This window comes from Pipistrellus kuhlii, unplaced genomic scaffold, assembly GCF_014108245.1.
Source record: "Pipistrellus kuhlii isolate mPipKuh1 unplaced genomic scaffold, mPipKuh1.p scaffold_m20_p_3, whole genome shotgun sequence".
NCBI lineage: Eukaryota > Metazoa > Chordata > Mammalia > Chiroptera > Vespertilionidae > Pipistrellus > Pipistrellus kuhlii.
In genome coordinates, this window is record NW_023425529.1 from 180,617,313 (window position 1) to 180,883,284 (window position 265,972).

Consider the following 265,972-nt stretch of genomic DNA (forward strand, 5'->3'; position numbering starts at 1 on the left):
GAACTCAATTATTCTTCACAAGAAAGCCCAAGGGAGCCCAGCTGACGTGGATCAGTGCTTGAGCTTCGACCTATGAACCAGGAGGTCATGGTTCCATTCCTGGTCACAATGCATGCTCTGGTTGTGGGCTCAATCCATAGTAGGGGCATGCAGGAGGCATCCAATCAGTGATTCTCTCTCATCATTGATGATTCTGTCTCTCCCTCTCCCTTCAATAAAAATATATTTCTCTGAAATCAATAAAAATATCTGTATTTTAAAACTCTCCATGAGATGCTTGATTCATATTTTAGAGATGACAAACTGAGCCCCAAAAGATGCTAAATGACTTTCCCAGGCCCAATAGCTTCATAGGAGTTGGAGGCAAGAATAGGGCTTGGAGTTTCTGATGACAAAGTAGAATCCACACGCTTCAACTCTGGGAGTGTTGTGGATGCGGGGTGAGGAGACTCCAGCTCCAATGCTGAGGGTGACACCTAGACAACCTTATTCTCTGTTCGTTCAGTGTCTTTAGGCATCAGCCCCTCATTTCCTGTCCTCACCTCACCAGGACACTCCACATGCAAAATGGTAAGTTCTTCAGAGAAAACAAACAAACAAACAAACAGGTATTTGAAAAATAAAAAATACTATTATAACTCTTACTGGTCCATTTACCCTAATTAACACAAGTGACGGTTGTAATATGTCATCTCCTGGGCAGAAGTCTCTGAAGCACTTGTTTTAGGTCTTCACTTGAATTCTTGAGGAATTTTCTGAAATTTTAAAAAATATCTTTAGAAGTCTCTGATGTTGGTATGATTGTTATTTTCACACACTTGCAATTTCTTTACAGAAATTACTTTGAATTCCAGACAAAAGCTGGCCTATGTTACTCAGTTGTTTAGCAAAGTCATAGAGGAAGTGCTCTTGCTAAACAATTTTAAGAGTTTCTTCTGAATTTGAAAATGAACACAAAGCACAGAGCCAAGTGTATTGGCGGAACTGCGCAGGGCAAGAATCTGCCAGACCAGGAGCATAAAGGGCCTGGCATAGACATAGCAGCAAGGAGCAGATTGTTCCATCTCAGAGGGAAGGAGGGGGTGGATGTGTGAGTAGGTGATAAGAGATCAACCAAAGAACTTGTATGCATATGTGCATAACCCTTGGACACAGACAATAGGGTGGTGAAGGCTGGGGTGGGGGGCAGGAGCAGGCTCTGATGTCATTGGAGGAAAGTGGGGGACATGTGTAATACTTTGAACAATAAAGATTTTAAAAATAAGTAAAATGAAACATAAAAGTAAAAAAATAAAATAAAAGGCCTGGCAGCAACAGCCTGCATCCTCTTTGGAGGAGGTCACAATACTATAGTTGTACATGCTATGCCCACTGTTTCATGGGAAGAAGAGAAAAATGAGAATTCAAAGAATGTTAGAGCAGTAAGAAAGATTGTTAGTGTAGTTGTTCTTTTGGAAGTGAAAGGTTACAATTTATCTCTCAGTTTGTTTATATGGTGTATTATATTTATTGATTTGTGAAGATTGTACCATCAACTTACACCATACACAAAAATAAACTCAAAATGGATAAAGGATATAAACATAAAATGAGAAACCATCAAAATCTTAGAAGTCATAGGCAGCAAAATAGAAGACATTAGTTGTAGCAATATATTTTAACAATACAGCTCTTAGGGTAATGAAAACTAAGGAGAAATAAAATGAGACTACAACAAATTAAAAAGCTTCTGCACAGCAAAAGAAACTATCAACAGAACAATAAGAAAGCCCACTGCATGGGAGAACACAATTGACAGTGTTTTCTCCGATAAGGGTTTAATCTCCAACATTTTCAGGGAACTCATACAACTTAACAAAAGGAAGATAAACAACCCAATCAAAAAAAAAAAAAAAATGGGCAAATGACCTAAATAGAAACTTTTCAAAAAAGGACATTCAGAAAACCAAGAGACATATGAAAACATGCTCAAAGTCACTAATCATCTGAGTGATTAAAATCAAAACAACAATGAATTACCATCTCACACCTGTCAGAATGACTATCATCAACAAATCAATAAACAACAAGTGTTGGAGAGGATATGAAGAAAAAGGAACCCTCCTTCACTGCTGGTGGGAATTCAGACTGGTGCAGCCTCTGTGGAAGACAGTATGGCATTTCCTCAAAATATTAAAAATGGAACTGCCCCTTGACTCAGTAATCCCATTTCTAGGAATATATCTCAAGAAACTAGGAATACCAATCATAAAGGATATATGCACCCCTATGTTCAAAGCAGCACAATTCACCATAGCTAAGATTTGGAAACAGTCTAAATGCCCATCAGCAGATGAGTGGACTAGAAAACTATGGTACATCTATACAATGGAATACTACACTGCTGTAAAAAAGAAGGAATTTGTACCATTTGCAACAGCATGGTTGGAATTGGAGAGCATTATGCTAAGTGAAATAAGTCAGTCAGTGAAAGAAAAATACCACAAGAACTCACTCATTTATGGATAATAAAGAACATTATAAACTGATGAACAAAAATAGAGAAGCATCAAACAGACTGTCAAACTATAGTGGAAAAGCTAGAGAGAGTTTGGAGAAGGAAGGTAAGAGATCAACCGATGGACTTGTATGCATACATATAAGCATAACCAATGGATGCAAGACACTGTGAGGTGGGTGAGGGCATGTGCCGGTGGGGAGGGGAGGCTGGGAAGGTCAATGGGGAATAAAAAAGGAGACCCATGTACTACTATTTGTAATACTTTAAACAATAAAAAAAAATCCCTATAAATTGATTATTTCTTTAAGTTAAAAATAAATTGAGAACAGATCATCTCTTGTACCAAGGATCCCAACCTATTTTAAAAGTTGGCTACAAATAATACTTGCTATTTCGTGTTATTTCTAATTCTACTATTAAATGCTTACACATGCCTAAGTATTAGTACGAGCTCTTTCTTTATCCTTAGCATGTTTAACTCTCAAGATTAAAACAGAAACCTTATCTTGTTATGTAACAGGAACTGTAATTCATTTAATGAGGATACCTGAGACGAACATGACAACCCAAAATACCTCAAACATGAAGGTGTCCACTTCTTCTCGAATGGCCTCATGGCTTAGCTTGTTCCCTTCATCATCCACCACATTTAAGAGCAGGTCGAGAAAAGCCTTGCGTTTTCTCTTGGAGGGGGTCTTGCCCTTGTCATCATTTGTACGTTCTTCTTCTCTCTTTATTTCATTGGTCCGTTCATGGATGACCTGTATGATTTAAATGATCACATGCTTTTGTGTGGAATTTGATGTGGCCTAATGGTCCATTTTCCTGTGAAAACATACCAGCTTCTTTAACTGATTTTTTGCTAACCCTTTCCAATTCTGTCTCACTCAACAGGAACTTAGGTTTTTGTGAACATACAGTAAAGCTTTCTGTGAGTTTTTTTGGCCATAATATAATACATAATTTCCAAGGACTATTTTGCAGCCTTTCCAACATGGGAATAGAGCAGTAGTCTACTGAATAGGGCCCCAGCGAGTTGAAAGAGCCCATGAGAAAAAGCTGGGGTGGTGGAGAGAACACAATCATTATATGATAGACTAATTATAGATCACTCTACTTACGTGTTGTATTGGAGAAAATAATTACCCTGTATGCTTTCTGCTCTTCTGCCTGGAATGCTTTCCACTCCTTCTCTTGCCTCAGAGCCAGCATGACTAGCTTCCTCTTTAGTTTGAGATTTCCACTGCCCATAGTCACACTGTTAGGGTCACTGCTACCCAAGTCCATAGCACTCACTCTCTTCCTAAGCCTGCTTTACCTTTTTTTTGCATGTCACTTACTACCTGGCATTGTATTTGTTATTTAGTGACTTTATCCTCCAATTGCAATGTAGCAGCAAATTTGTCTTTATTCATTTATTTATTTCCAACCTTTAGAGCACTGCTTGGCATTTTAGAAATGTCCATCAGGTATGTGTTGAGTAAGTAAAAGAATGGAAGCCCCTGAGCTTAATTTGGTTACACATTTCAACTTTCTCCTTTCAGGCAATCATCCAAACCTGCTTCTGCTTTGAATGACCAGATCCCAAGTTCATAGAGCAAGCACCATGACCTCTCTTTGAATTTTGGTGGAACCACTGGTGCCTGGCACTCAGATTGGATATTATCCATCCAATCTGGAATTCATTCATTATTGATACTGATATTAATGCATGAAAATTGAAGACAAGTGTAATTATACCTATAAAATACAAACTGTTCATCTTTCACTTCCTGTCAGGCAATTATGCTATACTCCACTGAGGGCAGCTCACTCCAACATCTCATTCATCAAACATCTAGGGACTCTACCACTTAATCTGTTGGTAGAGGCAGAACCTCATTGTTAGGAAGCAATGCCATCATGTTTAAAACTGAAGTTTACAGCAAAGGGTAAATATAATTACTTTGGCACTTTTATTTGTACATATAACTTATAACGCATGTTTTCAATCAAAGTTTGTATTTTCATAAACATATGTATAACACAAAGACAGACTATATCCAGAACATTACTATTTTTTATCATTAAAATTAGATAGTAATATCTAGTTAATTTTTATCTTTTCTGGTTTAAGATACTGCCATAAGTGCCTTTTGTCTTTGAAAAAAATTGCTTAACCCAAACACTTTCCCGGAGATTCTTATACCACAGATCCCTGTGTCTTTATTCTTTTAGCATAGCAGCCAGTTAATAAACTACCATAGCTCATATCACATTTTGTAATTATTTGTTTATAGACAACCTCCCCAGTAGACTAACCTCCCCCATGAGGGAACATTAATGACTGGCTGTGTTAAGAAACATAGCAGTCATGCACTTATAAAATTTCTAGAAAGTGATAGTGGGAGGGGTTGCACAACATTGTTAATGCTCCCAATGCCACTGACTGGTACACTTAAAATGGCTACTATAATAAATTTTACGTTATATATGTTTGTTCACAATAAAAAAAAATGAGGACTTACATTGTTGGTAAAATTATGTAAGATCTTTAGGTTCCTTTTGTGGTCCCATGCTTCTTTAAACAAAAGGTACAAAACGTCATGCCAGAGCCAAAAGGTCCTAATTCTTCGATTTATCAAATCACTCATCCTATAAACAGGATGCAAATGTATTAGCTGATATATCAAAATGTGCATTGCTTGAGTACCTATTTGGTGCCTGGTCTCAATGAGGGTAACATGTGGCACCCATGATAATTCCTCTTAGCAGCTTCTAAGAGCTCCATGCTTTATGCTCAACAATGAAGGCATGGGTTATTACACATCCACGGAAGCTTAAGAATTAAATGGGTCCTTTAGAGGAAGGAAGAAGCCATTACAAAACGTCCTTACTAGATGGCCATCTGGTCTCTCCTTCTAGATAGATATTTCTCCAGAGGAGTTCTGGACCTCCCCGAGCTGCCTGTAGCTCTTATGCCACAGGGTGGAATGAGATCTGCCTGTTTGATGTCCACACATTTGCTTGATCACTCCTGTCCTCTTCTCTAGGAAAGTGCCCTCTGTCACATCCCTGTCCCAAGTCCCTCCCTCAACATTCCCTGTGATGGAACAGGAAGACTAGACATGATCCCCTCCTTTGAGAGCAGCTTCCAGGCCAAATCTGCAGAGTGGCCTTTCCTGGTCACTCAATCTGTGGGTCCTATTGCTGTTTTCTTTTTGAATATCAACTTTCATTTTTCTTTTTAAGCAATTATTATAGTTTATAAGTTCATACTTATTTGTTTTAAAGCTTGTCTCCCTGTTATTCTGTTCTGTAGACCACTATAAAACTAGTCAGTATCTTGTGTAATGAATGGCAGGTTATATATGCTAAAATGTGATAAAATGAAATGGGCAGTGGACTTAAAGACAGAATTTCTCAAATCAAACCCTGGCCCTGAATTTTAATAGTAGAATAATATCAGCAATTTTTCAAAGCAAATATGACTATTTCAATTAAAAAATAATACACATTCAGTGCAGAAAATATGAGAAGAGAGAATAACAACTCAAAAAACAAGAGAGAGGAGCACATAACACAAAACAATAATCATAGCTAACATTCTGGAATAATCTTTGTAAGTATTTTTAATGAATGATTTTTTACACCTAGTGATTATGATGCTAAAAATATTGTTTTTATCTTCATTTTATCACTAATTTCTCAATATATCATAATGTAATTTCTCAATATATCATTAAAAATCATGTAATTTCTCAATATATTATTAAAAATATTATGTAAAATTATACCATAGCCTGAGTGAGCCATAATTTATACAACAAATCACCTACTGTTAAAATACATGCTTCAATGATTAGGTTGATTTTTACTGCAATATTTCATTGTGAAACAATGAAAAAGATACAACACAGATGAAAAATTATTAGCAATATTTTTAAAACTTTGAATTAATAACCATTTAAAAAATAATTAGAAGGGCTTTGTTTACCTATAAACTGCAAGGACATACTCAGAATCAGCATTATTCTGAGCATCAATATTCTTGCCCATAGCTGTTTCTGCAAAATATGGGTGAGAAGCAACCATTCAATTCATGCACATGCCTTGTATTTAATTTCCAGTGGCAAACACTTAGAAAATAAGATAAATTCTTACAGGTTTTAGAATTGTTCCTTTCCCTTTCACTATTGCACATTTTTTTCTCCTACTCTTATTACTGTTCCTTCTTCCCTCTGACCTTCCTGGCAAGTTGGCTCTGCTCAAAGCCCTAGCAGTGGGCACTGCTTCTCAGGAGCCCAGTTTAGAGGAAGGACCACCCCAAAGAAGCCAATATACTGTCTAACCCCTCATTTGCCTTCCCAGTGAAGTGTTATTTCTATTTGGGCCATTTTCTGCTTACACCGTAGCTCTAGAAACAAATCAATGAGACTTACCACAGATGATATCTAAGGCACAAAGTGTGATGTAAAAAAAGCAGTTAAATTTTTCTCCGTCAACATGTTTTTCAAGCTTTTTAACCAATATGTTGGCTTGTTCATTCATGACATCTAAGAACTCTTCCAGAATGTTAAAATGGAAAGTGGGTGTTAACATTTTTCTCCTGGAGCGCCATTTGTTTCCAGTACTAGAAATGCAAGACATGGTTACAAAGAAGAGAAAAGCAACATCCAAAACAAATAAAGCATAATCAAGACAACAAATTCTCCTTAATCCACAGATTCCCAAATGTTTTGGTCAAAATGTTAAGGGGAGATTCATATACAGTTACAGAATGGGCACATTTTAGATGTCCTTTTATATTACTAATATTTAAAAGAACACTCATCAAAACTGAAAACTTTAAGAAGTTTTCTAGATTTCTAAGTCCTGAGTTTCCAAAACTTAGGAATTTCCCCCCTTTTTCCAACCTCAGCCTCTGAAGATCAAGGAGCTCCCTGAGTCTACTTTGATCCTAACATCTTCAAAGTCTCCAAAGTCCCCATGGAAGTCCTGCTTTCTCCTTCTCAGTTCATGGGGTCCTGTTCCTGGATGGCAGCACAAGACTGAGGTTACTGTGCTCCCCTTACTTCTCTGAGGATGACTGCCTTTTTCATTGAATTTTCAAGATTTCCCTGCTCAAAACTTCTCTGTGCTGCACTCCCTTTATACTTTGGAAATTTCTAACTCTCCTTGGAACAATGCTGGTCATCATTATTGAATGCCATGGCTAGAGATTACTCTACAGCCTGGGTTTCTGTCTCTCAAAGGCCCATTATCACCAGACCTTTTCAGCTTCTCCCTACTACCTGATGGCACATTCTTGCTATAGGAAAACCATCTCCTGTCAATGCCTGGCATAAGTTACACACAAGATAGCTTTACCAATTTATACTGACTTACCTTGTAAGAAGTCCTAGGCCAAGCCATGGTTGTAGAAAGGTGTACAGAAGAGACTTGTCAATTTGCTTTGAGCTAGTTAAAATTACCTTAAAAGAGAGAAAAGGAAAATGAGAGACAGAGATATGAAAGCCGCCTTAATTGTAAGAATACTGGGCTAGAATACAACTACTTTCTAAAGTAACATTTCATAACAATTACTTTGTTGTGGTCCGTTTTCATTATGATGACTCAAAAAAATTCAATTAGAGTTTGGAGCATACGACTGTCACTCACTCTTGGAGACTAGCTGGAGTTGCCTGAATGGAAAATGTCCAAGAGAATTCCCTGACTCCTGCCATGAATTAGGAGCCACGTGGAGTTGTTTATTGAGGGTAGGAGTGAGGGAAGAGAAGGTGGGTGAATCAAAGGATGACCACATTTAGGGAGATGAAAATCACAAGATCATGATCAGGCATGTTGATTTGGAGGCATTCAAGTTGTCATAGTCTGAAAGCAGGTATGCAGCTCAGGATTAAGGCTTATACTGGGTACACATTTGAGTGTCTCCAGGGCATAGGTGGCACTGGGGACCATGGGTATAGTTAGGTTGCCTGGAGCCAAAGTAAAGCAGAAGGGAAGAGCATATGCACAAAATGTTTCTCAGGCTTCTTGCTGCAGTTCCCTGCTTTGGACAGATCCCTATCCACATATACTAAGCCCACTCATATTGGGCCAGCAATGGCTGAATCCCCATGTGCCCCTCTCTCTGTCTCCTCTGGGCCAGTAGATTCTGCAGTGTGGTACCAGAGACACTAAGAGTTTTACCACAATGAATAAGAAAGATGTGTCCAACTCCAAAAATCCTAGGAAATTCTGCTGTTAATTTTTAAGGTCTATTTATCCTATTTTTATTTCCTGACACAAATCCTTTGTTATCAAACAATCAGATAATACCCCTAATGTCATGATAATAAAGAAAAAATGGTCAGCAATTTTTTAGGAGCTAGTTAAAATTACCTTAAAAGAGAGAAAAGGAAAATGAGAGACAAAGATATGAAAGCCACAACTCTACACCATTCAATAGCATGAATTAACAACATCTTCCCAATCAATATTAGATTAGTGTACTCTTTTTAAAAATTAATTAGAAATAATAAAAATATAATGGATACTCTGAGTACTGTAAGGGAAACACATATATTTTATTAGTTTCATATTATTTTAATCTTAAACAGTGCCTGGCAGATGATATGAGCTCAATTTATAGAATAATCTATTTATGGTTCTGTTCAACTGAAGACTTCCCAAAAAAGGAGGACAAATATATTATTTGATAACAAATGTGTATAGACATGAAGAAGCTGCTACTCTTCCCAGAACTCAGACTCTATCTGGAAAGGATTAAATGGCACCTTCACAGACTTAGATATGTAATATAATCCTCATTGCATTGAATTCCATTAAATATAAGGACATATATTTGCTGTGTATTCTGATGAGATTATCACACTATCAAATATACAGTAAAACATTGATCATAGTCACCATCGACTCACCTCTATAGTTTCGGCCTTATACATGGCTATTCCTGGTATTGGGCCAATCCAGATTTTGAGGAATGGCACATCTCTGTTTTCTTCAGTGTAATGAATCAGCTGCTGAAAAAACTCTAGGAGAAAATATTTAATTTTAAATAAGTTCCTTACTGTGTCTTTTTTTGTTTTTTTTACTCTTTTTACCTTGGGCATCTCACTCAATATCTCCCAGATCTTTCACATCTTGAGGCTAAACCACATAGGTGTCCTTACTAAATTATTAATGCATGAGTTGTGAGGCTAATTTAATTATGAGTGATATATGTGCAACAACCGGTTAACTGAGAAATGCCAAGCACTGTGAGTGTTTGTGGTGACCTTATTACATGCCTCCCAAGAGCGCTGAGGGTGTTCCGTTTCTCCCGACTTGCTTCAGGTTCCACTTCTATCGAAAGGGAAACCTGTCCCAACTCTCCAGCCCTGGCAGATAGATGCTTCCCTTTCACCCCCTCTAAAACAGTGTGGAAGCTCCTCAACTAGTTGAGATTAGAGCTACTATATGATCCAGCAATTCCTCTTCTGGGTATTTATCTGAAGAACATGGAAACACTAATTCAAAAAGATGTATGCACTGCAATGTTAATTGCAACATTACTTACAATAGCCAGCATATGGACGCAACCTTTGGTGTCCATCAATGGATGAGTGGATAAAGAAGATGTGATAATAATGGCCCAACTGGAATTGCTCGGTGATTGAGCATTGACCCAGTCAGGTCATATGCCACAGAGAAGCATGCAGAAGGCAACCAATTGATAACTCTCTCTTATCAACGATGTTTCTCTCTCTCTCCCCCTCTCTTCCACTCTGAAATCAATAAAGAATATATATAAAGATAAAATATAAGTATATATATAATATATATATAAAGATAAAGTATTGTCATTTGTGATAACATAAATGGATCTTAAGGGTATTATGCTAAGTGAAATAAGTAACAAACAAGGACAAAAACAGTCTGATTTAACTCATATGTAAAATATAAAACAAAAAAGTAACAAATGAACAAATATAACAAAATAAAAACAAATTCAAGGATGCAGACAATAGAATAGTGGTTACAGAGGAGGAGAGTGGAAAGAGGGCAAAGTAGGTAAGTGGGTTAAACAAATGGTAATAGATGGAAACTAGACTTTTGGTTGTGAGCTCCCAGAAGAATATACAGATATTAAATTACACTATTGCACACCTGAAATTTAGATAATGTTATTAACCAATGTTGTTATTAACCAATGTTACCTCAAGAAAAAAATAATTTTAAAAAATTCTTCCGTTTTATTAATCCTTCAACTTCACAAATGTCTCAGGGACTTTGCAGAACCTCTTCCCTTTGTAAGAAACTTATTCTTACCGCTTTTTTTTTTTTTGGTCTGAAAACACTTACTTATTCTTCAAGTGTCATTTTAAATGTGATTTTGCTGTGAAGTCTTCTCTGATATTTCAAATAAGATTTTTTTTTTATATAACTTCCCACATTGGTTCCCATTTCTAGCACAGGCACCAGATCTCAATATTTCTAAATACTGTCCTACAATTAAAAAAAGACAACAACAAACAATTCTCCTTGGAGAAGTCACTGATTTTAGGGCTGAGGCAGAGAAAAATATAAGAACAGTGGAATATATCCTGGTGCCAGAAAATAAGGAAGTGCTCAGAAAATGATGGGGCCATGTTGAAACATCAAGCAGCCAACCTGAAAAGTTCCTAATACTCCAAACCGGAACAATTTGTTCAACAGAATAAGTAATGACAGAAGTAGTCCATATCACTTCTCTAGTCAATATCTTATAGTTGTCAGTGTACAGAACTTTCACCTCCTTTGTTAATTTTTTTTATTTAATAAATCTTTTTCTTCTTTTTTTAACAATATATTTTATTGATTTTTTTTTTTTTTTTTTTACAGAGAGGAAGGGAGAGAGATAGAGAGTTAGAAACATTGATGAGAGAGAGTCATTCATCAGCTGCCTCTTGCACGCCCGTTACTGGTTGCCCACAACCAAGGTACATGCCCTTGACTGGAATCGAACCCGGGACCCTTGAGTCTGCAGGCTGATGCTCTATCCACTGAGCCAAATCTTTATTGTCCAGATTATTATAATTGTTTCTCATTTTATCTCCCCATTTTATCGCCCCTCCACCTGGTTCCCACTCCACCCTCTGCCCTTACCTTCCCCCCTCCCCACTGTCCTCATCCATGGGTTTATGATTTTGTCCAGTCTCTTCCTGTACCATCTACACCCATTTCCCCTTGAGAATTATCAATTCACTCCCATTCTATGCCCCTGATTCTATTATATTCACCAGTTTATTCTGTTCCTCAGAATTCTAATTCACTTGATTCTTAGATTCACTTGTTAATAGATATGTATTTGTTGTTCATAATTTTTATCTTTACTTTTTTCTTCTTCTTCCTCTTAAAGAATACCTTTCAACATTTTATATAATACTGGTTTTGTCATGATGAACTCCTTTAGCTTTTTCTTATCTATGAAGCTCTTTATCTGCCCTTCAATTCTGAATGATAACTTTGTTGAATACAGTAATCTTGGTTGTAGGTGCTTGCTATTCATCACTTTGAATATTTCTTGCCACTCCCATCTGGTCTGCATAGTTTCTGTTGAGAAGTCGGCTGATGATTGTGTATAGATGTTCCCTTGTAGATAATTAACTATTTTTCTCTTGCTGCTTTTAATATTCTTTCTCTTTTTCCCTTGGCATTTTAATTATGATGTGTCTTGGTGTGGTCCTCTTTGGATTCCTTTTGTTTGGGGTTCTGTGCACTTCCTGTACTTGTAAGTCTATTTCTTTTACCAGGTTGAGGGAGTTTTCAGTCATTATTTCTTCAAATAGGTTTTCAGTATCTTGCTCTCTCTCTTCTTTTGGTACCCCCATAATTCTGATGTTGGTATGCTTGAAGTTGTCCCAGAGGCTTCTTATACTATCTTCAACTTTTTGGATTCTTTTTTCTTTTTGCTTTTCCAGTTAATTGTTCTTTGCTTCTTTGTATTTCAAATCTTTGACTTGATTCTTGCATTCCGCTAATCTACTGTTGAGTCTCTGTATAATATTTTTTATTTCAGTCAGTGTATGTTTAATTTCTAGTTGGTCCTTTTTCATATCCTTGAGGGTCTCCTTAAATTTATCCATCTTTTCTAGGAAATTCTAGAAAATCTTATAACCATGGTTTTGAATTCTATATCCAGTTGTATGTTCTCCTCCATTTCTTTCATTTGTGATCTGTTTCTTTGTCTCCACATTTTGGCTGCCTCCCTGTGTTGGTAGGGTGGCTTTGTGTGCTAGGTGTCCTATATAGTTCAATGGGTCAGCCTCCCAGTTACCTGAGGTGGACACTTCTCGTGCACCCCTTTGTGTACTGTGTATACAGCCTTGTTGTATTGTAGTTAAGTCTTAATTGTTGTTGGTGTCACTGGGAGGAATTGACCTCCAGGCCAGTTGGCTGTGAGGACCCGCTGTGTCTATAATGGATGAATTGCTGTGCTGGAGAAATGCATAAGGCAGGACTTGTTCCAGTGGGGCTTTGCTGTTCACTGAGTCTCCCTCTTGAAATCTGGTGTCATCTCACACAGACCACTAGATACACTAGCTTCTGGATCTCCGATGGGGTGCAGGTCAGCTACTGTCTGAGGCCACCCAGCAGGAGCTACAGCAAGAACTACAGTTTTCCTCTTTGCTTGGGGTTTGGAGGTTTTTGGAGCTGACCTGAGCTGCAGTTTATTTAGTTAAACTGCAACAGCGTGGGCCATTTATATGCAAAAGCCACTGCATGTGGGTGGGTTTGTAGATTGTGCAGGGCATGGTCTCAGGGTGTAACTAGGCTATGGTGTGGCAAACAGCAATGGCTGCCAGTGAGCCTTCTCTGCCTTCCTATGTTTCCAAGTCCCTGCATCCTGTGCTCCAGTGCAGTAAACAATGATTGCTGAGCACACCTCTGCAAGAAAGTCACCCTCACTTTCCGACCCGATGGCCAACAGTCCAGCTTCTCCCCATAGGAGTTTGGGTCCCCCGAGTCTCCCCAGAAACTAGATTTCAGAGTAATTGGGAGCTTGTCTCCCTTCAGGTTGAAAAAAAGCAGCACCTCCAATCACCGGCCACCAGCCCAATTTGCGTGCCTCCGTACCTCAGCTTTTGAGTGCTTGTGCACGTCTCAATGCTCTTTCCTCTTTCCTTCTAGTTGTACAATTTCCAGTCATCCAGATTTCCCATGTTTCTGGGTAATAGAGATTTTGTCTTTTAGTTGGAGTTTTGAAATTGTTGTGTGAGTCAGCAGTTCGGTGGTTACCTATGCCACCATCTTGGTTTCTCCTCCTTGGTTAAATTTATTCATAGGTGTTTTACTCCTTTTGATGCAATTGTAAATTGGACTGTTTCCTTAATTTCTCTTCCTGATAGTCCATTGTTAGCATAAAGAAATCCAAGTGATTTTTGTATATTAATCTTATATCCTGCAACTTTACTAAATTTAGTTATTAATTCTAACTTCTTGAGGTAGGGTGGAGTATCTAGGGTTTCCTATATGAACAATCCTGTCATCTGCATTCTTTTTCTTGCCTAAATGTTCTGACTGGGACCTATAATATTATGTTGAATAAAATGGTGAGAGTGAACATCCTTGTCAACCTGATCTTAGAGGAAAAGCTTTCCACATGACATATGGTGTTCTAGCCAAGAAATGCATAACCTCAATGAAACTCTGAAAAAAACAAGAGACAAACCAAACTGAGAGTGATTCTACACAATATCTGTCTCAGAAAATGTGTCAAGGTCTTGATGTGTATGGAAATACTGATAAATGATCACAGATTAGAAATGATTAATACTGAAGAGCATAACACAAGGAAGCACAACTACTATATGCCTGGTGAGAATTTGAATTGAGTCATGGAACAGAAAAAGAACACAAAAAACGTTGTAAAATTCAAGAAAGGGCTGTAGTATTACTAAGTACATTGGACAAATAATAATTTTCTAGTTTTGATAATGATACTAATTGCGTAAAATAACACATCAGAGGAGGCTTGCTAAGTATATGACATATGCAAACCCGATATTATTTTTATAACTTTCCTTTAGTTATAATATTATTTGAATAAATACAAGTTTATAATGAAGGGGAGTTTTATTATTATGAAGCTGAATAATAAAAAGTAAGCTGGAGGAAGATTAAAAAATATTTTCTTAGTAGAAGAGAAACACATACACACAATGCAAAGTGTCCCCATGGAGTTCAACCAAGGAGTCCCATTGCTTGCTATGACATGTACTGACCACTAGTGGGCGGTGAAGAACAAAAGAAGGCCCTGGCTGGCAGTTGGCAGACACTAGAGACCCTACCCATGCAGGATGTTGTACACTGGGCATCTAGTATATAAATAATAGGTTATGTCTACATTTCCTTGGATATAGGAAAAAATTTGGTTTGAGAATGTGACAAAAATGTGAAAGAGATGTCATAGTGAACATAAAAAAGAATCATTAAAATAAAAAGAATTACTGACAAGCACTGAGGAAAATGTAGAAATTAGACAGGGAAGTTGGTAATCAATCAAAAACAGTTTCCTATGACATGTCTAGATGTAAGAATGAATATGGCACAAGTACGGTACCTTACTTCTTCTTTTAAACACAACATGCTCATGCATGCATTCCACAGGCAAGGAACATGTACCACCAAAGGACCAGATCCCTACTCTCAGGGAATTTATTATCATAGGAGATGGTCACTGTGGTACTAATCACAGTATCAGGTAAAATATAATGGGTGCTAAATTACAAGGTTAAGTCTGAGGAGTTATCTATTTGCATTGAAAGGACTAGAGAAATTCCAAGAAAGAGATGGCATTTGAGCACAAAGGAATGAGTTGGCTTTTCATAGGAAGAAAAAGGCAGTGAGGGTAAACCAAGCAGCAGAAATAGCAGAGCAGAGTCAGGGAGGTCTGAGAATTGCCTATAGGCTTAGCCAGAGCCCAGGATGGGGATGATAACATTGCTAGATGAGCCTGGAGTGTTGCAAGGCTAAAGAAGTAGGATTTTCCTTTATGGTCTCTAGGCAATATCTGACAGTTCCTGAGGAGTACTAGAACCACAGAGCTATATTTTAGGACGATAACACTGAGGTGTGTGGGATCTGTGGAGAACTTGGGATTCTAGTCCAAGGATGCAGGAAGCTTCTGGGGTGGAATTCCATGCAGCCAGTGTTAGGGGCCCTGGTCCTGGTTTATGGCTGGTCCTTGTATCTGGTGGGGGGAAATGGTGACCAGTAATCCCAACAAAACTGAAGTAGTGAGAAAGTCTGTATTGAAATCCTTGAGGCCCCATCTGGGGAATGCAGCCCGACATTCAGAAAGCTCAAACAATGACAAAACTCTGGGTCAGCTCAGGAAACACTGAATTGGTGAGTGCTACCTGGGAGTGGGGGTTGGGTGGGGTGGGGTGGGAGAACACAAGTGTAAAACGATTGGGGTACAGGGTCCAGCCCTCAGAGAAAAGACCTGGCAAAGGTTAGATAGAGCCCAAGTCAATCAACTGAGTTCACCAGAGGAAGGTTGGAAAATGAGGCACTGTCCTGAGATTGCTGGCAAAATCCAGGGAGGGAGGGATAAGGAGAGCACACTGTCTGGGAGGCACGTGGTACCCAGGCTTTCTTAGGCAAAGGGAATGCCCCCTGACAGCAGCAGGACTAATGCCCACAGCACTGTGAGGCTACTAATACAGATGGCACCTGAGGTTGTTTTAAATGGGAATTTGGGCCCCACAGACAGATTGACATGGAATAAAAAAACAACTATTAAACTTTCCAGCTCTTTTTTGTGCCAATATTTGTTCACATACTCATCTACCCCTGCTCCTTCTCCCATCCCTCAGCTCCCCCACCCCTGGGCTTCAGGGCAAGCTGCTCAAAGTGCAGCGGGAGAGAGGCTAAAGCACAGGGATGTGCATTGCACATGACACTGAAGAAACAGGAATACCGTAGTTGTTTATAGTGTTTGCACATGTGGGACCCTCAAAACCCAATAATGAATCTTCCAAGCTAGCTAACATTCATTTTGTCATATATATTTGCCTATCAGAGCAAAGCTAAGGGTTTCCGATGCCTATGTCTTTATGCCTCACCACAGTAAGATGAGAAACACTATTACAGAAGTCAGTGAATAGCTGAGGAAGTTGTGCTCAGCTGAGTCGTTGCACAATAGCACAGTGCTGGTAAATACAGGCCTGGCTCTGTACCCCAGGCACCCAGATACACACTGTGCCATCTTCCCCATTACATCACACCGATTCCAGGCAAACCATTGGCTAAACTGCAGTGAAAGGAGCTAGGTTCCATCAACAGTGTCAAAATGTATGTAGCATGCATGGCCATAACCACTGCCTTGGTCTGGTCTGGCAGAGGAGACAGGGAAATCGACACCCGTGGTTGGAAGGCCTCAGGTGGGCCCCATGGCAGGGAGCAGCTGGAGAAGACAGGTGCTCACAAAAGGATTGGAGAAGCAAAAGATGGAGTTCTGCAGCCTAGTTGGGAGTCAGTTGCAATTCTCCAGGTGAGTCTTCCTAGGCCAGAATGCGGAGGGTAGCCACACAATGAAAGGCACAGCCTCTTGTATAAGACACAAGGGTATTGAGGTTGGGGAATACACCTTTAAATGCTGTGCTTTTTCCCAATTTTGCTGAGCTCAATGCTGGGCACAAAGGAGGGCCTCAAATAGGTGCATGGTTGACAATGAAAAAATGAACTCAAACCAGGTTCCGGACAATGGTCTAGAAAATGCACGCATGAACTTAAATCCTCCAAGTGATTGCACTACAGTGACTTTTACAAGTAAAGGGTAACACATTCTAACTTAAAGAGTTTTAAACAACTTGAAAAGTCAACCAATTTGGCTAAAGCAGAAAGGAACCAAAGGTTGGTCATATGTCCAGATCCTGTAGTTTTTGATCCATTAAAAGGACCCTTGAGAAGGATACTGTGTTATCATTCTCTTCTCTCTGGAAGTAACGACAAGGAGAATTACTTTAAATAACCCAATAACCCACAGTTTGTTTTGAAATGGATCTTATTCACCAGAGATTTCAATTCTTAGAAAAATTCCCCAAAAGACTATGATGAGATTTCTTAAGTATATTGTTTCCTGTTGGGGAGGAGGGGTCTATATTTCTACACAGTTGTTTTTTAATATTATAAAGCCTTTGGGTAGGAGGGAAGATTAGCTCTGCCTTTAGCATTCACCATGATGATTTTACAAATGCTGTTTTCATATATTAAAATTTGCTTCATCAGTTGCAACATTAGTCGCATTAATGTTTGGTTGGTTAAAGGTTTACTTGGATTTCTTCGGCCAGAAACATTTTCTATATTTTGGCAACTCTCTCTCATGAGGCCTCATGTATTCCCTGTGAAGTTGAAATGACAGCATTATTTTTATTTGGAGAAAGGAAAGTGGAAAAGAAATAATCTTTTAAGCTTTGAAATTGATGTTCAGTCTATAAAACTTGTTCAATTAAGCTAAAGGCTGATTGGATTCTAGTTCTGTGTTCACTCAAAAATATGTCATTTGGGCCAACACTGGTTTGGCTCAGTGGATAGAGCGTCAGCCTGTGGACTGAAGGGTCCCAGGTTCGATTCCGGTCAAAGGCATGTACCTTGGTTGCGGGCATATCCCCAGTGGGGGGTGTGCAAGAGGCAGCTGATCTATGTTTCTAACTCTCTCTTCCTCTCTGTAAAAAATCAATAAAATATATATTTTTTAAAATATGTCATTTGGGGCAAATCTTTTCAGTTCTGGGTATCTCAACTTCTACAGCCACGAAGATGAAGTGCTAAGATCTAACTCACCCTCCCTCGTGGGGGATGCAAACATCAGGGACTTTTTAAGAGCTTTCTAACTTAAAGTGATCCCTCTACCCCTATCATAACATAAGGTAAAGCTATCTCTTCAAAAGATGATTTCAATAAAAAAAGGACTCACTCTTTAACAGATAAGATTTATGAAACTTGCTGTGTGACTTTGAGGGCAGGCCTTGAAGAATAACATCATAACTCATTGTAGTTATGTATCCTCCACAGAAGGGCCAAGGAGGAATGCAAGCTGTGGTCAAGTCTTGTGATTTTTGGAGGGAGAGGCTCTGTTCTCGAGTGCATTTCTCATACATTATTTTGGAAACAGAGAAATAGAGATAGACATAGAGATGGCGATATAAATAGAGATAGAGAGAGGAGGAGAGGGGAGAGAGAGAGAGAGAGAGAGAGAGAGAGAGAGAGAGAGAGAGAGAGAGAGAGAGAGAGAGACTAAGTTATAATCTGTGTCTGCTTTTAGGACTTTAACAGAAGAAAAACAGGTGCTTTTATTGTTGTTTTTCTTATTAAATATATTTTTATTGATTTCAGAGAGGCAGGGAGAGGGTTAGAAACATCAATAATGAGAGAGAATCATTGATCAGCTGCCTCCTGCATGTCAGCCCCTCACTGGGGATGGAGCCTGCAACCCAGGCATATGTCCTTGACAGGAATCAAACCCAGTGTCTGCAGGTCAAAGCTCTATCCACTGAGTCAAGCCTGCTAGGGCTACAGGCTGTGGTTTAAGACAGCAGCAGCCAGGAGTTGGGAAAAGGAGAAGAGAAAAGGCAGGACAGGCGTTTAGAAACTCTGCACGTATATGTAATGAAAACTGGAGAGAAGTGGGGAACCATTACCCAGGGGGTGATAGAGGCGCCCCTCACCCAGCAGCCTGAGTCTCCAGTCAGGGTGCTCCAGGTGGGGGTGCAGGGGGCGCTCCTGTGTCATCCCTGCAAGCCCCTTACCTTTCCCTCCTCTCTTCCAGAGCAGCGCGTGTCCCAAAATGGGGTAGGAGCGAGAAATGCTGCGGATGGGCCTCATTTGCAGCCAGTTACGCGCATACCTCGCCATCATCTGCAGGAAGCTCAGGATGAGGGTGGCACCCGCCAGGGTGAGGGCGCTGAGCGCGCCCCAGAGCAGCAGCTTCTGCCCGACGGGCACCAGCCAGACGGTCGTCATCGCGCCAGCGGTGGGCTCCGCGCGGGGACTGAGACCCAGAACCTTGGGGCCGGGAGCTTGGGGTCAGGGGGTGGTCCAGCCCCTGAAGTTCAAGTGCTGGGCCCTGGGAGGAGCCCCGCAATTCCCAGGGGCGGGCTTGGCGGACGGAATGGGCCCTCCTCCTGCAGCCACCAGCCCAGGCGCCCGGCAGCGGGACTTCCCGCGCAGGGACCGCCCTGCTCGCTGGGGACCGGGTTGGGCCTCTGAGGCTGGGAGGAGAGCGTCCCTGTTGTCATTGTGCAGACAGACGCCCGCAGAGCGCGCAGGGAAGACCCCTGCTGAGGGCAGAGGGCGCTGAGAAGAAAGGAAGGCACTTGGGTGGCGTGGGGAGGAGAACGGGGTGCAATTTAGGGCAACTTCAGGAGGGAGAGGCGCCCTGGGGCTGGGCTGGGTGATCTCCGTTGAGCAGTGAGCGGGCTGTGTTAGAATGGAAGGAAAGGGGCACCGGGTTTGCAGCTCGGTTTGGGGGTTAGTTTTTCCCTGGCTGGGCACCTAGCTCCTGATGCTTCCTTGCGCAACCAGGAGTGTCTTCTGCTCTCCTGGGACTGGCTGCACCCTGGCTGAGCTTCAGAGTCACCCAGGACAACATCCTAATTTGACCTGGGATCCAATCTGAAGGGGTAGGTGAAATTCGTCATCAGGTCACGGGAGAGCTGAATGTTCTTGTGATCCCAATGGTTTCCAAATTATCATCAGGACCAAGAGTCATGGGGTAGAGAGGACAAAGGGCAAGGTCTCTGGAGGAGGCAGAGATCAGAGATGCTGGCAGAGCGCGGGTTGGATAGAGGAACAATCATGATGAGGTAACTCTCAAACACTAGACTAATGTCTGGGAGGAAAAACACTGGTCAACCTTATGGGATGTCCACGGGGAAAAACTTGTATCCGTCATGTTATTCGCTTTGATATTATTTCATCTGTTTACGACAGCCTGAAGGGACCTTGACTCCCAGGCTGAGAAACTGTATCTTTATTTTGAAGGCAATTTGTGAGTGAGACAGAGGGCACCGAGGATGTTATGAATCAGGTTAGTGGGGCTCCCTCCTGAGAGGCTGGTCAGCTGTAAGAGCTCAGAACCCATCAGGTCATCAGCAGTTTAAACACTGAGAGCGCATATTGTAGAAATGATTCTACTTGCATTGAGAGCAACCTAATGTTTTGAGGATTTAATTACTCTGCGAATTAAAAGCAAGATCCTTATGAAAGAAACAAACCGTCTTGAGGACATGGCTTTGCAATCCTGAATGGGCGCTCTATGAAAACAGTCCATGTTCTGACCTCACACCCCTCTACGGCTACCTGGCTAGTTGCTGCAGAAGGGAGACAATGGACATATGAGAAACATGGATGTTCTGGCGTCCTTGCGTCCTGACAAAGTTAGCCCGGCTTCCCTGCTCTGACCCTGAGACTTCTGCCTCCATTTTCCCAGGCTGCTTTCAGATGTTTCCTCCGTTCTGACTCTTCGCTGTGTGCTGGCGTGCTGCACGCTGACATCTGTGTGCTCTTCCCCCTCCCAACATCCAAGGTCCTGATAGCCTGCTCAACCTGGCCTCTCACCTCTCTTAAGTACATTCTGCTCTTTCCCCTGGTTAGAGCTGACTGGGTGGCCGCTCTCTGCTGTGCTTTTGTCCTGGGTCCCTCACCGGACACCTAGTGTGCCAGGAAGCTGTTATACCTCCCGGGGGAAGAGGGCATCCCTTCTCTTACATCTCAGTGCTGAGCGCACCCTGGAAGGAGAACAGTGCCCAGGGCATGCTTGTTTGTGGGGTTGGGTTCAGAAAGGGGATCCTGACAGCATGGAGATATCACAGGGAGGAGATAGGTTCGGTGTCTACAAGGAAATACAAAAGGTGACATTACCAATGGAAATTAACTATGGCTCCGAATCCTGTTTGGTAACTAGCCACAAGACTAAAGTATATACTCACGAATGTCAGTGACTGTATTCATTTCCTTTCCCTGTCCCGAATCAGAAAATACATCTCCTGAACATTAATGGATAAACCCTGTTCAGTATCTTATTTTGTAATCTTGCTCAGAATGGACCCCACGCTTCTGTGGATCATCACACTCATACACTCTATCTTTCACATAGAATTCCTCAGATTTAGCAAAAAGGAAATGTATTCCCCTAAATAAGAAACTCTTACCTCTCATATCTGCCTTGGAGTTTGTATTGATTGATCTGATTATCATTCGAGTTCTTTTAATATATATATATATATATTTTATTGATTTATTACAGAGAGGAAGCGAGAGGGGTAGAGAGTTAGAAACATCAACGAGAATCATTAATCATCTGCCTCCTGCACACCCCCCACTGGGGATGAGCCCACAACCAAGGTACATGCCCTTGACTGGAATAGGACCTGGGACCCTTGAGTCCACAGGCCAATGCTCTATCCACTGAGCCAAACCGGTTTCGGCATCATTCAAGTTCTGAAACATTTTAGTTGTTAAATCTCTGGGTCCACTCGGACGGGTGTTAGCCACATACACTATATGTGGATGTTGCTAGTTCAGCTGTCAGGGCCCTTCTTATTTCCAAGTTCTTGGGTGAGGCACACGCGGTGTCATTTTTAGTGGCACACTTTGAACCTGGCCCTTAAGGGGGAGGAGTGGGCACTGCTCACTCAAGTCCCCTCACCTGAGAACAGGTGTGGGGTTTGTTTGTTTGTTTGTTTGTTTGTTTACCAGCCTTCCTGGCTGCCAGAGAGCTGGCCGCCCCTGCCCTGGCCCAGCTGGTCTTGTCAGACTAGAGAGGCTCCAGCTCCTTTGGAAGCAGGGCCATCTCCCTCTGTTCCAGCTCCTCGCCCTCAGCCCAGAGCCCAAAGGGCGCTGGGGAAATGGGACGGCGCTCCTTTAAGGCAGGTCTCCAGGAGGGAGCCTGGGTGCTTGCTGTGGACACAGCCCTGAGCTGCAGGAGCTGCAGTCCAGGCGCAGTGAGCGGGGAGAGGGCAGGGCTGATGTTTAGCTTAGCAACCGCCTGCGCGTCCTGCAGGCCCAGGGGCCCCACCCGCACCCTCAGCCGCCTCCTGGGCGCTGGGGCTCAGGGACAGGACAGAGAGGGGCAGAGGGGCCGCCGCCCCGCAGCCTCAGCCCGGGAGCATCTGGGCGTCGGAAAGGGGGTCCCAGGGCTTCGGGGCTGAGCGCCCAGAGACGCTCCTCTGCGTGGGGAGCGCACCAGCGGCCCCGGGGGGCCCCGGCCACCGGGAACCCCGGACCCCCGCCCGCCCGGGCCGCCTCCTCCGGACCCTCGCGAGCAGGGGCGGCTGGAGCCCCGCAGCCCGGCTCCCCGGGGTCCGGAGGCTCCGGCTGCAGCGCGGGCGGCGTTTCCACGTCTGCGCCATGAAGGGCGCCGTGGGGGACCTGGGCTCTCTCTTCTCCAGAATCTTCAAGACCCCGGCGGCGGCCTGCTCCCCGGGCGGGAGCTCCAGCGGATCGGGAGGCGCCGCGGGCGCGGGGTCCCCCTCCCCGCCCCTGCCCCCGGCACGGGCGCCCTCCGCGCCCCGGCCGCAGCTCCCGGTCTCCCGCCCCGGGGTCTCCCTGCCCAGTAGCCCCAGAGCGAGCCCAGTCCCGTCCCCGCGCCAGGACCTGCCCCCGGATCTGCCCCTGGATCTGCCCCAGCACCTGCCCCAGCACTTGCCTCCGGACCTGCCCCCGGACCTGCCCCAGGACCCGCCCCGAGAACTGCCCCCAAACCCGCCCCCGGCCCGGCCCCCGGCCCCATGGAGCGGGGGCTGCAGAGCGCAGAGCTCCCCGGAGCCCCTGGGGGCGGGAGCGCTGTGGACCCCGGTCCCAGGCGGGGTCTGGGCGGCGCTGCCCTCCATCCGGGGCGCAGCGGGCAGCAGCCGCTCAGCCTGGAGCCCACGGAAGCCCCGCCAGCTTGGCCCCCGGACCCTCCTCTTCACGCTGCCGGGCATCGGCGAGGAGGGGGCCTCGGACAGCGACTCGGAGGAGGCCGGACACGCGTGAGTGGCAGCCCGGTCCGGGCCGTGTCTCCCTGAGACCCTCCCCTCTTCTGCAGCAGCCACCCTGCTGGGCGAGCTCAGCCCACCCAGCTGTTTGCAAGGACTTCCACCAGCCCCCCGGGCAGCCTCCGTGCCCATTTCCCGGGTCCTCCTTTGTGCCTTTCCGATCTTCCTAAACCGCTAGTCAGGCTCCGCTCAGCTCTCTCCGGACAGCCCTCTGCTGGCCGCCAGAGGGCGGAGTGGAGGGAAGGGGCTTGGAGGGGAAGGGGCGGAGCTGGTGTCACTGGCTCAGCCTTGGCGGCTGAATGACAGCCTGGTTGTCTCCAGGACTGAGGGGAACTCAGGTCCCTCCTCTAATGCAGAGCCTGGCAGGCGTGCAGGGAGCTACCATGTGAAGAAATGATGCCCCCCTACTTTTCAAGGATCAGCCCCAATTCTTATCCCAAGTGGGATGGGTTTTCTCCAAGCAACATGCCGTTAACGTACCTATGTATGACGTCATCTGACACCAGGGCTCTTGCAATGCCCAGGACACCTGTGATGTCCACCTTAGAGCTCTGGGGCTTTGCAAAGTGCCCTCAGGTTCCCAGGAACGCTGGCAACCAGTTAGCTGGGAACTGGAGGACATCACACACACACACACACACACACACACACACAGGCGCACACACACACTCACACACTCTCACACACACACAGGCACACACACACAGAGGCACACACACTCACAGGCGCACACACACTCACACACTCTCACACACACACACAGAGGCACACACGTTCTTTCATCACTATGAGCAGGAATAAAAATACTCTTCTTATAATGTGTGCATTTTAGAACTCAGGTGAATTTTATTTTTTTTTAATGAAGTTAAGTGGGTGCAAAAGTATTCATCTCTCTGAATCCTGCAAGTGAAGAGTGAAATGGTTAAAGGCAGACCACCAGGGCCCATTCCTGAATGGATATTTTTGTCTTATGATCTGGGAAGGAAGAAGAGCCAGACCTACCAGCAAAGAACCCCCACCGTCCCTGACTCCTCCCACACACATCCACCCCCACCTCCACCAAAAATAAATTACCCGGAGAACTTTTGCATTAAGACTGATTCTAACCCATTCACAATTTAAATAATTACATTTTTACGAAAATGCATGACTTTCACCTCAGTTCTAAAATAAGCAGTTAAATAAGTTTTTTTTCTTTTTATTTAAAATATCGCAGTATGAAATGCATGAATCGACTGATTTTTTTTTTTTCTTAAGGATAATCAATTGTGTTGGGATAAGTGGCTAGGATACTTATTGGTGAGGAATTAACCTTTGTTATTGACTACTGGTCCCTAACATTTATGCAATTAAAGTTTTATGGGCAAACAGATCTTATGCCAGAGGCTAAGACCAACAAGTAGTTAAGTTAGCATATTAAAGCAATATTCAGCAGGGCTGAAAATCAGCATAATACCCCTGCTGGTGGCCAAATAGCTGAAGACAATTTCCTAACCTGATAATCCTTTTACTGTTTACCAAACTTTACTTTTGATGTGGCTGTTTGCATTTCTAAAGGGGAAATGTGTACTCGAGTGAATAAAAGCAAAGAGGACCTTGTAGTCAGGGCCACTCCTAGTAAAAGGTTTCTGCCTGCCCCCTGCCTCCTGCCTTCTAAATTCCTATTTCTTGTCTCGTGTATTCATTTGTGCGTGGCCCCTTCCTTCAGATCCTGAACTCTCGCTGCAAATGGATGCCCAGGGCATTCGCACCTGGTGCCCATATAGATATCTGTAGAAGAAGATTTGCCTGAGAGAAAAACAAAGAAAAAAGGAAATTCACTGAAAAGGTGGGGAAATTCACTACACACAAAGCCTGTACCAGCTTAGGAGTTTTGAACTGTAAGTGGATGAGGAATGTCTTTTGTTTTAGCCAGGCTATCATGGGGAAGAATTTTGAGTAAAAGGCAAAAACATCGTTGTAAATTTCTAGCTTGTATGCTCAAGAATAAAGGAATTATAATATCAAAAGATACTCTCTTAAATCAGGCTCAAGGAAAATGAGTGCCCATGTCATCTGTAGCTAAACTAGGTGGGCTCTTGGTTTGAACTGCATTGTGCCCAAATTGTAATAGCACACATACTTGTGCTGTGTAGGTATTTGTTTCACTTAATAGCCAAATCTCTCTGGATATTAATTTTTATTGGATTAGGGTGATTTGGATGCCTAGAGTTCCAAGCCCAGGCTGCTATAGAGCAAATTTAATCTCCCCTGAATGTAAGCAGTAAGCAACAACTTTATATTGGTTGTCAATAATACAATTAAAACGTAAGAATACAGAAAGGTTGAATATAAATGTATGTTTGAAGTGAGAATTCTACTGTGAAAGGAAGCTAGTGTAGCTTTTATAATATCAGACCTAGCAGACTTTAACCCATAGAATGAAAATGACACATTATACTGATCAAGCAGTATAATGATCAGTACAATGTGTCATTTGTTTTCTGCTCTACTAATTAAAAGAATAAATGAAATATTAAAAAAAACATGTTTTGGGAAAAAATTGACTATTTTTTATTTAATTACTGGATGCCTGGTGTACAAATCCATGCACCAGCAGGATCCCTTGGCCTGGTCTGCAGGATCGGGCCAAAACTGGCTCTCCACCATCTCCCTGAGGGTCCCGGATTGCTAGAGGGCACAGGCCAGGCCAAGGGAGCCCACTGGTGCATGATCAAGGCTGGGGAGGGATACAGGAGGTTGGCCAGCTGGGGAGGGACCACAGGAGGGCTCCAGGGACCACAGGGCTCCATCTTGCTCAGTTCCAATCTGCCAGACCCCAGCAACAAGCTAACCTACCAGAGCATCTGCCCCCTGGTGGTCACTACACATGATAGCAACTGGTGACTGATAGATTCTCTGCCCCCTGGTTGTCAGCGCATGTCATAGCGAGCAGTTGAGCAGCCTTAGCATATCATTAGCATACTATGCTTTGATTGATTAAATGGATGACCGACTCGACACTTAGCATATTAGGCTTTTATTATATAGGACTAGAGGCCTGGTGCACAAAATTCATACAGGGGTGGGGGTGTTCTTCAGGCTGGCCTGCACCCTCTAGCAATCCAGGACTTCTTGGGGGATGTCCCTGAAAGATCGGGCCTAAACTGACAGTCAGACATCCCTCTTGCAATCTGAGACTGCTGGCTCCTAGCAGCCCGCCTGCCTACTTGCCTGATTGTCCCTACCCACTGCCTGACTGCCTGATTGCCCTTAACCACTCACCTGCTTGCCTAATCACCCCTAACCACCTTTGTGTTGGCCCCTGCCACTGCAGCTTCATCTGAAATGATTTCCCAAAGGTAGTTCAGCTGTCTGGTCTAATTAGCATGTTATGTTTTTATTAATATAGATATATATTCTTTCTTTCACTTTCTACTGATAAATGTATCATAAAGTAGGTGCTTAAAGGTAAGAAAATGTGAAAAGCCATGGCCAGCAGGAAGAGCTGAGGCGCAAATTGACACACAGCACAAATATTAATTTTGAAATTATAGGGGGAAGCCAGGGAAAAGCTTAACTGTAGTAGTTAAGTTCCACTGAGTCTGTTCCCAGCTGCTTTTATTTACTAGAATAAACAATTGCCTTTTAGGAACTGAAACCCACATATCAATGGTAACATTTGGTAAACAGTAAGATTATCAGGTTGGGGGCAGTTTGCTTTAGGCCATTGAGTCAGCAGTAGGTAATAAAATACAAATTCACTCTGTGAATATCAAAGGAGTCCAAACTGTTGGTGGACTTCTCACATTTATATTAATTACTGTTGATCTTGGTTTCCAGCAAGAAAAAATATTGGCCGAAACCGCTTTGGCTCAATGGATAGAGCGTCGGCTTGGGGACTGAAGGGTCCCGGGTTCGATTCCGGTCAAGGGCATGTACCTTGGTTGCGGGCATATCCCCAGTAGAGGGTGTGCAAGAGGCAGCTGATCGATGACTCTCTCTCATCGATGTTTCTAACTCTCTATCTCTCTTCCTTCCTCTCTGTACAAAATCAATTATATATATATATATATATATATATATATATATATATATATATATATATATTTAAAAGAAAAAATATTGGATGTTAACGAATGTTATTGAACCCATTTATCCCAGATATAAGATTGTAGCATAAAGTTTCTGTTTTCTGTTTCAAAACAGTATACTACTGCCAACTTCCTATGATCTCACCTAATAATTATTGTCCTGGATATTTTTCAGCACTCATTTTGAAGTATTCATAATCCATATAGGTGTTTTGTTCTTAATAATATACTAATTCTTTATCCTACTACAATTTTACATAAACTGTAGACCTCATAGATTAGTTAGGACTCTAAGTATTTACTCTTTATATTAAAAATCTAATAATTTTTCCTTCTGCTATCTCTTTTTAGATACAGAATTCCTCTAAAGTTTAAAACTATTTTTTTATTCTTTGCTAAATATAGTGAGCTTTAGCTTCTCAGTGTTTTTGGCAGGGGCTTTGCAGGAATTGCCTTACATAGAAGTATGGTGTAAGGTCTGTCACCAACGGCCTAAGCTAGACTGTAGCTCTGTCAAACCATCAATTCTCTGTGCCTCAGTTTACAAATCTGCAGAATGGTACTAACAGTCTCTCCCCCTTCAAAGATCTGAGATGAATCTTAAAAAGGGCAAGCTTTTGAAGTCAGACTGGACAGATCTATATGAGTGTTTGCCCTTGGTAACTTAATATTGCTTTCCTGTACAAAAAAGTAGCCACCGTTCAGGCGGTGGTGAGTTGAGAAGTAAGGTGTGTAGTTCCGGGACCCTATATGCCTGCAGGACTGAGAGCATTCATCCGCGATGCGTGTCAGCATCTGGACGCTTTTGCTGGCCGTGCACACTAGATACTGCTCGCTGCAAAAGTGATTTCCTATCTAAACAGGATTCTACATCTGCACTGAAATGAATTTCGCTACATCCTACATTTTGCAAATAGCAACAAAAACACATTAAAATCCATCTGGCATGGCTTTCAGTGACAAAAGATGAGAAAGACAGACATCTAGTGGCGATTTGCAGTATCGCAGAAAATGTTAATCCAGTCCAATACAAGATGTCCCCAAAAATGTACACACACTTCAGCAGCTGGTTCTATTACATTTTGAAAATGAAATGTATTTTAACAAACATTGCTTTTATAATTATTCAAAGTGAGTGTGTACATTTTTGGGAATATCTTGTAGTTGTATGTTGCTTTACATAGGCTGTCCTAAAAAATTCATATAAAGCAATTTTATGTTATTATTATAAGATATAACTATTGACATTTCTTGTAATCATTTAAAATAATGTCCTTATAAATTATGCCACCTAGGTAATATTTTTAAATTACATATTAATTCTATATTTCTCTATAATATCACATAAGCTGTGAACTTTATAGCTTACTAGCACTTTCTAAGATTACTATATTATTCACATTAAAATGAATTGCTGGGACCGGTTTGGCTCAATGGATAGAGCGTCGGCTTGGGGACTGGGGGGACCCGGGTTTGATTCCGGTCAAGGGCATGTACCTTGGTTGCGGGCATGTCCCCAGTGGGGGGTGTGCAAGAGGCAACTGATCGATGACTCTCTCTCATCGATGTTTCTAACTCTCTATCTCTCTCCCTTCCTCTCTGTACAAAATCAATAAAATATATTTAAAAAAAATGAATAAACACAACATTGTTTTATTGATCTTTTTGTAAAGTAGTTACCCCTAAAATACACTTAAAGAAGAGTTCAATGCATTTTAAAATATAAGTTTTTAATTTTAGAACAGTTTTAAATGTACAGAGCAGTTGCTTCCTATTATCAACTTTTCTTATTATGGTACACTTGTCACAATTAATGAATCAAAAAGATGCCTTATTATTAACTGAACTCTACATTGCATCCCAGTGTCACCAGCGTACTAGTCAGGGTTCTGCAAAGAACGGGAACCAGTAAGCCGCCTCTGCCCCCAGGCCTGTAGCCCATCTCCATCCTCACTCACAGATGTGCAGAGAGAAAGAGAGAGAGAGAGGGAGGGAGGGAGGGAGGGAGAGAGAGAGAGAGAGAGAGAGAGAGAGAGAGAGAGAGAGAGAGAGACCGACCAAGGGGAGACGGCACCCCTGTCCGCACAGACCTTCCCGCAGACAGATAGAGAGAGAGAGAGAGACCAAGACCAAGACCATGGGGAGACAGCACCCCTGTCTGCACAGACCTCCCAGCACACAGATTGGAGAGAGAGAGAGAGAGAGAGAGAGAGAGAGAGAGAGAGAGAGAGAGAGAGAGAGAGAGAGACCAAGACCATGGGGAGACAGCACCCCTGTCCGCACAGACATCCCGGCACACAGATACACAGATTGGAGAGAGAGAGAGAGAGAGAGAGAGAGAGAGAGAGAGAGAGAGAGAGAGAGAGACAGACAGACACCAAGACCATGAGGAGACAGCACCCCTGTCCGCACAGATCTCCCCGCAGACAGTGGGGCAGAGGCGGCCCGGCTCCCCGGAGGTGGACCGGCCAGAGCTGCTGCCCCGAAGCCCAGAGCCCGGGACTGAGATCTGCCCTGGGCGGGAGGGACCGCGTGCTCCCGGAGGTCCGGGTCCGGGAAGGTGTGTGTGTGTGTGGGGGGGGGGGGGGGGGTAGGAGGAGCCAGGCCCGGAGGCGCGGGGGCAGGGACCCGGGGCCGAGAGCACAGGCCCGGGGCAGCCAGTGATCGGGTAAGTGCCCGGCCGGGGGGAGGGGGCTCTGCCTGGCCCTGTCTGTGCCCTGTGCGCGGCCCGTGCCCTGTGCGCGGCCCGTGCCCTGTGCGCGGCCCGTGCCCTGTGCGCGGCCCGTGCCCTGTGCGCGGTCTGTGCCTGTGCGCGGCCCGTGCCCTGTGCGCGGTGTTCCCTGCAAAGCTGGCCCCTCTCCTCTGCCCCCCGCACCCGCTCATGGGGTTCTCATGCTGGTGAAGGGCTCACTGGCTCTGAGACGCCTCCATGGCTCCTCATGTGACGTCTGAAGCCCCAGCCCAGGTCCCTTCAGCAGGTTCCTGGGTGAAGGCAGGACAGCTGAGTGTCTTACAGGAAGGGGCAGGCTCGCCAAGGCCAGTTCTTTCCAGAGAACCACCTGCATTGCAGCCCGTGCAGAACACAGGGCCCAAGTCAGACAGCCCCTTAGTCAGGAACACAGATGGAAGCTGCGATGGCTGTTGAATACTTGAATCTCTACAGGCCCTGGTGTGTGGGCTCAGGAGGCAGCTTTCTCAAAGTGAAGGCAGATGCTCCGGCCATTTCCTGGACAGCTGGAATGGAGTGGCTCATGGAGACTGGGACTCAGCCTTCACTCTGATACATCAGCTAATTAATACACTGCGGTTCCGTTGTTGCCCTTCCGTTCACACCCCAAAGTAGGTCTTGTCTGCCAACGAGCAGCCCTGAATGTGCCCACGGAGCTGAAGTTTTCATCTCATCTGTGAAATAGAAGGAACCAGGGTAGAACGTTACATGTCTGCGTGGTATGCAATAAAAGCTTGAATGTCCCACCACGTTCAGTGTGAAGGCATTTGTGGGACGCGCCCTGTGAGCTGTGCACCTTTTCCTAGACTGTAGGGCAGAGGTAGGAGTTGATAGTTTACAGGGAATTAAAGATGTGCTGTCTATTGCATGAAATAACAGTACAGAGAAACCAGGGACACAAAACAAGACAAAGAAAAGGAAAACAAAAGGTACATGTTGGCAGATTCTGTGCTTAGTTTACAATGTCAGTAACCGGTGGTTCCTGGAGAGACCAGCTCCACCCCTGTTGTCCTTGTGAGCTTGGGCAGTCAGTGAGGGGATGGGCTCAAGTTCCTCTTCAGAATTCTCCCGAATTCCGTGGTCAAATGGAGGAGCCATTACACTGAACTTGGAAGTTCCAGAAGTCCCACTGAAGTCCAGAGACTTTGAAGATGCAGGGAAGAGCAGGGGAAGAAAAGTCGGGGAAGGGGTCTGAAAGTCCTGTCAAGGCGTCCATTTTCTAGTAATCCCACCCCCACCCCCACCGCCATTCCTGGCCAGCACCCCTGTCCTGGAGACCCCGAGGTCTCACTGCACTTTGAACTGAGCAGGAGTGTAAAATGAGGAGAGAAACTGGTTCTCCCAGTTTGTAAATTATTTTCTTCTTAGTTTGAACTTCCTCCTTCCCACTCCTCCCACCCCACCCCATGACCTCAGGAAAAGAGTGGATATTCTGGGAGAAGAAATTATTTAGTTGGAAACAAAAACAAATGGGTATGCGTTTTCAAGATGCACAAAAGGAGAGGAGATGCTAAGTAGAAGCAAGAGAAGCTAAATGCGTGCAGGAGGGACTGGGTTCTGTTGGAATCTCCACTTTTTGGAGATATCAGCTGCTGTGAATGTTCTTTCTTTATAAAGGTTAAAATAGTTCCAGAAGTGTGTTTAATTTAGAGAATATTTTTGAGTCTGGTTACAGTGTAATCTTTTGATTTAAGCATGACCATTCAGAGTAATCCGAGAGCAAAACCATATTCTTTAGAGACACTGATTGAATCTCTGCCTTGTTGTGTTTTTTAAAGAAACAGGGCATCTTTTCCTGACAGGCATTGCTTTAGGTGCTATAGGTAAAGAAAGCTAATAAAGTGTCATAATAATAAAAAGCCAAATATTGAAAGAGAACTTAAGCAAAATAAGTGCCCACCCATAAAGAAGTGGATAAAGATGGTGTGGAATATACACTGAGTGGCCAGATTATTATGCTCTCTGAACGCATAACAATATGGCAACTCAGTGTATATCCTATATAATAAAAGGCTAATATGCAAATTGTCCCCTCAACCAGGAGTTCGACCAGCAGGCGGGCCTGCCAACCACCCATCCCCTACTTCTGGCCAGGCTGGCAGGACCTCCTCCATGCACGAATGCATGCACCGGGCCTCAAATATTATATGACCCAGTGCATGAATTCTGAGTGGCCAGATTACTATGTTTTCAGAGATCATAATAATCTGGTCACTCAGAGAGTGTGTGTGTGTGTGTATGTGTGTGTGTGTATATGTGGTGGGGGGTCCGTCCAGCCTTCCCCAATGGAGACCCATTGGGCTGGCAATGAGGAGGGCCATGGGTGGTTGGCCGGCGGGCCCTATCCCAATTGGGTTGCTTTATGCTGATTGGGGGCCAGGCCGGTGGGGGGGGGGGGGCAGGTGTCAATTGGGGCCCAGATCAGGCTGGTTGGAAGCTGCAGTGAGTGTCATAACCACCATTTGTTCCTGTCATTCTGCCATTCTGGTCACCGGGTTTATATATATATATATATATATATATATATATATATATATATATATAAATATATATATATATATATATATATAGATTACTTGGCTGTAAAAAAGAGAAATCTTATCATTTACAAAAACATAGATGGCTCTAGGGTATTATGCTAAGTGAAATAAGTCAGAAAGAAAAAGACAAATACCATATGATTTCACTTATATGTTTAATCTAAAGAGTAAAGTAAACAAATAAAAGAGAAACTAATTCACAGAGGCAGGGAACAAGGTGATGGTTGCCAGATGGGAGGTGGTTTGGAGGGGTGGGTGAGGAAGGTGAAGGGATTAAGAAGTAATTCATGGATGTTAGGTACAAATTCATGAGTATTAGGTACAGCACAGGGAGTATAGTCAATCATCCTATCTAATAAAAGAGTAATATGCAAATTGACCATATCTCTACTATACCCAGGAGCCAATCAGGAGCAAGTATGCAAATTAACCCAACCAAGATGGCTGCAGCTTCAGATAGAGCAAGAGGCTTGGGTTTCCCCAGCAATGGAGGAAGCCAAGCTTTCTGCTTGCCCTGGCCAGCCTAGGCCTCCGCTCATGGCTACAAAGTTTCAATTATAAGAAGATAAATAAATCCCAACAGAAATGGCTTCAGCCACAGAGTGAGCAGGAGGCTTGGCTCCATTTAAGGCTACAAAGATAAATATATCCCAAATACCAGGGCCTCCATTTGGGTCACTGGGGGGCGTGGCCGGCCTGCTAACCACCATAGGCCCCTTACCCAAGCTGCTCCCAGCCCCCACCCATGCACCAGGCCTCTATCCTATCTAATCCTATCTAATAAAAGAATAATATGCAAATTGACCATCACTCCGACATACAAGATAACTGCCCCTCATGTGGACACAAGATGGCCAGCAGGGGAGGGCAATTGGGAGGGACCAAGTCTGCAAGGGAGGGCAATGGTGGGCGATCAGACAAGCAGGGGAAGGCATTTAGGGGTGAACAGGCCAGCAGAGGAAGGAAGTTAGGGGCAACTGAGCCGCCAGGGAAGGGCAGTTGGGTGGGACCCTGGCCTGCAGGGGAGAGCAGTTAGGGGGGACCAGGCCTGCAGGGGAGGGCAGTTAGGGGCAAATGAGCTGGCAAGGAAGCAGTTAGGCATGAATCAGGCTGGCAGGATAATGGTTGGGGGTGATCAGGCTGGCAGGCAGAAGTGGTTAGGGGCAATGAGGAAGGCAGGGAAGAGAGCAGGCAGATATAATACTGGAACTAAACCCTTTGGTTAGAAAAATAATAATATTTAAATTATGATTATTACTCTATTGTACAAATTGATCACATAACACCGTCCACCCCTAACATTTCTATGGCTAGAGGCCTAGTGCATGAAATTCTTGCACAGGGTTGGCGGCGGGAGTGGGGGCAGTCTTTCAGCCTGGCCTGCATGCAGTCTCTCCCAATCTAGGATGCTCTGTACCTGTCCTTCAGTGAAATCTAAACTAGCTATGTGGTGGAGTTGAGGCTCAAAGCTCAGAAAGACATGAAAAAGTATAACTAAAATGCCATTGAAACTACCTTTTGGATCCTAACCAGATTGGCTCAGTGGATAGAGCGTCAGCCTGTAGACTCAAGTGACGTTAAATACCCTTTTTCTTTTTTTAAAATACCATCTGCGTGGACAGTACAAAACAACGCTTTTGAGTGCTGGAGTTCTTAACGTGTTAATGAGAATTACTTTTGGTTGGTGTTTTAGGTTCTCAGTATCCACCCAAGTCTTTTCAGAGGACAGCTCTGACTCTAAGAAAGAGATTCCAAGTGGTATCTTGATGTTGCTGCCCCAGAATTGTAGCCTTTCCTGGTCCAACCAGAGCCTCCGTGACCACTTGTCACTTGAAAAACAGAAGAACAGCCCTAACTGGTTTTGCTCAGTGGATAGAGCATTGGCTTGCAGACTGAAGGGTCCCAGGTTCGATTCCAGTCAAGGGCAGGTACCTTGGTTGCTGGCACATCCCCAGTAGGGGGTGTGCAGGAGGCAGCTGATCGATGTTTCTCATCCATGTTTCTAACTCTCTATCCTTCTCCCTTCTCTCTATAAAAAAATCAATAAATTATATTTTTTTAAAAAGAAAAGAAAAACAGAAGAACAAATATTATATTATGTGTCTCTTGTCCAGGCAGTCTGCGATATTGGACTGTCAGAGAGAAATGTGGACAGATAAACAACTTAATTGTGGGCAATTGCCTTGTAAACACAATACAAGTCAAGCTCACCAATATGGATCCTTTAGGCTTTGCTCAGAGGAACCTCTGTTTATAATCCTTCTTTTTATCAACTATAAACACACACAAAATTAGTATCCGAATTCATATTCTACTTAATATACACAGGAATATGCCATTTTGTAACTTGGTGTCTTGACATGTTTTTTGTGTCTCATTCCATGATTAATTCCATCCAAATCCTAATCACAAACAGATTTTATTTCCTTCTTGAGAAAATAGCAGAGGCATCGTGGGTCCCGTGAGCCAGTGTGAGACAGGGCTGTGCTGGTCAGTGTGCTGACTTCCTCAGACCCTGTGAAAAGGCAGCTTAGTCATGAGCTTCTTTGAGAAATGTCAGTAGTGACACCTTCCAAACCCATTTTGCTTTACTAGTTTTCATGTTCAAGTTCAGGTAATCTTTTCAGAAGTATCCCCAGTTTATTGATTTTTAAAATCAGGTGATTGATTTTACTTATGAATATAAACACAATTAAAATACATTGCGTATGGTGTCATCATTATTGCTCACAGCTGAAGTGTTCCTCCATTGGGCAGAAGGCTTCGCAGCAGCATCTTCCTCTTCACATCACCACCTGAGCTTCCTCAGGTGTCACCTCAGGGCGTGGAGCCTTCCCGATCCCTCTGTCTAAAGCAGCAGCTCCCTCTGCTCTCTGGCTCTCTTTATTTTCTTCTGTGTGGATCCCTATCTGACTTTGATGTGGAAAGGTGGAATAGAGAAAGTAAAGGAGGCTTAATCAGTTGGAGGCAAGGCTCTGAGGTCATTTCTCTTTTCCTCTCTGCCCCGTTGTTTTCCTTTTTCATGATTTAAATTTTTCAGACTCGTTTTGACCTCAGCTTGTGTAATTCTTCTTTTCTATCAGAATCATATTTTAATGATTTAATTTTTATTAATCCAAAATGAAGCTTCTATCTATCTATCTATAGCTGTAAATGTATAATGGGTTATTTTCAGACATATTTTTGGCTCTAAGAAGAGAGAGGATCGTTGCCCACTTATAAAGGTCTGGAAAGTAAGAAGAGTGTTGGCACTTGAATTAGTGTTATCCAGAGCCTTGCCTCCAATGTAAACATTCTCCTTTACATTCTCTACTTCAATTTCTATAGTCATGGAACATGTTATGGAGTCGACATGAGAATGATCGCTGTGTCTATGGCTCTTCTGATTGGCCACAGCTCCATAATTCTAGGTAATTGGCCACAGCTCCATAATTCTCAAGGCTCAGTAACCTACAGGAAGAATTTTCTATCTACCCCTAAATATTAGCTATAAAAAGTTTCAAGATAGAGTATCAGTCCTAATTCTGCAGTTATCAGACGTGAGGAATTTCTAGATGTGTAAGCGGTCTGGAGTTAGGTGCTTTCTGGTCTGTAATTACTGCTAACTGGGCCATTTCTACCTAGCTGGGCCATGCAGGCTATTTTACAATATATTGGTTTCCAAGAACCATCCAAGTCCTTCCCTAATCAGCCCAGACTTCTCAAAAGGATTGATTGCATCCTACACTAATATTAGAGTATACAAAAGGAATTATTTTTTCATAGAGAACCACTGAAAAGATTTAATGGTAGCATTATTTTATTTGGCTTTGAACCTGTGCAACAATTAAAAAATTCTATTACTTACATACATTGATAAAAGTACTTTAAAATATGGAGCCAAGTACAATGATCTTGATCCATATCTTCTAAATATTTTCAATTGGAAGATAAAGTACCATTTTAGACATAACAAGAAGACTTGGCTCTTGACTTTAAAATACCTGCTCTCTGCACATGTTTTCATATCTGTATATATGTATTAAAGATAATATTCTACTTACAGGTTAATTGAGATTTAGAAGCTAGTAAGTAATTCTTATACCAAGGAAGGTGCTTGAACTGGTTAGATAAAAGATAGAACAGTGTTTTCATAATAATCATTGATAAATGAATCATCATAAATTTTTTGTTAAATATTGAAAAAAGCAAACTGAATTACTCCTTAGGTCAATCTGTATGTATATATATATAAAAGCCCAGCAAAGGAATAGTGGAATGACTGGAACGACTAGTTGCAATGATGTGTACTGTGGTGGCCAACAGGCCTGATCTGGGCCCTGAACCGCTCTCCTCAATCTCCTGTGGCCCCTCCTCTCTGCCAGTTCTGCCCTTGATTGGTGTCCTTCACCTTAATCAGGGGTGGGGCCAGCTGCCATCGATCTGGTGGCTGGCCAGCCTACCTCTCTGGCCTCCCCTTTACTGGCCCTCCCATAGGCCTAGACCTCGGGCTAGGCCGAGGGACCTCACCCATGCACATTTTTGTTCACCAGGCCTCTAATTTTTAAATAAAGCTTAGAGACTACATAATAAAATGTCTGTTAATGTACCCAAAACCAAAGAAGGAATGAAGGAATTGAAAAATAATATAAAAACATGTAAAATACCATAAAAACCTGCTCAATTTTTTAAATATAACTTAAGAGGAAATATCCATATTGTTATTCTGAACTAGAATGTAATTGCTATTCCAATCAAGAGTACATTTTTATAATATCATAAATCATTTGGATACGATATTTTTATTGTCATTGTTTTCTTATGACCATAGATCATTGTCTAGGATTTTTAATTCTTTAATTTTTAATAAAATATAAAGTGTTGAAAGAGTTTTCAGAAATTTATTGCATTTATAAAAGCTTGTTAGGTTCCCAATTTTTATATAATTTGTGTGAAGACCTCTCTACTCTGCATATATACAGGTTATTCACTAATTTTTATGTCTAACCAGATAGCAAACATTCTTTTGTGAATTCAAAATATATATCCATCTATGTTTTTCAGGGTTTTACCTCTTTGATAAAAAGTCCAATTTAAAATTTGTTTAAGAAGTTAACATTTCTGTGTGGTCATCATCATGGATTTATTATTTCATCAAATGTTTATCAAGCACCTTCTTTTTATTAAGATTTTGTTCTAAGCATTGGACTGAACAAGATCAAGTCTTTGCCCTAACAGAACTTCGAGTCTAGTGGAGGAGGCAATCAGTTTTTTGATACAATAAATCATTTGGATACTGTTTTTGTTGTAATTGTTTTCAATAACCAAAGCAACAAAAATATAAGGTCAGATAGCAATACATGCTGTGAAGCAACCTAAAATAGGGCTTCAACTTTGGAAAGGAAAGGCTTTATTGTAGAGGTAATATTTGAGCAAAGAGGCAAAGAAGATGAGATAAGAAGCCATGTAGCTAGGAAAAGAGAATACTAGACATAGGAAAAAACACACACAGGCCTAAAATAGGAGCATACCCAGGGGTTTGAAGAACAGCAAAAAGGCCTTTGGGGCATAGAATGAAATAAGCCAGCGGGTGAAAACAGATGATGGGAGTGGAGTGATTAAGATCTTTTTTGGCCTGGGAAAGGGAAGATTATTTGAAATAGGAAGCAACTGGACAGTTTTTAGGACAGAGTAATGCAATATGACCCGAGATGATGTGTCAGTCATATGACAATGATGTAGCTCAAAGTCAGAGGACTTTGGATGTGTTTTGAAAGTTAAGTCAGTGGGATTTTCTGTGGAATTTGATGTGAAATGTGACTAAAGAATCAATATTGACTTCAAGTCTTTGGCTCGGACATGTTATGTTTGAGATGCCTATTGGATGCCCAAGTGGAGATGTTGAGGTATTTGGGTATCTACACCTGGGGTTTAGAGAAAAGGTATAGACTGGAAGTATAATTCAGCAGAGAGATGGTATTTAGGTACTAAAATGGATGAGGTAACCGAGAGAGTGAGTACAAAGACGTGAAGAAAGAGTTCTGGCCATCTTTAACATCTGGAGGTACAGGGTGTGAAATTAAAGCAACGAATCAGACAATAAAAATGACTGGTGAGGGAGAATAAAAATCAAGAGAATGTAGAATCCTTGAAGTCAAATGGAGGGAAAAGTTTTTCAAAGAATAAAAATGGGCATATCACTACCGATCTTACAGATGTTAGAATTTAACCAGTATACTATGACAAATTTGGTATGATAATTTAGATGAAATGTTCAAACTCCTTGAAGAATATTAGTTATCACCAGACAAAGAAGAAATAGTAAACATGGAAAGGTTTATATCCATTATAGACTTAAATCTATAATCAAAATCCTTCTCTCAAAGAGAATTCTAAGTCCTGATGACTTCCAGGGTTAATTCTTACAAATATTTAAGGAAAAAATAGCGTCAATACCTCTCATATAATTTTTTTTTCAAGATAATAGGAAGTTATTTTATAAGGTTAGCATAACCTTTATACAAAACTGAAAGGATATTATTTAAAAAAAAAAAAAAAAAAGGCCAATCTCATCTCTGAACACAGATGATACACTCTAAGTAAGATCAAATCAGGCAGGTATGAAATGGGTAATAAATGCCATACAAATTAGATCTATGTAAGACATTCAATTTTGGTCTACCATGTGATAAACAATCAATGAACAAATGATTTCAAAGAAAACAAATATATGATATTCTCAATAAACAGAGACAAAGTCTTTGAAAAAAAATCAAAATAAAATTTCCTAGTAATCTAGGAAGAGAAGGGAATGAGTATCATTTGCTTATGGATATTTAGTGAGATCAAAACAAAACAAAACAAAAACAAACAAACAAACAAACAAAAAAACCCTACAGCAAACTTCATACTTCAAGGCAAAATATTCAAATATTACCCACTGAGACCAGAAGCAATGTAAAAAGTTTCTGTTTTCCACCAAAGTTATTCATCACTATACAGGATGTCCTAGCCAGCTTGATAGGGCCAAATTAAAATATAGAGGGTCTTATAAATTGGGGGAAAAGAAAAAAAACCATCTTTGTGTAGGTAGAAAATCCAAAATAATCTACAAATAGACTTAAAAATAAGTATGTGATTTTAGCAAACTCATTGAATATAAGGTCAACATAAAATGCATTTGCATTTCTACATACTAACAATATTTAAATAATAAAGGGTAAAAGTTACTACTTTTGTAGCCTCAAAAACATCAAATAATAAAATCCATTTAATAAGATGATTATAGTAGTCAGGAATCTCCATAGAAACAGAATTAATCTATCTAATAAAAGAGTAATATATAAATTGACAATCATTCCAACACACAAGATGGCTGCCCCCATGTGGTCAAAGTTCCTGCCCCCATGTGGACACAAGATAGCCACCACAAAATGGCCAGCAGGGGAGGGCAGTTGGAAGGGACCAGGCCTGCAGGGGAGGGCAGTTGAAGGCAATCAGTCAAGCCTTCAGAGGAGGGCAGTTAGGGGTGACCAGGCCGGCAGAGGAGGGAAGTTGGGGGCAAACAGGCTGGCAGGGGAGTAGTTAGACATCAATCAGGCTGGCATGGGAGTGGTTAGGGGGTGCTCAGGAAGGCAGGCAGGTGAGCAGTTAGGGGCAAGCAGTCCTGGATTGTGAGAGGCATGTCTGACTGCCCATTTAGGCCAGATCTGGAATTGAGTCTAAATGGGAAGTCAGACATTCCTTAAGAGGTCCCAGATTGGAGAGGGTGTAGGCTGGGCTGAAGGACACCCACTCCTGTGCACGAATTTCATTCACTGGGCCTCTAGTAAGATATATATGTATATGTATGTATATATAGGGTGTCCCAAGAAATGCATACACACACTTTTAATAATTGTAAATGTAGAGTTTATTAAAATACATTTCATTTTCGAAATTGAGCTATCAGTTGTTAAAAATGTATATACATTATTTTGAAATTCCCTGTATATATGACATCTGAAACAACCATTGGTCACAAAATGGCTAATAAGTTGTAGAATAGTCAAACAATGGAATAATAGACAATTATGAAAAATACTACACACCACAATATAGAGTCACCTCACAGAAATAATGTTGAGTTTAAGAAGACAAATGCAGCTGAAACCAGTTTGGCTCAGTGGGTAGAGTGGCGGTCTGAGGACTGAAAGGTCCCAGGTTCGATTCCTGTCAAGGGCATGTGCCTTGGTTGCAGGCACATCCCCAGTAGGCAGCTGCTCGATGTTTCTAACTATCCCTCTCTCTTCCTCTCTGTAAAAAATCAATAAAATATATATATATTTTTTTTTAAAGAAGAAGACAGATGCACAAGAGTACATACAATATGATTTCATGTTCTATTGTATGACATGGGGGGTAGTCACATAGAACTGATTATACTTGTCCATAAAACTGTACTTTTTAAGTAAAGTGCACTTAATCTGGTCTTAGTGATTCAACAATTCATGACAGTGTCCTGTTATCCTGATAACTTGCTATGTATAAGCATGTGAATAATATAGTTTTATATTTAGCCAGCATTTATTTTTTTTAATCTAAATTAAACATATTTTCCATATCAGGAATCATTCCAAGTGACAGAAATTTTAAGGAAATCAAAGTGTTAACAGTTACAAAGCTTTGCTTTGGCTTATAACTTATTCTGGCCATGACTTTAACTTTCAAAGGCATGTATTATAGTTCAAGCAGGGGAGAGTAGCAAAGATCTTCCAAGTGGAAAGAAAGTTGTCCTTTAATATAGAAAGAAACTTCAAGAGACTAAGTTAGGAGTCAACTTCCTACTCAGCCAGATGAATGCCATGAAGCTGCCGTAGTGGTGATAAATGTAGGTAGATGGCCTTCACCTTGGCAATGCCATGCTCCCTACACACAGATTCATTATGTTTCAGGGTGAACATCCGAAGACGCAACACTGTGAACTTGGTTGCCAGGAGGAAGGGTGTCGCCTTGGGTTTCTCTCATGCCTGGCCATCTGACCAGTCTAGTCTGAAATTGTGGGCATTGGCTCCTGTCTGGTAACAAATAAGATGAGAATGATGACTCAGGGAACAAAGAGATAAGGCTTCTGTTTATTGTCCCTTTTCAAAAAATCCTTGGTGCTCTCTGTCTCACCCACAAATTGCCTTCAAAATAAAGATACAATTTCTCAGCCTGGGAGTCAAGGTCCATTCAAGCTGGCTCCGTGCTACTTGGGAACATGGTCTTGTCCTGGTCACCCTGAGCCACCTGTGCTCCAATCAGGGTCCCTGCACACTTGCTTGAACCCATCACGCCCTTCTCTGCTTTGGAGCACTTCCTTCTCATGTTGGCTGCTGCCTGAACACTCTGCCCTCCCCTTCTCCACTTCTTGAGGGGAGGGGTTACATATTCCTTGTTTTGTCCACAGAGATGAGCAGAGAGTCAGGTAGAAACAAACCCTGTAGTTTCATAGCTGTGGTAGACTTTTAGAGAGATGAGATCTACTTAAAGATATTAAAGAAACTATGTTGTAAAGTCTTAAACAGATGAAATAATACCAAAGTGAATAACATAAAGAATGTAAGTTCTTCTCTGCGGACATCCCGTAAGGCTGACCAGTGTTTTTCCTCCCAGACATTAGTCTGGCTGCAGAGAACTAAACTTTTTTCTCCCCAAAGATGGCATTACATTATGCACTCTGTTCTGCAACTTTAAGGTTCATCATTCACTTACTAGTTCCTGAACCTTTCCCCATGTCAGTGCAGAGAGGTGACTTAAAAAAAAAATCAGTTGGAGGAAAGCCTTCAGCATGCTTTTCTCTGCCCGAGGAGGCCCTGCCACCTGCCCAGGAGCTGCAAGTACCACGGAGGGGACTGAGCAAAGTGGGACCCAGGGCGTTTCTCAGCTTCTGTCCTCTCCCTGGGCGCCCCCTGTCACTGGGGACCTGCTCCTAGGAGAGGGCACGCCTGGCCCAGTGCCTTTGCAGGAGGGACCACCTGCAGGGAAGAGAGCCAGTCAGGAGTGGGGGCCCGTTACCTGCAGGAGGAAAATTCTGTCAGTGCACACAGCACCGGGCAAAATTGGGGCATTCTTCCTTCCTTCCTTCCTTCTTTCCTTCCTTCCTTCCTTCCTTCCTTCCTTCCTTCCTTCCTTCCTTCCTTCCTTCCTTCCTTCCTTCCTTCCTTCCTTCCTTCCTTCCTTCCTTCTTCTTTCCTTCCACAGTTCAGTGGTTTGTCTTTGAGAGTTAACTTCATCATGATTGTTCATCTATCCAGCCCCCACTCTGAAAGCATCTCTGATCTCTACCTCCTCCAGTGACCTTGCCCTTCGTCCTCTCCTACCCGCCCCATGTTCTCTTGGTCCCGAGGACAATTTGTAAACTATCGGGATCACAAGACCATCTTTCGGCTCTCCCGTGACCTGATGACGAATTTCACCTACTCCCTCAGGTTGGATCCCATGTCTGAACGACCTGGACACGCAGTCAGGATGCAACCACCTCCCGCGTGCAGCCAGTCCCAGGACACTCCTGGTTGCGCAAGGAAGCATCAGGAGGCTGGGCGCCCAGCCAGGGAAAAACTAACCCCCAAACCGAACTGCAAACCCGGTTCTTCCTTTCATTCTAACACAGCCCGTTCACTGCTTAAAGGAGATCACCCACCCGAGCCCCAGGCGCCTCTCCCTCCTGAAGTTGCCCTAAATTGCACCCCGTTCTCCTCCCCACGCCACCCAAGTGCCTTCCTTTCTTCTCAGCGCCCTCTGCCTGCAGCATGGGTCTTCCGGGCTTTCCTTTCTGCCTGAACCAAACACAGAGGCCCCAGCGCGTTACGTAGGCCTCTGTCTGCACGACAACAAGCCGGCGGGGCTTTCCTCCAGCCGGGCGGCCGCACCCAGTCCCCACGCCCCCGGGCAGGGCGGTCCCCCGAGCGGGAAGTCCCGCTGCTGGGCGCCTGGGCTTGTGGCTGCTGGAGGAGGGAGAGGCCATTGGGCCTGGCGCTACCCCTTCTCCCTCCCCCGCCCTCCCGGCCCGCCAAGCCCGCCCCCCGGGAATTGCGGGGCTCCTCCCAGGGCTGCTGGGGCTGGATCAGGCCCCGGCCCCAAGGTTCTGGGTCTCAGTCCGCGCGCGGAGCCCACCGCTGGCACGATGATGACCCTCTGGCTGGTGTACGTCGGGCAGAAGCTGCTGCTCTGGGGCGCGCTCAGCGCCTTCTCCCTGGCGGGCGCCACCTTCATCCTGAGCTTCCTGCAGATGGTGATGAGATATGCGCATAACTGGCTGGAAATGAGGCCCCTCCCCACCATTGCGGGCTCCTACCCGTTTGTGGGACACATGCTGATGCTGGAGCGAAGAGGGAAAGGTAAGGGACTGCGCACCTCATCCCTGCCACAGGGCTTCCTGGGCCCTTTGCAGGGAACCAAGGCGCGGGAGCACCTCCTGAGCAGCACCCGCACCCCATCTTGGAGCACCGGACTGGAAATGCAGGCTGCTGGGTGAGGGGCGCCTCTATCACCCCCTGGATAATGGGTCCCCACTTCTCTCCAGTTTTCATTACATATACGTAATGAAAGAGTTTCTAAACGCCTGTCCTTCTGCCTTTTCTCTTCTCATTTTCCCAAGTCCTGGCTGCTGCTGTCTTAAACCACCGCCTCTAGCCCTAGCCGGCTTGGCTCAGTGGATAGAGCTTTGGCTTGCAGACTGAAGGGTCTCGGGTTTGATTCTGGTCAAGAGCATATGCTTGAGTTGCAGGCTCCATCCTCAGTGAGGGACATCCAGGATGTAGCTAATCAATGATTTTCTCTCATCATTGATGTTTCTATCTCTTTCTCTCTCTCTCTCTCTCTCCCTCTCCCTGTCTCTCTGAAATCAGTACAAATATATTTAGTAAGAAAAACAAAAATAGCTACAAAAAACACCGCCTGTCCTAAAGGCAGACACAACTTACAACTTAGTCTCTCTCTCTCTCTCTCTCTCTCTCTCTCTCTCTCTCTCTCTCTCTCTCTCTGCAAATAAGGAACGAGAAATGCACTTGAGAACAGAGCCTCTGACTTCAGAAATCACAAGACTTGACCACAACTTTCATTCCTCCTTGGCCCTTCTGTGGAGGTTACATAACAACAATGAGTTATGATGCTTTTCATCAAGGCCTGCCCCAAAAGGCACATAGCAAGTTTAATGCTGTCATTTCAACTTCACAAGAATACTGAGGCCTCATGGGAGAGTGTTACCAAAATATAGAAAATGTTTCTGGCCGAAGACATCCAAGTAAACCTTTAACCAACCAAACAGCAATGTGACTAATGTTGCAAGTGATGCAGCACATTTTGATATATGGAAACCACATTTGTAAAATCATCACAGCGAACACTAAAGGCAGAGCTAATCTTCCCTCCTACCCAAAGGCTATAATATGAAAAAACAATGGTGTAGAAATATAGGCCCCTCCTGTATGTATGTATGTATGTATATGTATATATATATACATATACATACATATATATATATATATATACATACATACACACACACAATATACTTAAGAAATCTCATCATAGTCTTTAGGGAATTTTTCTAAGAATTGAAATTTCTGGTGAATAAGATCCATTTCAAAATAAACGGTGAGTTACTGGATTATTTAAAGTAATTCTCCTTATAGTTACTTCCAGAGAGAAGAGAATGATAACACAGTATCCTCCTCAAGGGTCTTTTTAATGCATCAACAACTACAGGATCTGGACATATGACCAACCTTTGATACCTTTCTGCTTGTAACCAAGTTGCTTGACTTTAGCAAGTTCCTTAAAACTCTTTAAGTTAGAGTGTGTTACCCTTTACTTGTAAAAGTCACTGTAGTACAGTCACTTGGAGGATTTAAGTTCATGCGTGCATTTTCTAGACCATTGTCCGGAACCTGGTTTGAGTCCATTTTTTCATTGTCAATCATGCCCTTATTTGAGGCCCTCCTTTGTGCACAGCATTGAGCTCAGCAAAATTGGGCAGAGCACAGCATTTAAAGGTGTATTCCCCAACCTCAATACCCTTGTGTCTTATACAAGCGGCTGTACCTTTCATTGTGTGGCTACCCTCCGCATTCTGGCCTAGGAAGTCTCACCTGGAGAATTGCAACTGACTCCCAACTAGGCTGCAGAACTCCATCTTTTGCTTCTCCAGTCCTTTTGTGAGCACCTGTCTTCTCCAGCTGCTCCCTGCCATGGGGCCCACCTGAGGCCTTCCAACCACGGGTGTCGATTTCCCTGTCTCCTCTGCCAGACCAGACCAAGGCAGTGGTTATGGCCATGCATGCTACATACATTTTGACACTGTTGATGGGACCTAGCTCCTTTCACTGCAGTTTAGCCAATGGTTTGACTGGAATTGGTGTGATGTAATGGGGAAGATGGCACAGTGTGTATCTGGGTGCCTGGGGTACAGAGCCAGGCCTGCATTTACCAGCGCTGTGCTATTGTGCAACGACTCAGCTGAGCACAACTTCCTCAGCTGTTCACTGACTTCTGTAATAGTGTTTCTCATCTGACTGTGGTGAGGCATAAAGACATAGGCATTGGAAACCCTTAGCTTTGCTCTGATAGGCAAATATATATGACAAAATGAATGTTAGCTAGCTTGGAAGATTCATTATTGGGTTTTGAGGGTCCCACATGTGCAAACACTATAAACAACTACGGTATTCCTGTTTCTTCAGTGTCACGTGCAATGCACATCCCTGTGCTTTAGCCTCTCTCCCGCTGCACTTTGAGCAGCTTGCCCTGAAGCCCAGGGGTGGGGGAGCTGAGGGATGGGAGAAGGAGCAGGGGTAGTTGAGTATGTGAACAAGTATTGGCACAAAAAAAGAGCTGGAAAGTTTAATAGTTGTTTTTTTATTCCATGTCAATCTGTCTGTGGGGCCCAAATTCCCATTTAAAACAACCTCAGGTGCCATCTGTATTAGTAGCCTCACAGTGCTGTGGGCATTAGTCCTTCTGCTGTCAGGGGGCATTCCCTTTGCCTAAGAAAGCCTGGGTACCACATGCCTCCCAGACAGTGTGCTCTCCTTATCCCTCCTTCCTTGGATTTTGCCAGCAATCTCAGGACAGTGCCTCATTTTCCAACCTTCCTCTGGTGAACTCAGTTGATTGACTTGGGCTCTGTCTAACCTTTGCCAGGTCTTTTCTCTGAGGGCTGGACCCTATACCCCAATCCTTTTGCACTTGTGATCCCCCACCCCACCCAACCCCCACTCCCAGGTAGCACTCACCAATTCAGTGTTTCCTGAGCTGACCCAGAGTTTTGTCATTGTTTGAGCTTTCTGAATGTCAGGCTGCATTCCCCAGATGGGGCCTCAGGGATTTCAATACAAACTTTCCCACTACTTCAGTGTTGTTGGGATTACTGGTCACCATTCCCCCCCCGCCCCCCTCCCACCGATACAAGGACCAGCCATAAACCAGGACCAGGGCCCCTAACACTGGCTGCATGGAATTCCACCCCAGAAGCTTCCTGCATCCTTGGACTAGAATCCCAAGTTCTCCACAGATCCCACACACCTCAGTGTTATCGTCCTAAAATATAGCTCTGTGGTTCTAGCACTCCTCAGGAACTGTCAGATATTGCCTAGAGACCATAAAGGAAAATCCAACTTCTTTAGCCTTGCAACACTCCAGGCTCATCTATCAATGTTATCATCCCCATCCTGGGCTCTGGCTAAGCCTATAGGCAATTCTCAGACCTCCCTGACTCTGCTCTGCTATTTCTGCTGCTTGGTTTACCCTCACTGCCTTTTTCTTCCTATAAAAAGCCAACTCATTCATTTGTGTTCAAAAGCCATCTCTTTCTTGGAATTTCTCTGGTCCTTTCAATGCAAATAGATAACTCCTCAGACTTAACCTTCTAATTTAGCCCCATTTTATTTGACCTGATACTGTGATTAGTACCACAGTGACCATTTCCTATGATTCTAAATTTCTTGAGAGTAGGGATCTCGTCTTTTGGTGGTACATGTTCCTTGCCTGTGGATGTGGCATGAAGTGTTTTCTAGAAAAAGTAAGGTACTTCTGTCATATTCATTCTTACATCTAGACATGTCATAGGAAACTGATTTGATTGATTACCAACTTTCCCTATCTAATCCCTACACTTTTCTCAGTCCTTCTCAGTAAATATTTTTAGCTTAAGAATTCTTTCTTCTATTCACTACTAGAGGCCCGGTGGATGAAATTCGTGCATGGAGGTGTGGGGGAGTAGTGAATCCTTGAATTTGTTTTTATTTGGTTATATTTGTTATTTTTTGTTTTATATTTTATATATGAGTTAAATCAGACTGTTTTTGTCCTTGTCTATCTGACATATTTCACTTAGCATAATACCCTTAAGGTTCATTCATCTTATCACAAATGACAATATTTTATCTTTAAAAAATATTGATTTTGGAGTGGAAAGGAGAGAGAAACATCAGTGATGAGAGAGAATCATTGATTGGCTGCCTTCTGCATGCCCCACACTGGGGCTCAAGCCTGCAACGCGGGTATATGTCCTGACTGGGTCAATGCTCAACCACTGAGCCATGCCAGCTGGGCCATTATTATCGCATCTTCTTTATCCATGCATCCTCTGATGGGCACCAAAGGTTGCTTCCATAACCTGCTTACTGTAAATAAAGCTGCAGTTAACATTGCTGTGCATATATTTTCTGAATTAGTGTTTTCATGTTCTTCAGATAAATACCCAGAAGAGGAATTGCTGGATCATATGGTAGCTCTAATCTCAATTTGTTGAGGAGCTTCCATACTCTTTTAGAGGGGGTGAAAGGGAAGCATCTATTTGCCAGGGCTGGAGAGCTGGGACAGGTTTCCCTTTTGATAGAAGCGGAGCCTGAAGCAGGTCAGGAGGAACTGAACACCCTCAGCGCTCTTGGGAGGCATGTCATAAGGTCACCACAAACCCCCACAGTGCTTGGCACTTCTCAGTTAACCAGGTTGTTGCACATATATCATTCATAATTAAATTAGCCTCATAATTCTGCATTCATAATTTAGTAAGGACACCTGTGTGGTTATATTAAATGAGTTGACCAAAATAAAAAAGAGTATCAAATGAGTTGACCAAAATAAAAAAGAGTATCAAATGAGTTGACCAAAATAAAAAGAGTAAAAAAACTAAAAAGACACAGTAAGGAACTTACTTAAAATTAAATATTTTCTCCTAGAGTTTTTCCAGCAGCTGATTCGTTACACTGGAGAAAACAGACACGTGCCAATGCTAAAACTCTGGCTTGGCACAGTACCAGTAATAGCCATGTATAAGGCCGAAACTATAGAGGTGAGTTTATGATGACTGTGATCAATGTTCCACTGTATATTTGATGGTGCGAGAATCTCATCAGAATAAACAGCAAATATATGTCCTTATATTTAATGGAATTCAAATCAATGAAGATTCCATTAAATATCTAAAGCTGTGAAGATGCCATTTAATGCTTTCCAGATACAGTCTGAGTTCTGGGAAGAGTAGCAGCTTCTACATGTCTATACACATTTGGTATCAAGTAATATATTTGTCCTCCTTTTTTGGGAAGTCTTCAGTTGAACAGAACCATAAATAGATTATTCTATAAATTGAGCTCATAACATCTGCCAAGCACTGTTTTAAGATTACAAAAATATAAGACTAATAAAATATAAGTGTTTCCCTTACAATGCTCAGAGTATCCTTTATACTTTTATTATTTCAAGTTAATTTTTAAAAAGAGAACACTAATCTGATATTGGTGGGGAAGATATTGTTAATTCACATTATTGAAATTATTCCTAAAACATGTTCACCTTTCTTTTACTTATCATGATATTGGGGGTGTGATCTTATGGTTTGATGACAAAGGATTTGAGACAGGAAGTAAAAATGGGATAAACAGACCACTCTTCTTTGGAGCAAAATTAACAGCAGAATTTCCTATGCTTGTTGGGCTTGGATACATCTTTCTTACTCATTGTGTAAAACTCTTAGTGTCTCTGGTACCACCCTGCAGAATCTACTGGCCCAGAGGAGACAGCGAGAGGGGCACATATGGGGTTTCAGTCATTGCTGGCCTAGTGTGAGTGGGCTTGGTATATATATTATAGATAGGGATCTGTCCAAAGCAGGCAACTGTAGCAAGAAGCCTGAGAAGCATTTTGTGCATATGCTCTTCCCTTCTGCTTTACTTTGGCTCCAGGCAACCTAACTATACCCATGGTCCCCAGTGCCACCTATGCCCTGGAGACACTCAAATGTGTACCCAGTATAAGCCTTAATCCTGAGCCGCATACCTGCTTTCAGACTATGGCAACTTGAATGCCTCCAAATCAACATACCTGATCATGAACTTGTGATTGTCATCTCCCTAAATGCGGTCATCCTTTGATTCACCCACCTTCTCTTCCCTCACTCCTACCCTCACTAAACAACTCCACGTGGCTCCTAATTTATGGCAGGAATCAGGGAATTCTCTTGGACATTTTCCATTCAGGCAACTCCAGCTGGTCTTCAAGAGCCAGTGACAGTTGTATGCTCCAAACTAATTGGATTTGAGTCATAGTAATGAATATGAACTACAACTAAGTAATTGTTATGAAATGCTAATTTAGAAAGTTATTTTGTTCTAGCCCAGTATTCTTATAATTAAGGTGGCTTTCAGATCTCTGTCTTTCATTTTCCTTTTCTCTCTTTCTAAGGTAATTTTAACTAGCTCAAAGCAAATTGACAAGTCTTATCTGTACACCTTCCTACGACCATGGCTTGGCCTAGGACTTCTTACGAGGTAAGTCAGTGTAAATCAGTAAAGCTGTCTTGTTCGTAACTTATGTCAGGCACTGACAGGAGGTGGTTTTCAAGAATGTGCCATCAGGTAGTAACGAGAAGCTGAAAAGCTTGTGTAATTATGGGCCTCTGAGAGACAGGAACCCAGGATGTAGAGTAATCTCCAGCTATGGCATTCAATAATGATAATCACCTGTGTTCGAAGGAGGGTAAGGAAGTGCCAATGTATAAAAGGAGTGCGACACCTGGGAGTTTTGAGCAGGGAAATCTTGAAAATTCAATGAAAAAGGCAGTCATCCTCAGAGAAGTAAGGGGAGCACAGTAACCTCAGTCCTTGTGCTGCCATCCAAGAACAGGACTCCATGAACTGAGAAGGAGAAAGCAGGACTTCGGCGGGGACTTTGGAGACTTTGAAGATGTTAGGATCAAAGTAGACTCAGGGAGCTCCTTGATCTTCAGAGGCTGAGGTTGGAAAAGAGGGGACATTTCTAATTTTTGGAAACTCAGAACTTAGAAATTTAGAAAACTTCTTAAAATATTCAATTTTGATGAGCACTCTTTTAAGTATTTGTAATATAGACAATATCTAAAATATGCCCATTCTGTAACTATCAATATATATCAATCTCTCCTTGTCATTCTGACCTAAACATTTGGGAATCTGTGGATTAAGGAGAATTCATTGTCTTGACTATGCTTTATTTGCTTTGGATGTTGCTTTTCTTTTCTTTGTAACCATGTGTTGCATTTCTAGTACTGGAAACAAATGGCGCTCCAGGAGAAAACTATTAACACCCACTTTCCATTTTACCATTCTGGAAGAGTTCTTAGATGTCATGAATGAACAAGCCAACATATTGGTTAAAAAGCTTGAAAAACATGTTGACGGAGAAAAATTTAACTGCTTTTTTTACATCACTCTTTGTGCCTTAGATATCATCTGTGGTAAGTCTCATTGATTAGTTTCTAGAGCTACGGTGTAAGCAGAAAATGGCCCAAATAGAAAATAACACTTCACTGGGAAGGCAAATGAGGGGTTAGATAGGATATTGGCTTCTTTGGGGTGGTCCTTCCGCTGAACTGGGCTCCTGAGAAGCAGAGCCAACATGTCAGGAAGGTCAGAGGGAAGAAGGAACAGGAATAGAAGTAGGAGAAAAAAATGTGCAATAGTGAAAGGGAAAGGAACAATTCTAAAACCTATAAGAATTTATCTTATTTTCCAAGTGTTTGCCGCTGGAAATTAAACTCAAGGCATGTGCATGAATTGAACGGTTGTTTCTCACCCATATTTTGCAGAAACAGCTATGGGCAAGAACATTGATGCTCAGACTAATGATGATTCTGAGTATGTCCGTGCAGTTTATAGGTAAACGGAGCCCTTCTAATTATTTTTATAATTGTTATTAATTCAAGTTTTATAAAATATCACTAATAATTTTTCATCTGTGTTGTATCTTTTTATTGTTTCACAATGAAATATTGCATTAAAAATCTGCCTAATCATTAAAGCATGTATTTTAACAGTAGAGGATTTATTGTATAAACTAAACCCATGGTGCATGAAATTCATGCACAGGATGGGGGTCCATTAGCTCAACCCGCATTTTTCTAATCTTAGATCCCTTCGGGGATGTCTGACTGCCGGTTTAGGCTCAATCTCACAGGAATCCCTGGCTCCAAACTGCTCACCTGCCTGCCTGCCTTATTTTCCCTAACCACACTAGGTGGCTGCCTTATATCCCCTAGCAGCCTGCCTGCATGCCTGATCACCCTAACCACCTCTGCCTGGCTGTCTCATGCCTCTAACTGCTCCCCTGCCAACCCAATCGCTCCTAACCCCTCTCCCCTGCTGGCCTGATTGCCCCTAACTGCCTCTGCGTGCTGGCCTGATTGCCCTTAACCCCTCTCTTTTGCCAGCCTGATCACCCCACCCACTCTCTTCTGCTGCCTGATTGCCCCTAACCCCTCTCCCTTGCTGGTCTGATTGCACTCAACCCCTCTCCCCTGCTGGCCTGATCACCCCTAACTACTCTGCCTGCCTGCCTGATGACCCCTAACTGCCTCTGCCTTGGCTGTACCACCTTGGCTTTGTCTGGAAAGACATCCAAAAGGACGTCCAGAAAGACGTATGGAAGATCTGGCCTATCTGGTCTAATTAGCATATTACCATTTTATTAGTATAGATTATGGCACACCCAGGGTATGTTAAAATTTTAAATTATTATTTTATAATAGATTGAGAAATTAAATTTTGATGCTTTGTGATAAAATAAAGATAAAAATATTTAAGCATGATAACCACTACGTATAAAAATTATTCATTAAAAAAACACTTTAGATATTATTCCAGAATGTTAGCTGTGATTATTGTTTTGTGTTGTCTGCTTCTCTTTTTTGTTTGTGTTGTTATTAATTCTCTCTTCCCATATTTTCTGCACTGAGTGTGTATTATTTTTTAATTGAAATAGTCGTATTTACCTTGAAAAGTTGCTGAGATTATTCATCTATTAAAAGGCAGGTTCAGGGTTTGATTTGAGGAATTCTATCTTTTAAGTCCACTGCTCATTTCATTTTAACACATATTAACATATATAATCTACCAGTCATTACCCAAGATACTGACTAGTTTTATAGTGGTCCAAAGAACAGAATAATAGGGAGACAAGCATCAAAACAAATATGTATAACTTATAAACTATAATAATTGCTTACAAAGAAAAAATAAAGTTGACATTCGAGAAGAAAACTGCAATAGGGTCCACAGATTGAGTGACCAGGAAAGGCCACTCTGCAGATTTCGCCTGGAAGCATCTCTCAAAGGAGGAGACCATGTCTAGGTCTTCCTATTCCATCACAGGGAATGTTGCGGGAGGGACTTGGGACAGGGATGTGACAGAAGGCACTTTCCTAGAGAAGAGGACAGGAGTGATCAAGCAAATGTGTGGACATTAAACAGTCAGATTTCATCCCACCCTGTGGTATAAGAGCTACAGGCAGCTTGGGGAGGTCCAGAACTCCTCTGGAGAAATAGAAGGGGAGATCAGATGGCCATCAAATGAGATGTTTTGTAATGGGTTCTTCATTCCTAAAGCAATGTTTCCCAAACTTTTGACATATGTGTACCCCTTCTATATATAATTTCGTAATGCTGAGTACCCCTCATACTTATGAGAACGTAGAATTAGGTGCAGCTAAGCATGGTGCAATGCATATCCCCACCAAACTCCGGTGCAACGCGTACCCCCACCAAACTCTTTCCGTAACCCTGGGGGTACGCGTACCACAGTTTGGGAAACACTGCTCTAGAGGACCCATTTAATTCTTAAGCTTCCTTGTACGTGTAATAACCGATGCCTTCATTGTTGAGCATGAAGCATAGAGCTCTTAGAATTGCTAAGAGGAATGATCATGGTTGCCAAATTCCCTCATTGAGACCAGGCACCAAATAGGTACTCAAGCAATGCACATTTTTGATATATCAGCTGATACATTTGCACTCTTCTTATAGGATGAGTGATTTGACACATCAAAGAATGAAGACGATTTGGTTCTGGCATGACATTTTATACCTTTTGTTTAAAGAAGGAAGGGACCATAAAAGGAACCTAAAGATCGTACATAATTTTACCACCAATGTAAGTCCTCATTTTTGTTGTTGTTTTGGTCATACATAATATAAAATCCTAATATATAAAAACCCTAGGTTGTAACAACCAGTAACAGGAGGCTGACCAACCAGAAGTCAGTTCTGGCACTCCCCTCAAGCAAGCAGTAGGGGTGATCAGGTAGGCAGCCCAGCAGTTAGGGGTGATCAGGTAGGCACAAGGCCCCTCGCCAGGCTGGCCCTGCCCCCAAGCAAGTGTTAGGGGCAATCAAGCAGGCAGGCAGAGTGGTTAGGGGTGATCAGTTAGGCAGATGGCCCCTTGTAGGGCTGGCCCCGCCCCCCAGCAGAGAAAGAGGGAGGTCCAGGCCAGCCAAGCCATTAAACCCTAGACTGTCACCTGCAGAGGGAGCCCACCGGTGGCAGGGGAGACAGGACAACACTGCATAGATGGCAAACAGTGGCAGTGGCAGGGGCGGGGCCAGCTGCCTGCAGCCTGCAGCCTGGGGAAGGAAAATCCTGATAAGCCCTGATCTCAGGCCAGGCCTAGTGACCCTACCGAAGGGGTCCTGGATTGTGAGAGGGTGCAGGCCAGGCTGAGGGACCCCCGAGGGCATGAATTTTCATGCACCAAGCTTCTAGTTTATCACACTAGCCATTTTAAGTGTACCAGTCAGTGGCATTAGGGGCATTAACAATGTTGTGCATCCCCTCCCACTATCACTTTCTAGAACTTTTATAAGTGATGACTCCTATGTTTGTTAACACACCCAGTCATTAATGCTCCCTCATGGGGGAGGTTAGTCTACTGGGGAGGTTGTCTGTAAATAAATAATTACAAAATGTAATTCAGCTATGATAGTTCATTAAGAAACTGGGCGCTATGCTAAGAGAATAAAAGACACGGGAATCTGTGTTATAAGAATCTTCTGGAAAATGTTTGGATTAAGCAATGGTTTTCAAAGACAAAGGACATTTATGGCAGTATCTTGAACTGGAAAAGATAAAAATTAACTAGATATTACTATTTAATTTTTAATGACAAAGAAATAGTAATGTTCTGGATATAGTCTGTCTTTGTGTTAAAAGAATGTTTATGGAAAGGCAAACTAATTGAAAACATGAATTATAAGTTAAATGTCCTGATAAAAGTGCCAACGTAATCATATTTACCCTTTGCTGTAAATTTTAGTTTTCAATATGATGGCATTGCTTCCTGACAATGAGGTTCTGCCTCCACCAACAGATCAAGTGGTAGAGTCCCTAGGTGTTTGATGAATGAGATGTTGGAGTGAGCTGCCCTCAGTGGAGTATAGCATAATTGCCTGGCAGGAGGTGAAAGGTGAACAGTTTGTATTTTATAGGTATAATTACACTTGTCTTCATATTTCGTTCATTAATATCAGTATCAATGATGAATGAATTCCAGATTGGATGGGTAATATCAAAAATTGCATACCGAGTGCCAGGCACTAGGGGTTCCATCAAAAAGCAAAGAGAGGTCATGGTGCTTGCCCTACGGATCTGTTCATTCAAAGCAGAAGCAAGTTTGGACAATTGCCTGAAAAGAGGAGAAAGTTGAAATGTGTAACCAAATTAAGCTCAGGGGCTTCCAACTTTTACTCATTCATCACATACCTGATGGACATTTCTAAAATGCCAAGCAGTGCTCTAAAGGTTGGAAATATATGAATGAATAAAGACAAATTTGCTGCTACACTGCAGTTGGAGGATAAAGTCACTAAATAACAATACAATGCCAGGTGGTAAGTGAAATGGAAAAAAAGGTAAAGCAGGCATAGGAAGAGAGTGAGTGCCAGGGATTAGGGTACAGTGACCCTGACAGTGTGACAATGGGCAACGGAAATCTCAAACTAAAGAGGAAGCTAGCCATGCTGGCTTCTGAGGCAAGAGCATTCCAGGCAGAAGGAGTGGAAAACATACAGGGTGATGCTTTTCACCAATACAACACATAATTAGAGTGATCTATATTTAGTCTGTTATACAATGATTGTGTTTACTCCACCACCCAGCTTTTTCTCATGGGCTCTTTCAACTCACTGGGGCCCTATTCAGGAGACTACTACTCTTTTCCCATGTTGGAAAGGCTGCAAAATAGTCCTTGGAAATGATGTGTTTGCCTGACATTAAATTTGTTTATAAAAATCTTATCAAATAATGCCCTAAAAATGTTCACAGAAAGCTGTACTATATTTTCACCAAAACCTAAGTTTCTGTTGACTGAGACAGAACAGCAAAGGCTTAGAAAAAAATCAGTTAAAGAAGTTGGTATGTCTTCACAGGAAAATGGACTCTTAGGCCATATCAAATTCCACACAAAAGCATATGATCATTTAAATCAAACAGGTCATCAATGAACGGGCCAATGAAATAAAGAGAGAAGAAGAACGTACAAGTGGTGACAAGGGCAAGACCCCCTCCAACAGAAAACGCAAGGCTTTTCTCGACCTGCTCTTAAATGTGGTGGATGATGAAGGGAACAAGCTAAGCCATGAGTCCATTCGAGAAGAAGTGGACACCTTCATGTTTGAGGTATTTTGCATTGTCATGTTTGTCTCAGGTATCCTCATTAAACAAATTACTGTTTCTATTACATAATAAGAAAATGGTTTGTTTTTTTAATCTTGGGAATTGCAAATGCTAAGGATGAAGAAATAGCACTAATACTTAGAGTTGGGTAAGTATTTAATAGTAGAAATAAAAATAGTAAGATATTTATAGCCACCTTTTAAAATATGTTGGGATCCTTGGTATAAGGGATGATCTGTTCTCAGTTTACTAAGATTTTTAACTTAAAAAATAATCAATTTATAGGAATTCTTTAAAGAATCTTTAGCATTTTTTAAAGGTCTGATCACATTTTGAAGTAGCTTGTTATAAAGGATGAAGAGTCATTATATTGTAGTTATCAGATCACCTTTCTTCTTCAGAAAGATCGGTAGCCTTGTGTGGCTTTTTCTTCCCAACATTAGGAAAGTTTTCTGTCATTGTTTCTTCAAACAGGTTTTCTATTCCTTGCTTCGCTTCCTCTCCTTTTGGAACCCCTATTATGAGGATGTTGTGTTTTGTTTTTGTTTTTTTAATATGTTTTATTGATTTTTTTATAGAGAGGAAGGGAGAGGGACAGAGAGTTACAAACATCGATGAGAGAGAATCATCGATCAGCTGCTGTAGGACTCTCTTTCACAGCCCGCTTGGAAAGAGTTCCAATTCAGGGTTCAGGTTCTGGAGAAGGCCCGCACACAAATTAAGAGACTTGAGACTTGAAGAAATTCAACTTGGCGATATGGGGGGCCAGGTGGTAGTCCAACTCTAGTAGGAGAACTCCTCCTGCTCTGGCCCTGCCATCCCTTTTATTAAGGTTTTGGGGAAAACATCTTAGGCAACATAAACAGAAATTTACATGTAGCTCTTAGGCAGGAAATAACAGAAACTTACATGGGACAAACAAGGTGGAGGCTGCTTCAGCTAACAATGTCTCAACTAAAGGGTGAGTGGTTAGAGCAATTAAGTTGTTGACCAGCCTTCCTGGCTTCTTGTCAACATCTCTTTTAGTGAAACTGATTTGTTTCCAGCAAGCTGCCTCTTGCATACCCCCTACTGGGGATGTGCCCACAACCAAGGTACATGCCCTTGACTGGAATCGAACTTGGGACCTTTCAGTCCACAGGCTGACACTCTATCCACTGAGCCAAAAAAACAGTTTCAGCAAGGATGTTGTTTTTTTCTTGATCTCCTAAAGCTCCTTTAGGCTTTCCTCCTGCTTTATAAGTTTTCTTTCCAGTTGCTGCTGCATGTGTGTGTTTTTTCCTAGCTTGTCTTCTAATTCACTGATGCGGTCCTCAGTTTCTTCTAGTCTGCTGTTGAAGCCTTCCATTATGTTCTTTATCGCAGGTTGGTCATTTTTCATTTCCTCTTGATTCCTTTTCATGTTGGTGACTTCTTATTCAACTTCTGATAATTCTCATTGAGTTATGTGTATTTGCCTTCCAAATGTTTTAACATCCTTATAACCATTACTCTGAATTTTTCCTCTGACAAGTTACTTGCCTCCATCTCATTTAATTCCCTTTCTAGTGATTTCTTTTTTCCTCTTCTGCGGTGATTGCTTTTATGTCTCCCCAGTTTTTGCTGTAATGTTATAATTGTTTCTATTTCTTAGATCCAACTGCTTTGCTACCTACTTAGGTTTTTTTGGGGGGTGGTGCTATGCAGTTAGTAATTTTTGGGACCCAGGGGTGCAGTCTCTCAGATCTTCCGGGCCTGGTGATCTAGTGGAGCCTCCTACTTGAGCTATTTGTGTTCTCTTGAAAGTTAGTTTCTTAATCTGTGAAATCTTGTCACAGATTGGCAATGTGACTTGCCCCAAGCTTAATTGTGCAAGCTGTTATGGTAATCCTTGTTCCAGCTCTTGTTGAAAAGGTTGCCTGAGGTCTCACTGATATATGCTCACTGTGAGTTCCCAGACTTCATGGGCTTGGCAGAAAAGGGTCTCAGGGCCTGAGGCTCAGGTACTATGACTTTGGCTGGTGTTGTGTGACTCTTGGTTGGGTAGTGTCACTCTTAAACTCATATGAGGGTCCCAGAACCCGTGTGGGGGGCAGGAGGGGGAGTAGCTGTCCCATAGTCTGCCTTTGAGGCAGTAGAACTCTGGCCAAGGTGATTTTCCTCTCTGAATCACAAGGAGGTTCAGGAACCAGTAGCTGGGGTCGTGGGAATCTCAGAGTATGTGGCTGAAACCATGTGTCCTTGTCTGGGAAGGCAGGTCCTCCATAACTCACCAAGGTATCCAGAGGTAGGCAGCTGTGAGAGGGATGTCATGGGTCCTGTTAACGGAGCTGGGCCCCATGGAGCTCACAGAAGGGCCCAGGAGCCATCTGCTGGGGCTGTGTGCTCATGGTGCCCACAAGCTGGAGCTGCACAAACATGGTCTGCCACTGACCAGGGAAGGGAGAAGTCCCAGTTTCTGCTTCGGGAGCTGTGTGCCCTTGGTTGGATACACACATCCAGAGGTGGCTTACAGAGGCACCCAGGAGCTATCTGCTGGGGCTGTGGAATCAAGGGTGTGTGTGCTGGAGCATCGCTACCATGTCTTGCTGTGGCTCAGAGAGGCACCCGGAAGTTGCCTGTTGGGGCAATGGCTCAGAGGGCCTGTGCACTGGATCCATGCCACTGAGGTGACCTGAGCTCAGCAGTCAAACAGGGGGAAGTCTGAGTTTCTGCAGCCGGAGTCTTCTGTCATTGGTTTGATACAAGTGTGCCCAGCGGCTGCTCACAGAGACACCTGGGAGACACCTGCTTGGGGGTGAACTCAGGATCTGTGTGCTGAAACCACGTGACCTCGGTGTCTGTGGGCAGGCAGCTGGGAATGGAGAAGTCTGAGGTTCTACTGCTGGGCTGTGTGCCCTTGTTTGGATACCTGTGCACCCAGCAGTGACTCAGAGGCACCAGAGAGCCCTCTGCCAGGGCCGTGGATCAAGGAGTCTGTGCACTGGATCAGTGTGACTGTGGTGTCTGGAGGTCCACAGCCAGGGAGGGGCAAGTCCACTTACTGCTGCGGGAGCCGTGCTTCCTTGGAGGCAGATGTCCTAGGGTCTGCAGGTCTGCGGGTGAGGCAGCAGACCTTTGGCTGGTGTGGCTGCAGGGTCACAGTGTCCGAGGCCAGTCTGGGTTGTGGTGCTGAGTTCCTAGGGGAGGCCGCTCTCTCTCTCTCAAGAAGGCGGGGGCTCCCTGCTCCATCCCCACAACCCGGGGAGTGCCCACAGCAGTGGTAGGAGCTCCCTGTCCAGGAGAGCCTGGTCTGCCAGCCTCTGGTTCTCCTGCCGGATTTGACTATCCCTCACTCATTCACACACATGCTACCCACGTCCACACACTCTCCTGTCACTTACTTACTCACTCACACCCTCTCCCACACCTCTGTCCTGCCAGCCACCATCATCCCAGCTCCTTGTAGTAGAGAAATTAACCAGTTCGTGATTCTAAAAAGATTTCTGGTTTTGATATTTAAAAAAAGACACATTTTAAAAATATATAGTTTTTTTGTGTGTTTTTTTTGTTTTTTGTTTTTTTTTTTTTGTTTGTTTTTTTGTTTTTTTTTAATGGAGAGAAAGGGATAGGGAGAGATAGAACATCAATGATCGGAGAGAATCACTGATTGGCTGCCTTCTGCATGTGCCCAGACCAGGAACTGAACCGTAACCTCCCGATTCATACGCCAACACTCAACCACTGAGCCACAACTGCTGGGCAAAAAGGCAATTTTTTGGCAAAAAATTTTTTTTAACTACATTAAATATTATAAAGAGAAAACCTCTTAACATGTGGCATACAAAATAAAGATTAAGAAAAGGTGTTAAGAGGCAGCATGCGGAATATCCTGGAGGTGGAGGAAAGGGAAGGCCTTCAGTTTTCGATGGCGGAGTGCATGCACTGTGCCTGCTCTGCCTGCAGCCGCCTGGGTGTGCGACTCTCCCCAGGAGGAAGGCTCTGCGGAGGAAGAAAGCGGTGTGAAGGGTCCACAGATCTGACTGCTCTCAGGTCTGTGCTGACCGGTCATAGAGGCAGGCCCAGTCATTGCAGACCTCTGCCTAGTCCCCTGTTTGGAAAGGGGAAAAATGGGTGGTTTCAAACTTCTATTCTAAGCAGATAACTTTATTGAGAAGGAACAGTATGCAGAAAATGGACATGTAATTCATTGAAAAGTGGGCTGTGAGGCCAAATCCCAGCTCTGACCTATACTAGAAGTGTGACCTCAGCACCTCCTCTCCCTTTCGGGGCCTCTGTGTCCTCGTTGTTATAGCACGGGCCACACAGAACAGCCCTGAGGACTAGGGTAGGGGTGTCGAACTCAATCAGAGAAGGGGCCAAAATCTAAAATCCAGCCTAAATCGCGGGCCGAATGGTTTACTGAACAGTCATAAACTGTCATTGTGATGGAAACGCAGCGGAGTGCAGTGATGACAGCGCGGTGCTGGCCACATTGCAAGGCCTGGCGGGACGGATTTGGCCCGCGGGCCTTGTGTTTGACACATGTGGACTAGGGGAATCCTTTTCACATTCTTGTGTAACAGATATTGGCTGGTATCTGGTGCTGAAGTGTTCCCTGCCCCCATACATGCATCCACACACTCACACCTGCACTTACACACACACTCACACCTGCACATACACACACACTCATACCTGCACATACACATCATCTCCCACCAGTACCTCTCACTTCCACAAGAACAACCAGACTAACAATCTCTTTCTTACAGCTCTAACATTCTTTGAATTCTAATTTTTTCCTTATTTCCACGAAATAGTGGGCGTGGCGTGTACAACTACAGTATTGTGACCTCCTCCAAAGATGACGCAGGCTGTTGCTGCCAGGTCTTTCCTTTTTTTTTTTTTTAATTTAATTTTATTTATTTTTAAAATCTTTATTGTTCAAAGTATTATATTTGTCCCCGCCCCCGCCACTGACCCCCTTATAGCCTGCCCCTGCCCCTCACTCCAGCCTTCACCCTCCTATTGTCTGTGTCCATAGGTTATGCATATGTACATATGAGTTCTTTGGTTGATCTCTTCCCACCCACTCACACATCCACCCCTTCCTTCCCTCTGAGATGGAACAATCCGTTCCTTGCTTCTATGTCTATGCCAGGCCCTTTATGCTCCTGGTCTGGCGGATTCTTGCCCTGCGCAGTTCCGCCAATGCACTTGTTGGCTCTGTGCTTTGTGTTTGCTGCCTTTGAGTCGCAGACAAAAATAAAAAGGAAGTTCATTTTCAAATTCAGGAGAAGTTATTAAAATTGTTTAGCAAGAGCACTTCCTCTATGATTTGTTAAGCAACTGAATGACATGGGCCAGCTTTTGTTTGGAGTTCAGACCCATTTCTGTAAAGAAATTGCAAGTGTGAGAAAATAACAATCCTATCAACATCAGAGACTTCTAAACATATTTTTTAAAATTTCAGAAAAGTCCTTAACAAATCAACTGAGGACCTAAAACAAGTGCTTCAAAAACTTCTGCCCAGGAAATGAAATATTACAATGGTCACTTGTGTTGCATAGGGTAAATGGACCAGTAAGAGTTACAATATTATTTTTTTATTTTTCAAATACATTTTTTTTTTTCTCTGAAGAACTTACCATTTTGCATGTGGAGTGTCCTGGTGAAATGAGGACAGGAAATGAGAGGCTGATGCCTAAAGACATTTAAGGGACAGAGAGTAAGGTCATCCAGTGTTGGTGTTGCGAGGGTTCAGGAAGCCCTAATTCAGGTGGCCATCGATGCCGGGGTTCTTGTCCCAGCATTACAAAGAGTTCAACAATCTGGAGAAAGGCTATGCATAGATCAAGCAGGAGTCCAAAGATGAAAGATAGTTTTGAAAGGCATTAGGGATCAGAGGAGCTTCAGCTAAGCACATGTGTCAAACACAAGGCCCGCGGGCCAAATCCGTCCCGCCAGGCCTTGCAATGTGGCCAGCACCGCGCTGTCATCACTGCACTCCGCTGCGTTTCCATCACAATGACAGTTTATGACTGTTCAGTAAACCATTCGGCCCGCGATTTAGGCTGGATTTTAGATTTTGGCCCCTTCCCTGATTGAGTTCGACACCCCTAAGCTAAAGGTACTAAAGACTCCGCTTGACTCAGGACTCATGCAGTTTATTAACACAATTTGTCCTAAGGCAAGGTGGAGATAATACACTTCAAAGGGTAGGGTACAAAAGCATTGTCAGATTGGGGAATAGCCTATAGCTGTTCAGTTCTTTGCTAAACAGGAGGCAATAACATGTAGATTAAGATGCCCCGAGCTGTCTGGCAACGGTGATCCTATGCAGGTTTTGGGAGATGCTTTATAGCTGTTCCAACATATGTGATTACATGTGACTCAACCCTTGTTGAGCCCCCAAGCTCATCAACCTTTTGATGAAACTCTCGTAATTATGACAGGCTGGAATTGGCTCCTGGCAGTCAAGGTGTCACCATCAGTATTGGAGCTGGAGTCTCCTCACCCCACATCCTTCACACTTCTCGAGGTGAAGAGTGTGGAGAGGGTTCTATTTTTGCCTCCACCTCTTATGAAGCAGTCTGGCCAGGGAAAGCCATTTAGCATTTTTTTTGAGGGATCTCAGTTTGTGATCTCTAAAATGGGAATAGCAGTATCATGTATCCCATTGAAATTTTTTAAAAATATATTTTATTGATTTTACACAGAGAGGAATTGAGAGGGACAGAGAGTTAGAAACGTCGATGAGAAAGAAACATTGACCAGCTGCCTCCAGCATACCCCCCACTGGGGATGTGCCCACAACCAAGGCACATGCCCGTGACCGGAATCGAACCCCCACTTCAGTCCGCAGGCCGACGCTCTATCCACTGAGCCAAACCTGTCCAGGCCCAATAGAAATTTTTTTTTTAAATAAGTATTTTTATTGATTTCAGGGAAATATACTTTTATTGAAGGGAGAAAAAGAGAAAGAATCATCAATTATATCTCAATTATAATCATTAATTGGCTGCCTCTTGCATGCCCCCTACTGGTCTTTAAGCCCACAACCCAAGCATGTTTCCTGACCAGGAATCGAACCATGACCTTTTGGTTCATTGGTGGATGCTTAAGCACTGAGCCACATCAGATGGGCTCCCATAGGTTTTTTTTGTGAAGAATAATTGAGTTTGTTTCTGCAAAATGTTTGGTATTTTGCCTCAAACTCAGCAAGGTTTAAGTGGGGCTACTTAACAACTTCTTGATGAGGAGACCAACTCAGAACCACCCATGTGTTCCCTGATAAAGCCGATTGTAAAAATGGAGGGAAGTGCAGAAATACAGATCTGGCCACTTGGCTCAGGAAAGTCACACTTTTCTTTCCGCAAAAACAGTCCGGCACACGGAGTTCCCTTGAAATGCCTTCTGTTAGCCCAGCCCATACTCTCACCAAGTATGTGACTCTGTCCTATTGAAATGTCCCTGTACCAGAGGCGTCTTCTTTGAAGGGATTGTTTCATTGGTTTGTTCCCCACTGAGGTAAAATACTGTAAGAAATTAACTTGTTCTGTCTGGGGTCATGTCACAGCTGTCAAATCCAGAGACAATTCAAAATAGAGCTAGCATCCCTAACCTTCCCAACAGAACTCTGCTTTCTAAGCTGTTTTTTCCCCCCTCTTACATTGTAGGGCCATGACACAACTGCAGCTGGAATAAACTGGGCCTTGTACCTATTGGGTTGCTATCCAGAAGTCCAGAAAAAAGTGGGCAATGAACTGGACGAAGTGTTTGGTATGTATGGCCCCTTCACTACTTACAAAGAAGGTCCCAAGTCACTGAAGAAAATGGCAATCTCACTCATTAAGAAAGTGCAGTCGGGCCTGATATAAAGACACTGTAATAAGCAGGAAGGCTGCCATGTGGGACCCCTTCCAGGCCTGATGTCCTTTCCAAGCCTTACCCATTTGTTTACGGGCGCTTGCTGATTGCTTGGCGTGTGACTGCACCAGGGTAGATACTGGGGCTACACAGACAAATGTCACTATTCTCAAGGACCTTGCTGCTTCATTGGAGAAATAGTCACTGTGTATAAAGTATTAAGTCATGGCTGTGTGCTTGGGTGATATGAGGAAGGGGCTAGTGGAGAGCAGAGCGGAGAGGTGAAGCTGGTTAGTGGGGTCCAGGAGAGCTGTTCCATATGGGATTGCTGTGGGTTAAGCTGATGGGACATTAATTGTTTTGCACAACCAGTAACTTGTAGGTAAGGAGTCCTAGGCTGATGCCACCAGGGATGTTGTGAGAATCCCGGGCTTGCTCTTTTCTCTCTGTCATTTTCATCATCATGGATGTTGTATTCTTGATCGTTGTTCTGGATCTCATGTTTGTCTTTAAGGCATGAAGACAGCGGAAGAGGGGGATGAAGGATAATAGTCTCCTTTGACTGCTGTCACAGATACTGCAAACTAGGTGGCTTAACACAATAGAAGTTTATTTTCTTACGGTTCTGGACACCTGAAGGCCCAGATCAGTATCTCTGAGTTAAATCAATGTGTTGGCAGGGCTGCACTTTTTGGAAGCCTGAGGGGAGAATGAATTTCTTTTGGTGACTGTCAACATACCTTAGCTTATGGCCACATCATTCAAATCTCTGTCTCCATCTTCACATGACCTTCTCTTCTGTGGGTATATGTCAAATCTCCCTCTGCTCTCTCTTATCATGACATTTGTGATGGCATTCATGGTCCACCTGGATAATCATGATCATTTTTCCATTTTAAGATCCTTCATAAAATATTCAATAGCACCTTCCCTCCCCCAAAAAAGTAACATTTAAAGGAAAAGGTTGGTTGGCCAACCAACACAGTGGTATCTGATGGGTTTTCCTAGTGCAAAGTGGGGAGGAATAATAAAGGAGAAGAGGAGGAGGTGGAAGGCATTCTGGGAAGAGAGGCTCCTGGTGCACAATGGCAGAGTGGAAAAGTTGGCAGATAATAGTAAGCATTAAAGGACAGGTGGAATTCAGAACATTTGTTAGAACCATTAAGAGGTGAAGTTGGAAAAGTAGTTTCATGTCCAGATGGTGTGAGGACTGGATTTTCATATCAAGAGGGAAGACTGTGTTTTGTAGAATGGAGATGATCTAAACTCCTGGGCTCTGTTTCTGTCATTTCATTTTTCCCGTTTCAAGTTAAATTTCTCTCAGATTGCCTCTGGTGGGTAAATTGGGTATTCTAGAGACCCGGATTCTTTTGTAATGTGTCTCCACATTTGTGATTTTTACAATTTCTAGCCCAATTCTGGTGTCACAAATGGTTTTGGATCTCACGAAATTGACACCATTTTTACTAGGATTTTTATTCTGCTGGTTCTCATGCTTTTTGCTAATTGTGCCTCACTTCTCTTCTATCCCCAGTATTAGTTTTAAAATTTCTTTGAGCAACTGATCTTTGGATATTGAGATGTAAGTATTCATTCCTCTTTTTTCTTTTTTTCACTGAGGTACGCTTCACATTTAGTTTCATTATAATAAAGCAACTGGTACACTTTTAATGTTTAATTGATCATTATCTTTTCTTTCCAGTAAAACAAACAAAATATTTTAAATAAACGGGAACAAGATTACAATAGTGAAAGACGGTTCCCAATAAGATTCTGTAGGTCTGCTCTTCTCTCATTGAGTGGCAGGGCCCAGGCCATCATTAGGAGATAATTTTATTTTAAAAGTATCATCTTAAACTGCATGGAAGTCCAGTAACATCACAACTAAACATACCAAAGGGCAAGCCTTGCTGTCAAAATACCCACTTAACCAACCCAAACATCTCATATCTTCCCTTTGACCTTCTTTAAACCCAAATTTATTTTTTAGTTTCAAAAAATGTTCCATACATGAGGAAGTAGACAGGTGTATGTTGGTAAATGCTAACTGTCCCCCTTCACACACAGAGACACAGTGTAATCTGTGTGCTCAATGTACAAAGAAAGGAGGGGGAAAGCTAGAATTCTGTGCACTGATGCGGGGGGCTGAGCCTCTAGCCTCCAGCGGAGCAATGTAAGCAGAAGGTTTTTCTTTCCCATGGAGCACAGGGGCATTGATTCCATAAAGTGTTTGTTGAGTCAGGAAGGGACAAAAGTGAATTTGGACTTGTATGCACGCATATACGCCTAATCAATGGAAACGGACACCAGGTGGGTGAGGGCGTGAAAGAAGGGATATGAATGCAATGGGGGAATAAGGACACATATGTAATACCTTAATCAATAAAGAAAAATAAATAAATAAAACTCAATGGAAAAAAATACTTTTAAAAGTTTAAAAAAAAAGTAAATTTGGAACAGACAGTGTTAGAGATTCTTTTCCCCTTCAGCTCAAGGTATTTCCCCCAAGTAAGTTGAGAACCAGGATGTAAGGGAGAGAAAAGACTTCAAGAGCACAATGACTGAGCCTATAAGTAAAACAAAACAAAACAAGAAAACCAGGTTGTAACTTGCTCCCTGTGATGGAGGAAACTTTTAAAAAGAAGGTTGGAGTCCATCAGTGTTCCTTAGTCATCTTCTCCTTCATCCTTATCAACTTCTTCATTGGTAGCTTTCAATCCTCTCTCTCTCCCCCTCCATCATCATCTTCTTCTCTTCTCCTTCCCCTTCTTCATCTTCATATCAGGAAGCAAGTAGTAATGAATTGGATTTTGGCAAACACCACCTTGGAAGATCTCTCCACCTTATCTGCACCTGCATCAGAGTGGCCATAAACCACATTTTTGGTTCTCAGCCTCTTCCTGCTGGCTTTATCCTGCTGTGGGTTTGAATATTTCATCAAATCCTTTCCAGATATTTCAGTGGACTTTGAAAATGCATCATGGCTTGCACTCAGATGAAATTCTTTGGGTGCACTTATTTTCCAAGGAAGGGTTTTCATCAAAATGAAAAGCTGTTCTGTGACCTGATTTATTACTTTTCAATTCTATCACTTCAACTCTGGTTAAATAACGCAGTGCCTTTTCATCCATCTCCCCAAACAATGCAGGCATAGAGATGGGTGCAAATGTTGTTACTTGAAAAATTGGGATTTGGACATAAATTCCTACCTCTTCTAACAAACAATGGTTGGCAGAATTTGTTATATGTTGATCTTCAGAATTTTCTCACTGGCTTTTTCACTACATTGTTCAATCTCATTTTTGTCTTTCTCAATATTTCCAGTTGCTTCCTGCTGTGTTTTTTCTCCCATTGGCAAGACCAAGAAGCCATTTGGATTTCTTCTTGAGGTGGAAATGGGGGGGCCAGGCTATGGGGAGAATCCAAGAATCTGACCCACGAGAAGATACACTTCTGGAGGAGGCTCTGAGAATTCAAAATTAAATGTTTTAAAGTTATAGTTTCATGGATTCACAATGTTATGCACCTGTCACCTCTATCTAATACTAACCCATTTCAGCAGCCAAAGGGAAACCCTGCATCATTAATCGGCCACTCCCCATGTTCTCTTCCTCCAGGCCCTGCAACACCTATTTATACTCTGTCTTTATGGATTTGTCTACTCTTGAGTACTTCCTCCAAATTTAATGATTTAACATGTGACCTTTTGTATCTTTTTTAAAAAACTTTATTTAGCATTATTTTCTCATTTTATTTTGATTATACTAGTAAGAATTTTACTTTAAGTGTTGGTATTTCGCATTCAGTGTATTAATGTTATAATATATTCTTTTTTGATGTCTTATTTGCAAAGCCCAAATTGTTCTTTCACTTATTTTATTTCATGTATTTACTTTGACCAGGGAATTCTGATCGCCCTGTTACCTTAGAAGACCTGAAGAAACTTAAATATCTGGAGTGCGTTATTAAGGAGACCCTTCGTGTTTTTCCTTCTGTGCCTATAATTGCCCGTGAACTTAATGAAGATTGTGATGTTGGTGAGAATTCTTCCATGAAAGTAGTGGGGAGGGTGGACTTTTCTGTGTGTGTGTCTCTGTTCTCATGACATATCAACTGCCTCATGACAGGGGGGTACATCCTCACGAAAGGCTCTCAACTACTCATCATTCCCTATGCACTGCATAGAGACCCAAGATACTTCCCAGACCCTGAGGAGTTCAAGCCAGAGCGGTTCTTTCCAGAGAATTCGACGGGACGCCATCCATATGCATATGTGCCCTTCTCTGCTGGACCCAGAAACTGTATAGGTTTGTATCCATCAGAATCGTTTGACCTTTAGGAAAGGGGTTTCTCACAATAATGTCTTTGAGATGTAGTGTCTCAGATCCAAGTCTGTTAAAATATTGGTTGTTTTATTTTTTTCTCCAGTTTACTATGACTGTCATAAAGTATATAAGTTTTCTAGGGCTGCTGTAACAAAGCACCACAGACTGGGTCGCTTAAATGACAGCATTTCATTTTCTCACAGTTCTGGAGGCCAGAAGTCCAAGATCAAGGTGTCTGCAGGGCTGGTTTCTTCTGAGGCCTCTCTCCTTGGCTTATAGATAGATGTCTTTTCCTTGTGTCTTCACATAGTTTATTCTTCTCTGTGTATGGGGGTGCGCAATGTTTCTAGTTAATTCCACTCAAGGATATGTTTTTATTGATTTTTAGAGAGAGAAGGAAACATTGATGTGAAAAAAATATTGATTGGTTGCCTCCCATACATGCCCCAACCAGGAATCTAACCCACAACCTAGGTGTATGCCTGATGGAATTGAACTTACAAGCTTATGGAGAATGCGATGACTTATCAACCAACTGAGCCACCCTGCCAGGGCTTGATCTCCTCTTTTTATAAAAACACCAGTCAGCTTGGATTAGGACCCATCTATAAGACCTCACTTTATTTTACTCACCTCTTTAAGGACCTTATCCCCAAATGCAGTCACATTCTGAGGTACTGAGGGTTATGAATTCATCCTATGAATTTTAGGGGAATAGCATTCAACCCACAACATAAAGCATAACCAGTTTCATGGTAGAGTTTTAAAATGTAGATTTTGGATTGAAGTGGAATTTACATTATATTATAGAAAGCGTATTTATAACAATTAGTTTGTTTACCTGCTTTTATTGCTTTTAAGAATTGCTTTTTTCAAAACCAAAAAAGAGAATGCTCACTATAGGACCAGCAGAAGTATGTAAACAAAATGATTGCACGCCTCCATGTATTAGAAACACTTTTATATCTCTGGCATTTTATTGTTTATGTAAATGCAGGCATTGGTGCAATGAGGCCTGGTAACTGTATAGTAAACTACATGAAAGGTCCGGGAGGAGAGCATTCTAGAGCAATGGTTCTCATGCTTCAGTGAGTCAGGATTCATCTGGGTGCTGCGTGGGCTAGATCCCTTGTCCCAGAGCTGTTCAGATGCCCTGGGTGGGAGCAGGGAAGGGCACTCAAGAATCTTTATTATTAGGAAGCATCCTGAGTGGTACTGGTTCGCCCAGGGCCTACTGTGAAAATCTAGCATCACTTGCTTCCTCTGATAGAACCTGTTCTTTCTCCCATTTGGGATAGATCTGTAATAAATTCATGTTATTTACATTGATTTGAAGGTCAGAGGTTTGCCATGATGGAAGAAAAGGTCATTCTTTCATGCATCCTGAGGCATTTTTGGGTCGAATCCACCCAGAAAAGAGAAGAACTTGGTCTGGCAGGAGAGCTGATTCTTCGTCCTACTACTGGCATCTGGATCAAGTTGAAGAGGAGAAACGCAGATGCATCCTAACTGTATTATTGGGCTGTTCCTTAGTCAGAATAAGGTCTTTCTTTAAGAGAAACTTTGCATTTACAATGTGTAGATTATGATTTTAATAATCTGAATCCTACACCTATTTTTTTTCTTATCCCCCCTTACTTTGGGGTCAAGTCTACCAAAGAGAGAGTTTTTATATTTTCATCACCACCATTTCCTTACCCTTGGTCTTGATCCCAAAAGGTGAGTTAACTGATGTCCATACCCAAATAAACATATACATTTCCCAACAGAGGGACCCATAGGCCAAGTCAATTTCAATCAACAGACCCAAAGGATATAAGTTAGTTGAGATTCTAGAACTTTTTAAGTTTTTCTTGTTGAACTCAAATATACTTACGTATATATACATTTTATTTGAAAAAGTAATTAAATACTCAGGCTTGAGTTTAGTAGGTTTTAAAAATTATATTAGGTTTTAATATTTATGATGATGATACTTTTCAGATTTTATCAAGGAGAGCAGATCATTTATAAGTTAACTCTTAGTTTCTGTTCCTATTTCCTTTTTAACCATGTTCTTATGGCCTTCATTTCATTTCATTCTACATAACCTCACAATTACCTTTTCACATCATGTATTATCAGGTAAGATTCCTCTTGGTGATCCCCAGTTCCTCATAATGGCTTTTGGAATTGGCAGCACCTTAGCCTTTTATCAGTTTATTCTACTTTTCATTCCAAGGGGATAAGTAAGTTTCTATCCAAAGTCATAACACTAGTGTGTGACAGGGCTGGGAGTCGATAGAAGTCTAAACTCTCAATCTCTACTACAATATTCTATTACTTTATGAAACTCAAGTCTATAATTGTATATATCATTAGAACACAGATCTTCTAGAATTCTCCTATCATTAAGGAGAAGAGAAGTCGCACATGTATAGTAATCCAGCACATAGTTTAGGGTTAAACTTCCGGGAAATTCAATCCTCCCGAACATACCTGTCAAGCTGATAATTGACAGAAATTCCTTGAATTTTAATTCCATTGACAATATCTCTAGTCCCTCACTCAGTGACTAAAAAAAATTATTTTGATAAATAATTTTAATGAGATGTTTCTGTTTCTAAATTGATTTTTGAGTAGGAGGAATGGGGAGAGAGAGAAACACATTGATATTGTGAGAGAGATACCTTGATCCATTGCTTCCCATTCACCTCCTGACTAGGAATTGAACTCACACCTAGGTATGTGCCCTGAATGGGAGTCAAACTTGTTATCTTCTAGTGCATGGGACAGAGATTATTTCTTCAGTTTTCTCAAGGCAATAGCAGATAGAAACAACAAACTAAGAGAATGGAATATATATTCTTTAATAATTATCAAAGGAAGAGTTGACCCAACCAAAGCCTTCAGGCAAGCATTATGGGCTTTGTCATTCAGGGCAGGGTCAACAGCTCTATGCACTTTACCATCCCAAAGACCCTCAGTGCAGACAAGTTGGTCCATATGTTGCTGGGGAAAAGTCAAGGAAGTAAATGATGCATTTGAAAATGATTTCCAAGATATTGCAAACTTTGTTATGTAGAAAATTTGTTTCCAGGTGATTTTGGATTATTGAAGTTTTAATCTTGGAAATTGGTATTATTTCTAAATTTCATGCTCTTACATTTTAAACCTTGCCTGAGCAAGTATGTCATGGTCTGCAGTATCAACATGAAGAAGCTGACTTTTTTTTTTTTTAATAAGATGATCAAATATCTGTTTGTGTCCTTATTACCTATCATGCTGTGCTTGAATGAGGTATCTTAAGAGTAATAAACTACATTTTAGATATGGGTGCTACATTTTATTCTATGATGTGATGTTAGTTTGAAATGTAGATAACTTTATAAAATAAATTAGTGTGTAACTGCTTTATTATAATCATAATAAAGAGCTAATATGCTAATGGTCAGGAGGCAGAACACATAATGACTGTGTAATGATGGAGGCTGCCTGCATGTGCTTGGCGGGGTGTTGCTCCAGAGTCAGGTCGGAAGTGAGGTGGCACCCGGAAGAGGCGTGACCATCTGTGCCAGGGAGGGTGAGGTGAGAGCCCATAGTGCCCCTCTCACCAGCCCTTCGCCACCCACCGCTGGCACTCGGAGTGCCCCGCTGCCCACCTGCCAGGGGAAGGAGCACAGCCCAGGCATTGCTCCTGAGATAGGGCGGAGGCTGGGAGGGGCCTAGAAAAGGTGGGACCAGCCCAAGGAGACTCAAGGGACTAAGGGCGGGGCTTGAAGCGGCCAGAGAAGGCCAGATTGGACCAAGTGCACTGGAGCTCTGGGTGAAAAGGTTCGGGTGTCAAGGCAGGGCAGCAGGTGGGTGGGCCGGGCCATGCAATTTCACATGCTGGGCTCCTAGTCAGTAAGAAAAAAAATGGCACCTTTGAGGTAATGTCCTCAGTGTCATTCAGACTCCCTTACAAAATGATTCCTGTGCAATTATCATAGGCTGACCTTGAGTTTCCCTGACCCTGAAAAATAAGTGGAAAGAACAACATTTGTTTAACAGAAAGGAGAAATTGAAATATCTTACGATTATCTGGGAATCAGCAAAAACCTCAACCATCCACCTGGTACCCAGGGATTTATCATCTAGAAATCTCTCCAGGTGATGGACTATTGAATTGATGGTCTGTTCATTGTCACAGGCAGCTGTGGAACATCAGTTTCTGGACCAACTACTGACCTGTCTTACAAATAAAGAGATTCTTGGACTATATCTAGAAGATAAAAATGTATTTCTAGCCCCTCATTATGTGTGTGTGTTATAAGTTGTTAACAACCCCATGAATGAGTGATGTTCACAATATCATGTTCTCAACTGCCCTGCTCAGCCCTTGTAGAGTCCTACCTACAGCTTCTTTTATGGACTCAATCCATCTCATATTTGATCTTCCTCTTTCCTGCTGCCTTCTATTTTCCCCAGCATTATTATCTCTTCAAAGTAACTGCCTGCTCATGATGTGCCTGAAGTAAGACAGCTTCAGTTTTGCCTTTTTTTTTTTTTTTTTTTTAACCTCCAGTGATGTTTCAGGCTTAACATGCTCTTGGATCTACTTGTTCATCTTTCAGGAAGTCCAGGGTATCTACCGTACTTCAAATAAGACAATCATGTCTAAACACTATGACAATTTTTCTTTTGAAGAAAAGAAAGCATTAGCATCAGGTTTCTATACAGAAATGTGATTTTTAGCACAGCCTTTATTCTCATGAAACATAAGTTGACTAAGATCAGGAAAGATAGGACTCAGTAAATGTAAAGTACAATAAAAAGAAATTGCTGGTATCTTGATTGATACCTTCAATCTAAAAGGCATCACAGCTTGCATATTGGAAGTATGCTACTTCATTATAACTAGAAATTATTTTATTGGCTTTGTTATACTCCATTTTTAATAAACAGAGTTCTGCAGTGCAGCAATATGCATTAAATATTTACTTAAAGCATCAACTCCCTAAAAATCTAATTTTCTAACCAAACTGATGTAATGCAATTTTGAAGAATAGAAAACAAAGGAGATTTTAGTTTGAAATTGGATATGTCTTTAAATATTTTAAAAAATACAAAAAGGAGAATAAATTATTTTGTGTGGATGGAGTAGATAAATCTAAGATGGAAGGATAGAAGTTGCAAGGAGGTGTATTTCAGTGTATATGGAGACTTTTTCTTAAAAATTAAAATAAGATAGAAATGGGCTCCTCAGAAACTGGTATTTTTTTTGCACTCAAGATATTGTGACAGAGAAGTGCAAACTCTATGCCACAAGTGCTAAACTGGGTTTCCAACCTACTTTTTAAAAATAAATTTCACCCAAAGATATTTATTGATTTTAGAGATCAATAAAGGAAAAGGAAAGAGGGAAAAAGAAAGAGAAACATAGAAGTGAGAGAGAAAACCAATCACTTGCCACCCGAATGTGCACTGACCAGAGATCAAAACCACAACCCAAGTATGCTCCTGACTGGGATCTGAACCCACAACCTTTTGGTGTACAGGAGGATGCTCCAACCAACTAAGCAATGTAGGCAGGGTCAGATCACAAATCTTTTTGGCTTTGTGGGCCTTACTGTCTCTGTTACTACTGCTTCACTGTAGTTGTAGGGTGAAAGCAAGCCTCCATAATCTATGACTGAATGGGCACGGCTTTGTGCCAATAAGACTTTATTCGCAAAAAGAAGCACTGGGACAGATTTGGTCTGGGAATTATAGCTTGTCAGCCATGTTACATCTTATTTTCTGAATTAGATTTGAGCAGGATTTACACATCAGCCAACTCCCTTCAGTACTTAAATTTCAGTGTTAGTAGATTCTTTGCTCATGGGATAGGTACCATTTGCCAGAAGATCCTTTCAGGTTTAGCTATCCACACCCACCTGTCATTCAGTTGTGCAGCTAGGCAATTACAATGGAAAAAGACTCCTTAGATGAGATTTAAGTTTCATTTGACCCCAAAGAATGGAGGATGTGACAAACATTTTTCAAAAAGGAAACCTGGGTATGAGCTCTATGACCCCAACGTGAAAGAGTTAATATATTCAATACTTGGTGTTGATGACTCTTGTTTAGGCCACCATAATGCAAGGGTTCTTTTACCAGCCTTATAAAGGGTTCAGCATTCTGGCGAAAGGGGTTGTGCATAGATGATTATAGAGTCCGGAGAGAAAAGATAATTTTGAAATGCATTGGGGTCAGAGGAGCTGCAGATTAAAGTCTCTATCTTGACCAAGGACCCGTGCTTTTATTCAACACAATTTATCCTAAAGCATGGTGGAAATATATACTTCAAAGGGTAAAGTATCAAAGGGTAGAGTACAGAAGCATCATCAGTTTGGGGAATTGCCTACAGCTGTTCAGGTGTTTGGCCAACAGGAGGCAATAAAATACCCTGAACTTTCTGGCAGCTAACAATTCCATTCAGGTTTGGAGGAAGTGCCGTTAGCCTTTTCCAACAGGTAAGCTATATATGTGGCTCACCCTTGTTGAGCCCCCCAAGCTTCACCAACCTTTTCGTAAAACTCTTGTAATTATTGCATGCTGGAGTTGGTTCTAGGCAAGCTGTACACAGGAATGGCATGTTCATGGACCGGGTTGACAGGACAAAATGCTGGAACTGTTGGCAGAAAGCTAAAGTCAATAGCAAAGGCAAGTGAACACGGCTTGCAGAGCCCAGCAGGGAGGCCGCAGACGGGTGGCACGTTGTCACAGGCAGGAGACCCTCAGCCCAGAAGCTCGGAAGTAGCTGTGCCTTCAGGTAGAGAATTTCTATTATTCCCATTGCTTCCAAATAAAACATATTTTAAAAAATTAAATCTGCTTTTTATTTTATGAAGAAGCCACTAGTTTGTTTTTTTGTTTGTTTTGTTTTGTTTTTATGGCCCCTCTATTGAGAAGGTGTTGGAGAAAGTGGTGTTCTTATATGTGGAAATATTTAAGTGTTAGCTATTTTAAACTAAAAAGAATATTGGCTGACTTAAAAGTGAATAAATGTGCTTAAATATTTTTTAGAGCTTTTCTTAGGGGATATTATTGCCATTATTTACAATAATTTTCCTTCTGCTCAAATCCAGAGGATTCACAACTGTTTAGTTCCCTTCTACCAATTCCCTTTCCACAATGACAAACAACACAGGTGACCAATGAGCAGTGAACATGATTATTCCTCTGCATGTCTCACTTTGCATCTTGTGTCAAGTCTGGGGCACAGAATGTGTAGAAAACCCGTGTTCTCTTTGATGGTAATTGTGTGAATTCCATTCACGGTCCACACGTTGACAAGAAACTCTAGGTCACTTTAGATTAAGGCTCCTGTTAAATAGACCTCACCCAGCAGAGTCACAGATGTGTCCCTTTCTCTTTTAGGAAGATTCCTTTCAAGCAAGCAGCTTATTTCATTTGCCTGTTTGCTACAGTTTCCTGTGGTGAGTGGATTGCCTACAAGACCTCCAGTTAAGGGTGTGGGAGGGAACTTAGGAAGGATCAGGCACCACTGGAAAAAGTTACTGGCATAGAGCTTTGGGGGAGGAGCATTTCCCAGGCACCTCAGGGCCAGGAGCCCAGGAGTGAGAGTGCCTCTGGGAATGAGTTGGCAGACACTTCTGTTTGGACAGGACTCTCTGCAAAGCAGCTCTAAAACAATCAGCCATCTACCAACATTAGTTAAAAATCAACTCTGCCTGAATATTCAAGAGAGCCAGGCATTTTAAATCACCTGCTTCCAATCTGACTATCCTACCAGGTTCACAGTACATACTTTCATTCTTTTAGGCAACCTGGGAACCATTTCCAAATTGAAAGTTTCTGGTTTAACTCCAATTCAGTAAGCCATCCATTTGATTAGCTCTGGTTTCAACAAGCCAATGATTTTGACCTTATTTCTCTCTCTGTCTCCATTCCATGAAATTTTCTGGGAATTAGGATGATTCTGTTTCCCATGAATCCTGGTAGAGCTAGAATGATGGCACCCGGTGCTGTTTTCTTATTTCTCAGATGTATGGCTATGGCTAAGATAAACAAACACCTCTTGGGTAAAGGTTGTGTCTGTAAGAGAGAGAATTTTTTCAGGAAGAAGCTTTTATTTTCTAAACCACAACAACTCTCCATCTGTCCCCTTACTCTTCATTGTTCTTCTGAGCCATAAGCAGCACCACAAACAAATCCACCAGATGCTGAGGATTAGAAGCCAGAGATGCTCTGGACCATGGCCACCACCATTTTCTCTTTTTGGAAAAAAAAAAAATTGTATATATTCATGCTAGGAAAATTGGAGTTTCAAGTAAGCAGAAAATGAGAAACTACATGTTGTCTATATCTCATCATTCAGAAATGGCTATTTTTAAAGTTCTTTTGTTTAATCTTTCATTTATTTTCTATACGTGTCTACTTACACATTAAACACAGATGTTATTAATATAGATATTTTTATTACTCACATTTCCTACTTATAGCTATCTTTTTGTGTGAATTTGTATGTCATACTATTTGAAGCTTAGTATTCCCTCATTCAAGTTATTTTTGTATGCTGATTTCTGCACTCATATTTAGTTATTTGGGTAGAATAACCTGTTAGAAATAAAATACAAGGTAGAAAGGTGGGGGGACTTGGAAGATTTCATGCGTTCCATTGTGAAATTGACTTCCAGAAAGGCTGTTCCTACAACTGGCTTTCTCCCCAGCCCCTGGGAGGGATCATTTCCCACGTAGGCTGACTGGTATGGTGCTGTTCCTGTCCCGGCACCTCTGCACCTCTCTGGAGCAGTGGCCTCACCCATTTCTGGGAAACCTCTGCCTCCCAGTGTGAGCCCATGCGCTGGTGGCTGTGACCCAGGCAGGCTGACCAGTGAGTACACACAGCCTGCTGCCCGAGGTGACCTCTCAGAGCCACTGCCTGGCAACAGCACTGCTGTTTGCACTGCCAGAGAGAACGCTGATTTTTCCTTCAAACTGGACGTGAGCCATGGGAGCACGCAGAGGCCTGGGCCCTGACACGGCCTTGCCATTATGTGGAGCAAAGGCGACACCGAAACAGAGGAATGGTCTGCAGACAAATGGGGTCATGATAGGGTCAGCTGAGCCCCTCACCCAGGTCTGCCTGAATCCAGATTCACCGTGGACGCTGGGGGCTGAGCTGGTACATTTCATTTGTACTCGGTTACTTTAAACTTTGAACTAGGCTTTCTGTTTGTTTGCTTTTTTATCATTTGCAACTAAAGTCACAGGGAACTTAGGTAATTTAAAATGTTGGCTACTCTGGTGAGTAAAATGGCACCTAGTTGGTTTAACTTGCCTGTAGTTATGATTCTTATCAATTTTTATTTTATTTTATTTTATTTTATTTTTTTATTATTATTTTTTAATATATTTTATTGATTTTTTTTTGCCCCCTCCCTTCCCTCCCACACATCCCCTCCCTCCCCAGAGTTTTGTGTCCATTGGTTGTACTTATATGCATGTATAAAAGTCCTTCGGTTGATCTGTTATCTCCCCCAGATCTTCCTCCCCTCCCCGCTGTAATTTGACAGTCTACTTGTTGATATACTGTCTCTATATCTATCTTTTGTTCATCAGTTTATAATGCTCTTTATTATCCACAAATGAGTGAGGTCATGTGGTGTTTCTCTTTCATTGATTGGCTTATTTCACTCAGCATGATGTTCTCCAATTCTATCCAGGTTGCTGCAAATGATGGGAATTCCTTCTTTTTTATGGCAGCATAGTATTCCATTGTGTAGATGTACCATTGTTTTTGGATCCAATCATCTGCTGACGGACACTTAGGCTGTTTCCAAATTCTGGCTATTGTAGATTATGCTGCTATAAACATAGGGGTGCATATATCCTTTCTGATTGGTGTTTCTAGTTACTTGGGATATATTCCTAGAAGCGGGATTACTGGGTCAAATGGGAGTTCCATTTTCAGTTTTTTGAGGAAATTCCACACTGTTCTCCACAGTGGTTGCACCAGTCTGCATTCCCACCAGCAGTGCACAAGGGTTCCTTTTTCTCCGCAACCTTGCCAACACTTGTCGTTTGTTGATTTGTTGATGTTGGCCATTCTGACAGGTGTGAGATGGTACCGCATTGTTGTTTTGATTTGCATCTCTCGGACAATTAGTGACTTTGAGCATGTTATCATGTGCCTTTTGGCCTTCCTTCTGTCTTCTTTTGAAAATATTCTATTTAGGTCCATTGCCCATTTTTTAATTGGATTATTTATCTTCCTTTTATTTAGTTGTATAAGCTGTTTGTAGATGTTGGAGATTAAACCTTTATCAGTGGTATCATTTGCAAATATGTTCTCCCACACTGTGGGCTTTCTTGTTGTTTTGTTGATGGTTTCTTTTGCTGTAAAAAAGCTTTTTATTTTGATGTAGTCCCATTTGTTTATTTTCTCTTTAGCTTCCATTGCCCTAGGAGTAGTATCAGTGAAGAAGTTCTTTTGGCATACGTCTGAGATTTTGCTGCCTGTGGATGCTTCTAGTATTTTTATGGTTTCCCGTCTGATGTTTAAGTCCTGTATCCATTTTGAGTTTATTTTTGTGAATTGTGTCAGTTGATGATCTGTTTCATTCTTTTGCATTTGTCTGTCCAATTTTCCCAACACCATTTATTGAAGAAACTGTCTTGACTCCATTGTATATTCGTGTCTCCTTTGTCAAATATTAATTAAGCATAGTGATTTGGGTTGATATCTGGGTTCTCGATTCGATTCCATTGATCTATATGTCTGTTCTTGTGCCAGTACCAGGCTGTTTTGAGAACAGTGGCTTTGTAATATAGTTTGAAGTCTGGTATTGAGATCCCTCCTACTTTACTCTTCTTTCTCAGGATTGCTGTGGCTATTCGGGGTCTTTTATTGTTCCAAATGAACTTTTGGAGAGTTCTTTCTAGGTCGGTGAAATATGTCGTTGGTATTTTAATGGGGAGTGCATTGAACCTATAGATTGCTTTAGGAAGTATGGACATTTTGATGATGTTGATCCTACCAATCCATGAACATGGTATGTTCTTCCATCTCCTTACATCTTCCTCTATCTCTTTTTTCAATGTCATGTAGTTTTCCGCATATAGTCCTTTACTTCCTTAGTTAAATTTATTCCTAGGGATCTTAATTTTTTTGGTGCGATGGTAAATGGAATTGCTTTTTTAGTCTCTGTTTCTGCAGTTTCTCTGTTGGTGTATAGAAAAGCCATGGATTTCTTGGCATTAATTTTGTATCCTGCTACATTGCCAAATTCATTTATTAAGTCAATTAGTTTTTTAATGGAGTCTTTTGGGTTTTTTATGTACAATATCATGTCATCTGCAAATAAGGATAACTTTACTTCTTCTTTTCCAATTTGGAGGCCTTTTATTTCCTCCTCTTGTCTAATTGCAATGGCTAGTACTTCCAGTACTATGTCAAACAGGAGTGGTGAGAGTGGGCATCCCTGTCTTGTTCCTGTTCTTAGAGGGAATGGTTTTAGTTTTTGCCCATTGAGTATAATGTTGGCTGTGGGTTTATCATATATAGCTTTTATTATGTTGAGGTATGATCCTTGTACTCCCACCTTGTTAAGAGTTTTTATCAGAAAAGGGTGTTGGATTTTATTGAATGCTTTTTCTGCATCAATTGATATGACTATATGATTTTTGTCTTTCAATTTGTTTATGTGATGTATCACGTTTATTGATTTGCAGATATTGTACCATCCTTGCATTCCTGGAATAAATCCTACTTGGTCATGGTGTATGATCTTTGTGATGTTCTTCTGGAGTCGATTTGCTAGAATTTTGTTGAGAATTTTGGCATCTATGTTCATGAGGGATATTGGCCTGTAATTCTCTTTCTTTGAGTTGTCTTTATCTGGTTTTGGTATTAGGGTGATGCTGGCTTCATAGAAGGATTTTGGAAGTGTTCCTTCCTCTTGGATTTTTTGGAATAGTCTGAGTAGAATAGTTTTTAGTTCTTCCTTCAATGTTTGGTAAAACTCTCCTGTGAAGCCATCTGGCCCTGGGCTTTTGTTTGCTGGAAGCTTTTTGATGCCTGTTTCAATTTCTTCCCAAGTCACTGGTTTATTGAGATTTTTAGATTCTTCCTGATTGAGTTTTGGAAGATTATATTTTTCTAGGAATATGTCCATTTCCTCCAGGTTGTTCAGTTTGTTGGAGTAGAGTTGTTCATAGTATTTTGTAACAATTCGTTGTATTTCGGTGGGGTCTGTTGTTATTTCACCTCTTTCATTTCTGATTTTGTTTATTTGGGTCCTCTCTCTTTGTTTCTTGGTTAGTCTGGCTAGAGGTCCATCTATCTTGTTTATCCTTTCAAAGAACCAGCTCTTGGTTTTGTTGATCTTATGTATTGTTTCTTTGGTCTCTATGTCGTTTATCTGTGCTCTGATTTTTGTTATTTCCTTCCTTCTACTTACACTGGGCTTTTCTTGTTGCTCTTTTTCTAACTCTTTGAGTTGTAGAGTTAGATCATTTGTTACACTTTTTTCTAGTTTTTTGCAATAGGCTTGTAAGGATATGAACTTCCCTCTCAAAACTGCTTTTGCTGTGTCCCATAGATTTTGGATTGTTGTGTTTTCATTGTCATTTGTTTCCAGGATGTTTTTAATTTCTTCCTTGATTTCTCTGGTAACCCAGTCCTTGTTTAATAGCATGCTGTTTAGTCTCCATGTGTTTGATTTCTTTGTATTATTTTTATTGTAGTTAATTTCCAGTTTTATGCCATTATGGTCTGAGAAGATGCTTGATATGATTTCTATCTTCTTGAATTTGAAGAGACTTTGCCTATGTCTCAAAATGTGGTCTATCTTTGAGAATTTCCCATGTGCATTTGAGAAGAATGTATATTCTGTGGCTTTGGGGTGGAATGTTCTGAAGATGTCAATTAATTCCATCTGGTCTAGTGAGTCATTTAGGATTGATATTTCTTTGCTGATTTTTTGTTTAGATGATTTGTCGAAGGGTGACAGTGGGGTATTAAAATCTCCTCCTATGATTGTATTGCTGTTAATCTCTCCCTTAATGTCCTCCATCAGTTTTTTTTTTATGTATTTGGGTGCTCCCATATTGGGTGCATATATATATTTACCAGGGTTATTTCTTCTTGTTTGATTGCTCCCTTTAGTATTATGAAGTGGCCTTCATTGTCTCTTGTTATGTCCTTCACTCTGAGATCTAATTTGTCAGATATAAGTATTGCTACCCCAGCTTTCTTTTCATTTCCATTTGCCTGGAAAACCTTTTTCCATTTCTTCACCCTCAGTCTGTGTGCATCTCTTTTTCTGAGGTGGGTTTCTTGTAGACAACAGATGTATGGGTCTTGTTTTCTTATCCAATCTGTTACCCTATGTCTTTTGATTGGAGCATTTAAACCATTTACATTTAATGTTATTAATGATAGGTACTCATTTGATGCCATTTTTATTCTATACCCCTGTGTTCCTTCTTCGCTTCCTATTTCTTTATTTTTACAGTAGACCCTTTAGCATTTCTTGCATTGCTGGTTTGGTGGAGATAAATTCCTTTAGTCTTTTTTTGTCTGTGAAGCTCCTGATTTCCCCTTCAATTTTGATTGATAGTCTTGCTGGGTACAGTATTCTTGGATTCAGACCCTTTCTTTGCATGACTTTGTATATTTCATCCCATTCCCTTCTGGCCTGATAAGTTTCTGTTGAGAAATCAGTTGTTAGTCTGATGGGGGTTCCTTTATATGTAACTTTCTGTCTCTCTCTGGCTGCTTTTAAGATTCTAACTTTGTCATTGGTGTTTGCCAATTTAATTATAATATGTCTTGGCGTCGGTCTTCTGGGATCCATTTTGCTTGGGACTCTGCGAGCATCTTGGATTTGTGTGGGTTTTTTCTTCTCTCTCAGTAAAATTTTCTGTCATTATTTCTTGAAATACGTTTTCCATGTCTACCTCGGTTTTCTTTCCTTCCGGAACCCCTATTATTCGAATATTGTTTTGTTTTGCATTGTCCCAAAGCTCCCGTAGGCTTTCCTCCTGCTTTTTAATTTTTTTTTCTAGAAACTGCTCTAATTGGGTATTTTTTTCCATCTTGTCTTCTAGCTCACTGATGCAATCCTCTGCTTCTTCTAGTCTGCTCTTGATGCTTTCTATTGAGTTCTTCATAGTAGCGATGTCATTTTTCATTTCATCTTGAGTCATCTTCATTTCCTCTTGGGTTTTTTTCATTTCCTCTTGGGTCTTACTCATATTGTCAAATTTGTCTTCCATTCTTTTTAGCCATCTTAAGATTGTTACTCTGAATTCTTGCTCTGGTAGGTTGCTTGCCTCTATATCGTTTACTTCCTTTTCTGGTGAAGCCTGCTTTTCTTTCATATGCGGGCTGTTTTTTGGTCTCCCCATGATCTAGGATGTCTGGTTGTGTAGTTCTCTCTCTCATGCTTTGATTTAAAGGCACAAAATACAACACAACCAGGTACAACACCCAAGGCACTGAATAGAAATGTGTTTGCGATATTAATAACCACCAATAAGGGTCACTAGAACCCAGCTAACAAAAACATATAATCAAACAAAAAGCATAGGCAAATCAATCTTATAAAAGAAAAGCATACAACTTCAGTAAAGTTAACATTCAACATACAACTTCAAAGAGTTAGAGAGAAAGACTGTTTTGTTTTGTTTTGTTTTGTTTTGTTTTTAGGACAACTGCGAGGGAGGTGTGAATGGGTTTGAAGCAGGTGGTTGGAAATTTGATATATACAAGTAGGGTGAAATTTTAGGAGGGGGTAGACAGAAGGAATGGGGGAAATCTAGAGCAGGAAAGGATTAAGATAAACAGGGTATCAAAGGAAAAGATTGGAAAGAGGGTGAAGGCATAAAGGAAGGGTTGAGATAGAATAAAGCGTTGGAGAAAGAAGGATAGATAAAGACTGTAGAACAGTAATCCTGAAATTAAAATATATATATATATATATATATATATATATATAATCAAATGAAATAAAAATAATAAAAATAAACAAAAGAAAATAAGATGAAAAAGGTAAATTAGTAGTAGTAATAATGTTGATTACATATACAATGTAATAATTATCAAGATAAAATCAAGTGAGGAAAAAGAAAAAAAATAGTTTCTTGAGTAAACATTGCAAATAATGAAAACAAAAATAAAAAACAAAAATTAAAAAATTAAAAAAAATAATAATAAAATTTTAAAAATTTAATTAAAATTTGCAGTAATGAAGGTCATTCCCTTCCTCTATTGTTATGATCCAGTCCTGATTTTTAGGCAGGTTTTGCTTTGTTTTTATTACACTAGAGTCAATTTGTGGATTAGCTTCTGGGGGCAGTGTTTCTAGGTTGACTTCCAGACTCTAGAGCCTCTCCAGCTTCCCCCCCCCCCCCCCCCCCCCCCCCCCCCCCCCCGCCCTCTCTGAAGCTGGAACTACGAAGGGGGGAAGGGGGCAGGTCCAAGCATCTGCAATCTCCCGCAACTCTCTGATATCCCTCCAAACAAGATCCAAATGTGTTGCTCTTTAGATATCTCCCCTGTTAGGAGCCCCGTCCACTTTCAAGGGTGACAACCGCCCAACAGCGGGGGCTTCTACTTGTAATCACCGCCCTTGTCCTCCAGCTTCCGGGAGCGCGCTCTGTGCGCGCAGGCTTTTTGTTTTCGCCGCGAGCGCTCTCCACCCTCTCCCCGCGAAATCCGACTTTTTCGCTGAGCAGTGGGGCAATCCTGTGAGGGCAGGTGTTCTCACCGCCTGGGATCCGCATTCTGGGGGTCACAGATGCTTGGTGGTCGCTGCAGCTGTGGATATTCAGGCCTCTGACACGATCCTATCTTCCTCTCAAGATGGCGAGGTTTCCCCGTCCAAGCCAGTAGGTAGCTCCGGGCAAGGACACAGCCCGCGTGGGTGCTTCCCTGTGAGGGGCACCTCTGTCAGCAGCCCCCCAGCAGTTTCTTCTGGTGTTCGCTGTCTCCCAGCTTGCCGATAAACACTCACAGCACAAGACCCTCAGTTGCTGTCTCTTTTTGCTTCGGGAGAGGGCTCAGAATCCGCCCATCTATTCTTCCACCATCTTACTTCCTCTCTCGATTCTTAACAATTTTTCATATACTTAGTCACTTGTTTTACTTTTGCAAATTACCTTTTCATATTCTTCACCCAATTTTTAAAAATCAGAGTGCTTTGATTTTGTAATCTACTTACTGATAATTTAAATTTTTTAAAAGCAAAACCAAATAGCCCAAAGTCTACAGACACAGAGCCCAGGGTGATGAAACATAACTTTATGTTATGAGATAACCTGTGTCACATTGTTTTACATACACTCTACATACAACACAGAAAGCTTCTCATCAAGTTGTCATCATCATCATCATCACCAACTGATGAGGATAAACAAGAACCTCGCTAGAACTTTCTTTCTGGTTCTTTCCAAAGTTAGTGTATTGCTAGCTGCCTTACCCTCGGCCCAGGCACCTGGCAGTTGACAAAGGCTCAGGCCCAGAATGCGGGCTCTCAGGCTAACTACACATTGTTAGACTTTTTCTCAGGCTAACTACGCATTGAGATGAGGAAGGTGGCAGCTTAGTAATTATGAATCAGCCCAAAACACCAGTCACCTCAGAAGCAGGCCACTCCTGCATTCTTGGCACTTGTATTCCCAGAAGCTCCCCCCTAACGAGATTTCTGCTCTTCCTAAATATAAACCTTACCCAAAGGCAAGTCCTCTTAGCCACACCTCTGAGAGGGAGAGAAGCAATTTTCTTAGGCTGGGTTGTCAGAATAGAGCCCAGGGCTAGACTCCTCAGAGGGGTTGGACAGTGCAGAGGAAATTTAAGCCTGAGTGTGAATGTAATAATACATGTATCTAAGCTGAAAGGCAATACAAGCATAGACATAATTAACCTTGAAGCGTGACTGCTGCCCTAAGCCATGGACAAGGTTGTTCGGGAAGATCCTGTGGTTAACGGACAGTTGACCAGCCAGAGGGAATGCACTACTGGAGTTCATAAAGCTTATTACTGAAGTGGGTCTTTCAAGGTAAACCCAAGAGCATGAGAGTAAAGATAACAATAATAATAAGTGTTATGCAGGCTTCTTTAGAACTAGGAACAATTCCAAACAGCAAAATATCTCCAAATATATTTTCAGTTTGATTATACATGCATTTGCTTAAATGATCTAAAAACAGAGCTTGTAGAGACTGAGCCAACACCGCCTTGCACTCATTCCTAAAGTAATAAGTGTCCAATAATGGATAACTTGCTTGATTAAACTGAGACGAGGAAGAACATTTACTATTGGACAATAAAGGGAACAAGATGGGAGGTCGGAAGGGCCGGGTTTATGTCCCTGGACACTCATTAGCCCTGTGGATCATGGATAAGTTGGTACTGCCCTGGAACCCAGGTACTTAACTGCTTTAAAAAATAATAATAATAAAAAGTCGCATGCAACTGATCAAGCCTGTCTCTAGCTTCCCTTACAGGACTATTGTGAGAATCTAGGGGGATATTTGTTAAGAAAGTGTTTTTGAAAAGAGACCATACATCATTATTTTTAAGTCAGGATAATTTCATAGCATGTCAAGCAACAGGGAGAGGCCAAGCTAGGATTGAGTTTTCTTGGCAATATTCTATGTGCAATTTATTATTAGATTTAACAAAAATCCACCCCAGTGCTTTTTCATATAGAAGTACCTATAAAATGCCTTTGCATCATACCATTCAAATAGAGGCCTTAATATGTTATATTCTGCCTCTCTACTTAAAGTCATGTCGCACAAATCTTTGGGTATTCCATGGAGGAATTAAGAGGGATCAGAACACAGATACAGTTACAGTAAAAGCATTATTTGCATTTCTTCCAAATTGACGTGTGTGTTTTCAATCATAATATCACAGGATGCCGGATTCAACTCAATCCCAGTGTCTTCTTCAGAGGCGGGGATGTGACCGCCATGTACACCCTGAGAGCCCCTCACTGCCAGGTGATGTGCATCTTCCACCCCAAGTGTCTGCTGTTCAGCTTTCTCCCTGCAAGCCTACCTAACGGCACCTACAAAAGGTAAAAGATGGTGTTTCCTGATTGGAGAAATCAATCAGTTTTCAAAATGGAAGCAGGTGTGTGCACAGTGGTGCAGCATCTCACAGAACTATGCTTCTCAAATCGGGTTCAAGGAATCAGCTAGAATAAATCTTCCATTAAGTAATTTCTTAGGCTGATGCCCAGACCTACTGGTCCAAAGGGCTTTGGCTTGGAAATCTGCATTTTAATCAAGTGCTGCATTCACTTGCAGTAGTAGAAGCTAGCCATTTTCTATCAAAGGTTTACAAGGAAAATGCTTGTGAATTGTCAGGTGAAGCGATTGTTTCACTAAGGGATTTAATAACAGGTGTGTATTTCACCAGCACAAGGACTCATGGTCACAACTGTCGATAGCACCTTCTTAAGAAAATAGAATGGAAAGCAAGATTTTGTTGAGACTATAATTGAATAAGACCCAGAACTTGTGATCTTGGGAGGGGCCAAGTCTGAATGGTGCTTATCGTAAGACAGTTGGGTCATGTAGGGTACATATGGGGAGTGAATTTATATTTTTAACAGGTAATTTGGAAAACTAAGAGCACTGAAAAAATAGTTGGTAATTAAAAATGTTAATAGGTCATAAAGTTGCCTAAACACAGCCATAGTTTGCTTATATTTTTCTTTAATTTTGATCAATGTCCAGAATGAATGTTTCTTCATCATTCCCATTTCCACATTTATAATTCTTTTTTAATCTTCACTCTATTTAAATAAAAAAATAGTACTTAGACAATCATCTGATTCTGCATATTACACCTGTGCAGAAAACCAGATTTGATGTGAGAGGTATTAGCTTTTTAAATACAGTTGAGCTAGGTTCAATAATCTTTCTTAATAATGAAATTACCATTAAGATTGACATTAAAGATGGAAAAAATATAAGTACAACCAATGGACACAAAACTCTGGAGAGGGAAGGTATGTATGGGGGGGGGGGCAAATGTTAAAATATGTACACAGATAATAATTTAATAAAAAAATACTTTTAAAAAAAGATGGAAAAAAGCCTTTCATCAGGTGTGGACTAGAAGGAGGTAATAAGCAAGATAAACACCATATGTAGATTCAACTCTCATGACTGACATAATTTCTTTTGTGTTGTTAATTCTCACCCAAGGATATTTTTCCTTTGATTTTTTTTCAGAGAGAATGGAAGAGATAAAGACACAGAGAAACATCGATATGAGAGAAACACATGGATTGGTTCCCTCCTGTTGGTGCCCTGATCAGGGACCAGGTTGGGGAGTAACCTGTAACCAAAGTACGTGTCCTTGACTGGAATCAAACACAGGACCCTTTGGTCCATAGGCCGACACTCTACCCACTGAGCCACACTGGCCAGGGCTGTAATTTCTTTTTTGTTTATTTGATTACAGAGAGAGCAAGGGAGAGGGAGAGAAGGATAGAAACAATAATGATGAGAATCATTGATCAGCTGCCTCCTGCATGCCTTTTACTGGGGGGTCGAGACTGTAACTGGGTTATGTGTCCTGACCTGAAATCCAACTGTGACCTCCTGAGGAGGTCATAATTTCTTAAGTAAATGAAAGCATATATAAAAATAATCACTAGAGCCAGAACGGGTTTGGCTCAGTGGATAGAGTGTCGGCTTGGGGACTGAGGGGTCCCGGTTCGATTCCAGTCAAGGGCATGTACCTTGGTTGCTGGTTGCGGGCATATCCTCAGTGGGGGCGGTGCAGGAGGCAGCTGATCGATGATTCCCCTCATCGATGTTTCTAACTCTCTATCTCTCTCCCTTCCTCTCTGTACAAAATCAATAAAATATATATATATATATTTTTTAATAATAATCACTAGAGAGGAACATAATTCCCCCAAAGTTTAGGACCTCAGGAAACATCATTAACTCTTTGATATGACTGACTTTCTTTACTTAAAAATGTGAGTAGAAAGGAAAACAAGACTGAAGTTTGGCATTACAAATACCATTAAATATTAGTGTATTGCCTCTAAGAATGTTCTTTCCAGCAAGTGTCGGAGAAGCTGCCCTGTTTTTCTTATTGCTGGCTCTGTTTTTTAGTGTGCAAAAGTGCTAGACATTTCCTCAATGTGCATTTACTCCTCTACTTCCTAAGTGATGCTGCTTTTCAAAACAGGTTTGGTTGCTTCTTGAAAGACAGTGTTACAGGAGCTCTGCCGAGAGTGCCACGGACAGGTGCCATTTCTGGACACTCCTTAAAGCAATGTGGTCATCGGATAAGTGGTAAGGGGCAGATTGCTCAGCTCAATTTGAATGAATAATGAGTCTCCCCTAAGAGTAGCTTCTGCTCCAAGTCCGTATTCCTGCAGATATTTGGAAGGGAATGTTGAGAAAGATGACAGAGGGGTAGTGCTCTGGGCAAATCTTCTTGTCTTTAGTCCACACATGCTTAGTGAGTCTCTATTATTTATGACCTTAGCACTGCAGGGTAAGAGTTGCAGAAAGAAAAAGCACATTCAGACAGTGATCTTCCTTTGATTCCTGAGAAGAATCTTAAAGAGAACCCAGAGGGGGTGATCCCAGTGGTTCCTCCTGATTTTCACCCAAGGTGATTTTGTCGTTTCTCCAGGGGCATTTGACAATGTCTGGAGACTTTTTTTTTCAGTTGTTACACTTGGGGAATGATGCTATTAGCACCCAGTGAGGAGATATCAGAGATACTGCTAAACATTCCAGGGCACAAGGAAGGCCTCCAGCAAATATACTCTACCCCAAATATCAACCTGTATAACATCTGTTTTTCTAAGAAAGCGGTCATATATTTGAACTTGAGAGAATGGCAATGCATCTTTTCATTTTTTCTCTTGCTTTGGTAACCCTGGAATGGCCACAGGTTTCAGGCTGGCTGTGCCTGGGTGACCTGTGAGGTCGCAGGTGTCTGGTGTACTGCCCTAGGCTCATCGCACAGTTTTGGTGCAGGGCAAGGAATCTGCTTGGCTGCGGGTTCAGTGGACATCAGGACACATGATAGTAATTCAGAAGTTTTATATATACATATACATATACATATACATATACATACATATACATATATATGTGTGTGTATGTATGTATGTGTGTGTGTGTGTATATATATATATATATATATATATATATATATATATATATATGCCTAAATGACCATCACATCTGAATGGATGACCAAATGACCAAACAGACTGTGTGGGGCAATCAGGCCAGCAGGGGTGTTAGTGAGGGACAACCAATAGACCGAGCAGCAGGCTGTGTGGGCATCCAGGCCAGTAGGGGAAGCAGTTGGGGACTACCAGGCCAGCAGAGGGGGCAATAAAGGGTGACCAGGCTGGCGGGGGGTTGGTGGGGCAGTAAGGGTTGACCAGGCCAGCTCTGTAGGGGGCAGTTACGAGCAACCAGGCAGGCAGGGAGGTGAGCAATTAGAAGCCAATGGTCCAGCTGAACCAGTTTGGCTCAGTGGTAGAGCGTCAGTCTGCGGACTGAAGAGTCCCAGGTTCGATTCCGGTCAAGGGCATGTACATTGGTTGCGGGCACATCCCTGGTGGGGGGTGTGCAGGAGGCAGCTGTTCGATGTTTCTCTCTCATCGACGTTTCTAGCTGTCTTATCCCTCTCCTCCTCTCTGTAAAAAATCAATAAAATATTAAAAAAAAAAAAAGGCAATGGTCCAGGATTATGAGAGGGATGTCCAACTGCAGGTTTAGGCCTAAAGGTGCAGTTGGACATTCCTGGAGGGGACCTGGATTGGAGAGGGTGCAGGCTGGGCTGAAGGGAACCCCCCCCACTCCCATGCACAAATTTTGTGTTCCGGGCCTCTAGTCTTTACATAACAGTAGCTAACATGAGGATTCTAAACTGCAATGGTATTCACTGAAAAAGGTTTTTAGAATACTTGCTGTCAATTTGGAAGGAAGATATATTTAATCTCAGAGGATTTATATGCAATTAAGACTTTTATCCACTTTTATTTAAACAGAGGAAAATAATATTAGAATCTTTATATTATTTCATTTGGTTTAGAGATTTCGCTAACTAGCTAAACCAAATTTAGGAAAATGTTATTCAGTTTCCCAAGAAAGTATTTCTCTCATTCCAGTCTTTCTGCTTCTCTCAATAGAGTTGGAAAGTTATCATTATAGCCTTTTTATTGGGGCTTTAGAATAGAGATGGGGTTTCATGGTTAAATAATAGAATATAAGGTACTTAAATAATTTCACATATCAGTTTTCCATGAAAACCTGTCTTGGCATAAATTAGCCATTTTACATTGAGCTTTGTAAAAAAGCAAAGCATCATAAATATATGCTTTTTGTGTAGCTGGGATGTACTTAATTTTAAATTGGAAACTCAAGAAAGCAACTAAGAACTCTTTATTCCCAGGTGGAACATAAAACCTTAGCAACAGAGCAAATAAAAATATCTGAATAACTGCCTGCCAGATAGAATGTCACAATAGCTCCTTAGCATTTTATATAACAACCCCTTCCAAGTCCAACTGCCCCTTATCTTTCTATTATAGAATAACAACATAGAAAGTGCTGGCTTCTTTCTTCTCCAAAAGTCTCAGATGAGTTTCTATGGGGCTAAGCTTCAAATTTACCTTTACCAACTGTTCTCTCACTGTCACCTTCAGTGAGTTCTCTCCCTCCGCCCCCCATGTTTCTCTCTGTGTAAGAGTTCTGAAACAGCCATCTGTAGTTCTAATCTTGGGTCATCTTTCATTCTTTTTCCCCCTCATTAAACTTTGTTTCAAATGGGTCTCAAAATTCTGTGACAGATTTTGGTCAAATTGTTACCATGAAAAAGTACTTATTTAAAAAACTAATAACTTAAAAACTGATATACACAGACCACCACCACCACCACCACCACCAAATGGTCCACAAAACATTCTCCTTTCCTCCTGAAGGTTAAACCTAAATGGCCAATAGATAAAAACAGTTCTGAGCCTGTTCTCCCACCCCTGAATAAGACCGGGTAGCAGGTATTGGGGATAATATTCATTTGACCTTCTGGGCTTTCTGAGTAGATGTGGTGACTGACAGCGCCAGCTGCCTTCTTGTCCACTATTTGATGACACCCACAATAACTGTCTGTCTTATGTCACAAACAGCAAAATGGCCCAGAGGATAATCAGAGAAACTGAACACACAGGGGCTTTCCAGGAATTATATTGATGGGGGCAGCATCACCAGATTTCTATAACTTTGGGCCGTTTTCCAGCTTTTCCCAAGAATTTTGATCAAGCTTCTCCTTCAGCTCAGCAGACTTGTAAGCAATGGGAGCTGGGTGGTAATCCAGCACAGGTGAAGAGCCAGCACTGATCTTGTCTGGGTGGGTCAGGATAATCATCTGAGCTGTGAAGCCAGCTGCTTCCTCTGGTGGGTCACTTTTGCTGTCACCAGTCCCATAGCCACTGCCAACATCTTTGACAGACACATTCTTCACATTGAAGCCTACCTTGTCCCCTCTCAGCACACAGGGACAGCCCAGTTGGGTCATGTCCTGGAGGGACAGACACAGAGGCTTGTCAGTTGGACTAGTTGGTGGCAGGATTCAATCCAGAGCTTCAAGCATGTTGAACTTGAAAAGTTTGTTGTTGCTAATACCCACATTGAGAATATTTTTTCCATTGATTTTTAGAGAGAGTGGAAGGGAGGGGAAGAGACACAGAGAGAGAAACATCGATATGAGAGAGACACATGGACAGGTTGCCTCCCAGAGCACCCCCACCAGGCTGGGAATCGAGCCTGTAACGGAGGTACATGCCCTGGACAGGAATCAAGCCTGAAACCCTTCATTCTGCAAGCCACCTCTCTGTCCAAACAGGCAAGGGGGAATTTGAAAACTTAATAATAAAGCTTTCCTGCCAAATTAAGTGATCAGCATTTTCGTGTGTTTTTGCTGCATTCCCAGATAATTCCATAGCACCCTGAAGACACAAAATTCACTCTTCTGGATTCTGCGACAAGAGTGGGCAATCTTTTTCTTGACAAGGCAGAGAATAAATATTTTAGGCTTTATAGGTCTGGAGACAAAGTCATGGATATTACATAAGTATGTATATATAACTGTTTAAAATGTAGCCATTAAAATATGGAAACCATTCTTAGCTCGGAGCTATACAAAGACAGGCAGTAGGCTGCATTAACGTGCAGGCCATAGGCTGCCCACACCCATTTCCTGTCAGGAAGCAGGATTATTACATGTGATTTTTTAAATGTGGGGATGTTGGGCTGAAAACAACCACACTCACAGTCGTGCTAAGAAAGTATTTCTTTTGGCATGAGACACAATAGTTTACTTCCTTCTCTTTGCCTTTCGGTATGCTGACATTGCAGTGTGATGATCATGGGGTGTAGGGGAATGGAAGGGGAAGAGGGTGTAGGGAGGAATAAATGGTGATGGAAAAAGAAAAAAAGAAAAACCCCCGAGATACATTATTTTAAAATATAAATATCCATCCAGTAATGTTGTTATTAAACACACACACACACACACACACACACACACACACACACACAAAAAAACAACAACAACAACAACAAACAAACAAACAAAAAAAAACCAAACAGGTTTACTTGCGTCCTGAAAGACAGCTTTAGAGAAACGCTGCTGAGGGTAAACATGACAGGAGCCATTTCTGGACATTTTTTCAAGCAATACCTACACCACATAAGTGGTAAAAACCTTTACTAGAATGAGTAAATACTAGCTATTGCCCTGGCCTCTGGCTCAGTTGGTTGTAGTGTTGTCCCTACACCAAAAGGTTGTGGGTTCGATTCCTGATCAGGGCAGATATAGGTGGCAACCAATCAATGTGTCTCTTTCACATAGATGTTTCTCTCTTTCCCTTCCCTCCCCTTCCCCTCTAAAGTAAAAAAAAAGTCACAAAACATGAAGATTTCTAAAGACACACACACATACATATATTGTATATACTAGTTATTGTGATGTATATGTATGGTCACATGACCTTATGGCTATAAAAGAAAACCCTGACATATGGAAATAAAGTCTCCTAATGAAGTTCTTTCTCTGTGGAGTCAAAGTTAGCATGCAGGTGTGTATGCCTCTTAGCCCCACCGTAGTTTACCCAAATGTATCTTACAGGCCCTATCTCATTACATCAGTATTCAGCATTCATTTTTCCCTCCTTCACAGCTGAAAATTTTAGAGGAAAGTTTTTATTAAACCTATTAATTCAAACCAAAGGCAGCAACTGTTGAGATGTCACTTGTCTTAATAGTCATGTCGATACTTGAGTTGGTTAGTCTATCAGCCAGTCACTGGTGTTAAGGAGACAAGCGAGGTTGGGTCAGCAAATCGCAGAAAGAATTTCCAAGTCTAATATTGTGTCCCTGTAAGAAGGACATGGGCATTCCTTTTCTGTTTCCATGCGAGAGTAGGAATGAAGGAGATTAAAATAAAAACATCTGAGGAAAGTGGGTGAAGGGGTTGAGAAGGTAAGCCAGGAGGGACAGTGGCTACAGGAAAAAGTCTCCACGTGGCCCCAGAGTCTGAAAGATAGCATCTTTTCTGCTTTTTTTCCAGCCTGTGACACAGAAGTTTATGAGGGCCTGGACAAGGAGATAGCTCTGTCACCAAGAATGCGGAGGAATGCCAGGGCAGGTGCACAGATGACATCTGCTGGCACTTTGTCTCCTAGGCAATGGGGCAGTTTCCAAACCCAGAGCACAGGCGATTGAGCCCATGGACATGACATTATCTGACGGAGAGCAAAATGGGGATTCCTGAAAATTAGTTTCATCAACTTGATACGAACATTTCCTTTTAACCCATGAAACATTTCTATAATAAATATTTATAGTTTTCTTCATGAAAAGTTCTACCTTTTAAAATTGGTAATTTTGAAACAATTAAAATTGGCCTGATTATTCCATTCCCAGCCTAAAGGATGCTCTAATCTGACCCCATATTCAAAACAAAACAAAACAAAACAAAATGAAACAAAACAAAACAAAACTACTTGTACTTTGCTGAAACCGGTTTGGCTCAGTGGATAGAGCATCTGCCTGCGGACTGAAAGGTCCCAGGTTCGATTATGGTGAAAGGCATGTATTTTGGTTGCGGCACATCCCCAGTAGGGGGTATGCAAGAGGCAGCTGATCGATTTTCTCTCATCTATGTTTCTAACTCTCTATCCCTCTCTCTTCCTCTCTAAAAAATCAATAAAGTATATATTTTTAAAAATGAAATAGTCCAGGGATAAATCTATTATATAAGAATGTAAAATGATTTGTTCTCTAATGATTAATCTGTGTTCTCTTTTTTTTTTAAATGGTAGGAAAAAATTCTAACTTTTATATTTAGAAATATGTTCAGATGTTCTAGATTTGTACAGTAAACTATAGCTACATGAAATCCAATGGGAATGGGGAAATAAGTTCAAATGACTAGCATTTGGATTTTAACTCTCTGCCCTCTTCATTCACAAAAAAAAGCAAACAAAATATCAAAGATTTATTTCAAAAACAATGATAAAACAAAACAACCCCATCCAAATGAATCATTAAGTTTTATGTTTAATATTTAAGCATTTTTCTCTTTAGCTTACCTCAAAATACACCTTCTTACATATTTTACATCCAAGATATAACAGTGTGAATAAACCAGGAAATTGGGAGTTGCTAGGCATTACAAAAGAGAGAAGTCATTAATTCCTACACCCCTATTGTTCTCTCACCCCTCTCTCACGTTGTCATTTTACTGATGAAAAATTGAGTTGGCAAAATTCACAGAACCACCAGGTCTTGGCAAAGTGGGGACTCCATCCAGCTCTCCAGCCTCCAGATCAATGGTTTTCAGAATAATTCCTTAGCTGAATGCCTCAGGCAGTCTCCAAGTGGGAATGTCTTATCATCTGATGGTTTTTCTTACTTGCATTTGGAAGAATAAAATATTTTTCTATTTTTGTTTTATTTTCAGTAACATTAGTCTTTTGAAGAATACCCAAACTGGGACACCCACCAGAATAATGAAGCTCAATGAAGTGGTGTCTGGATTTTCACTGAAATCTTGTGCACTTTCTCACCTGGGTGAACTATGATTTCCTTAACGAGGTGACTGAACCATTCAATAACAGTTGTGATGGTAGGTCTGATGGGCCTAACTTAGGGCCCTCATTTTATGTTCACTGATGACATGGACCCATGACACAGGGTCTTCTTCATGTGAAAAATTTTATTATGTCCTATATACTTAGTGTTTATATTTGAATTTAAGCTTAAAATAATCACTTTGATGTTCCTAATATAAAATTTTTTGAAAGATTTTGAGATAAATGAACTTTAAAAAATTATTATTAAGATGTCATTTCTTTAGAGTGATTTTAGGTTCACAGAAGAATGGAGGGGAAGGTGTAGAGATTTCCCTTACACACTCTACCCCCACATACCCACAGACTCCTCATTATCAACATCTCCCACCAGAGCAGTGCATTTGTTACAATTGATCAACCTACGTTGACACATTATAATTGCACCAAGACCATAATTTACATTATAATTCATTTTTGGTATTTTCTGGAGGATTGAAATTCACAGTAGTTTCACCCTAAACTAAGTGCTGGATTACTATACGTGTGCAACTTCTCTTCTCCTTAATGATAGGAGAATTCTTGAAGATCTGTGTTCTAATAATACACACAGTTACAGACCCAAGTTTCATAAAGCATTAGCTTATTGTAGTAAGATTTAGACCTCAGTCTATTTCCAGCCCTTTCACCCACTGGTGGTATGACTTTGGATAGAAACTTAACCCTGATTGATCTTATCACATTCAAATGAAAGAGTATAACCTGATAAGGACTAAGGTGCTTCCAGCTCCAAAAGCCATTATGAGGGACTGGAGATTACCAAGAGGAATCTCTCCTGATAATACATGATGTGTAAAGGTAATTGTGATGTTATGCAGAATGAAATGAAATGAAGGCCATAAGTACACGGTTAAAAGGGAAATAGGAACAGAAACTATGAGTCAACTTATAAATGATCTGCTCTCCTTGATAAAATCTAAAAAGTATCATCATCATAAATATTAAAACCTAATATAATTTTTAAAACCTAAACTGAAGCCTGAGTACTAAATTACTTTTTCAAATGAAATGTATGTGTACATAAGTATATTTGTGTTCAACAAGAATAACTAAAAAAGTTCTAGAATCTCAACTAACTTATACCCTTTGGGTTTGTCAATTGAACTTGGATTAGCCTATGGGTCCCTCTGTTGGGAAATGTGTATGTTTATTTGGGTATGGACATCAGTTAACTCACCTTTTGGGATCAAGACCAAGAGTAAGGAAATGGTGGTGATGAAAATATAAAAACGCTCTCTTTGGAAGACTTGACTCCAAGGTAAGTGGGGATAAGAAAAAAATAGGTGTAGGGATTCAGACTATTAAATTCATGGTCTACACATTGTAAATATAAAGTTTCTCTTAAAGAAAGACCTTATTCTGACTAAGGAACAGCCCAATAATACAGTTAGGATGCATCTGCGTTTCTCCTCTTCAACTTGATCCAGATGCCATTAGAAGGACGAAGAATCAGCTCTCCTGCCAGACCAAGTTCTTCTCTTTTCTGGGTGGATTCGACCCAAAAATGCCTCAGGATGCATGAAAGAATGACCTTTTCTTCCATCATGGCAAACCTCTGACCTTCAAATCAATGTAAATAACATGAATTTATTACAGATCTATCACAACGGGAGAAAGAACAGGTTCTATCCAAGGAAGCAAGTGATGCTAGATTTTCACAGTAGGCCCTGGGGGAACCAATACCACTCAAGATGCTTCCTAATAATAAAGATTCTTGAGTGCCCTTCCCTGCTCCCACCCAGGGCATCTGAATAGCTCTGGGACAAGGGATCTAGCCCACGCAGCACCCGGATGAATCCTGGCTCACTGAAGCATGAGAACCACTGCTCTAGAATGCTCTCCTCCTGGACCTTTCATGTAGTTTACTATACAGTTACCAGGCCTCATTGCACCAATGCCTGCATTTACATAAACAATAAAATGCCAGAGATGCTAAAGCCAAAAGTGCTTCTAATGCATGGCGGTGTGTAATCATTTTGTTCATGTACTTCTGCTGGTCCTATGGTGGCATTTTCTATTTGGTTTTGAAAAAAGCAATTCTTAAAAGCAATAAAAACAGGTTAAATAAATTAATTGTTATAAATATGCTTTCTACCATATAGATTATATTCTGCTTCAATCCAAAGATCTACATTTTAAAACTCTACCATGAAACTGGTTATGCTTTATATTATGGGCTGAATGGTATTCTCCCAATTTCACCTAATTAATTCTTAACCCTCGGTACTTCAGAATGTGACTGCATTTGGGGATAGGGCCCTTAAAGAGGTGAGTAAAATAAAATGAGGTTCTATGGAAGGGCTCTAATCCAACCTGTCTGATGTTTTTATAAAAAGAAGAGATCAAGCCCTGGCTGGGTGGCTCATTTGGTTGATATATCATCACATTCTCCGTATGGTTGTGAGTTCAATTCCATCAGGGCATACACCTAGGTTGTGGGATAGATTGCTGGTTGGGGTACATATGGGAGGCAGACAATCAATATTTCTCTGACGTGAATGGTTCCCTCTCTCTCTAAAAATCAATAAAAACATATCCTTGAGTGGGATTAACTAGAAACACACACACACACACACACACACACAGGAATAAACTATGTGAAGACACAAGAAGACATCCATCTATAAGCCAAGGAGAGAGGCCTCAGAAGAAACCAGCCCTGCAGACACCTTGATCTTGGACTTCTGGCCTCCAGAACTGTGAGAAAATGAAATGCTGTCATTTAAGCCACCCAGTCTGTGGTGCTTTGTTACAGCAGCCCTAGAAAACTTATATACTTTACAACAGTCATAGTAAAGTGGAGGGAAAAAAATAAAACAACTTTTTTTTTTTTTAACAGACTTGGATCTGAGACACTACATCTCAAAGACATTATTGTGAGAAACCCCTTTCCATGTGCACCCAAAAGGTCAAACGATTCTGATGGATACAAACCTATACAGTTTCTGGGTCCAGCAGAGAAGGGCACATATGCGTATGGATGGCGTCCCGTCGAATTCTCTGGAAAGAACCGCTCTGGCTTGAACTCTTCAGGGTCTGGGAAGTATCTTGGGTCTCTATGCAGCGAGTAGGGAACGATGAGTAGTTGAGAGCCTTTTGTGAGGATGTACCCCCCTGTCATGAGGCAGTTGATGTGTCATGAGAACAGAGCAAGACACACATACAGAAGAGTCCACCCTCCCCACTACTTTCATGGAAGAATTCTCACCAACATCACAATCTTCATTAAGTTCACGGGCAATTATAGGCACAGAAGGAAAAACACGAAGGGTCTCCTTAATAACGCACTCCAGATATTTAAGTTTCTTCAGGTCTTCTAAGGTAACAGGGCGATCAGAATTCCCTGATCAAAGGAAATACATGAAATAAAATAAATGAAAGAACTATTTGGGCTTGGTGAATAAGATGTTAGAATAGAATACATTATAACATCAATACACTGTTAAATACCAACAGTTAAAGTAAAATTCTTAAAAGTATATATAATAAAAATAAAATGAGACAATAATGCTAAGTAAAAAAAACAGACACAAAGGTCACATGTTGTATCATAAATTTGGAGGAAGTAGTCAGAGTAGATAAATCCATAGAGACAGAGAGTAAATAGGTGTTGCAGGGGAGAAAGAGAACATGGGGAGTGGCTGATTAATGATGCAGGTTTCCTTTTGGCTGCTGAAATGGGTTAGTATTAGATAGAGGTGACAGATGCATAACATTGTGAATGCATGAAACTATAACTTTAAAACATTTCATTTTGAATTCTCAGAGCCTCCTCCAGAAGTGTATCTTCTCGTGGGTCAGATTCTTGGACTCTCCCCATAGCCTGGCCCCCCCATTTCCACCTCAAGAAGAAATTCAAATGGCTTCTTGGTCTTGCTAATGGGAGAAAAAACACAGCAGGAAACAACATATTGAGAAAGACAAAATGAGATTGACTAACTCAGTGAAAAAGCCAGTGAGAAAATTCTGAAGATCAATATCTGATAAATTCTGCCAACCACTGTTTTTCAGAAGAGGCAGGACTTGATGGCCCAAATCCCAAATTTCCAAGTATTAACATTTGCAACCATCTTTATGCCTGCACTGCTTGGGGAAACGGATGGGAAGGCACTGTGTTATTTAACCAGAGTTGAAGTGATAGAAGTTGAAGTGATAGAAATGAAAAGTAATAAATCAGGTCACAGAACAGCTTTTCATTTCAATGAATACTCTTCCTTGGAAAATAAGTGCACCCAAAGAATTTCGTCTGAGTGCAAACCGTGATGCATTTTCAAAGTCCACTGAAATATCTGGAAAGGATTTGATGAAATGTTCAAATGCACTGCAGGATAAAGCCAGCAGGAAGAGGCTGAGAACCAAAAATGTGGTTTATGGCCACTCTGATGCAGATGCAGATAAGGTGGGAGAGATCATCCAAGGTGATTTTTGTAAAATCCAATTCATTACTACTTGCTTCCTTATATGGAAGATGAAGAAGGGGAAGGAGAAGAGAAGAAAAACTTGATGGAGGAGGAGAGGGAGAGGATTGAAAGCTACCAACGAAGAAGCTGATGAGGATGAAGGAGAAGATGACTAAGGAACACTGATGGATTTGAACCTTCTTTTTTGAAAGTTTCCTCCAGTCACGGGGAGCAAGTTGCAGTGTGGGATTTTATTTATTTATTTATTTATTTATTTATTTATTTATTTATTTATTTATGTTTTGTTTTATTCTTAGGCTCAGTCCTTCTGCTCTTGAAGTCTTTTCTTTCCCTTACATCCTGGTTCTCAACTTATTTGGGGGAAATATCAATACAGTGAGACAAGAATCTTTAACACTTTCTGTTCCAAATTCACTTTTCTTTTTTATTTTAAAAGGTATTTTTATTCTTTCCATTGATTATTATTTATTTATTTTTCTTGATAGATTAAGGTATTACATATATGTCCTATCTCCTCATTGCACCCATACACCCCCACTTATCCCCTCACCCACCTGGTGTCTGTGTCCATTGCTAAGGCGTAGATGAACACATACAAATACAAATTCACTTTTATCCCTTCCTGACTCAACAAACACTATATGGAATCACTGCCCCTGTGCTCCCTGGGAAAGAAAAACCTTCTGCTTACATTGCTCCGCTGGAGGCTGGAGGTTCAGCCCCTGAAGCAGTGCACAGAATTCTAGCTTTTTCCCTCCTTCCCCTGTACATTGAGCACACAGATTAGACTGTGTCTCTGTGAAGTGGGACAGAGCATTTACCAACATACACCGGTCTACTTCCTCTTGTATGGAACCTTTTTATTTAACAACAACAACAAAAATGTTTATAGAAAGTCAAAGGGTAGATATGAGATGTTTGGGGTAGTTAAGTAGCATTTTGACAACAAGTCTTCCCCTTTGGTATACTTAATTGTGATGTTTAATGGACTTCCTTGCAGTTTAAGATGATACTTTTAAAATAAAGTCTCTCCTAATAATGGCCTGGGCCCTGCCACTCAATAGGAGAATAGCAGACCTGCAGAATCTTATTTGGATTCATCATTCTATATTGTATTTTGTTCCCATTTATTTAATATTTTGTTTGTTTGTTTCATTGGAAAGAAAAGATAATGTTCAATTTTAAACATTAAAAATGTACCAGTTGGCCGGGACCGGTTTGGCTCAATGGATAGAGCGTCAGCTTGGGGACTGAAGGGTCCCGGGTTCGATTCCGGTCAAGGGCATGTACCTTGGTTGCGGGCATATCCCCAGTAGGGGGTGTGCAAGAGGCAGCTGATCGATGACTCTCTCTCATCGATGTTTCTGACTCTCTATCTCTCTCTCTCCCTTTCTCTCTGTATAAAAATCAATAAAATATATTTAAAAAAAAAAAATGTACCAGTTGCTTTCTTATAATGAAAGTAAATGTGAAGTTTGCTCCAGTAACAAACAAACAAACAAAAAACAAGAGAGAGAGAAAGAAATGAATACTTACATCTCAATATCCAAAGATCAGTTTCGGCAAGTTTTTAGAACTTGCCGAAACCGGTTTGTTTCGGTGGATAGCGCGTCAGCCTGCGGACTAAAGGGTCACAGGTTCGATTCCAAAGGGCATGTACCTTGGTTGTGGGCATATCCCCAGTGGGGGGTGTGCAAGAGGCAGCTGATCGATGTTTCTCTCTCATCGATGTTTCTAACTCTCTATCTCTCTCTGTTCCTGTCTGTAAAAAATCAATAAAACATTTTTTTTTAATTTTTAGAACTAATATTGGGTATAGAAAAGAAGTGAGGAACAATTAGCAAAAAGCATGAGAAGCAGCAGAATAAAAATCCTAGTAAAAATGGTGTCACTAATTATGTGAGATCAAAAACCATTTGTGACACCAGAATTGGGCTAGAAATTGTAAAAAACAAACAAACAAACAAACAAACACACACACACACACACACAAAACACACACACACACACACACACACACACATGTAGGAACACATTACAAAAAAAGTCAGGGGCTCTAGAATACCCAGTTTACCCACCAAAGGCAATCTGAGAGAAATTCAATTTGATTCAGGAAAAATGAAATGACAGAAACAGAGCCCAGGAGTTTAGATCATCTCCATTCTACAAAATACAGTCTTCCCTCTTGATATGAAAATCCAGTCCTCACACCATCTGGACATGAAATTACTTTTCCAACTTTACTTCTCAATGGCTCTAACAAATGTTCTTATTTCCACCTGTCCTTTAGTGCTTACTATTATCTGCCAACTTTTCTTCTCTGCCATTGTGCACCAGGAGCCTCTCTTCCCAGAATGCCTTCCACCGCCTCCTCTTCTCCTTTATTATTCCTCCCCACTTTGCACTGGGAAAACCCATCAGATACCACTGTGTTGGTTGGCCAACCATCCTTTATCTTTCTTTTCCCAGCTGTGGGAAGCCATATGACATCTGATTAAACAAATAATTAAGTTGACGGCACAATGCACAGTTCCTTTGTGGTAGGCTGATTGTGACTTACAAATATATCAGGTCCTAATCCCTAGAACCTTTAATTATTACTTTTTTGGGGAAAAGGTGCTTTTGAACATTTTATGAAGGATCTGAAAATGGAAAGATGATCTTGGATTATCTAGGTGGGCCATGAATGCCATCACAACTGTCATGATAAGAGAGAGCAGAGGGAGATTTGACACACACCCACAGAAGAGAAGGTCATGTGAAGATGGAGACAGAGATTTGAATGATGTGGCCATAAGCCAAGGTATGTTGGCAGTCACCAGAAGAGATGCATTCTCCCCTCAGGCTTCCAAAAAGTGCAGCCCTGCCAACACATTGATTTAACTCAGAGATACTGATCTGGGCCTTCAGGTGTCCAGAACCGTAAGAAAATAAACTTCTATTGTGTTAAGCCACCCAGTTTGCAGTATCTGTGACAGCAGTCAAAGGAGACTAATATTATCCTCCATTCCCCTCTTCCGCTGTCTTCATGCCTTAAAGGACAAACATGAGATCCAGAACAACGATTAAGAAAACAAAATCCATGATGATGAAAATGACAGAGAAAAGAGCAAGCCCGGTATTCTCACAACATCCCTGGTGGCATCAGCCTAGGACTCCTTACCTACAGGTTACAGGTTGTGCAAAAGAATTAATGTCCCATCAGCTTAACCCACAGCAATCCCATATGGAACAGCTCTCCTGGACCCCACTAACCAGCTTCACCTCTCCGCTCTGCTCTCCACTAGCCCCTTTTTCATATCGCCCAAGCACACAGCCATGACTTGATACTTTATACACAGTGACTGTTTCTCCAATGAAGCAGCAAGGTCCTTGAGAATAGTGACATTTGTCTGTGTAGCCCCAGCATCTACCCTGGTGCAGTCACACGCCAAGCAATCAGCAAGCGCCCGTAAACAAATGGGTAAGGCTTGGAAAGAACATTAGGCCTGGAAGGGGTTCCATATGGCAGCCTTCCTGCTTATTACAGTGTCTTTAGATCAGGCCCTACTGCACTTTCTTAGTGAGCAAGAATGCCATTTGCTTCAGTGACTTGGGATCTTCTGTGTAAATAGTGAAGGGGACATACATACCAAATACTTCGTCCAGTTCATTGTCCAACTTTTTCTGGACTTCTGGATAGCAACCCAATAGGTACAAGGCCCAGTTGATTCCAGCTGCAGTTGTGTCATGGCCCTACAATGTGTGAGAAAGAGAGAGAGAGATGAGAGAGAGAGAGAGAGAGAGAGAGAGAGAGAGAGAGAGAGAGAGAGAGAGAGAGAAAGAGAGAGAAAGAGAGAGAGAGAGAGAGAGAGAGAGAGAGAGAGAGAGAGAGAGAGAGAGAGAGAGAGGGAGAATAGATTAGAAAGCAGAGTTTGATTGAGATGGTTAGGGATGCTAGCTCTATTTTGAATTGTCTCTAGATTTGACACCTGTGATGTGACCCCAAACAGAACAAGTTAATTTCATACAGTATTTTACCTCGGTGGGGAACAAACCAATGGAACAATCTCTTCAAAGGGGACGCCTCTAGTACAGGGACATTTCAATAGGACAGAGTCACATACTTGGTGAGAGTATGAGCTGGGCTGGGCTATCAGGAGACCTTCCAAGGGAACTCCATGGGCTGGACTGTTTTTGCGGAAATAAAAGTGTGACTTTCCTGAGCCAAGTGGCCAGATCTGCACTTCTCCACTGTCTCCCACTTGTAAGGTCGGCTTTATCTGGACACCAGGGAACACATTGGTGGTTCTGAGTTGGTCTCCACATCAAGAAGTTGATAAATAGCCCCACTTAAACCTTGCTGAGTTTGAGGCAAAATACCAAACATTTTGTAGAAATGAACTCAATTATTCTTTACAAAAAACCTATGGGAGCCCAGCCAGCCTGGTTCAATGCTTGAGCATTGAGCTGTGAACAGGAGGTCATGGTTGGATTCCTGGTCACAATGCATGCTCGGGTTGTGGGATCAATCCCCAGTATGGGGCATGCAGGAGCAGCTAATCACTGATTCTCTCTCATCATTTATGTTTCTGTCTCTCCCTCTCCCTTCCATAAAAATATATTTCTCTGAATCAATAAAACAATATATATATTTAAAATGTTCATGGCATGCTTGATACTGCATTTCACATTTTAGAGATGACAAACTGAGCCCCAAAAGATGCTAAGTGACTTTCCCAGGCCCAACAGCTTCATAGGAAGTGGCAAGAATAGGGCCTTGGCATTTCTGATGACAAAGTAGAGTCCACACTCTTCACCTTAAGGAGCATGGAGGATGTGGGGTGAGGAGACTCCAGCTCCAATGCTGAGGGTGACACCTGGATGACATTATTTTCTGTCCGTTCAGTGTCTTTAGGCATCGGCCTCTCACCAGGACACTCCTCATGCAAAATGGTAAGTTCTTAAGGGGGAAAAATGTATTTGAAAAATAAAAAATAATATTACATCTCTTACTGGTCCATTTACCCTATGCAACACAAGTGACCATTGTAATATTTCATCTTCCGGACAGATGTCTCTGAAGCACTTGTTTTAGTTCCTAAGTGGAATTATTAAGGACTTTTCTGCAATTTCAAGAAAATATGTTTATAAGTCTCTAACGTTGGCATGATTGTTATTTTCTCTCACTTGCAATTTCCTTACAGAAATGGGTCTGAACTCCAAACAAAAGCTGGCCCATGTCACCCAGTTGCTTAGCAAAGTCATAGAGGAAGTGCTCTTGCTAAACAATTTTAATAGATTCTCTTGAATTTGAAAATGAACTTCCTTTTTATTTTTGTCTGCGACCCAAAGGCAGCAAACACAAAGCACAGAAGCAACAAGTGCATTGGCAGAACTGCGCAGGGCAAGAATCCGCCAGACCAGGAGCATAAAGGGCCTGGCATAGACATAGAAGCAAGGAACGGATTGTTCCATCTCAGAGGGAAGGAAGGGGTGGATGTGTGAGTGGGTGATAAGAGATCAACCAAAGAATTTGTATGTATATATGCATAACCCATGGACAGAGATAATAGGGTGGTGAAGGCCAGGATAGGGGGCAGAAGCAGGCTATAAGGGGCCAATGGGAGAAACAGGGGACCTTTTCTAATACCTTTAACAATAAAGATTTAAAAAATAAGTAAAATGAAATATAAAAGTAAAAAAATAAAATAAAAGGCCTGGCAGCAACAGCCTGCATCCTCTTATGGAGGAGGTCACAATACTGTCGTACATGACACGCCCACTGTTTCATGGGAAGAAGGAAAAAATGAGAATTCAAAGAATGTTAGAGCTGTAAGAAAGATCGTTAGTCTTGTTGTTCTTGTGGAAATGCGAGGTTCCCGGTAGGAGATGATGTGTATGTGTAGGTGTGAGTGTGTGTATGTGCAGGTGTGAGTGTGTGGATGCATTTATGGAGGCAGGGGCCATTTCAGCATCAGATACCAGCCAATATCTCTTGCACAAGAATGTGCCAGCACTATGGCTGGTGCACATTAGAAAATGATTCCCCTAGTCCTCAGTGCTGTTCTGTGCAGCCTGTGCTATGACTATGAGGACACAGAGGCCCCGAAAGGGAGAGGAGGTGCCCGAGGTCACACTTCTAATATAGGTCAGAGCTGGGATTTGGCCCCACAGCCCACTTTCAGTGAATTACATGTCCATTTTCTGCATAATGTTTCTTTTCAATAAAGTGATCTGCTTAAAATAGAAGTTTCAAACCACTGATATAGCCCATCTTTCCACTTTCCACACAGGGGACTGAGGCAGAGATCTGCAATGACTGGGCCTGTCTCCTATGGCTTGGCAGCACAGACCTGGAAGCAGTCAGGTCTGTGGATCCTTCACACCGCTTGCTTCCTGCCATGGGGCGCAGAGCCTTCCTCCTGGGGAGCCACTGAACCCAGGCGGCTGCAGGCAGAGCAAGCACAGTGCGTGCAGTCCGCCATCTGAAGGCTTTCCCTTTCCTCCACTTCCAGGATATTCCACATGCTGCTTCTTAAAATCATTCCTTAATCTTTATTTGCTAAGCCACATATTAAGAGGTTTTCTCTCTATAATGTTTAATGTAGTTACTTGTAAAGTTAGTTATCTTGGCAAAAAATTCATCGTTTTGCCCAGACATTGTAGTTCAGTGGTTGAGTATTGATCTATGAACCATGAGGTCATGGTTCAATTCCTGGTCAGGGCACATGCATGAGGCAACCAATCAATGATTTTCTCTCATCACTGATGTTTCTATCGCTTTGTCTCTATCCATTTCTCTCTCTCAAAAAAAAAAAAATAAAATGGTGAGACAAACATGACAACGCAAAATACCTCAAACATGAAGGTGTCCACTTCTTCTCGAATGGACTCATGGCTTAGCTTGTTCCCTTCATCATCCACCACATTTAAGAGCAGGTCGAGAAAAGCCTTGCGTTTTCTGTTGGAGGGGGTCTTGCCCTTGTCACCACTTGTACGTTCTTCTTCTCTCTTTATTTCATTGGCCCGTTCATGGATGACCTGTATGATTTAAATGATCACATGCTTTTGTGTGAAATTTGATATGGCCCAATAGTCCATTTTCCTGTGAAAATATACCAGCTTCTTTAACTGATTTTTTTTCTAAGCCTTTCCTGTTCTGTCTCACTCAATAGGAACTTAGGATTTTGTGAAAATATAGTACAGCTTTCTGTGAACATTTTTAGGGCATTATTTTATAAGATTTTAATTTTTAAAATTTAATAAATCTTTATTGTTCAGATTATTACAATTATTCATCTTTTCTTCCCCCCATAACACCCCTTCACCAGGTTCCTACCCCACCCTCTGCCCTTACCCCCCTCCCCACTGTCCTCATCCATAGGTGTACACTTTTTGTTCAGTCTCTTCCCGCACCCCCAATTCCCCTTTTCCCCAAGAAATGTCAGTCCACTTCCTTTCTATGCCCCTGATTCTATTATATTCACCAGTTAATACTGTTAATCAGATTTTATATTCTCTTGGTTTTTAGATTCACTTGTTGATAGATACATATTTATTGTTCATAATTTTTATATTTTTCTTCTTATTCCTCTTCTTAAAGAATACCTTTCAGCATTTCATATAATACTGGTTTGGTGGTGATGAATTCCTTTAGCATTTTTTTTTTTTATCTATGAAGCTCTTTATCTGACCTTCAATTCTGAATGATAAAAAAAAAAAAAAAAAAAAAAAAAAAAAAAAAAAAATTCTGAATGATAGCTTTGCTGGGTAGAGTAATCTTGGTTGTAGATTCTTGCTATTCATTATTTTGAATATTCCTTGCCACTCCCATCTGGCCTGCATAGTTTCTGTTGAGAAATCAGCTGACAATCGTATGGGTGCTCCCTTGTAGGTAATTAACTGTTTTTCTCTGTAAGATTCTCTCTTTGTTTTTTGCCCTAGGCATTTAATTATGATGTGTCTTGGTGTGGTCCTCTGTATTCCTTTTGTTTGTGGTTCTGTGTGCTTCCTGGACTTGTAAGTCTATTTTTTTTTTACCAGGTGGGGGAAGTTTTCAGTCAAATAGGTTTTCAGTATCTTGCTCTCTCTCTTCTTCTGGCACTCCCATAATTCTAATGTTGGTATGCTTGAAGTTGTCCCAGAGGCTTCTTACACTATCTTCAACTTTTTGGATTCTTTTTGCTTTTTGCTTTTCTGGAGGAGTGTTTTTTGCCAAATCTTTGACTTGATTCTTGTGATTCTGGGTCTGCTTTTAGGTCTCCGTATAATATTTTTTTGAATTAAAATCAGTGTATACTTAATTTCTAGTTAATCCTTTTTCATATCCTGGAGAATCTCGTTAAATTTATCAGCCTTTCCTTGGAAATTCTTGAAAAATCTTACAACTGTGATTTTGAACTCTATATCCTGTCTTTTGCTTTCCTCCATTTCCTTCATTTGTGACCTGCCTCTTTGTCTCTGCATTTTAGCTGCTTCCCTGAGTTGATAGAGTGGCTTTGTGTATTAGGTATCCTAGCAGGGCCCAGTGGCTTATCCTCCCCAGTTACCTGAGGTGGACATTATTGATGCACCCCTTTGTGGGCTGTGTGTGCAGTCTTGTTGTAGTTAAGCCTTGATTGTTGTTGGTATCACGGGGGAAATTGACCTCCAGGCCAATTGGCTGTGAGGATCAGCAGTGTCTCCACTAAGAGAGCTTCTGTGCTCAGCTTGGTTGGGGTGTAGTCTCAGGGTGGAGCAGATAACCTTGGTTTCCCATCAGTCCAACCCTAAGAGGCCCCAGTGTCTCACGGTCCCACTGCAATGGCAGCCCACACCTCTGAGATTCACTGCTCTCGAGTTTTGCCAGCTGCCAGACAGTCCAGTTTCTCCCCGAATGAGTCTGGTACCCAAAGTCTCAACTGGAGCTGGATTTCAGTACAGTTGGGAGGTTTTGTTTCTCTCCTAAATGAATAAACTTGCCACACGCTTGCTGCCAGCCCTTTCAGTGCTCTGTGAGTAACCCAGCAGGTTATTCAGCTGCCCATCCTTTTCGTGTGCACAGGTCTCCGCATCTCTGTCCTCCACAGCTCCTCTGAGTCTCAGTGTCTTTTCCTCTTTCCTTCTAGTTGTAGAATTTCCACTCAGTTAGCATTCCAATGGTTCTGGACAATGCCTGCTCTGTCTTCCAGTTGCAGATTTTAAATTGTGCGAAGCAGCATTATAGATGTTTATTCTGACACCTTGGTTTCTCCTTGATAAGATTTTTAAAACAAATTTAATGTCAGGCAAACAAATCATTTCCAAGGGCTATTTTTGAAGCCTTTCCAACATAGGAATAAAGTAGTAGTCTCCTGAATAGGGCCTCAGCAAGTTGAAAGAAAAAGTTGGGTGGTAGAGAGAACACAATCTTTATATGATAGATTAATTATAGATCACTCTAGTTACGTGCTGTATTGGAGAAAAGATTTACCTTGTATGCTACCATTCCTTCTGCCTAGAATGCTCTTGCCTCAGAAGCCAGCATGACTAGCTTCCTCTTTAGTTTGAGATTTCTGCTGCCCCTGGTCACACTGTCATGGTCACTGCTACCCTAGTCCCTGGCACTCACTCTCTTCCTAAGCCTGCTTTACCTTTTTTCCATTTCACTTACCACCTGGCATTGTATTTGTTATTTAGTGACTTTATCCTCCAACTGCAGTGTAGCAGAAAATTTGTCTTTATTAATTTATATATTTCCAACCTTTAGAGCACTGCTTGGCATTTTAGAAATGTTCATCAGGTATGTGTTGAGTGAGTAAAAGAATGGAAGCCCTTGAGCTTAATTTGGTTACACATTTCAACTTTTTCCTCCTTTCAGGCAATCATCAAATCTGCTTCTGCTTTGATTGAACAGATTACAAGTTCCATAGGGCAAGCACCGTATCCTCTCTTTGATTCTTTTTGGAACCTCTGGTGCCTGGCACTCAGTATGCAATTTTTGATATTATCCATCCAATCTGGAATTCATTCATTATTGATACTGGTATTAATGCATGAAATTTGCAGACATGTGTAATTATACCTATAAAATACAAACTGTTCATCTTTCACCTCCTGCCAGGCAATTATGCTATACTCCACTGAGGGCAGCTCACTCCAACATCTCATTCATCAAACATCTAGGGACTCTACCACTTGATCTGTTGGTGGAGGCAGAACCTCATTGTCAGGAAGCAATGCCATCATATTGAAAACTAAAATTTACAGCAAAGGGTAAATATGATTACGTTGGCAATTTTATCAGGACATTTAAGTTATAATGCATGTTTTCAATTAAAGTTTACCTTTCCATAAACATTCTTTTAACACAAAGACAGACTATATCCAGAACATTACTATTTCCTTGTCATTAAAAATTAAATAGTAATATCTAGTTAATTTTTGTCTTTTCCAGTTTAAGATACTGATATAAATCCTCTTTCTTTGTCTTTAAAAACCACTGCCTAATCCAAATATTTTTCAGAAGATTCTTATAACACAGTTTCTTGAGTTTAATCTCTTAGCATAGCGCCCAGTTTGTTAATGAACTGTCATAGCTGATATTACATTTTGTAACTATTTATTTATAGACAACATCCCTAGTAGACTAGCCTCCCCTATGAGGGAACATTAATGACTGGCTGTGTTAACAAACATAGGAGTCATGCACTTATAAAATTTCTAGAAAGTGATAGTGAGAGGGGTTGCACAACATTGTTAATGCCCCTAATGCCACTGACTGGTACACTTAAAATGGCTAGTGTGATAAATTTTATGTTATGTATACTTGTCCACAATAAAAAAAAAAAAAAACAAGGACTTACATTGTTGGTAAAATTATGTAAGATCTCTAGGTTCCTTTTGTGGTCCCATCCTTGTTTAAACAAAAGGTATAAAACGTCATGCCAAAGCCAAAACGTCCTCATTCTTTCTTGTAGCAAGTCACTCATCCTATAAACAGGATTCAAATGTATCAGCTAATATATCAAAATGTGCATTGCTTGAGTACCTATTTGGTGCCTGGTCTCCATGAAGGGAATATGTGGCAACCATGATAATACGTCTTAGTGGTTACTAAGAGCTCTATGCTTTATGCTCAACAATGAAGGCATGGGTTATTACACATCCAAGGAAGCTTAAGAATTAAATGGGTCCTTTAGAGGAAGGAAGAATCCATTACAAAACATCCTCACTAGATGGCCATCTAGTCTCTCCTTCTATTTCTCCAGAGGAGTTCTGGACCTCTCTGAGCTGCCTGTAGCTCTTATACCACAGGGTGGGATGAAATCTGCCTGTTTAATGTCCACACATTTGCTTGATCACTCCTCTGGCTGTCCTCTTCTGCAGTAAAATGCCCCTCTGTCACATCCCTGTCCTGAGTCCCTCCCTCAACATTTCCTGTGATGGAGCAGAAAGACCTAGACCTGGTCTCCTCCTTTGAGAGCTGCTTCCAGGCCAATTTTCTGCAGAGTGGCCTTTCCTGGTCACTCAATCTGTGGGCCCTATTGCTGTTTTCTTCTCGAATATCAATTTTATTTCTCTTTGAAGGCAATTATTGTGGGTTATAAGTTTATACTAATTAGTTTCAATGTTTGTCTCCCTGTTATTCTGTTTTATAGATCACTATAAAACTAGTCAGTATCTTGTGTAATGAATGGCTGATTATAGGTTATATAATAAAAGCCTTTTATGTTGCGTGTCTTGTCGTCCAGATGGCCATTCAGCCAATCAAAGTGTAATATGCTAAGGATATGCTGGCTGCTCAACTGCTCCCTATGAAGTGCACTGACCACCAGGGGGCAGACGCTCCATCCTGTATATTAGCTTACTGCTGTAGTCAGGCTGATCTGACTGAAGGAGATGGACTGGACATGCCCTAGAGCCCTCCCAGGATACCTCTTGGCTGGCCAACCTCCCACATCCTTCCCTGGCTTGATAGTCCACTGATGGTGTCCCCAGGCCTGGCCTGCACGATCTTATAATCTGTGGAGGTAGGGGAAGAACCCCTGCCCCCAAGTGCAAGAATTTCATACACCTGGCCTCTCATATGCTAATATATGTTAAAATGAAATGGGCAGTTTACTTAAAGAGATAATTATTTAAATCAAACCCTCACCTTGCCTTTTAATATTTGAATATTCTCAAGCAATTTTTCAAATAAATATGACTATTCCAACTAAAAAAATAATACACACTCAGTGCAGAAAATATGGGAAGAGAGAATTAATAACAACACAAACAAGAAAGAGAAGCACACAACACAAAACAATAATCACAGCTAACATTCTGGAATAATATTTATAAGTTTTCTTTAATGAACGATTTTTACACCTAGTGGTTATCATGCTCAAATACTGTTTTTATCTTTATTTTATCACTAAGCATCATAATTTAATTGCTCAAGATATCATAAAATAATCACTTAAAATTATACCATAGCCTGGGTGTTCCATACTTTATACAATAAATGCTCTACTATAAAAATACAAGCTTCAATAATTAGATTGATTTTTGTGCAATATTTTATTGTGAAACAATGAAAAAGATACAACACAGACAAAAACCTATTAGCCATATTTCTTAAAGCTTGAATCAATAACCATTTAAAAAATAAATAGAAGGGCTCTGTTTACCTATAAACTGCGCGGACATATTCAGAATCATCATTAGTCTGAGCATCAATGTTCTTGCCCATAGCTGTTTCTGCAAAATATGGGTGAGAAGCAACCGTTCAATTCATGCACATGCCTTGAGTTTAATTTCCAGCGGCAAACACTTGGAAAATGAGATAAATTCTTATAGGTTTTAGGATTGTTCCTTTCCCTTTCACTATTGCACATTTTTTCTCCTACTCCTATTCCTGTTCCTTCTTCCCTCTGACCTTCCTGGCAGGTTAGCTCTGCTCAAAGCCCTAGCAGTGGGCACTGCTTCTTAGGAGCCCAGGTTAGCGGAAGGACCACCCCAAAGAAGCCAATATCCTGTCTAACCCCTCATTTGCCTTCCCAGTGAAGTGTTATTTTCTATTTGGGCCATTTTCTGTTTACACTTTAGCTCTAGAAACAAATCAATGAGACTTACCACAGATGATATCTAAGGCACAAAGAGTGATGTAAAAAAAGCAGTTAAAATTTTCTCCGTCAACATGTTTTTCAAGCTTTTTAACCAATATGTTGGCTTGTTCATTCATGACATCTAAGAACTCTTCCAGAATGGTAAAATGGAAAGACGGTGTTAACATTTTTCTCCTGGAACGCCATTTGTTTCCAGTACTAGAAATACAAGACATGGTTACAAAGAAGAGAATAGTAACATCCAAAACAAATAAGGCATAGTCAAGACAACAAATTCTCCTTAATCCACAGATTCCCAAATGCTTTGGTCAGAATGTTAAGGGGAGATTCATATACAGTTACAGAATGGGCACATTTTAGTTATCCTTTTATATTACTAATCTTTAAAAGAGCACTCATCAGAATTAAAAATTTTAAGAAGTTTTCTAAATTTCTAAGTTCTGAGTTTCCAAAACTTCCTCTCTTTTTCCAACCTCAGCCTCTGAAGATCAAGGAGCTCCCTGAGTCTACTTTGATCCTAACATCTTCAAAGTCTCCAAAGTCCCCATGGAAGTCCTGCTTTCTCCTTCTCAGTTCATGGGGTCCTGTTCCTGGATGGCAGTGCAAGGACTGAGGTTACTGTGCTCCTCTTACTTCTCTGAGGATGACTGCCTTTTTCATTGAATTTTCAAGGTTTCCCTGCTCAAAACTCCAAGGTGCCACACTCCTTTTATACATTGGCACTTTCTTACCCTTCTTCGAACACAGATGATCATCATTATTGAATGCCATGGCTAGAGATTACACCCAGGTTTCCTGTCTCTCAGAGGCCCATTATCTATCACCCAACCTTTCCAGCTTCTCCCTACTACCTGATGGCACATTCTTGCTATAGGAAAACCACCTCCTGTCAGTGCCTGACATAAGTTACGAACAAGACAGCTTTACCCACTTACACTGACTTACCTCGTAAGAAGTCCTAGGCCAAGCCATGGTCGTAGGAAGGTGTACAGATAAGACTTGTCAATTTGCTTTGAGCTAGTTAAAATTACCTTAGAGAGAAAAGGAAAATGAAAGACAGAGATATGGAAGCCACCTTAATTATAAGAATACTGGGCTAGAACACAACTTCTTTCTAAAGTAACATTTCATAACAATTTCTTTGTTGTGGTCCATTTACATTACAATGACTCAAAGAAATTCAATTAGAGTTTGGATCATACAACTGTCACTCTTGGAGACTAGCTGGAGTTGCCTGAATGGAAAATGTCCAAGAGAATTCCCTGACTCCTGCCATGAATTAGGAGCCATGTGTAGTTGTTTATTGAGGGTAGGAGTGAGGGAAGAGAAGGTGGGTGAATCAGAGGATGACCACATTTAGGGAGATGGAAATCACAAGATCAAGATCAGGCATGTTGAATTGGAGGCATTCAAGTTGCCATAGTCTGAAAGCAGGTATGCAGCTCAGGATTAAGGCTTATACTGGGTACACATTTGAGTGTCTCCAGGGCATAGGTGGCACTGGGGACCATGGGTATAGTTAGGTTGCCTGGAGCCAAAGTAAAGCAGAAGGGAAGAGCATATGCACAAAATGTTTCTCAGGCTTCTTGCTGCAGTTCCCTGCTTTGGATAGATCTCTATCCTCATGTATTAAGCCCACTCATATTGGGCCAGCAATGGCTGAAACCCCGTATGTGGCCCTCTCGCTGTCTCCTCTGGGCCAGTAGATTCTGCAGTGTGGTGCCAGAGACACTAAGACTTTTACACAATGAGTAAGAAAGATATATCCAAGCCCAACAAGCATAGGAAATTCTGCTGTTAATTTTGCTCCAAAGAAGCGTGGTCTGTTTATCCCATTTTACTTCCTGTACAGAATCATTTGTCATCAAGCTGTCAGATAATACCCCCAATGTCATGATAAGTAAACATGTTTTAGTTTCAATAGTATGAATCAATAACTTCTTCCCCATCAATATCAGATTAGTGTTCTCTTTTTAAAAATTAACTTGAAATAAAAAAAGTATAAAGGATACTCTGAGCATCGTAAGGGAAACACCTATATTTTATTTTTCTTATATTTTTTTAATATTAAAACAGTACCTGGCAGATGTTATGAGCTCAATTTATAGAATAATCTATTTATGGTTCTGTTCAACTGAAGACTTCCCAAAAAATGAGGACAAATATATTACTTGATACCAAATGTGTATAAACACGTAGAAGCTGTTACTCTTCCTAGAACTCAGACTGTATCTGGAAATCATTAAATGGCACCTTCACAGCTTTAGATATTTAGTGGAATCCTCATTGATTTGAATTCCATTAAATATAAGGACATATATTTGCTGTTTATTCTGATGAGATTCTCACACCACCAAATATACAGTGGAACATTAATCACAGTCGCCATAAACTCACCTCTATAGTTTCGGCCTTGTACATGACTATTACTGGTACTGTGCCAAGCCAGAGTTTTAGCATTGGCACATGTCTGTTTTCTTCAATGCAATTAATCAGCTGATGGAAAAACTCTAGGAGAAAATATTTAATTTTAAATAAGTTTCTTACTGTGACATTTTTGGGCTTTTTACTCCTTTTACTTTGATCAACTCATTCCATATCTCCCAGCTCTTTCACCTCTTAAAGCTAAACCACACAGGTGTCCTTACTAAATTATTAATGCAGAATTATGAGGCTAATTTAATTATGAGTGATATATGTGCAACAACCTGGTTAACTGAGAAGTGCCAAGCACTGTGGGTGTTTGTGGTGACCTTATGACATGCCTCCCAAGAGCGCTGAGGGTGTTCAGTTCCTCCTGACCTGCTTCAGGCTCCGCTTCCATCGGAAGGGAAACCTGTCCCAGCTCTCCAGCCCTGGCAGATAGATGCTTCCCTTTCACCCCCTCTAAAACAGTATGGAAGCTCCTCAACAAATTGAGATTAGAGTTACCATATGATCCAGCAATTCCTCTTCTGGGTATTTATCTGAAGAACATGAAAACACTAATTCAAAAAATATATGCACAGCAATGTTAACTGCAGCTTTATTTACAGTAAGCAGGTTATGGAAGCAACCTTTGGTGTCCATCAGAGGATGCATGGATAAAGAAGATGTGATAATAATGGCCCAGCTTGCATGGCTCAGTGGTTGAGCATTGACCTGGTCAGGCCATATGCCCAGGTTGCAGGTTCGATTCCAAGTGTGGGGCATGCAGGAGACAGCCAATTGATGATTCTCTCTCATCACTGATATTTCTCTATCTCCCCTTACCATCCTTTCCACTGTGAAATTAATAGAAATTATTATTTTTTATTTTTTTAAATATTAAATATTGTCATTTGTGATAGCTTGAATGGATCTTAAGGATATTATGCTAAATGAAATAAGTCAGACAAGGACAAAAACAGACTGATTTAACTCATATATAATATATAAAACAAAAAAATAATAAATGAACAGATATAAAAAAACCAATTCAAGGATACAGACTACAGAATAGTGGCTACAGAGGAGAAGGAGAGTGGAGAGAGGGCAAAGCAGGTAAATGGGTTTAAACAAGTAGTAATAGATGGAAATTAGATGTTTGCTTGTGAACAGCCAAAAGAGTATACAGACATCAAATTATAATATTGTACACCTGAAATCTAGATAACGTTACTAACCAATATTACCTCAAGAAAAAAAAATTTAAAAAACTCTTCTGTTTTACTAATCTCAAATGTCTCAAGGCCTCTACAGAACCTCTTTCCCTTTTAGGAAACTCTTATTCTTAATGCTCTTTGTCTAATAACACTTACTTATTCTCCCAGTGTCATCTTAAATGGGATTTTGCTGCAAAGTCTTCTCTGATATTCTAAACAAGATTTCTAGTAATATAACTTCCCACATTGGCTCCCATTTTTTAGTACAAGCACCAGGTCTCAGTTTTTCTAAACACTGTCTCACAATAAAATAAACTAATTCTCCTTGGAGAAGTCATTGATTTTAGGGCCGAGGCAGAGAAAAATATAAGAACAGTGGAATATATCCTGGTGCCAGAAAATAAGGAAGTGCTCAGAAAATGATGGGGCCACGTTGAAACACCAAGCAGCCAACCCGAAAAGCTTCTAATACTCCAAACTGGAACAATTAGTGCAACAGAATAAGTAATGACAGAAGTAGTCCGTATCACTTCTCTAGTCAATACCTTACAATATTCAGTGTACAGCACTTCCACCGCTTTGGTTAAATTTATTCCTACGTGTTTCATTTGCTTTGATTGAATTGTAAATGGGACTGTTTCCTTAATTTCTCTTCCTGATAGTCCACGGTTAGAATAATGAAATGCACATGATTTTTGTATGTTGATTCTATATCCTGCAACTTTACTATATTTATTTATTAACATTTTGTCAAGTCAATATCTCATACCTTCTTTGAGAAAGAGATTGAGAGAGAGAGAGAGAGAGAGAGAGACAGAGAGAGAGAGAGAGAGACATCAATGATGAGAGAGAAGCATTCATCATCTCCCTCCTGCATGCCCCCACTGAAGATGGAGCCTGCAACCCAGGCAAATGCCCTTGGCCAGAATCAAACCCCAGACCCTTTAGTCTGCAGGCAGAAGCTCTATCCACTGAGCCCAGCCAGCTAGGGCTACAGGCAGTGGTTTAAGACAGCAGCAACCAGGACTTGGGAAAACGAGAAGAGAAAAGGCAGAAGGACAGGCGTTTAGAAACTCTGCACTTATATGTAATGAAAACTGGAGAGAAGTGGGGACCCATTATCCAGGGGGTGATAGAGGCGCCCCTCACCCAGCAGCCTGCATCTCCAGTCCGGTGCGCCAGGCGGGGGTGAGGGTGCTGCTCAGGAGGTGCTCCCGCGCCTCGGTTCCCTGCAAAGGGCCCAACAACTCCTGTGTGGATGCGGCCCGCCTGGGCCTGGGCGCTCAGCCCCTTACCTTTCCCTCCTCGCTTCTGCATCAGCGCGTGTCCCACAAAGGGGTAGGCGCCAGAAATGGTGGGGACGGGCCTCATTTGCAGCCAGTTATGCGCATAGCTCATCACCCTCTGCAGGAAGCTCAGGATGAGGTTGACTCCCGCCAGGGTGAGGGCGCTGAGCGAGCCCCAGAGCAGCAGCTTCTGCCCGACGGGCACCAGCCAGACCGTCGTCATCGCGCCAGCGGTGGGCTCCGCGCGGGGACTGAGACCCAGAACCTTGGTCTCAATTTAGGGCAACTTCAGGAGGGAGGGGCGCCCTGGGGCTGGGCTGGGTGATCTCGGTTGAGCAGTGAGCGGGCTGTGTTAGAATAGAAGGAAGAACCGGGGTTTGCAGCTCGTTTTGGGGGTTAGTTTTTCCCTGGCTGGGCGCCCAGCCTCCTGGTGCTTCCTTGCGCAACCAGGAGTGTCTTCTGCTCTCCAGGGACTGGCTGCTGGCAGGAGGTGGTTGCACCCTGGCTGAGCTTCAGAGTCACCCAGGACAACATCCTAATTTGACCTGGGATCCAACCTGAGGGAGTAGGTGAAATTCGTCATCAGGTCACAGGAGAGCTGAATAATGTTCTTGTGATCCCAATGGTTTCCAAATTATCATCAGGACCAAGAGTCATGGGGTAGAGAGGACAAAGGGCAAGGTCTCTGGAGGAGGCAGAGATCAGAGATGCTGGCAGAGTGCGGGTTGGATAGAGGAACAATCATGATGAAGTAAATCTCTAAGACAAACCACTGAGCCTGTGGAAGAAGGAAGGAAGGAAGGAAGGAAGGAAGGAAGGAAGGAAGGAAGGAAGGAAGGAAGGAAGGAAGGAAGGAAGGAAGGAAGGAAGGAAGGAAGGAAGGAACCGGATCCAGCCGGCATCACAGGTCCTGGAGGTAGGGCTAGGAGATTTTAAGAGAAATAAAGACAAGAGAAAGCGGGACTTCAGGAGGACTGCTAGTCCATGATGAGACTGCAGCAACTTTATTAGTTGCAAGCGTACATTTATGAGGCTTTTCTGGGCATTTCTCCAAGTGCCCCTTTCCCAGGACAAGGCCGCCTGTCAGCCCCTCAAGACATTCTTGGAAAAGATACATAGAGCAAGCGTCCGGTTAGATATCATTGAGAACAGCCTAGCTGAGAACATCCAGATAAGTCGTGCATCACGCGCACTCTCTAACAATGGGGCTATGGTCTGCCCTGTCCTTGGTTGACCCCGAAGGCTTAGGGGAGAGCAGGTAGGCATCCCTACCCTGTGCTCAATCCCCTGTAGGAGAGCAGGTAGGCGTCCCTACCCTATGCTCCATCCTTGCCCTCGGGCCCCACGGAACACGGCTTCCCACAGCTCCCCCTTTTTAATTTATTACATCTTAAGCGGGGTGCTGTCCTTCTCTCGATGCAGCTGAAGCAGGCGGATGTCCATGGTTAACTTGTACATTTGCTTACAGATTAATCTTATACAGAAAGGCAACAACATGCATAAAAGTACCAGGAAACTTGCTACTGCAATTAGGCCTATTACTCTATGAAGGAAAGCACTTATAGTTGGGAAGTTGTCCCGTAGCCGGGTTACAAACTCCGAGGCTTCTCTAGCTATATCTATATCAAGCTTTGGTGCGTTCAGCAAATCTTGGATTTCTCCATGCAACATTCTCAAATCAAGGGAGGTGTTTGCATCATGCCATATACCCTGAAGATGCCTTTTGACATTTTCCCATGGAAACCTAGAATCATTATACTCTTTTGGTGTTATGCAAATCCATGAGAATGCGGCGTGGCATCTTAGAGAGCTTTTCACCTCCAAGCTTACAATCTCATGGCCTAGGATTTGTACAACATCATAGAGAGCGTTCACCCTTTGCTCTATTTTCTTGTCCCAGTTCTCTTGGGTTTGTAATGCTTGCGTTACATTGTAAGCCAGGTTGTTCACATAGTCTGCCGTCTGAATGGAAGTTGTTAACGATATGGCAGAAGCAGTGGCAGAAGCAATTAAAGTGATTAAAGCCTTGGTACCTGCTATTAACAATCCTACAAATCTTTTCGTTCGGCTTAAGGCTTTTTCTACTGTCTGAAGCACAGCAAGCCCCATGTCAGAGTACCACTCTTGGGTAGTGTTAACTGGCAGGAGAACAAATACAGGTTGATATAAGATTAACAAGGAAGGGGTAGTGCCATTAATGCAATTAGTTAGACGACAATTATTACAAGCGATGCTGGTTATTCCAGTTTCATTATCTAGGCTAATACTAAAATTACCCAGTAACAAAGCATAAGGTTCAGGTACACATGCGGACACGCTCACATTCCAGCTACTCCCCGAGCCACTAATGACTCCCCTTTGTGGCTGCACCGTCACATTCTCCTTCCCGACAGTGATGTAGTCCATGGCAGCCACCATTTTCCACAAATCTCTTTGGTAAGTAACATTGTCCATTGTCCAAAGTCCAGTCACTAAGTTCTTTGGCCCAAGATTGCTGTTCGTCTTGGCCCAGTCACATAGGGACCTGCGGCAGACTGTTTCATTCGCATGACATGTCCGCCACATCAGCCCAAGGTTATTTTTAGATGGCCCCAAAGGCCCACAAGGTTTGACTCCCTGTGGGTATGTCCCAGGGCCACAGCGTGCCGTGGTGCCATTTCTAGCAATGTAATAGCTATCCATACCCCAGTGGGTACCTGCAGAGTGCTTGGTATCAATGTCAGACAGCCTCTGGACCATGGTGCAGCCTTCTTTATCCTCAAAGGAAAACACACTGGTGTCCCTTTGGTAACTCCTTGATAATTGTACCCTTCTGCCCAGGCTGGGGAAATGTGGCCCGAGGACATAAGCCCCAAGACCTTGGTGTCATTAACATAAACAGGAATGTTCTTATCCTCCCAGGTTGCAGGATGCAGCAATGGTGGGTTGGGTACATACTCCCAATAAACAGCAGCATGCACAGCCATCAATCTCGATAGTAGCCATAGGAAGGAAACCAACTGAGCAACCACACGGATCTCTGGCAGCTTGTCACGGCTAAGGGAAACTCTCCGTCGCCGGCTCCCACGCTGCTGCTTCTTCTGACGCATCAGGCCGTTCAGCTGGGCTCGCAGCCGCGCGATTTTGCTTCGAGGCATGTCGAACACACCGCTCTGGCAACCACCTCGGGTTGTCGTCTCCTGTAGGGAAAACACAAACATAGCCTCGACCCCACATTAGTACTGGATCCGGCCCATGCAATTCCCTAGTCAGTGGATCTCTCCAGTATACATCTGGAAAGCGTTTTGGTGTGGGCTCCCAAAACCGCTGAGCCGCTGTCTGGCCGTCTTTGTCCATTTGCAAAAAGTTTAAAATAAAGATTATATGATTAAGTAAATTCCTGGGGGTGTGGGTATAATACTCCCCCTTTTTAATTTTAAAAAGCTGATTTTTGAGTTCTTGATGAGCTCGCTCCACAATGCCTTGCCCTTGATCCTGGGCAACCTGTAGGAATGCACAGGTGCCGACTGCTATCATGGCAGGGTATCTTTACTTTAAAAATAAGGCAAGTTTACTTTTGAATTCATAAGCCACAAATGTTGCCTTGCCTTTAGCTTGATTACAATGTAGGTGGCCATACACAGTTAGGATTCAATTATTTATAAAACATTGGCTTCTCATGTAACTTAATTTATATGATATTGATTATATTGTGAAAGCTAATTTATAAAGTAACTTAAGTAGGTATCTTTAATTAAAAAAAAATAATAGCAAAGAAACTTATTCAGTAAAACTTATAGGTTTGATACTTTATTGGTCTGATCTAAAAGCATGGCTTTTGTCTTTCTTGAAATTCTACTGCTGTTGAAAAAATTTGGCTATGTTTAAGAAATATATTGTTTTTGCCTTTCTTACAGGTGAAAACTTTTATAATATTTAATATATACCTTTTAATTTTTATTTGATAAGTCTTTCCATGCAATTTCAAGTATATTAGATGTGTTTTAAAAAGTTTTCCTATAAGAAGAGAGAATAAATTTCTTGCATTACTCCGGGCCCTTGGAGCTTTCCAAGAATCATCTCTGTTAATGCCTTGAAATTTTAACATGGAAAAAACCATCAAATAAATATCTACATATGATTTAAATATTTTAATACCTGTTATTATTATCTATTATTATCTTAAGATATCAATTAGATTTAGACTAGTTTTTGAATAGAAAATTCTTATTTGAGATCACAGAATTAATCCTCTTTTTAATTAGATCAATAATAAGCAACTTATTTTGAATTCCTAATTATTAGCGGAAATATAACATTTTATTTTCTTAAAAATAACTTTTTATGCTTTAAGTATTTAATCACTATGACTATAATTTTTCCTTATTTAATTTGTACTTTGAACTTTTAAAGCTGGCAAGTTAAATATATTTAGTAGTTCTTAGATTAATAACACTTTATATTTCTAAGAAAAATACAAGACATAATCAATTAATAGATTCAATTCTGTTCTCTAGGTTTTTTATGAGGCAAATTTAAACTTTAATTTTTATTTGCCAGTGGCTCTGGGAAACTAGGTTTTGTTTATTCGACTGTAAATTATCACATTCTTTAAGATGGCTACTGGTAGGACACTATATTAACTGTCTGCTGGGGGAAGGGCCTTTACCCTTTCCTCCCTCAACAAAGGATGTAGCCAGTTACCTGGATTACTTAGATCTTTAGTATTAATGCATTATTTATTCATCTATATTTTAATAATTTCTTTGAGATTCTAGAATCAATTATAATTATTTTAAAGTATTTACTTTGGATAAATTCTATGACAGAGACAAATTTATTTATTTTCTTGAAGGCCTTAAAAGTTAACTTTTCAATAAGGTTCACTAGCATTTTGAAAACTACTCTTTATTGTGGAAATGCAAATCTTGTTGCTGGAATTAGCTTGAATTTCTTTCAAGAAGATTTTTTCGCTGTTTTTCTCAGGAAAAAGAATCAGTTCTGGGTTTTTCATTTCTGTAGCTCCTGTAAAGAGTTAAGGCTAGTTCAAGACTTATCTAATATCCGAAATCGGACGTGCGCGCATTCTGTCTTATACTAGCTTTCTCTTTACACGTGTACAGATATCCCAGACGCATTTCTAAATTATCAAAACTTTTTTTATGGCGAGAAAAGAAACTTTTAATTTATTATACTAGGAGAGTGGCTTCTACAATATATTGGATCGCCTCATGTCTCTCCCTTCCCCCACATCATGCTTCCTTCAGGGGAAGCATCAGCAACAGATCTGGCTGAATTTCTTTTCATGCTTAAAAGATAGACAGGTCTCAATTTTTTTTTTTCCTTCCTTTTTGACTTTCTGAAATAATAACTAATACCCAATTTGGCCAAGATTTGCATTTCCCTGCGAGTTCTCTTATAATTTTTAAACAAGGCATTAAGTAGTCTTATTGCAAGTAATCTTAATGTGGGAGAGCAGATAGCCCTTCCTTCTCCAGCTGCCTTTGAATTTATCCGCATTAGAGGCAGTTTCAACAGTGGAGTTCCACTTATTACAGATTTTAAATTCCATACATATACTAAGATTCTAATTTCAACAATAAACAACATTATTTTGTGATCAATAGACTTCAACATTCACTCTGAAGAGCTCTTTTACTTTGTCCCGTGCCTTACACAGGCACCGCGAGACACAAACATGCTGTGCAGGACCTGTCCCTGCTCTGTACTTGCCCCATTTTATTACTCCTGAATGTAAAAAAAAAAACTCAATCCGCCGTTACTCACTGTTTCGTCGCGTCCTTTACCAACGGCGACCTTCCTACTTCTACCCAGTGTCTCCAGGTCCCTGTTCACGGGCGCCAATTACCGGATCCAGCCGGCATCACAGGTCCTGGAGGTAGGGCTAGGAGGTTTTAAGAGAAATAAAGACAAGAGAAAGCGGGACTTCAGGAGGACTGCTAGTCCATGATGAGACTGCAGCAACTTTATTAGTTGCAAGCGTACATTTATGAGGCTTTTCTGGGCATTTCTCCAAGTGCCCCTTTCCCAGGACAAGGCCGCCCGTCAGCCCCTCAAGACATTCTTGGAAAAGATACATAGAGCAAGCGTCCGGTTAGATATCATTGAGAACAGCCTAGCTGAGAACATCCAGATAAGTCGTGCATCACGCGCACTCTCTAACAATGGGGCTATGGTCTGCCCTGTCCCTAGTTAACCCTGAAGGCTTAGGGGAGAGCGGGTAGGCGTCCCTACCCTGTGCTCAATCCCCTGTAGGAGAGCAGGTAGGCGTCCTTACCCTAGGCTCCATCCTTGCCCTCGGGCCCCACGGAACACGGCTTCCCACAGGAAGGAAGGAAGGAAGGAAGGAAGAAAGGAAGGAAGGAAGGAAGGAAGGAAGGAAGGAAGGAAGGAAGGAAGGAAGGAAGGAAGGAAGGAAGGAAGGAAGGAAGAAAGGGAGGGAGGAAGGAGAAAGGATGGTGAGCAGGGTGTCCCAATTTTGCCAGATGCTGTGCACTGACTACCACTCCTGACTGGAGATTCCCTGAAGGTGGTCCCTCCTGCAAAGGCGCTGGGCCAGGCATGCCCTCTCCTAGGAGCAGGTCCCCAGTGACAGGGGGGGCCCAGGGAGAGGACAGAAGCTGAGAAACGCCCTGGATCCCACTTTGCTCAGTCCCCTCCGTGGTACTTGCAGCTCCTGGGCAGGTGGCAGGGCCTCCTCGGGCAGAGAAAAGCATGCTGAAGGCTTTCCTCCAACTGATTTTTTTTTTTAAGTCACCTCTCTGCACTGACATGGGGAAAGGTTCAGGAAATAGTAAATGAAAAACAAACCTTAAAGCTGCAGAACAGAGTCCATAATGTAATGCCATCTTTGGGGAGAAAGAAGTTTAGTTCTCTGCAGCCAGACTAATGTCTGGGAGGAAAAACACTGGTCAGCCTTATGGGATGTTCGCGGGGAAGAACTTACATTCTTTATGTTATTCACTTTGGTATTATTTCATCTGTTTAAGACTTTACAACATATTTTCTTTAATATCTTTAAGTAGATCTCATCTCTCTAAAAGTCTACCACAGCTATGAAACTACAGGATTTGTTTCTACCTGACTCTCTGCTCATCTCAGTGGACAAAACAAGGAATATGTAACCTCTCCCCTCAAGAAGTGGAGAAGGGGAGGGCAGAGTGCTCAGGCAGCAGCCAACATGAGAAGGTTGTGATGGGTTCAAGCAAGTGTGCGGGGACCCTGCTTGGAGCACAGGTGGCTCAGGGTGACCAGGACAAGACCATGTTCCCAAGTAGCATGGAGCCAGCTTGAACAGACCTTGACTCCCAGGCTGAGAAATTGTATCTTTATTTTGAAGGCAATTTGTGGGTGAGAAAGAGAGCACTGAGGATTTTTTGAAAAGGGACAATAAACAGAAGCCTTATCTCTTTGTTCCCTGAGTCATCATTCTCATCCTATTTGTTACCAGATAGGAGCCAATGCCCACAACTTCAGACTAGACTGGTCAGATGGCCAGGCATGAGAGAAACCCAAGGCGACACCCTTCCTCCTGGCAACCAAGTTCACAGTGTTGTGTCTTCAGATGTTCACCCTGAAACGGAATGAATCTGTGTGTAGGGAGCATGGCATTGCCAAGGTGAAGGCCATCTACCTACATTTATCACCGCTACGGCAGCTTCATGGCACTCATCCGGCTGAATAGGAAGTTGACTCCTAATTTATTCTTTCTATATTCAAGGACAACTTTCTTTCCACTTGCAAGATCTTTGCTACTCTCCCATGCTTGAAATACATGCCTTTGAAAGTTAAAGTCATGGCCAGAATAAGTTATAAACCAAAGCAAAGCTTTGTAACTGGTAACACTTTGATTTCCTTAAAATTTCTGTCATTTGGAATGATTCCTAATATGGAAAATTCCTAATTTAGATTTTTTTTAAAATGCTGGTTAAATATAAAACTATTAGAGGCCCTGTGCACAAAATTCATACATGGGAAATGTTTGTCCCTCAGCCCAGCCTGCACCGTATCCAATCTGGGATCCCCCTCACAATTCAGGATTGCTGACTCCCAACCGCTCACCTGCCTGCCTGATTGCTTCTAACTGCTTTTTCCTACCAACCTGATCACTCCCTATCCACTCCCCTGCCAGCCTGATCAATCCCTGCTTCCCTGCCAACCTGATTGTCCCTAACTGCCCTTACCTGCCAGCCTGGTCACCCTTAACTGCCCTCCAACGCAAGCCTGCTTGTTCCCAACTGCCCTCCACTGCCTTCCCCTGCAAGCCTGTTCACCCCTAACTGCCCTCCCCTGCAGGCCTGGTCACCCTTAACTGTCCTCCCCTGTAGACCTGACCTCTCCCAAATGCCCTCCCTTGCAGGTCTGGTCCCTCCCAACTGCCCTCCCTTGCTGGCCTGATTGTCCACAACTGCCCTCCCCTGCGGACCATCTTGAGTCAACATGGGGTGGCCATCTTTGACAACATGGGGGCAGCCATCTTATGTGTTGGAGTGATGGTCAATTTGCACATTACCTCTTTATTAGATAGGATATTATTCACATACTTATAAATAGCAAATTATTAGGATAACAGGACACTGTCATGAATTGTTGAATCGCTAAAATCAGATTAAGTGCACTTTTCTTAAAAAGTACAGTTCTATGGACAAGCATCATCAGTTCTATGTGACTACCCCCCCACCCCAGGTCATACAATAGAACATGAAATCACATTGTATGTTCCCTTTTGCATCTGTCTTCTTTTTTAAAAAAAATTATTTATTGATTAAGGTATCACATATTTGTCCTCAACCCCCAATTCCAATCCCCCACCCCTCACTCATGTCCTCACACCCCTAGAATCTGTCTTCTTAAACTCAGCATTTCATAACTGTGTATTATTCCATTGTTTAACTATACTACAACTTATTAGCCATTTTGTGACCAATGGTTGTTTCAGATGTCATATATATGTATACACACAATTTCAATAATTGTGTGTATACATTTTTTGGGATACTCTATAATACATACATATATATTTTATTAATTCTGTTTCTATAAAGAATCCTTACTAATATAATCATCTTACTAAATGGATTCCTATTATTTGATGTTTATGAGGCTATTATAAATAGTATTTATATATTTTAATATCTAATTATTGTTAATATTTAGAAATGCAGATGCACTTTATGTTGATCTTGTATTTAATGAGCTTGCTAAAATCACATACTGATTTTTAAGTATATTTATAAATTATTTTGATCTTTTTTTGTGAAGAATGAATTTTTTTATTTTTTTCCCAATTTTTAAGACCCTTTATATTTTAATCTGGCCCTATCAAATTGGCTAGGACATCCTGTATAGTGATGAATAACTTTGGTGGCTAGCAGAAAATTTTTACATTGCTCTGGTCTCAGTGGGTATAGTTGAATATTTTACTATTAAGTGTATAGTTTGCTTTAGGGTTTTTTTTCTTCTTATCTCACTAAATATCTATAAGCAAATTATATTTGTTCCCTTCTCTCTCTAGATTACTAGGAAATTTTATTATGAATGACTTTTTTTCAAAGACTTTGTCTCTGTTTATTGCGAATATCAATGTTTGTTTGTTTTTTGACATAATTTGTTCATTGATTATTTTTCACATGGTAGACCAAACTTTAATGCCTTACATAGATCTAATTTGGATGGTATTTATTTCCCATTTCATACCTGCTTGATTTGATTTGCCACTATCTTGCTTAGGAGTGTATCCTCTGTGTTCAGAGATAAGATTAGACAATAACTTTCTGGGTGTTGTTGTTTTTTGTTTTTTTTTAATATCCTTATCAGTTTTTGTATAAAGGTTATCCTAGCCTTAGAAAATAACTTCCTATTACCTTGAGGAAATTTTATTGATTTTTCACAGAGAGGAAGAGGGAGGGATAGAGAGTTAGAAACGTCAACGAGAGAGAATCATCGACCAGCTGCCTCTTGCACACCCCCTACTGGGGATGTGCCCGCAAGCAAGGGACATGCCCTTGACTGGATTCAAACCCTGGACCTTTCAGTCCACAGGCTGACGCTCTATCCACTGAGCCAAACCGGTGCTGGCTAGGAAATTTTATATGGGAGTTATAGATGCTATATTTTCCTTAAATATTTGGAAGAATTAACCCTGGAAGTCATCAGGACTTAGAATTCTCTTTGAGAGGATTTTGATTATAGATTTAAGTCTATAATAGATATAAACCTTTCCATGTTTACTATTTCTTCTTTGTCTGGTGATAACTAAGGAGTTTAAACATTTCATCTAAATGATCAAACCAAATTAGTCATAATATACTGGTTAAATTCTAACATCTGTAAGATCGGTAGTGATATGCCCATTTTTATTCTTTGAAAAACTTTTCCCTCCATTTGACTTCAAGGATTCTACATTCTCTTGATTTTTATTCTCCCTCACCAGTCATTTTTATTGTCTGATTCGCTGCTTTATTTTCACACCCTGTACCTCCAGATGTTAAAGAGGGCCTGAACTCTTTCCTCGCGTCTTTGTACTCACTCTCTCGGTTACCTCATCCATTTTAGTACCTAAATACCATCTCTCTGATCAATTATACTTCCAGTCTATACCTTTTCTCTAAACCTCAGGTGTAGATACCCAAATACTTCAACATCTCCACTTGGACATCCAATAGGCATCTCAAACATAACATGTCCGAGCCAAAGACTTAAAGTCAATATTGATTCTTTAGTTACATTTCACATCAAATTCCATAGCAAATGCCACTGACTTAACTTTCAAAACACATCCAAAGTCCTCTGACTTTGAGCTACATCACTGTAATATGTCTGACAGATCATTTCGGGTCATATTGCATTACTCTGTCCTGAAAACTGTCCAGTTGCTTCCTATTTCAGATAACCTTCTCTTTCCCAGGTCAAAAAGGATCTTAATCACTCCATTCCCATCATCTACTGTTTTCACTCGCTGGCTTATTTCATTCTATGCCCCAAAGGCCTTTTTGCTGTTCTTCAAACCCCTGGCTATGCTCCTATTTTAGGCCTGTGTGTGTTTTCTCCTATGTCTAGTATCCTCTTTTTCATAGCTACATGGCTTCTCATCTGATCTTCTTTGCATCTTTGCTCAAATATTACCTCTACAATAAAGCCTTCCCTTTCTAAAGTTGAAGCCCTATTTTATGTTGCTTCATAGCATGTATTGCTATCTGACCTTATGTTATATTTTTGTTGCTTTGGTTAATGAAAACAATTACAACAAAAACATAGTATCCAAATGATTTATAATATTAAAAAACTGGTTGCCTTCTCCACTAGACTTGTAGTTCTGTTAGGGCAAAGACTTGATCTTGTTCAGTCCAATGCTTAGAACAGAATCTAAATAAAAAGGTGTTTGATAAACATTTGATGAAATAATAAATCCATGATGATGACCATACAGAAATGTTATCTTCTGAAACAAATTTTAAATTGGAGTATTTATCAAAGAGGTAAAACCCTGAAAAGCATAGATATATATTTTGAATTCACAAAAGAATGTTTACTATCTAGTTAGACATATAAATGAGTGAATAACCTATATATATGCAGAATAGAGATATTCACACAAATTATATAAAAATTGGGAACTTAAACAAGCTTTTATAAATGCAATAAATTTCTGAAAACTCAACACTTTATAATTTATCAAAAATTAAAGAATGAAAAACCCTGGACAATTGATCTGTGATCATAAGAAAACAATGACAATAAAAATATCATACACAAATGATTTGTGATATTAAAAAAAGTTCCTCTTAATTGGTATAGCAATTACATTCTAGTTCAGAATAACCATATGTATATTTCCTCTTATATTTTAAAAATTGAGCAGTTTTTTATGGTATTTTACACATTTTTATATAATTTTTCAATTCCTTCATTCCTTCTTTGGTTTTGGATAAATTAACAGACATTTTATTAATGTAGTCTCTGTTATTTAAAAACTAGAGGCCCAGTGCACAAATCTGTGCACAATTGGGGTCCCTAGGCCTGGCTGGTAATCAAGGCCTATCAGAGAGCCTGCCAGGGGGAGGGGACCTGGGAGGTTGGCTGGCTGGCCCCACCCCTGATTGGTGGAGGGCAATCTGGGGCAGAGCTGGCAGGTGGCAGGGGCAATGGGAGGTTGGGGGAAGCAGATCAGGGTTTAGATCAAGCTGGTTGGCTACCACAGTGCATGTCATAGCAACCGGTCATTCCAGCCATTCTGCTGATCCTGTCGCTGTGCTTTTATATAGAGATTAACCTCAGGAGTAATTCAGTTTGCCTTTTTCAATTTTTTAAAATATATTTTATTGATTTTTTTTTTTTTTTTTTACAGAGAGGAAGGGAGAGGGATAGAGAGATAGAAACATTGATGAGAGAGTAACATTGATCAGCTGCCTCCTGTACAGCCTCTACTGGGGATGTGCCCTCAATCAAGGTACATGCCCTTGACTGGAATTGAACCTGAGACCCTTCAGTCTGCAAGCCAATGCTCTATCCACTGAGCCAAACCAGTTAGGGCTGTTCTTCTGTTTTTCAAGTGTCAGTGGTCGCGGAGGCTCTGGGTGGCCCAGGAAAGGCTGCAATTCTGGGGCAGCAACATCAAGATGCCACTTGGAATCTCTTTCTTAGAGTCAGAGCTGTCCTCTGAAAAGACTTGGGTGGATACTGCGTACCTGAAATGCCAACCAAAAGTAATTCTCATTAACATGTTAAAAATCCCAGCTCTCAAAAGCGTTGTTTTGTATAGTCCATGCAGATGGTATTTTTCAAAAAGAAAAAAGGTATTTAGCGTCACTTTTACACACCAGGAAACAGACACGTGCAAAAACTGCCATCTGGGGTGGAGAGGGAGAGGAGCTCCCCCCACCACGCCTCATGCTGGCCATGTGTCCTTCCAGGCAGGTGGGTGCAGGGACCTTCTCCCCAGAAATGGGTCCCAAGGCCCAGGCAGTTGAGCAGGGAGCTCTGTCAGCCCCATGGGGGTAAAAGCAAAGTCACCTGCCTTCCTGCTGGTGGGGACACCCCATCAGCTCCTCCTCTCTCTTTTTTCCAGCCACAAAAACAATATGTTGGTAAGTTAATAGTTCCAGGTGCTTTTTGACTTGGAAGCAAAGGTAAGAAAGAGACCACATGCTTGCTTGTCAGAGGAAAAAAATAAAAAAGAAATCCTTAGAAATAGAGAAACAACTCTCTCGATGCACGCTCATTCCCTTCAGCAGAAATGAAAAAGGGACTCGGACCATCAGTAATAATTGTCACAAGTTTCTGAAAGGAGCTACAATGACTTAGACTTGGTGAACGATCAGGAGTGTGCCGTTAAAGCAAACTCAGAGCCCAGTTCCGTCTCTTAAGCTCACTCCTGTGTGCCCAACAAACTAGCTGACATCCCCACTTAGCATGCTGTAGTCAACGCTCCAAAACACTTCATCAAAACTCCGGGAGTTCCCTCTTTCCACATCTCCCACAGAATCATAAATATCAGCCTTCACTCCTTTCTCTCTCCCATACCACAGGCTGTTCCTCCCAATTGGGTGGCTCATACCTCCTCCAGAAGGCTCTCTGCCCACCTGCATATCCAGCCCGGTGGCCCTTTCCATCTCCCCACTAGCCTGAATGTTCCTTCAAGCGCAGAAACAAATGCCCTTGGTGTTTGAATCTCTGCCTTTAGCACCTATAAACGAGGAGATCGTGGTTTGATTACTGATCAGGACATATTCCCAGGTTGTGGGCTCCATTCCCAGTGTGGGGCATGATCTATGACTCTCTCTCTCTCTCTCATCATTGATGTTTCTACCGTATCTCTATCCTTCTCCCTTACTCTCTGAAATCAATAAAGAGATTTCAAAGAAGAAAAATAAACCTTGATTCCATGGTGGCACACCTCATGACAGTGCCCGGTGGCCTCCCTGAATAAAAGTGTTAGTCATTCCTGAAGCATGTGTGTGACACAGGACAAGCTCTCCTTGGTTCCCTTAGGACCCAGTGTCCACATACTCAGACCCGGTACCGTTCTTTTCCAAATGTCATCTTGCCTATGGTGATTTGATCAGGTGTAGAGAGCCCTCTGGGAAGGCACACGGACATTCTTTTAATTCTTATCAGTGAGCCCGAGGGCACTGGCAGAATCCTGTTATCAGTACTGATTTCTTATATTTATCCAGATGCTTGGAATGAGGAACAAATAGGACCTTGACTCACCCAGGTCTTGATATGCTAAATCTTGTACCAAAAAATAAGGAGCTTACCCAGATTTTGATGAATAGGATCTGGGCACACTTTTGACCTTAAACTCCCCTTTGGAAGCCAATAAATGTGCTGTGTTGTCTGTGGTAAGTGTGACTGTCTCTCCATCAGAGAGATGGCACCCACCTCGCTCCCAGCTTTATGAATCTATTTCTGCCTCTTGTCTCTTTCTTTCTCTAATTTCTTCATCCCCAGATCCTCCACTCAGGAACCTGTCGCTTTTTCGTGCGGGACGCGGAAAACAGAGAAAATGCCCACCGCAATCAGGTGCTTTACTTTTCATTACCCTTGACTGTGTTTGAGTAATTTCACAAATTCGATATTATCCTCGCATACATATAAGCAGCAGCAATGGTGTGTTAGTGATCAGAGGCAGTTAAAGATGAGAAAGTATTTTGCAACAATAAAAGTTCATTTTGGTCAGTCTTTTGCATTTGAAAAAAAATGTTGGTCATAGTTTGAAAATAAAACATCATTGGCTTGAATTCAGATGAGAAACTTTATTCTTTGAAGAGCACACTCATCAGTAAAACTCTACATAAATAGAGTGTACTGGTATGTATTAATTTTATTGAGCATTTTTATCATTAGATCTTCAAAGAGAATCTAAGATTAGGGTTTCATTCAGGAGAAAAGCATGAACCTCCACAGCTGAAGGAGACACTAATTTCCCATAGGACTCACAAGTCATCCCCCCCAACCCCCTCCCATTTGTTTTGTTTTTTTGAGAGTGAGATCTTAAGTTGATTAAGAAGCATTTGGGCATTTTCCTCTGCAACAACAGGTTTTGCCTTTGCAGTTTTGCTCTTTATAGAGATTTGTGAGGTCTGGTTGCAGACTATAGACCTTGGTATTTCCTCTGACAGGGTCCACCACAGTCCTATCCAAGTAGCAGTCTTCAACTTCTTTTTAAAAATGTACACTTTCACATATTACATCATTTTATTTATACATGGAGAGCACTGACCTGTCAGCAAACCTTGACCTGTCCAGGTGTGACCAGCAAACTCCATCAGAGTCAATGAAGCTTTTCGAGGGGTTTCTGACTGTCAGGAGAAAAATAAAATGAGGAATGAGTTTTATTGTTTCCGATACATTTTTCCTTGTTGGACATTTAGTCAAAAGTATATATTTTTTTACACTCAATATTATTTTGTATAGATTTCAGGTGTACAGCATAGTGGTTAGATAATCGTATACTTTACAAAGTATTTCCCTGATATTCCCAGAATCCACCTGGCACCATTAACAGATGTTACAATATTATTGGCAATGTTCCCTATGCAGTACTTACAACCCCATGACTATTCTGTAATACCCATCTGTACTTCTCCATCCCCCCTCCACGCTAGCAACCATCAGTCTGTTCTCTGAACCTATGTGCCTGCTTCTATTTTGTTTATTTTGTTCTTTAGATTCCACATATAAGTGAAATGATATGGTACTTGTCTATCTCTGACTTATTTCCATGCTGTCACCAATGGTAAAATTTCATTCTTTTTTATGACTAATATTCCATTGAATATATGTATGTCTGTTTGGCACAAATTCTTTATCCACTTGTCTACTGATGGGCGCTTGGGCTGGATAGTTTTTTTAAAATATGTTTTTATTGTTTTTAGAGGGACAGGAGGGAGAGGGGGTGAAACCATTGATCAGCTGCCTCCTGCATACCCCTTACTGAGGGTTGTGCCCACGCATGTGCCCTCACCTGGAATTGAACCAGTGACCTTTTGATACATGAAATGTGACTCAATCAACTGGGTCACACCAGCCAGGCATGGGTTGGATATTTTTAAAAACCAAAGTATAGTTAACACAATGCAGTATACAGGTCATGCATATGGAAATGTACACTCGAAAAACCTGCATGATCCTGTGAGCCAATGTCACCCAACACTTTAATTAGAGCAAAAATAAAAACGAAGGATAGTTAGCAGAGAACCTACCCGGAACGTATGGGTGGTGCTGGGCCTTGAAGACTGTTCCACAGTCAGAGATCTTTCTCGAAGAGGCGATCGTTCTGCACTATTGGGGACTGCACTTAAAACACGGCTTTGTGCGTGCCCGCCTCTGCACTAAATGAGAGATAATATGTTATTGTTTAAATAAAATTCAAACCTTAAAAAAAAAAAATCTACATACGCTTCACTCCTTTAGTCATTCATTTGTTCACTTATTTAAAAAGGTATTTATATGTTGTTAAACATGAGATCTACTAAGCATAAATAGAAAAATATTTTAATTATGGAACTGCGTTATTTAGCCTAATAAAATAATAGTGTCTTAATCGGTAAATGTGGGTAAAAAAACTTCCGACATCAAATTCTTAGTATTAAACTGTAATAAAAATGTAGTACTGCAGTTGGGAAGCATCGGACTTTTTTTTAAGGTGATATTTGCCTTCTTTGGTGATTTCACGCTCAGCCTCAATATTCTAAGATTAAATACTGAAGTGTTGCCGCTCTGCCCTCCTGGACATGGGCCAGTGGCAATGCTCAGGGGGGCACAGGGATGCAGGAGAAAACATGGCCGCGGCGTTGTTCTCTCTCTCTCAGCCTTATGTCGCCACAACCAAGGTGCTTCTGTGTTCTGTAAAATAGCACAAGCTGTCTGAAGCACAGCAAAGCGTGGGTCATTATGAACCATGGGTATGCCTGTGACCGGCAGCATAGCTTCCCCAGACCTTTTCCAACTGCAGGGCTGAGTCAAGCTTGGTTGCAGAAGGGACTGCCTCCACATTGCAGTGAACAGGAGAGTTAGCGGGGGAAAAAGAGAGCGGATAAGAATGGCAGTGGTATGTGACTGAGCTCCTCATTTATGCCAGTCATTATTTAACATCCTTACATTCACTGAATCCATGTAACCATATTTTGAGGTAGCAGTGATCATTGCCCTTTGATAGATGGCAAAATTGGGGCTCAGAGAGATTCATTTCTACCAAATCACGGAGACTGGGTGGCAGGATTCCGACACAGACCCGCCTGTCTCCTCACCTCACCTTCATGCTATTTTCTGCTCACCATCCTGACCATCTGGTATTTCCTGGACACCTAAGCTCCCTCATTTAGGGTAAGCCATGTTTTCATTTCACAAAAGAGTGAATGAACCCTCCCAGCCCCTGGAAATTCTCACAAGCCATTAACTTTCAGAGAGCAGATTATGGGGACATTTTATGTTAATGATTTCACTGCAAAATACCAAGATTATAAACTGTTTGTTTGTTTGTTAAATGGTGAACTTTAATATAATGGAATCTGTCTTACAGAGACAGGGCGAGATCCAGGAGCTGCCACCTTCTGCTCGGCGGGCTCGGGACCGATGGGAGGTAACCTCGGGGCCTGTGCGGTGTGGACGGGTGGGGAAGACATGAGGTCCAGGCCAGTTTGCCTGCGAACACAACAACATGCAACTGAGCATCCGGGAATCAAGACAGGGAGAGAACAGACCTAACACAGCTCCTGATGTGAGTTCTTCACCACAGTCTGCTTTCTAAGAGGAAAGAGCTGAGTTCAGGAAGACAGATGTGGAAGGAGCCTGGCACCAGCTAGCTCTGTCACCTTCTCCTTGCTCAGCTATCACCCTCAGCCTGTGTTGACCCAGTGACCAGCTATTCTAACAACAGGGCAGAGCAGAGAGGTAATGGAACATCTAGTTCTGACCCTATGAAATTTACAAGTTACTGAAAACAGAAACAATTAGAGTACAATGCAATGCAATTTATATGACAACATGTTACGGCACGCGTTTCTGAATATAAGCACTGTAGAAATTTAGGGAATTGAGTGATCAATAAAATAACAAAATTAAGCCCAGCTGGCAGGACTCGGTAGTTGAGCGTCAACCTATGAACCAGGAGGTCATGGTTCTATTCCCATTCAGACCATATGCAAAGTTTACGGGCAAGATCCCTGTTATAAGAATGTTATGGTCGCCCTGACCAGTTTGGCTCAGTGGATAGAGCATCGGCCTGTGAACTCAAGGGTCCCAGATTCGATTCCGGTCAAGGGCATGTACCTTGAATGTGGGCACATCCCCAGTAGGGGTTGTACAGGAGGCAGCTGATTGATGTTTCTCTCTCATTATGTTTCTAACTCTCTCTTCCTCTCCCTTACTCTCTGTCAAAAAATCAATAAAATATATTTTTTAAAAATAATGTTATGGTCATAAGGAAACCCCTCTAATGTGTGAAATGACTATTGTATGAAATGTTTGCTGCGTGGAGACCCCAATATTCTAACTTCCAAATTGGTAAATGCCCCACTATCTTGATGTGAATGCCCTAAGTCCTTAAAGTGTTTTTTTCTTCAAAAAACTAAAAATGGAACTCCAATTAGACTCAGTGATCCAACTTCTAGGAATATATCCAAATAAACCAGAAACACCAATTAGAAAGGATATATGTACTCCTATGTTTATAGCAGCACAATTCACCAGAGCTAAGATTTGGAAACAGCCTAAGTGCCCATCAGCAGATGAATGGATTAAAAAACTGTGGTACATCTACACAATAGAATCACAATAGAATACTATGCTGTGGTAAAAAAAAAAAAAAAAAAAAAAAAAGTTCTTACCATTTGCAATAGCATAGATGGTACTGGAAAGCATTATGCTAAGTGAAATAACCCAGTCAGAGAAAAATAAATAGCACATGATCTCACTTATTTATGGAATATAATGAACAACAGAAATTGATGAACAAAAATAGATCCAGAGACAGAGAAACATCAACCAGACCATCAAACCTCAGAGAGAAGGTAGGGGAGGGTGGGGTAAGGGGGAGAGATCAACCAAAAGACTTGTATGCATACATATAAGCCTAACCAATGGACACAGACAACAGGGGGTAAGGGCATGAGTGGGGAGGATGGGGGGGATGCGGGGATAAGGACACATATGTAACACCTTAATCAATAAAGAAATTTTTAAAAATGTTTTTGTTGATTTTTAGAGATAGAGGAAGGGAGAGAGAGAAATAGAAATATTGATGCATCAACAATGATCTTCTGCCTCCTGCATGCCTCTCCACTGGAGATAGCCTGAAATAAGAGCACGTGCCCTGACTGGGAATCAAACCTGTGACCTCTTGATATATGGATCGATGCTCAACCACTGAATCACACTGACCAAGCGCATGGGGACCTTTAATAACTCCCTCCCTTGCTGCAGTGGCATATGATCCAAGTAGTGTCCCCAAAGAGAGACAACACAATGGGGGTGCCAATCTATACTAATAAAAGAGTAATATGCAAATTAGACTGGGTCAAGCGGCCATCTTCCAGATGTCCAACTTCCTTCCAGACAAAGCCATGGTGGTGGAGGCCGAGGCAGAGAGAGCAGTTGGGGGCAAGATCAGGCCAGGAGGGGAGGACAGTTAGGGGCAACCAGGCTGGCAGGGGAGGGCAGTAGGAGGAGATTAGGCAGGCAGAGGCAGTTAGGGGCGATCAGGCAGGCAGTCGGACATCCCCCAAGGGGTCCCCGATTGGAGAGGATGCAGGCTGGGATGAGGGAATCCCCCTCCCCCATGCATGAATTTTGTGCACTGGGCCACTAGTAAATTATAAATATAGCTAAGAACTGCTGTAAATAAAGCTGCAACAAAATTCATGCCAAAAACTCAAATGTTAAATACTCAATTCATGTCAATATTCAAATGCATAAACAACTTAGAAAAGTGTCTACATAAGTTTGATAGAGGATGCTTTCTCTAGAATAATCCATGAGCCCTAAGTGAGAAGAGCCTCTGTCCTCTGTGACTTTGGTTTACCCTGAGAGAAGCAGAACTTACAGTCTTGTTACCCTAAGCATCTCCTCACTGTCCACATTGGGGGTTTTCATTCTCTGCGAGTCCAAAGTGAGAGAAGGTAGCCTCCTGAGAACCGGTGTTTTCTTTGCAGGAGTCTGTAGTCGGCAGGAGTCTGAGATTCGTCCCAGACGGTGGCGGGTGGCAGAAAGGGCACTAGCCCCCACACTCAGTGATTTGTCCTCTTGTTCATTCCTGGGGAAGGGAAATCAGGTTAATTACTGGGATGCAAATTCTGTGAGAAGAGGGAACATTTGCCCATGACCAGACACCGTCGAGATCAGTGCCTGGCTCTTAGAAGATACTCCTATTTGTTGAAAGGATAAACAGATTATCATTTCCAATTCCGTTCCAATTCCAATGAAACATCATCAATAGAGAGAAAAGATCCAGGCTTCTTATTCTTTATAATCAAACACGATAGCCCATTAGATTGAATTCACTGCTGCATTCTCTCTTTCTTTTTCTTTTTTAAATATATTTTTATTGATTTTAGAGAGGAAAAGAGATGGAGAGAGAGGGAGAGAGAGAGAGAGAGAGAGAGAGAGAGAGAGAGAGAGAGAGAGAGAGAGAGAGAGTCATCAATGAGGAGAGAGAATCATTGATCAACTGCCTTATGCACATTCCCTACTGAGGATCTATCCCACAACCCGGGCAAGTGTCCTGACTGGGAATCAAAATTTCACCTCTTGGTTTGTAAGTCAATACTCAACCACTGAACCATGCTGTCTGGGTCCCTTTTTCTTATCTGCCCCAACCCTAATCCTTTTGTTGTCAGTATATGAATAGCGTATTTTATCCTCACACACTGTCTGTGTCCTGCCCTGAGAGTGATTTCCATTCTCTCATGCCCTCCACAGTCCGGTGTTCACGTGTGTGTAGCACAGGGAGGAGGCTGGGTGGTTATTTCACATACATACTGTGTCCTGTCGGCAAAGTGGGTCGGCCTCTGCTGAAGTGGTTTGGCTTGAATTGTCATCACACCATTCAAATCACTATAAAAATTGGTGGAGAAGCGATGGATCTGAGAACAGTAAAAACAATAAGAGTTTAAAAGCATCCATAGCCATTGCCATCACAAATACCTGCTAGGGATCTGCAGGAAGCAACGGCACACTCAGACGGGCTCATTGGAGGAAAATTCAATAAAGGGACTAGAGTTTATTAAGAGGTGGGGAGCGAAACTAACAAGGAACAGCTTAATTCCCCAAGGCCAGTGGGCACACATGCCCACACTTGGGCCTGGAGCGACAAGGCTCCTGCCTGAAGAGATGCCACCAACACATCGTGACCTGGCAGCCAAGAGAAAAGTAACAGGACACCTCCTTCTTCCTTAACCTCTGAGCTCCCCCTGTGGACACTGCTGGGCAGGGCAACCAGGGAAGGCAGCCTCCAGGGCACCCCAGGGGGAGGCAGGTGCAGAGAGGACAGGAGAAGGAGAGCGAACGTGTCCCAGCTCCTGACTGGTCAGCTTGCTTTGCACTCTCCTCCTGTGCCCTGCACAGCACCGCCCTCTGCTTCCAGGTTGCAGCACGAGGCCTGGAAACATCCAAGCACCAGGTCCAAAGGTTTACAAATCCCTGTTCTAACTGCTTCCTGGTTGGTGATCATGGGAAGGCTACTGTGGAGTTTTAATTGCCTGATCTCTCCATTGGGAATAATGACACTTACTTCATATCATTATTATGGGAGTGAAATTAGACAACAGTGGTGAAAGCATGAATGAAGAGCTCAATAATCAATTCTTTATTCCAGTACCTTAATATGTCCAACTAGGATTCAAAATAATAGTTATACCTAAAGGAACAGGATATCGAGATTAGAATTCTATTCCGGGTGAAGAATAGACTTAGCAACCACACTCACATTTTCCTCATGTTGGATAAATGTAAAAAGAAATGTTAGAGGAATAAGTGACGACCTGTTGCAATTATCACTAGAATGCTTTGACTATTTCAAAATAAGTTCTATTAATACTTATCTGTACTTTTACCTGTGTTGTAATGCATTTTCTTTCAGCATTTATCCAAAAAAGAACTTCAAAGTAGATGTAGAAAAGATTTCTTCAAACTATTAAAAACCACGAAATACCTATAAATAACTGCTTAGATATTATCAGGCAAAATAAATAAATTTGAGCAACAGGAGCATTTGCAGAATGTTCCTGTTTCTCAAGTTTATTTCTTCTGCCTAATGTTTAAAGGTTCCACTTTGTTATCAACTCTTTGTTTCTATGTAATCCACGCTGCATAGTTTACTATGCAAAGTGGGAAATGATGTTGAACCAGTCAGAGCAGTTTTAGAGACACAACAAGCTCATAGCAATTCCAACAACAAAAGCAAGTGAACCTTATGGTAAAGCCCACGCACTAAAGAAGAAAGCAATCCTGTTAGATATTCCTGCTTCAAACCGCTACTCACCCAACTGCACGCTCCTTTCAGGCCCTGCTCCTGTGCCAGGCGCATATTTTGCCTCTGCCTTGAGTACCTTCCCTTCCTTTGCAGCTTACCAAGTTTGCCTGTTGTTTAAGACTCAGTTAAGGTCTTACTCTACTTCAAGCATGTCAAACTCAAAGGCTAACACGGGCCAAACAAACAAGGTTTAAGCTTATGTGGGCCGCAAAAAAACAAAAGCTTCAATATTCATAGAAACATAGATTTATTTCAATAGATACATGCTGAATACAAAGGGCTGAAATAAATGAGTCATCGTTAACATAAAATAATAGAACATTTTAATAACAATTCATATTTTTTCTAGAACATTAACTTACCAGACACTGAATAACTGCACAAATGAATATGCATAATGCAAATAAACCTATTTTTCTTGTTCTCCGAAAGCAAAATCTTTCCTGTTGCACACGCCAAACAAGTCAGTGCAAGACTAAAGACATGGCTGCTAAAATATTCGATGCTGAGAGAAATGGTAGGCCTGCCCATAAGGAGCATAATGAAAATGTATGCATCACAATTATAATAATCAGTCATTAGCGAACGTTGTAGTTTATTATTAATGACTAGAGGCCAGTGCATGAAATTTGTGCATGGAGGGTTAGGGGGGTTCCACAGTCCAGCCTGCACCCTCTCCAATCTGGGAGCCCTTGAGGGATGTACGATTGCCCATCTAGGACATCCTAAACCGGCAGTCAGACATCCCTCTCAAAATCCAGAACTGCTGACTCCCAACTGCTTGCTTGCCTGCCTGCCTTCCTGCTTTCCCCTAACTGCTTCTGCCTGCCAGCCTGATCACCCCCTAAACCACTACCCTGCCTGCCTGATTGATGCCTAACTGCTCCCTTGCAGCCTGATTGCCCCTAATTACCCTCCCCTGTAGTCCTGATCACCCATAACTGCCCTTCCCTGCAGGCCTGTTCCTCCCAACTGCCCTCTCCTGCAGGCATGGTACCCCCCAACTCTTCTCCACTGCAGGCCTGGGTTCCCCCCAACTTCCCTTCCCTGCAGGCCCAGTTGCCTGCAACTTCCCTCCTCTGCCAGCCTGGTCACCTCTAAATGCCCTCCTCTGCAGACTTGATAGTCCCCAATTGACCTCCCTTGCAGGCTGGTCCCTCCAAACTGCCCTTCCCTGCTGGCCATCTTGTGGTGGCCATCTTGTGTCCACATGGGGACAGCCATCTTTAACCACATGGGAGCAGCCATCTTGTGTTGGAGTAATGGTCAATTTGCATATTACTTTTTTTATTAGATAGGATAGAGACCTGGTAGACGAGTGAGGTCTGACTGGTTTGCCCTGAAGTGTGTCCCAGATCATGGTGGGGGTTCTCTTAGGGCTTGGGGCAGCCTGGGTGAGGTGCCTGTGGTTGTTTGCAGGCAGGCCACGGCCCTCAGCGACCCAAGTGAAGGCCCTGGTATCTGGAACTTATTTATCTTCTATAATTGAAACTTTGTAGCTTTGAGTGGAGACCAGGTCTGGCCAGAAAGCTTGGCTTCCTCCATCACTGGGGCAATCCAAGCCTCCTGCTTGCTCCAGCTTCATGCCACCACCCTACTTTTGTTGGGTTAATTTGCATACTTGCTCTTGATTGGCTGGTGGGTGTGACTTGCTGGTGTAGCAGAGGTCCAGTCTGTTTGCATACTTCACTTTTATTAGATATGCTTATATATAACAGGATATTGTAAGAATTAAGTTATGAAATTTATATTAAAATTTTCTTAGATAGTGCTATGTTGGCTGGCTCACAAAAATATTAGCGGTGGGCAGCATGTGGCCTGCAGGCTGTGGGTTTGACATGCTTGCTCTACTTTGCGAAGGGTATGCTGTTTTTCCTTTCAACCCTACATCATTTATGAGCTAAAGGACATATAACTATTATAATATAATAAAATATAATATAACATAATATGATATAATGCATATAATTAGCTCCTGGTTACATTAATAAAACACTTACTGAGTGCCTACTCTATGCCACACAATGTCTTATCTCCTTTAATTCTCATAAATCCCATAGATAACAAAACCAGTTTTGAAGGAAAGAGCTGATTCAAGATCACAAAGCTAATAAATCATGATGTCAGGCTCCAAACTTGTAGTTCTATACCCAAAGCTCAACCTCTCATTTACTCTGCTACCTGCAAGATTGCCTCATCTTGTGTGTGTGCCTGTGCGTGAGGCATGGCTGGACTCCCACCAACTAATTATATTTAGCTTGAGACCAGGAACCCTCTCAAACCCCTTTTCTCTGCTCCCCTCTACACAAGATGGCCTGTGCGAAACATACAATCCCAACTCCTTAGTACTCCAGAAGGTCTCCCATGGATAAGCTTCATTTTCCACTAGGTCTTTGAGTAAGAATGGATCTCAACAAAAATTTACTAAGATAGTTAGTTGCTATGTTCTGTGTTAGTGACTATCATATATTTACATGATATTGCCCTCACTACAATCCTTTGGGCAACATATTACTATCCTCATTCTATAGATTAGGAACCTTAAGTTTAGAAAAGTTCAATCAACACATCCAATATGACACCCTCTCCCCGCACATAGGTCTCTTCATTCCAAATGCTCTGGTATTACCACAATGCTTCTGCTGGTCCCAGTATACCATCCTCTAACCCAAAGTCCAATCACTGTTTCCTAAACATGCCCCATCTTACATTCCTCCATGCCTTTGATGGGCCTGAAATGACCCATGCAGACTTCCTACTCCTTTATTCTCCTAAGACACACTGCTTTTGCACATTATCAGCAGAATATATTGCCTCTGACTTGTTTTACACTTTTTGTTTTACTAGGTCAGGGACTATGCTTTCTTCATCTGCATATTTCTTCAAAACACTTAACACAGGTCACTTCACACAAACTCAATAAATGTTGGGATGAACCCAGTGTATACTCACTGACTGGTCCTTTTATCACTTTGATGGGAGGAGATCAGAACATTTGTAACCTGCAAATTGGCTAGAAATATTGGGCCAAACATATTTTCTCTTAAAAAATATGGACACAGTGCTACAGCTCAAAGCTGATGGAAAGTTTCAAATCTGAGTGTCTTCATTCTATTAAAGAATATGGTGATTCTATTAAACTCCATGAAATAAGTATTTTTTTAAATTAGTCTTATTAAAAAACAGACCTGAATAATTTTATAATAAAGTTTAATAGAATAGTAATCTTATCAAACTAAAGCCAAAGCTATAAAAACTGAAGGAAAGAGAGAGACTAGGGGGAAAGCATTACCTGGGGGGGATTAAGATGAGAAGCCAGGGAGATGCTTTGAGTTTCAGAACTTCTGGACGGGGGAACACTCATTAGACCAGTGTTAATATGGGAAATGAGAACCTGCGGAGATTTAGCCTCAGCAACTTTCAATTTTTCTTTCTGTTTTCTTCTTCCTATGTCAACAGAAAATACAATATTATTAATAATGTTATCTAAAATTCACTGCTTAAAGAAAATATTTGTTCTTGAGTTACCATGAGTTTGCTATAGTCGTGGACTTTACTATAGAGAGCAGAGACCCCATGGAGCAATTGGCTGACATGATACTTCTCCACACATACATAATGAATGCCTATCATTTCACAATTAGGCAAAAAAGTAGAGATTATATACTGAAGCAAGAAAAATTCTCAGAATTTTATAATATTGGAACTAATCCCTTTAGTTAGAAAAATATTTAAATTAGCATGATTATTATTCTACTGTGCAAATTGATCACATAGCACCATCCACCACTAACATTTCTATGACCTGAGGCCTGGTGCACAAAATTCTTGTATGGTGTGGCGTGGGGTCCCTCAGCCTGGCCTGCACCATCTCACAATCCAGGATCCCTTGGGGGATGTTGACCGCCGGTTTAGGCCCAATCCCTGCGGGCCTAAACCGGCAGTCAGACGTCCCTCTCACAATCTGGCATCACTGGTATCTAACCACTCACCTGCCTACCTGCCTGATATCCCTAACCACTCTGTCTGTCTGCTGAATTGCCCCTAACTGCACTGCCTGACTGATCGCCCCTAACCACCTCCGCCTTGGCCCTTGCCACAGTGGCTTAGTCCAGAAGGACATCAGGAATGACATCCAGAAGGCAGTTCGGCTATCTGGTCTATTTAGCATTTTATGCTTATATTATTATAGATTTACTTCTGCTCAGTTTCAAGTAGTTTAGAAAACATTTTATAAAGTCAAATAAAATGACTATTAAATGATCTATATTTACATTTTATTGATACTTTCTAAATAACATCAGAAACAATAAAAAGGCAATATCCCATTATTAGTTAGGTAAGGTTTTTGTTTGATTTTCTTTTTTTACCATAATACATTTTTAAATATATGACCTCTAGTTTCTTTCTTGTGTATTTCTGTGGGTTTTCCCCCAGAGTACATGTACTAGTATATCATTTTTACAACTCAAAAATGATAATGTCCCTTTTGAAGTGATTAAAGGTCCCTTGTGAATGAAGGCAATAAATGCCCGTCCCTCTCACCCCAATCATGCCCTATGTATGGCCAGGCTGAGGTGGGGCACAGTGCTGACAAACAAGGCCTCTTTTTCTTTATTTTTTTCCCTTAAATATATTTTTATTGATTTCAAAGAAGAATGGAAAGGGAGAGAGAGATAGAAACATCAATGATGGAAAAAAATCATTAATCAGCTGCCTCCTGAGGATTAAGCCTGCAACCCAGGCATGAGCCCTTGACCCAAATCAACCCTTCAGCTGGCAGTCTGATGCTCTATCCACTGAGCCAAACCATCTAGGGCACATGTGTCAAACACAAGGCCCGCGGGCCAAATCCGTCCCGCCAGGCCTTGCAATGTGGCCCGCACCGAGCTGTCATCACTGCACTCCGCTGCGTTTCCATCACAATGACAGTTTATGACTGTTCAGTAAACCATTCGGCCCGCGATTTAGGCTGGATTTTAGATTTTGGCCCCTTCTCTGATTGAGTTCGACACCCCTAATCTAGGGCAAGGTCTTTTTTTTTCTTTTCATTAGGTCAAGTTCACCAAATAAGTACCTGTGAGTGTAACTTCCCAGGTTTTTCTAATCAGCTCTTCCAGTATTTCTACCACATTTGTCCAGATATGATCGAACACTTCTGCAGCCACAGCATCTCTGATACAGTCATGAGGGGAAATGGGAGGAAGTCCGTGCTTGCTCTGCATCCCACAGTGGTGAGCTGATTTCTGTTCCAGGTGTTCATCGTCACTAAGGACAAAATCCATTCTTATTACTAAAAGAATCAAGGAGTTAAAGGTAAATAATGCTATCTATCTACCTAACATGCATTCATCAATGTATATTATACATATACTAGTGGCCCAGTGCACGAAATTTGTATATGGAGGGGGTGTTCCCTCAGCCAAGCCTGCACCCTCTCCAATCCGGGGATCCTTGGGGGATGTCTTTCTGCCAGTTTAGTGTCTAAACCTGCAGTCAGACATCCCTTCACAATCTGGGACCACTGGCTCCTAACTGTTCACCTGCTTGCCTGCTTGATCACCCCAACCACTCTGCCTGCTTGCCGGATCACCTCTAACTGCCACTGCCTGCCTGATCACCCCTAAATGATCAGCCCTCCCCTGCCAGCCTGATATTGCCCCCAACTGCTCTCCCCTGCAGGCCTGGTTGCCCCCTCCCCTGCAGGCCTGATCTCGCCCCCAAAGGCCCTCCTCTGCTTGCCTGATCTTATCCCTGTCTTCCCCTGCTGGTCTCATCTTGTCTCCAACTGCCCTCCCCTGCCAGCCTGATCTCACCCCCAATGGCCCTTTTCTGCCAGACTGATCTTACCCCCAACTTCCCTCCTCTGCAGGCCTGATCTCACCCCCAACTTTCTTCCTCTGCTGGTCAATTTGTTTCTGATTGGTTGATTTCTATGCCAGTCAATGTCAAAAGTTCCACCTCCTAGGCAGCCATTGGCTCCTCACACTTCACCCAGATTTGGTTGTGATTGGTCAGTTTCTATGCCAGTCAGCATCTCTGGGCTTATCAACAGAGCCAGATCAGAAAGGCAGGGCTATGCCGCAGCCCCGGTGGAGACCTGGCGAGAAATGGAGTCATGGCTGCTGGCCAGATTGGGAGAGAAAGAGAGAGGCAAATGCTGATGAAAAGCTGCCACAGAGGCAACAGATCAGTCCCTGCTTCTCTCTTCAGGCATCTTTCTGACCCTGATTCACAGCCCCCTCAGAAGTCAGTGCTGGGGGACCGCGGCGCCTGCCTCAGAAACAGTCAGCGCTGGGTTGCCATGAACCTCGGTCATTACTGATCATTATGACTTAGGGTTTTTATATATTAGGATAAATAAACATCACATTCGTTTTTTAAACAGTGCATATTTTTTAAATGTTCCAATTTTCCATCACAAGGCAAATTTTTACTGTGTAATATGTGTAGCTTTTGTTTAGGAACCAAATATGCATTTACTGCTGAAACTGGACTGTCCCCTTTACCCTCTGTGAAGCCAGGTTAGGAACCAGGAGCTCCTGGGCACCAAGTCATGTTCACCATTGTGCTAAACACAACTCTTGTTTTCTAGCTGTAGTATATTGTCAAAAACAGCCTGGCTGACATGGCTCAGTGGTTGAGCACCTACTTGTGAACCTGGAGGTCATGGTTCCATTCCCAGTCAGGGCACATGCCTGGGTTGCGGGCTCGATCCCCAGTGTGAGGTGTGCAGGAAGCAGCCGATCAATGATTCTCTCCTATCATTGCTGTTTCTCTCTCTCTCTCTCCCTCTCCCCACTTCTCTGAAATCAATAAAAATATATTTTAAAAAAAAAAAGAAAAGAAAGGGAACCAGTTTTCTAGCATAGTCATTTCCTGCCAGGAACCTGAAAGCTTTTAAGAGCACAATACTCTCCAAAGAATGGAAAATCTTTTGGAAAGTGAAATATATACTAAATGAGCACGTAATCAAACTAAATAACAAATTAATATTATTAAACCATTTAGTCAGTGCCAAATAAAATTCCACTCACTCTTCTATTCTGTCGAAAGCGAAATATTCTTCTATTTTTCCATCCACATCATAGACCTCTTCCTGCAGGGATGAACATGCCGCTAGGTCGGCCCCCTCTGTGAAGTCGGGACCTGGCAGGGCCTGGGCTGCAAGTGCTGCTGGGAGTATTTGAGAGCCAGAGATACACAACCTATGGGGAAAGCAGATTCTCCATGGGAGTTTGTAGAACGTCAAGAATACAATGGGTGCATGATTGTGGTAGGTATTTAAATTATCCAGAAAGCACAGAGTCCCAAATTTAAAAGTCACTAAATACTACATTTAACAAAAGTCATATCCTGAGAAGCAGCATTTTTAACACGGGCATCATTAAACATCTTAAGGGCTTCTTGGAAGACTACATTATTCTATGAATTTGCATTCTCTTTGCCACAATGGAAGGATGTCAGGGCACCGTTCCAAGGATGTGTGACTGGCATGGAGGCATTCATTGAAATCTGTTAGTGAGCAAAACAAACAAAAAAATGGCTGGAGCTATAGTCCTGCTGCTGCTACTGCCCTGGGGCTTAGGATCAAGTAGTTTTGGTTTTGTTTCTAGCTCACCTTTCAGAGATTCTTTGAAACAAAGGTTGAAAAGCTAACTCCCTTGCCCAGCCAGTGTTGCTCAGTGGTTGAGCATCGACCTATGAACTAAGAGGTCACAGTTCAATTCCTGATTATGGCACATGCCCAAGTTGTGGCTCAGTCTCCAGTGTGGGGTGTGCAGGAAGCAGCTGATCAATGACTCTCTCGTCATTGATGGTTCTATCTCTCTCCCTCCTTCTCCATTCCTCTCTGAAATCAATAAAAATATATTTTACCTCCCTTGACATCAATAGCACACACACACACACAAACTGTCATCATCTGGATTCAGAAGCATCTTATAAAAATAATGTTCTGTACCTGCCCTTCAGAGAAATATAAACTTGCAAAGTGGTGGAGCCGAGGCTCATGACTGAAATAGACATGAAGAAGTATAACTAAAATGCCACTAAAACTGCCTTTTGGAAGCAGCTTGTAGGAACTTACTGCCTGCTGCTGCTGCCGCATTGATGGGCCTCCAGGGAGGACTCATGACTCGCAGAGCGAGGCTCGCCGCCCTGGAAGTGGCGGACACCTTCATCGGTCGGCAGGATGACCTGTCTTCCTAACACTCTGCAGGGTTTAAACAAAGAGAGAACCATTAATATCTTTATGGGAAAGCTAAAATGTTTTACAATTGAAAAGCCATATAAAATACTATTGTGAAGGAACGTGTATCAAGCAATAAGGAGCATATGGTACGTGGGAAGTATCCTGGATCACCAATTGCCACAGGGTTTAAGGGAAAGGCCAGACTGTTCTTGCCTGGGTAGACTTGAGGCCGAGTTCTCATGTGTCTAAGCCACTGATTCCACTTGTCTGATTGTGTAGGCAGACAGAATGATAAAGTCACCTAGAGATAAAGTCTATCAGATCCTTACCTACGGCACTGGCTTTCAGCCGTTTTCCTCTCATGGCACACGTAAACTAATTACTAAAATTCTGCAGCACATCAAAAAAATATGTATATTTTTTGCCACATGAATTTTTAAAACATGTCATATCTGCCTGTTTAGCCAGAGGACACTGACTTCTTTTCCCTTAGATTGTCAAATAAAAGAATGACAAATGATTCAAAATTACACTTATTTTTATTGTCGTATCAGCAAAAAATATATGCTTGGTGTGCCACCGAATTTTAGTGATTAGTTTATGTGTGCCATGAGAGGGAGAAGTTTGAAAACACTGATCACGGGTCATGCAAGCACACAGAAGTTCTCTATAAATGCTAACTAAATCTATATAATGAATAGAAATCTATTAATATGTAGACTTGGCTTGTATTCCTTTCAATTTCTTCTTCTGTCCTCCCCTCCTTCATGTTTCATCCTCACTCTGTGAGTTAACAGAGACAGGAGCAGCTCTGAGTTCCTGGCACATTGGTATGCTCCCCAGGCCTAGAGAAGTCAGCACCCACAGTAACAGCTAAGCGACCTACTGCATCCTCTGAGGCGGAGGCTTACAGAGGACTAAAAAGAAAAGATAAAAACCTACCTAGTCAAGAATTTTTTAAAGGGACCTGGTAGGTGTCACCAGAAGATCTGCTGATATCTGCATGAATATTGTCATTGACCTCCCCAGGCACAATGCAGAGGGCCTTCGGAGAGCCTATATGGATTGCTCCTAAGCAGTTTGGCTGAGTTATTGAAAGAAGAAAAAACTTCCCTTTATATCCAATCTACAGTCTCCATCTTTGATAGAAAAACAACAAGCGACCCTTCCTACACCAGGAATCTTGGTGCAGTGGTAAGGTTCATCTAGCTAGTCATTCAGCAAATAATTACTCTGTCCCTCCTCCACCCCTGAGCGGTGCCGAGGACACACATGTAACGCTCACATCCTCGTGGACATGGAGGGAAAGGGAGACCACCATCTTGCATGTGTTCTGAGCATGAGCTACCTGTGCTTCTCAGAAATTAACGTGAACTTGAGTATAGGGATATCTCAGTAGTCGGCCAGCCGTCATCATCAGGAGATGCAATATCTCAGTAAAGGACAGGTGTTCTGGATACATATTTCGACCAGGTAAGTGTTTCAGTCAAAATGTGCTCATTGTGTTAAACAAGGCCGGAGTGGGCAGTTCCAAAACCCATGGTGGTGAATTACTATGAATGACCCCCTACCTCAGGTGGATGGATCGTCTCGCCCACTCGCTGCACTCAGCCATGAGGTTCTGGGTCTGTGCGCTCACTTTCCCTTCGAATAACATTTCCTCGACCTCCCAGAATAACTGCTGCACCTTCTGTGCACTGGCTTTGTCAAACTCCTGAAACAGAAATGCACATTTGGTTACAAGACTGAAAGTTGTCGACATAACGGCTTCATAATCCATGATGCTAACGTGTTTAAAGCACCCATTGTGACAAGATAGAAATAAGTAGATTTTGTGGTCAGACACACCAGAGCTGCAATTTTTACTCTTCTGATGAATTGAATTTCCACTCTGGTCCACAGTTTTTGTAACTATTAAATAGAGGTCATCTACTACATGAGTTATGAGACATATTTGAGATCTTACATAGATATAGTGATAGGTATAGGTATACGGAATGACACAGATCTTAATATACTTCACACACACACACACACACACACACACACACATATATATATATATATATATATATATATATATATATATATATATATATATATATAATTAGAGGCCCAGTGCATGAATTCGTGCACCAGTGGGGTCCCTCAGCCTGGCCTGTACCCTCTCACAATCTGGGACCCCTTGGGGGATATTGGACTGCCTGTGGGGGTTGGGCAGAAACTGGCAGTCTGACATCCCCTTAGGGATGTAGTGGTGCACCTAGTGGCAGGCAGCGGGGAAGGAGCCCAAGCCCACTGCTCCCACTCATCCTGGTCCCCTACATCTGCTGCCGCCTCCACTAGGTAGGGCTGTGGCGGAGGTGGGAGAGGCTTGAGCTGCTGCAGCTGCACTCACCAGCCATGAGTCAGGTGTCTGGCGCCTGTCAGCTGAGTGGTGCTCCTGCTGTGAAGTGCACTGACCACCAGAGGGTAGCTCCTGCATTGAGCATCTGCCTTCTGGTGGTCAGTGCGCATAATAGCAACCAATCAAATGGTTGACTAGTCAAACGATTGACCGGTCCCTTAGGGTTTTATATATATATAGATGCACACACACACACACACACACACACACATGTATAAATATGCAGACATATGTCTCTCATATGGTTGGGTGAGACCTCATCTAAGCACATCTACAAAGTTCAAACTATTTCTTGCTCTGATGATACCATTGGAAAAGGAAAACGGCTTTTATAGAAAGGGCCATTCAGATTCTTTCAATCAATGAAAAAAAAATAAATCTTGAGGCATGATTATTAGAGTGAGGCCAGAGTATTAATTTTTCCTGCCGGACCTAAAGAATTTCTTGGACTGTGGCAACAGTGAAATGTGGGTAAGAAAACCTTTCAGCCTTTCTATGTGTTCTCGGCGATTGGGAGGCAACACTCCTACAGCCCTCAGGTCAAGGAGGGGAATGTGAACATTACCAGAATTAGGAGCACTACACTGAGCAGGCAGCCTCCAGAGCAAAAGCCTGGTTATCTCTTCTTCCAGGAATGTGCGAACCTGAAATCTAATCCACAACTCAGAGCAACAAAATGCATATTCAGTCTGACATACCCTATCCAAATGGTATACTCAGGTTGATTTTCATAGAAAGCTAGACAATATTTTCTGTGTTACTTCTTCCCTCCAGTTGATAATACACTAGATCCCCAGGTTGCAAGGGAGTTGAATTCTCTTTTAAAATGCAAATAAGGAGAAACTCAATAATAACATATGCCTCTTAGGAGGGAATTGCCTGGGTGTGGCCTGGGAGAAGGCTTACTTTCCATTTTCTCTTGATTGCATTTGGCTGCTTTTGCAAATATTCTCCATCAAGAAGTAAATAAAAGTGTTTAAAAGCAACTGTAGGTTTTAGAGTGATGTGCATCCTATCTAATAAAGAGGAAATCTGCTAATATAGCCTCAAAGATGGCAATGCCCACAGCCAAGAAGGAGGGAATATGCTAATTGACTGCCTCACCCTCAGAGATGGCTGTGCCCACATCCATAAGATGGTGCTGCCCGGTCTCCTCAGCTCTGCCAGGGTGGCAGGTGGGCAGCATAGCTGGGCTTGCCCCCATAAGTCCCCACACACCTGCCTCTGGAGTCTCCCAGTCCCCTCAGCCCCCCAGCTGCCCAGGGCTGGCCTGAGGCACAAGCAAGCCTCGGATGGCAGCTGTCCAGCTGCTTAGGGCCACCGAGGTTCAGGTAACCAGGGCCAGCCAAGGCTTGTGCTGCCAGCAGTGGCAGCAGCAGAGGTGTAAAGGGGGCATCGCCTTTCCCAGATGGCTGGGTTGCCTCCTGCCCCAAGGGCTCCCAGAATGTGAGAGCAGGTAGGCCGGGCTGAGGGACCTGTCCTCCAGTGCATGAATTTTCATGCACCGGGCCTCTAGTTCTATGAATGAAAGCCATAAGAGTCTCCCTGGATAATGACATGAAAACCCAGAATTTGGTCAGTGGGAAGCCAGGACTCTCAGCCTACTTCCCACCTGTACGCTATGAGCAGAGTGCGAGTGGGGGTGGCAGGGAGTGGGCGTGAGGTGGGGCTGCTTATCAGAAGTGAGAGTCACCCCTTTGAAGAGGTCCTGAGTGACTCAGAGCTGACTCCCTCCCAGCGTCCCCTCCCACATTTTGAAGTTGCAGGTGTAAGATGGTAGGAGGCAGAGGGGCAAGTGGAGAACTGCTTTTAAAGAGAGCAAAGGAAAACACAACACAAGGAAGCGCAGGAGCTAGAACAGCCATGGCTGCAGTAGAGGCTCCCAGTCACCAGGCCTTCACAAAAGGCCGGGCCCCAGGATGCTCAGGGGCACCTGAGGGGCGACGGGGGCAGGAGGCTGTGCAATTGGCAGAGCACCCCACAGAGCTGCAGACCGAAAGCCAACCTGGCTCCACACCCCACTCCGGAAAATGACAAAGATGAGGTCAAAGTTAACAGTTTCCACAAGGGTCAGAAGGTGAAAGTAAAACATCTGCTTAGAAAACCTTTAACCATGGCAATTTGTTAGTTTTTACTTCACCCAAATTTTTTTCTTGAGTTCCCACTGTCAGCGTCTGTCCTAAATTTCCCACCATAGATCTCAATATAAGAAATTAAATGTAACACACCCAGAAGGTGGGGAAGGAAGTAGGAAAAAACAAAACTATTAATAGCTAAGACTTTGAGTTATGGGAATATAAGTGATTTTTGTTTTTCCTTATATGTTCTTTATTTTTAAGATTTTATGTGTGACATAGAAATGATTTTATATGTATGGCTATGTATGTGCATAATAAGTAAAGCTTTTAAAATTGGTAAAAAGATATTTTTAAAAACAAGAAAGCAGCCCTAGCCAGTTTGGCTCACTGGATAGAGCATTGGCCTGCAGCCTTCATCCTGGGTTCAATTCCAGTCAAAGGTACATGCCCGGGTTGCAAGCTAGATCCCTAGTGGGGGAAGGGAGCGTGGTGCAAGAGGCAGCTAATCAATGATTCTCTCTCATCACTGATGTTTCTATTTCTCTCTCCCTTCTCTTCCTCTCTGAAATCAATAAAAACATATTTTTTAAAAATAACAAGAAGAAGAAAGCAGCACTGTCTGGTGTGGCTCAGTCGGATGAGTGTCATCCTATGCACTGGTTCAATTCCCTGTCAGGACACATGCCCTAGTTGCAGGCTCCATCCCCAGGAGGGGGTGTGCAGGAGGTAGACAATCAATGGTTCTTCTCTCTCACAGATGTTTTTCTCTCTCTCTCCCTCTCTCAATTCATTAAAAATAGAGAGAGAGAGAGAGAGAGAGAGAGAGAGAGAGAGAGAGAGAGAGAGAGAGAGAGAGAGAGAGAGAGAGAGAGAGAGAGCCCTAGTTGGTTTTGCTCAGTAGATGGAGCATCGGCCTTTGGACTGAAGGGTCCCTGGGTTTGATTTCTGTGAAGGGCACATACCTAGCTTGCACCCCAGTAGGGGGCGTGCAAGAGGCAGCTGATTAATGATTGTCTCTCATCATTGATGTTTCTATCTCCCTCTCCCTTCCTCTCTGAAATCAATAAAAATGTATTTAAAAAATTAAGAAAACAACTCTTCTTTATACATTGTAATCATGCAGTTATCTAAAGTATTCTGAGACATACTTCATCTCTCCATGAGCAAATGGAGCTCCTTTCGGTAGATAAGCCCACGGTCGAGTTCGAACTCTGCGTCCCAGACCTGGACCAAGAGCTGTGGGCTTCTGTGGGTGTGGAGCTTCCACTGGATGAAAATGATGACTCGGACTCACTGCAGGAACAAACGGAAACGGAGGCAACATAAATAATGCTAGAGAATAATACTAGAGCCCGGTGCATGAAATTCGGGGGGGGGGGGGGGGTGTCCCTCAGCCGGGCCTGTGCCTTCTCAGTTTGGGAGCCCTCAGGGGGAGCAGGCCTAAGCCATCAATTGGACGTCATTAGAACTGTAGGCTTCTGGCTAAGCACTACTTCCCTTGTGGGAGTGCATTGACTACCAGGTGGCAACTCCTGCATTGAGTGTCTGCCCCCTGGTGGTCAGTGAGCATCATAGAGACTGGGAATTCCACTGTCAGGCTGAAACTGGCTCTTTGATATCTCCCAAGGGGTTCCGGATTGTGAAAGGGCATAGGCCAGGCCGAGAGACCTCACTGGTGCATGATTGGGGCCGGGGAGGGACCACAGGATCTCGAGGGCATGTCCAGCTCATCTCACTCAGTACCGATGGGTCGGACCCCAGTAGCAAGCTAAACTACTGGTTGAAGCATCTGCCCCCAAGTGGTCAGTGCTCGTCATAGCAACTAGTCAACCAGTCGACTGTCTGCCCCATGGTGGTCAGTGCATGTCATAGCAAGCAGTTGAGTGGCCTTAGCATATCATTAGCATATTACACTTTGATTGGTTGAACGGCCAACCGGACGATTGGACACTTAGCATATTAGGCTTTTATTATATAGGATTTCCTGGGTGAGGATAGGCTGGAAACTGACTTTATTTCCCTGAGCCACTTCTTTCTTTCTTTAAATACCTTGGTCAATTTCACAGTACACAGAATTTTCAAATACTGATGCAATGTAACATTTCACTAATTTTAGTTTTATATGAAAATAAAACTGCTTCTTTTAGAAATTCACAGCCAATCTTCAATTTTGTTTGCATATTCATTATGGGCACGTTTTGGTTTTGCAATCAGAAGTGTTTCATTGATTAATTCTTACCAATTATACTTATCAATGGCTTTCTGCACATTATTTGTAAAATGTGTAGGTAAAGGATCTTTGCTCTTTATAGGAAAATTGTGTTTCCCAGATCCTTCCAACAGTCCTCTCCTGAAAAAATAAAACAAAATATTAAAAGTATTTCTAACATAATAATTTTATTCATTTGACTTTTAAAATTTCCCTTTGTGCTGAAGCCGGTTTGGCTCAGTGGTAGAGCGTCGGTCTGCAGACTGAAAGGTCCCAGGTTCGATTCCAGTCAAGGGCATGTACATTGGTTGCAGGCACATCCCTGGTAGGGGGTGTGCAAAAGGCAGCTGGTCGATGTTTCTCTCTCATCGACATTTCTAGCTCTCTATCTCTCTCCCTTCCTCCTCTCTGTGAAATATCAATAAAATATATTAAAAAAAATTTCCCTTTGTATAAAGTTGCTCCCTCCCTCCTGCCATGACCCTCTATACCCACATGTGTGCACACAAATACCACATAGCCATCCAATGTGAAAGAATCAACATTATATTTATTTTTTGTCAGATCAGCAAAAAACCTATTTTTGGTTTTGCTGCAGAATTTCAGGAACTAGTTTATGTGTGCCAGGAGATGAAAAAGGTTGAAAATTGCTGCACTGTATAGATAGATCAGGTTGATCTTGCTCACTGCTATTATTATTAGCAAATGCTACCCTATGAAAATGTTGTTAACTTGCACCTCCCACAACATTTCTTAGTATGCATCTCTCTTTTTGTTTGTTTTTATTTCTTTAAACTTTAAAAATTTTTCAATAGTTGACTTTCAGTATTATATTAGTTTCAGGTGAACAGCATAGTGGTTAGACATTTATAAACCTTACGAAGTGATCCCCTGATATTTTAAGTACCCACCTGGCACCATGCATACTTATTACAAAATTATTGCCTATATTCCCTGTGCTGTACCTAACACCCATGAATGTGTACTTCTTAACCCCTCACCTTCCTCAGCCACCCCTTCTACCCACCTCCCATCTGGCAACCATCAGCTTGTTCTCTGCATCTATGATCCAGTTTCTCTTTTGTTTACTTTGCTCTTTAGATTAAACATATTATTATATATAAGTGAAATCATATGGAAATTGTCTTTTTCTCTCTGACTTATTTCACTTAGCATAATATCCTCTAGGAACATCCATGTTTTTATAAATGGTAAGATTTTTCCTTTTTATGGCCAAGTAATCTATTAGTCCTAATATATAAAAATCCAGGGGCCATCATGACCTAAACAACTGGACAGATGACCAGACAACAGGCTGCAGGCATGAAGCCCAGAAAGAGAGGCAGGGCCTGATCAGCAGCTGCTGCGAGACTGCAGATCAGTCCCAGGGAGAGAGAGAGGGGGGGGGGGGGCATTCTGGATTTCCCAAAAGAGGCAATGCCAGCCTAGGAGGTGGAGCTTTTGATTCTGACAGGCATAGAAACCCACCAATCAGAACCTAATCTGGACCTAGGCGAGTCTATTTTGAAGAAGTGGCATTAGAACACTCAAGGGGCCAATGAGCCCCATGTGGCTCTCGAGCCAAGGTTTGTCGACCACTGAAATAGGATATAGATATATTCCACACCATCTTTATCCTCTCCTCTTATGTTGCTTAAGGTCTCTTTCAATACTTGTCCTTTTATTATGATGATCTTGACACTTTACTAGCTTTCTTTACCTGAAGCACCTAAACCAGGTGTCAGCAACCTACGGCTCCAGAGCCGCAAGCAGCTCTTTTGAAGCTTTACCGCGGCTCCGACAACTTGCAAGCCTGTGTGAAAACGAAGGTAACGTCTTACAGCCCTGATGTGCTGACACTGTGCACTGAGGTTCAGGAGCAAAAATCCCATTAACCAGGTAAATTAAATATTTTAATTAGCTATTAATTTGCAAAAATATATTTTACATTGTTAAGTGAAAAAGTCCTTTTTTTCTTCAGATTGACAGCTAACTGCACGATCCGGTATATAACATTAAGGTAAGAAACAATATACCATATTTTTCGGACCATAAGACGCACTTTTTCCCCCCCAGAAGTGGGGGGAAAAAGTCCCTGCATCTTATGGTCCAAATATAGCCTACACATATACTTTAAAAAAAAGTTTTTTTACTTGCCCAGCTCTGTGTGGTCTCTGTGTGCTTGCCCGGCTCTAAAATGGTTCTAAATGCTGCTGTTTACTTTACAGGGTTAATTACATGTGTTTATGACTGTGATGTTGGGTTTTAATGCACATAAAATATTTTAGGACACTATTTGTTTCAGAATCTTTTTTTCTTCATTTCCCTTCTCTAAAAACTGGTGTGTCTTATGGTCTGGAGCGTCTTATGGTCCGAAAAATATGGTATGCAGTGTTATATTTATTTTAAATGTTGCAATGGTTTTGCAGCTCCCAGGTTTTTTTTCCTTCGGAAACGGGTCCAAGTGGCTCTTTATGTCTTAAAGGTTGCAGACCCCTGACCTAAACCAGTGCCTGCCAGGAAAAGATGCCCTGTTTCTTTAAAAAAACAAATCATTATGAAGAGATTCAATCAGTGCCTCTCAAGAATATGTTTTTGCTCTCTGATTACTCTGAATGGTCATGCTTACATCAAAAGATTACAGTGACCAGACTCAAAAATATTCTCCAAATTAAACACATTTCTGGAACTATTTTAACCTTTATAAAGAAGGAACATTCACAGCAGCTGATATCTCCAAAATATGGAGATTCCAACAGAACCCAGTCCCTCCTGCACTCATTTAGCTTCTCTTGCCTCTACTTAGCATCTCCTCTCCTTTTGTGCATCTTGAAAATGCATACCCATTTGTTTTTGTTTCCAACTAAATAATTTCTTCTCCCAGAATATCCACTCTTTTCCTGAGGTCATGGGGGGGGTGGGAGGAGTGGGAAGGAGGAAGTTCAAACTAAGAAGAAAATAATTTACAAACTGGGAGAACCAGTTTCTCTCCTCATTTTACACTCCTGCTCAGTTCAAAGTGCAGTGAGACCTCAGGGTCTCCAGGACAGGGGTGCTGGCCAGGAATGGCGGTGGGGGTGGGGGTGGGATTACTAGAAAATGGACGCCTTGACAGGACTTTCAGACCCCTTCCCCGACTTTTCTTCCCCTGCTCTTCCCCGAGTCTTCAAAGTCTCTGGACTTCAGTGGGACTTCTGGAACTTCCAAGTTCAGTGTAATGGCTCCTCCATTTGACCACGGAATTCGGGAGAATTCTGAAGAGGAACTTGAGCCCATCTCCTCACTGACTGCCCAAGCTCACAAGACGACAGGGGTGGAGCTGGTCTCTCCAGGAACCACAGGTTACTGACATTGTAAACTAAGCACAGAATCTGCCAACATGTACCTTTTGTTTTCCTTTTTTATGTCTTATTTTGCGTCCCTGGTTTCTCTGTCTTCCAGTCATGCAGTATTGTACTGTTATTTCATGCAATAGACCGCACATCTTTAATTCCCTGTAAACTATCAACTCCTACCTCTGCCCTACAGTCTAGGAAAAGGTGCACAGCTCACAGGGCGCGTCCCACAAATGCCTTCACACTGAGCGTGGTGGGACATTCAAGCTTTTATTGCATACCACGCAGACATGTAACGTTCCTTCTATTTCAGAGGTGAAAACTTCAGCTCCGTGGGCACATTCAGGGCTGCTCGTTGGCAGACAGGACCTACTTTGGGGTGTGAACAGAAGGGCAACAACGACTGCAGTGTATTGATTAGCTGATGTATCAGAGTGAAGGCTGAGTCCCAGTCTCCATGAGTCACTCCATTCCAGCTGTCCAGGAAATGGCCGGAGCATCTGCCTTCACTTTGAGAAAGCTGCCTCCTGAGCCCACACACCAGGGCCTGTAGAGATTCAAGTATTCAACAGCCATCGCAGCTTCCATCTGTGTTCCTGACTAAGGGGCTGTCTGACATGGGCCCTGTGTTCTGCACGGGCTGCAATGCAGGTGGTTCTCTGGAAAGAACTGGCCTTGGCGAGCCTGCCCCTCCCTGTAAGACACTCAGCTGTCCTGCCTTCACCCAGGAACCTGCTGAAGGGACCTGGGCTGGGGCTGCAGACGTCACATCAGGAGCCATGGAGGCGTCTCAGAGCCAGTGAGCCCTTCACCAGCACGAGAACCCCATGGGCGGGTGCGGGGGGCAGAGGAGAGGGGCCAGCTTTGCAGGGAACACCGCGCACAGGGCACAGGCCGCGCACAGGGCACGGGCCGCGCACAGGGCACGGGCCGAGCAGGTAGAGCCCCCTCCCCCGGCCCGGCACTTACCCGATCACCAGCAGCCCCGGGCCTGCGCTCGCGGCTCCCGGCCCGGGCCCCGCTCCTCCGGGCCTGGGCGCCCCGGGCCCGCGCCCGCACCCCGCGCGGAGCCCCTGCGGGCGGCGGGCCCCGCGCCCCCGCGGCCCCGGCCCCGCGGCCCCCCGCCCGCCCAGCGCGGCCCCCGCCCGGCACGTGCGGCCGATCGCGCCGGGGCACCGCGGGCTCCGGCGGCCACGGAGCTCCGGGCCGGGGCGGCGGCCACGGGGGCGGCTCGCCGGGCGCGGAGGCTCCCCGCCCCCCAGACCCTGAGGCCCCGCGAGCGGATTCCTGGAGGCGGCGGCCCCTCGGCCCCTGCGCCCGCCTCCCGCCTCCTCCCCGGGCGCCGGAGGTCGAGCTGGACCCGGGGGCGGGCGCCCAGCCGCCTCCTCCTCCCAAACTCGGGCTCCCCGCCCCCATCCGCCGGCCCCCCACCCCCACCCGCACCCCACCCCACCCCCCACGTCCCCGGACCCGGACCTCCGGGAGCACGCGGTCCCTCCCGCCCAGGGCAGATCTCAGTCCCGGGCCCTGGGCCTCGGGGCAGCGCTCAGCCCCGGGCACCAGCTCCGGCCGCGCTCGCTCTCTCTCTCTCTCTCTCTCTCTCTCTCTCTCTCTCTCTCTCTGCACATCTGTGAGTGAGGATGGAGATGGGCTACAGGCCTGGGGGCAGAGGCGGCTTACTGATTCCCGTTCTCTGCAGAACCCTGACTAGTACGCTGGTGACACTGGGATACAAATGTAGAGTTCAGTTAACAATAATGCATCGTTGCGGGTTCATTGATTGAGACAAATGTATCATAATAATATGAAATGTTGATACTAGGAACAACTGTTCTGTACATTTAAAACTGTTCTAAAATTAAAAGCTTCTTTTTTTAAAATGCTTTGAACTCCTCTATGCATTTAAGTGTATTTTACGAGTAACTACTTTACAAGACAATAAAACCATGTTGTGTTTACTCATTTTAATGTGAATAATATAATAATCTCAGAAAGTGCTAGTAAGCTATGAAGTTCACAGCTTATATGAAATTAGAGAGAAATATAGAATTAGTATATGATTTAAAATAAAAAAATTGAAAAAATATTACCTATGGCATAATTTATAAGGGTATTATTTTATTTTATTTTATTTTAAATATATTTTATTGATTTTGTACAGAGAGGAAGGGAGAGAGATAGAGAGTTAGAAACATCGATGAGAGAGAGTCATCGATCAGTTGCCTCTTGCACACCCAAGGTACATGCCCTTGACCGGAATCGAACCCGGGTCCCTTCAGTCCCCAAGCCGATGCTCTATCCATTGAGCCAAACCGGTCCCGGCAATAAGGGTATTATTTAAATGATTATAAGAAGTTTCAATAGTTTTATCTTATAAATAATAACATAAACTTGCTTTGTCTGAATTTTTTTAGGGCAGCCTATATAAAGCAAAATACAACTACAAGGTTGTATACACACACTTTGAATAATTATGAAATCAGTGTTTGTTAAAATACATTTCATTTTCAAAATGTAATAGAACCAGCTGCTGAAGTGTGTGTACATTTTGGGGGACATCTTGTATTGGACTGGATTAACATTTTCTGCGATACTGCAAATCGCCACTAGATGTCCGTCTTTCCCATCCCATCTTTTGTCACTGAAAGCCATGCCAGATGGATTTGAATGTGTTTTTGTTGCTGTTTGCAAAATGTAGGATGTAGCGAAAATTCATTTCAGTGCAGATGTAGAATCCTGTTTAGATAGGAAATCACTTTTGCAGCGAGCAGTATCTAGTGTGCACGGCCAGCAGAAAGCGTCCAGATGCTGACACACAACACCGGATGAATGCTCTCAGTCCTGCGGGCATATAGGGTCCCGGAACTACACACCTTACTTCTCAACTCACCACCGCCTGAAAGGTGGCTACTTTTTTGTACAGGAAAGCAATATTAAATTACCAAGGACAAACACTCATATAGATCTCTCCAGTCTGACTTCAAAAGCTTGCCCTTTTTAAGATTCATCTCAGATCTTATTTGCAGATTTCTGCTCTCACGTTCCTTTTTCATAAGATGTTCTATGACCATCTATAGTTGATTTATCTAATATCCTATACAATAAAACTCTAAAAATGCAAATAGACTGAACAGTGGAACAACCGAACTAGTCGCTATGATGTGGGTTGACCATCAGGGAGCGTGGGCGGTACATGGTGGGCGTCACTCAGCAAGAGGCAGAGTGCAGAACATGGCCACTGTGGGGCGCCAGTTGCTGCCATCTGGGCAAGACTCCGGTGGTTACTTAAAATTCTTTGCTCTCACGAGCCATGGTCCCACCCGGCTTTCACACCTGCTGCTGGCACTGGACACCAGTCCTTATTGCTCAGCACCATCAGCAGGTGTGAGTGGCGGCTGCCCACCCTAATAGTCTCTAAGGGCTTCTCTACCTCCCCCTACTCCTGAGGGGCAATCAGGGCAGCAGCTGCTGCTTGCACCCGCTGGCAATGCCAGCCTCACTCGTACCTGCTCCTGGCACTGGCCCCAGTCATTCTGCACTGTCAGCGGGTGTGAGCGGGCCCACACTGTCAGTGTGTGGCAGCGGAGGTGGTAGGAGCAGGGCTGCTGCCAGACAGGGGTCCGGGGTCCGGGGTCCACAGTAGGAGGGGCCGGGTGGAGGTGCGGAGGTTGGGCCGAGACTCGCCCCTGTGCCCACCACAGCCTTATGGCCACACAGTTCCTTTCAAGGTACATGTATTTGTGCACTGGGCCCTTAGTGTTCTGTAACAATAGTCGCTAACATTTCTTTAATGCTCGCCATATCCTAGGCTGTTGTAAGCACTTAAGCATTTAAGCTTCACAATAATTCTTTGAAGGGGAAGAGACCGTTGGTACCATTCTACAGATTAGTAAACTGAGGCACAGAGAAGTTGATGATTTGGCAGAGCTACAGTCTAGGTTAGGCCATTGGTGACAGACCTTACACCATACTTCTATGAAAAACACCTCCTGTAAAGCCCCTGCCAAAAACACCGAGAAGCTAAAGCTTACTCTATTCAGCAAAGAATAAAAATAGTTTTAAACTTTAGAGGAATGCTGTATCTAAAAAGAGATAGCAGAAGGAAAAATTATTAGATTTTTAATATAAATACTAAAGATTTAAGAGTCCTAAGAATCTATGAGGTCTTCAGCTTATATAAAATTGTAGAAGGACAAAGAATTAGTATATTATTCAAAACAAAACACCTATATCGCTTATTTAGAAACCTAACAACTTCAAAATGAGTGCTGAAAAATATCCGGGACAATAATTATTAGGTGAGATCATAGGAAGTTACCAGTAGTATACTGTTTAGAACCAGAAAACAGAAACTTTATGTTACCATCTTATACCTTAAATTAACGGGTTCAATAACATTTGTTAACATCCAATATTTTTTCTCACTTTTAAGCATTTACTTTATGATACATTTATCAGTAGAAAGTGAAAGAAAGAATATATATCTAAAATAATGAAAGTTTAATATGCTAATTAGACCGGACAGTCAAACGAACGACCTTCCAGATGTCCTTATGGACGAAGCCCCAGTGCTGGGGACCAAGGCAGAGGTGATTAGGGGCAATCAGGCAGGGAGGTGAGTGGTTAGGAATGATCAGGCAGGCAGGTGAGCAGTTAGGAGCCAGCAGTCCCGGATTGAGAGAGGGATGTCGGACTGCCAGTTAAGGCTCGATCCTGTAGGTGCCCTAGGATCGGACCTAAACTGGCAGTCGGACACTCCCTAAGGGGTCCCGGATTGAAAGAGGGTGCAGGCTGGGCTGAAGGACCCCCCCTTCCCCGTGTACGAATTTTGTTTTATAAATACTTTTATAAATAATTTATCAGGCTTTCAAAGTCAAAACAGCCCCTAATTCTATTCTATGAAGAGTTCAATTTCCTAAACTGCAACATGAAAATAGTCAAATTTTCCCCAAAAATGTTTTTTTAATATTTGATTTCATTTATTCTTTTAATTAGTAAAGCAGAAAACAAAGACCTTGTAATAACTGATTGATCAGTATAAGGTGTCATTTTCATTTTATGGGTTAACGTTTGCTAGGTCTGATATTATAAAAGCTACCCTAGTTTCCTTTACAGTAGAATTTTCACTTCATCCATACATTTATATTTAACCTTTCTGTATTCTTACGTTTAAACTGTGTCATTGACAATCAATATAAAGTTGCTGCTTACAGCTTACATTCAGAGGAGATTAAATTTGCTCTACAGCAGACTGGGCTGGGAGCTCTAGGCATCCAAACCACCCTAATCCAATAAAAATTAAGACGATTTCAATCTGGGGTTAGGTGTCTCTTAGACTGGTCTATTTCCATCTCATCCTAACTGTGTGTGTGTGTGTGTGTGTGTGTGTGTGTGTGTGGCGGGGGGGGGGGGTGTTCTGTTCATTGTCTTCTTTTCTAGTTAACACTCAGGTGGTGGTTGGTGTCATTGCTGGAAATAAAAATAAGGAAAGTTTTGTAGTGAAATACTTTACAATGTGTGATATAAGTCATCATTGATCTCCCAAGAAATTTTTAAATAAAATATACACCCCTTCCCCCCAATGCTTTTAATGCAAGAATAACTCACTAGTGCTTTCTGCTAAAATTAGGGTTGCATCCTGTTTCCTGGTCAGTCTGAGACAAAAACAGGTTTCCAACAGGAACAGTATGTGGATTAAGAGTGTGTTTGGAATGGGAGTACAGGCACACACACGAGATGCTCAGCTCAAAGTGTCTCATAATTTAGCTAGGTCAGGCAACAAATTCTAAAAATAGAACTTAGGTTGAGCAAGGTCAGCTACTGTCTCTGCTTTGCATAAAAGGTGGTTTCATAACAAAAGACAGGAAAGTGACACATATTTGACATTACATAACTTTTTGAAATCTCATTGTAAGAAATTCAAGTTAATGGTTAATTTACAAATTGTCACTTTAATGAATCTTTAAAACCAATACCTGGTTAGATTGTTTTAGATCATCAAAATCACTTCATTTATGTTAGAAAGCAATATGCAAGAGCGATACAAATTGTTAAATGTTATGTGAAATAAATATACTCATTGGATGAACATAATATAAGGGCCTGGCAAGGATTACTGTTGTAAATATTTAATCATAAGGCGTCTTCTAAAGACACCTTGAAGTGAAATTCTAATGTACAGGTATATTCTTTCCTCTCAAGGGCCATAGCTAATTCCTTATGCTTGCTCATTACTGCCTTACTAGAATGAATAAAATATTTGATTTGCTATTAAATAATAAACTAGAGTTGGCTAAACCAATGCTTTATTTTAAATAAGTCATGCTTTTTATGCTAAAATTCACTTGTTATCTATACTTCAAGTAGATAAAATTAAGCTTTAAATTTGGTTTTATCAGTATTAATAGGACTATTGTTCTGAGGAAGTTAGTTTTAGGTTAATCAGAATTTTTATTTTTTCAAATGTATTTTAACTGGAAAGAGTACAATTTTTTAGAGTAGGTCTGCTATAGAAAAAATATCACCAACTACCTTAGAAGTAGATTTTACTTTTCATTACCATCTTAAACAATTTGTTAAAAAACAAACTACTTGGTTACACATATTGTGGATAATATACTGTGTGCATTTAGTTCTTACATTTCCCACAGATTAGCCATGAGAAATTAGACTAATTGTTTTCCTTTCTGATCCTCAACTTCTTCATCTGTAGAATCAAATAACATCCCTACCTTGTATGTCTGGGGTATTCATGATAATGTCTACAGATGCATGGAGCATCTGGTACCTAGTAGATATGGAAAAGCCAGCTCTTATTTTAAATGCTAAGAAGCTTAGATTTGTACACTAATACACATATCAGCAATGAAATGTGATTACAAACATGTCAAATTTAGTAAGTAAAACAAAAATCTGACTCAGGTAGGGCCTTTTTCTTGAAACTATCAGCTTCTTTATAACATTCTAGAGGCCCAGTGCACAAAAATCGTGCATGGAGAAGGTTGTCCCCTCAGCCCAGCCTATACCCTCTCCAATCTGGGACTCCCTCTTGCAATCCAGGACCACTTGTTCCTAACCATTCACCTGCCTGCCTGACTAATGCCCCCAACAGCCCTCCCCTTCCAGCCTGGTTGCCCCCAATGACCCTCCTCTGCAGGCCTAGTCATCCCCAATGGCCCTTCCTTGCAGGTTAGATCACTCTCAATTGCACTACTCTGCCAGCCTGGTTGCCCCCAAATGCCTTCCCCTGCCACCTGATCGCCCCTAACTGCCTCTGCATCAACCCCCATCACCATGGCTTTGTCCAGAAGGAAGTCAGACATCCAAAAGATGGTCTAATTAACAAGTTACCCTTTTATTAGTACAGATAGATTATATAGGATAGGGTTGCTTAAATGAGGGGGAGCCTTTTTCAGCAGAAAGAGATGCTTGCCACCAACTGCCATCCCATACCAGCCTTGTCACCCCCAACTGCCCTCCCCTGCAGGCCCGGTTGCCCTTAATTGTCCTTCCCCATTGGCCTTGATATCTCCCCCAATTGCCCTATCCGTAATGCCAAATATAGTAGTATTTAAAAGTATCTATTAAAAGTGTGTAGATAATAGAAATATGGACTGAAATGCCCAGCTATGGACACTGAGCCCAGTTCTGGTCACACTGATGTGTTTCAGGCCCTCTTTGTAAAAAGCACTAAGACTCCACTTCAAGATCAGTGTGTAGATCTGTTTGCTCATAAAACTTTAATTGCATAAATGTTAAGGACCAGTAGCCGATAACAAAGGTCTAATTCCTCACCCGTAGGTATCCTAGCCACTTATCCAAATGCAATTGATTTTCTTTAAGAAATAAAATAAAATAAAATAAAATCAGTCGATTTGTGCATTTCATACTGCAATATTGTAAATGAAAAGAAAAAAAGTTATTTCACTGTTTGTTTTAGAACTGAGGTGAATGTCATGCAGTTTCATAAAAATGTAATCATTTAAATTGTGAATGGGTTAGAATCAGTCTTAATGCAAAAGTTCTCCGGGTAATTTATTTTTGGTGGAGGTGGGGGTGGATGTGTGTGGGAGGAGTCAGGGACGGTGGGGGTTGTGGTGGTGGGGGGAGTTCTTTGCTGGCAGGTCTGACTCTTCTCCCTTCACCAGATCATAAGGCAGAAATCTCCATTCAGGAATGGGCCCTGGTGGTCTGCCTTTAACCATTTCACTCTTCACTTGCAGGATTCAGAGAGCTGAATACTTTTGCACCCACTTAACTTCATTAAAAAAGAAATTCACCTTAATTCTAAAATGCACGCTTTATAAGAAGAGTGTTTTCCTTCCTGCTCATAGTGATGAAAGAATGTGTGTGCCTCTGTGTGTGTGTGAGAGTGTGTGAGTGTGTGTGTGCGCCTGTGAGTGTGTGTGTGTGTGTGTGTGTGTGAGAGTATGTGAGTGTGTGTGCCTGTGAGTGTGTGTGTGCCTGTGTGTGTGTGTGAGTGTGTGTGTGAGAGTGTGTGAGTGTGTGTGTGCGCCTGTGTGTGTGTGTGTGTGTGCCTGTGAGTGTGTGTGTGTGTGTGTGAGAGTGTGTGAGTGTGTGTGTGCCTGTGAGTGTGTGTGTGTGTGTGAGTGTGTGAGTGTGTGTGTGTGTGTGTGTGAGTGTGTGTGAGTGTGTGTGTGCCTGTGTGTGAGTGTGTGTGTGCCTCTGTGTGTGAGTGTGTGTGTGCCTGTGAGTGTGTGCCTGTGAGTGTGTGAGAGTGTGTGAGTGTGTGTGCCTGTGAGTGTGTGTGTGTGAGTGTGTGAGTGTGTGTGCGCCTGTGTGTGTGTGTGTGTGTGTGAGAGTGTGAGTGTGTGTGCGCCTGAGAGTGTGTGTGTGTGTGTGTGTGTGCCTGTGTGTGTGTGAGAGTGTGTGAGTGTGTGTGCGCCTGTGAGTGAGTGTGTGTGTGTGTGTGTGTGTGTGATGTCCTCCAGTTCCCAGCTAACTGGTTGCCAGCGTTCCTGGGAACCTGAGGGCACTTTGCAAAGCCCCAGAGCTCTAAGGTGGACATCACAGGTGTCCTGGGCATTGCAAGAGCCCTGGTGTCGGATGACGTCATACATAGGTACGTTAACGGGATGTTGCTTGGAGAAAACCCAACCCACTTGGGATAAGAATTGGGGCTGATCCTTGAAAAGTAGGGGGGCATCATTTCTTCACATGGTAGCTGCCTGCACGCCTGCCAGGCTCTGCATTAGAGGAGGGACCTGAGCTCCCCTCAGTCCTGGAGACAACCAGGCTGTCATTCAGCCGCCAAGGCTGAGCCAGTGACACCAGCTCCGCCCCTTCCCCTCCAAGCCCCTTCCCTCCACTCCGCCCTCTGGCGGCCAGCAGAGGGCTGTCCGGAGAGAGCTGAGCGGGAGCCTGACCAGCGGTTTAGAAAGATCGGAAAGGCACAAAGGAGGACCCGGGAAATGGGCACGGAGGCTGCCCGGGGGGCTGGTGGAAGTCCTTGCAAACAGCTCGGTGGGCTGAGCTCGCCCAGCAGGGTGGCTGCTGCAGAAGAGGGGAGGGTCTCAGGGAGACACGGCCCGGACCGGGCTGCCACTCACGCGTGTCCGGCCTCCTCCGAGTCGCTGTCCGAGGCCCCCTCCTCGCCGATGCCCGGCAGCGTGAAGAGGAGGGTCCGGGGGCCAAGCTGGCGGGGCTTCCGTGGGCTCCAGGCTGAGCGGCTGCTGCCCGCTGCGCCCCGGATGGAGGGCAGCGCCGCCCAGACCCCGCCTGGGACCGGGGTCCACAGCGCTCCCGCCCCCAGGGGCTCCGGGGAGCTCTGCGCTCTGCAGCCCCCGCTCCATGGGGCCGGGGGCAGGGCCGGGTTTGGGGGCAGTTCTCGGGGCGGGTCCTGGGGCAGGTCCGGGGGCAGGTCCGGAGGCAAGTGCTGGGGCAGGTGCTGGGGCAGGTCCTGGGGCAGATCCTGGCTCGGGGACAGGACTGGGCTCGCTCTGGGGCTACTGGCCAAGGAGACCCCGGGGCGGGAGACGTGGAGCTGCGGCCGGGGCGCGGAGGGGGCCCGGGCGGGGGGCAGGGGCGGGGAGGGTGGCGCCCAGGCGGGGGGCAGGGGCGCGGAGGGCGCCCGGGCGGGGGGCAGGGGCGGGGAGGGGGACCCCGCGCCCGCGGCGCCTCCGGATCCGCTGGAGCTCGCGCCGGGGGAGCGGGCCGCCGCCGGGGTCTTGAAGATTCTGGAGAAGAGAGAGCCCAGGTCCCCCACGGCGCCCTTCATGGCGCAGACCTGGAAACGCCGCCCGCGCTGCAGCCGGAGCCTCTGACCCCGGGGAGCCGGGCTGCGGGGCTCCAGCCGCCCCTGCTCGCGAGGGTCCGGAGGAGGCGGCCCGGGCGGGCGGGGGTCCGGGGTTCCCGGTGGCCGGGGCCCCCTCGGGGCCGCTGGTGCGCTCCCCACGCAGAGGAGCGTCTCTGGGCGCTCAGCCCCGAAGCCCTGGGACCCCCTTTCCGACGCCCAGATGCTCCCGGGCTGAGGCTGCGGGGCGGCGGCCCCTCTGCCCCTCTCTGTCCGGGCCCTGAGCCCCAGCGCCCAGGAGGCGGCTGAGGGTGCGGGTGGGGCCCCTGGGCCTGCAGGACGCGCAGGCGGTTGCTAAGCTAAACAACAGCCCTGCCCTCTCCCCGCTCACTGCGCCTGGACTGCAGCTCCTGCAGCTCAGGGCTGTGTCCACAGCAGGCACCCAGGCTCCCTCCTGGAGACCTGCCTTAAAGGAGCGCCGTCCCATTTCCCCAGCGCCCTTTGGGCTCTGGGCGGAGGGCGAGGAGCTGGAACAGAGGGAGATGGCCCTGCTTCCAAAGGAGCTGGAGCCTCTCTAGTCTGACAAGACCAGCTGGGCCAGGGCAGGGGCGGCCAGCTCTCTGGCAGCCGGGAAGGCTGGTAAACAAACAAACAAACAAACAAACAAACAAACCCCACACCTGTTCTCAGGTGAGGGGACTTGAGTGAGCAGTGCCCACTCCCCCACTTTCAGGGCCAGGTTCAAAGTGTGCCATTAGCTGAAACCGGTTTGGCTCAGTGGATAGAGCCTGCAGACTCAAGGGTCCCGGGTTCGATTCCAGTCAAGGGCATGTACCTTGGTTGTGGGCACATCCCCGGTAGGGGGTGTGCAAGAGGTGGCTGATCGATGTTTCTTTCTCATTGATGTTTCTGACTTTCTATCCTTCTCCCTTTCTCTCTGTAAAAAAATCAATAAAAAAAATATATATATATATTTAAAAAGTGTGCCACTAAAAATGACACCGCGGGTGCCTCACCCAAGAACTTGGAAATAAGACGGGGGCCCTGGTAGCTGAACTAGTAACATCCACATACAGGGTATGTGGTTAACACCCATCTGATCGGACCAAGAGATTTAACAACTCAAATGTTTCAGAACTCGAATGATAATCAGATCAATCGATACAAACTCCAAGGCAGATATAAGAGGTAAGAATTTCTTATTAAGTGGAATACTGTTGGAAGCTACCCATAGTCTATCAGGAAATTGTAAACAAGAAACCCGGAATGCAGGTGAACCTTGAGTTCTGGCAAGGCCCAAAGCTATGCACAGATTATTAGTCAAGACAATGGTGGCTCAAGCAATTTCCTGACCAAATAATCTCAATGTAAATCTTTACTAGTATTTACTGACTTTTAAGATGGTCTGCCTGCTAATGGAATTGCCTGCAAAACTAAGAGCGATATGTGTATCTAAAATTGAATAAAATGTTGGCAGGGCCTGGACACCAATGACTCCTGTCTTCTTCAGAAAGACTATCCTGGTCCCCTGTTTACAAATTCATATTTTTTGTCTAGTCTTGTCATTTGCCTGCAGCCCTTCTCCAGAATCTGAACCTTGGCCACACAGGATGTGGCTTCTCATATCTGGTGCCTCAAACAAAGGACCTCTGGAGAAGAATATTTGCTGGAGCAAAAAAACGAAGCTCACCAGATAGGTAGGGAAGAAATGACTGAAAAGGTGGGGAAAATTCTCCACATGCAACCCACATTAGCTGCAGAAATCGCAAACTATAAGTAAGGTGGGAATGTCTTTTTAGCCAGGCTAATGGGGCAGAATTCGGTTAAAAAGAAAGAAACTTTATTGTAGACATTTGGTTTGTATGCTCAAGGATAAAAAAAATTAAAGTGTCAGAAAGTATTCTCTTACAGTTTTTGCATATTATTATAGACCATAATCCTTGATTTCCTGAAGGTGGTACATTAGATGTTGAATGTTGGGAAAGTGTATGTCAGAACTTGAAAAAAAAAGCAGCAGGGGAAAAACTTGCCTCCAAATTGTTTCTCCTTGTGGAACACGGTATTGCATTTGCTAGAGCCTTTTAGAGAGGCAAAAGAGAATAAACCTCTTCCCCCCACAATCATCACTCCTAAAGAGGAGCAGAAAGAAAAATCGGAGGAACGGCCCTAATGGCCCCCTCCATCTCCATGTCCTAATCCTGAAACACTTAATTCACTACTAATAGAATCACCTAGGCAAAGAGCTATCCGTGAAGGATTAAAGGATATGACAGTGGAGGAGAGACTTGCTTTTCCCATTATATAGGTAGCTGACCCACATTTCCCAAATCAGGTAATAAGCAATGACTTACAGAATGAGCTAAATTATATGCAAAAAGCTTATGAGCAAATTAGACTTCATGGAAAAAACAGGACATAAAAAAAAAAAAAAAAAAAAAAAAAAAAGAATGTAGGCAACCAAAATGGACACAAGGTGGCACTCAAGGGAAAAGCATAAGCATTCTACTTCCCAATTCAATCAAGGCAGATTCAACCTCTTTAAAATCCCTTAGAAAAAGGGAAGTAATTAAAATATTATTACATCTTTTATTTTTTTTATTTTTTAAAAATATATTTTATTGATTTTTTACAGAGAAGAAAGGAGAGGGATACAGAGTTAGAAACATCGATGAGAGAGAGACATCAATCAGCTGCCTCCTGCACATCTCCCACTGGGGATGTGCCCACAACCAGGGCACATGCCCTTGACTGGAATTGAACGAACTTAGGACCTTTCAGTCCGCAGGTCGACGTTCCTTCCATCCACTGAGCCAAACCAGTCTTGGCAAAATATTATTAGATCTTTTAGTGATCCTGTAAAATGGACACCTACACTCTCTAAAGTATTATTAAAAGTCTCATTTTTACCATGTTTTTATTTCCAAGTCCATCATTTAAACTTTAGACAAATGTGACATTTCTCAGAATTTAGGGATGCGTCTGGGATTTCTTTACTCTTAAAGAGAAAAGCAAGCTTAAGAAAATGCACACACATCACCTGATTTTTGGGTGACTTCTTGAACCCAAATATCTTCATGGATACTATAGAATAAACCCAAAATTTCTTTTTCTTTAAAAGATGGCAAAAATGACACAAGAAAATATACAAGCTGTATTTGAGCAACAGGATTAATGTTTCCATAATAATGGTAATTTTTAATAATAATGTACCACATTCCAAAGTTGCCTCTCAAATATTGGAAGCACTCCTATTTTTATAAAATAAAAATAGTAATACTTTATCATTAAAGCCACTGAAAGTCAGTAAGTTATCTCTGTTACAAAATTTGCCAAAAGAAAATGCCTTGGATAGTAATTAGCTTTAAAATCTCAAAGTTGTTAAAACATAAATAATTAGATATAACTAAATGAAGAATTTGTGGTAAAGTTTCTTAATAATAATTATAAACATGTTAGTGATAAAAATCTAGTCGCTTTTCTCCCTGTAAAAGTGGAGAACCAGGTAGCAGCAGCAACCTTAAAATGTTATCTCTAAGAAGAATATAGTAGTTTTAAAATTCAAGTGGGCCTGCTCTCTTCTCTCCTTGCCTTTTTCACCAGCCTCAAACATAATTTTTCCAAAATTTTTGGTAACTTAAAATTTTAGAACATTGCTGAATTAAATAATAACATTATTAAATATCTAGGTATTTTAAAATGACAAAAATACTGAAATATTAACCTGAGTTTACCTCATATAAAAAATCTAAAGGATAAATTTGAATCTATTAATTAAATGTCTTGTATTTTATTTAAAATATATCCTTAGCCGAAACTGGTTTGGCTCAGTGGCTTGTGGACTGAAGGGTCTCAGGTTTGATTCCAGTCAAGGGCATGTGGGCACATCCCCAATAAGGGGTGTGCAAGAGACAGCTGATCAATGACTCTCTCATCAATGTTTCTAACTCTCTATCTATCTCCCTTCCTCTCTGTAAAAAATCAATAAAGATATATTTAAAAAATAAATAAATAAAATATATCCTTAAAATGTAAAAACCTTACTAATTTGAGAAATGCTAAGTATTTAACTTGCCACCTAAAATTTGAGGCTTCTAAAAATTTAGTTAAAATTAAGTCAGAAGAAATTATATAGAGTTCATAAAGTTTAGAAATTCATTTTTGAAAAAATTAATTTTTATATTTTCTCTGGAGAAAGTAGAAGTTCAAAATATATTATAGTCCTCAGTGTACTATGCATGGTAAAATTTCAACTTAGGATGTAATATTTTATTGGCCTAATTAAAAAAGGAGGATTAATTCTATGATTTGAACCAAATTTTAATATAAAAACTAGTTTAAATTTAATTAATATCTTTTAGAATAATTACAAAAGTTATGTTGAAAATGTCAATCTAAAAAATGCTGGCTGTTTACTTTTAATTTTCATTGGAGAATTAAATTTTAAGTATTGTATAGTTTTGATAATGGAAGGCAAGATATACATTTTAAAGGAAAAGGAGGAAAAAGTTCTATACAGATAGCTGTATGTATTTACAATATTAATAATAGAAAGAAAGAATATTAGAGTAAAAATACATTTTAAAATATATTTTATTGATTATTTTTTTTTTTTTACAGAGAGAAAGGGAGAGGGATAGAGAGTTAGAAACATCAAGGAGAGAGAAACATCGATCAGCTGCCTCCTGCACACCTCCTACTGGGGATGTGCCCTCAACCCAAGTACATGCCATTGACTGGAATTAAACCTGGGACCTTTCAGTGTGCAGGCTGACGTTCTATCCACTGAGCAGGTTACGGCAAAAAAAAAAAAAAAAAAAGCATTTTTAAAGGACATAAAAAGAAGGTTTGAAGACTAATTTGAAAGTGTAACATTTATAAAGGTTATATATGATGAGAAGAGAAAGAATTTTGAAAGAAATAAATTCTAAAGTTCACTATTTCCAAAAGTTGTAAAAGGGTCATAAAATTTCAGGGAAGTTTGAACAAAGACTAGACCACTGCCCTTATCAAGTTACATATGCAAATGAGCACTAGCTAAAAAGAATGCTGTTTAAACATATATTTTAAGCTTAATAAAAAAGAGAAATTTTTAAATCTCTTCGGCTACTATTTACAAAGTAAACTAAAAATTATTGTTTAAGTATTAAATCTCACCATTAACGAGACACCATAAGTACAAAGAGAGTTACTTTTACCTGACACATATACATGGCAGCATTGACTAGCACCTGAGCAATTTCCAAATGTTTTTGCTTCATTTAAAAGAAAGAAGTGTTTTAAAAGAAATTCCCTAAATGTAACTTAAAGATCACTCTGGGAAAAAATAAAGGGAAATGCCCTTCAGATATTTAGAAACTTTAACTAAAATTCAATATCTTACACCTTAAGAAAGTAGAAATACAAAGAGAATTGCCTTAAAACCATAAATGAATTTTTATAAGTTATTAGGAGCAATAATCTGTTAAGACCTTATCTAAGAATTTCAATAGAAGAAATGACAAATCTGTTACTCAGTTAAAACGACTCAGTGACACAAGCTGTCATTTCCAACAATTTTGTAAAAAGTAGAAAATCCAGCACATTGCAGGTTTTCTAAAAGCCTCTTAATATTATTTAAAACAAAAAATGGGGGGATTATAGAGAAATTGCCTGTAAGATGACTACCCCAAGCCTTAATTACTTTAAATTTTTTCACTGGTGATGCCGATGGCAAGACACCCTTGGAAATACAATGGTGTCAGAATAAGCCAAAGGGAAATGGTCCAGTTCAGTGGCCAGCAAACTCATTAGTCAACAGAGTCAAATATCAACAGAACAACGACTGAAATTTCTTTTGAGAGTCAAATTTTTAAAACTTAAACCTCTTCTAACACCACTTCTTCAAAATAGACTCTCCCAGGCCGTAGTGTTTTGTGGAAGAGCCACACTCAAGGGGCCAAAGAGCTGCATGTGACTAGAGAGCCTGACTCTGCCGAGACCATGGGTCTAGTAAAATGGGAAGACCCAAGTCTGGTTTATGGAAGGGCCCCGACCCCCTGTTAATGTTTGGTCGAGGACACGCTTGTGTATTTCCAGAAAACATCTCCAACATCCGGTTTGGATTTCCACAAGAAATATTAAACTTCAGCATGGATCCAAGGGAGAAACTGGCCAGATTAATGAGAACCTTGCATCTGGATCCACACCTTGCAGCTGCAGACAATCAGTAACCCAGCCGCAGATAGTGGCAGCCCCAAACAACCCACTGAAGATAAGGAGTGGGAGGAGAACAAGGCGGACGACAAACAGCCCGAAGGTCACCTGGGGATGGTGAAGAAGACGGTCCGGGAAGCTGAGCGAATTTGTGAGGAGACCAGAACCCCATGAACACCTGAGAACAGCTTTCCTGCAATGCTAGCAGTCATCAGCTGTGTGGTAATACTACCAATGGAAAATGGGGAAGTCTTTTGGACTTACGTTCCTGACCCACCGTGGGTAAGACCCCTTACATGGGCTGATCCCCTGCCTAATGTAGTCACCAATCACACCAAACACCTTGGTCACCCAGGAGGACCTCGAGTGGGACAAGGAAGTATATAGGCAAAGTATAATTACACGGGTGTCGCCACCCTGCTTCCATTTTGTATGACCCAGAATCAAACCACTGCTCCTTTGTATGTAGAATTCAAGAGAGGCTTCTGGTTAGCATGGACACCCAAGGAGGGGGAAGCAAAAGCCCAAATACATCTATTACAACTACTTGCTCCGGGAAGAGGTACAGAAAATGTAACTGCACTAAGACCTCCCCTCCACCTCCCCCCACTAAGCCATCATGTAAAAATGGCACCCCACTAAGGAAGAAATCAATTGGCAAGACTGTTATAATGACCAGCCCACCAGCAGCAAACTTAATAACTGTTTTTCCTTTGTAGATTAGAGCTCCTACGGTTCTGTGTATAATAACAATAGCACCCTAAAATGGAAGGGGATTGCATCCTATCTATATGTTGAAGCTAATCACTCCATCTCATGGCAATGGAGGAGGATTTGTCGGGTCTCAATTACAACATGACAATTGGCCCCTAAAAAATACACAATAGAAGTTAGCTGCTGCACTTGGGTCTATTAAACGGTATAGTTTTAACTGTAGCTCACATAAATTCCATTTGTAACTTATGGGGAACTCCCAATAAGACAGTATTTGCCACCTCTGGTGTATTTGATCCGTTGTACTCCTCTCAGGCCCCATCCAGATACTCCTTAATGCTGCAAGCAATCTGTATGAGGTGTCATGCACAGGCTGCACATTATCCCATTGTATTAATTCTGCATTCCAAAAGGTTTCCCTCATGATTTTAAGACAGCTTGCTTTCTCTTGGGTTCCTACTAACCTAAGCGAGCCTTGGGAATCTCATCAAACCTACCAATTGTTACATGATCTGATAAAAATCTTAAAATGACAAAAAAGATTTATTGTAATGTTAATTGCAGGAATCTTTGCCCTCATAATGTTACTTAATTCTGTGGGCATTGCTGCTTCGTCCATGGTACAAACTGTTCACACTTCTCGGTTTGTACAACAAGTTAAGGAAAATGTAACTAAGACCTTGTCTATACAAAAGTTTGAGATAGTATTATTAGAACTGAAATCTACAGACCTGTGGATGGGTGATACAATCCACAGCTTAGAGCAAAGAATATCTTTGCAGTGTCATTATAATTTTTCCCAGATTTGTGTTACCCTTGTTCCCTATCATAGTACCTTACAACCTTGGGAATCAATAAAAAATCACCTTCTTGATGCTTGGGTTAAAGGTAACACAACCCTTGATATTTTAGGATTACAATAGCATATTGTGTAATTATCCTAGGCAAACTTACAAACTAATTCTTTAGATGCCTGCCATGAGGGCCAGGCTGGCTAAGGGAAGGGGCCATGGATAATTATCTGGCGGGCCCTGCCCTCCCCGATTGGGATTGGGGGTCGCCTGGGGGTGGGACTGGCCATGTGGGGGGGAGCTTTGGGCAGTAGGCCAGTCAGCCCTGCCCCTGACCGGGGAAGGTAGTGCCAATCTGGGATGGGGCCAGGAAGAGGAAGGAGCTGCAGTAGATTGGCTGGCAACCCCCACCTTGTTTGGGGATTGGGGAGAGATCAGGGTTGAGGCCGGCCAGGGGGAGGAGCTGTAGGCTGATCAGGATGGTGGTGGCCCATTGGGGGTATGACTGGCCAGCTTGAGAGGCTGTGGGCTGATCAGGATAGTAGGAGTCAATCAGGGACATGGCCATCCAGGGGGAGGGACTGTAGGAGGTGGGGTGGTGAACAGGGGAGGGCTGGCCAATGGGAGGGGCTGCACACAAAACAGGGTGCTGTAGACTCAATAGGGGTGTGGCCGACTCAGGGAAGGAGCTGCAGAAGGTTGGCTGGTCATCCCTGCCCCATATTGGGGTTGGGGATGTGATCAGGGGTGAAGCAGCCAAGGGGAGGTTGGCAAGAGGTTGGCCACCCTGCTCTGCCCCCATTTGTAGGAGGTGGGGTGTGATCAGGGGTGGGCTGGCCAGGGGGAGGGGCTGTAGGTCTATTGTGGTGGGGCAAGCTGATGGGAGCATGGCTGGCTGGGGGGAAGGGCAGGGGTGTTTGGCCAGCAGGCCCAGCTCATAATCTGGGTGGGAGAGTTCGATCAGGGGCAGGTCGACAAGGTGGAGAGGCTGAGAGGTTGACCATCGGCCCCACTCCCTGATCGAGCCAGTTTGCTGGCCACAGTGGGCATCATAGTGACCAGATGTTAGGTTGTTATGACCGTTATGGTAGCTGCCTTTTATGTATATACAATAGACTAGAGGCCCAGTGTATGAAATTCATGCATGGGGGTGAAGGTGGGGTTCTCCTCAGTCCAGTGTGCACCCTCTCCAATGGAAGATGTCTGACTGCCAGTTTAGATCCAAAGGGATTGGACCTAAATCAGCAGTCAGATATCCCTCTCACAATCTGGACTGCTGGCTCCTAACCTCTTGCCTGCCTGCCTGATTGCCACTAACTGCTTCTGCCTGCCAGCCTGATTGACCCCTAACCACTCCCCTGCCGACCTGATTGATGCCTAACTGTTCCCCTGCCAGTCTGATAGCCCCCAACTGCATTCTCTGCTGACCTGATTGATCCCAACTGCCCTCCTGTGCTGGCCTAATTGCAGGCTTAGTCACCCCCCACTGACAGCATGATCACCCCCAACTGCACTGTCCGCCAGCCTAATTGCCTCCAACTGCCCTGCCTTGTCTGCCATTTTGTGGTGACTATCTTGTGGTAGCCATCTTGTGACAGCCATTTGTGATGACGTGAAGGCAGCCAGATTTTTGAGGCTATGTTGTGGTGGCCATGTTGTGAGGACTTGAGAGTGGCCGACTTGTGACAATGTCACATTGGCCATCTGTGGCGCTGCCGCATGACACCTCCTAGGCTTTTATTGTCTAAGACAGTGGTCAGCAAACTCATTAGTCCACAGAGCCAAATATCAACAGTACAATGACTGAAATTAATTTTGAGAGCCAATTTTTTTAAACATAAACTATATAGGTAGGTACATTATTAACTTAATTAGGGTGCTCCTAAGCTGGCCTTTGCTAAAAGCTCAAGGGACCAAAGAGCCCTATGTGGCTCGCAAGCCGCAGTTTGCTGACCACTAATATAGGATGTTCATGATTTATATTTTCTGATTTGGGGCAGGGAGAGATATGAATACAGTAACTGACATTCATGAGTACATATTTAAGTCTTGTGGCTAGTTACCAAACAGGATTCGGAGCCATATGTCACCTTTTGTATTTCCTTGTAGACACCGAACCTATCTCCTCCCTGTGATATCTCCATGCTGTCAGGATCCCCTTTCTGAACCCAACCCCACAAACAAGCATGCCCTGGGCACTGTTCCCCTTCCAGGGTGCGCTCAGCACTGAGATATAAGAGAAGGGATGCCCTCTTCCCCCGGGAGGAATAACAGCTTCCTGGCACACTAGGTGTCTGGTGAGGGCCCCAGGGACATACACACAGCAGAGAGCGGCCACCCAGTCAGCTCTAACCAGGGGAAAGAGCAGAATGAACTTAAGAGAGGTGAGAGGCCAGGCTGAGCAGGCTCTCTGGGGTCAGGTTCTTTTCCCAAGCTTACAAAGGATTCAGCATTCTGGAGAAGGGGACTTTGCATAGATGATTAAGGAGTCCAAAGACGAAAGATAGTTTTAGAGGCACTGGAGGCCAGAGGAGCTTCAGCTGAAGGAGCTGGAAGACTCTTCCTTGACCAAAAACCTGTGCTTTTACTCACATGAATTATCCTAAGGCAAGGTGCAAATACACACTTCAAAGGGTACTGTATCAAAGGGTTTACAGAAATTGTTACATTCCAGACAGCTGTTCAGGTGTTTGGCCAACAGGAGGCAATAGAACACTCTGAGCTGTCTGGCAGCTAACAATCCCATTCAGGTTTGGGGGAAGTGCCCTTTAGCCCTTTCCAACAGGTGAACTCCATGTGACTCAACCCTGCTGAGCTCCTCCAGCTTTTGGTAAAACTCCTGTAATTGTTACATGCTGCAATTGGTTCTCAGCAATCCAGGACCTTGAATGCTGGAAGGGGAAAGTGCAACACACCAGCACACAGTAATGATTCAGAACGAAGGAAACATCTGAGAGCAGCCTGGGAAAATGGAGGCAGAAGTCTCAGGGTCAGAGCAGGGAAGCCGGGCTAACTTTGTCAGGACCCAAGGACGCCAGAACATCCATGTTTCTCATATGTTCATTATCCCTCTTCTGCAGCAACTAGCCAGGTAGCTGTAGAGGGTTGTGAGGTCAGAACATTGAACTACATTCATAGAGCGCCCATTCAGTGCCCATACTTGAGACAAAGCGGTGTCCTCAAGATGGTTTGTTTCTTTCAAAAGGATCTTGCTTTTAGTTCATAGAGTAATTAAATCCTCAATACATTAGGTTACTCTCAATGCAAGTAGAATCATTTCTACAATATGAGCTCTCAGTGTTTAAACTGCTGATGACCTGATCTGTTCTGGGTTCTTACAGCTGACCAGCCTCTCAGGAGGGAGCCCCACTAACCTGACTCATCAAATCCTCGGTGCTCTCTGTCTCACCCACAAATTGCCTTCAAAATAAAGATACAATTTCTCAGCCTGGGAGTCAAGGTGCCTTCAAACTGCTATTTGCTACTTGGGAACATGGTCTTGTCCTGGTCACCCTGAGCCACCTGTGCTCCAAGCAGGGTCCCCGCACACTTGCTTGAACCCATCATGCCCTTCTCTGCTTTGGAGCACTTCCTGCTCCTGTTGGCTGCTGCCTGAGCACTCTGCCCTCTCCCTTCTCCACTTCTTGAGGGGAGCGGTTACATACATATTCCTTGTTTAGTCCACAGAGATGAGCAGAGAGTCAGATAGAAAAAAATCCTATAGTTTCGTAGCTGAGATAGAATTTAGAGAGATGAGATCTACTTAAAGATATTAAAGAAAATATGTTGTAAAGTCTTAAACAGATGAAATAATACCAAAGTGAATAAAATAAAGAATGTAAGTTCTTCTCCGCGGACATCCCGTAAGGCTGACCAGTGTTTTTCCTCCCAGACATTAGTCTGGCTGCAGAGACCTAAACTTTTTTCTCCCCAAAGATGGTATTACATTATGCACTCTGTTCTGCAACTTTACTAAGTTCATCATTCACTTACTAGTTCCTGAACCTTTCCCCATGTCAGTGCAGAGAGATGACTTTAAAAAAAAAATCAGTTGGAGGAAAGCCTTCAGCATGCTTTTCTCTGCCTGAAGAGGCCCTGCCACCTGCCCAGGAGCTGCAAGCACCACGGAGGGGACTGAGCAAAGTGGGATCCAGGGCGTTTCTCAGCTTCTGTCCTCTCCCTGGGCGCCCCCTGTCACTGGCGACCTGCTCCTAGGAGAGGGCACGCCTGGCCCAGCGCCTTTGCAGGAGGGACCACCTGCAGGGAAGAGAGCCAGTCAGGAGTGGGGGCCTGCTATGGGAAGAAAGAAAATTTGTAGTCAGTGCACACAGCTGTGGGCAGAATTGGGGCACCCTACTCACCATCCTTCCCCTTTCCTTCCTTCCTTCCACAGCTCCGTGGTTTGTCTTTGAGAGTTACCTCATCATGAGTGTACCTTTATCCAACCCCCGCTCTGCCAGCATCTCTGATCTCTACCTCTTCCGGAGACCTTGCCCTTCACCCTCTCTAACCGCCCCACGTTCTCTTGGACCCGAGGACAATTTGGAAACCATTGGGATCACAAGAACATGATCCAGCTCTCCCGTGACCTGATGACTAATTTCACCTACCCCCTCAGGTTGGAGTCCCAGGACAAAGTAGGGAGCTGTTCTGAATGGATGCAACCACCTCCTGCCAGCAGCCAGTCCCAGGAGAGCAGAAGACACTCCTGGTTGCGCAAGGAAGCATCAGGAGGCTGGGCGCCCAGCCAGGGAAAAACTAACCCCCAAACCGAGCTGCAAACCCCGGTTCTTCCTTCCATTCTAACACAGCCCGTTCACTGCTTAACGGAGATCACCCAGCCCAGCCCAGGGCGCCCCTCCCTCCTGAAGTTGCCCTAAATTGCACCCCGTTCTCCTCCCCACGCCAGCCAAGTGCCTTCCTTTCTTCTCAGCGCCCTCTGGCTGCAGCATGGGTCTTCCCCGCGCGCTCTGTGGGCGTCTGTCTGCACAATGACAACAGGGACTCTCTCCTCCCAGCCTGGGAGGCTCTGATGCGGTCCCCAGCGGGCAGGGCGGTCCCCGAGCGGGAAGTCCCGCTGCTGGGCGCCTGGGCTTGTGGCTGCAGGAGGAGGGAGAGGCCATTCGGTTTGGCGCCACCCCCATACCCCCCCATCCCAGCCCGCCACGCCCGCCCCGGAGAATTGCGGGACTCCTCCCAGGGCCCAGCACTTGAACTCCAGAGGCTGGACCACTCCCTGGCCCGAAGCTCCCGGTCCCAAAGTTCTGGGTCTCAGTCCCCGCGCGGAGCCCACCGCTGGAGCGATGACGACCGTCTGGCTGGTGCCCGTCGGGCAGAAGCTTCTGCTCTGGGGCGCGCTCAGCGCCCTCACCCTGGCAGGAGCCACCTTCATCCTGAGCTTCCTGCAGATCTTGGCGAGCTATGTGCATAATTGGCTGCAAATGAGACCCATCCCCACCGTTTCGGGTGCCTACCCCTTTGTGGGACACTCCCTGGTCCGGAAGCGAGGAGGGAAAGGTAAGGGGCTTGCAGGGATAACACAGGAGCACCCCCTGCTCCCCCGCCTGGAGCACTGGACTGGAGATGCAGGCTGCTGGGTGAGGGGCGCCTCTATCACCCCCTGGATAATGGGTCCCCACTTCTCTCCAGTTTTCATTACATATAAGTGCAGTGTTTCTAAACGCCTGCCCTTCTGCCTTTTCTCTTCTCATTTTCCCAAGTCCTGGCTGCTGCTGTCTTAAACCACCACCTCTAGCCCTAGCAGGCTTGGCTCAGTGGATAGAGCTTCAGCCTGAGGACTGAAGAGTCTGGGGTTTGATTCCTGTGAAGGGTTTTTGCCTTGGTTGCAGGCTCCATCCCCAGGGAGGTGGGGGTGGGGGTTGGTTGGGGGGGGGGCGCTGATATGCAGGAGGCAGCTGATCAATGATTCTCTCTCATTATTGATGTTTCTAGCTCTGAAATCAATAAAAATATATTTAATAAGAAAAACAAAAACAACAACAACAAAACCACCTGTTTTTCTTCTGTTAAAGTCCTAAAAGCGGACACAACTTATAAGTTAGTCTCTCTCTCTCTCTCTCTCTCTCTCTCTCTCTCTCTCTCTCTCTCTCTCTCTCTCTCTCTCATTTCTCTCTCTCTCTCTCTCTCTCTGCAAATAAGGGACAAGTAACGCACTTGAGAACAGAGCCTCTCCCTCCAGAAATCACAAGACTTGACCACAACTTGCATTCCTCCTTGGCCCTGCTGTGGAGGTTACATAACAACAATGAATTATGATGTTATTCTTCAAGGCCTGTTTCAAAAGTCGCACAGCAAGTTTCAGAAATCGTATTTGTTAAAGAGTGAGTCTTTTTTTTAATTGAAATCATCTTTTGAAGAGATAGCTTTACCTTATGTTATGATAGGGGTAGAGGGATCACTTTGAGTTAGAAAGCTCTTAAAAGTCCCTGATATTTGGATCCCACATGAGGGAGGGAGATTTAGATCTTAACACTTCATCTTCGTGGCTATAGAAGTTGAGATACCCAGAACTGAAAAGATTTGCCCCAAATGATATATATATTTAAAATATATTTTATTGATTTTTTTTTAGAGAGGAAGGGAGAGGGACAGAGAGTTAGAAACATGGATCAGCTGCATCTTGCACACCCCCTACTGGGAATGTGCCCCAACAAGGTACATGCCCTTGACTGAAATCGAACCCAGGATCCTTGAGTCCACAGGCCAAGGCTCTATCCACTGAGCCAAACCAGTTAAGGCCAAATAATATTTTTTAAATGAGCCCAGAACTAGAATCCAATCAGCCCTTAGCTTATTGAATAAGTTTTATAGACTGAACATCATTTCCAAATCTTAAAGGATTATTTCTTTTCCACTTTCCTTTCTCCAAATGAAAATAATGCTGTCATTTCAACTTCACGGGGAATACATGAGGCCTCATGGGAGAGTGTCACCAAAACATAAAAAATGTTTCTGGCAGAAGAAACCCAAGGAAACCTTTAACCAACCAAACATTAATGCGACTAATGTTGCAAGTGATGCAGCACATTTTGATATATGAAAACCACATTTGTAAAAATCATCATGGTGAACGCTAATGGCAGAGCTAATCTTCCCTCCTACCCAAAGGCAATAATATGAAAAAACAATGGTGTAGAAATATAGGCCCCTCTTGTATGTGTGTATATCTATCTATCTATCTATCTATCTATCTATCTATCAACAATATACTTAAGAAATCTCATCATAGTCTATTGGGGAATTTTTCTAGAAATTGAAATCTCTGGTGAATAAGATCCATTTCAAAACAAATGTGTGTTATTGGACTCTAAAAGCAGCAGTATTCAACCTGTGGGTCACGACCCCTTTGGTGGTTGAATGACCCTTTCACAGGGGTTGCCTAAGCTAGCCTGTATATCAGATATTTACATTATGATTCATAACAGTAGCAAAATTATGAAGTAGCAACAGAAATAATTTTATGTTTGGGGGGGTCACCACAACATGAGGAACTGTATTAAAGGGTTGTGGCATTAGGAAGGTTGAGAACCAGTGCTTTAAAGTAATTCTCATTATAGTTACTTCTAGAGAGAAGAGAATGATAACACATCTTCCTCACGGGGACTTTTTAATGCATCAACAACTACAGGATCTGGACCTAAGACCAACCTTTGCCCCTTTCTGCTTGTAATCAAATTGTTTGATGCTGCAACCTTTGCGGAGGAGTTCAGGATCTGAAGGAGGGGCCAATGCACAAATGAAAATACTACACAAGAAATATGAATTTAGAAGGCATGGAGGCCAGAGGGAGACCTCTCTTTTGAGAGGTACAGGAACTTCTGGGTCCAGTTTGATTTGATTCACTGTAATACATTTTTGCTCTTTAGACATGCAAACAGGCAGGTCAAAGGTAAAGTTTGGTTAAATAGTATAGTTATTATCAGATTAAATAATTGCCTTACCCCTTGAGCCCACAGCAGGGCAATATAATGTTTACTTTCAGCCCTGTTGAACACCAAAGTCCATTGGCCTTTCAACATGTCTTGTTGCATTAATATGCTAACTACTGTTGGTTTTAGCCTCTGGCAGTTTGACTTTGACAAGTAGTTTAAAACTCTTTACTTTATAGTGTGTAACCCTTTACTTGTAAAAGTCACTATAGTACAGTCACTTTGAGGATTTAATTTCATGCGAGCATTTTCTAGACCATTGTCCAGAACGTGGTTTGAGTCCATTTTTTTCATTGTTAATCATGCACCTATTTGAGGCCCTCCTTTGTGCCCAGCATTGAGCTCAGCAAAATTGGGCAAAGCACAACATTTAGAGGTGTATTTCTCATCCTCAGTACCCTTGTGTCTTATACAAGCAGCCGTGCCTTTCGTTGTGTGGGTACCATCAGCATTCTGGCCTCAGAAGAGTCACATGGAGAATTGCAACTGACTCCCTGTTGAACTCCATCTTTTGCTTCTCCAGTCTTTTTGTGAGCACCTGTCTTCCCCAGCTGCTCCCTGCCATGGGGCCCACCTGAGGCCTTCCAACCACGGGTGTCGATTTCCCTGTCTCCTCTGCCAGACCAGACCAAGGCAGTGGGTTATGGCCATGCATGCTACATACATTTTGACACTGTTGATGGGATCTAGCTTCTTTCATAGCAGTTTAGCCAATGGTTTGACCGGAAGGCATTTTGAATTGACATGATGTAATGGGGAAGATGGCACAGTGTGTATGTGTGGGTGCCTGGGGTACAGAGCCAGGCCTGTATTTACCAGCGCTGTGCTATTGTGCAATGACTCAGCTGAGCACAACTTCCTCAGCTATTCACTGACTTCTGTAATAGTGTTTCTCATCTGACTGTGGTGAGGCATAAAGACATAGGCATCAGAAACCCTTAGCTCTGCTCTGATGTTTAATCACCTCCCACAGCAAGTAAATATGTTGGAATTAATGTTAGCCATTTAAAAGATTCATTATTGGGTGTTGAGGTGCCCAAATGTGCATACGCTTTAAACAATTATTCCTGTTTCTTCATCGACATGTGTAATGCACATCCCTGTGCTTTAGCCTCTCTCCCACTGCACTTTGAGCAGCGTGCCCTGAAGCCCAGGGGTGGGGGAGCTGAGGGATGGGAGAAGGAGCAGGGGTAGTTGAGTATGTGAACAAGTATTGGCACAAAAAAAGAGCTGGGAAGTTTAATAGTTGTTTTTTATTCCATGTCAATTTGTCTGTGGGGCCCAAATTCCCATTTAAAACAACCTCAGGTGCCATCTGTATTAGTAGCCTCACAGTGCTGTGGGCATTAGTCCTGCTGCTGACATGGGGCATTCCCTTTGCTTAGAAAAGCCTGGGTACCACATGCCTCCCAGCCAGTGTGCTGGGTTAATTCCAAGACTTTCCTCACTACTTCAGTGTTGTTGGGATTACTGGTCACCATTTCCCCACACCTGATACAAGGACCAGCCATAAACCAGGACCCGAGCCCCTAACACTGGCTGCATGGAATTCCACCCCAGAAGCTTCCTACATCCTTGGACTAGAATCCCAAGTTCTCCACAGATCCCACACACCTCAGTGTTATCGTCCTAAAATATAGCTCTGTGGTTCTAGTACTCCTCAGAAACTGTCAGATATTGCCTAGAGCAGTGTTTTTCAACCTTTTTTGCGCAAAGGCACACTTGTTTCATGAAAAAAAATCACGAGGCACACCACCATTAGAAAATGTTAAAAAATTTAACTCTGTGCCTATATTGACTATATATAAAGTAATTCTCTTGAATAGGAATCAAATAAACACAAAGAAAGTATTTTATAATTACTTTATTATGAAATATTAAGTAAACAAAATAGTGAAAAATTATAAAATTCTTGTCTTGTCTGCACCTACGACACACCAGGCAACATCTGTGCCGCGGAACAGCGGTTGAAAAACGCTGGCCTAGAGACCATAAAGGAAAATCCAACTTCTTTAGCCTTGCAACACTCCAGGCTCATCTATCAATGTTATCATCCCATCCTGGGCTCTGGCTAAGCCTATAGGCAATTCTCAGACCTCCCTGACTCTGCTCAGCTATTTCTGCTGCTTGGTTTACCCTCACTGCCTTTTTCTTCCTATGAAAAGCCAACTCATTCCTTTGTACTCAAAAGCCATCTCTTTCTTGGAATTTCTCTGGTCCTTTCAATGCAAATAGATAACTTGTCAGGCTTAACCTTCTAATTTAGCACCCATTTCATTTGACCTGATACTGTGATTAGTACCACAGTGACCATCTCCTATGATAATAAATTCCTGAGAGTAGGGATCTGGTCTTTGGTGGTACATGTTCCTTGCCTGTGGAATGCATGTGTGAGCATGTTGTGTTTTCAAGAAGTAAGGTACTTCCGTCATATTCATTCTTCTATCTGGACATGGCATAGGAAACTGATTTGATTGATTACCAACTTTCTCTATCTAACCCCTACAGTTTCCTCAGTGCTTTTCAGTAATTATTTTTAGCTTAATTATTCTTTAAAAAATATATTCTATTGATTTTTTACAGAGAGGAAGGGAGAGAGATAGAGAGTCAGAAACATCGATGAGAGAGAAACACCGACCAGCTGCCTCCTGCACACCCCCACCAGGATGTGCCTGCAACCAATGTACATGCCCTTGACGAGAACAGAATCTGGGACCTCTCAGTCCGCAGATGGACACTCTGTCCACTGAACCAAACCAGTTTTGGCTCATTTATCACTCATAATTAAATTAGCTTAATGATTCTTTCTTATATTCACTATGACAATGTTCCATATTTTTGTCACATTCCCAAGTCCAATTTTTTTCCTATATCCAAGAAAATGTAGACATAGAGCATCCTATATAATAAAAGGCTAATATGAAAATCAACCAAATGGTGGAATGACTGGTCACTATGACTACTATGGGCAAATACTCAACACAGGAGCTGCCCCCTGGTGGTTAGTGTGCTCGACAGGTCAGTGCTGCTCAGCCAGGAGATGGGCTCACAAGAGTTGGACATCCCCTGAGACCTCCCAGACTGAGGGGCACAGACCAGCAGAAAGACGCCCCCCCTTCCAGGTGCATGAGTTTCATGCACTGGGCCTCTAGTTATTTATATATTATATGTGGTTTACAGGCTGGGCACTCCTTCTCGCAACCCAAGCAGAGGCCCTGGTATCTGGGATTTATTTATCTTCTATAATTGAAGCTTTGTAGCCATTAGCAGAAGCCAAGGCAGGCCAGGGCAGAAGGAAAGCTTGGTTTTCTCCATCACCGGGGGCAACTCAAGCCTCCTGTTCTCTCCAGCTCCGTAGCTGCTGCCATTTTTGTTGGGATTTACTTAACTTCTATAATTGAAACTTTGTAGTCTTGAGTGGAGACCTGGGCCTGCCAGGGCAGGTGGAAAGCTTGGCTTCCTCTATCGCCTGGTAAACCCAAGCATCTTGCTCTCTCTGTGTCTACAGCCATCTTGGTTGGGTTAATTTGCACACCCACTGCTGATTGGCTGGTGAGCATGGCTTTTGTGTGTAGTGGAGATATAGTCAATTTGCACATTACTCTTTTATTAGATATGATATAAGTTAAATCAGAATGTTTTTTACCTTGTCTGTCTTATTTCATGTAATGTAATACTCTTCAGATTCATTCATTTTATCACAAATGACAATATTTTTATCTTTAAAAAATATTTTTTATTGATTTCAGAGTGAAAGAGAGCAGGAGAGAGAGAGAGAAACATCAGTGAAGAGAGAGAATCATCAATTGGATGTCTTCTGCATGCTCCACACACATGGGGGTCGAGCCTGCAACCCAAGCATATGGCCAGGCCAGGTCAATGCTCAACCACTGAGCCATGCCAGCTGGGCCAATATTGTCCTATCTTTTTTATCCATGCATCCTCTGATAGGCATCTAAGGTTGTTTCCATGTGCTGGCTATTGCAAGTTATGCTGCAATTAATATTGGGGTGCATATATCTTTTTGAAATAGTGTTTTCATGTTCTTCAGATAAATACCCAGAAGAGGAATTGCTGGATCATATGGTAGCTCTGATCTCAATTTGTTGAGGAGCTTCCATACTGTTTTAGAGGGGGTAAAAGGGAAGCATCTATCTGCCAGGGCTGGAGAGCTGGGACAGGTTTCCCTTCCGATGGAAGCGGAGCCTGAAGCAGGTCAGGAGAAACTGAACACCCTCAGTGCTCTTGGGAGGCATGTCATAAGGTCACCACAAACACCCACAGTGCTTGGCACTTCTCAGTTAACCAAGTTGTTGCACATACATCACTTATAATTAAATTAGCCTCATAATTCATGCACTAATAATTTAGTAAGGACACCTGTGTGGTTTAGCTTCAAGATGTGAAAGACCTGGGAGATATTGAATGAGTTGACCAAAATAAAAAGAGTAAGAAACCAAAAATGCCACAGTAAGAAACTTATTTAAAATTAAATATTTTCTCCTAGAGTTTTTCCAGGCACTGATTAATTGCACTGAAGAAAACAGAGATGTGCCAATGCTAAAACTCTGGTTTGGCACAGTACCAGCAATAGTCATGTATAAGGCCGAAACTATAGAGGTGAGTCCATGGTGACTGTGATCAATATTCCACTGTATATTTGGTGGTGCGAGAATCTCATCAGAATAAACAGAAAATACATGTCCTTATATTTAATTGAATTCAATACAATGAGGATTCCATTAAATATCTATAGCTGTGAAGGTGCCATTTAGTGTTTTCCAGATATAGTCTGAGTTCTGGGAAGAGTAGCAGCTTCTACATGTCTATACACATTTGGTGTTAAGAAATATATTTGTCCTCCTTTTTTGGAAAGTCTTCAGTTGAACAGAACCATAAATATCAATAGATTATTCTGTAAACTGAGCTCATATCATCTGCCAGGTACTGTTTCAAGGCTACAGAAATATAAGACTAATAAAATGTAAGTGTTTCCCTTAAGATGTTAAGTAACCATTATACTTTTATTATTTCAAGTTAATTTTTAAAAATAGAACACTAATCTGATATTGATGGGGAAGATGTTACTAATTCACACTATGAAATTACTCCTAAAAATTGTTTACCTTTCTTTTCCTTATTATCATGATATTGGGGGTATGATCTTATGGTTTGATGACAAAGGATTTGAGTCAGGAAGTAAAAATGGGATAAAAGGATCTTCTCTTGATGGAGCAAAATTAACAGCAGAATTTCCTAGGCTTGTTGGGCTTGGATACATCTTTCTTACTCATTGTGGTAAAACTCTTAGTGTCTCTGGTACCACACTGCAGAATCTACTGGCCCAGAGGAGACAGCGAGAGGGCCACATACGGGGTTTCAGCCATTGCTGGCCCAATATGAGTGGGCTTAGTACATGAGGATAGAGATCTATCCAAAGCAGGGAACTGCAGCAAGAAGCCTGAGAAACATTTTGTGCATATGCTCTTCCCTTCTGCTTTACTTTGACTCCAGGCAACCTAACTATACCCATGGTCCCCAGTGCCACCTATGCCCTGGAGACACTCAAATGTGTACCCAGTATAAGCCTTAATCCTGAGCTGCATACCTGCTTTCAGACTATGGCAACTTGAATGCCTCCAAATCAACATGCCTGATCATGATCTTATGATTTCCATCTCCCTAAATGTGGTCATCCTTTGATTCACCCACCTTCTCTTCCCTCACTCCTACCCTCAATAAACAACTCCATGTGGCTCCTAATTCATGGCAGGAGTCAGGGAATTCTCTTGGACATTTTCCTTTTAGTTAACTCCAGCTAGTCTCCAAGAGTGAGTGACAGTTGTACGCTCCAAACTCTAATTGAATTTCTTTGAGTCATCGTAATGAAAACGAACCACAACCAAGTGATTGTTATGAAACGTTACTTTAGAAAGTAGTTGTGTTCTAGTCCAGTATTCTTATAATTAAGGCAGCTTTAATATCTTTATCTCTTTCTTTTCTCTCTTTCTAAGGTAATTTTAACTAGCTCAAAGCAAATTGACAAGTCTTATCTGTACACCTTTCTAAAACCATGGCTTGGCCTAGGACTTCTTACAAGGTAAGTCAGTATAAATTGGTAAACCTGTCTTGTGTCAGTCACTGACAAGAGGTGGTTTTCAAGAATGTGCTGTCAGGTAGTAAGGAGAAGCTGAAAAGGTTGGGTGATAATGGATCTCTGAGACACAGAAACCCAGGGTGTAGAGTAATCTCCAGCCATGGTATTCAATGATGATGATCAGCATTGTTCCAAGGAGAGTTAGAAATTCCCAATGTATAAAGGGAGTGCGGCACAGGAGAGTTTTGAGCAGGGAAATCTTGAAAATTCAATGAAAAAGGCAGTCATCCTCAGAGAAGTAAGGGGAGCACAGTAACCTCGGTCCTCGCGCTGCCATTCAGCAGCAGGACCCCATGAACTGAGAAGGAGAAAGCAGGACTTCCACGGAGACTTTGGAGACTTGGGAGATGTTAGGATCAAAGTAGACTCAAGGAGCTCCTTAATCTTCAGAGGCTGAGGTTGGAAAAAGGAGGGAACCTTCTAATTTTTGGAAACTCAGAACTTAGAAATCCAGGAAAATTCTTAAAATTTTCAATTTTGATGAGTGCTCTTTTAAATATTAGTAATATAGAAGGATATCTAAAATATGCCCATTCTGTAACTGTATATGAATCTCCCCTTAACATTCTGACCAAAGCATTTGGGAATCTGTGGATTAAGGAGAATTTGTTGTCTTGACTATGCCTTATTTGTTTTGGATGTTACTTTTCTCTTCTTTGTAACCATGTCTTGTATTTCTAGTACTGGAAACAAATGGCGCTCCAGGAGAAAAATGTTAACACCGTCTTTCCATTTTACCATTCTGGAAGAGTTCTTAGATGTCATGAATGAACAAGCCAACATATTGGTTAATAAGCTTGAAAAACATGTTGACGGAGAAAAATTTAACTGCTTTTTTTACATCACACTTTGTGCCTTAGATATCATCTGTGGTAAGTCTCATTGATTTGTTTCTAGAGCTAGGTGAAAACAGAAAATGGCCCAAATAGAAAATAAGACTTCACTGGGAAGACAAATGAAAGGGTTAGACAGGATATTGTTTTCTTTGGGGTGGTCCTTTCACTAAATTAGACTCCTAAGAAGCAGTGCCCACTGCTAGGGCTTTGAGTAGAGCCAACCTGCCAGGAAGGTCAGAGGGAAAGAGGAGTAGGAGTAGGGAGTAGGAGAAACAAGAGGTGCAAGAGTAAAAGGGGAAAGGAACAATTCTAAAACATAGAAGAATTTATGTCTTTTTTCAAGTGTTTGCTACTGGAAAATAAACAGAAGGCATGTGCAAGAACTGAATGATTGCTTCTCATCATATTTTGCAGAAACAGCTATGGGCAAGAATATTGATGCTCAGAATAATGATGATTCTGAGTATGTCCGTGCAGTTTATAGGTAAACGGAGTCCTTTTAATTATTTTTAAAATTGTTATTGATTCAAGCTTTATAAAATACCACTAATAACTTTTTGTCTGTGTTGTATCTTTTTCATTGTTTCACAATGAAATATTGTACTAAAAATCAACCTAATCACTTATGCATGTATTATATTTTAACAGTAGGGGATTTATTCTACAAACTATGGCCTACCCAGGCTATGTTATAATTTTTAATAATTATTTTATGATATATTGAGAAATTATATTATGACTAATGATAAGATAATGATAAAAACAATATTTTTAGCATGATAAGTTCTAGGTATAAAATTATTCACTATAAAACCTTGTAGATATTATTTCAGAATGTTAGCTATGATATTGTTTTGTGTTATGTGCTCCCCTCTCTTGTTTTTTCAAGTTGTTATTAATTCTTTCTTCTCATATTTTCTGCACTGAATATGTATTATTTTTTAATTGAAATAGTCATATTTACTTTGAAAAATTGCTGGTATTATTTAACTATTAAAATTCAGGACCAGGGTTTGATTTGAGGAATTCTGTCTTTAAATCCACTGCCCATTTCATTTTTATACATATTAGTATATATAATCTGCCACTCATTACACAAGATACTGACTAGTTTTATAGTGGTCTACCGAACAGAATAAGAGGGAGACAAGCATCAAAACAAATAAGTGTATACTTATAAACTATAATAATTGCTTAGAAAGAAAAAATAAAGTCGATATTCTAGAAGAAAACAGCAATAGGACCCACAGATTGAGTGACCTGAAAAGGCCACTCTGCAGAATTGACCTAGAAGCTGCTCTCAAAGGAGGGCATCATGTCTAGGTATTCCTGTTCCATCACAGGAAATGTTGAGGGGGGGGGGGACTCAGGACAGGGATGTGACAGAGGGCACTTTCCTGGAGAAGAGGACAGCCAGAGGAGTGATCAAGCAAATGTGTGGACATCAAACAGGCAGATCTCATCCCACCCTGTGGTATAAGAGCTACAGGCAGCTCGGGGAGGTCCAGAACTCCTCTGGAGAAATAGGAGAGATCAGATGGCCATCTAGTGAGGATGTTTTATAATGGAATCTTCATTCCTCTAAAGAGCCCATTTAATTCTTAAGCTTCCTTGGATGTGTAATAACCCATGTCTTCACTGTTGAGTATAAAGCATAGAGTTCTTAGTAGCTACTAAGACAATTATCATGGTTGCCACACATTACCCTCATGGAGATCAGGCACCAAATAGGTACATTAGCAATGCACATTTTGATATATCAGCTGATACATTTGCATCCTGTTTATAGGATGAGTGATTTGCTACATCGAAGAATGAGGACCTTTTGGCTCTGGCAAGACTTTTTGTACCTTTTGTTTAAAGATGGATGGGAGCACAAAAGGAATCTAAAGATCTTACATGATTTTACCAACAATGTAAGTCCTCATTTTATTTTATTGTGGACAAGCATACATAACATAAAATTTATCATAATAGCCATTTTAAGTGTACCAGTCTATGGCATTAGGAGCATTAACAATGTTGTGCAACTCCTACTACTATCACTTTCTAGAACTTTTATAAGTGCATGACTTCTATGTTTGTTAACAGAGCCAGTCATTAATGTTCCCTCATGGGGGAGTTTAGTCTACTGGGGAGGTTGTCTATAAATAAATAATTACAAAATGTAATATCAGCTGTGGTAGTTTATTATCAAACTGGGTGCTATGCTAAGATAATAAAGGCACAGGGATCTGTGTTATAAGAATACTCAGAAAAGTGTTTGGATTAGGCAATGATTTTCAAAGACAAAGGGCCTTTATGGCAGTATCTTAAACTGGAAAAGATAAAAAGTAACTAGATATTACTATTTAATTTGTAATGACAAGGAAATAGTAATGTTCTGGAAATTGTTCGTCTTTGTATTAAAAATTTATGAAAAGGCAAACTTTAATAGAAAATATGCATTATAATTTCAATATACTGATAAACATACCAAAGTAATTATATTTACTCTTCGCTGTAAATTTTAGTTTTCAATATGATGGCATTGCTTCCTGACAATGAGGTTCTGCCTTCACCAACAGATCAAGTGATAGAGTCCCTAGGTGTTAGATGAATGAGATGTTGGAGTGAGCTGCCTGGCAAGAGGTGAAAGGTGAACAGTTTGTATTTTATAGGTATAATTACACTTGTCTTCATATTTCATGCATTAATACCAGTATCAATGATGAATGAATTCCAGATTGGATGGATAATATTAAAAATTGCATACTGAGTGCCAGGCACCAGGGTTTCCACCAAGAAGCAAAGAGAGGACACAGTGCTTTTCTTTACTGAACTTGGGATCTGTTCATTCAAAGCAAAAGAAGGTTTAGACAATTGCCTGAAAGGAGGAAAAAGTTGAAATGTGTAACCAAATTAAGCTCAGGGGCCTTCATTCTTTTACTTACTCAATACATACCTGATGGACATTTCTAAAATGTCAAGCAGTGCTCTAAAGGTTGGAAATATATGAATGAATAAAGACAAATTTGCTGCTACACTGCAGTTGGAGGAGAAAGCCACTAAATAACAAATACAATGCCAGGTGGTAAGTGAAATGGAAAAAAGGTAAAGCAGGCTTAGGAAGAGAGTGAGTGCCAGGGACTAGGGTAGCAGTGACCCTGACAGTGTGACCATGGGCAGCAGAAATCTCAGACTAAAGAGGAAGCTAGTCATGCTGGCTTCTGAGGCAAGAGCATTCTAGGCAGAAGGAATGGTAGCATACAAGGTAAATCTGTTCTCCAATACAGCACGTAACTAGAGTGATCTATAATTAGTCTATCATATAATGATTGTGTTCTCTCCACCACCCAACCTTTTCTCATGAGCTCTTTCAACTCTCTAAGACCCTATTCATGAGACTACTACTCTACTCCCATGTTGGAAAGACTATAAAAATAGTTGTTGGAAATGATGTATTACTCCCTATAAATATTCACAGAAAGCTTTACTATTTTTTCTCTCACAAAAACCTAAGTTCCTGTTGACTGAGACAGAACAGGAAAGGCTTAGGAAAAAAATCAGTTAAAGAAGCTGGTATAGTTTCACAGGAAAATGGACTATTGAGCCATATCAAATTTCACACAAAAGCATGTGATCATTTAAATCAAACAGGTCATCCATGAACGGGCCAATGAACTAAAGAGAGAAGAAGAACGTACAAGTGATGACAAGGGCAAGACCCCTTCCAACAGAAAACGCAAGGCTTTTCTCGATCTGCTCTTAAATGTGGTGGATGATGAAGGGAACAAGCTAGACCATGAGGCCATTCGAGAAGAAGTGGACACTTTCATGTTTGAGGTATTTTGCGTTGTCGTGTTAGTATCAGGTATCCTCATTAAACAAATTACAGTTCCTGTTACATAACAAGAAATTTTTTTTTTTTTAAATTTTGATGAGAGTTAAAAATGTTAAAGGTGAAGAAAGAGCCAACAGTAATATTTAGACATGTTTAAGCATTTCATAGTCAAATTAGAAAGAACATGAAATAGCAAGCATTATTTGTAGCTACCTTTTAGAATATGTTGGATTCCTTGGCATAAGAGATGATCTGTTCTCAATTTATTTTTAACTTAAAAAGATAATTCATTTATAGGAATTCTTTAAAAAAGTTTTTAACATTTAAAAAAAAAAAGTCTGATCACATTTTGAAGTAGCTTGTTCTAACTGATGAAGACTCATTATACTATAGTTAGTAATTACAAAGTTTAAGACCCAAATTAAATACCAGATGAACTTTCTTCTTCAGATAAAGCTGTAGACTTGTATGAGTTCTTTTCTTCCCAACATCAGAGAAGTTTTCTGTCATTTCTTCAAACAGGCTTTCTTTTTTTTTATTTAATTTTTTTTTCTTTTTTATTTTATTGATTTTTCACAGAGAGGAAGGGAGAGAGATAGAGAGCTAGAAACGTCGATGAGAGAGTAACATCGACCAGCTGCCTCTTGCACAACCCCTACCGGGGATGTGCCCGCAACCAAGGTACATGCCCTTGACCGGAATCGAACCTGGGACCCTTCAGCCCGCAGACCGACGCTCTACCGCTGAGCCAAACCGGTCTCGTCAAATAGGCTTTCTATTCCTTGCTTCACTTCGTCTCCATCTGGCCCCCCTATTATACAGATGTTGTTTCCTACTCACACACCCATCTCCTCCTTCCCTCTGAGAAGGAACAATCTGTTCCTTGCTTCTATGTCTATTCCAGGCCCTTTATGCTCCTGGTCTGCCAGATTCTTGCCCTGCGCAGTTCCGCCAATGCACTTGTTGGCTCTGTGCTTTGTGTTTGCTGCCTTTGGATAGAAGACAAAATAAATCAGGAAGTTCATTTTCAAATTCAGGAGAAGCTATTAAAATTGTTAGGAAGAGCACTTCCTCTATAATTTTGCTAAACAACTCAGTGACATGGGCCAGCTTTTGTCAGAGTCCAGAGTCATTTCTGTACATAAATTCCAAGGATTTGAAAATACAATCATGCCAACATCAGAGACTTATAAATACATTTTCTCAAAATTGCAGAAAAGTCCTTAACAATTCCACTTAGGAGCTAAAACAAGTCCTTTAGAGACATCTTCCCAGGAGAGGAAATATTACAATGGTCACTTGTGTTGCTAAGGGTAAATGGACCAGTAAGAATTATTATCTTTTATTTTTCAAGTACTTTTATTTTTTTCCTGAAGAACTTATCAGTTTGCATATGGAGTGTCCTGGTGAGGTGAGGACAGGAAATGAGGGGCTGATGCCTAAAGACACTGAATGGACAGAAAATAAGATCGTCCAGTTGTCACCATCAGTATTGGAGCTGGAGTCTCCGCACCCCACATCCTCCATGCTCCCTGAGATGAAGAGTGCGGACTCTACTTTGTCATCAGAAATGCCAAGGCCCTATTCTTGCCTCCACTTCCTATGAAGCTGTTGGGCCTGGGAAAGTCATTTAGCATCTTTTGGGAATTAGTTTGTCACCTCTAAAATGTCAACAGCAGTATCAAGTATCCCATGGAGAGTTAAAAAAAATGTGTATTTTAATTGATTTCAGAAAAATATATTTTTATTGAAGGGAGAGGGAGAGACAGAATCATCAATGATGAGAGAGAATTAATGATTGGCTGCCTCCTGCATGCCCCTACTGGGGTTCGAGCCCACAACCAGAGCATGCATTGTGACCAGGAATCCAACCATGACCTCCTGGTTCACAGGTCGATGCTCAAGCATTGAACCAGGCTAGATGTGCTCCCATAGGTTTTTTGTGAAGAATAATTGAGTTCTTTTCTACAAAATGTTTGGTATTTTGCCTCAAACTCAGCAAGGTTTAAGTGGGGCTATTTATCAACTTCTTGATGTGGAGACCAACTCAGAACTACCCATGTGCTCCCTGGTGTCCGGATAAAGCTGACCTTACAAGGGGGAGACAGTGGAGAAGTGCAGATCTGACCACTTGGCTCAGGAAAGTCACACTTTTATTTCCTCAAAAACAGTCCAACGCACAGAGTTCCCTTGGAAGGCCTCCTGATAGCCCAGCCCAGCCCATACTCTCACCAAGTATGTGACTCTGTCCTATTGAAATGTCCCTGTACCAGAGGCATCCCCTTTGAAGGAATTGTTTCATTGGTTTGTTCTTTACAGAGGTAAAATACTGTATGAAATTAACTTGTTCTGTCTGGGGTCATGTCACAGCTGTCAAATCCAGAGACAATTCAAAATAGAGCTAGCATCCGTAACCTTCTCAATAGAACTCTGTTTTTTAAGCTATTTCCCCCCCTCTTACATTGTAGGGCCATGACACAACTGCAGCTGGAATAAACTGGGTGGTGTATCTTTTGGGTTGTTATCCAGAAGTCCAGAAAAAAGTGCACAATGAACTGGACGAAGTGTTTGGTATGTATGGCCCCGTCACAGCTTTCACCAAAGGTCCCAAGTCACTGAAGCAAATGGCTTTCTTCCTCATAAAGAAAGTGCAGTCGGGGCTGTTCTAAAGACACTGTAATAAGCAGGAAGGCTGCCATGTGGGACCCCTTCCAGGCCTAATGTTCTTTCAAAACCTCACCCATTTGTTTACAGGCGCTTGCTGATTGCTTGGCTTGAGACTGCTCTGGGCCAGATGCTGAGGCTACTCAGATACATGTCCCTGTACTCAAGGATCTTGCTGCTTCATAGACAAAGCAGACACTGTGTAGAAAATACCAAGTCATGGCTGTGTGCTTGGGCAATATGAGGAAGGAAGGGCCTAAAGGAGAGCTTAGAGGAGAGGTGAAACTGGTTAGTGGGGTCCAGGAGAGCTGTTCCATATGTGATTGCTGTGGGTTAAGCTGATGGAACATAAATTATTTTGCACAAACAGTAACCTGTAGGTAAGGAGTCCTAGGCTGATGCCAATAGGGATGTTGGGAAAATACCATGCTTTCTCTTTTTTTTTCTCTGTCATTTTCATCTTTGTGGGTTTTGTTTTCTTGATCATTTTCTGGATCTCATATTTATCTTTAAGGCAAGAAGACGGGGGAGGAGGGGATGGAGGATTATATTAGTCTCCTTTGCCTGCGGGCACAGATACTGCAAACTGGGTGGCTTGGCACAATAGAAATTTATTCTCTTATTGTCCTGGACAGAAGGCCCAGATCAGTATCTCTGAGTTAAATAAATGTGTTGGCAAGGCTGTACTTTTTGGAAGTCTGAAGGAAAAATGCATTCCTTCTGGTGACTGCCAACATACCTTGGCTTATGGACTCATCATACAAATCTCTGTCTCTATCTTCACACGACCTTCTCTTCTGTGTGTGTGTGTCAAATCTCCCTCTGCTCTCTCTTATCAAGACAATTGTGATGGCATTTATGGCCCACCTGGATAATCACGATTATCTCTCCATTTTAAGATCCTTCATAAAATGTTCAAAAGCAACTTTTTCCCAAAAAAGTAATATTTAAACGCTCTAGGAATTAGGACCTGATATATTTGAGGGTCATGATCAACCTACCACAAAGGAACTGTGCATTGTGCCATCAACTTAAACCATTGTTTAATCAGATGTCATATGGCTTCCCACAGCTGGGAAAAGAAAGGTAAAGGTAAGTTAGTCAATCAACAAAGTTGTATCTAATGGATTTTCCTAGTGCAAAGTGAGAACAAATAATAAAGGAGAAGAGGAGGAGGTGGAAGGCATTCTGGGAAGAGAGGCTCCTGGTGCACAACGGCAGAGTAAAAAGGTGGCAGATAATAGTAAGCATTAAAGGAAAGGTGGAAATCAGCACATTTGTTAGAACCACTGAGAGGTGAAGTTGGAAAAGTAATTTTATGTCCAGATGGTGTGAAGACTAGATTTTCATATATAGATGGAAGACTGTATTTTGTAGAATGGAGACAATCTAAACTTCTGGGCTCTGTTTCTGTCACCATTTCATTTTTCTTGTTTCAAGTTGAATTTCTCTCAGATTGCCTCTGGGTAAATTGTGTATTCCAGAGAATGGGGTTCTTTTGGAGTGTGTTCCCATGCTTTTGTTTTTTACAATTTCTAGCCCAATGCTGGTGTCACAGTGCTTTTGGATCTCACATAAGTAGTGACACCATTTTTACTAGGATTTTTATTCTGCTGCTTTTCATGCTTTTTGCTAATTTCAACTCACTTCTCTTCTATCCCCAATATTATTCTAAAATTTTTTGAGCAACTGATCTTTGGGTATTGAGATGTTCAGTATTCATTCCTCTTTTTTATTTTATTCATTGAGGTAAACTTCACACTTAGTTTCATTATAATAAAGCAATTGGTACACTTTTAGTGTTTAATTGATCATTATCTTTTCTTTCCAGTAAAACAAACAAAATATTTTAAATAAACGGGAACAAGATTACAATAAAGAATGACGGTTCCCAATAAGATTCTGCAGGTCTGCTCTTCTCCCATTGTGTGGCAGGGCCCAGGCCATTATTAGGAGAGAATTTTATTTTAAAAGTATCATCTTAAACTGCAAGGAAGTCCAGTAGCATCACAACTAAACATACCAAAGGGGAAGCCTTGATGTCAAAATGCTACTTAACTAACCCAAATATCACCTTTGACCTTCTATAAACCCATTTTCTTTTTTTAGTTTTAAAAAATGTTCCATACAAGAGGAAGTAGACAGGTGTACGTTGGTAAATGCTAACTGTCCCCCTTCACAGAGACGCAGTGTAATCTGTGTGTGCAATGTACAGAGAAAGGAGGGAAAAAGCTAGAATTCTGTGCACTGCTTCAGGGGCTGAGCCTCCAGCCTCCAGCGGAGCAATGTAAGCAAAAGTTTTTTCTTTCCCAGGGAGCACAGGGACATTGATTTCTTATAGTGTTTGTTGAGTCGAAAGGGATAAAAGTTAATTTGGATTTGTATGCGTGTATCTATCCCTTAGCAATGGACACAGACACCAGTGGGTGAGAGCATGCGTGGGGGTGTAGAGAGGTAATGGGAGGATAAGAACACATGTATAATAGCTTAATCAATAAAGAAAAAAAAATTGCGGGGTAAAAATACTGTTAAAATTTTTTTAAAAAGTGAATTTGGAACAGAAAGCATTAGAGATTCTTTTCCCACTGTATTCCGATCAAGGTAATTCCCCCAAATAAATTGGAACAAGGATGTAAGGGAGAGAAAAGGCAAGAGCAGAATGACTGAGCCTAAGACTAAAGCAAAACACAAAACAAAAAACCCAGACTGTAACTTGCTCCTAGTGATTGGGGAAACTATTAAAAAGGTTGGAATCCATCAGTGTTCCTTAGTCATCTTCTCCTTCATCCTCATCAGATTCTTCGTTGGTAGCTTTCAATCCTCTTCCTCTCCCCCTCCATCACCTTCTTCTCTTCTCCTTCCCCTTCTTCATCTTCCATATCAGGAGGCAAGTAGTAATGAATTGGATTTTGGCAAACACCACCTTGGAAGATCTCTCCACCTTATCTGCACCTGCATCAGAGTGGCCATAAACCACATTTTTGGTTCTCAGCCTCTTCCTGCTGGCTTTATCCTGCAGTGCATTTGAACATTTCATCAAATCCTTTCCAGATATTTCAGTGGACTTGAAAATGCATCATGGCTTGTGCTCCAATGAAATTCTTTGGGTGCACTTATTTTCCAAGGAAGAGTATTCATTGAAATGAAAAGCTGTTCTGTGACCTGATTTATTACTTTTCAATTCTGTGCTTCAACTCTGGTAAAATAATCCAGTCCATTTCCATCCATCTCTCCAAGCAGTGCAGGCATAGAGATGGTTGCAAATGTTTATTGAAAATTTGGGATTTGGGTTATCAATTTCTACCTCTTCTGAAAAACAATGGTAGGCAAAATTGGTTATATTGTTGATCTTCAGGATCTTCTCACTGGCTTTTTCATTGAGTTGGTCTGTATCATTTATTGCTTCCTCAAAATGTTTGGTTGCTTCCTTCTGTGTTTTTTCTCCTATTGTCAGGTTCAAGTAGCCATTTGGATTTCTTTTATTTTTAAAATTTAATAAATCTTTATTGTTCAGATTATTACAATTGTTCCTCTTCTTCCTCCCATATCAATCCCCATCCCCACATAGCTCCCACTCTACCCTCTCTTTATGTCCTCTCCCACTGTCCTCATCCATTTTTTTCCAGTCTCTTCCTGTAACTCCCACACCTCTTCCTCCCTTAGAATTATCAATCCACTCCCTTTCTATGCCCCTGATTCTATTATATTTATTCTATTATATTATATTTACCAGTTTATTCTGTTCATCAGATCTTTTATTCACTTGATTTTAGATTCACTTGTTGATAGATATATATTTGTTGTTCATAATTTTTATCTTTATCTTTTTCTTCTTCTTTTTAGAGAATACCTTTCAGCATTTTATATAATACTGGTTTGGTGGTGATGCACTCCTTTAGCATTTTCTTATCTGTAAAGCTCTTTATCTGACCTTAAATTCTGAATGATAGCTTTGCTTGGTAGAGTAATCTTGGTTGTAGGTTCTTGCTATCCATTATTTTGAATATTTATTGCCACTCCTATCTGGCCTGCATAGTTTCTGTTGAGAAATCAGCTGACAATCATATGGGTGCTCCCTTGTAGGTAATTAACTGTTTTTCTATTGCTGCTTTTAATATTCTCTCTTTGTCTCTTGCCCTTGGCATTTTAATTATGATGTGTCTTGGTGTGGTCCTCTTTGGATTCCTTTTGTTTGGGGTTCTGTTTGCTTCCTGGACTTGTCAGTCTATGTGTTTCACCAGGTAGGGGAAGTTTCTGTCATTTCTTCAAATAGGTTTTCAATATCTTGCTCTCTCTCTGCTTCTGGCACTCCCATAATTCAGATGTTGGTACATTTCAAGTTGTCCCAGAGGCTCCTTACATTATCTTAAAATTTTTGGATTATTTTTTCTTGTTGCTTTTTCTGTTGAGTGTTTTTTACTTCTTTGTATTTCAAATCTTTGACTTTATTCTTGCAATCCTCTAGTCTGCTGTCAGATCTCTGTATAATATTTTTTGTTTCAGTCAGTGTATTCTTAATTTCTACTTGGTCCTTTTTCATATCCTCAAGGGTCTCACTAAATTTATCAGCCTTTTCTAGAAAATTCTTGAAAAATTTATAACAGTGGTTTTGAACTCTATATCCAGTTGTTTGCTTTCCTCTATTTCTTTCATTTGTGATCTGTTTCTTTGTCTCAGCATTTTCACAGCTTACCTGAGTTGGTAGTGTAGCTTTGCGTGTTAGGTGTCCTATAGGGCCCAGTGGCTCAGCCTGAGGGAGACACTCTTTGTACACCTCTTGTGGGCTGTGTGCATAGTCTTATTGTAGTTAAGCCTTGATTTTTATTGGTATCACTGGGAGGAATTGACCTCCAGGTCAATTGGCTGTGAGGACCAGCTGTTTATGCAGGGTGAACTTCTGTGCTGGAGACACCCTTATGAGACAAGACTTGCAAAATTGCAAAAGCCTCTGTGCTCAGCTTAGATGGGGCAGAGACTCAGGGAGGAACAGACTGCCATGGTTTCCTGTCAGCCCTGCCCTATGAGGCCCCTGGGTCTCAGCATCCCGTGGTAATCACTGCAAGCACCTCTGAGAGATGCTGCCAGACAGTCCATTTGTTCCCCGCATGAGTCTGGGTTCCCAGAGTCTTGACCGGAACTGGAGTTCAGCGCAGTCAGGAGCTTCCCTCTCCCTCCTACTTGAGAAAGTCAGACATGCACTCAGCAATCAGTTCTCTCCATGCATGTGCCTCCGGATCTCTGCCTTCTCAGCTCCTCTGAGTCTCAGTGTGCTTTTCTATTTTCTTGATAGTCCAGATTCACCCTTTATGAATATGGGTCCCCAAGATCTTGCCTGGAACTGGAGTTCAGTGCAATCAGGATCTTCTGTCTCCCTCCCACTGGAGAAAGCCAGCCACGCTCTCAGCCGCCAGTCCTCTCTGTGCATACATCTCTGTACCTCAGCTTTTTGCAGCTCATCTGATTCTCAATGCGGTTTTCCTTTCCTTCTAGTTGTAGAATTTCCACTCAGCAGCTTTCCTGTGGTTCTGGATGGTGTCTGTTTTGTCTTTTAGTTTTAGTTTTGAAATTGTTGTGCAAAACAGAAATTTAGGTGTTTACCTATGCTTTCATCTTGGTTTCTCTCCGGATTTCCTTTTGAAGTGGGAATGGAGGGCGTTTGGGGGGCAGGTTATTGGGAGAGTCCAAGAATCAGACCCAGGAGAAGATACACTACTGGAAGTGGCTCTGAGAATTCTAATTTAATGTTTTAAACATTACTTTCATGCAATTACAGTGTTATGTATCTGCCACCTCTATCTAATTCCAACCTATTTCAGTAGCCTAACGGAAACCCTGCACCATTAATCTGCCAATCTCCATTCCTCTTCCTCCAGCCACTGGCAGCACCTCATTTACACGTGGTCTTTTAGACTTATTTACTCTGAGTATTTCCTCTAAATTTAATGATACAACATGTGACTTTTTGTACCTTTTTCTTTCTTTTTTATTTAGCATTATTATCTCATTTTATTTTGATTATCTATACTATTAAGAATTTTACTTTAGCTGTTGGTATTTAACATTCACTGTATTGATGTTATAATATATTCTTTTTTGATGTCTTATTTGCCAAACCCAAATAATTCTTTCATTTATTTTATTTCATGTATTTACTTTGACCAGGGAGTTCTGATCGCCCTGCTACCTTAGAAGACCTGAAGAAACTTAAATACCTGGAGTGTGTTATTAAGGAGACCCTTCGTATTTTTCCTTCTGTGCCTTTCATAGGCCGTGAACTTAATGAAGATTGTGATGTTGGTGAGAATTATTTCATGAAAGTGGTGGGGAGAGTGGACTTTTCTGTGTGTCTCTGTTCTCATGACATTTCAACTGTCTCATGACAGGGGGATACAAAATCATGAAAGGCTCTCAAATACTCATCATTACCTACGCACTGCATAGAGACACAAAGTACTTCCCAAACCCTGAGGAGTTCAAGCCAGAGCGGTTCTCTCCTGAGAATTCCACGGGACGCCATCCATACGCATATGTGCCCTTCTCTGCTGGACCCAGAAACTGTATAGGTTTGTATCCATCAGAATCGTTTGACCTTTTGGAAAGGGGTTTCTCACAATAATGTCTTTGAGATGTAGTGTCTCAGATCCAAGTCTGTTAAAATATTGGTTGTTTTATTTTTTTCTCCAGTTTACTATGACTGTCATAAAGTATATAAGTTTTCTAGGGCTGCTGTAACAAAGCACCACAGACTGGGTAGATAAAATGACAGAATTTTATTTTCTCACAATTCTAGAGGCCAGAAGTCCAAAATCAAGGTGTCAGCAGGGCTGGTTTCTTCTGAGGCCTCTCTCCTTGGCTTATAGATGGATGTCTTTTTCTTGTGTCTTCACGTAGTTTATTCCTCTGTGTGTGTGTGTGTGTGTGTGTGTGTGTATGTGTGTGTGGTGTGTGTGGGTGTTTCTTATTAACCCTATTCAAGGATATATTTTTTATTGATTTTTAGTGAGAGTGGGAAAAATTGATGTGAGAGAAACATTGATTGGTTGCCTCCCTTACATGACATTTTATTGTTTATGTAAATGCAGGCATTGGTGCAATGAGGCCTGGTAACTCTATAGTAAACTACATGAAAGGTCCAGGAGGAGAGCATTCTAGAGCAGTGGTTCTCATGCTTCAACAAGTCCAGGATTCATCTGGGTGCTGTGTGGGCTGGATTCTTTGTCCTCAAAACTATTCAGATGCCCTGGGTGGGAGCAGGGAAGGGAACTCAAGAATCTTTATTATTAGGAAGCATCCTGAGTGATACTGGTTCCCCCAGGGCCTACTGTGAAAATCTAGCATCACTTGCTTCCTCTGATAGAACTTGTTCTTTCTCCCATTTGAGATAGATCTGTAATAAATTCATGTTATTTACATTTGAAGGTCAGAGGTTTGCCATGATGGAAGAAAAGGTCCTTGTTTCATGCATCCTGAGGCATTTTTGGGTCGAATCCACCCAGAAAAGAGAAGAACTTGGTCTGGCAGGAGAGCTGATTCTTCGTCCTTCTAATGGCATCTGGATCAAGTTGAAGAGGAGAAATGCAGAAGCATCCTAACTGTGCTATTAGGCTGTGCCTTAGTAGGAATAAGGTCTTTCTTTAAGAGAAACTTTGTATTTACAATGTGCAGATCATGAATTTAATAGTCTTAATCACTACACCTAATTTTTTCTTATCCCCATTTACCTTGGGGTCAAGTCTACCAAAGAGAGAGTTTTTATAGTTTCATCACCACCATTATCTTACCCTTGGTCTTAATCACAAAAGGCAAGTTAACTGATGTCCATTAAATAAACATACATTTCTCAACAGAGGGATCCATAGGCCAATTCATTTTTAATCAACAGACCCAAATTTGAGGTTCCCAAAATTTTTAAGGTATTCTTATTGAACACAAATATACATATATACATGTATAATTGAAAAGTATATATACATAAATACTTAAGCTTGAGCTTAGGTTTTAAAAATTATATCAGTTTCATCAGTTTTGAGAATCATTATGATGATGATACTTTTCAGATTTTATCAAGAAGAGCAGATCCTTTATAACTGACTCAAATGTTCTGTTCCTATTTCCCTTTTAACCGTGTACTTATGGCCTTCATTTCATTTCATTCTACATAACTTCACAATTACCTTTACACATCAGATATTACCGGGAGAGTTTCCTCTTGATCTCCAGTCCCTCATAATGGCTTTTGGAGCTGGAAGCACCTTAAACCTTATTAGATTATACTCCTTTTCATTTGAAGGGGATAAGATCAATCAGGAGTAAGTTTCTATCCAAAGTCATACCACCAGTGGGTGTCAGGGCTGGAAATAGATAGAAGTCTAAACACTAAAGCTCTACTACAATATGCTAATGCTTTATGAAACTCAGACCTGTAACTGTGTGTATCATTAGAATACAGATCTAGAATTCTCCCATCATTAAGGAGAAGAGATGCCACACATGTATAGTAATCCAGCACTTGGTTTAGGGTGAAACTTCTGGGAAATTCAATTCTCCAGAACATACCTATCAAACTGGTAACTGACACAATTCCCTAAATTTTAATTCCATCTTTACTCCCTCAGTGACTTTTAAAAAAAACTTCTTTTAATAAATAATTTTAATGAGATTGTTTCTGTTTCTAAATTGATTTTAGAGTGGGAGGAATGGGGAGAGAGAGAAACACATTGATGTGATGTGAGAGAGCTACCTTGATCCATTGTTTCCCATTCACCTTCCAATTGGGGATCGAACTCACACCTAGGTATGTGCCCTGTCTGGGAATCGAACTTGTGACCTTCTGGTGCATGGGACAGAAATTGTTTCTTTAGTTTTCTCAAGGGAATAGCAGGTAGAAGCAACAGACTAAGAGAATGGAATATATATTTTTTAATGGTTATCAAAGAAAGAGGTGACCCAACCAAAGCCTTCAGGCAAGCATTATGGTCTTGGTCATTTAAGGCAGGGTCAATATCTCTATGCACTTTACCATCCAAAGACCCTCAGTGCAGACAGGTCAGTCCATATATTGCTGAGAAAAAGTCAAGAAAGTATATGATGCAGTTGAAAATGATTCCCAAGATATGGTAAGGTTCATTATCTAGAAAGTAGATATATGTAGAAAATTCGTTTCCAGGTGATTTTGGAAAATTGAAGTTTTATTCTTGGAAATTGGTATTACTTATCAATTTCATGCACTTACATTTAAATCTTGCCTTTCAAAAATTTACTGACCCTACACTAGACATGAAATTAAATTTAAAGCAAAGCTTTGCTTTCTGTTACATTTTGGCTTAAAATCTTCATTTGGCCCTAGAAAAAAATTTATTTTTCATATTTTAATTGGAAACTCACTTAACCTGTGTCAGTTAGATGGAATTTGAGTGGAGAAAGTATGCCATGGTTGCAGTATCAATATGAAGATGCTGACGTGTTTATTATTTATTTATTTATTATTAAATATATTTTATTGATTTTACACAGAGAGGAATTGAGAGGAATAGAGAGCTAGAAACGTTGATGAGAGAGAAACATCAACCAGCTGCCTCTTGCACATCCCCCACTGGGGATGTGCCTGCAACGAAGGTACGTGCCCTTGACCAGAATCGAACCCGGGACCTTTCAGTCCGCAATCTGACACTCTATCCACTGAGCCAAACCGGTTTCGGCTCATGTGTTTATTTTTATATAAGAAGATGATCAAATATCTGCTTGTGTCCCTATTACCGAACATGCTCCTGCTTGAATGAGGTATCTTAAGAAGAATCAATTGCATTTTAGACATAGGTGCTACATTTTATTCTAAGAACTGATGTCTGTTTGAAATATAGCTAACTTTAAAAGATAGTAGGTGACTGCTTCATAATCTATACCAATAAAAGCGATAATATGCTAATTAGACCAGATAGCCAATAAACAAAGATGCAGTGGTGGGGGCCAAGTCAGATGTGGTTAGGGATGATCAGGCAGGTGCTTGGATGACTGGCAACCATTGCTGTTTGTTCTGCCCTGGTGATTCCCTGAGACCCTCCCCCATCCAATTTATAACCCCACACAAGCTGTGTGCAGCAGCTATTGCATATAAATGGCCTGTGATTTCTCAGTTTAAAACCTGTAAAACTGCAGTGGGCTCAGAGAGCCCCAGAGCTTCCCAAAAAAGTCCCAAGGCCCAGCAGCAGCAGCAGCAGCAGGCTGCCTTGCTTCATAGCTGGGCTTTGTTTGGGGACTTCCAAACTCCATACAAAGAGGAGGAATCTGCATATGTCTCTGTAGCTCCTGATGAGTGGCCTCAGACAGTGACTGACTTTGCACCTCCTTGGAGGTCCAAGAGCCAGTGTACCCAGTTTGTGTGAGAACATACTAGATTGCAATTCTTCACATCCATAAGTGACACACTCAAGGGGCAGACTCAGTGAGAACCAAACCCCCAATGAAGAAGCCCTGCCCAATAAGGATGTCTCCTGCATAGCAGTCATTCCATTGTAGACACAGTTGGTCCTCACAGCCAGTTGGCCTCAGGTCAATTCCTACCAGTGTCACCAACAGCAATCAAGTCTCAACTACAACAAGACTGTGCACACAGCCCCCAAAGAAGTGCACCAAGAGAGTCCACCTAAAGAGATTGAGGAGGCTGAGCCACTGGGCCCTATAGGACACCTACCACACAAGGCCACTCTATCAACACAGGGAAGCAGCCAAAATGTGGAGACAAAGAAACGTCATGAATGAAATAAATGGAGGAAAGCAAACTACTGGATATAGAGTTCAAAACCACAGTTATAAGGTTACTTCTAAAAACCTCTGAGGAACTTAGTGAGACCTTCAAGGATCTTAGTGAGATTGAAAAAAGAAAAAAAAAAAAAAGAAAAAGAAAAAGAAAAAAGGAAAGGACCAGTCAGAAATCAAGCATATACTGACTGAATTTAAAGAATAATATACTGAGATTAAACTGCAGACTAGAGGATCCCATGAATCAAATCAAAGATTTGAAATATGAGTAATCAAAAACACCCAACCAGAAGAGTAAAAATAAAAAAATAATCCAAAAATATGAAGATAGTGTAAGGAGCCTCTGGGACAACTTCAAGGGTACCAACATCTGAATTATGGGGGTGCCAGAAGCAGAGGGAGAGCAAGATATTAAAAACCTATTTGAAGAAATAATGATAGAAAACTTCTCCTACCTGGTGAAAGAAATAGACTTACAAGTCCAGGAAGCTCAGAGAACCCCAAACAAGAGGAACGCAAAGAGGATCACACCAAAACATATCATTATTAAAATGCCAAGGGCAAAAGACAAAGAGAGAATATTAAAATCAGCAAGAGAAAAACAGTTAGTTACCTACAAGGGAGCACCCATGTGACTGTCAACTGATTTCTCAACAGAAACTATTCAGGCCAGATGGGAGTGGCAAGAAACATTCAAAGTCTTGAATAGCAAGAACCTACAACCAAGATTTCTCTATCCAGCAAAGCTATCATTCAGAATTGAAGGTCAGATAAAGAGCTTCACAGATAAGAAAAAGCTAAAGGAGTTCATCACCACCAAATCAGTATTATATGAAATGCTGAAGGTTATTCTTTTAAGAAGAGGAAGAAGAAGAAAAAGGCAAAGATTAAAAAAAAAATATGACCAACAAGGTGACAATAAATACATATCTATGAACAAGTGAATCTAAAAATCAAATGGCTAAAAAATCTGATGAACAGAATAAACTGGTGAATATAATAGATTCAGGGGCATGGAAATGGAGCAAACTGACAAATCTCTAGGGGAAGAGGGTATGGGAGGTGCAGGGAGAGACTGGACAAAAATGGTACACCATTGGATGAGGACATTGGGGGTAGGGTGAGTTTATAGGGTGGGGTGGAAAGTGGGTGGAGGGGAGCTATGGGGGGAAAAAAGAGGAACATTTGTAATAATCTGAACAATAAAGATTAAAATAAAAACAATAAAGTCAGTACCTAGATACAGGGAACTAAGATAATTTAAAATGTTTGCTACTCTGGTGAGTAAAATGGCATCTATCAATAGTTTGTTTAACTTGCCAGTAGTTTTGGTTCTTAACAATTTTTCATGTACTTAATTCGTTTCTTGTTTTAGTTTTGCAAATTACCTTTTCATATCCTTCAACCACTTTTTAAAAATCAGAGTGCTCTACTTCTCCTTAGTGATTATGCAATTTTTTAAAAACAAAATCAAATATCCCAAATTCTATGGACCCAGAGCCCTGTGTGATATAAACATAACTTTATGTCATGAGATAACTTGTATAACATTGTTTTACATACACTCTAACATACAATACAAAAAGCCCCTCTTCAAGTTGTCATCATTATCATCATCATCATCACCAACTTATGAGGATAAACAAGAATACTCACTAGAACTTTCTTTCTGGTTCTCTCCAAAGTTAGTACTCTTACCCCGGTCCCAGTCACCTGGCAGCTGACAAAGGCTCAGGCTCAGAATGGGGGCTCTCAGGCAAACACCACTCATTGTTTACACCCTTTCTATGCATTGGGAATGGGTAGGTGGCAGCTTAGTAATTATGAATCAGCAAAAAATGCCAGTCATATAAGAAGCAGGCCACTCCTGGGTACTTCACAACTTGTATTCCCAGAAGCTCCCACTAAAGAGTTCTCTGCTCTTTCTAAATATAAACATTACCTACAGGCAAGGCATGTTAGCCACACCTATGAGAAGGAGAGAAGCAATTTTTTTAGATTGGGTTGTCAGAAGAAAGTCCAGGGTTAGATTACTCAGAGGAGTTGGACAGTACAGAGGAAATTTAAACTTGAGTGTTAATGAAATACATGTGTCTAAGCTGCCCATCCCCTGAAAGACAGTACAAAATTAGACATGATTAAAATTGAAGCTTGACTATTGCCCTAAGCCATGGACAGTGTTGTTATGGGAATACTAGATTCCCAGTGCATGAAATTCATGCATGGTGGGAGGGGCTAGACCCTTAGCCCAGCCTGCACCCTATCCTATCTGGGATCCTTCTCGCAATTCAGAACTACTGGCTCCTAACCACTCACCTGCCTGCCTGCCTGATGCCTCTAACTGCTCTCCTACTGGCCTCCTGGTACTAATTGCTCTCCCCTGGTGACCTGATCCCTCTAACTGCTCTGCCCTCCTGGCCTGATTGCCTAACTGCCTATCTGCTCCCCTCTTTTGGCCTGATCCCTCTAGTTGCCTATTGGCTTTCCCCTCCTAGATTGATCCTCCTAATTGCCTAAATGCTCCTCCCTGCTGGCCTGATCCCCCTAACTGCCCTCTGCTCCTGGCCTGATTGCCCTCACTGTCTATCTGTTCTCCCCTCTGGCCAAATTACTCTAACTGCCTATCTTCTCTCCGCTCCTGGCCTGATTCTCCAAACTGCCTATCTGCTTTCCCTCTTTGAGCCTTTCAGACCTCAGTGCAGGTGAGCTGAGAGCTCTCTGCTGAGGCCCCGCCCCCATCCTGATTAGTTGTTACGTGATGGCATCCCAGATAATTTGCATATTCTTCTATTATTAGTATAAATCTTGTGGTTAACAGCAGTTGACCAGCCAGAGGGAATTCACTACTGGAGTTGGAAAAGCTTTTAAGCATACTTTGGAGTGGGTCTTTTAATGTAAACCCAAGAGTATAAGAGTAAAGGTAACAATAATGATATGTGGGATACAGAACTATGAACAATTCCAAACAGCAAATACGAAAAAATATATATTTTCAGCTTGTCATATACATGCATTGGCTTAACTTATCTAAAAACACAGCTTATAGAAATTGAGCTAATACTGCCTTGCACAATACTAGAGAAAATATAACATAAAACCTCATGTTGCTGAGGCCTGGAATTCAGGGTCAAGGTGATATAAAGAAAGTATGAACCAACGCTGAGTAACCTATTGCCATATCTTTTCCATTGGTTAGAATAAAGCCAGGAGCATAGGTTGAACTATTCTATTTCTCTGACATAGGAATCTGTCTTGTATGAGAGTTAGACCAATTTTCCCTTCTTCCAAATGGCAAACAAGGTTGGAAATATGGTGACATTTTTACTTAAGATGTTTAGTGCTGTGAATAGCCAAAATTTCCTTAGTTGTGATGACCAAGTACATGTACATTTAGTGTTCTGCCATTTCCTGAGTAGCACCTTCCCTCTGCGAGTTCACAGGCTGCCACATGAACATGTTCCAACATACGGCATTTTTGGATGTAGACGTTGCAGATGCTTTTGTCTGTCGAACCATTTGCACCTATCACCCCAACTGCCTCTTCTTTACTTTCTATACCAATGATTGGAATATAGAATCGCAAAGGTGATTTGCAATGTGTAGCCTTTGCTGCTGTCCCGTCATTGCTTTTATTTTATGCGTTGAGTATTTTAAAAGTTTGGTTCATTTCCCTCAGCATGCTGTACACCTACCAATGAAGTAGGTATTTTTCTGCCAGGTGCAAATTAGTTAGGAAATTAGCACACTTCTGTACCCTCTTCCTCTTCCTCAGCATACCACAGAGTCCAGGGACCAGCCATGGAAAAAGAAGGATCTGATCTCTTTATTGCTGATCTTAATGTTTTGTATTAGCTTAATGTTTTGTATCACTCACCAGAAGCATATTCTTCAAGCATCTCCTTCTAACTCCTTTGTTTCAGAAATCAGAGCCCTGCTTCTCCTGGCCAAGGTTCTGGTTTGACCTGTTTACCCTCAGACAACCCACCCTTTTCTTTATCAACAGGAGGGAGCTAAGAGAAGTGCATCGCTCACTGGTTGGGCATTGAATGATTGCGGATTCAATTCCCAGTCAGGGCTCATGCCTGGTTGTGGGCTCAATCCCCAGTCGGGGGGTTCTGAAAGGTAGCCAATCGATGTTCTGCTCTCACATTGATGTTTCTCTTTAAAAAATAAAAGAAAAAGTACCCAGTTATATAATAGTGTCAGTGGCATAAATCCCCAGAATGTGTTCCTTGTTCTGTCTTTTTTTTCTGGTTCCCCCCGCCAGCCCTGCAGACTGAATTAGTTGGAAGAGAATCTCTCAGAAGAATAAAATTGGCAGGCTGCTGTTTTTTAAATTGGGTTGGGGTTTGTTTGCCTTTAATGCTGTTTCTTTCTTTCCCTTACCTTTTTTGTTTGTTTCTTTTTTGTTTTTGTTTTTTAATAGAAATGTGTGTTTACTAAGACTTCCAAAAGTGGGATATCAAGTTCCCCTGCTCCTCAGGAAAACACCGTGTCTGGATATAGCCTTCTAACCTGCACACGAACTTTACCTGGTAATGTTTCCATCATCTTACATATAATATGACTGATTTTATTACCTTTAAGTAACAGTGATGAAACAATCCTTGGTGTGCCAGAAACTTGTGTAAATTCGGCTTATTGCTTTTTGCATTTTATATCTTCTTATGTTTATAATCACCACAGAGCCCTGCCATTCAAAACTTTACGCAGGAGTTGATTTTGGAGGGGAAGAACTGAGCGTGTCCCTCGTTAAAGGAGCGAGTGGTTGCCAGGAGACCTGCACGAAGATGGTGCGCTGTCAGTTTTTCACTCACTCTTTTCTCCCAGAAGACTGTTGAGACAAGTAAGTGAGAGTTCATTTTTCAATGATAGTCGGCAAGACAATTTTATGAAATGTCCCCGCCTGTGAGGGTTTACCCTTTGTTCTGATCGTGTCATGGAGTTGTAGATGTTCCTTGCGATTATCTTTGGATGGTTCTCTGACTGGAATCAGAAATACCATGGCTGACATGTACACAAAAGGAACTGTTGGACATTGAAATTGGGACTCAAAAGAACTGTTGGCCCAGAAAGGAACTCACTAAAGACTGATTCATTTGCCTCTCAGCATAACCATTATGGTTTGTCTCGGTTTCGGTTCTTATAAAGAAATTCCTTATATCACATGATCTAATGAATCTAGGGGAATAAATTGATGAACAGAAACAGACCTGGAGACAGAGACGCAGCAATCAGGCTGTCAAACCTCCGAGGGAAGGCAGGGGAGGGTGGGGGCAAAAGGGAGAGATCAACCAAAGGACTGTGTGCATGCATATAAGCCTAACCAGTGGTCATGGACAACAGGGGGTGGGCATACATGGAGAGGGGTTTGGGATGGGAATGGGGGGATGAGGCACATGCCCAGGTTGGAGACTCGGTCCCCAGTGTGGGGCATGGAAGAGGCAGCAAATCAATGATTCTCTCTCATCATTGATGTTTCTGTCTCTTTCCTCTCTCTTCCTCTCTGAAATCAATAAAGATATATACATATATTAGAATCTATGTTATAAGAATTTCCAAGTTGCCTGTGATAACCTCACTCATACCAGGTGTGCCTCATTACTCTGAAGTATGTTCACACAGAAGTGACCATTTATAACTGTGTAGGTTAAGTAGAAAATTAGAAAAGTTACTAAGAGAGATGGAGTTTTTCCTTTGACACGCAGACTCTCAATGATAGGAAGGGTTAAAGATGGAGGGGCTGAAAAACCACCACAAGGTCTGGGTTCTTCACAATCCACACAACAGGACACTGAAGAGTTAAATTTCCTCAAGAGGGAAAAATCTCCAGATTCAATAAAACCTGGTTGGGTTTCAGGATACAAGTGCGAATAAACACAACCTCAACTTTTACTTGGGCATGTAATAAAGATATTGCCCTTTGTTCTGTTTTACGTTGAAACAAAAGAAAAGGGTTGGCAATAAAAAAAGCCTTACCTGTGGCTCTTTGGTATTGATAACCCTATAGGGCTTTTGAACAGTGTGGCAGGGTAACTGCTGGGCTTTTGTAGGTCAGGGCAGGGCCTTGTTTGGGCAGAATTGAAAGGAGAGCTTTGAAATGTGACCTCCCCTGGAGTATGAAGGATGGGATTAAAGTTGCCAGTGGAAGCCAGGGCTACTGGACTGATCTCTTTATTACTTACCATGTGTTCCTGTACAGGGGTGAACAGAGGAGCCCTTCCCACAGTCAGAGCCTTTGGGACTGAGAAGTGGGTAAGAGGCTAAGACGGCCAGAGACTGCCATGGCTTCAACTCTCACGGGAGACGCGAGTACGGAGAAAGAATAGGCCATGGGCAGTGCCACCCAGTAGCGGGGTGACAACAGAGCATGGATTTGGGCGATGGGCTTCCCAGGTACACACCTAATAGGACAGCCAAGGAATCAGTGTCTGTCTCCTTTTGGAACAAGGTGTGGGAAGCCTCTGGTTGGAACTTAAAGCTCCTACTTGAATTATTGTTGATCTCTAGCTCCTCACTAAACTGTGAACAACTTTGAAGGAGGCCCCTTTCATATTGCATGTTCTAATGAATGAATACATCTCTATTCTAAAATGGAGGCTCAAAGAAATACAAGTTTTAGCTCTAGGGCATGGCAAATTCCAGAACCTGGACCAAGGTTGGCATTTGTATTCCAGACGATGGCCCATGCCATGTATCCTCAGACTGTGAGGACAAAAGATGGCAGGGGCATTTGTCACCACCATTAGTCATTTTCCTTATCATCTAAGGCAGTGGTTGTCAACCAGGGCCAGTGTTGCCCCTGAACCCCACCCAGGCGACATTTGACAATGACTAGAGGCATTTTTGGTTGGCTCACCTGGGTGAGGGGGCGCTACCAGCCTCTAGTGTGCAAAGGCCTGTGGTTGCTAAGCATCCCAGCAGGCACAAATAGGGCCTCACAGTGAACTATCTGGCCCCAATACCAGCAATGCCATGGTTGAGAAACCCTGTTCCAAGGTCAGTATTAAAACCTTATAAGGAAAAGGGGGTAGTTCAGGGATATCAAGGAAGGGGGTGTAGAACATGGGAGGCTGTGCCCTTGTTCACAGTGAGACTTGATGAGAGAGAAGGAGCTCTCTGTGCTGGGACAGACAGGGGTCTCTGGCAGCAGAATCCCGGTGCGGTGTCCCCTGTCCCAGACAGAGGAGTTTGGGTCACCAATGACCCTAACTTGTGACTTGCCCCTGGGTCCCTGTAGGCTAAATTCTGGATTCTTCCTGAGATTTTGTCTAGCAATTTGCCATTTTCATTGGGCTTCAACAACATTTTATTTCACTGGTTGGGGGTGGGGTGGGGCCTTTATCTTTACATAACAGTAGTCAACTTGCGGATTCTAAACTGCAACGGTATTCATTGAGAAGAGTTTTTAGAATACTTACTGTCAGTTTGAAAGGAAGGTCTATTAAATCTCAGAGAATTTCTATGCAATTAAGACTCTTATTCACTTTTATTTGAACAGAGAAAAATAATTTTGGAATCTTTATATTATTTCAATGGGTTTAGAGATTTCACTAACTAGCTAAACCAAATTTAGGAAATTGTTATTCATTTTACCAAGAAAGTATTTATCTCATGCCAGTCTTTCTGCTTCTCTCAATAGGGTTGGAGAGTTGACATAATAACCTTTTATTGGGGCTTTAGGATAGAGATGGGGTTTCGTCATGAAATAATACATGAATATAAGAAACTTATATAATTTCACATATCAGTTTTCCATGGAAACCTATCTTGGCACAAATTTACCATTCCACATCGAGCTTCATAAAATGTAGAGCATCATAAATATGTGCTTTTTGTGTAGCTGGAATGTACTTAATTTTAAATTGGAAACTCAAGAAAGCAACTAAGGACTTTTGATACTCAGATAGAACATAAAACCTAGCAACAGAGCAAATAAAAATATTTGAATAACTGCCTGCCAGATGGAATTTCACAATAATTCCGTAGCATTTTACATAACAACCTCTTCCAAGTTCAACTGCCCCTTAACTTTCTGTTTTATAGAATAACAACAACAAAAAGTGCTGGCTTCTTTCTTCTCCAAAAGTCTCAGATGAGTTTCTTTCTTTTTTTTTTTTTTTTAAATATATTTTATTGATTTTATACAGAGAGGGAGAGAGATAGAGAGTTAAAAACATCGATGAGAGAGAGTCATCGATCAGCTGCCTCTTGCACACCCCCCCTGGGGATATGCCCGTAACCAAGGTACATGCCCTTGACCGGAATCGAACCCGGGACCCTTCAGTCCCCAAGCCAACGCTCTATCCATTGAGCCAAACCGGTCCTGGCTCAGATGAGTTTCTATGGGGCTAAGCTTCAAATTTACCTTTACCAACTGTTCTCTCACTGTCACCTTCAGTGAGTTCTCTCTCTGCCCCCCACCTCGGCCCCCCATGTTTCTCTTTGTGTAAGAGTTCTGAAACAGCCATCTGTAGTTCTAATCTTGGGTCATCTTTCATTCTTTTTTCCCTCATTAAACTTTGTTTTAAATGGGTCTCAAAATTCTGTTACAGAGCTTTGGTCAAGTCGTTAATATGAAAAAGTACTTATTTAAAAAACTATTAACTTAAACACACACACACACACACACACACACACACACACACACCCCAAATGGGCCACAAAACACTCTCCTTCCTCCTGAAGGTTAAACCTAAATGGTCAATAGATAAAAACAGTTCTGAGCCCGTTCTCCCACCCCTGAATAAGACCAGGTATCAGGTTTTGGGGATAATATTCATTAACCTTCTGGGCTTTCTGAGCAACTGACAGTGCCAGCTGCCTTCTGGTCCACTGCTTTGATGACAACCACAATAATTGTCTGTCTCATGCCACAAACAGCAAAATGGCCCAGAGGATAATCAGAGAAACTGAACACACAGGGCCTTTCCAGGAATTATATTGATGCAGGCAGCATCACCAGATTTCGAAAACTTTGGGCCATTTTCCAGCTTTTTCCAAGAATGATGATCAAGCTTCTCCTTCAGCTCAGCAGATTTGCAAGCAATGGGAGCTGGGTGGCAATCCAGCACAGGTGAAGAGCCAGCACTGATCTGGTCTGGGTGGGTCAGGATAATCATCTGAGCTGTGAAGCCAGCTGCTTCCTCTGGTGGGTCATTTTTGCTGTCACCAGCCCCATAGTCACAGCTAACATCTTTGACAGACACATTCTTCACATTGAAGCCTACCTTGTCCCCAGGAATAGCTTCACTCACAGCTTCATGGTGCATTTCAATAGAATTTACTTCAGTTGTAACACTGACTAGAGCAAAGGTGACTGCCATGCAGGCTTTCAGAACACCAGTCTCCTCTCAGCCCACAGGGACAGCCCAATTGGGTCATGTCCTGGAGGGACAGACATAGGGGCTTGTCAGTTGAATGAGTCGGTAGCAGGATGCAATCCAGAGCTTCAAGCAATGCACTGTCACTTTCATTGCCATCTTCACCAGTGACTTTTCCTCCTTTGAACCACCTGTTAGCACCTGGCTCCAGGCTATTGTTGCCATCCCAACTAGAAACCGGCACAAATGCTACTGCAGATAATTAAAGTAGGTGCTGACTTTCCAGTAACTTCCTCATCTCTCTTCTGGCTGCAGGATGACTCAGAGGAACACATTTTGTTAGACCAACAATCATTTGTTTTCTACCCACCTAGTGTGTAAGCCAGAAGGGCATGCTCGTGGATCTGCCTATTCCTAGAGATACCCTCTTCGAATTCACCACCACCAGCAGCAACAATGAGGACAACACAGTCAGCTGGAGATGGGCCTGTAATCCTGTTTTTTGGTGAAGTCCCTGTGTCCTGGGCTATCAAGAGTGGTCACATAACCCTTGCTGGTCTTCAATTTCCACAGGGAGAAACCAATGATACCATGCTCACATCCAGCTTTCAGTTTATCTGAGACCCAGGCAAACTTTAAGGAGTCCTTCCTCATCTCAGCAGCCTCCTTCTCAAAATTGTCATTGGTTCTTTTGTCAGTTGCACCTCATTTGTAGATGAGTTGGCCACTGGTGGCAGATTTGAGGGAATCTACATGTCCAGTGACAATGATGTTGATAGAAGTCTTTTCCTTTCCCATGCTGGCTTTGATTTAGTATTGGTTGTTACAACACCCATGTTCTGGTGGCAAACCAGTTGTGAAAAGTTTGGGTCATCTTGCTACGTAGGCATTTGGCCAACAGGAATTGGGTATTGGGCTCCTCAGAAACCATTCAGATAATGCCAACATTGTCATGATCAAGAAACAATGAGATCTCAGATGGGAAAATTTGTAATGTTATTTCTCTGTTCATCTTCAGAATGTTTTTTTAAAACTTATGACTCGCCGAGACCGGTCTGGCTTAATGGATAGAGCATCGGTTTGGGGACTGAAGTGTTCCTGGTTTGATTCCGGTCAAGGGCATGTACCTTGGTTTTGGGCATATCCCCAGTAGGGGGTGTGCAAGAGGCAGCTGATCGATGACTCTCTCTCATCGATGTTTCTAACTCTCTATCTCTGTCCCTTCTTTTCTGTACAAAATCAATAAAATATATTTAAAAAAAAAATTATGACTCCATTGATAAACACCTAAGATCTTCTTTTGATTTTCTAAAGGAGAAAGCTGCCCCCCCACCCCCCAATTCTTGCTCTGATGCTACGTAATTTAGTTTTTCCACGTATGTCCCTGGGTCTTCTCAAGCTGCTTGCCCAGCCCTGGAGCTCAGAGGGAGTGAGTTCAATTAATTAGGTGTATGAGGCCCCTTATGTGGAACTGCCTGGGTCTCTGGCTGGGTCCATCTCCACAAGTTTTTATGGCCCAAAGTTATGGAATTTTTTCTTCCTGGCACTGGAGCCCTGGGCTGAGGCATCCAGTGTGAGGTTGGGACCCCTTGCTCCTCAAGACAGGAACTCTGTGGCCAATATATCACTCCCCATTTAAAAAAAAATGCCACACCTGGGTGTTGGGCCAGCCCATTCCAGGTCTCCACCTTTCCTACCTTTCTCAATGAACCTTCCTCTTTAATTCTCTAGTTGTAGGGCATCTATTCAGCCAGATATCAGGTGGTTCTGAATTATGGTTATTCTGTGGTGCAGTTGTAATGTTGATGTGGTTCTGAGAGGATGCGAGCATGGTGTTTATCTACACCACTACCGTGGCCCCTCCTCTGTGACATAGTTTTTTATTGCTTGTCATGCAGCAACTGGACATGGCATTCCCTAGATCAGTGTTTTTCAACCTTTTTTGGGCAAAGGCACACTTGTTTCATGAAAAAAATCACGAGGCACACCACCATTAGAAAATGTTAAAAAATTTAACTCTGTGCCTATATTGACTATATATAAAGTAATTCTCTTGAATAGGAATCAAATAAACACAAAGAAAGTATTTTATAATTACTTTATTATGAAATATTAAGTAAACAAAATAGTGAAAAATTATAAAATTCTTGTCTTGTCTGCACCTACAGCACACCAGGCAACATCTCGCGGCACACTGCTGTGCCGTGGAACAGAGGTTGAAAAACGCTGCCCTAGATCTCCATTTGTGTTTCAGTGTTCCTAGATACAAACAAAGCTATGGAAGTCCCACATTTTGTTGTGCTTTTTAAATTTTTATTTAATTTAGACTCCTAATATTTGCAAGTGGGATAAAAAAGTTTAGCTTTTCTGAACTAACTGTATCTGAAAGACCTCTGAGGAGGTAACATTATGTAAAGGGAAAGTGAATCTAGAAAAGTAGGGCACTCACAACAGCAGACGCTGAATTCACAGACTTCTCCTGTTTTGTTTTGTTTTGTTTTTTTTTTAGTCTGGGAAACTCAAATTAGCCATTAATTTAGCTTAAGAGTTGCCATTTGAGAGTGTGGTTAAATAGAGCTTTGGCTAGCAGGCATACCAAATGTGAGTTTGCCCAGCTGCTAGGGCACATAGGAAATTTCAAGAAGACAAACACTTTTATTAAGAATTTCATCAAACAAAGTTTTTTTCAGGTATGGTTTCAGAAATGATTATTTATGATTTCTATCAAGCAATTGTTCTTTTGCCTTTTTCTACCACAGGGGTTTGAAAAATTATAATAGAAAAGATTGATTTTTAAAAGATGTCTGATGTATTTTAGAAGATTTTACTTCTAAAATAACCAACTTAAGAGGAGATACAAAATGAAAGAAATGTAATAGTTAATACTCAGTAACAAGTATTTTACAAAATAAAATGATATTCAAGAGCAATACTAAAAATCAGAAGTCTTAATTTATCTCACTGACAGTTTTTCACATTTCAGTGCTTATGGGGGTGAGCACCTTTATATAGGTGACCAAGACAACCTAACTAAGACAACCTAGTCATCTATTTTCAGCATAATTTAAAAAATAGAAAACAGAAGTAGAAAAATCATCTACTTTGATAACTATAGAGAGAAACTCCAAAGATGGAAAGCAAGGAAATAGCTTGGAAGAGAAGATAAAAATGAAAAAAATTGGGGTGTGGAAAGGGGTCCAGTGATGACAATAAGAATATATGATGAAGAGTGAGCTAAGGATGGAGGAGAGGAGGGGGAGAGAGGAGAGGAGTCCTGGGTTCTTCAGAACCATGGACTGTTAAGCACTGCACACAACCCTGCCGGGGTGTGTTCTGGGCTCTGGGGACAATAAAGGTCAGCATTACGCTAGGAACCCTGTGAACACCATTAAAGTAAGTGCTGCTCTCCCTCTCTATATCATGTAACACCCCCCCATGTCAGCAAACTAATTACAAATTCAAATTTTGTTTTCTAAAACATGCACATTTTCCTTTTTGTAGGATGATTTTATTATGCCAAATGGTACATTTCATTTTATTTGCCTCAGTTTCTGGTGCTAAGTAGAGATTTATCCTGTGTATGAACTGGAAATAACTTGTCTCCTGAATTTAGATTACAAAACAAGAGACAGAAATCACACCACAATCCACACATGTGGGAAAATCTTACACCCTCCACTCCAGGAAAGGGAGGAAATAAAATAATTTTACTTATTTTCCTCTTAAGGTTCCAGGGCTTTTCAAAGTAGGAAAGAAAGTGAGATAATGGAGTTTATAGTTCTGAGAAATTATGTTTCTATGTATATTTCTAACTATATTCATTTCTATACTCATATGTAAATTCACATCACACATTGAAATTTTAAGAGGAATATTAAAAAAAACAAGACATCAGATGTCTGGATTTATCTCATTGATTCATCAGTTTGCCATAAAGCAGTCAGTTGAATGCAAGACACACATACACACATATAAATGTAATTTTGGATTGAAAAATATTAAGCAAATATTTATACAATTCAATTTTATACATTTCAATAATTTACTGCTCTTAATTCTCCACTTCACATACTCTCCACTACATTTGTTTACAAATTACTTAACCAATATTCAGAAGGATCTATCGATACAAGTAACTTGGGCCCCTAAGTTTAATCATATTTAAGATGAAAATGTAAGCATTTATTTTTTTTAAATGTTTTTCTTTATTTTTTAATGGTTATTATTATTTTGTTGTTGTTAATTCTCACCTGAGGATATTTTTTTCGTTTATTTTTAGAGAGAGTGGAAGAGAGAGGGAAAGACAGAGAGAGAAACATTAATGTAAGAGAAACACATCGATTGGTTGTCTCCTGCATGAGCCCTCTCCGGGCCCAGGCCGGGGAGGAGCTTGCAACCAAGGTATGTTTCCTTGACCAGAATCGAACCTGGGACCCTTTGGTCCACAGGCCTATGCTCTATCCAACAAACCAAATTGGCTAGAGCAAGCATTTATTTTTAAAATAACATATATTACAGTTAATTTATATCACTGTTGCTAGCATTTTATTCAGAATAAACATTTTTGGCATATGTGAAAAACAGCAATCTAGGTAAACAGATTTAAAAATAAATAAATTCTATTACAGTTAATAATTTAATTTTTCTTTGTAACAAGATTCTTTACAGGTTATTATAATTTTTCATTGTAAAATAATATTATTATTTCATTAATAAACAAATCAGTGGTAACTAAATGGACATATTTTGAAGAATGGACCCAACAATGCATTCTTTACATATGCATATGGAACACTTATAAAATTTGACCTCATACAAGGCTCCAAGGCAAGGTTCAATAAATTTTAAGGAATGAAAATTATGCAGAATATGTTATCCAGTCACAGTGGAATTGAGTTAAAAAAAAAAAAAAAAAAAGACAGCTGGAAAATCCCAAAATGTTTAAAAATTAAGTAATACCCTTTTAAACAAATATGGATCAAAGATGACATTCCAATGAAAATTAGAAAATAGCTCTAGCCGAGTTGGGTCAGTGGATAAAGACCAAAGGGTCTCGGGTTCGATTCCAATCAAGGGTAATTACTTTGGTTGCAGGCTCCTCCCCTGCCCCGGCCCTGGTCAAGGCTTATGCAGGAGGCAATCAATCGATGTGTTTCTCTCACATCAATGTTTCCCTCTATCTTTCCCTCTCTCTTCCACTTTTTTATAAAAATCAATGGAAAAATATCCTCAGGTGAGGATTAACAAAAATAAAATAAAATAATGTATATTTAATTAAATAATAATGAACATATAGCATATCAAAGCTTTGGGGTATAGCTGAATCTGTTCTAAGATCATGGGTGTAGACCTACAGGAATTTGTTAGAATAAGGAAAAGATAAAAATTAATAATATAAGAATCCAGTTCAAGAAGGTAGAACAAGATTAGTAAATTAAAAGAAAGTAGGAAGAAGAAAAAAATAAAGAAAATAGCAGGGAGTAATTAAATGTAAATCATATTTACTAGAGAAGGTCAACATAGTCATACTCTCCAGCCCATTTTACAAGTTCAGTGACCTTAATACTAAAACCTGCCAAGAACATTGTGACGAGGCCATGGGATGCTAATGATCGTGTGGGAGCCTTTGTTTCAAATAAACATGGAGTTTCGATAGAGAGAACAACGGGCAAAGGGAAAAGCAGGAGGCCCTTTTAGACTTGGATGGGATCCTAAAGAGCATCTTTGCTAGTAAAGATCTGAGAAGTGATTCAAGTCCCCACAAAGCACCCACGTCTCTGAGACAATTCCATTGGGGAAAATGTGTTACATCGTGGTTTTCTTTTCTATCTGAGGCTACTCATCCAAGAAACTAACATAAAGGTGTTGATTTTCCTGATTTCCAAGTTCAGTTAAGTCAGTCTCCTTTGTTTGCCTCTGTAGATGATTGCCTAATTAGACATGTTCCTAAAATCCCAAATAGCGCCTGCCAGGATTGCATCACAGAATGCCTAGCTGAGCTGTTCAAAGACTCCTGCTTTCAAGGTGACATTACTACTGTTTCTACGCCAAGCACAGAGTACTGCCAAGTCATCTGCACCCTTCACCCAAGATGTTTGCTCTTCACATTTACGGCTAAGTCATCAGCTAAAGATCCTACCAAATGGTAGGTATTTGCAATTCTACACAGAGAAACTAGATTTTACACAGTTACCTACTAATAAAACTCCTTCTGCCATTTAATGAAATTTAATAAAATTTAATATATTATTAAATTTCATCAAGTGAAATATTAAATATGAGATAAAAATATGATGTTCAGGCTCTAGTCAGTTGGCTCAGCGAATAGAAAGCATCAGCCTATAGACCAAAGCGTCCCAGGTTTGATTCTGATCGAGGGCATGTACCTCGGTTGCAGGCTCCTCCCCAGCCTGGGTTCTGGTCAGGCCACATGCAGGAGGCAACCAATAGATGTGTTTCTCTAACAGTGATATTTCTCTCTGTCTTTTCCCCTCTCTTCCACTCTTTCTAAAAATCAAAGGAAAAAATATCCTTGGGTGAGGATTAACATATAATAATAATATGGTGTTTTGGAAGATGAGGGAGGAATAGACATACCTCTCAAGATGGACTGTCCAAGCCCCCTTGTGATCTCTATATTAATGGTGCGTGTTCTTATTTCTCTTTACCTTTATGCTTGTTAATCATTTTGTCCTTTGCTTTCCTATTGATTATTGCTATTACTTGAAGTTATCTTTTTCCCTAGTAATTTTATTAGAAAAAAATTACATTTTATAAAGATGATGAAAGAGTACAGTGATCCCTGTACACCACCAATACTTTTTGACATTGTATCCTATTTATCTGTATTGAACATATGTTTAACAATGTGAAACAGTTTGAAAACATAATCCTTCACCCTTAACTATTTCAACATAACAATACATCATCCTACACAAAAGAGATAAAACATTAAAAAAAAGATCCTTTTATATCATCTGAATTGTCCCCCAAAGGTAATGTGTAGGTATTAATCAAAATCTTATCAAGATTCATAAATTATATTTGGTAGTTTTTGTCTCCATAGTCACATTTTTAAAAATTTTAGAACATTCTACCTAACACTTTGGTTTCATGCTGAAGTTGAATATTTTTTTGTTAATCTTCAACCAAGGGTATTTTCTCCAATGATTTTTAGAAAGAGGAGAGACACAGAGAGAGGAACTTCGACATGAGAGAGACACATGGACTGGTTGCCTCCCACATGCACCCCCACCAGGCTTGGGATCAAGCCTGCAACCAATGTATGTGTTCTTGTCAGGGATCAAGCCTAAGACATTTCTATCTACAGGGAGCGGCACTCTGTCTACTGGGCCAAACCGGTGAGGGGGAACTTGAAAATCCTATATATGATAATAAAGAGGTAATATTCAAATTGACTGTCACACCCTCACACAAGATGGCCATCCCAATGTGGTCACAAGATGGCTGCTCCCATGTGATCACAAGATGGATGCCATAAGATGGCTGGCAGGGCAGTTGGGGGCAACCAGGCCAGCAGGGGAGAACAGCTAGGGGTGACTGGGCCAGAAGGAGAGGTTAGTTCGGGGTGACCGGGCTGGCAGGGGTGGACATTTTGGGACAATTGGGCCTGCAGGGGAGGATAATTAAGGACAATCGGTCCAGCAGGAGAGCAGTTAGGTATCAATCAGGCTGGCAGGGGAGAGGTTAGGGAGTGATTAGCCTGGCAGGCAGAAGTGTTTAGGGGCAATCAAGCAAGCAGGCAGGTGAGTGGTTGGGAGCCAGCAATCCCGGATTGAGATCAGGCCTAAACCAGCAGTCAGACATCCCCCAAAGGGTCCCAGATTGAAGAAGGTGTAGGCTGGGCTGAGGGACATTGCCCTAGTGCATGAATTTTGTGCAACAGTCCTCTAGTTTAATAATAAAGCTTTACTGCCAAATTAAGTGATCAACATTTATGTGTGTTATTGCTGAATTAACAGATAATTCCACAGCACCCTGAAGATACAAAATTCACTGTTCTGGAAAGCTTGTAACCGAGAAACATGTCCTTAACCAGAATCAAACCTAGGACCCTTCAGTCTGTAGGCCGATGCTCTATCCACTGAGCAAAACTGGCTAGGGTTCTATTGTCTTAAGTCAACCAATTTGTGGCACTTTGTTAAGGCAGACATAAGAAACTAATACACTATTGGGATATTAGTTAATTATTTGGGTACTTCATCAATATGGTGTCTTGCTGGTACCTTTATGAAAACTTCGGTGGGTACATTTTCTGTGAAAAGCTGCTGTACATTAGAGTGATAATCATAATTGTTTCAAATCTACAGGGAGAATGACATGAATCCTGAAGAGAGAGGGGAATAAGGATCATTGTTGGTTAAGGCATTGAGGGTAGCATGCTGGCCAGCCAGCCTCATGAACAAGACACAGTGAATGAATGATTGATCCTTTTGTTTGAAGGTCCTTTGACAATGAGCTATAATTGCAAACATGATCAACAATTCTCAGCAAGATGCCGGGTCTTTTATACCCATTGTTCACCTGTCAACAGTCTTTCAGAGAGATGTTAGGTGCTACGCTGCTTTCCCCGTTAGTTACCAGTAGCAAGGCATTCTCATAGCATGAGCCCTGTGATGTGCCACAGAGGTCTGACTCCTGCAGAATGAGGAAGTGAAAGAAAATGCAATGAATCATTGCTTCTGACCAGGACCATGTTCATGTTAGATAGACTTTATTAGAAATGTCAAAGCAGTGTTTTGTGTGATAAAATTCTTCTGCTAATACCGATTGATGAATAATCTGAAGAATTTATTTTCTGATGTGTTCAATAATGCCTGGCTATGTCATTGAGAAAGGATTTGGAAGTCATAACCATGCTGCCATGAAGAAATGGCATGTTAAGTAAATAACCTGAGTAATTAATCTGCTTCAGAATTTAAATGGCCTCACTTAGCATGACATCCAGGCCAGAAACTCTAAAGAAGAATACTGTCACATTTGATTTAAAAAAAAAATTTAAAATGTTGAACAATGAAATACATTTTTTTTGATTGAACAAATATTTACTATGCATCACAGGGGAGCTGAGCAGTCTCTGGATTTGTGCTCTCTAAGTTCATATTGTTTCTACCACTGACCCACACCCAGGCCTCTCTCTCTCCCTTCATGGTTCCTATCTCAAATAATGGAATGTTGTGAGGCTCACATTAATTAACATCTGTTTGGCAGCTGGAACAGGGGAGCAGAGCCTGGCACAGGATCAGCTCTCAGTATATGTTTGTTTTTATTATCTGTGCAGCCAGGTTACACTGAACAACCCGGAAAAAGATCTAGAAGGAAATGAGAGCTACACTTATGTCCAAGTTTATTCCTTCTTGTACTAATTGGAAGTTTTCGGCAATGTCTTACTTGTTTTCAATGGTAAACACAATAAAAGAAAACAAAGCAGATCACAACCTCAAAAGCCTCAAGCAAGGTTTCTTGATATGCAATTGAGGGCTGTGGATTCTACCAAGGTTACAAAAACAAGAACTTGACACTGATGGGAAAGCTGCTTTAGATGACAGGATTGTTAATAGATCATGACTGCCTCTCCTGGGTGTGGTAGCAGACGCGGTGCAGTGGAACAAACCGAGACCAGACCCAGGGGACTCTCCAGATGCTCTCAGCTGCAAGTGCCAGAGAAAGCCTGCACTAACAGAAGCCTGAGCATTTCAGGCGCTTACATAGCTCCCAGCAGGAGGCCCACAATAAGCTGGTTTGGGATTGGTGCTGGGAATTATCAATGTCATCTGAGACTCAACACCTTTCTTTTTTGTTTGCTCACTGTAAGGTTGCAATGCTTTTTCCTGGGGGTTCCAGGATGGTATCCTGAGCTCCAATCATCTTCTCCTCAAATAACTACCTGCAAGGCAAGAAGGTACAGCTCATTCAGTCACTTTCCCTCTCATCAAGGAACAAAATACTTTCCAGAAGGTTCTCATTGGCCAGAACTAAATTAAAAGTCCTTCCCTAAGCTAATCATCAGCCAAGGGGAAATAAGCGTTGTCATGCTTTTCAATCATAGTGCACCTCCTAGTGGTTGAGCCAAAGTCTACTATCCCTCAGAACAAAATCAGGGCCCCCATCAATCAAGAAAGGAGAGATGGGCATGTTTGTTGGATAAAGTAGATAGCTACAAGGAATAGTTTGACTATCTTCCACTATCAAATTAAAAGGGCAGCTACCAGTTAACAGCTCACATTGTGCACTATCGATGTCACTCATGCACTGAGCATTTTAAGTGCTCTCATTGAAGAGGCAGTAACAGGCCTTCTCAAACCCAACCTCTTCATATTCCCAGATGACATATCACAGTCAATGCCAATATCATACCCCATAGTATTTTGGTAGTTTTAACCTTTACATTCGAGTCAGACTGCGTAGGTTCAAATGATGAATTTAGTAAGTGGCAGAGATGTGACATTGGGCAAGTTACGTAACCATATGCTTCAGTTTCCTAATCTGGAAAATGAGGCAACAGTAGTAGCCTATGTGGTTGGGAAAACTTAAACAAATACTACATTAAAATGACTTAAAATGTTTGCCTGACACATAGCATATGCTCCTTTAGGTGCTAATCTATACTAATAAAAGGGCAATATGCTAATTAGACCCAGTGGACTGGCCATCTTCCAGACATTCAAATTCCTTCTGGACAAAGCCACGGTGGTGGGGGCCGAGGCAGAGAGGGCAGCTGGGGACAAGATCAGGCCAGCAGGGAAGGGCAGTTAGGGGTGATTAGGCAGGCAGTAGAGAGGTTAGGGGCAATTGGGTAGGCAGGCAGAGGCAGTTAGGGACAATCAGGCATGTGAGCAGTTAGGAGCCAGTGATCCAAGATTGCGAGAGGGATATCCAACTGCCGGTCGGACATCCCATAAGTGGCCCCCGATTAGAGAAGATGCAGGTTGGACTGAGGGAACCCCCCCACAACCCAGTGCACAAATTTCATGCATCGGGCCACTAGTAATAATATTAACCATGACTGAAAACCAGGCAAATATTAATGAAGATTCTTCTCGATGCTTTTCCAGCCTTTGATTAAAAAGTGTGCAATTTGCTTTATGGTGCGTCTTTCCATGGCAAGAGAAATCATCTTGAACTTTGCACATTCTTTACACAAGTCACTTGGCTTCTGTGGGATTCCCAACTGTAATATTATTTTTTTAATGAAATTCTTATGAGTATTAAATGTTATAATGCATAAAGTAATTAGTAGGTAATAAATGGTTGATGAGCAGTTCTGGTAAAATAATGGAGATGCATCGGTGAAGAGGTTGTGACTAATTCAAAAGTCCACTGAATATGAGTCTACTTAAATGTTTCTCAAAGGGACATTATAGATCCTCTACAGCAGAGTTATCTGGGATGACTGTCAATGCCGAATTTTGAGCCAAACTTCGTGATTCAGAATTTCTGATGGCGATGCCCAGGATCTGCTTTTTAGCAAGCTACCCAGCTAAGTGGTCAGCTTGTTACAGTTTTAAACCTATTTGTCTAGTCCTTAATATGCATGGGTCCCTGTCAGCCCAGTGTCTTTTATTTGCCCAACAGAAATATGCCTGACTTTTCATGAAAGGGTTGTGGGGTATACCCCCCACTCATCTTTGACAACTGTGGTGCTCCCTGTGACCTCAGTTCAGAGTACTTTAAATTTTCCTGGCCTCCGGTTTTCTCTTGTGAAACTCCATTAGGAGTCAAGGAGCATATTCCTGCCTTCCTAAGCCAGTCCCCAACTCTTTGGTTTGAGACCTCTCCCCATACCTTGTCCAATGCATCTCTTTCATCTAACTGTTTCTGAGTTATATCCCTTTATAACAAACCAGTAATCCAGTAAGTAAAACGTTTCTCTGAGTTCTGCGAGCTGTTTTAGCAAATGTATTTATTAAATCATTTGTTTTCTTAAGTAATCAAAATTACTAACAAATGTTTTCTGCTCTAGAGTCTGCATATTAAAATAGTATTTATAATTTAACAAAATCAACACTGGAATAGGCACTACTAAAATACAACTGGAAAATTATCGTAATTAAACTTTAAAAATATGGGTATATATTCTATTGTTTATAATTAAAATACCATTGTGCTCATTAAAACAATTATTTTTTTTATTCTGAGTACATAAAAACCCCCAAATATAACTATTACAAACCCTCCCATAACTACTACTTCACTTAAATAAGGAATATCTTAAAACTTTCTTAAGTTTTCATTGGCCTCAGTAACCAATTATGTATATTCATTAATAGGAGATATTCCCATATGATTCTTTTGGGTCAAATTAAGTCAATTGGTTATAAAAAGTCTAAAATAAGGAGAAATATTTTCATAAAAGAGAAATAACTGTGATATAATACTCTCACCTATAAAATATAAACAAACAGATTTACACAATTTTCAAGTAAAACTTAAATTTACCATGAAACTTTTTAAATTAGGAAAGTTACCCCTTTATTTAATTTTTAAATAAATCTAATGTACTGAATTTCTGGACCCAAGTGCTACTTGCAGTTTATGATGGAAGGCATTTTTCCGTTCTTTCTGAACTGGCCAGTTCAAAATGCAGTGAGATTTAAACATTCCTCTTCGCAAGCAGAGTGCATGGTTCAGTTTATAATCTGGAATCTCCTCAAGAAAGATCAAGATAATGGAATCCAGGTTTTGTTCAATAGCTTTCTGAACTGCTTGGTGCACCTTAAATCTAAGCAACAACAAACAAGCAAAAACACAAGAAATTGAATTAAGTTATTTATATATACAGTTTTTAATAGTCAAAAGCTCTAAAATCTAAAATTCCCCTTAGAATTTACTTTGATCTCTCACTGAGAATCAGGTTACATTCTTTCTTAATTTTATTTTTTAAATTCATTGAGTTGTGAGTAAAATGTCGATAAGATTGAAAAGCTCAATGTAAAAACAGGTATATACTTCAAATGTCACAGTGTTCACCTACCTTTTGCATAATGGGTCTTTCAGTAGATGCTGTGTTATAACAAAAATGGTTTTCCTGCTCCTTTTGATGCTATTCACAATTGCTTCAAGTTCCAGGACACCTGCCTGAAAGTCCCTTTCTTCCAGACAAAATCTGAGAGTTTGATCTTGCTCTTCCATCGGGGAGAAGTTCTCCCAGACCCAGTCCCTATCTTCATAGGCGTGAATTATATACGCCACATAGTCAAACTGCTCTGGCTGTCTATCCATTTCTTTGAAACCGAGAGCGCGATGCACTAAAACATTCCAGTAGAAGGATATCCTCCAGCCTTCGAAATGGATGCCCAGTACAATAAAGATAAAACTCAACAGGATGCTGGTATTTACTATAAAGAGGAGCTTGAAGGGGGCACTGTCTTTGCAGGGTGATATATCAAAAAGCATCACTGGGAAACCATGGTATTGCGGAGGGGTATTGCAGAGATAGTGGCTTGATAGCTCAGAGATATTGGTGTGGGTAGCATTGAGCCAGGTAACAAACCAGGCAATGCTCTCACACGTGCAGTCGAATGGATTAAAGCGCATGTCTAAATTACTCAGGTTCCTGAAAGCCGGCCCGAAAACATCCTTCTCAACCGACGTGATGAGGTTCTTCTGAAGACTCAACGACTTTAGAGATGCCTGCTTGTCGAAGATGGATGGTGGAAGTACATTCAAATTATTCAACCCTAAACTGATGCTCTTTAACTGAAGCAAGTCCTTGAAGGCCTCTGCCGGGATCTCATCAAAGCCATTAGACTCTAAATTAAGGATGTGGAGGCGAGAAAGACCCTTCAGAAAATTCACAGGACCGCCAGGGTTTGCTTGTTTCCAGAGCCGGGCTAAGTTGTTATGCTGCAAATCCAGAATCTCCAGTCTGTCCAGACCCTCCAACAGCTCATCGTTGATGTTGGCTATGTTGTTGTTGCTCAGGTCGAGGATGGTCATATTGGTGAGAGGGCGGAAAGGGGAGGGGGAGCTATCCAGGTTTTTAAGGGCCACCCTTCGGAGCATCAGCTGTCGAAGGCTTGGGACCGAGGCAAAAGAGCTGCTTGTCAGTTGCAGGTATTTGTTGTAGGAAAGGTAGATTTCAACAATGTTTTCTAGGCCTCTCCATTCCTGGCCCGTGAGTTCCTGCCCGATGTCATTAATGCCGAGGTCCAGTACCTTTAGGTGTCCCAACCAAGAAAAAGCTCCCCTCTCTATTTTTGAGATTTTATTTCTTGTCAGGTTGAGCATCAGTAAAGGAGAACGAGCAAGTGATTCAAATGTTTTATTTGTCAACGTTTGCAAACCGGTGAAGGAGTTGGCTAGACTTAAGTATCGCAGCTGTGTGAGTCCCGCGAACATGTTGCTTTTTATGCCTGGAAAGTTGTTATTGTCCATGTTAAGATGCTCCAAACTTGTTAGCCACTGAAAGGAAAAATCATCAATCTTGGGAGACAAAGAGAGGGAATTGCTTTGTTTCGTAAAGGAGCATCTCAAGTTCAGGTATCGCACATTGGAAAGCCCATAGAAAGAGCGAGAAGACAAATGTACTATGTTATTATACTCCAGAAAGAGATATTCTAGATGTGGAAGCCACGCAAAGGAGTCATTGCCAATGGCATTTAAGCCATTATTGGAAAGATCGAGCACGGTGAGGTTCGTCTGCTTGAGTCCAGCGAAAGTCGTGTTGCTTGTTTTGTACAGCTGGGTGCCGCTCAGGGAGAGAGTCTGGATGTTTGTGTTTGACAGTTCCTGACAAAGGTTCTCGGTGAGACTGGGGCCCAGCTGGGCATTGTTCAGAGAGAGACCAAACAATTTTCCAATTGCATGAAAACACCCTGGAGAGAACTAAGGGTGGAGGGAGGGGGGGGGGAGTAGGTTAATAACCAAGACACAGTAGAGTTTGTATGAACCTTGCAACTCAATCTGTTAAACACAATGCATTACTTCAGTCCCCTCCCCCTTATTCACCTTCTCTGGGTTTTTTCTCTGTCCCTCTAATGCACATCTCCTTATTCTGCACCTGTAACACCCAGGCCTTGCTCCAACCCCCCACTCCCCCCACATCCCTCCCCTGGCCACAGGGTAACTTCTCCTCAGCATCCATGGCTCAGCTTAGATGTCACTCCCAACATTGTGCTACACTGTCTAGCACACAGCCTTACGAAGTAATGTTTATTACACTAACTTTATAACTGGACAACTGGAGTAGAGAGAGCTTGAATAATTTGCCTGATTGCACAATTAATGAGAAAGCCCAGAGAGGAAGGCAACTATCTTAGCTCTAAAGCCCATGCTCTTAAGCATCACGCCCTGTTAATTCTCTCAGAGATTCTGTAAGATAGGATGGTTTTATTTCCACTTTACATGTGAGGACCCTGAGAGCTGAAGTTCCCCAAAGTCCAAGTACTGGTCTATAATGGAAGGAGGATTTTAAGCCACTTCTGTTGGACGGCGGAGCCTTAGCTCCTAATTGTTACCCAAGTTCCTTTCTCGTGAGGGTGACATCAATGACCAAGAAGTCAGTGTGAAGGATTTCAGAAATCTATAGGGATTTTTGGATTCTTATCCATGTGACACAATTACAGACTGCCCACACTTAAAGACAGAACTCAAATTTATATCACTTCTTACCTCTTTAATTTGATTTGAAGACAACTCTAATTTTTTTAAAGAAGAATTGCCAAGGAAATCAAGTTCTTCACCTCTCAGTACATGAATTTTATTATTTGATAAAAGGAGCTCTTGGAGATTTTCCAGTTGGAGTTCAGTTCCTAATTTAGTCGATGATAAGCCATTGTGAGATAGATCTAATCTGATTAAATTCTGAGAGAGAGAAAAAAAGTACACGTTAAAGTTTTGCCATCAAAAAAAGTTCCTCTAAATCAGGGGTAGGGAACCTTTTTTTCTGCCAAGGGCCATTTGGATATTTATAATATCATTCACATGCTATACAATACTATCAGCTTAAACATTAACCTGTATAATTGGTCAAACACTTAATTAACTCACTCCTAGTGCCTTGGCAGGGCCAGACCAAATGACTTTATGGGCCGTATACAGTCTGCAGGCCAGATGTTTCTCACCCCTGCACTAAATGTATGTGAACCTTAGAAAGAACTCAAGAGCAAAATGCCATTTCTCTATTATTCTATAGAAAACTGACAGTAGGAGTAATAAAAATCTTTGTTGAGATTGAAAATATTATTGTTGCAAGGATTTAGTTTCTTACATCAAGAATCACTTTATTTCTCTTACTGAAATAAAAAAGGCTTAAGATTACTTATTCATGACATAAACAATAGTCATAATAAGCATGTATTTACATATCTATATATATAAAAGGCTAAGCAACCAGCCAACCGTTTGACCAACCAGTAGCTATGACAAGCACTGAGCACCAGGGGGCAGACACTCAACCACAGGCATGGAAACATGGAACAGACTGATAAATCTCAGAGGAAAAGAGGGAGAGGGGAAGATGGGAAGAGATTAACCAAAGATCTTATATGCATCGTAGAGGACTTGTGCACTGGTGGGGTCCCTCGGCTTGGCCAGTGCCCTCTCGCAATCCAGGACCCCCTGGGGAATGTCAGATAGCCAGTTTCAGCTGAATCCCCACAGGGCAGGCTGAGGGACCCCACTGGTGCATGAATCTGTGCACCGAGCCTCTAGTTTATTTATAGTAAACTTATATTTCTGATCTAAGTAATATTCATGTGGCTTTTTAAACATATAGTGTTATACATCAGTCTTGAAACTAAACAACAGGAAAAGAGAATTTTTTTTTTTTTAAACTATGAGGCCCAGCTAGTGTTGTTCAGTGATTGAGCATCAACCTATGAAGCAGGAGATTCCAGTTCGATTCTCGGTCAGGGCACATTCCTGAGCTTTGTCCCCACTGTGTGGTGTGCAAGAGGCAGCCAATTGGTAATTCTCTCATCAATAGAAACATTGATGTTTCTATTTCTCTCTCCCTCTCCCTTCCTTTCTGAAATCAATAAAACATATTTTGAAAAAGAATTTTCAGTAGAACTTTGTCAACCATAAAATCCTAAGAAGATTTTTACATTGAGCAAGATTCATAGCTATGTAAACTTAGCATCATGTCAAGTAGAGAATGTTCATTTTTGTTTGTTTTGTCAGGGTTGTGGGATGTTTTTTCACCCTATGCTGTTTTTGAACATGTATGCTACAAACTCAAGTAAAAGATAAGGAAACATTTATATATGTTAGGGCAAAATCTTATGTCTATTAAACAAAGTAACACTTTTATTTATTTTTAAAAGATAATGATTAAATTTCCCCCAATGATTACTCCAACTGGATATTGAGGTCTTTGTGTCCAAAGGTGTTTTTCCACCTTATAATCTAAGAAGGCCCCAAAAGAAATTTCAAATAGCTTCCAAGCAAATCATTTTATAAAAGTTTCTAAGCATATTTAAATATGTGTTATTCTTGGCATCTGAGGTCAAGAAATGACCAGTAGCTATAAGTCCATTAAAAAGAAGAAAACAAATAGTTTTGAAAATGGCTTTGGTTTAGGAAAAGGACTTAATAATTGTCTCAGATTTAAAGATAATAAATATAGGATGGGACAAAAGTAGGTTTACAGTTGTGAGTACATGAAACACAGTTTATTCTTATATTATTTAATTGTATTGGTTTTCATATAAGTAACTATCAACCTACTTTAGCTCTACCCTGTACATTTTTCACAGATTTAAAATTCAAGCAAAATACTAAAAGGGAAAATGTAAGTAGTCATTGGAAAAACAATATTGTGAGATTTCTAAAATCAAGAATAGGTAACTTTAAGTTGAACAACTTATCATCTATCAATGTGTTAACCTTATTTAAGTCAGAATTTACACTCGACTTTTTTTCTCATTATTTCAGGTACAAAATCAGCAGCCTTGAAAGGGTATTTGCTGTGCTCCTCATGGGATGTTCCAATTCATCTTTGATCCCTACCTCCTGTATCTAAGAAAGTTCTGTTTCTAATGGGAAGAAGCAAGAGAGGCAGAGATCTTTAAAATTAAGATTGAAACTGATTTAAGCCCTAGACTATTTGGCTCAGTGGATAGAGCATCAGGTTGCAGACTGAAGGGTCCCGGGTTTGATTCCCGTCAAGGCCACATACCCGGGTTATGGGCTCAATCCCTAGAAGGGGTGTGCAGGAGGGAACCAATCAATGATTCTCTTTCATCACTGATGTTTCTATCTCTCTCTTCTCTTCCTTCCTCTCTGAAACCAATAACAAATATATTTTTACTAAAAAAAGAGAAACTGATTTAAGATGATATTTTCTCTTTTCAAAACATTTCCCATGATAATGGCAATATTTGTGTGTGGTTCCCCTCAGCTCTCCAATTTGGATAGATCAGATTTCTCCTTCTCCACTCAGATATCTAGATATTAAGTCTAAGGATGAATACATGATTTAAAACCTTAACATTAGATAACATACTTTTCATTTATTATATGGAAATAAACATTTTCACCTTACCTTCAGGTTTTTAAAGGGATTATTTTGAATTTTATGGATTAAGTTGTATCCAAGATGGAGTTCAGACAAATTCTGGCAGAAGATAAAGGTTTTGTCAGAAAGTTGAGACAGCTCATTGTGTTGGAGGTTCAAAATTTCCAACAAGGGGAGTTTTTGGCACAATTCTGGCTCCAGTTTTGAGATGGAGTTAAATCCTGCATCTAAGATAGTAAGTTGACTGTATCTTGTAAGATTGGCAGGTGGTAATTTTCTGATTTGATTATGGGTCAGATTCAGCACTGTTATGTTTGCCGGGAGGTCATCCGGTATCTGAGTCAACTTCAGGTGACTGCAGTCAGCTACTTCATGCTGAACAGCACACCTGCTGGCAGAAGATACGCACTGCATCCAAAAGGGCAACAGTCCCAAAAAGCAGCAGATATTACACAGCAGACTCCGGCTCATGATTCCACCCTATAAAAAATATTAGAAAGCAATAAATTATATTAATAACACATGTTTTTACATGCATTGGTATATTCTTTGTAAAATATGTAACCAAATGTATCTATGCATGATTTTTTTTTAACTATAACTTTCATGATATACAAGTATGTTTAATACAGGTAGTACATTATATGGAAACCAGTGGTCCAGTGCACGGACTCATGCATATTGAAAGGAAATTAATTAGAAAAAATATTTGAATATCTCTATTTGCCCTTTTTCTATAATAGAAGTGAAAGAAAATTAGTAAGATGTACATGAAAATAATATAACTTTATTAATAAGTAAACAATAACAATATGATATAACAACAACAAAGATATATGAAAACAAAAACATGATATAAAAACAACAAAAACATGATATAAAAACAACAATGATACAATGACTGATAAAAGGATTAAACTTATTCTAATATCTCCATGCATACCACATTAAGAGTAAAAACACTTTCAGATTGCTTGAGTAAGTCCCTTGTGATGAAGTATTTACAACTTTAACTTTAAGGTCACATACTCTTTGAACTCGAGAGAAAGCAGCATATAACTGACCATGTCCAAAAATGGGTTCAGGTAGGAATATTCCTACTCTGTCTTAATAAATCACAAGAGTTTATCCTTGTGATTTATTAATAGTCATTGCAAATGCTGGCATCACAGGAAACTGCCTTCAAATTAATTAAATGGGAGGCCAGTGTCAGACGGAGACAAATAAATTAGTTAACATTAATTTTTAAAAATATGCTGGGTGTTCTAGAAAATTTATATCATTTGGAGGAACTTCGCCTTTGCTACAACACTGAGTACATTTTCCATCAGATGGTTTTTCACTGGAGAAATTTAGGGATAGGCAAAATTGACATGTAACAGTCCTTCCACCACAACTGTGTTCGATAATTGCACCCTCATTTACCTCATTTTTGCTATGAAGGCAGTTCCTACTATTATTGGCAGTACTTGTTGATGGCTGTTTTTCAGACATATTCTGTTGACGAAGTTGCTTTCTTTCAGCCTCAGAGGATCATTGTGCCAACAGTTGGTCTGCAGATACGTTCTGTCAATGACCCTGGCTTCTTTTGGCTTCAGAGGTATGTTGTGGCAATAGTTGATCTTTAGACATATTCCATTATCAACTTCGGCTTCAGAACGTCAACAAAAACGTGACCTCATTACCCGGTGCCCACGGCCACCATTTCCAGGCTGGGCTGGGCTGTGGTCCGCATTTTGCACCATGGGGTCTTGGCAGCATCGGCTGTGATTTGGTGGACTGTCTGTCACTCCAGGATGGTGGCAGGGCCTATTCCCACTTGGGGGAAGCGGAGGGTTGCTTTGTGGACACCAGATATGCAATGTCATTTCTCTGTGTTTGTCACAGCAGCTCCTGTGTTGAGTGTCTGCCCTCTGGTGGTCAGTGCACATCATAGTGACCAGGTGGACAGTTGGACATTTAGCATATTAACCATATATAATTCAAACAGCATAGAAAATACAGAATAAAACTTACAAACTCCCTCTTCACCCTTCACTTACATTCCCATGGCTATGACCTAAAGTAATCTTTTGATAGTGTCTATTTTTAATTCTCATGGCCACCTTCACAAACCTAAATACTATGCTTATGTTGCTATTTCTTCACTTACTGACTTTACCTATTTTCTTCCCATTCTAAAGATAAGGAACTTAATTACTGTGTTTCATCATTGTCGTCACCATTTTTCTTTAGTTATTTTTAATTTAATTTAGTCTATTGTTACAATTATAATTTTAAAGACTATACTTAGAATTCTATCTATTGATCAACCAACTTTAAACAAACAAACAAAAAAAACCCCTTGACTCTTCACCATGTGATACAGGAAATGTGCATCCCTGTATTATCTACACACTTCTTCCTTCCTCACATTTCTTAAAACTGTCCGCTATAAAAGATACATAATGTTAGCATTTATCCTAAAGCTATGGCAGGTCAGATAAACCTGGTCTAGATCAAGTCATAAAATCTAAAGTCAATAGATATCATTTATAATTTTATGATAATATAAATGACTGCTCACTGCAGAATCAGTAAGACTCAGAGAAACACAGCCATTAAGAGAACAAACCCTGGAATTACACCCTTTGGGTTCTGATCCTGGATCCGCTACTATTATATATAGCCTGGAGCAAGTTAATCTATTTCTCAGGCCTTAGTTTTCTGGTCTTGGAAGTAGAGATAATTAGAGTCACTCCTCCATAGTTTGTCACAAAGGTTAAAAGAGATGTCTTTCAGTGTCTGGAACAAAGCAGGATTTAATGTTACTATTATTATTATTAGTCAGTATAATAATCCATGTTGTATAAAATGTTAATTATAACTATTTTCTATTTTTTATTTTCTTTACTTAAAAAAAATCTATGCAAAATGAAATACACTGAATGGCCAGATTATTATGATCTCTGAATGCATAATAATCTGGCCACTCAATGCGCAGGCGTGCGTGTATGTGTGTGTGTATGTGTGTGTGTGTGTGTGTGTGTGTGTGTGTGTGTGTGTCTATGAGGCTTCGTGCATGGGTAGTGTCTGGCCAGCCTGGCCAGGAGGAGGGGACATTGGCAGATGGCTGGCCTGCCTGCTGGTCAAACTTCTGGTCAAGGGGCAATTTGCATTTCAGTTTCTTATTATATAGGATATACAATGAGTGGCCAGATTATTATGCGTTCAGAGATCATAATAATCTGGCCATTCAGTGTATTTGCATATTAGCCTTTTATTATATAGGATATACACTCGTTCACCATTAAATTGGAAGGAAATAGTAGTGGGAGCCAAGCATGTAAAATAGTTGATATTCAGGAAATGCATGGAGGCTTAGAAAGACTGGAGAAGCCCCTTTAACGCCACCCTGGGTGAGGCAGAGAGCTTCCTTCAGGACCCACGTAGCACTGCCTTCGCAGGCGGGGAAGCAGCCAGCATCCTCCCTGAACAACCACACCATTTAAGAAGGCCTTATTCCTTTCAAAATGCTCATTTTTCCATTTCATTTTAAAGAATGGAAAGCAAGTCCTAGGTTAGGAGGCATGAGACATCTTACCCTACTACTTGGTCCAAAGAATGAAATTAATAAATTTAAGCACTTGCTAATACAACAGTCACCAAATCCGAGGTCTTTAAAATATATTTTCTTTTAAAACTAGTGGAGATCTTTACTTTCCCTCCTCTAGGGCACATGTCCAGGGCTTACCAATGCGGCAGGTGGGCAGGTGACCCCCAGGGTAAGTGACCTCTCCTCTTCGGGAGACGCCCAGGCCCCTACCAGTGGGGTTTCCCAACCCCTTTCCCAACCCACCTATTGGCATTTTCCTGGCGAGCAATGACACTTAACAGTTTCCTTTATGTGCTTACTGTCTATTTGTATGTCTTCTCTATGCTCAAATATTTTGCTTATTTATTAATCAGGTTGTTTCTTTTTTATTATTGTTTTATAATTACTATTGTAACTATACTCTTTTAATTGTTGTAGCTTTACAGTAAGTCTTAAAGTCAGAAGTGTAAAATTTCCCATTTTGTAACTCTTTTACTAGATTGCTTTACGGCATGCAATGGTTTATGGGAATTATCTGAAATAATTTTATTTTTTATTTATTTAATAAATCCTCCTGCCGGGACTGGTTTGGCTCAGTGGATAGAGCGTCGGCCTGCGGACTGAAAGGTCCCGGGTTCGATTCCAGTCAAGGGTATATACCTTGGTTGCGGGCACATCCCCAGTGGGAGTTGTGCAGAAGGCAGCTGATCGATGTTTCTTTCTCATCGATGTTTCTAGCTCTCTATCCCTCTCCCTTCCTCTCTGAAGAAAAAAAAAAAAAATCAATAAAATATATTAAAAAAAATAAATAAATCCTCCTTATGAAGAAGTAAGTGGCAACAGAAGAGGTCATGGTTGTTTTTATCCAATGCTGTGTAACATAGAAAGATAATTAGAATGTAGCCAGAATTGAATAAATATATGCTGATTGAATAGCTTTCCATGGACAGTTAAAAATCAGCTCAAGAAAACATTTTTTTTTTGTTTTGTTTTTATGTATGGTCACAAAGTTGTTTTGGTGGTATTTGTACCCGATGTAGTATTTGCTAGTATGATTGCTTACCTAGTTTACCATTTTCACAGTTAAAAAAAATCAAATATATCCTCAAGGTATGGGGATGAATCAATAATAATATTTTAATAGATTTTTGTATAAGCTCTAAAAGAAGAATTCCATATAAGTTTGACTGTAAAATCCTTGTATGATTATTCTAGGAAAACAAAACTTGTCTGAGTATTTAAAATTATTCTTTTTAACATTAGTGGTTTTATTTTTATTCTACCGTGGCTCTCAGAAAAACAGAAGAAATCAGCTTTTATAAATTAACATTCTCATCCAGTGGCCTTTACAATGCTGGCACCAGATACTTTTAAAGGTACACACATTTCATGTACACAGGCTCCGAGGGCATCACAGCCTGAGCCCAGAGGGACCTGGCCGTGTGAAGAGCCGGTTCAGGGAGCACAGGATTCTGTCTGTCCGAGCCAGCGCCACACTGCGCAGTGGTGAGGACATGGAGTCTGGAGCCAGGCTGCTACAGTTTGGCTTATTACGGGATATTTCTCTGTCCCCCTACATATACACACACACACACCGCATGCAGCCACATGCCAACACAAAGCCATATTGCAAAGTTGGGAGGCCACTTCCTGCAACTGCTAGCTGCCAAGGCTGACTCCATCTCCGTCTGACCTGACCCACATCTGCCCAAGCTAATCGCTGATCCTCTTACCCATCCGAGCGGCTTCCCACTTCTCATCTCCATCCTCTTCCTTTCCTAGGCCACAGACAGCCTTTGTCTCACCCCGGGAACAGACGAAGGGTGTCTCCCTTTCCAGCACATTGTCTTAAAGTGCCAGCTCAGCTCCACCCCAGCCAGGCAGGCAGGGAGAGGGAGAAAAGCTCTGTGAAGCTCTCATGACTTTGTATCTTTAAGACAAAAGTGTAATTTTTGTAAAGGCTATCGCCCAAGAATTCCACTAGCTACCTTCATGTGCCAGCCAGCTACATCACAAAGGAAATAAACTTTTTTTCTTTCATTTGCTGCAATAAAAGGTGTTGCTATTATTTGCACTGAGTTACGTACACTTCTTCCCAGAGCTACATCTCCTGCCTGTCTCTCCATGCTCCTAGGTGAGTGATTCTGGCGTGAGTGATTCTGGCTAGATTTCAAGCACCGGAGCAAAGAAAGAGCAACAAATCTGAAGCCCTCGTTCCACCCAAGGAGAGATCCTGGCCGCCCGAAGGTGGAATCTCTACCTTGACTCACTCTGCGGAAGCTGACTGCCCCTCTTGTCCAAATCCAGCCGTGTTCCCAGGAACAGATTTGCTGCAATCTTGAAAGTGAAACTGAAGTTAAAAAAAAAAAAAAAAAAAAAAAAAGACCTGTCCTATCTAGTTGGTGCATTCTAAGAAGGGCAAAGGAAATAAAACACAAGCACAGCAAGAGGCATGGAAAACAGCTCCTTGAGAATATCTTCCTCCATTTTCTTAGGTGCAGTCCCCTGGGTTTCCTTAAAAGGGGCACAGATTTAGCCACAGAGGAAGTTCAGACAAAGAGACTTCACCCCTCAGTGCGGGCAGAGCCGGTATTAAATAGTTAATGAATAATCTAACTGAGAGGGAATTCCTCTGCTATTAACCCGAGGCTGATGCAAAACTGTCAGAATTGAACAGTGTGCAGTCAGAGGGACAGAAAAAACCACTCTGTGCCTAATCAAAGCTAATTACTTCCATTTCTCTAATCTCGCTTTCTCTTCTTGCTGACACTGTAAAGGAAGTAAGTGCAGAAACTCACCCTTTGATCAGAGAAGGGCCAAGTTTCACAGCTGAGAGGGTGCCAGCGCTGTTCACAGGCAGAACCTGCGGGGAGCACCCAGGCGCCCCCAGAAAGTTCAGCTTCACTGTCTTGTCTTCCATTCGCTTTACTGACTCCAACTGGTTAAAGCAATGTGCTTGTCCAGAAATGAGCACATTTTTTATTATGATTTATTATTATAACTACACAGTGGCCTGGTGTATGAACTTCATGCATGTGTTGGGAGAGGTGTCTCTCAGCCCAGACTGCACCCTCTCCAATCTGGGACCCCTCAGGGGATGTCCTACCTGCAGTCAGACATCCCTCCCACAATCCAGGACCACTGGTTCCTAACCACTCACCTGCCTGTCTGCCTGATCACCCCTAACCACTCTGCCTGCTGGCCTGCTCAGCCTCAACTGCCACTCCCCGCCAGCCTGCTTGCCTCCAACTGCCCCCCCCCCCCCCCTGCCAGCCTGATAACCCCCAACTCTGCCTCCCCCTGCTGGCCTGCTTACTTCCAACTGCTCTCTCCCTTCTCTCACCCTCTCGGCCTGATTGCCCCTAACTGCCTCTGCCTTGGCCCCACCACCATGGCTTTGTCCGAAAGGAAGGACATCGAGAAGGTCCCCCGGTCTAATTAACATATTATCCTTTTATTAGTATAGATAGGTATTTTAGCAAAACATGACGATTAGCAGGGACTGTAGAGATCACCTCATCCAACCCCTTAGCCTGAGAAATGAGGAAAATGAAACCTAGTGGTGAGAGATTTGCCTAAGCTGCCACAACGCCTTATACAAACAAGTAAAGTAATAAAACTGCTTGAGGTGGTTGGAACAGGTCCCTAGCTTGACTGGGTTGCAGAATTAAGAGCAAGAAGTAAATGTATGTCAGTGTGTACACTGCCCACCCCTGGGCCCCAGCGGTAGCTATTGGTTATTTAAGAGGGTCAATATTGTTCACAGGTTTCATGTAGATGGACTCATAGGACTTTTTGAAATAAATCTTTATTATAAGGAACAAGGAGATTAGAACAACCGATCCAGTGTTAGCAGAAAGCCAAGGTCAGACTGTATCTTTCCATCATTAAAACTTCTCATGGGCCGAAACCGGTTTGGCTCAGTGGATAGAGCGTCAGTCTGCGGACTGAAGGGTCCCAGGTTTGATTCTGGTCAAGGGCATGTACCTTGGTTGCGGGCACATCCCCTTTAGGGGGTGTGTAGGAGGCAGCTGGTCTATGTTTCTCTCTCATCGACGTTTCTATTATAGCTCTCTATCTCTCTCCCTTCCTCCTCTCCGTAAAATATCAATAAAATATATTATTAAAAAAACACACAAACCTTCTCATTGGTTTATAATGTGATGACTATATTGTGGGCCTACATGGGTAGTTACCCTCACAGCAGAGCATTAGATAAACAGTGAACTGTGCTCAGCCACCCTTCAGAAAGGATGTTGTCTTGCTCGGTGGCTGAGATTCTAGAGGGCATTTCTTTTCCCTTTTTGAGCTCTTTCCCTACCGTGAAGGTGCAGTTCCTCTTACCAGCGCCAGTTCCATTTCTGCTCCTTAAGCTTCGGAGAGCTTAAATGAACCTCAGCCAAACCATAAACTCAGCAAGAACATGAATGAAAGAGGAAATAGTGCGATGACCTTTCTACTGTTCTCACTCATGTCTACTGAGCGAGATTGAACTTGAACTTCCCTTCTGCCAAAGAAACCAACATTTAACACACAAGGGTTTCTGGTTTCACCTGAATTTTTACTTTTTTGTAATTTTACCAAGTAGTTGCACAGTGGCGATAACTTTGTGTCTAAGTCAACCTGTGAAGCGGGTTAGTGCGGATGGCGTTCTCGTGGTATGGCTAAAGGCTCCTCAAACTCCATGCCTTGAATTCGATATTTATTTACTAAAAGAAAATTCTAGACCCAACTTCACTGTCACCCTACACTTTAAACATCCCAATGAAATTTGGATAAATTGATGTCCACTGGGCACCCAATGAATTTAATCAGAAATGTCAGGCAATACCATTAAATTATCATACTCAACACAAGGAAGTTTAAAGTATCAAAAGCAACTACAGGTTTCTCCTACCCTTTAAAATAGTGCTCCTTGGAAACCTTTTATAAGCCAAATGGCATAAAGAGAAGAAGCAATGATCATTAATTTCATATGGAAAAAACTTTGAGCATTCCCAGACTCAAAAAACATAACTTACTAAATCAAACCAAATAGCATCTAAAATCCAAAATAACACTAACAGATAGTAAAAGCAGGAACCATATAATAAATACACAATATAAATCTGTATAAAGTAAAATAATGTATGTACAGAGCAGTTTTCCTTATAAACCGACTGACATATCCTCAAGATACACTTAGACAAAACAGGTACTAATATAGGTCATTCATAAAAGCAAAGAGGCTTAATGAAAAAGCAGGCCATACCTCTAACAACTTACCATAATGATACTGAACTGGTCGTTGGTGAGAATTAATGCTCATGAAGATTGATTTCCATTTTATAATTCGAATTCTGAACCAGCGGGGAAATGAAAAAAAGAAGGCCCAGGTTGGAAGGATTGGGCAACTGAATTAACTACACGTCTTCTTATCACCTAAGAGGAAGCTTTGTCTGTATTGTGGACTGATTTATAATAATATGAGAACCAGTTCTTAAAAAGTGAGAAGTGAAAGTAGGAGGAAAGTGGAGAGGAGGAAGGCACACTATGAAAACGATTTGGAGAAAAAATACATAACCCTGACAAAATTCAGAAGGCTCCAATAGAGTTTACAGTTTCTATAAAAAGCTAGCCTTAGACTTTACTTTATGTAGAATTAGGCCTATATAAGAGTTGAATGTACACTTTAACATCATCAAAAGAAATGCTGACTTTTTTTTTTTAATTACCTCTTTCTGTTGTTTGTCCACATTTCTACTTGGTTTGTATATTTTTAGAATTGATTTGTAAGGGCTTTTTGGAATATTACAGAAATTGACTTTGACCTAAATATATTGCAAGTTTTTTTTTTTTTTTTTTTTTTCCTGATCTGTTGCCTGCATTTGACTTTTTTAAGTCATTGTATTAACTACACAAAAGTTCCTCATGGGGATTATATTATATTATATTATATTATATTATATTATATTATATTATATTATATTATAATGATAGACTAGGAAATGTTGAGATCTTGTTCCATCAAAAAACAAGAAACTGGCTGAAGCAGCCCTATCGTAGCTCTGGAAAACAGCCAAAGATCTATAGTAACTAAGTGAATGCCCCATGAAAAAAAAAATTTTGCCTTAAAAAAAGAGAAAGATAGGACACTTCATGGCATTTTTATATTCATGTTTGCCCTACCCCCTCTTCAGCTCAGCACACTCTTCAGTTGGAAGACACAGCAGCCCTATTTCTAGTTATCTCCTTTGAACTGAAGATTGCAGACAACTGGGACAAAAGATTATAGGTGAGGACATACAGTAGAACATCTAAGGCCCTGAAGAGAAGTTGGCATGAGACTTTTGGGATATTAAGACATTCAAACACAGTCATGTGCATGAGGCCATTAAGAAAGCTGTAGGAGCCGGGACTGGTTTGGCTCAGTGGATAGAGCGTGGGCTTGGGGACTGAAGGGTCCAGGGTTCAATTCCGCTCAAGGGCATGTACCTTAGTTGCGGGCATATCCCCAGTAGGGGGTGTGCAAGAGGCAGCTGATCGATGACGCTCTCTCATCGATGTTTCTAACTCTCTATCTCTCTCCCTTCCTCTCTGTACAAAATCAATAAAATATATTAAAAAAAAAAAGAAAGAAAGAAAGCTGTAGGAAGCATTGTCTTCACTGACAGAAAAGTATAAACAAGGGATGCAGAAGGCTTATGAACCTTGAGCTCTGGCAAAGTCCAAAGCTATGCACTGTTTAATTGAGACAATGGTGTCTCAAGCAATTTCATGACCAAATAGTCTCAAAGTAAATCTTACTAATATTTACTGACCTTTACGATTGTCTGTTACTGGAATGGCTGCCTGACTAAGGGCAATACGTCTATCCAAAATTGAATAAAAGGTTGGCAGGGCCTGGGCACCAGCCAAGTCCTTCCCCTTGCGTTCGACTCTCCACATGGCCCCTCATTATTTCCAAATTATTATTTCTTATCTCATCATTTGCCTGTGGCCCTTCTCCAAATCCTGAACCCTAAGCCATGTGGGATGTGGCTTATGACCTTTGCAAATTATTTCATCTTTCTAAGCATGAATTTCTTCCTCTGTCTATTGGAGACAATGTAAGCAACTGACTGAATTCTGTAAGGTTTCGGGACAATTACAATAAATGCCTGGCACATAAGAATTTACAATAAATTACAGCTATTATTTGTACTATGAAGAAAAATCAAGTAGTTCTTGCAAGAAAACTAGAGAGGCAGTGCCCCTGAGTTTTGAACACTCAAAATGAGTGTGGGCAATAGCTTGCTGGCGTGCAAGAACAAATCAGTGGAACAATGTAGTGTTTTTCAAAGAGTAGGCGTAGACAGTCTAGGAAAACAATACCTGACTTTATCTGTATAATACCATCTGGTGGCAGGCAGATACTGTTACAGCCAGATGCCCATATGTTCCAGGCACACCACCAGCACATCAAAAGGGGAAATTGGTTAAGGAGATAACATTGAAAAGACTCTTTTTGAAGATATTAAGGGACTTTAAGATGTATATTTTAAAAATAAGGGTATGCTTTTGACATAGTTATAACAAAATTATTATCCAATCTTCATCCAAAATATTATACCAATTACCACATTCTATTCCCACCACATAGTTCCTGAGAGTGCCTGCTTTCCTATAGTATAATACTTCAACTTTGACATTGGGATGGATGGAAAATAGCATCTTGCTGGTTGGTGAAATCTTTAAAATATTCAAGGGGGAAAAAATGGGAGCGGAAGCTTTTCTACCCATCAAAATGATCAAGTATAAAAAAGCACAAACTATTATCAGCCAGTAAGAATTTAGAGACTATTGTGCACATGAACCCTTCCTAAAAAATCTACTTAGGAATGAGCCTCAGACACCCAATATGACTAGAAATAATTATCAACACACAAGCTAGTGCAACCATTAAATTAGGATACTATAGAAATACTACTAATGGAAGGTTAAAAGGCAAAGAATATATTTTGCAATGCTCTAACAATATAACCACAGTACTTGCCATATGTGAAATAGACTTATATGAGTCTTTATGTTTTTTAAAGGAAGGCTTTTTAGATGAAACCTTGAAAAACAAACTGCTCCTTGGATGAATTTAATATTCAACTTCATAATTCCTTTTTAAACACAACACCTGTCTTTTTTACTTGAGTTTAGTCCTTTAAATGCTACCAGTGACATTCTAAACTATATTTCAATTTACAAACAAATCAACTTTCCTTCAGAATCTTCATTGAGATGCTCTCCATTGGCCATTTTCCAACATTTTACACATACAGAAAATTTGAAAAATTGCACAGTGAACACCTCAGAAACCCCCTACTCAGCTTCTACATTTAACATTTTAGTGTATATACTGTATCACAGGATTATCCATCTATTTATCCCTCTATTATTCTATCTTATTTGTGATGCATTTCAGAGTAAGTTTCAGACATCGCTAACTTCACCTCTGAAGTCTTCAGAAGGCATATCATTAACTGGAGTTCAATATTTGTTGACAGTTTCTTTTAGATATTTACCTACAATGAGATATACCCATCTTAGGTTTACCACTCAATGTGAATAAATGCAAACCACCATTAGGGCATAGAACATGAATACTTTGACCCAGAACGTTTCCTCTTCCTCATTCCCAGTAGCTTTGTCTTACAATTCCCCTCCCAGAGGCAACTTATATTCTGACTGCCTTTCACCAGAGAGGAGTGTCACCCTATTTCTAGAATTTCAAGTGAGTGGAATCATGCATTATGTGTGTGTTTTTTTCCACTTACCATGATTTTTTTTATATTCATTCATATTATTGTGTATATCAATAGTTTTTCCATATTGAATGGTATTCCTTTCATGCCATATGATTTATCTTATATATGGAATCTAAAGAACCAGATAAATGAACAAAACAGAAACAGACTCAAAGATACAGAGAACAAATTGTTGACATGACTTCGGTCGTGTACCCAATTTTCTGTGGGTGGTTGTCTGTCTTATTTCTAGGTTTTACCTATTGTGAATAAAACTGTTGGGAAAGTCTTATAGGTATGTTTATTTTGTGACATGGTTTTTCTCTTTTCAGTAAATATGTAGTATTGGAACTGCTGGTAGGTATAGCTTCACTTTCGTAAGAAAATGCCAGGCCTTTTGCTAAAGCAGTAAGACTGTCCTATAATCCCACCGGAAATGTACAACCTCCAATTGCTCTCCCCCAGTGATCAGACTTGAATTGTCTGCCTGTGGAATTGTAGCCACTCTGGTTGGTTGCGCAAAGCTCTCTCATTGTGGTTTTCATTTGCCTTTCCCTGATGACTAAAGCTGCTGTGTCTGTCTTTCTTTTTTTATGACATGTCTGTTCAAATGCTTTCCTCATTTAACAAAGGGTGTTTACTTCTCTTTCCGCCCCCTCCCCCCTCCCCTCCGGTTGGTTTCTGCAGTAGCCACAGCTGCTCCTCCGGGTTACCTCTCCTTCTAGAGCTTTGAGGGGAGAGAGACCTTTACTCTGGCCTCTTGCACAGGTGTCTCCCAGAGGCCCTTCCAGAAAGCACCTCCCTAACTTTCCTTGGCCTAATGTCAGCCTCCTGAAGCAGGCCGCCCTATTACAGCTCCTGTTGAACCTTCAAACCTTTGGCTTTTGGCTGGACCAAAGTATATCCTGCCAGGTCCCTAAAATTCTCTGACATGAACCCCGTAGAATAAAGAAATAAGCCTTTTTTCTCCCTTTCATGCTGACTTGTATTTGCAAACAATGCTCTGCGTAAAGCATGAGACAGTGAACTATAATCTTCGAGAAGAGGAAGGTGGGGATTCTTAATGTGCTCCTGCCTAACAGTCCCACCGTGGAGCTTAACTACTCTACCGCGCAGTTCCTTTGGACGGTGAGATATTAAGGAGCATGTCATTCTAAGACACGACACTAGATGGCGCAAAGAGATAAGCTTTTTATTTTTACACTTACCCGGAAATTGTAAATACCAGCAGCAAAACAAAATTTCATTTTAAAATGAGGTGACTATTTTTGTAATTTTTAAATCACAGTTAACATTAAATATTATTTTATATTAGTCTCAGGTGCACAGCATCATGGTTAGACAATGATATAATTTACAAAGTCTAGTATTCACCTGGTACCATACATAGGCATTACCATATTATTGACCAGATTCCCTATGCTGTACTTTACATCCCCATGACAGTCTTGTAACTACCCATGTATACTTCTTCATCCCTTCATCTTTTTCACCCAGCCCTCCAAGATCCCCTCCATCTGACAACCCCCAGTTTGTTCTCTGTATCTATGCATCTGTTTGTTTTGTCTATTCATTTCGCTTATTTTTTAGATTCCATATATAAGAGAAGTTATATGGCATCTGTCTTTGCCTATCTGGCTTATTTTATGTAGCAGAATACTCTCTAGGTCTACCCATGCTGTCACAAATAGTAACATTTCATTTGTATGGCCAAATAACATTACATTGTATATATGTACCACATCTTCTTTATCCAGTCATCCATCGGCGGGCCCTTGGATTGCTTCCCAAATTATTGGTTATTGTAAATAATGGAGCTAAATGAGCTAGTCAGATTATATTATAGTCATTTTTTCCAATCTAAAGAGTTTGTAATTCTTATTCAAGACCAGTTTATCCCTCTGTTTCAACTCACTCTCAGGTGGGAACTTATGCACAGGTGACTGGGGTCCCTCAGCCAGAGAACTGGACTTCTTCGGGATGCCCACAGAACTTAACTAAAATTGATGGAGCATAAACTAAACTCAGAAACAAGAGTTAGAATGCATGAATCCCAAGGTTTATTTACCAGAGTCCTGGTGGTTTCCAGAAGCCCAGGCAGGTCACCTGGAGATCCGCGCCGACAGACACACACACTGGACAGGAGCGTGCCGCTGCAGCGCCTCGGTCAGGAACGAGGCCTCAGAGGTTCGGCTCACAGGCAGAGTGACAGCTTCACTCCGGCAGAGTCTCACGCAGTATTCCTAACGGGGAGAAGGGCGTGGAGAGCACATCGGGCGGAGGAGCCCTTCACGGTCTCTGCCCAGAGCCTTAGGTCCCTTCTTTTATGGCCATTTCTGGGTGTTTCTTTGTTCCTTCTGGGTGCAACCAATGGGTCTTCAGTGTGTCTAATCGGGCGGTCTCCAGGTACCTTTTGCCTCGGTTTCCAACTTTCCAGATAAACACTTGTTAGGGCGTTCACACAGTTAGGGGCTCAAAGTCAGCTTTAAAACTCAAGTTTTACAAAATGGATTCAAGTCACATTATATGGAGTTACTTATACTAAGCCTAAAACACATTTCAAATAATTTCTTTTACTTAAAATAAAATCAGAATAAGATCAGAAATTTAATTCACACTATAACTATAAATCACTCATAAAAGTAAATGCTTTCATTCCTATTTTACCATAAATCACACAAATAATTATTCTTACACTGTTTTAAATACTTAAAACATCACACTAACATAACTATAACATCCTCTATACTTCTTTTCTGTTTCTTTTATTTCATCCCTCACTCAGCCTTCCACGAAGCTTATTCTAAATAAGCAGTTGTTGAGTCGATGAATGAATTGCTAAGTGAATGTGAGACTGGCTCCCTTGACTTCATCCATCTATCTCCAGCCCTTCCTTCCCCTCTTCTGTTCTCCACCCCACCTGCTTCCTCCCATTTTATTAATCTGTCCTTGTCGTTTAATTGACCTTTGCTAGTGATGGAATTTAGGACCCTTGTTTGAATTCCTCCCTTTTAAATTCATTCAACAACATAATCTTTTCTGTTGTGCTCCACTTGCTTTCCTGCTGTGTCGTTTTAATTGCTGGTGTTTTATGTTGTGGTTTCCACTTTCATCTCTGTCTTATATGCATTAGACTCCTGCTCACAGAAACAGATTGAGCCAGTGTTTGTGGAATGGCTTTTTTCACCTCAGCTTGCAAATAAAATTTGAATGATATTAAAAAAAAAAAAAAAAAAGGTTCTTTGGTAATCTGATCTTAAATTAGTTGGGCAGGTCTTGGTAGGTAGTCCTGCCCAAGGCATAGAACTTCTTTAGCAAAAGGTTGATCTTTGCCTTAAGCATTTGCCTGTTCATTGTTTTGTGCATTTAGGTGAACACACATTTAAAATGCCTTTTTTCAGCCCTAACTGGTTTGGCTCAGTGGATGGAACATCGGCCTGCGGACTGAAAAGTCCCAGGTTCGATTCCTGTCAAGGGCATGTACCTTGGTTGCAGGCACATCCCCAGTTGAAGATGTGCAGGAGGCAGCTGATGCATGTTTCTCTCTCATCGATGTTTCTAACTGTCCATCTCCCTTCCTCTCTGTAAAAAAATAAATAAAATGCCTCTTTTCAGACCCCTCACAGTGTAACCACCCTCAACAGAGCACATAATAGGAACTGTCCTGTAATTTGACCCCCACCTTGCTTTCTCCGACCTCCTTGTAATCTTCCTTAATTCCCAATGTACAATAGAAGCCGAAAAACTATTATTCTCCCAAGCATTTGCAATCTTGCTCCTTAGCAATTGTTCGTTTTGGTTCAAATAAACTCTTACAAAAATTCTCTGTAAGTTCAGACATTTCTTACATTGACAGAAAACACATTTTAAACATTGTGCTTATTATAAAGTCTCTCGTATGAAGGGAGATGAGTGTAAGGAACTTTCTTTTTTACCACTTTTCCCCTCTGACATGAATATCATCATATTTCATACGGGGAAAAAGAGTCTAAGGGTTGCGAAGTCGGCCAAATTATACAGGAGGGAAGGTCATAATCACGAACCGCCACTGAAAAAGGAACACGCGTGCAGAAATCTGGTATCACCAGCAGTTTAGCATGATTTGATGGATTTGCTGCACATTTGTTTGCTTGCTCCTTTGAAACATGGAAGGCTGACACATGAATCACTGACAGGAGAAGGTCTCCATGCCAAGGTTTCTCCGTGGCACCAAAACATTTCCTGTCCTCCCTGGACATCCAGATAAGAGCAAAGCACACCTCCCTACTTCTCCAGCCTCAGCCCTAGGTGGCTGCCTGGGCGAGAGGCCCTGTCCTCACCCTCAGGGCAGGGCTGGGAGACTGCTTCCCCGGTCACTGCCCTGGATGCTGTGAAGGGAGAGGGAAGGCCAGTGGGCCGGGCAGCAGGCGATGCCCACAGCACAAGGAAATGGACTGCATGGACAGAGCCAGGAGCCTCTCACACTAACACTGAGGAAGATCCCCCAGCTCTCCGAGACTCACAGACCTTCCTTTCTTGTTCATCGCCCTGCCTGGCTCTGAGTCAGCCACTGTGGGTCCCTCTGCAGGCCATTAGCTGTTCAAGGAGAATGAAAAAAATGCACCCTGAGACCTTGGCTCCCCCCCCCCCCCCCCCCCCCCCCCGCCTTTCCTTTTCTGTTGCCCGTGAACTTCTTTGCAAAGCCAGCTGGCAGAGAGTCCAGGAATGTGTGTGAATGCCTGATGGAGACCCACTGTGCACTGCAGGCCGGCCAGGCGCTTCCTAACATGGTGCTCGCCACCGGCCAGCACTTTTAGGGCAGTGACGTGCCTGAGACGCGAGCTTTCCTACCTGCAGGAAGACTCAAACGTTTCAAATGTTTCTCTCTATTTTATTGGGGGTGGAAACGGGGGGGGGGGGAAGGAGGCAGGATCATGTACATTTTAATAGTCTCATGGCCATTTTAAGCAAGTTTCAGGAGCATACACACTATCTGTCTCCTCCCTACACCCCCTTCCTGGGAATCTCAGAAAGCCAAATGTAAATGCTGTGCGTATCCCTACAGGTATTTTTCCATGGAAAGGGTAATCACTTTTGGTTTTGTTTGCATTCAGTTCTCAATTGGGCCTGCTGATTTATTCAACAATATGTGCAGAGTGCCATCGATATGCTAGACCCTGTAGTTTATCCTGAGGACTCAGCAAAGAGTAAAGCGGACAAGGTCCCCACAGGAGGGGATTTATAAAGGGACAGGGTAGAGGGAGACATGAAGAAAATAAAAATAAAGAACCGCGTGTGTCTTACCTTGTTCTCAGTGCTCTGGCACTAGGGAGGAAATGAACAGGGTGATGCCACGGAAGCCAGTTGGGTGGCAGGAGCAGTAGATATTATGGACAAGCTTTTTTCACTTCCTATTTCAACCCAATTATAGGATCCCATCCCGAATGACAGTAAGGGTGCATGCTTGAACTGCAGAAAGAAAAAGTTTCCCCACAATGAAAAGTGAAAATGCCACTTCTCAGACTCCCTTGCAGCTAGCGTCTAGACTGTGGCCCCATGTGAGACACTTGGAGGAAATGACAGCAGAAGGCTGTGGGTACTTGTGCGGAGAGATCTTGGCAGTTTGGTAGCAGAGGCCTTAGACTGGTCCAGACTGGTCAGACAGAAGCTCCACCGTGGCAGGTTCTCAGGGGCAAGTGGTGGCAGCAAGATTTCCAGAGACACCTCTATGTGTATGTACCCTGATGGAGTCACTCGGCTGCTGCTCTGACTGCAAAGCTTCCAAGAGCCATGGCATGGGGGAGGTTTTCTCACCTCTTCTCTTATGGTTACGTTAGTTTGTGTTGTATCCTGTTCAGGACCCTGTACTTGAGCCTTTTCCAGGGCTTCCTTAAAGACAACAGGTCTGCTTCTACTCAGAAGCAATGCACCTTTGTCAGGGACTGTTATCTGCCCTGCGCTCAGTGGGGAGCTGGGAAGAAGACAGCAAGTGAGAGGGATTCTCAATGGTCTCTCCAGCTGCCCTTGGCCTTTGAGAACTTGTCAGCCTTTATCAGTGGATTTCTTCCAGCCTGCGTCTATGGCAGCTCCATTTTCCTCTGATGCTTTGCCAAAGGTGAACTGGCCTGTGTCACCCATTTCCCCTCCATGGGCTCCTCACTCTTCAGAATTGAGTTCACTTGATTGCCTTACAACCTCAGCTTTCCCATGTACTCAAAACAGTCATTCTTTTGTGGATTACCTGGCTCTTTCTCATGGTGGGAGTGGCATCTTCCTGAAGTCACCTACATCCTAAGCTGAGGCAGAGTTTTCTGTTTCTATTTCAACATCTAATCCCTAGGCATCTGGAGTTTGAGTCTCTCTCTAGCAGGTGATCAGAGCACCCACCCTAATAGAAGATCCAGATGTGAAACCTGTTGCTAATTCATTTCTCACATGATATCTGCCCATCACTACACGAGGAACTGAGGATGCAAAGATGGGTTGTCCTACAGTTGCTCACATTCCCGAGGGAGGGAGACCACATGAGCAAAGGTTACAAAGCTGTGCGAGGAACACCATACTAGGAATGGAATGAGACATGGTGGGAACACAGGCCCGGAGAGATGGAACACAGGGGCCCTGAGGCAGAACCACTATATGAATTATTTCTGGAATTCTGAGTAAGAGTTTCCCAGATAGAAATGGTGAGAACACCTCCATGGAAAAGTGTCCCTTCAATTACTCATTCATGAATAAGTCCATTTCCTAACAGGGTGGGCCAAGGTCAGAGATCTCTTTGTGAGGTCTGATGGGTCCACCCAGGCTCAGTGACGGTCAGCTGTGCGCCTCAGTCCTCCAGGTGAACTTGGCATTTCTGTGAGATCAGCAGGCTCCCCATCATCATGACTAATATCAGGGGCTCTGGCAGCTTGCATTTCACTAAAACCAGTATTTTTTTCTAAAAAAATAATTTTGATTCCAATATCTTAGATGCTCTCTTTCACACTTGCCTTCTTTATATTTTTTATTAACCTTTAGATGTGTTATGTCCCACGTGGATATTAGTTTATCTGGAACACTGGAAATACATCAGCATTTCCCTGAAAAGAAAGGTGATGCTATGCAGAAGTCAGAGGTCTCCCATGTGGGCCCCTTGGCCCAGCCAGGATGGTACAAGACGTCAGAGCCAAGACAGGAATAGTGAAGATAACTTGGGACTTGCTGCAGTCAGATGTCCAAAGGAGGGTATGACATGAGCCATTATTTAATTGTTGATAGGAAAGCTGAGGCTGTGGCAGGCTGGGTTTACACAGAGGATTAGCTGAGTAGAAGACGTCAACTCCCAGGCATGTGAGCACAGTGACAAGTCTGTGGACAAAGCCAAGATCAGAAGCTGGCAACACAGATAAACAGGACAGGAAGTAGATTGCAGGTGTGGCTGTGTCTACCTGAGGGTCTTCAGGCTCTACCCACTGTTCCACCTCCACTGGCTTTTGAGTATCATTTCTGAAGGTCATGCACAGTATCCACACAGGACACATGGGCCATCACTTCAAAAATAGAACAATGTGGATGAGAAAAGCACCACCAATGTGCACATGTGCTGGAGGATTTACTTAAAAATATTAAATCTTCCCTAGCTGGTTTGGCTCAGTGAATAGAGTGTTGACCTGCAGACTGAAGGATCCCGGGTTCAATTCTAGTCACGGGCATGTACGTACCTGGGTTACAGGCTCCTCCCTGGTCTGGGCATGTGCAAGAGACAACCAATTTCTCACATAAATATATATAAATTACACACACACACACACACACACACACACACACACACACACACTAGACACCCAAAGCATGAAGGAAGGCCCATTTGTGCAGAATGAGCCTTCCTTACCCTGGCTGCCTGCACAACCTTTGCTCTGGCTTGGAACAGCCTTTCCTCTTTTCCATGCTGCCCAGAGGCCCAGAGAGGCTGGGGTGGTGAGAAACGCCCCCTCCCCCGACCCTCCACTACCACCCCCCCACCTGTGCCTGTGTTTGCAAATTAACCAGCATCTTTCTTGGGTTAATTTACATACTCACTCCTGATTGGCTAGTGGACATTGCAAAGGTAAGGTCAATTTGCATTTTCTCTTTTATTTGTGTAGATATATTACATTTATGACCATATACTCTGAAAGGGAACTTTGGAAATGTACATAAATGTTTATAGTAAAAACACAAACCTTATTATTTTCAGAAAAAGAGAAAAATATTTCAGCAGTGAAAAAGTGTCCTTTTCTTGAACTACTGACTAATGAAATGAGTTGATGAAGAGAGGGAATTGAATAGGAAGGAAAATGGATGTTATAGGGAATTTCACAGGTTGGCACTGCATTTGCTGGCACTTCAGTGCCCTCATTCCTTGGTATTTAAGGCTCCACGTATGCAGGGGTGGGTGTGCTGAACCCTGCACCATAAAACTAATCCCACCTGTAAATTTTAAAATATATATATTTTATTGATTTTTTACAGAGAGAAAGAAAGAGGGATAGAGAGTTAGAAACATGGATGAGAGAGAATCACCGGTCAGCTGCCTCTTGCACCCCCCCTCCCCCAACCACTGGAGATGTTCCCCACAACCAGGGTACAACATGACCTTGACTGGAATCGAACCTGGGACCCTTGAGTCCGCAGGCCGATGCTCTATACACTGAGCCAAACCGGTTTTGGCCCACCTGTAAATTTAACAGCTAACCCAGTCTTCATTGTCCCAGCATCTCTTCTTGTTATTTTGAATTTTCAATTATGAATGAAGTAAAAATAGTTCTCAACATTTGCTAGACATGATCATAAATATCTTGAGAATCATTCTCAAAGAACTCCAAAAAGTACTTTAAGTAAATGTCTATCTTACTGGGAATATTCCTTCATATTCCAACTCTAGCACAGTGCCTGAGAATATATTTCCTCTTGTTTCTGACTCAGTGATTTTACTGAGAATATCTTTCAGACAAGGGTGAAACAAATTACCAGCAGATTATATAATGTGAGCCCAAGTACCATTCCCAGTTGTTAATTTTAATATAGTGAAAAATTCACCAACCCAAGTAATTATTTATAATTGGCTTTCTGGCATTTTAGTCACCCAGAAGTGATTTAAACCAAAATCAGTTATTTAGCAGGAAACTATGCTGACTTAGAACTAACTCTCCCCACTGCCCGTTTCTGTTCACACAACATTTGCAGGCTCATCATTTGGTTGTAGAAAGGCACTTGACTGTATCAATGCTCCGGAAATGTAGGTTACATAATTCAAAAAAAAAAAAAAAAATCTGTGAGTTAAATCTTAGGAGAATAAGGATTTATATCTTCCAAAGTTCAAAGTCACCAATAAGACATTTCTCCAGGGCTAGAAGAGAGACAAAAGCATAGAATATAAATTATTTTTTATTACGTGTGTATATATATATTCAATGTTGTATTTCTAGGTGAAAACCCTAAAACACAAGATTGGATTAAAGAAGTGTTTTAAATGAGAGCAGATAAACATGGATTTCCTCCATAGAAACATTCGCTCAGAGTTTTCCTTTTTAACTGTCTTCATACACTTTTACTCAGTCCTCATTATAAGTCTCCGAGGTAGACAAGGAGATGTTATTTCTGTATTTAGCTGATAAAAAACGGCATACATATTTAATGGCGGTAGAAACATCGAATATTTCTCATTAGGGAAACTGAATTATGGATAAAATGGATCATGACTCACCGCCTCCAAAGCTGCTTCAACCCTAGCAGCTGTTGTTACTCAGACAAAACCAGGATTATGTGGGCCTGGGTTTTATCCAGAAAACTGAATCAATTGTTTCCTTCACTTTGGTAGCGGTAGACTGCTCTGGGAATCAGACAGTCTCTGGGAGGGGAAAAAAACAAACACAAAAACACATCTGTATTTCCAGTTCTGACTTCTGACCACTAGGGTGCAGTGTTGTACTCTGCATAGCTTGCCCAGTGTCTATTCTAAGAGAAAAGATTGGATCTTGGCTGCCAACCTATCCCACACCTTCACCTAAGGTGCACCTGGGCCTTCGAGGCCACGGATGTGGCTTTGAATCTGCAGTTGTAGGTGTTTGCCAGCCCTAAGCAATAACACACCTCTATGCCCGGTAGTGCGGTTTGGATGGAAGGAAGAAAACAGTCTCTCTTTTCATTAACCACACTCTGCAGTGGGGCCCCAACTAAGTCTTTAAAACATAGATATATATATCTCTTCCTAAGTGTTAAATGATCAATCAGTAACTGTTTTCATCAGTTCATAGATTTCCACCTTGATTCATTTCCTAGAGAAAATTATTCCCTTGATCATATTATTAAGTATCAAAAATTATGAAGGACAGGCGAGGAGGAGAGAAACCATTGCCTGCTCTTGTGATTAACTACTAGATAATATCATAGTAACTACCCCTAGTGTGAGACAGGTACTAGACTTACCCAGGTGATCACTGCATAAGGAATATAAATGCCTAATCACTATGTTGCACAACTGAAACTCACGTAATAATGTGTGTCAACTATAATTAAGAAATACAATGATAACACTGCTATGTAAAAATATCTATTGCACAACCTAGAGTCCTCGTGCTTTCACTGATGTTCAGACGCTCCCATGAAGATGCAGGAGGAAAGACATGGTGGTTGCATGACTATCCATGTTCCCAGGAGGATGGGAAGAGGCCTGCAGAAAATCAGGAGCCCTCATGTGGGCTTCATGGCCAATCTGACCTGTGCTCCTCTCACTGTGACAGAAGGTACATGACAACCACCGATCTGCGAGACAACTGCCCCCAGACCAGGCCACAGGGGCGCACACCCCATCTCACAGGGGCAGCCTTTGCTCACATATCAGGTTTCAGTGTGTCCCCTTCAAGGTGTCTCTGTACTCATATTTGTACCCTTCTGGCACTTGCCTTCTTTCTGCCACCTTGTGTTTTAAGTCATTTTCCAGAGAAATTAGATCGATAGCATTTACAATTCAATAAAGATGGACTACAAACTGCTTACACAGCTCTGAGCGATGCACGAAAATGTATTTATGGACGTTGCTCTCTACAGAGCTGACCCGTCTGTGGGCTCCTCCGACATCCCACTCCCAACACTGACTGTTGCCTCTCCTCTCTTCTTCCTACAGACACAGGCTCTCTAGGCAGCCCCTCCCTACAGCGCCCTCTGCTCTGATCGGCCCTTCCTGCGGATCCTGGGGGTGTCTCACAAATACCCTCCCACATTCTGCCTTGCATACCCTCCCTTGCAAATGCCTGTTCTCCTCAAATCCCCATGAAGGCAAGACCTCCTTAGATAGCTTCTGTCCATGATACACAAAAGGACAGCCCAAGAAAACTGGTTCTAAGGAGCCTGAGCAGTCGACCCTCCTTGGGCTCTTCAGTAAATCAGGGCTGTCCTCTCCCACAGCCTCTCTCTCCATCTCATCAATCCAGGAGGAGGGACCAGCAAATAAATCAAAGCTGAACTCTGCTCCTCATCTCGTTTTATACCCACGTGTCTGTGAAAGGCCCTCCCACCTCAATCCTCCTGCAGCCACAAACCACATTCAAATCAACACAAGCAGCCCCCTCCCGGTCATCTCAGGCACCTCTGAACTCCACCAAGAATTTTCTGTGGAGGGGCAGGTGTCAGCGAATACCCGGCCCAGGAGGCTCACATCCAGGGATTTGCCTGATCCTGACACTCACTCGGCGGAGTAAATTGTACCCGGCAGACACTGAGGTCATGTTTGATGAGAGTGGTGGCGATGCGTCTGGGCACTGGCCTTAATTGTAGGACTTACCAAACCTGTCATCCGGTTAATGAGCATTCTGGCTAACGCTAAGAGATATCACTGAATACTTAACACAGAAGTCACGTGCTGGGTGAATCATACCACAGAATCCATCCTTACCTGTTTCTAATGATTTTACCTCAATAAACAGTATCTCCTGAATGAGACATAAAGCTCTCGAGGTCAGGGGCTTGATCTTACATTTCCTCCTCCCCCCTCCCCCAACTCTTACCCTATTATCTACTCTCTCCAGAGTCTCCATTCCAAGTATCCCAAGTTCCAACCACCTCCTCTGGTATGTCCTGCCCACTCACAAGAGTTCCCATCTCCACCAGTCCTCTCTCAAACATGACCTTCCACTCTGCTAAAATGTCACCTACACAGACACCTTTTCTTATTGCCTCACTTCAAATCATAGTCTCCCACCCCCACCTCTCTGTTTCATTTTACCTGTGGCATGTAGCACCACCTGATATGCCATGAGTTCTTACTTTGATTACTGCCATCCCTATAACCCCCAATAGAAAACAATCTCCATAAAGGTGCTCTTGTCTTGTTTTGTTCACTGCTGTAGCTTCAATGCCTATGAAAGTGTCTGCCAGATATTTGCACTCAGTAAACGTGTGTTGGCTACATTAAGAAGTCAATAATGCAACACAGCATTTTCCCAGAGCGGGGAGTTAAGAAGTCACTATGTTTCCATTAGTTCAGGAAAAAGTCAAGACTCCGTTATGGACAGTGCCATCAGAGCCCAAGGAAGCTATGGTTTATATGTGATTGATCGAGGGAGCAAAATGGGAAAAGAATGCTTTGACACGAACACTATGGGATTAGAGTCATGGAAAGCTCTGGAACTAGCTGGGCTTCTAGGATGGTTAGTTCAGGATTCCATATCAATGTGCAGAGCATTATTCTTTCAAACATCCAAACTGAAGGTATTTTATACATGCAGAGAAGCATAAGGCGGTCTCTGTAACAGAGACTATTTCATTGATAACATGTTATGGTCATGACGAGTGAAGCACTGTGTTACAAAATACGGAAAGTGTTTAGTGAGATAATACTTTGCAATATTAACTGTTCCTAATATTTCCCTGTTTTCTTCTAATTCAGAAAACTAGGCACAAATTTTCCATCACCCCAAATATTTTTAACACCCTAGAATGTAGGTGTACTAACCATTTCTTAGTTTCCTTTTCTTCTTTATTTTTCTAGCTGGGATTAAAATGTCTAAGGCCACACTCTGGCCTTTGCAGCCCCACCTCCACCTTCACAGTATGTATCTATTCCTTATCCATTTTAGAAATGCTGTTTCTGTTGTCATGGCTCCGTAGCTTTGGTTTATTGCAGAAATAAATCATGTGCTGTGATGACATTCCTTTTCTCACCAAGTGTTTCTCCTTCTAGGAGTTATCTATAAGCCTTCTGTGTCTTATTTGTCTCCATGTATTTTATTTGTACTCATCGCTTCCCAGCATCCGGTGTATCATTTTCATGTTTTTATCTTTGTATTTTCCTGTCTTCTCTCTGGGATGAGAGTGTACGGTGCAGGGATATCTGTCTATTTCAGTAACTGCTGTGACACAGGAGCCGAGAAGTGCTCACCACACAACAGAACAAATCTGTGTGAAAAAGCACATCCTGGTGTGGAATTAACAGAGCTGCTTACCAATAAGTGATTGAGAAAAAACAGAAATCTGTGTGATCTCCGCAGAAGACAGAGGGGAGCTGGAGCCCAGAAGGTGCTGCATTGAGAGAGGACATGGAGCCCGGATGGTGTCCCACTGGCCGTGTGGCTCTGTGAGCCGCTGATAGCCAGGCAATGAGGGTGAGTCTAAAGAGGAGGGATGGTGATGGAGGTGAGCTGAACACACAGTGAGGGGAAGACACAGAAGCAAAAAGCAAAATCTCCGCCGAGCTCTGTTGATCTGAAACATCCTTGAATTAGAGGTACTAGGTTAATACCTATTGTCTCACCTGTGCTGAATCCAACCTCCAATAATAAGAATAGTTTGGAGGCAAATGTTCAGATTAATTGATTTTTCCACTTATCATTGCCAGACAACACATTTTAATTACTTCCTTATTAGAAAGAGTTTCTAAGAAGACTTCTTTCCTTAATAGCATCACATGCAGAGTATGACTGATTCATATTTGGATAACATGACAATAATGTTTCATGAGCTGTCCACTGAAGAGTAACTGAGTCAGACAAACTGATGTGGAGGAAATCACTCTGTCTGCAAGGTCTATGTTCTCATCTTCATTTGACCCTGTGCAGCTGAAGGTGACATCTTCAACATCACCACCTTCAAGTCCTCTGAGGCATAGTATGGGACTGAGCCTTGGATTTTCAACAGGCTGTTACTCTTCAGCAGTTTCCTATGATACCGTTGAAGATCTGAATGTGTGATAGATCTGAAGAACAGGTTTGAGAACCAGAACCTGAATCTGTACGAGGAAGGGATTTTTATATACTGAGCAATCGGCTTTTCATCTACACCAATACCCAGCCCCACTCATGACTATCTGAAATGGACTTCATGAAGGGATCGGGTCCAGACAGCTGTAGTTTTTCAACTATCTAGACCCGTGGTTGGCAAACCGCGGCTCATGAGCCACATGTGGCTCTTTGGCCCCTTGAATGTGGCTCTTCCACAAAAATACCATGGCATGGGCAAGTCTATTTTGAAGAAATGGCATTAGAAGAAGCTTAAGTTTAAAAAAAAATTGTCTCTCAAAAGGAATTTTCATCATTGTACTGAAGATATTTGGCTCTGTTGATTAATGAGTTTGCCAACCACTGATCTAGACAATTGTGATGCATAGTAAAGACTATGCACAGAAAAGAACCACTGTCATGTTTGTATGGTCCAGGGTAGGGCCAAGCTCAGCACTTTTTGAAAGCACAGGTGAGTCAGTAGGAGAGCGATGCTGGCACTTACTGGACCAGGGCACCTGGGAACAGCAGCCAGCCCTGAGGTGCATAAAGGGAAGCTAAGTTGGCTGAACTTCTCATAGAATTACCTCTTAACAAAATTCACTTGGATGGTTCTCAGCTCTCACCTGCAGAGTTGCCCTTCAAACCCAAGTTACTATTTGCAAAAGTATGTGGCAAAGTCTGGATGTCTATTAATTTTTAGTTCTATTGCTTTAATTCTATGCTTATATCTCATATTACACTTGCCACATTAAGTGCATTAGGCTACATTATAGTTGGCTAGATGGTTAGAGAGACGTTCTTTCAAGATTGTGAGTATAAACATTATCTCCCACCTATGGCAGAGATTATGTTTAAGGGTAGTTGGAGAGAAGAATGTAAAGGAAAAAATAAAGTACAGAGTGTTCTATTCGAAGACTGAATAATATGATAAATGAAACACAGATGGAAAACTTGTGACATATGTTCTCTCTGAATCAAATTATTGAAGGGATATTTAATGTTAAGCAGGTGCCAGAAAAATAGAAGGGTAGAATGTTGATCACAGAGAACAATGAACTGTAAAACTTTGAAAACACAGAAAAATTACATTCCCTGAAAATCCATCAACTATTAGAAGGCATTCTAAAGACAATTTTAGGGAAAGCAAACCTATTCAAGGAGCACCAAACACAATACTTAAAATAGGTGTAAAGTATTACCAATAAAGAGAAAGATAATCTTTGAACAATGGCATCAGAAAAGACACACTGATATGGAACAAAACCTGGGATATAAATAGATGGCAAACAGAATTTGAGCAGGAAAAACAATGAGGATCCCCGACTATGTAATGATGAAGATTAACTGCTTAAGCAAACAACTTAAGATTGTTTCTAGTTTCTTGATATGGAAAAATTAAAATTGAAAGGAAAACCTCACGTTGTTAGATTTTATTGCTATTTATGACTTATACTGAAATAAATTTGTAGCAAATTGAAGATAGTTCTTATTCCACAGTGTGGCTTTGACCATTACCACAAGTATTGCTATAGGCTGCATAAAGCGATGAGTTCAAGATTGTTCCAGGTGCTATTAACGTAATACATGAGGACCAGGTAGACCTCTCATGATCATTAGTTACAGTTCTAGTAGATGCAGCTGATGACCAGTGAAATCAGCTTCTCTTCCAGAAATTTCCCTGGCCAGTTATATTCACTTTGATTATTATCTCCCATTAGAATTTTTCCTAAGTGAGAACTTACATAATGTAATCATTTGATATGTGTGGTTTCTTAAAGTGTTAAAAAAAATCCATAGGTGAATGTAATAGATTATATCACTAACATCCAAGATAAATCTTAGTCTCAGTTACAAATATGAAAATCTACCATATGAAGTAACATGACAACTGTCGTTCTTAATCACCCACAGAAACCCAGAAGATATAATATATCAGAAGTAGGGCTGTGTCCAGAATGAGAATGAAAATATTTTTTTAAAAGTTGCTCTTACAAAAGGGAGACCATCTTCAGAGTCATCTTTAGAGACTTCCCCCTATATATAGATGCCTTTCAATTATTTGGAGAATTAAGTGGAAGTGTCATCTCCAAAGTTGCTGCCATCTCTATGAGGGCTTTGCAAGAGATGTTCAGAAATGGGTTCTTACATCATAGGTGTCTTACAGGTGGCAGGAAAACTACATTGCACTGCAAGTGAGGAAGGAAAGGTATGGCAAGGAGGAAAGAAAACATATAGGTAAGCTCCAAAGCACCTGGAATTATTTAAACATAAAATAGTGAAGATAGTTTGTGGGCTCTCTACAGAGGAGGCATGAACGCTACCACTTGTCTTTATTACTT

At 41.8% G+C, this 265,972-nt stretch overlaps 7 protein-coding genes, 2 long non-coding RNA genes and 3 pseudogenes across 22 annotated transcripts in view; 5 read left to right on the forward strand and 7 right to left on the reverse strand.

Moving 5' to 3' along the window:
• LOC118730060 (cytochrome P450 4V2) overlaps positions 1-19,607 on the reverse strand; it is a 34,895-nt gene extending 15,288 nt beyond the window's left edge. The window contains exons 1-7 of the mRNA XM_036457762.2: positions 19,258-19,607; positions 9,403-9,515; positions 7,868-7,953; positions 6,922-7,112; positions 6,477-6,546; positions 5,008-5,134; positions 3,076-3,261 (exon numbers count right to left, since the gene is read on the reverse strand). Of these exons, the coding sequence (XP_036313655.1) occupies positions 3,076-3,261; positions 5,008-5,134; positions 6,477-6,546; positions 6,922-7,112; positions 7,868-7,953; positions 9,403-9,515; positions 19,258-19,471 (987 nt within the window). The 5' untranslated portion in view covers positions 19,472-19,607. The remainder of the gene's footprint in view (positions 1-3,075; positions 3,262-5,007; positions 5,135-6,476; positions 6,547-6,921; positions 7,113-7,867; positions 7,954-9,402; positions 9,516-19,257) is intronic.
• Positions 19,608-43,863: 24,256 nt separating this feature from the next.
• LOC118730056 (cytochrome P450 4V2) lies at positions 43,864-71,495 on the forward strand. 5 transcript variants are annotated; one of them, XM_045588937.1, is made up of 12 exons: positions 43,870-44,167; positions 49,010-49,122; positions 50,514-50,599; positions 51,353-51,543; positions 51,895-51,964; positions 54,107-54,233; positions 56,567-56,752; positions 64,390-64,492; positions 68,482-68,616; positions 68,707-68,886; positions 70,241-70,458; positions 70,514-71,495. In XM_045588937.1, the coding sequence occupies exons 1-11, from the start codon at positions 43,954-43,956 to the stop codon at positions 70,411-70,413; spliced, it is 1,578 nt and encodes a 525-aa protein (XP_045444893.1). In that variant the 5' UTR covers positions 43,870-43,953; the 3' UTR covers positions 70,414-70,458; positions 70,514-71,495. The 5 variants fall into 5 exon arrangements, with proteins under 5 accessions (XP_036313637.1, XP_036313638.1, XP_045444894.1 ...); XM_036457744.2 differs by lacking the exons at positions 68,707-68,886; positions 70,241-70,458; positions 70,514-71,495 and adding an exon at positions 66,114-66,161 and having other exon boundaries at positions 43,864-44,167; positions 68,482-68,617; XM_036457745.2 differs by lacking the exons at positions 68,482-68,616; positions 68,707-68,886; positions 70,241-70,458; positions 70,514-71,495 and adding exons at positions 66,114-66,161; positions 67,075-67,171 and having other exon boundaries at positions 43,864-44,167.
• Positions 61,687-63,399, forward strand: LOC123653290. Its single transcript, XR_006743019.1, has 2 exons — positions 61,687-62,453; positions 63,192-63,399. It is a non-coding gene; the product is annotated as an uncharacterized LOC123653290 (long non-coding RNA).
• A 14,777-nt stretch (positions 71,496-86,272) lies between the features above and the next one.
• On the forward strand, positions 86,273-94,754 carry LOC118729728 (annotated as a pseudogene).
• LOC123653289 lies at positions 92,020-93,336 on the reverse strand (annotated as a pseudogene).
• Positions 94,755-97,406: 2,652 nt separating the features above from the next.
• On the reverse strand, positions 97,407-118,810 carry LOC118730057 (cytochrome P450 4V2-like). The gene is made up of 11 exons (XM_036457746.2): positions 118,463-118,810; positions 115,942-116,054; positions 114,490-114,575; positions 113,552-113,742; positions 113,107-113,176; positions 111,298-111,424; positions 107,330-107,515; positions 104,125-104,227; positions 99,280-99,414; positions 99,006-99,185; positions 97,407-97,631 (listed from the first exon to the last, which is right to left on the reverse strand). Exons 1-11 carry the CDS (start codon positions 118,674-118,676, stop codon positions 97,459-97,461), a joined length of 1,578 nt encoding a protein of 525 aa, XP_036313639.1. The 5' UTR covers positions 118,677-118,810; the 3' UTR covers positions 97,407-97,458.
• Positions 118,811-119,804: 994 nt separating this feature from the next.
• On the reverse strand, positions 119,805-124,321 carry LOC123653288 (endogenous retrovirus group K member 7 Env polyprotein). Its single transcript, XM_045588941.1, has 2 exons — positions 124,220-124,321; positions 119,805-121,632 (listed from the first exon to the last, which is right to left on the reverse strand). Exon 2 carries the CDS (start codon positions 121,190-121,192, stop codon positions 119,837-119,839), a length of 1,356 nt encoding a protein of 451 aa, XP_045444897.1. The 5' UTR covers positions 121,193-121,632; positions 124,220-124,321; the 3' UTR covers positions 119,805-119,836.
• A 6,052-nt stretch (positions 124,322-130,373) lies between these two features.
• On the reverse strand, positions 130,374-168,822 carry FAM149A (family with sequence similarity 149 member A). 8 transcript variants are annotated; one of them, XM_036457756.2, is made up of 14 exons: positions 168,717-168,822; positions 155,843-155,953; positions 154,752-154,896; positions 150,690-150,832; positions 149,014-149,139; positions 147,962-148,132; positions 146,002-146,210; positions 144,217-144,371; positions 139,433-139,536; positions 138,498-138,707; positions 135,976-136,099; positions 134,659-134,787; positions 133,677-133,755; positions 130,374-131,139 (listed from the first exon to the last, which is right to left on the reverse strand). In XM_036457756.2, the coding sequence occupies exons 4-14, from the start codon at positions 150,773-150,775 to the stop codon at positions 131,066-131,068; spliced, it is 1,467 nt and encodes a 488-aa protein (XP_036313649.1). In that variant the 5' UTR covers positions 150,776-150,832; positions 154,752-154,896; positions 155,843-155,953; positions 168,717-168,822; the 3' UTR covers positions 130,374-131,065. The 8 variants fall into 8 exon arrangements, 7 of the variants coding, with proteins under 7 accessions (XP_036313649.1, XP_036313650.1, XP_045444895.1 ...); XM_036457757.2 differs by having other exon boundaries at positions 146,002-146,192; positions 168,717-168,815; XM_045588939.1 differs by lacking the exon at positions 150,690-150,832 and having other exon boundaries at positions 168,717-168,802.
• Positions 168,823-182,302: 13,480 nt separating this feature from the next.
• LOC118730058 (cytochrome P450 4V2-like) lies at positions 182,303-207,145 on the forward strand. 2 transcript variants are annotated; one of them, XM_045588936.1, is made up of 12 exons: positions 182,303-182,613; positions 189,553-189,665; positions 191,060-191,145; positions 191,884-192,074; positions 192,453-192,522; positions 193,828-193,954; positions 195,678-195,863; positions 198,330-198,432; positions 204,688-204,822; positions 204,909-205,088; positions 205,945-206,162; positions 206,219-207,145. In XM_045588936.1, exons 1-11 carry the CDS (start codon positions 182,400-182,402, stop codon positions 206,115-206,117), a joined length of 1,578 nt encoding a protein of 525 aa, XP_045444892.1. In that variant the 5' UTR covers positions 182,303-182,399; the 3' UTR covers positions 206,118-206,162; positions 206,219-207,145. The 2 variants fall into 2 exon arrangements, with proteins under 2 accessions (XP_045444892.1, XP_036313641.1); XM_036457748.2 differs by having other exon boundaries at positions 205,945-207,145.
• Positions 207,146-212,760: 5,615 nt separating this feature from the next.
• On the forward strand, positions 212,761-214,115 carry LOC118730061. The gene is made up of 3 exons (XR_004991360.2): positions 212,761-212,868; positions 213,710-213,818; positions 213,970-214,115. It is a non-coding gene; the product is annotated as an uncharacterized LOC118730061 (long non-coding RNA).
• A 3,787-nt stretch (positions 214,116-217,902) lies between these two features.
• On the reverse strand, positions 217,903-219,643 carry LOC118729729 (annotated as a pseudogene).
• Positions 219,644-230,528: 10,885 nt separating this feature from the next.
• Positions 230,529-243,235, reverse strand: TLR3 (toll like receptor 3). Of its 2 annotated transcripts, none has more exons than XM_045588943.1 (5): positions 242,922-243,235; positions 237,115-237,567; positions 234,240-234,431; positions 231,601-233,453; positions 230,529-231,348 (listed from the first exon to the last, which is right to left on the reverse strand). In XM_045588943.1, the coding sequence occupies exons 2-5, from the start codon at positions 237,556-237,558 to the stop codon at positions 231,120-231,122; spliced, it is 2,718 nt and encodes a 905-aa protein (XP_045444899.1). In that variant the 5' UTR covers positions 237,559-237,567; positions 242,922-243,235; the 3' UTR covers positions 230,529-231,119. The 2 variants fall into 2 exon arrangements, with proteins under 2 accessions (XP_045444899.1, XP_045444898.1); XM_045588942.1 differs by lacking the exon at positions 242,922-243,235 and adding an exon at positions 242,395-242,467.
• Positions 243,236-265,972: the final 22,737 nt, after the last annotated feature.

Coding starts and splice junctions, on each gene's coding strand:
- LOC118730057 (XM_036457746.2), bottom strand. CDS start 118,676: ATGACGACGGTCTGGCTGGTGCCCGTCGGGCAGAAGCTGCTGCTCTGG. Junction 113,177..113,551: donor TGCCTTAGATATCATCTGTG/GTAAGTCTCATT, acceptor CATATTTTGCAG/AAACAGCTATGGGCAAGAAC. Junction 104,228..107,329: donor TGGACACCTTCATGTTTGAG/GTATTTTGCGTT, acceptor CACACATTGTAG/GGCCATGACACAACTGCAGC.
- FAM149A (XM_045588939.1), bottom strand. CDS start 155,873: ATGTGCAGAAAGCCATTGATAAGTATAATTG. Junction 154,897..155,842: donor GCCATTGATAAGTATAATTG/GTAAGAATTAAT, acceptor TTGTTCCTGCAG/TGAGTCCGAGTCATCATTTT. Junction 149,140..154,751: donor TTTGCTCATGGAGAGATGAA/GTATGTCTCAGA, acceptor TAAACCCTGCAG/AGTGTTAGGAAGACAGGTCA.
- LOC123653288 (XM_045588941.1), bottom strand. CDS start 121,192: ATGGTCCAGAGGCTGTCTGACATTGATACCAAGCACTCTGCAGGTACC.
- LOC118730056 (XM_045588937.1), top strand. CDS start 43,954: ATGATGACCCTCTGGCTGGTGTACGTCGGGCAGAAGCTGCTGCTCTGG. Junction 50,600..51,352: donor GGCCTAGGACTTCTTACGAG/GTAAGTCAGTGT, acceptor TTGCATTTCTAG/TACTGGAAACAAATGGCGCT. Junction 68,887..70,240: donor TGGACCCAGAAACTGTATAG/GTTTGTATCCAT, acceptor ATTGATTTGAAG/GTCAGAGGTTTGCCATGATG.
- TLR3 (XM_045588942.1), bottom strand. CDS start 242,427: ATGGAGATGAGAAGTGGGAAGCCGCTCGGATGG. Junction 233,454..234,239: donor CTTCAAATCAAATTAAAGAG/GTAAGAAGTGAT, acceptor CTCCACCCTTAG/TTCTCTCCAGGGTGTTTTCA. Junction 231,349..231,600: donor AAAGACCCATTATGCAAAAG/GTAGGTGAACAC, acceptor GTTGTTGCTTAG/ATTTAAGGTGCACCAAGCAG.
- LOC118730058 (XM_036457748.2), top strand. CDS start 182,400: ATGACGACCGTCTGGCTGGTGCCCGTCGGGCAGAAGCTTCTGCTCTGG. Junction 182,614..189,552: donor CCGGAAGCGAGGAGGGAAAG/GTAAGGGGCTTG, acceptor ATTTTCTCCTAG/AGTTTTTCCAGGCACTGATT. Junction 205,089..205,944: donor TGGACCCAGAAACTGTATAG/GTTTGTATCCAT, acceptor TTACATTTGAAG/GTCAGAGGTTTGCCATGATG.